This window comes from Lissotriton vulgaris, chromosome 3_1 (assembly GCF_964263255.1).
Source record: "Lissotriton vulgaris chromosome 3_1, aLisVul1.2, whole genome shotgun sequence".
Taxonomy (NCBI): Eukaryota; Metazoa; Chordata; class Amphibia; order Caudata; family Salamandridae; genus Lissotriton; species Lissotriton vulgaris.
In genome coordinates, this window is record NC_141689.1 from 370389701 (window position 1) to 370678058 (window position 288358).

A 288358-nucleotide genomic window follows, 5' to 3' on the forward strand; every position below is an offset into this window, starting at 1 on the left:
GGAATATAGATTCACTCTGCATTCTTCAACAGGGGTGTCACCTTTCAGAATATTTCGTGACAGAATACCCAATGTTGAGATTTGTCCTTCCTGGGTGGTGGCAAAAAGACACTTAGTGGATAAAAATGCTGAAAACATTGAATGATGGGAGGAAAAACAGTCAAAGGTGGTTAATAAACACAAAGTATGGTTTGATAATCGCAAAGCTGCTAAGAATACAACAATTTGTGTCGGAGATTGGGTTAAAATCAGGTCTCCCCGCCTAGACTCTGGTGTATCAAAATTTAGTGAAGCTTTCAGGGTTATAAAAGTTTTTAAAAATGCAATTAAAACAAATGACCATAGGATATGGAATTTGAACAGGGTGTCTAAGTGTTTTCCTCAAGAAACATTACTCTTTGAGTCTATTCAGGCCTCCACCCCTGTGGTGGGGAATAGACCAAGAAGGATAATGAGACGCACTTCTAGACTTAATGATTTTGTTTAACGTAGTTTACTTTCTTAATGCTTGTGCTTAGTTTTTTATTTTTCTATTTTTTAGAATGTGGTATTATTAGGGGCAAGGTAATGTAATGTCTTGATGTTTACTATAATGCATGGTTGCCCTTTAAGCTGGTATGGAATCTGGAACCTGGTGACACTGTGCTGTGCTATGCTTAGTCTCAGTTGACAGTTGTCAGTTCAAGGCTTTGGATGGGGTCTTTATTACTTCTGACTTAATAAAGAAGTTACTTCAACTCATCTGGTTTCCTGTGGAGTTTACCTTTAGATCCTACAACATCCTCCAGTAAAAGAATGTTGGGTGTGGAGGATAGACCAGTGGTGTAACAAAACATGTGGCCCCCCTGAAAAATGCATGGAGACCGAGACCCAGTCAGGAGGTCTCAGGCCCACCCATTCACATTGCCAGAGGGGGGCCCCTGGAACTCAGGGCTCCCCTGCAGCCACTGTGGGGGCTGCAGGGTCTATTTCTACACTATTGGTCTGGACATCCACCAACTGAGGTAAGATGTGTGTGTGGGAGGTAGGGCTCTTAGCTGAGGCAAGAGTCATTTTTTTTAAAAGAAAAGTATCTCACAATCTTTGCATTCCATAAAGCATGAAAAGTTTCAAAAATGCACAAACTTGCAAGCCAGCTTGCCCTGCAACTTTAGTCTCCTCTACTTTAAATCCCAACTGGCTGTGGGATTTAAAGTTGGATTGTTGGAAGTTGATTGATGTGTACACTGAATATCAAACCTGAATATCGATGGTAAGTAAGGGTAGATTTTTTTTATAGAAACAAAAAGCGATCAGCAACCACTATTTCTGAATAATTCCACTAATCAATCGAAATTGAGTGGACTATTACAATGATGTTTGAGTCTCAACAGGTTTTCTAAACCACATTAGATAGATCGCGATCAAATATATGGAGACACTTTTGTTTATTTTGAAAATCTTTATTCTTTACAAAATTGATCCTCCAAAAGCAGCCAAGAATTGCATAATAACTTTTATAACCACACCTTAACACCTCCCAGCAGATTACGTAATTCCTGTTTAGAATCCTCCCAGAACCACAAACGTTCTTAATCTCAAGACACTACAGTGACTGCATTCTTTGTTAAAAAAAATTGTTTTGCAGTAAGGTCCTCCTGTTGAGGTTGTTGTTTCTTCAAAACTTCAAAATGGCATGTAGGCCTCTATAACATAGTTACCTTTCCATTTTTATTTTTTTTGCTGAAAGTGCTCCAGTTTGGTCATCGGTAGTAAAAATGCAGGGGCATATTACCAAGCAATAGCGATAATTATCGCTATTGCTTGGTTTGCGTGAAAAAATTAACGCTGAGCTGCGGCGATTTTTATCGCAGATAAACCTTGGTATTACCAAGGTTTATCGCAAATGCGATAAAAATCGGCCGCAATGCATGAATATCGCAGAAAAGTCAGCGATATTCATGCATTAGCGAGCTAATGCTCTTAGCCATGTTATCCACCTCCCATTGGATAACATGGCTAAGAACTGCTCAGGGCAGGTATTAGCTTTTGGAGATATTCGCGCTTAGCGCGAATATCTCCAAAAGTTGGTAATAGGAGATAGCGATGTTAGCGACTGTTTTCAGTCGCTAACATCTTGGCACGCCCACTTTGCATGTCATTAGTGATAAATATCACTGACATGCAAAGTGGGGCCCAAGATGGTCGCTATCTCCTACTAGCTGTCGCTAACTGGTGTTAGCGACAGCTAAGTAATAGGGAGATAATTTTATCTCCGCTTTCTTGGCTTTTAAAGCCAAAAAAGCGGAGATAAACCCCCTTGATAATATGCCCCGCACTTCCTTGGCGGCAGGGCGAGCAAGATGCTACTTGGCCAACTCTATGCTTTTTGCAATCACGTTTGCCAAACTTTAAATGATCCTCTTGGTATTCAGTTCAGTTCTAAAAATAGGATCATCACGTGCAATATTGAGATTGTATTTGTAATGTTGCTGTTTTCCCCCCAAAGGATGAGCTCACACTGGTTTGCAGGTAAGTAAATGCTTTTAATTATATTTTAATCAGAGAGCGGTGGGAACGTCCGCGCTGTGATCGGACTCGGCACTCTGAACCGAAAATGGCAGTTACACTCTACGTCATCACGCAGCCGCATAATGACTAGAGCGCAATACTAGATATCTCCCTTCTTTATAGATTATCAAACAATAGAGAAGAGAGTCTCAAAGTCTATCCAACGGTTATGCATTCATCCCCCCCATCTCATAGTCTCTGTATCTCGCGGGCCTTACCACCGTTCTCCCAGCATGGGTACGTCTTACCAGGGTAGTGGAGGGACTCACTGTACTTTCTCCAGGAGTTCTTACTCCTGTTCTTCCAGCTCCCTCTGGATTTCCTCTCCACGGTGTTTCACCTGGGCCACTTGGATGTTCTGGATCAGCTGGATTGTCCCCTTCTCCAACTGTTCTTCTCTCTCCTCCGCTCCAGAGTTCCCCTCACTATCCTACGATGGGACAATGCCATTGGGTTGATCTTGGTGGTTTCCTTTCTGCGATTCTTCTTCTTCCACTGCAGTACCTTGTTGCACTTAGACATTCGATCTTGGGATCAGATTTTTCCATCACTCAACAATGCAGCTATGGTATATACTTTCTTTACTTGCAAGGGCGCACTGAACTTGCTGTCCCCTTTTCTTCGCAACTGGGCCAGTTTAACCCTGACCCACTCTCCTCTATCTAACTTTGTCTCCTTCACATTGCACCTTTTGTTGAAGTGTTCAGTGTATATTTTTTGTGCTCTTTCCTAATTGTGGCGGACTACCGCCGGGGATCATTTGCTCGTGATGGTTCGCTTCTTTCAGGCAAGATTGTCCTTAGTGAAAGGGTCACTCACTCTCAGGATTTGAAATGGACTGTATCCTGTGCAGGTTGGAGTGATTCTGTAGGCCCACAAGGTGCTCCTCACTTCCTTTTCCCAGTCCTTTCCTGCTCCTATAGCAGATTGTATGGAGCCCATGATGACTCTCTTAAACCTTTCAGCTAAGCCATTGCCAGCAGGGTGATATATTGACGTGTGTTTAACCTTGATGCCATTCCTTTCCATATAGTTGTTCCATTTTTCCGACGTGAACTGGGGTCCATTGTCACTTAGAATGGAGTGGGGAATGCCTTCTCGGAGGAAAGTGGCGATAAGGAACTTCAGCACCATCTCTGTGTCCATTTCCTCTTGGATATCTATTTCTGGCCACTTGGAGAATCTGTTTATGAGTACCACTACATATTTCAGCACTCCCTGTGCATCCAGCACTGGTGCGAGGAGGTCTATCGACAAATCTTCCCATGGATTTAATGGGTTGTCGAACTTCCCCAATGAAGGGCGCATCAAAGTTTGTGACTTGTCCGCCTTTTGGCACTGTTCACACTCACGAACATGCTTTTCAATTGGCTATCCATTGCCGGCCACCAGTATATCTGTTTCGCTCTTAGCTTCATTTTCACATTGCCCTGGTGTCCTTCATGTAGAATGTAAGTGCGGCACCAGCGAAGCAGGAGGAACTACTTTGTCTCCTCTAAATAGGAAAGTCCCCCGATCTCCGTTGGATAATTCATCCCGCACCTCAAAGAACTTCCAGTGCTCTGCCTTCATGTGCCTCTTTTCTGGCCATCCTTGTAGTATAAAGTGCTTGACTTCCAGGATGTCGGCATCGTCCTCGTGGGCTTTCTTCCACTCTTGTCCGCTTATTACTTTTTCATGATCTTCCATGAATGCGACACTTACGTCATCCTCTTCGGTGTAATGCAGAGCCTCCTCCATGGCAGCTGCTCGGCTGAGATAGTCAGCAACTTTGTTTCTTGTGCCCGGGATGTACTCCATGTCATACCTGTAGTCCAATAATTTCAGCGTCATCTTAGCGATGCATGGGATGGCATTCGCATGTCCACTGGACGTGAGTACTTTGACCAGCGGCTTATGGTCTGTCTTGAGCCTGAACCTCGTGCCCCATAAGAATTGGCGAAACTTCTCCATTGCCCATACTGCAGCTAACATCTCCTTTTCTATTACGCTGAACTTCTGCTCTGTGGGCGATAGTGACCTAGGCGCGAAACTGACTGCAGCCATTTCTCCGTTCTTCCTCTCCTGCATAAGAACTGCTCCCAGTCCTTTTTCACTTGCATCAGTAGTTAGTATAGATTTCCCTTGCAGATCGAATGCTTTTAGGGGGACTGCCTTGCTAATATCATCATTGATCCTCTAAAACTCCCTTTGTGTCTCTTCTGTCCACGCGAAGGACGTCTTGTCTCATAGGAGTTGGTGCAGGTGGTGAGTCTTGGTGGTGAAGTGCTGTACGAATTTGCTACAATACTCGGCCATCCCTAGGAATGACCTTATTTCTTCCTTACTCTTGGGAGGGGGTGCCTCGCATGTGGCTTTGACGTTGGCGAGTTTGGGCGTGATGCCGTGGTCACTGATCCCATGGCCCAAGTAGGTAACCGACGACATCCCAAATCGGCAATTCTCCCATTCTGCTGTAAGCCCATTTCGTTCCAAGACATGCATTACTTCAGTAAACTTTCTGTCATGGTCTGCTTGATCCTTGCCCATTACCAAGATGTCATCTTGGAAGTACTGTACTCCGTCCATGTTCTTAAACAGTTTGTGCATAACATTCTGGAATACAGCTGCTGCCGATGCCAGTCCAAACGGCATCCGGCGGAACTGGTAGCATCCGAAAGGTGTTATGAAGGATGTCAGCTTGTGTAGGGTATCTGATGGTATGCCGAAGTGAGGTCAATGGTGAAAAACCATTTGATCCCCTTAGTTTTTGCTAGCATTCTGTCTATTCTTGGTAGCGGGAACTTTTCAACTATTATGCTCTTCTTTAAGTCCCTCAAGTCCACACACAAACGAACCTTGCCATTGGGTTTCATCGCCACTACCAGCAGAGCCAGCCACTCAACACTATTTATTGGCTCGATGAGGCCAATATCTTCCAGCCTCTGCAATTCCTGTTGCACAACTTCTTTGATCGCCAGCGGTACATTTCGCACTCTGTGGCATACCGGTTTGGCGTCGGCCTTGAGGTCAATCTTTTGCATACATTTCGTCAACTTTCCCACTCTGCCTCCGAACACTGTGGGGAATTCTCCCTTCATTCTGGTGACGTCAGGCTGTTGTTCCGGGCTGGTCATCAGAACTTGTGTGGCACCACCCGGGTTCAGCTGTATGCCTAGGTCGCCTTGGTCAACCCATCCTAGAACTGAAGAACCTTTCTCCGCTACATACAGCTTGCATTCTGCACTGCGATCCTTAAACTTGAATTTCAGGACTCGATATCCCACCATGGGGATGGACTCTCCAGTGATGTGACCAGTTGAATGTCTGGAGGTTCCAGGTGAGGTCCTAGGCTTCGTTTGAAGCGTTCATCCCACATCACACGTTGTATTATGGTGTACGGGGACCCAGAGTCTGCCACCATATTAATCGGTATCCCCCCCAACAACTAGGTCACATTGCGTTTTCTTGGAACGGTTGCAGTATGTGTTCTTCTATGCATAGCACGTTGTCCTCCTCTTCACCTTCTTATTCCGCTCCAAACTCCTGTGCTATGTACTTGACTGTCGGTCTCTTCTGATTGCGGTGACATACTTTTTCAAAGTGCCCCACAATTCCACAGAACATGCATTTGGCGCGGAAGACCGTGCAACGTTTGTCGTAGGCTGCATGGGATGGACTGCTGCATCTATAGCACACATTCTTGCTTTCACTGCTGGGCTTCTTCACTTGTGCTGGTCGGGGTGTCCACTTGGCTTGTGTCCTCATGTCCACCGCTGCTGCTTTGCCCTTCGCCGGTGGTTCTGCTTCGCGGACTCTGTTGACCATGGGCCTCGCGTCTGTTTCCCTTTTTGCCACCTCTGCACACCTTTTGGATACTTCTGCCTTCTTTAGCGTGGCTATGACTTCCTTCAGGGTAGCATCTCCGTTTACCCATAGTTTGTCTTGGATTGCAGTATTTGTGGTGTGCATGACTATTTGGTCTTTGATGAATTCATTGTGTAAGGTGCCAAATTTACATGTGATAGCTAATTTCTTTAACGCTGCTACGTATTCATCTATGGACTCTCCCGCTGCCTGCTTTCTCTGTTGCAAGTTGTACCATCTATGGATGAGCATACCGCAGGTCTGTAGTGGTTGTTTAGATCGTCGATCGTGTGTTGGAACACATCGTCGTCCGCTGCCTGTCGCGGTGTAGGGACTAGATTCTGGAAAACTCTGATGCCTTCCAGACCTTTATTGTGGAGTAATATTCTCCTCCTCCTCTTGCTGGAAAATGCCTCTCGGCTCTCGTACTCCAGGGCTTCCAGATAATTCATAAAGTATTCCCTCCAGTCCTCCCACTTCATCAAGGGATCCCCTGGTTTGGGTAGGAATGGGACTGGTGTCGTTAGTGAGGATGCCTGGGCACACATTTCCCTTCGAATCTCTGGTTGTGCTTCTTCCCCTCTGGGACTGCCCTGTGCGCTCAGTCCCACTGGTGCGTGTGGATTTGTTGAGGTCCAGAATCGCCCCCCTCACTGTGTGGTGCGTGCTCCGCCAGGGCCTCGGGCCGACAGGCTTTATTCTGTGAGCCGGATGGCGTTGTGCTTGATGGGAGGTTTGCTCCCCCGGCTTCTCCCTCTTATTGTAGTTCTTGTACTCACTGTGGGCGGAATCCTCCCTTCTCCACGTGCTTTCGTGATCCGTGGACTGCGCGTTGTCTTGGTGGTAGGGTAGGTGTGTGCCTCATCTCTGGTTTGTATTCTCCAGACTGGGGTGACCTCTGTGAGTGGTGGGCTTTCCTGGCTGCTGCAGCGCTGTCCTCTGCCGCGCTCTCCTTTATTGTTGCCTGTTTGGGGCCAGTTCTTCCTCATGGTCCCCTTCTGGTGGGTCTCCTGTGGGTGCTGTGGGCCGGCTCTACGTGGTCTCGAGCTTCTGTATTTATATATTTCTTTGATCCTGACCTCGTCGCCACTGTAAGGTTGCTGTTTTCCCCCCAAAGGATGGGCTCACTCTGGTTTGCAGGTAAGTAAATACTTTTAATTAAATATTAATCGGAGAGTGCCGGGAACGTCCACACTGTGATCGGACTCGGCACTCTGGACCCAAAATGTCGGTTACGCTCTACGTCATCACGCAGCCGCGTAATGACTAGAGCACAACACTACAGTATTGTGTTGAACCCACATTTAGAAAAGACACAGGACTATTTTCTATTAGATTGTGAGGTGCACAATTTATCCAAATAGGTGCATCAAGTAGTTTAAAATGTTTAAAAACGATATTTTCATGCAGCTTTTAAAAGTGAAACTAGCAAAGCTTATCTCGTCTACATATATTAATATGACTATTCACAATGAGAACGTTTTCTAATGGAAGACCTTTGATACCTTCTTTTTTGGATGTCAAACTACTTTTTAAGTCTATAAAGTTGTAATGATATAATTTTAAAATACAATAACTCACTCAATTTAATACATAAAAAGATACATAAAACGGCCATTTAAAAAACATAAATGAAAACCATAGAGAAATTCATTATCCAGTTGTACAGTTGTTTTGACTTAAAATAATTCGTACATTTGATATGAATGTGTTTACTGGTACATGAGAAGTATTTTAAAATTTGATGTAAAATCTATGACATATTATATAAGAAAACGACCAGAAAAAAAGAAAATTCGGAAATGAAGGGCATAAAGTAGTGAGTAAGAAAGGAGAGTGAATAAAGCTCCATGTTATAAAATGTGAAGCACTTTGGGAAAGAAGAGAAGAAGCAGTAATATAAATATGGGAGACGATAACAGTAAAATGAATAATTGTGTATATAACATACACATCCAAAATAAATATCAATATGCAGGTGTATGATTTCGAGGAGGCTTTAAAACCTCAGAATATATAGAGATACTATCTAAAAGATTGAATAGAAAACAAGTCAAGTTTAATCATAATATGTCCCAATTTAGGGGAAGGTGGGTGAAAGTAGTCTTCAGATACTAGCTATCAATGGTGTCTTGTTTGCACATGGACCCATGACACCCTTGCTAAATAACATTTGAATTTTTACTTCTACCTCTATTTAGAGTATACTTATAATGTGTTGTGCTCCAGAAGCAATGGAAATCCTCTACTGCCGTGTAGAATGTGCAGCTAGGCCTTGGAAAAATCAGCAGCCCAGAGAACACTCTAGGGAGGAGGGGGTGAAGAGCAATGCAAGTAAGAAGAAAATACACTGGTCTGGATTGGATTGTCTGCATCTTGAAGTCCACCAAGTTTTCCTGACTTCTGGATCAGTATTGAATAGTTGAACACATTGAAAGGAAATTAAACACCTCCTTTTAAGTTCCCGTTTAGAAACAACTTATGAGATATCTAACTTTCACCATGTACTAGCTCTAAAATGTTTTTTTTGTTATACAGAGTTGTATACAGTGCGAACTTGACCCGGTATCGGGTGTCAGAGTGCTATACATAGCACCAGTTGCGTTACATGAGGACACACATCCGTTTTTGTTAGGCATGGGGAGATTAAGTGATTTGCCCAGAATCACAGGATGTTCAGCATCATTGCCGAGACTCAAACCCTGGGGCATATTATCAAGACAGGCAATAAAATTATCGCAGTTTTAGTGGCACAAAACTGCTGCTAAAACGGCGATAATGGGCTTGATAATATGCACTGGAAGTGTTACAGTGAATAAACGGCGCAGTGAAACAAGTGATTGGGAGAACAACGTGAGGCGGCGATAACAAAGAGCCAGTGAGGGAGCGTATTCGGATTCTTGGCCGCTAGGTAGCCAAAGGGTCGTCCGCCCATCCTATCTTTCCTTATCATGGGGATCTTGAGTAAAGGTGTTCCTGTCGCTCTTAGATGTCGACTGGGGTTGTACGGGGTGAGGGAGTCATGTAGGTAGCTGAGCCTTTCCCCTGAAGGCTTTTGTAACAGAAGCACAAGGCTTTAAAGAGAACTCTTTTCTCAATAGGCAGCCTGTGGAGGGAGTCTAGAGCTTTTGTCATAGAAGCACGGCTGGGAAGGTTGAGAACAAGGCGTGCCGCTGCCTTTGAATGTGTTGGAGGCATATCATGCAGTCTTTTGGTACACCCAGATATATAACATTTTTGTAATCAAGTTGTGAGGACACCAGAGTGTGGACTATGGTTTTCTTTGCTGACACAGGCATAAAGAATAAGGTTATCTTTAACATCTTCAAGGTGCTAAAACATCTCCCTGCCACCTTTCTGGTTTGGGACTCGAAAGAGAGGTTAGGATTGAGCCATACTCCTGGGTTTTTAACCTCGGCTTTAGGCTCATGGATAGGACCCTGTGTTTGAGGCCACCAGACTGTATCCCAGATGGAGGGGGATTTTCCAAAAATCATGACCTCTGTCTTACTTCCATTCAATTTAAGACAGTTGTTGGACATCCATGAGGCCAGATCATTGAGACATGAAGAGAATTGTAGTGCTGATTTGCCCGAATCTTGTGCCAGTGTCACCACAAGCTGTGTGTCGTCAGCATACGGCACCATGGAGATCTTGTAGTTGTCCATAATTTTAGCCAGAAGTCCAATATACGGGTTGAAAAGGTTGGGACTCAGAATAGATCCCTGTGGGACCCCTTGGTGAAGTGGTAGGGTTTTAGATCGATAAGGATTTTGTGCGATTTGGAAACTGTGATCTCTAAGGAAGGACCGCATTCACTGTAGCGCACTCAACCTGACTCAACCCGACTCAACCTGACTCAACTCATAAGTCTTTGGCAGTTCCCTCTTCTCCTTTGATGTAGTATTCAAAATTTAGATAAAAAATTAATTTAGAGGGTGGCTGCGTTAGACTCACCAGTGATTGTCCTTGCTTGCCCCTCACCTACATAAAGTAACACTGTTCCTGCTGCTTCAGGAAAGAACTTGCGGCAACTTACACATGCCACCATTCTCCTGCATGACTTGCAACAACCCCAAGAGCTTTCAAAGCCACAACGTTGCCTTCTGCACACAGCATTAGCCACAGCCAAGATATGCATATTGTGGCGATGGAAATCGCCGAATCCACCGTCCCGGGAGGCATGGTTGGTAGCCATGATACATACAGCCTCTCACAAATGACCTATTTACAACCTTCAAGATCAGACTGACCTGTTCCTTCAGGTGTGGTCCACCAGATGGAAAGACACACACGGACTCTGGGTATACATATCTTGTACCATGACAACTTGCACAGTGATTGAATGGAAGTTTTGAAGATTGCATTAGACTCATCAATTAATCAATAAAACAAGATTTGTACATTGCTGCTTATCATGCATAAGGGTATCCAGACGCTGGGGGGAGGTGTTGCTGCTGAGGGACGTCAATCAAATATTAACCAGGATTTTAGGCCTTTCCTTCAGGGAGGGGGCTGTTCATAGGTGGAGAGAAAGGTCATTCCAGGACTTTGCTGCCAGGTGGGAGAAGGTGCTGCTGCTGCTTCTGTGGATGCCAGGCGTATAGGCAAGGGAGAGGGATGCTAATCATAGCTGTCTGAAGTAATGGTCGGAAGTCACTCTGTGATTGAGGTAGGCCAGTCCCAGGTTGTGCAGGGCCTTGTAGACATGAGTAAGCAATTTGAACTGGCACCGTTTGCTGATGGGAACCCATTGCAGAGACGTAAGGGGTGATGTGGGTCCACCTCCATAGGCTGAGGATGAGCCTGGCTGTTGTGTTCTGGATGGATTGCAGTCTGTTTAGTAATTGTGAGGTGATTCCCACATTTAGAGAGTTGCCGTTTTCCAGGAGGCTGGTGATGAGGACCTGGGTAACGATGCAGCTAGTGCTTATGGGGAGCCACTTAAAGATCTTGCTGAGCATGCATATTGTGAGGAGGCAGAAAAATGAGACAGCTTTTATCTGTTTCTTCATAGTGATCTTGCTGTTGATTATGATGCAAAAGTTCCTTGCATGATCTGTAAGCGTAGGTGAGGGTCCAAGTTCAGTTGGCCACCAGGAGTAGTCCCATTGGGAGGTGTTGTTCCCAAAAAAGAGTCTCTTGTTTTTTTGGTGTAGAGTTTAAGGCACCTGTACCGCATCCAACTGGCAATGCTGGTCATGCAACTGTGGAAGTTGGATTTGGCAGTCTTTCCCCCTGCCTAACTCGCTCCGACCGCCGGAATCATAATCCGCTGGTTAGACCAATTGCATAGATGTCAGTGGGACCACCACTGATGACCTGGTGGTGGCCGTCCCAACAACATCATGATGAGCTCCATAGTCAACAATAAAGAATGACCACCTGCTGAAGAATCTGCACACATTTCAGTCATTCCGTTATAGTCCGGAAGCAGTTGAAGATAATTCAGTGAGCAAATAGAGTCCTCATACATGTGGTGCCACCACAGTGGAGCTCTACTTACTACAAAATGTCTGTTTGAGCAGTAAAGACTGATCACCGACTGTGTCCTTCAAAGGGGAGGTGATGCAACTGGGAAAAGCATGACCATGGAGCTTGGCAAATGGGCCTAGTCAAATGCCAGGCCCAAATGCTACATCCTTTTGAAGTTTTACACAAGAAGTCAGCAAGGAGGACAGTATGATAATCCAAGCAATCCTGTTATTGCATCTGCTACAGGACTAGTTAAAAAAGTGCTGCAATGGTTCACTGGTGTGAACGAAGAAGAATATGAGTTGGTTCAGAGCTTAATCCTTTGCTTGTCTGTTAATAGAAGGAAGCAAAGAGACAGTGTGTCCTCCAAAGAGTACATCTGTGCCACAATACTTGATCCACGGTACAAAAAATACTGCCCACTTTTATTCATTTTCACAATACAAGACGTGTATTGTTGAGCAAGCAAGAAACATTGAAGAAGAATTACTGGAAGTTAAAGTCTCAAGCAGAAGTTCTGCCATGCAGCCTTCAACCTCCAGAGAGGGCAGTGCTGTTGTCTCACATCACCCAACCTCTGCAATGGCTTGGTGTCAAGTGGCAAGGCTTAAGTTAGGTGCAGTGGTGAAGGCAACAGAGGTTGAACAAGTGGCAGCACCAACTACTTTTTAGAGAATGGTCCATGACTATCCTGATGACTCAAAATAGGTCTACCTGGGTCAGAAAGCATTGGTCTATTGGCAATGAAAGATGCACCAATGGCCAGAGCTCAGCATGCTTGTAATAAAGTATGTGGCTTGTCCAGTTGCCACTGTATCTGCTTAGCATGTGTCAGTGCAGCCAGAGCAGTTGTCAGAGGCAGAAGGACCAGAGAGATTGAACATGATTAAAATGAACCAACACTTCACAATACAAGATTTCACAGTTCCTGAAATAGCACAGGAGGAGGATGAGGGCGATTGGTCAGACTCAAGTGTGTTAGCTGACCACCTTCTAGGCAAACCCCCTGAGTTTGAGGAAAAACTGAATAGGCCACAATAGAACTTTCACATTATTGTTGAACTACATTCTCATTTGGGTTGGGGATCGGACTGATTGGGACTCAGAGTCAGGACTCAGGGCGCGACTACCTCAACAGCCAGAAAAAGAAAGTTATCTATTTGCGAAACCAATAGGACTTAACCCTGTGGAATAGAGAGAGGTGCATTTATTTGAGAAATGCTGAGCAGTGTGCTGACTCAAATGTCAAACTCCTCTAACTATGTGGTTGTGGCCGAGAAGACAGACATGTAATGTCACATGATGATCACACTCAGCTAAATTATGACAGGTTTAAGATTGATCAGCCAGGTACATGCAGCTACTTGTTTGGCATTGGATGTAAAATTGTTAATCGCAGTTGATTGCATACGAGTCAACACAATTGCAGCAGCCTACGCTCTTGCTCTGCCTTTTGGTCCACTTCTCATTAAGCTTGCCTTCTCCTGGACTCTACAATATCAGCATTTACCGTTTTACAATCCACAGGCCTTCTCTTCTGCTGCACGAAAGCTCCATAACACTCCTACCGACCCTACCCGACCAATACGGCCATGCATACTACACAGACATTCCGGGAAGAGTGAAGATGCACCACCAAATTTGCCATTTATATACATTATCATTTTTCTTTTGACTATCATAATATTTAGAGCTATGTGGGTTCCCTCCTCCAAATTTGTATTTTACAAACCTTTATGACAGAAGAGTTAGATAATAATAACTTGAGTCTCTGGTGCGGAAGGACTGTTTGCAATGCATTTAACTGAACTGAGTCATTCCTTCATTTCCTTCCAGAACAAATGTGCTACTCAGTGACCTGATGAATGTCGTTGTGTTGTGGTGTTTGTCTTTGTCACTCCTTTAGCCAACTCCCTGCTCCCATCCATTCATAAAAATGCCTAACTCTCTTCCCCCAGGTGGTGTGATATATTGAGATGTTACACCATAATTGGATCTCACACTTGTGGGGCGGATTTGGTGAAAGTGAAACCAACTCTCTACGGGAACCTCAGACCAGGGCAATAGTCCACAATAATCTCACTTAATCACCTAGGCATGAAAGGGATATAACATCATAAAATACAAAATCATAGTGCAGAGTCAGAATAATGTCTTTTTCCAGTGTTTCATGATAGGTACTAGCAATATTGTGAACTATCTATCCTGATTTTTAAAAGTAATGATGCCTTTTTTGCTGTAGGCTCACTATTGCAATTTAACTGAACTAGCAAATGTTCACCATTGCATGTAGTAACCATTTGAGTAGTTACTAACTACTAGTAGTAATTATTTTTAAAGTATGTGACAGGGATTACTTACTACTCGCAAAGTTGTAAATTTACTGATGGAAAAGTCACTAGTCATACACACCCTGCACGATTCAGTAAACAAACACCACAAGTGTAATATAATTTACATTTCTCAATCAGGCCTTGTGTTGCTTAAATGATTAACCTTCTCTCCTGAGTCCACTCCTGACTCGAGGATTTCATATGTTTAGTTTTAATCATTTCAATAAAATAAACATTAGTTCCCTATTGCTCAGAAGTTACTACTGCTAGTTTTTGTATTATCAGGACTTTGTGTCTTGGTGGTGGTCTGGTCTCTGTCTTTGATAAGTTTTGATAATAAATAGCCCACTAACTCTGTGTTTTCTTTCAGTCTAGTTGCCTGTGAGGGATAATCCTTCTGAATAATCCTAGAGTTGGAGGTCATCTAGGTGGGAGTAAGACCGCACCTGTGATGTCTTCCCTGTTAGCGTTAGCCTACTACTACTACTACCATCACCATTAAGAAGGCCCCATGGAAAATCCTGCAATAAGGTTTTGAAGCACTGAAAGAGGTAGCAGCTAGATAATTAGCTGGGTGCTGCAAAATTGGCAAAAGTTACCCTCATCAAGCAATAAGATGGATCCAATATGTGTTGTTCCCCCTCTGGTAATGGATATTTTTGGGGTATAAGTAAAGTAAGTAACCTAACAAATAAATATATGGCAAGGGACTTCAGAATCAGATAGGGAAAGTTTAGGGAAAAAGTTTTGTGTGTAGTATGTGACCACTCAGAGGGCAGATTTTTGTCAATAAAAACAAACACAAGGAAAAGTCCAATGACAGATTGCGAGTGATATGCCTATTAGAAACAAATTACCCTTTTTTTAAATGTAAAACCCACTTCCTCCACCCATAAAATGCCCACCCCTCCCCCCAAACATATGGTCCCAATGCCCCATGAATCTGCAATCTTTTACCAACTTCCCTTCCCTAGTTTTTACCCTCTCCACCCACAACAAGACAGTCCCTCTCTCCCCAAAGGATTCTAATAAAAGAGGGCTTCTTAGAGGGCATTCAGGCAGGCCTGAAGAAGTGCCACGGCTTGAGCCATGGTCTGCTGGCCCACACGAATCAGCACCAGCTCATATAGGATGTAGTGGTCTTTTGTCGATGATGATGATGACGATGAGTGGTGGTGGTGGTGTTCTGCTGGGTGGCAGCAGTGGCGGATCCCAACTGCTGGCAGCACTGGCGATGGTGTGGCTGGACTTGAGGTTGGCCAGTGGTACTGGAGGAACTTGCCTCCAACACCTCATTGTCCAAAGTCTCCAGCTGGTGACGTTCTGCCACGATGGCCTGAATCCCGTGGCACTGTAGATGGCGGCTGCTCTACAACCTGGATGGTGGAGCTCCAGCAGCAGTAGTAACTATTTCAATAAAGAAAAAATATGAAAACACAATTCTTTTTATACTTTCTACTTTTTTTCAACTCTTTTATCTAATGTTTCTCCTGTCTGTAGCTTTCTTTTGCTCCCTTTTCAGTAAGCTTTCCCTTACCCTCTGTTATATGTCTTGTGGTACTGTTAGACTAAGAGAAGAGCTTTTTGCCACCATGAAGAAGACTGCAGGCCAGGTAAGCTATTATTCACCAGACATGTTTGTTGGGAAGACTTTCTTGCTCAAACAGTCAAAAAGAGAGAGTGGCCATGGTCATGGACCCCTCAACATGGTATTATTATTTATGTAGCATACTAGCAGTTTCCATGACAGTTCAGCATTGCTGGAATAGAAAGAAATTCCATTGCATTTGCCAACAAAGATCATATGCCCTTCTTTGATCATTCCACCCCTTCATTGTACTTCACTCTCCTCATAGCCCTGTCCCTCCACTAGGAGAAAACAATTTTGACCACCTAGCTTTTCTAACATTTTGTCAACTAACAAACTTCCAAAGTGATAGTTTTGATAGAAGATGCTGCTAACGGAACTATAGTGAGGAATTGCTGTTGTACTTTGTTTAAAATAATAATTACTTAGGTGGCAAACTGGTATCTAAATGAGTAATTTATGGTTTTTTTTTGCCGCACAACCAGTGCTGAACCCAGTGCCAGAAGTGAGGTACCAGAGTGCGACTGAGGACGCCCAGGTAACTGGATGGTTCAATTATGGACTGCAATGTTGGCTGTGCAATATGCGTTGGCTTCAGTTAACGTGGCATTAAAAATTTTGCAATACATCACAAACCAAAAACAAGGTGTGTTTTCCAGTGCCCACTCAGTCACCTCCTACTATTATTCCATCATTCTTTGCTTCTGTTCCAACCTACCAAAAAACTGAAAACCCTGTTCTAGGCATGTGCCATCTTTTTCTGCCCTAGTGATTTATATTTCATAGCGTCCATGATGGATTAACGCCTGTTCAAATTTTTCTCTTATATCATTTGTCAACCATATTGACAGTCTAAGCAAAAGCATCGCACATGATGATCCGTGACACCCCTCTATTCTATTCTACTTCTATTTAGCTTAACCCCTCTAACTTACCTTGTAGTACAGTAACTTTCACTACTACCAAGTGAAGATATTTATTGAAAATAATTTGCCGTGGACGATGAGGCCAGGCTGTAAAGTGGATATAAGCGCTGAATTTTGAGTTTGGTGGTTGGGATACTCTGGAACAAATATGGAAAAAAATATATCCTGTTCTCTTCTCTGCACTGCAGTGCATTATATTATCCAACTGTCTACTTATGGCAGACAGGATGTCCGTTATACGTGACATATGTGAGTATTTATCCATCGGCCTCTTTTAGGTTTGGAGTCAGGGTACAATTGAAAAGACAGCTTGGAGCATAGCAGGACCATTGGAATTAAAGTACGTTAATAAACTCTCCATTACTGCTGCACCAAAAAAATGCTGCAGATTGCAGACAGTAGCAGACCCAGCGCTAACATGCATCCATTAATGTTGCACATCAAGAAAACTATTAATTGTGCTGCATATACTCCATACTCATTAATGAGGGGTCATTTGTACACCTTCGGACCCCAAGTGTCAATAAAGCATGTATTTTAAACTGTAGATCCGGCTAAAAACTTTTTAAAAAATTAATCACTGGCTCCTGCACTTCGTTATTAATTGGTCAGGGTGGGCCAGGTCCGGGTGGCACTACTAGGGCCTAATGTTGCCCGGGGACAACCAACTCCCAGGGGCTTTATTGTAAAAAAATGTGGGGCAGACCAGTACAGTGTCCCCCGCTGCCTCGGGGACCACCACCTCGCTGGGGCTTTAATGAAAATAAGTGCAGAGTGCATGTTGACCTCCGGCAGCCAAGGGGTCCACTACCTCCCTGAGGCAAATGAAAACAAAGGAGGGGGATGCGCGGCCCACCTCGAGGAGCCCTATAGGGCCCTGGTGACTGCCACCCCCAGGGCTGCTCCTGCAATGTCCTGGTTAGCCCACCCCTAGGGACATTGTAGTTTGCTGTGGCTTGTGCAAGTGAAAGCAGAAAAAATGCTCTTGATTGCAAGAAACAGTGCTGAATTGCTTTTGGCAGAGGGAGCTGCATGTTAGCAGCTCCCTCGGTCCAAAAGCAATGCCGGCTCCTGAAGGACGCGGGGAGCCCGCATGGACCATGGGGCCTTCAGGTTCCCCCGTAGTCCCCAATGAAAAAAAGGGGTGCCCTAGGTGGGACCAGCGCACCCAGTACAGAGGCCAGGCCCCGGTGGATGGGGTCCCCGGTGTCGAAACCGGCCCGGGAGAGGGTATAAGACCCCCTCCACTTAAAAAAAATAATACAGGGGGCAGGCCATGGGGATGGTGTCCCCCGGGGGCGAATTCATCTGGGAAGAGGGGCTGCGCAGGCTCCTTCCATTACTTCTTTTAAATAACTATAAAAGCGCATCCCCATAAGATTGGGTCCTCATTATTTGTAAATAAATAAATAAATATAAAAGCTGGTCCCTGGAGGATGGGGTGCATGGGGCCAAAAGCGGCCCATGGAGGTGGGCCCTCCTAACCCATTGAAAGCCCTGGGCATGGGTTCCCAGGTCAGAAAATGGCCCAGGGAATGTGGACCACGCAGTCCACCACCCTAATTTTTTTTTTTTTTAACTCTGGCGAGTTACTGGAGGCCATGCCCCCTTCACCCCCACTCTGCAAATGCACCTCCTGCTGCACTGCCGGTTGGCGGATTAAGTTCTCTTGGATGCTGAGGGTCCTTGGGGTACAGGAACGCCTTATTTTACCTCCAGTAAGTCACATGCAGCAGGGTTGCTGAGAGGAATTGAAGGACATGCCCCCTGTATCCACCACTCTGCGAACTCACCTCTTGGTGAGCTGCTGGTTGGGGGATATATTCCACTTTACTCCTGAGGGACTCAGGACTAAAGTAGACTTCTTACCTCAACCAGTAGTGCACCAGAAGGTGTGTTTGCAGTGTGGTGGAGAAAGGGGGCATGGCCACCTAAAACCTCTCAGCAATCCCACTGTGTGGGACTTACTGGAGGTAATAGGAGGGGTGGTTGGACACCAAGGACCTTCAAGAGCCAAGGGAACTTCATCCTCCAATTAGTAGTCAACCGGAAGATGTGTTTGCAGAGTGGTGGAAAAAGGGTGTGTGGCCTCTGACAACTTCTCAGCAATCCTGCTGTGTGAGACTTACTGTAGGTAACAGGAGGGTAGTTGCCCCCTAGGACGTCCTTGGAGGCCACACACCCCTTTTCCACCGCTCTGCAAACATGTCTTCTGGAGCACTGCTGGTTGGGTGATGAAGTCCACTTTACTCCTGAGGGACAGTAGGGGCCAAGATGTCCCCCTGGTACCTCCTCTAAGTCCTACACAGCGGGATTCCTTAGTGCTGGTCAGAGGCTCTACCCCTTTCTCAATCCCTCGGCAAACACAACTACTACTTAAAAAAACACAGAAATTCACTGAAAAAATAAAAGTTACAGGTACATTATAGTTAGAAAATGGAATAAGAAAAACTTAGAAATTCACTAAAAAACAAAGGTTACAGGGACGTTACTGTTAGAAAATGGAATTAAAAAAGCTTAGAAGTTCACTGAAAAAAACAAAGTTTACATGGATGTTATAGTTAGCCTTAGGTTTCACTCGTAGAAAACCAGTGAATTTCAACTGTTACAGTTAGTAAGCTAATTATAACTCGTGGCCCGCAATGCACTGCTTATGACCTCACAAATTACATCACTCATGACATGGTCATTGGCATCACTGATGAAATCTCAAATGATGTCACTAATGACTTTATCTACGGAATCTCTAATGTATACACTCAAACCCCCTTATAACCTTTCATACACCCACTCCAACTTCCACACTTTCATTCTCAAACCCATTCACTCACCTACACCAGTACTTACGCATCCACTATGTGATTCATAGATAAACATACACTCACTCACCCATACAGCCACTCATACACCTAATCACTCCCTAATGCAGACATATCCACTCATACACCTGTACTGCCACTAGTACACTGAGTCAGTCAACAATACAGTCAATTGCACAGCCAGTTAATCAACCATACAGTTACAAACAAACACTCTCTCACTTACTCATACAGATACTAACACGTATTCATTTTCCTATACGGTCACTGACACATGCACACAATTACCCATACAGGGACACTCACATTCACTCACTCACCCATTCAGTCACTCACATACTCCATCACTCATTTGTACTGCCTTTTACATACCCAGTATCTTATCCAAATATCACTGACACATGCAATAACTCACCAACACAGCCATTCATGCACCGACTCACCCAAATAATCCCTCACATATGCATTTACTAACTCATACAGCCACTGACTCAGCCATTCATTCATCCATAGAGGTAGTCACACAAACCCTCACCCACCCACACAGATACCCAGACGCCCATAGAGGTACTCAGACAACCAATCACTCACTCATACAGAAACTCAAGCACCAATTCACACAACCATACAGCCACTTAGATGCCAACTGACAGACAGATAAAGACATTCAGACAACCAATCACTCACCCATACATTCACTGACACACCTAAACACTCACTTATACAGTCAGTCATGCACCCACTGAATCATCCAAACAGGCACTCATATGCCCACTGATTCCCAAATAAACCATAGTATATATATTTAATGCACATACACTTTTTTAAAACATTCACAGTCACTGGAAGCTGTAACCAGTGGTCATTTGAGACGTCATCAGTGATGTCACTGACCATGCCATTAGTGATGTAATATATGAGGTCATAAACAGTGCATTGTGGGAGTGCGAGTTATAGTTAGCCCACTAACTATAACAGCTGAATTTCACTGGTTTTGTACGAGTAAAACCTGGGCCTAACTATAATGTCCCTGTGAACTTTGATTTTTCTGTGAATTTCTACGTTTTTTTAATTCCATTTCCTAACTATAAAGTCAATGTAACCTTTGTTTTTTTCAATGAATATATATATTTCCTCAGCAATAGACCGATCTGGCTGATGCAACACAACAGAATGCTAATCAGCATGTTGAACTTTTGTCTCAACAACAATTGGTTAATGTTCCAGAATCAAATTTACCAACAAATGCATGGTGTTGCAATGGGAGACAGCTTTTCCCCCAGCTATGCCTGTTTACAAATGGGCTGGTGGGAGAAGCTGGTTCTCAAAATGAAATATTGTACTCTGGTCAAAGAGCATGTAATGATTTGGTTAAGATTCATGGATGATCTTTTTGTGATGGGGAGGGGTACGCTTTTGTATTAATAATTAACAACAATGATATCAACTTGAGGTTTACAGCTACACTAAGTGAGCTCACAGTCAATTTCCTAGATATTCAGGTCTATATTGCAAACAACACAATTTAAATAAAACTGCATTGTAATACTGTGCTGCACACATCAAGCTTTGTCCTAAACATTTAATAGAAAGTAAACCCTATGGGAAATGCCTAGGGTCAAGAGAATTTGCAGCAACAACGCAGACCTTAAAGTAGCCCAAAAGGAAACTAAGCTTAGGATTTTATCACAAGGCTACTCAGAAAAAGCCCTAGATCAGGCTTTCAGGAAAACAAGAGTACTAATAGATCTGATCTCCTGACAAACACCAAAGCTAAAGCAAAAACCAGAAAGAACTGTGATAGCGAATCAACTTCCAATGTCAACAATATAAAGAAAATTAAGGAAAGAAAGACCAAATTATACTGATACTAACCTTTAACAAACAAGGTAAACAACCGAGAAGTATCATGAGATACAATTGGCCAGTAGTGTTAAGTGATCCTGTTATTGGCCACATGCTCCCTAAAAACTATGCCATTACCTATAGAAAATCTCCATCCATTAGTAATGCTCGGGTCAAAATGACAGAAGGAAACACCTAGCTCTTACTGAGAAAAGACTTCTTCAAGTGTACAACTTGTCGAGCATGTCAATTTGGGATTAATAAAACCACATATATAACACCCTTCAGCAATAAAGATTATGAGATCAACATTTTTTGACATGCAAAACAGACCATGTGGTATATGTGTTGGAGTGTCCTTGTGGGCATCGCAATGTTGGAAGCACCAAGTTGCCAGCACACAAACGGATACTCCAGCAAATCCGACTGATCACCACCTCAGACCCAAGTTACCTTGTCACCCGGCATTTCAAAGGTAAACATAACAACAAATTGGAACATTTCAGGTATTATTTACTGGATTCGGTTCCGAGCCGTTAAATAGGGGGTAACAGAGAACCAGCACTAAGAAAACAAGATATATTTTGGAGCTAGACACCAAAACTACAGGGGGTCTCAATGCCGCAGACGATCTGTGCACATGTATGTAATATGAACATGAGCAAGTTTTAACACACAAAATTCTTTCAAGTAATTTAACCAGACATCACAGGTTGCTCAACACAACATTAACCCCTTCACTGCGGCGGCTATTCCGCCGCAGTGCTAAGGGGCGGGGCTGACGCGCGGCGGCCACATGCTGGTGACAGAACCGCTCCGTCACCAGCCTCGGTTGAGCTGTGCTCATGACGGAGCGGTTCCATCATGGCCCGCCCCGCTCAATAGAACGTTCAGCGCAGGCGTGGAATCCGCGCCACGCAGGCATTCCGAGCGGGCCATGACGGAACCGCTCCGTCATCAGCACAGCGCACCCGCAGCTGATGACGGAGCGGTTCCGTCATCAGCGTCCAAGGGGTTAATTAATATGGCTCAATATTTGGAAACAACAGCTCAGAAATTCAGAGCATATAGGAATCTGTGGGAAACTAATTAAAACATGAGTTTTATGAAGGGATATATTAACAATAAGATGAAGTCAAAATTGAACATTAAACATTTCTATAACCATGGTTAAATCAACATGAGTTGCTATCTATTTTGGATTATTAACTTTACACTCAGTGCACTTTAGAAATTCACGAAGGAGTGGATTAACACCCCATAGTACTTTATAGTTAGCACTTTGCCACTATGGCACTTTAAAAGTTCGTAGGGTTTGATATCCAACAATAGCCTTTTTATAGAAAAAGAATTTAAACATCAAAAAACATCATGAAGGATATATGAAGAAATACTGGATTAGGTATAAACCAGGGGGAGAAGGAGGATTAAAAGACTAGGTCGCCCTCCAAAGTCTTGACGCACAAGTAGGATTCCAGATTACTGGGTTCCGAGACCTAGCTCATGTTGTGGCAACTGACCTCAATGATCAGTGAAACCTTGCAAGAAAGAAAATGTTCTTTCTAGTGTCCCCTCACTCCCAGGGGTTGCCCCACGGTGACATGCTTCATCTTTGGGGCCATTCCAGTTCTCTACAAAAAGGGGCGTGCTACGACTCACGAACTACGCAGGAGCACTTTTTTGTGAAAAACTATGTGTTGTGCAGACAAGTGGTGGAGTGGGTGTAGGTAAGTTAAAAATACTGTGCTAGTGGGCCTCAACAGATTTATTATGCTCCTAGATAGGTATATTAAAATTGGGGTGTGTATCACTGTTATCCAATCTATAATAAGGATTGGTTCAGTGAGCGGTCAACATGTTTCATGCTTCCCCTAGCATTTCTTCAGGACCATACAGGGACCAACCCTGTATTTGCCACTCCTATGTCCCCAAATAGGGAGTGATTAAATAAAAAACACTCTTATTACCAAAAGCATGCGTTCGTATTAGAAATACATACGTTTGTACTTATTCCAGGTTCTGTAAAGAAAAAACACACAAAATTAGTGGCCTTCATAGCCTTCCAAAAGGAAGGGTCACATAGTATACCTTCAAGCAACACTCATACGATAATTTAGTGGATGGTTGCACCATATTGGCGCGTGCAGACTTACATGCCCAGTGTTAGACGTTTAATATGCTACGTGATTGTGAATTTACACATAGAAACAACACAGGACTTAATGTGACCAAAAACGATAGACACAAAAAACATATAATAGATACAAAAGGTAAGTAAAACTCTCAATATTTACTTGGTACCGTGCTTAATAGCACTTCATGGTCTCTCAGGGGGTGCAATTTCACCTTGTGGACACACTGCTGTTGGTCCGTGAAAAAGTAAATGGGAAGATCGATAAATGTCAGTTCCCAAATTTACTATCGGGTTTGCACGGACGCGATTCATCGTTCGTCAAGTGCAACATAGTTTTGTTAGAAAAAGCGCTTACTTCCTTGTAGGTGAAAACGCTCGACTCTACCTATTCACTGCCTCCCCGGGACCGCATCTCGCTCGTGTGCAGCTCCGGTATGCTTATGTGAAAGAAGGCTTCCGGGTTTCCTCCTGAACCGCTGGACCGAGTGGTCACGGCGGCCATTTTAGGAGTATGTAATCCCGTGGTATAATAAAGGATATTGAAAAGTGGTGACAGTCTCTTTAGAGTTGAAGGGCGAGTAACGCGTAAAAAAGGTTATCAACGCGATTTGGTAGTGCGATTAACAAATGCATATAAAACAGTTTCTTATGCTTGAATTTGAGAAGGAAAAAAATGGGAAACAAGTCCCTCAATTTTTTAGATGATAATAAAACCTAAGTTGAGCTTAGTGTTAATACTTGTAGCTCAAAAGGAGCTGGTGCCGAGTGTCTGTAAAGAGGGATTTTTAGTAAGTACTGCAAAAAAGTCAAAAATGAGGGGGCAAAGCCGCAAAAAATCTTGCAAAAAAACGTTTGCAAAAAAACGGGGTGACCTAGTGCATAATTTATGTTTTACTTACCTTTTGTATCTATTATATGTTTTTAGTGTATATCGTTTTTGGTCACATTAAGTCCTATGCCACTCCCTATTTGGGGAAATAGGAGGGGCAACTACAGGGCTGGTCCCTGTATGGTCCTGAAGAAATGCTAGGGGAAGCATGAAACATGTTGACCGCTCACTGAACCAATCTTTATTATAGGTTGGATAACAGTGATACACACATCGTTTTTCACAAAAAAGTGCTCCTGCGTAGTTCGTGAGTCGTAGCACACCCCTTTTCATAGAGAACTGGGAAGGCCCCAATGATGAAGCATATCACCGTGGGGCAACTCCGGTGAGTGAGGGGACACTAGAAAGAAAATGTTCTTTCTTGCAAGGTTTCACTGATCATTGAGGTCAGTTGCCATAACATGAGCTAGGTCTCGGAACCCAATAATCTGGAATCCTACTTGTGCGAAATACTGGATTAACCAGAAAATTAATGCACAAAAGAACGCAAGTAATGATGCTATTTACAGTGCAATCTTGGTATGTGCATATAAAGATTCATATGTGAATTTACATAGGCTGTACTGTGGAGTATGTATTAACATAGTAAATAGATTCAGCTGGTTTCAGCTAGGTCACTTACCAGGCTAGTAGTGGAACAAAGCACCTCTTATACACCTTGCATTCAGGCAATATATTGAAATGGTAATTTACATGTATTAGTATGCCGTATAAGACATGCATATGTGTCCTTTAAAGAACTCTTCAATGTGCAGCAGTACAATAAGTCTGTTTTCAGTGCCGATGTTATAAGTAAACACATATGACTTTAAATATGCTTGTCCCACAATGCTGCGGTGTCATGTGATCAAGCTGTAACAAGGCCAAAACGCGTAATGGCGGATTGCTCTGAATGAATACACAATTTCTTGCACAAAAGCTGTCGTCCGTGTCCGTGGTGTTCCAAGTCATCGGGAAGAAAGAGCTGCGCAGCCGAAATGCGTCTCCTTGGTCGCAGGGTCGGAGAAGACCCAAGAAAATAAATATTGCTGTATCCTCACAGCCTAGTGTACGTGGCTTCTTCATATGGAGTAGATTTTGGTGTATATATATATATATATATATATGAACGCTCCCTGTCCCACTGGGAATCGAGGCAATCGCGGGTGGGTGCGGTATGCGGTAATGGGCGACCGCAATAACACAACGCTCAGCTTTAGACCTTGTTTTTCTAAAGAACCGCACTCGTGGAACCAAAGTTGTCAGTGCTCACACCATAGGTTTTTAATCACAAAGTTAACAGACGCGTTTCAGCATCAAGCCTTCATCAGTGTCAATTGCATTGTGCGAGATGGCTTGGGGGTTAATGCAGACATTCATAGACATAGTTGATGGACTCAGTTGTTATTTTAGGTCGCGCCATCTTGGAACATGTAAGTACATATTATTCCTTACTCGCTCTCTTAGACTCTAAATGTAACCTTGATTTAAAGTATATTGCAGTGTATCGGCATAGCTCCCCGCATTACCACATTGCGGGGAGATACAAAGGGGGGGCGTAAAGCCTTACAGCCCCCGCATTCAAGATTACCATCTGTCCATCAAGCCATGTATTGGCAGGTCTAAGCTTACACATACCAGCTTATTTACACCAAGTGCAATGTCACTCAAAATCATATAGCCAAATAAAGCTTAAATTAAATTAAATTAAAGCATTCAACATGTTGCACCCTATCTTTACAGGTAATAATATTCCTAGCGCCTAGACCTTACTCTTCTACAAAATCTCTTATTGGTACTAGACATAACAAGTCTTTATACCAATATCAAGCGCGAACTGGGCCTAGTAGCAGTGGAGCATTTCCTAAACAAAAGACCTGCAAGGTTTGCACTACACAACCAGATGTTGCTGGAATTCATAGAATTCTGTCTAACAAACAACATTTTCCTGTTCGATGATCGACTATACACACAGATTTCCGGGACTGCGATGGGCGCCTGCTTTGCCCCCAGCTATGCAAACTTGTTCGTTGGCTGGTGGGAGGAGCGGGTGCCCATGGCACTTCGGATTGAGTGACAGGAAACGGGGCAGGTGGTGAGGCAAGGGACGATGGAGGGGGCACACCAGTATATAGAAGTCCTAAATGACAACAACTGCAACCTACACTTTTCGGGAACGGTTAGTGCAACTACGGTTGACTACCTTGACCTGAGGGTGAGTGTGGATAAAGATGGGTTGCACACCTCACTATACCGAAAACCCACGGCAGGCAATTCCATCCTAAGAGCTGATAGCAATCATCCCACGAGACTAATACAAAGTATTCCGTATGGTGAACTGCTCAGGATGAAAAGGAACAGCAGCAGGGAGCAGGACTTTGAGTTGGCCGCAGAGAGTTGCATAGAGAGATTTTGTAGAAGAGGATATGATCCTGTCTCCCTATCCAAAACTCTGAGAAAAGTCAGAAAAATCAAAAGAGAAGATCTTTTGAAGCCAAAACCTAAAAACGAACAAACTAGCAACGAAGGTAAATTTCGTTTGATTACACCATATACCAGCGAATCTATGAACTTAAGAAGAATATTGCAGCAAAACTGGCATATTCTGAAAACTGATCCCATCTTGAAAGATGATATTCCAGCAAAACCCCTAGCCACCTACCGGAAGGCAAGGTCCTTGAAAGACTCACTGGTGAAAAGCCACTTTGAAAAAGCCACCACCAGGACAGGCAAAATTGCAGAGATGGGGGTTTTTTACCCCTGCTGGAAATGTAAAGCCTGCACAGGAAGCAGAAGAGTGCGGAAATATGAAATTCCTGGCTTGGAGATGTCCAAATCAATCAACAAGTTTATGACATGCAGTACCAACTATGCAGTCTACTATCTGGTCTGCCCGTGCGGCCTAAAATATATTGGGAGCACGATCCATCAACTCAAGATCAGGGTCCTGGAATATCTAAGGGCAATTGACAAGGCAGACACGGCGTACCCTGTTGCAAGACATTTCGATCAAATGCATCAGAGAGATAGAAGTAAGCTGCAGTATTTTGGCCTTTATTTTTGTGCCCGAAAGTGGGAGAGGAGGGGACAGACTGAAGAAACTGAGAGACCTGGAATCCAGGTATATTATTGACCTCATGACTAAGGCACCACTTGGATTGAACAGCGGAGAAGAACTGGCTGTTCATTTGGGAAAATAATTTAATAGATGAGCTGAGTAATTAACTGACTGGTTTTGAACTTCCCAAGCTTCCCAAATAAGAAAACTTTTGAAATTTGACAATCATGAACCTTTTGTGATGAGATAATCTGAGTGAAAATGTAGAATATGACATCTAAGTTCGTTTGTATTATATGTTGCCTTTAATATTTCCTAGTTTTTTCCAGAATATCCCGCCCACCTCAATTAACATAGAACTGCAAGTTAATTGTTATAAAAGTAACTTGGCAAATCCCTAGGCACACATGTAGCCAGATAGAATTGTGGGATTTGTAGTCCATGGTGAAGAATACACCTCGTTTATCTTGGATCAATAAAATGTCAATTGGAAACCTTGAGTAGGCTTGCTTTTCGTGCTTTGGCGCGCTGATATACCATGACGAGTCCTGCGCTTCTTTACTCCCAAGTAGTTTGGTTGTGAAGCTTCATCCTGCCGCTCCTCGTTTCACAGCGGCAAGCGATGGTGCCCTCTCCGCGGCCAGGCAGCCGCGTGAAAATGTTAATACCAATTGCCTGTGGCTTGAGAGGCAACACTGCAGGGCTCTCCGCTCCGGGCTACATCGTCTCAGCGGGCTTCCCCACGTGCAATGAGTAATACGCCCGACGCGTTTCTGGGGGACTCCACCCCCGTCATCAGGGGCTGTTTACCAAGTAATCCTCGGTGTGCTTCACTTAATTTATGGGCGTTTTTATTGCAAGCAAATCCCTAGGCACACATGTAGCCAGATAGAATTGTGGGATTTGTAGTCCATGGTGAAGAATACACCTCGTTTATCTTGGATCAATAAAATGTCAATTGGAAACCTTGAGTAGGCTTGCTTTTCGTGCTTTGGCGCGCTGATATACCATGACGAGTCCTGCGCTTCTTTACTCCCAAGTAGTTTGGTTGTGAAGCTTCATCCTGCCGCTCCTCGTTTCACAGCGGCAAGCGATGGTGCCCTCTCCGCGGCCAGGCAGCCGCGTGAAAATGTTAATACCAATTGCCTATTGCTTGAGAGGCAACACTGCAGGGCTCTCCGCTCCGGGCTACATCGTCTCAGCGCGCTTCCCCACGTGCAATGAGTAATACGCCCTACTCAAGGTTTCCAATTGACATTTTATTGATCCAAGATAAACGAGGTGTATTCTTCACCATGGACTACAAATCCCACAATTCTATCTGGCTACATGTGTGCCTAGGGATTTGCTTGCAATAAAAACGCCCATAAATTAAGTGAAGCACACCGAGGATTACTTGGTAACAGCCCCTGATGACGGGGGTGGAGTCCCCCAGAAACGCGTCGGGCGTATTACTCATTGCACGTGGGGAAGCGCGCTGAGACGATGTAGCCCGGAGCGGAGAGCCCTGCAGTGTTGCCTCTCAAGCCACAGGCAATTGGTATTAACATTTTCACGCGGCTGCCTGGCCGCGGAGAGGGCACCATCGCTTGCCGCTGTGAAACGAGGAGCGGCAGGATGAAGCTTCACAACCAAACTACTTGGGAGTAAAGAAGCGCAGGACTCGTCATGGTATATCAGCGCGCCAAAGCACGAAAAGCAAGCCTACTCAAGGTTTCCAATTGACATTTTATTGATCCAAGATAAACGAGGTGTATTCTTCACCATGGACTACAAATCCCACAATTCTATCTGGCTACATGTGTGCCTAGGGATTTGCTTGCAATAAAAACGCCCATAAATTAAGTGAAGCACACCGAGGATTACTTGGTAACAGCCCCTGATGACGGGGGTGGAGTCCCCCAGAAACGCGTCGGGCGTATTACTCATTGCACGTGGGGAAGCGCGCTGAGACGATGTAGCCCGGAGCGGAGAGCCCTGCAGTGTTGCCTCTCAAGCCACAGGCAATTGGTATTAACATTTTCACGCGGCTGCCTGGCCGCGGAGAGGGCACCATCGCTTGCCGCTGTGAAACGAGGAGCGGCAGGATGAAGCTTCACAACCAAACTACTTGGGAGTAAAGAAGCGCAGGACTCGTCATGGTATATCAGCGCGCCAAAGCACGAAAAGCAAGCCTACTCAAGGTTTCCAATTGACATTTTATTGATCCAAGATAAACGAGGTGTATTCTTCACCATGGACTACAAATCCCACAATTCTATCTGGCTACATGTGTGCCTAGGGATTTGCTTGCAATAAAAACGCCCATAAATTAAGTGAAGCACACCGAGGATTACTTGGTAACAGCCCCTGATGACGGGGGTGGAGTCCCCCAGAAACGCGTCGGGCGTATTACTCATTGCACGTGGGGAAGCGCGCTGAGACGATGTAGCCCGGAGCGGAGAGCCCTGCAGTGTTGCCTCTCAAGCCACAGGCAATTGGTATTAACATTTTCACGTGGCTGCCTGACCGCGGAGAGGGCACCATCGCTTGCCGCTGTGAAACGAGGAGCGGCAGGATGAAGCTTCACAACCAAACTACTTGGGAGTAAAGAAGCGCAGGACTCGTCATGGTATATCAGCGCGCCAAAGCACGAAAAGCAAGCCTACTCAAGGTTTCCAATTGACATTTTATTGATCCAAGATAAACGAGGTGTATTCTTCACCATGGACTACAAATCCCACAATTCTATCTGGCTACATGTGTGCCTAGGGATTTGCTTGCAATAAAAACGCCCATAAATTAAGTGAAGCAGACCGAGGATTACTTGGTAACAGCCCCTGATGACGGGGGTGGAGTCCCCCAGAAACGCGTCGGGCGTATTACTCATTGCACGTGGGGAAGCGCGCTGAGACGATGTAGCCCGGAGCGGAGAGCCCTGCAGTGTTGCCTCTCAAGCCACAGGCAATTGGTATTAACATTTTCACGCGGCTGCCTGGCCGCGGAGAGGGCACCATCGCTTGCCGCTGTGAAACGAGGAGCGGCAGGATGAAGCTTCACAACCAAACTACTTGGGAGTAAAGAAGCGCAGGACTCGTCATGGTATATCAGCGCGCCAAAGCACGAAAAGCAAGCCTACTCAAGGTTTCCAATTGACATTTTATTGATCCAAGATAAACGAGGTGTATTCTTCACCATGGACTACAAATCCCACAATTCTATCTGGCTACATGTGTGCCTAGGGATTTGCTTGCAATAAAAACGCCCATAAATTAAGTGAAGCACACCGAGGATTACTTGGTAACAGCCCCTGATGACGGGGGTGGAGTCCCCCAGAAACGCGTCGGGCGTATTACTCATTGCACGTGGGGAAGCGCGCTGAGACGATGTAGCCCGGAGCGGAGAGCCCTGCAGTGTTGCCTCTCAAGCCACAGGCAATTGGTATTAACATTTTCACGCGGCTGCCTGGCCGCGGAGAGGGCACCATCGCTTGCCGCTGTGAAACGAGGAGCGGCAGGATGAAGCTTCACAACCAAACTACTTGGGAGTAAAGAAGCGCAGGACTCGTCATGGTATATCAGCGCGCCAAAGCACGAAAAGCAAGCCTACTCAAGGTTTCCAATTGACATTTTATTGATCCAAGATAAACGAGGTGTATTCTTCACCATGGACTACAAATCCCACAATTCTATCTGGCTACATGTGTGCCTAGGGATTTGCTTGCAATAAAAACGCCCATAAATTAAGTGAAGCACACCGAGGATTACTTGGTAACAGCCCCTGATGACGGGGGTGGAGTCCCCCAGAAACGCGTCGGGCGTATTACTCATTGCACGTGGGGAAGCGCGCTGAGACGATGTAGCCCGGAGCGGAGAGCCCTGCAGTGTTGCCTCTCAAGCCACAGGCAATTGGTATTAACATTTTCACGCGGCTGCCTGGCCGCGGAGAGGGCACCATCGCTTGCCGCTGTGAAACGAGGAGCGGCAGGATGAAGCTTCACAACCAAACTACTTGGGAGTAAAGAAGCGCAGGACTCGTCATGGTATATCAGCGCGCCAAAGCACGAAAAGCAAGCCTACTCAAGGTTTCCAATTGACATTTTATTGATCCAAGATAAACGAGGTGTATTCTTCACCATGGACTACAAATCCCACAATTCTATCTGGCTACATGTGTGCCTAGGGATTTGCTTGCAATAAAAACGCCCATAAATTAAGTGAAGCACACCGAGGATTACTTGGTAACAGCCCCTGATGACGGGGGTGGAGTCCCCCAGAAACGCGTCGGGCGTATTACTCATTGCACGTGGGGAAGCGCGCTGAGACGATGTAGCCCGGAGCGGAGAGCCCTGCAGTGTTGCCTCTCAAGCCACAGGCAATTGGTATTAACATTTTCACGCGGCTGCCTGGCCGCGGAGAGGGCACCATCGCTTGCCGCTGTGAAACGAGGAGCGGCAGGATGAAGCTTCACAACCAAACTACTTGGGAGTAAAGAAGCGCAGGACTCGTCATGGTATATCAGCGCGCCAAAGCACGAAAAGCAAGCCTACTCAAGGTTTCCAATTGACATTTTATTGATCCAAGATAAACGAGGTGTATTCTTCACCATGGACTACAAATCCCACAATTCTATCTGGCTACATGTGTGCCTAGGGATTTGCTTGCAATAAAAACGCCCATAAATTAAGTGAAGCACACCGAGGATTACTTGGTAACAGCCCCTGATGACGGGGGTGGAGTCCCCCAGAAACGCGTCGGGCGTATTACTCATTGCACGTGGGGAAGCGCGCTGAGACGATGTAGCCCGGAGCGGAGAGCCCTGCAGTGTTGCCTCTCAAGCCACAGGCAATTGGTATTAACATTTTCACGCGGCTGCCTGGCCGCGGAGAGGGCACCATCGCTTGCCGCTGTGAAACGAGGAGCGGCAGGATGAAGCTTCACAACCAAACTACTTGGGAGTAAAGAAGCGCAGGACTCGTCATGGTATATCAGCGCGCCAAAGCACGAAAAGCAAGCCTACTCAAGGTTTCCAATTGACATTTTATTGATCCAAGATAAACGAGGTGTATTCTTCACCATGGACTACAAATCCCACAATTCTATCTGGCTACATGTGTGCCTAGGGATTTGCTTGCAATAAAAACGCCCATAAATTAAGTGAAGCACACCGAGGATTACTTGGTAACAGCCCCTGATGACGGGGGTGGAGTCCCCCAGAAACGCGTCGGGCGTATTACTCATTGCACGTGGGGAAGCGCGCTGAGACGATGTAGCCCGGAGCGGAGAGCCCTGCAGTGTTGCCTCTCAAGCCACAGGCAATTGGTATTAACATTTTCACGTGGCTGCCTGACCGCGGAGAGGGCACCATCGCTTGCCGCTGTGAAACGAGGAGCGGCAGGATGAAGCTTCACAACCAAACTACTTGGGAGTAAAGAAGCGCAGGACTCGTCATGGTATATCAGCGCGCCAAAGCACGAAAAGCAAGCCTACTCAAGGTTTCCAATTGACATTTTATTGATCCAAGATAAACGAGGTGTATTCTTCACCATGGACTACAAATCCCACAATTCTATCTGGCTACATGTGTGCCTAGGGATTTGCTTGCAATAAAAACGCCCATAAATTAAGTGAAGCAGACCGAGGATTACTTGGTAACAGCCCCTGATGACGGGGGTGGAGTCCCCCAGAAACGCGTCGGGCGTATTACTCATTGCACGTGGGGAAGCGCGCTGAGACGATGTAGCCCGGAGCGGAGAGCCCTGCAGTGTTGCCTCTCAAGCCACAGGCAATTGGTATTAACATTTTCACGCGGCTGCCTGGCCGCGGAGAGGGCACCATCGCTTGCCGCTGTGAAACGAGGAGCGGCAGGATGAAGCTTCACAACCAAACTACTTGGGAGTAAAGAAGCGCAGGACTCGTCATGGTATATCAGCGCGCCAAAGCACGAAAAGCAAGCCTACTCAAGGTTTCCAATTGACATTTTATTGATCCAAGATAAACGAGGTGTATTCTTCACCATGGACTACAAATCCCACAATTCTATCTGGCTACATGTGTGCCTAGGGATTTGCTTGCAATAAAAACGCCCATAAATTAAGTGAAGCACACCGAGGATTACTTGGTAACAGCCCCTGATGACGGGGGTGGAGTCCCCCAGAAACGCGTCGGGCGTATTACTCATTGCACGTGGGGAAGCGCGCTGAGACGATGTAGCCCGGAGCGGAGAGCCCTGCAGTGTTGCCTCTCAAGCCACAGGCAATTGGTATTAACATTTTCACGCGGCTGCCTGGCCGCGGAGAGGGCACCATCGCTTGCCGCTGTGAAACGAGGAGCGGCAGGATGAAGCTTCACAACCAAACTACTTGGGAGTAAAGAAGCGCAGGACTCGTCATGGTATATCAGCGCGCCAAAGCACGAAAAGCAAGCCTACTCAAGGTTTCCAATTGACATTTTATTGATCCAAGATAAACGAGGTGTATTCTTCACCATGGACTACAAATCCCACAATTCTATCTGGCTACATGTGTGCCTAGGGATTTGCTTGCAATAAAAACGCCCATAAATTAAGTGAAGCACACCGAGGATTACTTGGTAACAGCCCCTGATGACGGGGGTGGAGTCCCCCAGAAACGCGTCGGGCGTATTACTCATTGCACGTGGGGAAGCGCGCTGAGACGATGTAGCCCGGAGCGGAGAGCCCTGCAGTGTTGCCTCTCAAGCCACAGGCAATTGGTATTAACATTTTCACGCGGCTGCCTGGCCGCGGAGAGGGCACCATCGCTTGCCGCTGTGAAACGAGGAGCGGCAGGATGAAGCTTCACAACCAAACTACTTGGGAGTAAAGAAGCGCAGGACTCGTCATGGTATATCAGCGCGCCAAAGCACGAAAAGCAAGCCTACTCAAGGTTTCCAATTGACATTTTATTGATCCAAGATAAACGAGGTGTATTCTTCACCATGGACTACAAATCCCACAATTCTATCTGGCTACATGTGTGCCTAGGGATTTGCTTGCAATAAAAACGCCCATAAATTAAGTGAAGCACACCGAGGATTACTTGGTAACAGCCCCTGATGACGGGGGTGGAGTCCCCCAGAAACGCGTCGGGCGTATTACTCATTGCACGTGGGGAAGCGCGCTGAGACGATGTAGCCCGGAGCGGAGAGCCCTGCAGTGTTGCCTCTCAAGCCACAGGCAATTGGTATTAACATTTTCACGCGGCTGCCTGGCCGCGGAGAGGGCACCATCGCTTGCCGCTGTGAAACGAGGAGCGGCAGGATGAAGCTTCACAACCAAACTACTTGGGAGTAAAGAAGCGCAGGACTCGTCATGGTATATCAGCGCGCCAAAGCACGAAAAGCAAGCCTACTCAAGGTTTCCAATTGACATTTTATTGATCCAAGATAAACGAGGTGTATTCTTCACCATGGACTACAAATCCCACAATTCTATCTGGCTACATGTGTGCCTAGGGATTTGCTTGCAATAAAAACGCCCATAAATTAAGTGAAGCACACCGAGGATTACTTGGTAACAGCCCCTGATGACGGGGTGGAGTCCCCCAGAAACGCGTCGGGCGTATTACTCATTGCACGTGGGGAAGCGCGCTGAGACGATGTAGCCCGGAGCGGAGAGCCCTGCAGTGTTGCCTCTCAAGCCACAGGCAATTGGTATTAACATTTTCACGCGGCTGCCTGGCCGCGGAGAGGGCACCATCGCTTGCCGCTGTGAAACGAGGAGCGGCAGGATGAAGCTTCACAACCAAACTACTTGGGAGTAAAGAAGCGCAGGACTCGTCATGGTATATCAGCGCGCCAAAGCACGAAAAGCAAGCCTACTCAAGGTTTCCAATTGACATTTTATTGATCCAAGATAAACGAGGTGTATTCTTCACCATGGACTACAAATCCCACAATTCTATCTGGCTACATGTGTGCCTAGGGATTTGCTTGCAATAAAAACGCCCATAAATTAAGTGAAGCACACCGAGGATTACTTGGTAACAGCCCCTGATGACGGGGGTGGAGTCCCCCAGAAACGCGTCGGGCGTATTACTCATTGCACGTGGGGAAGCGCGCTGAGACGATGTAGCCCGGAGCGGAGAGCCCTGCAGTGTTGCCTCTCAAGCCACAGGCAATTGGTATTAACATATATATATATATATATATATATATATATATATATATATATATATATATATATATATATATATATATATATATATATATATATATCGAAATCCACAATCCTGCAGCACAGGGATTCCAGCGAACACCAGCACAAAAAGCAGGTACAAACTACAACGAAGGGTGAAGAAGTGATTTATTCTAGAATGGGCAGCATATAAAATTATATATATATATATATATATATTACCTACTGACGGATGACAGTAGGTAGGTGTGTTTAGGACCTCGTTTCTATTCAAAAAGCATTTTTTCTTTTGCCAATATCTTTGGCGTTGGTTGAGGAATCTTAGCGAAATTTTCAAAACTAATGGGGCGGACCAGTCATCTCCTGTGCGGGGGCTGAGAAAATAGTGGGTCCGGAAGCGCGTTTTTGTCGCTATGTTAATTTCCATTGGATTTTTTAAACAGATTACAGCCCTAAGCGCTGAATGGAACTACACCAAATTCGGCAAAAAGGTAGGTCTTGTTCTAGAGAGTGTGTGTTCTCTAATTGGTCAAAATCTGTTTAGTAGTTTCTAAACATTTCTAAAATAAAAAAATATCGATATCTGGGCGGACCTAACCACACATCTCATCGTGAGATCTAATTGGCTGTCAGCACTTCATCCTGGAATTGCTGGCAGCCATCTTGGGACTAATATGCATGATAGCACCCCATTGAAGTGCATTGTAGTGAATAGAAGGTTTTGAGAGTCACCAAAAGGAGAACTATAAAGGGTGATAGCTAAGCATGGGCGAATTTTGCGAATCTGGCGTTCGCGAATTTGCGTATTTGCGAACTCGCAATCCGCAAAAAACCGCGAATTTGCGTTTTTTTGGGTTTTTTTGTGTACGCAAGGGTTTCTGCCAGTTCGCAATTGCAAACTTACTTGTCGGCTCGCAACAGTCGCGACTATGTTGTTTCAACGTCTGGTTCATCATCACAGGTTCACAGCACCCTCTGTTTCACCACTGCCACCCTCTGTTTCACCCATGCCACCCTCTGGTACATCAATGCCACCCTCTGGGTCTTCACTGTAGATTATAGGGGGGAAAAGCAAGCACACCTGCCCTGCTTCAACTGACATGAATGAATTTGGGGTTGATTTATTAATGTGTCACTGTTTTAAAATTCCAGTCTGGCACCTGCTTCCTTATCTGTAATTTGCTTTCTGTTGCAGTGCAATTTTTTTTCCCAGGACCTTTGTGGCCTTCTTGTAGCTATTCTATGAGCCTGCTGTGAGGGTCAGAGCAGGGTCATAGAATAGTTGCAAGTAGGCATCTGAACTCTGGAGGGGCCCCTCAGGAAGCACTACAGGGAATGGTTACTAATGATGAGTTTGAACTTTTGCACCTGCTGAGTGCTTTCAGTTTTGCAAAACTCGTTTTTCTGCAATTTCGCGGGATTCACGGGGCGCGAACTTGCACGAGATCGAATTCGGAAGCCGCAAATTCTTGCGAATATGCGATTTGTTTTTTTGCGCTGTGTTAGTTCGCAAGGTTTTGTGCGTTTTAGCGAGCCGCTTGTAGCGCAACGGCCTCACGGTCGTTCACGGGCGCGGCCATCTTGTTTGCATGACGTATTTCCGTTTCCGGGCACGATGTGTAATCTCGCAAAGTGTGCGGCTCGCTAGTACAATTTTGCGTGTGATCTCGAGGAAAATCTCGCGCGAACTTACCCACGCGGTCGTGAACGGGCGCGGCCATCTTGTTTCTCATTCATTGCTATGGTTCTGGGCAAGCTTTCTGTATCCTCTCTGAATCTCTGCCATCCTTTGCTTGTTTGAAGTTTTTTTTATCTATATTACTTATTATCTATCCCTCTATTTTTCTAGCTCTATATTTTTGTGTTTTGTGCTACTTTTGGTTAATTTTAAACTACTTTTTTAAACTCTTTTCTTTTCTTCTTCCCTATTCTATTTCTTCTTTATTATTTAGCTTCCTTTCTGCCCAGATCATGGTAAAGGGAGCCGGGAAGCATCCTGAGAAGGGGAAGGGTCCCGCACCCCGTGCCCGGCTCCCATGCAGGCGTTTGAGGGGGGAGCAGGTCGCAGCCCGGGAGATCTTCAGCGCGGAGGAGGTGGCCGCACTAATTTTTTTATGTTCAGTGCCGCCTCCCCAGGACCATCATGGCAGGCGGCAAGATCGCTAGCGGGTACGGGATCCAGGAGCGCCGGAAGCGGTGGAAGAAGGTGTGCCGGGCCATGTACCAACACTCTCAGGTCCGGGGCACCTACAACCAGGCCACCCACCGTTGGACGGATCTCCTGGACCGGGAACGCGATCTGCTCGACCTGCTCGGCCTTGGGATCCCCGGGCTTGGTGAGTAGTAGTAGCTATTTCTTTACTACTCTGTTTTCTCCTGCTCTGTGTGTTATTATATTGTAATTTTTTGTTTTTTACCAAGAGCATTAATGCTGCTGATTACATTGTAGGTAAATTATATTTCAAAATCTTCTGTGCATTTCAGGTGCACTGCTCTCCTTCTCAGTAGCGTTGCTACTATGCTTATTTGTTTTCGATTTTGTGTTCATTTCATTGGCCTGTGAAATTATGTATGAGTGTAGTTTAAAGAACTGCGTAATGCTAGACACTAAGGGTCAGATTTTTAATTACCGGCGCATCCCTGCAAAGTAGCAGGGATGCGCCAGTAATTGTGCGCCACGCCACCACCACCCATGGTGCGCCGTATTTGCAATGCGATTCAGAAAAGGGGGTGGTGATGGACAGAGTGTCTGAATTAAGCAGACCACTCCTACCCAGTCCAAAGATCAGGGCTTGATCCATCACGGTTTTTTAGCTCACTGCACCATCCCAGCTCAGAACCTGGCTACATGCAAATTAGTCTGTCCCTGGCCCAGTGCATCTTGGGAACAGGGCAGACCAAACTACCAAGCCAATTCTTATACTGGAAAGGAAACAAGCTTCCGGGGACCGGTTTCTGGCATTACAGCCGTCTTCGGCCCGGCTTGCTTGAATCTTGATGGTGCAGTGAGCAAGGGACTCACATCTGAGTATACACTTCCACGCTTATGGTGGACAAAACGACCCTCCACTGGAAAATTTTACTTTAGAGTAGACAGTCACAAATTATTAGATTGGTTTCTTTATTCACATTTCTTCATTCCTAGACAAAATTCTAGTGAGTGGTGTATGTCTAGGAAATCTAACATTCTTAAATGCACTTTGTAGGTGGAACATCTGGTGCTGGGCCCAGCGCGGAGGTGGAGGAGGAATGCTCTGGGGAGGAGGCGGTGCAAGTGCCGGACCAAACTGCTGTGCGGGTTGCCACGGTAGTAGCGGGCAGTGGTAAGCTCTTATATTCCTTACTTATTGAGATTGCAGACTGCATAGTGTGCTCCCCGTGAGAAAACGTAAGGTTTGTCCAGATGAGAGACATGAAGAAGAATGATTGACATTTAGGGGCCTATTATGATGGCGGACGGACCTAAGTCCGTCCGCCATCATAGAGTAAGAGGGACCGTCCGCAGGGGCAGCGGCGGTCCCTCCGTGGTAATTAGGATGTGACCGCCACCCTGGCGGTCACATCCTGTATTCTTATCATTGCGGCAGGTGCTGCTTGAAGCAGCACCCGCCGCAATGATAAAAATGTAAGTTGTGCATTTGCATGCACAAAGCGGGAGGCACCGCGCGGTGCCTGCCGCTTTGTGCAGGCAAATGCAGGGGGGTACCATAGGTACCCCCCATGTGCAACCCCCACTCCCCCTTCACCTCCTTGGGCCTGCAACGGGCCCCCAAACAAAAATCCGTATGCCTTTGCACGTCGGAAATGCCGCCGTGTAAAGGCATGTTCCTCCAGACATCCTAATATGGCTGGCGGTGTCTGATAGACACCGCCAGCCATGTTAGTGCTTTTCTGCCGCGGACGGGAGGCGACCGCTGCGGAAAAGCTGCAGACTGAAAAACGATCCCCCCGCCATCCTGATCTGGCGGGGGGTCTTTTTCAGTCTGCTGCGGATTTCCCGCATCCTCCGGGCCGGCGGTGGATTCCGCCGGCCCCGAGGATGCGGGAAATCCGCAATCCTAATCTGCCTCATAGTTTGAATGAATGGATGCCTGGATCATGGTACTATCTGACTCTTAGATAGCATATGTGTATCTAGAGAGAGTAGACGGTCACTGGATGAACTAAGTGTTACCTTGAAGAGCATGTAACACCGCACCCGCACGTCCGTCCCAGTGTAGGAAAGGCAAGGAAAAGAAGTTGTAATTTTGTCCGAATACTACCATGAATAGTAGCAGTAGTTTGTATTGCAAGCACAGCATATATCCGGCTATTACGATGACCACTCACTACCTCTGTTAATAAGTTTAGTAGAACTCGGTCATTCATGTGAGGATGTATCACTGTTCACTCAATAAAAAGCAAAGCACCTAAAGTCATCCCATATGTACGTAAATACATACCATGTGCAGTGATAGATAATCAGATTATTTATCTTCTTCATTTTCCTTTTCTAGTATTCATTGGCACTGTAGGGTGAAAGTTAAATTAATTAAGCAATAGCCCTTGTAACAGAGTATTCTCAGTGCCACCCGTAATAGAAAAGTAAGAGCATCACCACCTGCATGTACTGGACTGGTACAGTAACGCAAGTCTGTCTCACTCATCATGGCGGGCGTCTGTTTTCCTCGGGTGCAAGTTGACTGCGCTGGCATTATGCCGGCTTGCAGAAGTTAACGTACCAATTTTGCTAAACAAGAGAGAAGAAGAAGAATAAGACTGGTGTACTGTCATAGTCGACTCTAATGGAGTGAGTCCATAGTGCTCGTAGAATTGATTCCTTAAACTCCCACTAATGTTAGAGCAAGGGTGAAGAAGTGGGAGGTTAGATAGATACTGGCCACAATAGTTATGTACTGCACTTGCAAGTTGCTAGTTCTACTGTGACACAACTTTCTGCTGAATCATTTTTTGTTAATCTTAAAGAGCATTGGTTACAGACTATGTCTTTCTTTCTTCATATAGATGCTCCTTCCAAAGAAACCCGGAAGGAGCTGGCTAGACGGGCCCGGCAACGGAGGCTGGAGGCCACTGTCGCTGAATATCGGCCGCTGGTGGCCCAGGAGGAGGGGACATGCAGTCTACCACAACATCTCCCGGGACAGCTGCATCCTCCTCCGCGCTCCCTGGGTCACCCAGACGGCGCAGGTCTCCAGCAGTACGGAGCCGGGGTACCGCAGCCACCCGCCACCGCCGAGCAAAGAAATCAGCTGCCCCTCACAGCAGTTGCAAGAATTGTATGCACCACCTTTCCCTGAGGGTTTCCTACCTTGAGAAGGAGCTGCTCAACACCAAAACCCTGCTCGAGACCCTCCGCAAGGAGCATTCTGACCTGGCCCGAAAATTCAACAGCAGCAGCCAGCAGTAGGAGGAGACTGTCCCTTGCCCCTTTTTTAAAGACTTCTGGGGGGTGGGAATTGGGAGTTGGGTTTTTTCACTTTTTTGGACTTTTCACGGACATTCGTTGGGGTTAGGGAGTGGGGGTGGGTTGGGTCTTGTGGGAGATTATTTTTGTCAGGGATATGAATATACTTTAAACTTTATCTTAGCACACATTTTTTTTACTGCTTTTGAGGCTGGTGGGTGGGGGTTTAACAGTAACTTTGTTTTGGTGACACTTAAGTGGCATCTTGATTCAAGTTGTGTAATTAATTGCCCAAATGTTTTCAAAACTAAGTGCCTCTCACAGAGTAAGTGAATTCACTAGTCCTAGGACTTTACTAGTACCAGTGTCAGTCTCTCATCTCTCCTAATACTCCATTATACTTCCTCCACCCAAACGCTTATCTTACCTGTAATTTGTGTTTGGAAATAGGGCTAGGCTGCACGTCAAATGGCGATATGGCAATCCTGGGCGAAAGAAATGTCATCATTGCGTTGGTACTAGTGGTGTTACAAAGTGGCAGTTGCAGCATCTGAAAAAAAAGAAAATGAAACCTTGTTTGTCCTTACAGTAGCATTAGAACAGTACGATAGAGAATATAGCAGGTGACAGTACACGAGAACAGTGCCACAATGTAGCCTAACAAATGGTAAAGTATTGAAAGTATAACTAGTGTACTTGCGTTGAATTCTTTGACATTGGCTACTACTACAAGAAATAGTACTGAAGGTGAAGGACACAGCAGCGTAATAATTTGCCACTTCTAGGAGGAGGATGTTCTTGATGACCTTACCTATCATGTTGATGGGGGCATGGCGCACATGAAAATCTGCTTTCATTTGCCAATAGTGACTGAGTGTGAAGCTGAGTAAGTCTAGAATATATCCTCGGATTCCTTCACCAGCCTGTTGCTATGACCTTATCCTCCCCAGCAAGTGTGTGGAATTATTGCTGTCATTTAGTCACAGATCAATCAAAACCACACAGCCCGAGGGAAGAGGGTTAGGGTTTGTAAAATGGATGGGAATGGGGGATTTTGGGAAAGTTTTTTTGAGAGAAGAAAAAAAAAGCACAGCATGGACAAACAATAATTGAAGATAAAAAAATCTTTGGGTACAAAGCTAACCATAAATCTTTTAAGTGACATAAAGGAAGTGCATGCACTACTGCATGCATTGTTACTGAAAAGTAAGTAGTACTTTCGACAACCGTGAATGACAGAATGCGACAGTACAGGTCTGCAGCGTTTTCACTTGCCTATCTCTGCACTCAGAGAAACACTTCTTACATTAAATTAGGTTTAAAAAATAGCCGAAGTAAAACCTATAGAATGGCTGTAGGGATCAATTTAGAAGCAGAGAGAGATCCAAGAAATGCAGAGGCACACTCATAAAAGTTCACAGCAATAACATTACTTAAAAAATAATTAGAAAAGAATGGATACTGTATCTGTATGTTGTTGTAGTTGTCCTGTTGAATTTGGTAAGTAAGTTGCACGCATCAAACCATTCCTCTTTTTAGCGGCACTCCTCCATTCCAGCTGACGCTTCGTCCATCAATGTTGGTGACCAGAAGACACCCTGTCCACTGCCTGCCTGGCGGATGCTGAATTGCGGCTCGCTAATGTGAAGCCTGACTTCATCCTTTTTTTCCCATTGCACAGACTGAAACCCGGCCTGTAATTATAGATGGAAAAACAGGAAGTGATATTAGAACACCACTGACAAATAAATATAAGGTATGTATGCTGTGTAGTGCAAAAAGTCACACTTTGAGTTTCCTAATAGACAGTACAATATTTTTTAAAGTGCGTACTCTGTCTGAGTCTCCTTTGGAAGGATAAATAAGTGTGGGCAATTTAATTTAGAGGATCTTTCCCCTCAAGCTATGGTGTACTGTAAACTGTGTTTTACAACAAAATTAGACCTTCCCAGCAGTGCTCCCACCCAGACCCTTACTAAAGCCAATTGCAAAAATGTAGAAGACCCCCAATCAGATCTCAAAAAACGAGGCCTAGTAGAAAACTGGTGACAAAACGTACTTTGAAAGCAAAAGTAGGCCCAAATCCCCCCTTACCCACCGTGGATTGTGTTCAAACCACTTGCAAGCAAGCAAAAGTATCCATACACAGCATCGCTCCAAGACTCGCAAACCCCCCCACAAACAGCCCCCCACCCAAACACATGCAATACAAATACTGCTAACCCTAACGAGCCCTAAGTTAAGGATAGTGGCAAACGCTTTCTTTAAATATGCCAAATCACCCCTTTTCCCCAATGGATTTTCTTCAAATCACTTGCAACCAAATTAAATTTACACATTCCCACGAGTGCTCTAAGACCCCAGAACTCAGTTGCAAAAATCTAGAACACCCTGAAACACATGCAACCCTGCTGCTAGGGCTAACCCTAACGAACCCTAAGTTACAAAAAGTGCCAAAAGGCTTTTCCGCATGGATTTTCTACAAACCAGTTTTATCCGGTATTAGACCTTCCCAGCAATGCTCCAAGACCCGCCAACCCACCCGCAAAAAAGCACAACACCCCCAAACAGCCAAAAAGGAAAATCTCATACTTACAATATTTATCGGCCTTCGGTCCAAACGCGCTGTGCAGCTAGGTTATAACTCCCGTTTTCCACCACGGATTTCCTGAAAAGCAAATGCAATCAAAATTAGACTGTCCCAGCAGTGCTCCCACACCCCGAAACCCACCCACAAACACCCGTAACCCCCCCAAAGAGACCCTCAAAGACAAGCAAGTCAGCAAAAACGCAAAAATAATTTCGCCTCCGATTTGGTCCAAACCACTTTTATCCGGTATTAGAGCTTCCCAGCAATGGCCCCAGAGCCGTCAACCCAGGCGAAAACTAGTAGAAGACCCCCAAACAGCCAAAAAGCAAAAGTACAAAAATGGTGACAGTCATTTTCATGGCAATTTCCAAAATCACTCCACGCGCGCTCTGCAGCTAGGCCCTAACTCCCCTCTGCCACCATGGATTTGCTTCAAACCTCTTGTAATCAAAAGTCTCAATAGCCAGCAGTGCTCCTAGACCCCGAAACCCACCCACAAACACCAGGAAGCCCCCCAAACAGGCCCCCGAAAATGCTACATTGAGCGAAATGTCAGAAATAGCAAAAACTTTTTCCTCATGGATTTTGTCCAAACCACTTTTATCCAGTATTAGACCGTCCCAGCAATGCCCCAAGACCCGCCAACCCACCCGCAAAAAAGCACAACACCCCCAAACAGCCAAAAAGGAAAATCTCATACTTACAATATTTATCGGCCTTCGGTCCAAACACGCTGTGCAGCTAGGTCATAACTCCTGTTTTCCACCACGGATTTCCTGAAAAGCAAATACAATCAAAATTAGACTGTCCCAGCAGTGCTCCCAGACCCCGAAACACACCCACAAACACCCGGAACCCCCCAAAGAGCACCTCAAAGACATGCAAGTCAGCAAAAACGCAAAAATAATTTGGCCTCCGATTTGGGCCAAACCACTTTTATCCGGTATTAGAGCTTCCCAGCAATGGCCCCAGAGCCGTCAACCCAGGCGAAAATTAGTAGAAGACCCCAAAACAGCCAAAAAGCAAAAGTACAAAAATGGGGACTTAGTCATTTTCATGGCAATTTCCAAAATCACTCCGCGCGCGCTCTGCAGCTAGGCCCTAACTCCCCTCTGCCACCATGGATTTGCTTCACACCTCTTGCAATCAAAAGTATCAATAGCCAGCAGTGCTCCCAGACCCCGAAACCCACCCACAAACACCAGGAAGCCCCCCAAACAGGCCCCCGAAAACGCTACATTGAGCGAAATGTCAGAAATAGCAAAAACTTTTTCCTCATGGATTTTGTCCAAACCACTTCTATCCGGTATTAGACCTTCCCAGCAATCCCCCAAGACCCGCCAACCCACCCGCAAAAAAGCAGAACACCCCCAAACAGCCAAAAAGGAAAATCTCATACTTACAATATTTATCGGCCTTCAGTCCAAACGCGCTGTGCAGCTAGGTCATAACTCCTGTTTTCCACCACGGATTTCCTAAAAAGCAAATGCAATCAAAATTAGACTGTCCCAGCAGTGCTCCCAGACCCCGAAACCCACCCACAAACACCAGGAAACCCCTCAAACAGGCCCCTGAAAACATGATAGTCAGCAAAAAGTTAAAAACGTTTTCAGGTCTGATTTGGTCACACCAGTTTTATCCGGTATTAGACCTTCCCAGCAATGCCCCAAGACCCGCCAACTCACTCGCAAAGAAGTAGAACACCCCCACAAGTGCAGAGTCTTTCTTCATTGGGCGTAATCCAGCCCTCTGCTTTGAGGGAAATAGGAGTCTGGAGGAGGAGGATAGAGGAGCATGTTCTTGTGAACTTGTGAACCTGAGGAATGCAGACTGCGGCACCTTCAAATCAATAAGCAAATAAGTGAAGACAGTTCTGCTGATGGGCTTGTTTTTGTGATTAGGTGATTAAAGTTTTAATTATATTAAGTGTGCAAAACAAAGAAAGACAGACACACAGGAATAAAAGTGAATAAGGACGAAAAAGAACGTTATTGAATCATTGGCTCATTTTCAGGGCTCGGTGTCAGGGAATAAGAGTTCGTCCTCAAACTCATCGAATTCAGGCAGGAGTAGGTCAGTGTCACCTAACAGAGAAGAAATTCCCTCATCTAAGTTGCTGTCCTCCTCGTCTTCTTCCGGCGTGTATTCTCGTACTTTGTAATCTGGTGGTATGAGGTGCTGATTCATCTTGATCATTGTTAACCTCTCCACATTTTTGGGCGAGAGGCGGGTCCGTTTGCAAGTTACAATGCCACCAGCAGCACTGAAAACACGTTCAGAAGACACGCTTGCGAGTGGGCAAGACAAGTAGTTTATAGCCAGGTTGGAGATCTGTGCCCACAATTCTTTTTTCCCATGCCAATACGCCAATGGGTCAGCATTAACATAGACCTCTGTTGAGTCCTGCACCATCGACTCAAGGTTCTCCAAGGTTCCTCCACTTTGCTTACTTTTTGCTGGGACCTTTTGAGAACTAAACCCAAGCCAAGTTAGCCAATCCTCTTCTTCACCCAATGTTACTGTTGTGTCTGGTGCAGATGATCCGGTTGCCGGTGTCTTTAACGGCTGAGAGGTCACTTGTGCCACAGCCACAGGTGCAGAAGTGGATTCTTTTGACTGGGGATGGCCTGCTGGTGCTGATGTACTGTCTTTTCCTTCAATTTGCTGTCGTTCTCTTTCAAACCTCATGGCTGACAAGGCTAGCCAACGTTTGTACTTTGTAACATCTTCATCACCAAAAGGAAAGAATGCTCTGCCTGCCAGCGCCTTTTTGTAGCATGGATCCAGAATAGTAGCACAAATGTAATGCTGTTCTGATTGGATAATTTTAAGACGTTCATCGCCAAGTAGGCGCTCTAATAATTTCTCCGCCAAAACAAAAGCGTCTTGCTTTTCTTTATCGTTTTTAAACATAGAACACACCGCCTTCAGTTGGTGCTCCAGCATGCGCAACAATGGGATAGCTTTTCCCAAATTACAGTCCTCCCTGCTGACTGCACGCGTGAAGACCTCAAAAGGACGAAGCATGTCTGTCAGGCTTTTAACTAGCTTCCATTGCCCCGCATCTAGCCTCAGGTCCTTCTGAGCTGGATTCGGTGTTAAGAAATACTGATCGAGTACCGTAAACTGCTCATACAGACGCTCAAGCATGTAGAAGGTTGAGTTCCAACGTTGGCACCTCCTGGATGAGTGCTTTCACTGGCATTCGACGTTCATGTAGCAGGCCCCTCAGATGCTTCCGGGCCTTAAAAGAATGGCTGAAATGGTTGCACATTCTTCGGCAGGTAGCCACTAATGTGCAGGCTGGACTGTCTTCTGCAGTCAAGAATTTTTTTACAACCAGGTTTATACAGTGCGCCAAACACGGCACTCTGAAATAGTTACCCAGCTCCATGGCCTTAACTACATTGGCGCCATTATCAGTGGAAACATAACCAATCTGGATTTTTTTTGGGGACAGCCAGTGAAAGACCTCTCTGTTAAACTCATTCAAAATGTTTTCTGCTGTATGACGTTTCTCCAAGCCAAACATGGCTAGTGTTGCATGTTTCCGAGCAGCTTTAAAAACTTGGTCCGGGTCAACAGCTGCGTTTAGCTTTGCTTTAACCCCTGAAAAAGAGACCCAGTGTGCAGTGATGCACATGTAATCAGCGCCTGCGCCACTGGTCCACATGTCTGTTGTCAGATGTATAGTGTGAACAGCACTCTTCTGCAAAGCTGCCCCAATCACCTCCAGCACATCATGTAGTGCTGGAACCGCAACTCTGGCAAAATAGAACCGGCTAGGAACCTTCCATTTAGGGCTGAGCGCTGCCGCTAATTCTAGAAAACCAACCCCTTCTACAAAAGAAAAAGGGAGAAGGTCCAGAGCTAGCATTTTAGCCAGCTTAGTGTTATACAGACGCGTGAGTGGGTGGTTGCGTTCATATGGCGCGTCTGAAAACAACATGGTTCTAATGTTGGCCTGGACCATGATTTTACGGGATGATGATGATGATGACTTCTTTGACCCAGTTACGCTCGCTGATGAACTTTTTCGCATTGGTGTCTCACTCTCTCCCACACTCTTAGTGTGGCTCACAGGGGGTGTGCTGACAGAGGTACTGGGTGTAAGTGAAGTGTTTGACACTTCTTCCTCCTCGTCATCATCAGATGAAACATTAACGTTTTCTTGACTTCCAATTTGGGCTTCCTTGATCTCCTTTAGGTGCGCATGCCATTGGACAGTGTTGTCTCTCAATATGACCTCTCTGGCCTCCGGTACCATAGTTGGTACCAAACTTACCACGACTAACTGCAAACTTACAAATGCTACAAATGGTTATGTTTTCCTTTTTTGGGCAAACACTAAAGAAGTCCCAAACTGCGGACTTGAAATGTCTGTGGGGGCCGGAGGAGGCGATACTGGTGGTGGTCATGCTGCTAATGCCAGATGAAGTGGAGGATGTGTATTGCCGAACTTTACTACGTTGTGCACTTTCACCACCACTAATTGAGGTCGAGGTGGATGGAGGTCCCTTCTGGCGAGGAAGAAATATGGAAGCGGTAGGTGGTGGTGTACTAGTTAACTCCATTGATTGTGCTGTTGCCATTGCCTTCTCGTCGACAACATCATCACGCTCAGCAGCTTTTCGGGCTAGGGTCAAAATGTCTGTTTGCTGCATGCCCGCTGAGCCTGGAGTGACGTGTATGATGACTGCGTCGTCGTCGTGAGAGTCTTCATCAGCAGGAGTATACACCACTTCTTGTTGAGCGTCATCATCACACTCCATAAGTATGAGACTTTCGGGGACCTTCCTTTTACGCTTAGCTACCTTTGTCAGATCATGGTGTGCCTCACTCTCAGACGGCAGTGGTGGTGGTTCCCAATTTTGATCCGTATCATCAGAAGGAGGTGGGCTTGAAGAAGCCAACATCACTGGTCGATGGTGATTGAACAACTAGACTAAGTGCCTCTGCAGCACTCAAAGGGTTGGACTTAAGTTGACATGGTGGTGGTGGCACTGAGCCCAATGGTGTGGGGTGCTGCTCCCAGCTTGGTCCCCAGTAGATCCCGCTGCTGCTGCAGGCGTACTTTTTTTTTTACTCCCAAAAAATGTGGCGGGCGGCACACCAGTCTCCTTGATAACTTGCTTCTTCTGCTCCTTACTGGCAACTTTCTTGCTAGAGGAGCTACGGGGAACTTTTTTTGGGGCCATCTTCTTCAGAGGTCAGAACAGCAGGCCGCAGTTGCACGAGTTGCAGAGTTGTCTGTGGCCAGACGTGACGTCGCGTGACGTTATGCCGCACACACACACCGCTGCAGGACTTCTTCCTGGAACTGGTGGTTCTCTTGAGTCTTGTGCACCTAAAAGCAATGGAAGACAGAGGAACATCAGTTCAGTTATACACCCCAAAACCACATAAAAATCAGCACAATCCCATGCCATCCAAACCCTCAATGATGTTTAAATTCAAGACACCCCAAAGAAAGACTAGGCCAATGCACCTCTCACTACCCCTGGGCCTAATGTATGAAAGCTAGGCAAAATGGATGCTGGCCTGAGAACACTGCCTGCATTCAAAATGGCCCCTTCCCTCCCAGCACATGCCCAGGGACTGCCTGTACCAGCACTCAAAATGGCCCCCACCCACATGGCCTGTCCCCATGAACAGCCCAAAAAATCAAAAAACACAGAAAAATCTGCACAATCCCATGCCATCCATGCCCTCCATAATCTTTAAATTCAAGACACCCCACAGAAAGACTAGGCCCATGCACCACTCACTACCCCTGGTCAAAAGGCCCCAACAACAGCCCAAAAATCGAAAAACACAGAAAAATCAGCACAATCCCATGCCATCCATGCCCTCCATGATGTTTAAATTCAAGACACCCCACAGAAAGACTAGGCCCATGCACCACTCACTACCCCTGGTCAAAAGGCCCCAACAACAGCCCAAAAATCGAAAAACACAGAAAAATCAGCACAATCCCATGCCATCCATGCCCTCCATGATGTTTAAATTCAAGACACCCCACAGAAAGACTAGGCCCATGCACCACTCACTACCCCTGGTCAAAAGGCCCCAACAACAGCCCAAAAATCGAAAAACACAGAAAAATCAGCACAATCCCATGCCATCCATGCCCTCCATGATGTTTAAATTCAAGACACCCCACAGAAAGACTAGGCCCATGCACCACTCACTACCCCTGGTCAAAAGGCCCCAACAACAGCCCAAAAATTGAAAATTCCAAAATTGTAGTTGCAGCAACTGTAATGCCCCAAACAAACTTACTTGTGAAATTTCTAATCCAAAAGTGATCCAAAGAAAGTCAAAGAGGCCTCAAATCCAAATATCCAGCAGCATCCACAAAAAGTAATCCTTCCAGGTCAAGATCCGAATGAAAGTGACCAGCACATGAAGAAAGCACTGGGAGGAGCCTGCTGGACAGGAACAGGAAGTTGGAGACTGTGGGGCACTTTCTTCCTCCCCTCCCCCCCGAAAATGGACTCCTTGCAAAACAAAGTGCAGGCAAATGTCAACCTGAGGAGTTATTCTGATAAAAATCATCATTTTCAGAAGGTGTATGCTGCTTGCTGGTGGATTTCTTGTGCAGAATTGCAAATTCTGTATTTCGCGAGTGCGAGATTGTTGCTGCCCGCCGCATCTACCTGTTCACAATTGTGAACTCTCGCGATGCGTGCTGTGCAAGGTGGCAAGCCGCAATTACGTAATCGCGGTCGCCAAACTCCCGCGGGATCCCGCAGCAAGATCCAAAATGGCGCAGCACTCGCAAAATATCAAGAAAAACAACTCGGCAAATGCTAAATGACGGTTAGTGAACGCCGCGCGCCGCAATATTGTATCACCAAGTAAAAAAATCCGCCGCGTGCGAATTTGTGGATTTTCGGTAAATTCGTGAGAGTTCGCGGATTGCGAATTTACCGAAAATCCGCAAAATCCGCAAGCGGAACGGATTTTACGCCCATGCTTAGTGATAACAGACTTTAGTTACATTGGAATTCATGTGTTCATGGTACCATACTAATTTTACGAATTGTGGTGTGTTCTAAGGTGATTTTACCCTGTGAAAAACCTTCTACTGGGATATCATGAATCATGTTTGAGAGAAAACCAATAGAGGTTTGGAAGGTGCTCCAGAAGTTAAAATGAGAGCATATTTTGTGTAAATTCACATTATCTTTCTCAGTCATGTGAGAATAAAGTCTAACATTCTCAGTAAAACATGTATGTACATTCAACAAGGGCAGAGCTGTCAGTTGATTTCTTTGTGTTCTACTGCATCTTCCCAGAGTGTTCTAAAGGACAACGAGAGAGCTAACAGTCTGACTTATGACAAAAGCATGGCACACCTGAAGCCATCTTGATTGGAATAAACTGGTAACACTTAAAACATTTAATTTAAAAGGAAACAACCTTAGGGGGTTCATTTTGTCATATAAATCATGGTTAGTGCTGTAGAAAGACAAAATTAGAACATGTTTTAAGTGAGATCTCAAATATCTTAATGTTATACTTCATCAGGAGGACCCTGTCTGTTGATTCGTTCATGTTCTACTGCAGACTCCCATAGTGTTCTAAAGAACAACTAGAGTGCTAACAGTCTTACTTATGACAGAATTATGGCACACCTGAAGCCATATTGATTGGAATAAACTGGTAACACTTAAAACATTTAATTTAAAAAGGGTCAAAATTAGTGGGTTCATTTTGCCATAGAAAGTATTATTGGTGCTGCAGAAAGAAAAATTAGGGCATGTTTTAAGTGAGATCTCAAATCCTCTTCTATTTTATTACAAAATTCTGACATGCAGACTGAAACAATCACTTTCAATACCAGCAGCAGACTTCCAGTTAACTCTCTGGTGAGCAGTAGCTTCACTACAGTGATCTAATGAGCAACTAGAGTGCTAACATTCTGAATTTATGGCAATGTGTGACACATCTGAATTCCTTGTTCATGGAATCAAAGTAAAAAATCGAAAGCATTTCCTACCGAGGAGAATGCAGTAAATGAGGAAATTAGGAAACTTCATAACAAAAAGGTCTCCCAAGATGGCCACCAGAGATAAAAGAGCCCAAATGTAGCACAAATATCACCCAGATGCAGCCCACATATAGCCCAATGACAGTATTGTGCAAAACATGTTTTATCTTTTGTGTTTTTTGCAGTTTTATATAGTGCAGACTGGTCGGGTATTGGAGCGTTGTATCTTACTTGGACCCCTTATTGCGTATTTTGCACGAAGTACATGAGATTGATCTTGCAAAACATTGAACTTTACTATTCTATTAACCTGAAGTTGCTCTGAACCGGGCTTTGTAAAACCCGTTTTTTACCTACTGGTTTTAATTAATTCTCCCTGTATTGTATTAAGAAAGAGAATTTACTGTTTTCATGTACACTTTTATGATCTATGTTTTTAAATCAGATCTAAAAAGTGCATTGAATTTAATTCAAGTCTCCTAAGTTGGCCACCAGAGAAAAAGGAGCCCAACTGTTGTACCAATATCACTGAGATGTAGCCCACGTATAGCTCACTGACAGAAGTGTGAAAAACATGTTTTATCCTTTGTTTTTTTGCAGGTTTATATAGTGCAGGTTGGTCAGATATTGGAGTGCTTTACATGGGCATTGGTTACATCATACAAGGACAAACTCATTTTGGTTGTAGGCATGGGGAGATTAAGTGATTTGACCAGAATCACAGAATATCGAGCTGAAGCAGAAACTCCAACTTGGTTCCCCGGTTGCAATGTCTGCAGCTCTGGAAGTAACACCTCATCCTCTCCCCTAAGCATAACATTTAATCAAGTGGTCAACTGGATAAAAAAACATAAAGATTACAAATAATTTAAAAGTGCTTTGCCGCTATTTGAGAAATCAGAAAATATGTTCTCATTGTAGTTTTTTGGAGCACTAACCATAATTTCTATGGAAATAAAAGGAAATGCTTTAGGTATTACAGTTTTGATTACATCAAGATGACGTCTGGCGTGACACACTTTTGTAATAAATAGAGAATGTTAGCAATTTAGCTGTTCACTAGGATACTGTTTAGAGGTAATGGTCAGGGGCACGGACTCAGAAAATTGAAGGCAGATAGGAGGGTGCAGAGGCAACAATTTGACCAGCATTGGCAGGGAGGAAGGACAGTGGAAGCACAATATGGAGGGCAGTGGAAAGGGGGGCATGGGAAATATGTTGATGTTTGCAATCGTAAGTATGTTTATTATGAACAAGTACGTTGATGAACATACAGGTATGGCGGTCACGGGCAAGATATGCTGAAATTACATTGTGTGCATATTAACACTTGTTTGCTAATCTTTATTGTATGAATTCCTGAATTTTCGCATTGTGACCAGGCCAATATGGATGACAGTTTTTTGGTTTAATGTAATATGGAGTTCTTTGTTAATGTTCTAAACTGGAGCCATTTCTACATATAAATAAGGAAACTACAATAATGTCTTGTATTATGATCAAGGTGCGGAAACACGTGGATCACATACTTTGTAGGTTGAATACTTTCAAACTACAATCTGAGTGCTATTTCTTTCCTTGTAAAAGTGAGAGGAGATTGAATACATATATGTATATGATATATATATATATATATATATATATATATATATATATATATATATATATATATATATATATATATATATATATATATATATATATTACCTACTGGCGGTCGCCAGTAGGTATATATAGTTAGGATTTTTTCTCTATGGAACTTTTGAAAATTCTATGTCTAATAACTTTGGCGTTTGTGGACGGAATCGGCTGACATTTTCAGGAAAATGGCACATTTTGTTTCTGAGTAGCCCCTAAAAATTTGGGGGGGTTTCGTCAAGGGGGGCCAAGAAAAAAGGGGGGTCCCAAAACGCGTTTTTCCCATTCATTTTTCCATAGGGCGTTTGGCCTCACTTTTAGCTCGAACGGCTGAATGGATTTGGCAAAATTGTAGGGACTGTTAGCCCGATGTGCCTTTGCTGGGTCTCAATATATGTGCTCCAGTGGATTTTGAGAAATTAACGTTTAAAAAAACAGATATATCTGTGACAGCGTCCCGGATAGCGCTCCAGATCGCGTACTTTTCGCGTAACGGAGCTTTGCGAAGCGAAGCTGATTGGCTCTCCGGTGTCTGTCAACATTCTAAACAGTCCGGTGCGGCCGCCATCTTGTCTCTCGGTAGGATCGAGAGACAAGAGTAGGAGAAAAACGAAGGGGGAATTTAATGAAAGGGGGCAAGGTAGACTCCTCTTGACCCCCTAGGAATGATGTTGGGGTTATTAAAGGGTCCCGTGGGGCAAATAAAAAAAAATTGATTTTTCGCGGTAGAAGCGCTTCTCGGTTCGCAAACTGGTAGCGAAACGGGAATTTTGTCATTTTGTGTTTCGATTTACTTAAATTACAAGATGGAGGAAAAGCAATGTGAGTATTGGGTATAAGGGGGTATGGGAGACGTATCCTGACCCCCTATGTTTTCTGAGGGTGGTTGAGGAGGCTCATATATGTTGATACTTGTCTTCCGGCGGTTGCGCGTGAGCGTTTTTTTTTTTTTTTTTTGCCGCTTGACTTCTGTTAACGTTCGATTTGAAGGAAATCAGGAAGTGTTGACCGCCATTTTGACACTGTGAGTAAATATATTGTTAAAAATAATTGTTATAAATTAATTCGTATTGATAAACATTGTCTGCGCCATCTTGCTTTTTTTCCAATGCCACACTTTTGTCGTGCACGGCAGCCATTTTAGATGCCTTGACCAGACCCACTCTCTGCACACCGCCGATCCTCAGCATGGCTCCCCACCCTCGCAAGCATCTCCCCCACGCACTGGTCACCCCTGCTCTCTCTCTCATGCATGGGCCATAAACCTCCCCCCATCTGCGCTGCTCTTCCCTGAGTATCACACTCTGTGCCCGCCCGACACCTCCCTTTCACCCTATTCACTACTGCACCCTCTGACACTCCTCTTCCTCTGTGTCTGATTGTCCAGGCCGGTCCCAGGCTATCACCTAGCCCTGCGGATGTAGTTTATGGCCCCAACTGTAAAGAATCACCCCTGTTTAAAGGAGTTACAGTAGATCAAGGCCCCCACCTCATGAGATCCATCACACCACACGCGTTCCTACTATCTGATAACGATCCTGTATTGTGATTGGGGAGGGGATTCTCACTGTAAGGGTGTGTGGGACCGAGCCTGAAGCGGAAGATTCCAGGGATGCCTTTTTGTACATCAAAGTCTTCACAATTATGTGTCACATTAAAAATATATAGCACTCCAACAAAGTAGTAGTATTATAACACTTTAATAACTTATAAATATATACAACGCTCCAACAAAGTAAACACGTTAAAAAAAAACTTTTTAAACAACTATTTACATGACATTGCTTTAACCAGGATAGACAAAGAAATGACACAGTGATGTAAAAGTTTCTGAAAGAAATGCCAAGAACGTCCCATGTGAAAGTGAATTTTATCTGGCAATTTTTTTCTTTTCCTTCTCATGAATAGAAAGTTAATGCCAGATTCTGCAAAAAAAAACTCTCGAGAAGGACCGAAAAAAATATAGCTATGGTAATCATACCATGCATCGGCACATGGAGAGGTGGCACCCTCTTAATTATTCTAAAGCACAACTTCGAGATTTGGTGGATAATCCCCGACCGACAAAAACATCCACCAATGACTTAGCAAAAAGTGAGTCAGAGGCAAGGGAAACGGTCCCAAATCTGCAAAAGAACTTTAGGCAGATGAGATTGACTTGTGTAGCATGTGGAAAATTAATTTCATGCGGAGAGATGAGTATTACTTTAATAAATAGATCATATGAAAATCATCAATGTCCAAAACGTCCTAGAAAGTAATTTTTGTCATTTTTGAGGAAGAGAGATAACCTACAGTGGTACGGGGTCGTTTTCGTTCGTACTAGGGGGGCCAGGTGACATTCGTTCGGGGTGGCTTAGGGGCATTTAAAACAACTTCCCTGATACAGGTAGCATATAAAGTAGAGGCTAAATACCAGGATCTTTATCGATTGCTTTATGCTGTACAAAAATGAAAAACACATACAACAAACCTGGACCATTCATATTTTCAATGTTTCTGCGTACTATACTTTTTAACCCTTAACTAATTGAGCTGCTTCATTTCACCTGCTTTTTAAAAAAAAAAAAAAACAATCGGAAACAGTGGCCATTTATTCGAAACTTACCAATCTACGCGTTACAACTACGTTTGTTTTTTCAAAAACCTTTAATAAAAATGTTGGTGCCCAAATACGGGCCTACAACCCCGTGGGCCGGCCACGGAGCAGGCTGGAACTGTAAATGGGGGTGGGGGGGTTTATTTGTGGAAAACATAACAGAGAGTCAGTGGTCGTTGATTTCATAGTAAAAAGTGCGACAAGTGCAACAAAATCATATCGATAATTCATTGTGAGCAAGTACCAAAAGTGTCGACAATTCGAACCTTCAATAATAAATACAGTAATCAATGATGCATTAGAACTTAATATCAATTCATTGTTCGAACGTGTAATCAGTACCCGTCCCATGTCAATTCATTGTTCGAACGTATAATCAATACCCATCCTGGATCAATTCATTGTCCGAACATATAATCAGTCTTATTCCATATCAATTCATGTGCTAAAAACTGCATACATATCTCATGATATCAAGGCTGAGCAATCGGGGCACAACAAGGAGTTGAGAGTTTCATTTGTACCGGCGCCATTTTGGGTGAGGTCAGGAAGGTCCAAGTATACTCAAAATGTCTCCACCAACTCGTGGTTGGACCGGGACCTCTTTCGGCAGTCCAAAAGTTTTTGTTGAAGGGTAGCAGAGGGGACTGCCGACATGAACCATCAGTCAAAGTGGGGTGGGAGGCAACAATCTCTCCTACCGGGTCATACTGGTGTACCACCGGAACTGATCAAGTTGGTAGTCTTGCAGGATTTTGGTCATTTCAAGACTGAGGCCGGCGCCGGCATGAGCGCGCCGACGTCCCGCGGCTACGTCGTGGCCGTTCCGTGGGTGATCATGGCAGTCATTTCCCATCGGGGTGTCTGCGGGGGTCGGGGGCCCCCGTGGCTCTTATAGAATCTCCAAAGTTGAGGAGAACGTTTCTGGACGCAGGACTCATTTTCTAGTTGAACTCAGAAGCGCCGTTGCACCGCAACAGTGGACGAGACCCCCGCTGGGTGAGCGGAGCATCATTGCCTCGCAATAGTGGACGAGACCTTTTGTTGGGTGAGTGGAGCGTTGGGGGTGCAGCTGAGGGGCCCCCACCTGGGGGGGTGGGAGAGGCTCGTTTGCGCCGCCTCTCCCTCCCAGCGCACCCCACGCCGACATCTGGCGTTGATATCCGTGATGTCCGGACCAGGCGATAAGAGGGTGGGGGGGGGTCGGAGGCAGAGGCAAGACATCCCCCCCCGTGGCCTGCAGGGCGCCGCTTCAGGACCGAACGGGGAGCTCATACCAAGCCGGGGCCAGACCAAGAGATACAAGGGGAGGGGGGGGTCGGTGGCATGTGCAAGACATCCCCCCCCCAGTGTTGTCGCAGCCATTATTGAAGAAAGAAGAAGATACCGTCGGCCTCGGCTCCTCTCCTGGTGCACCTTACGCGACGACCCTTTTGTTGGGTGAGTGGAGCGTTGGGGGTGCAGCTGAGGGGCCCCCACCTGGGGGGGTGGGAGAGGCTTGTTTGCGCCGCCTCTCCCTCCCAGCGCACCCCACGCCGACACCTGGCGTTGATATCCGTGATGTCCGGACCAGGCGATAAGAGGGGGGGGGTCGGAGGCAGAGGCAAGACATCCCCCCCGTGGCCTGCAAGGCGGCAGAAGAAGGGAATCGGGAGACCAGTACATTTCGGGCCATCCACCCCACGGCTGATGGCGGTTAGCTGGGCCCCGCCCTGCACGTGTCAAGGCCTCATCTTCCGGATGGGCGTAACCGTGGCCGTGTTGCACTTCGGGAGTTTCCGGAATGGGGGTAGGTATCTGCTGATTTGTATCTATTTCATGTTACCGTTAATGGGCGTGGCGGGCGGTGGGACAGACATGCTTGGAGCAGTGGGGAGGTGGCGGAGCCTAGCTACCTTGTGGCTGCCGTAACGTCAAGCTTGGTTTCTTTCACTACTTTCATGTTTCTTATTTCTAGCGAAGTCAAAAACTCATCAGTGGCCTACTGATTTTGTTCGATTTCTTTCCCTTCCTTTTCAAGTGTGTTTCATGCTAAAGTTTCTGTTTAACAGGATACAGTGATTACTTCATTTTTTCCATATGTCTTCTTTATTAGGGGTACTCTCCGGTTGAGCCAGATGATGTACCTCTAATAAATGGTCCGGGTGGAACTAGTTTCTCAATCAGTGGGGAGTAGATGGGCATGACAGATTACAACAGGGGACAAAGGTCCGCATTACCCACCCTTCACTACTTGCAAAGACTAGACAGAATATTTCTATTCCACGTTATTTGCAAACAGAGAATACCTCGAGAGAACTATTCCTTGAACAATAAATGTCCAGCCAATCAATCAATCAGTGGGGAGAAAAACAGGCATGACGGATTACAACGGGGACAAAAGTCCGCATTACCTATCCTTCACTATCTGCAAAGGGAGACAGAATATTCCTATTCTTCTCTGTTTGTAGACAGGGAATATCTCAAAGAGCAATAATCGATAAAAAATTAGTAGGATTATAACACTTTAATAACTTATAAATATATACATCGCAACAAAAACAGTAAACACCTTAAAACATTTTTTAATAAAACAGAAGCAACAATGACAACTAACAGTAGTGATATCCTGGGCGGGTGATGGAACTCGGATTGTTAATGGAAAAAGATCTACAGAGAAAGGTATTGGTGAATTATACTTCTCCGGAAATTTAAAACTCACAAATGTTTTATTTGTGTAATCGTTTCAGGTCAAACGGATTGTGGGACAATGTTCAGAATGGAAGAGTCACCAAAAGGCAAAAAGTTCCGCTTGACCCCGGGAGCCGGCCGCCTATGTCGGGGGCGATCTCAGGCCACACCAGGGCAACAAGACTTGGTTAGGGGGTCGGAGCCAAGCGCCTTCTCCGAGTCCGCGCCATCACACCGCCCCTCGGGGGCCTCCGTCAAGCGGTTTAGGGAGGTACCGTATCACATTGTTTTCAAATGCAGTCAGGTCCACAAACGGCCCCCACTTACTTTGAGAATAGTGAAGCTTCAGCAGGTGCAAATAAGCTTTAGACAGTGTTACAAGCGCTGCTCAGAACTCTGAACTATGGCACCCAACATCCAGGACTTATGCCATTTGTGCAAGGCAGTGACATCGAAGCAACTCAGGGACCAAAACCATGAACGTACACTCATGTATGAAAATCTTACTATTGATGCTTGACTGAGGCCAAGGAGATCAGAGTGCATGAGTCTCATGCTCGATCGATTGAGCTAGCCGGATCGGGCAACTAAAAGTATAAAATAGTTATGTAAATAGTTATTTAATAAAATGTTTTACCCTGTTACTTTGCTGGTGTGTTGTATATATTTATAATATTTGCATAGGGTTTGTCGTTATTTTGGGTGGGGTGGGTGGCGGAGGCAAGCTGTCTTGCAGCCATCATCGTGTGGAGCTCAGTTCATCTCACTAGTTTCGTATTTCTCATGAGGGGTTGTTCTTAATGTTTCTATTTTAGCGAGGTCAAAAAGAGATCCCATTAGTGGCCTACTGATTTTGCTCGATTCCTTTTGTTTTTTTAAACGATTTTTCACTATCTGCAAAGACTAAACAGAGTATTGCGACTCTGTGCTTGTTTGTAAATAGAGAATGAACCAAAGAGAACCAATTCTAAAACAGTAAATGCTTGGATAACAATCAATCAAATGGAGAGAGAAGCAGGCACGACGGATTACAAAGGGGGCAAAGGCCTGCGTTAACTACCCTTCACTATCTGCAAAGAGAGAGTATTCCTAAGAGAAAAGAGGAGGGGGGGAGGGGGGGGCAGAGTTCAAAGCACATCAGCGTGCATAAACACGAAAATGTTTTTACCTATCACGTACTTGACATTTGACAGCTTTTGATATTTGCTATTAAAAAACCATTGAAATTCACTGAAAAAACCATAGGTTATAGACCATATATAGTTAGGAATTAGCATTTACAAAACCTAGAAAATTCACTGAAAAAACCATAGGTTATAGACCATATATAGTTAGGAATTAGCATTTACAAAACCTTAATTTACTCGCACAAAACCATAGAAATTCGCATATATAGTTAGTTGCAATAACTATATATCGCGCACCCGCAATCCACTGCTGATGATGTCACATATTACATCATTCATGACATGGTCATAGCGTAAGCGCGTCGGGTCATGTGACCTGAAAATAACACTTTTCATTGGTTTATAACAGTTTTGGTTTCATAATGATGAAGCCCCTAGTCTTGTGACCTGAAAATAACACTTCTCATTGATTCAGGACAGTTTTTTTTCCAAATGATGAAAGACCCCACCTTTTTTCCTTATTCTGACTTTGTCCTTTGACTGAGGAAGACCTGTTTGTACATCTCTGTACCTTTTTGATCTTTATAATGGCTTCAGTAGCAGCAGCAGCTGGTGCATCTGCCCCACCACCACCACCACCACCACCAACAGGACCAGCTCAAGATTACATTGGTGGTCAAGAAGAGGAGGACGAGGAAGAGGAAGAGGAGGAGGGGAGGAGAAGATGGCTGCCTGAAGAAAATACCCCATACAAGCCCAAGCCACACATTGTATGGGAGTTTTTTTTACTCCCAGAGGGCAAGAAAAAAGTGAATTTGCCTAATCTGCAATGAAGAACTCTCAAGGGGCAACCCAAACAAAAAATATTCATTTGGTAACTATACCATGATTCATCATATGACCCGAAAGCACCCTAACAACTATTCTTGTGCAGAGCTCAGGGAACTGGCCAGTAACCTCCCCCAATCTTCAAGGACCACCTCCCAAAGAAACGAACCCACCAGAACAGAAACATCAGAGATGATGCCTTGTATTCAGCCAAGATTTGCTGATTTTAAATCACTTGTTCTGCATGTGGCAAGCTTATCGCCTATGGTGAAAAAAGCGTAAAGCTCATCGTCCTTGCAGGTGATAATCACAAGTGCCCCAAAAAGAAGTAATTTTTGGTTTTTTTTTTGTTTTTTTGCTCCAGTTGAGCCAGTTTCAATTCCCTTTTTTTGTTTCTCCCCCTAAAAAAATATAAAAAAATATAAAACTGTTTTCAAAAGCCAAAAAAAGTACAAAATGTTCAAAAAACACAAAAAAATATATAAAACAACAAAAAGAAGAAAAAAAAAAGTTCAGTATTAGTATCAATAAGCTTTATTCGGTTGAAACAAAGCAACCATTAAAGCACAGTACAATTATTAAAATACATTCATATCATACTTTAAAAGGAAATACCATGCCAAAGAGTAAATATATACATACATACAGTGAGTTTACAAAAATATAACAAACAGTTTTTAGATTATACGAGAAAAGTGCAAAGTGCGTTAACAAGGAATTTCATTCAAATAAAAATAAAAACTCTGTCATCTTTTTTCCTTATAGTACGCTCCCCGGGCCGCTCCCCGGTGCGCGTACCAGGCGCTCCCCCCGCGCAAAACGAAAAAAAATATATATATTTTAAATGCCCCGCGGGGGCTCTTTTATAGCCCCCACATCAAACCTAGGGGGTTAAAGGGGGTCTGTCCCTGACGCCTTATGGTCATTTCCCCCTTTGTTTTAGCCACCTCTTGTGTCTCGATTTGACCGAGACACAAGATGGCGGCCGCTCCGGACTGTTTCGAATGTTTACAGACACCCGAGAGCCAATCAGCTTTCCGTGCGCACCTCGCGTGGCGCGCCCGGAGCGCTCCCCGGTGCGCGTACCGGGGCGCGGCTATAGATATATATATTTTTTTGAACCTAAATTACTCAAAATCCACTGGAGCACATATCTTGAGACATAGCAAAGGCATATCGGACTACCAGTCCCTACAATTTTGCCAAGTTTGGTGTAAATCCATTCAGCCGTTCGGGCTAAAAGTGAAATCGACCGCCCTATGGAAATTAACATGGGGAAAACGTGTTTTGGGACCCCCCTTTTATCTCGGCCCCGCTTGACATATCCCCCCCAAACTTTCAGGGAAGGACCGGGGCGCCGCGAGGCCATTTTCAGGAAATTTTCAGTCAGATTTGTCAACCGGCGCTAAAGTTATTCCAAATAGAATTTTGAGATTTAACATTGAAAAAAATCCTAACTATAACTACCTACTGGCGACCGCCAGTAGGTTATATATATATATATATATATATGTATATATATATATATATATATATATATATATATATATATATATATATATATATATATATATATTATTCGGAAGATTAAATTCATCAAGTATTTCCAAGTACATTCCTTTCCGAACAGAACATCAACTGGAACATTGGTTGACAGTTCCACCAGCCCTATACAAGTCAGGGATATTCCGGATCTTCAATCTCTGTATGATCTTGCCTTTGAAGATGACACACAGAATGCGCCTACTATCAGTCAAGTTATTAACGTAAAAAAATCTGCACCCAGTCCTTTTCGCCCCAAATCCACTTTTTTACCACTCATGTCGAAAGACGCTGTAGATGTCTTCAGTGACAGAATCATCGCCGAAGTGAAAGAACTTAACAAAAAAATATTGGGCAAATCTAAACAGGCCAACTACAATATTAGTCAATATCATCTTCTAATTAAGAAACTCCAGAGTAACCACAACGTAATTATCAAAAATTCGGATAAAGTTGGTAATACTGTCTTATGGTTAAAAAAGGACTATTTAAATGAGGCTGAAAAACACCTACCAGACCCTACATTTTACATCCAAACCACCAATATAATTATGAGAAAGTGCGAAGAAACAATTCGCAAAAAAATCCACAACTGGCAGAGGAATGGATTACTAACTAAAGAAGAGTCTAAATTTTTGAGTATTGAACACCCCATCACTCCAATTCTTTATCTGCTGCCAAAAGTGCACAAACTAGTTACTCCTGTACCTGGCTGCCCAATAATATCAGCCAATGGAAGCATGAATGAAAACTTGTCAAAATATGTTGATTTTTTTCCTCCAACCCCATATGACAAGTCTACCATCATATTTAAAGGACACTACAGACTTCCTCATCAAAGTGAAAAATGGTAACTGGTGTTCTGATTATTTATTTGTTGTCATGGACATAGAATCACTCTATACCAGTATCCATCACAGGCAGGGTATTAAGGCAACTGAATATTTTCTGGACAGTCGAGATGCTACTTTAAGGGAGCATAACAAAATGCTTTTAGAAATGATAGACATTTGTCTGCGAACCAACTTCTTCCAATTCCAGAATGAAATTTTCCAACAGCTACGCGGGGTGGCAATGGGTTTGTGCTTCTCCCCTAGCTATTCATGCTTACATGTCGGCTGGTGGTAGAAGCACGTGCTCGGAGTCACCCATCGCCAATGGTGGACAAATATTGTTCACTATTGGTGTTATATTGACAACATATGCATTATCTGGAAGGGGTCCAAGGAGGAAGCTATTGCTTTTGTCAATGCAATCAATATCAATGACCTCAATCTTAAGTTTACCGTATCTGTTGCCAACAATTCAGCTGAGTTTTTAGATGACCAACTGTATATTGAGTTATGACGGGTTTACAAACCCACCTAGACGCGCACTGTGCACTTGGTGTGTTACACCTTCACCCTTTTCAAAAAAATGTTTTCTTTGAACTCTATACCAGAAAACAATTCTTTGTTTTAATACATGATACTCATTGTTTACTGTACATACTTATACTCAATGTTGATTATTTCATCATATCAACAAATGCATCATGATATTTGATTTGACTTTGAACACCATGGTACCTTCATCAGGGGCCAATCTGTATAGACAAATCGCAACTCTGAATACTCCGGTGAAGTGCAGGCGGTAAAAGACATCTACTCAGATTATACATCCAAGTACTGAGGACTAAAAACAGTTCGGCCACGGTTCAGCTTATCCACAGTAAAACACTGTTAAGAAAGCTCTCGCAAGTACAGCAATTTGTCTATACAGATTGGCCCCTGATGAAGGTACCATGGTGTACCGAAATGCATAGGGCAGAATAAGAATACTGTAATGTTCAACAATAATAATGGAATTTAATAATGGACATGGTCATGTGTTGGACCAGGTCTGGTCCCTCAATTGCTCTATTTCATCTAGCTCTGTTTCCCCATGTCCGTGGTCGGATCACTTCTTAGTTGCCTTTTCCCTTTATTACAGGTCAGTGGTGAAAGTTCCATTAGCCAAAAACACCTGGGCACGTAACTGGGGTCGTGTCGACCTCCAGTCCTTGCCATCCTCCCTGCTGGACTCCTCGCCTAAGTTGGCAGGTCTTTCCTCCTCATCCCAAGCCGCCACCCTTAACACCTGGCTCGCCAGGGGATGCGACTTGGTAGCTCCCTTACGTTGGATATCAACCAGACGTCCCAACGAATCCAATCGTTGGTTTAACGAGGAGTTAAAGGAGAAGAAGCTTGCTCTTAGGCAAGCGGAGAGGCTGTGGAGAAGGGACTACTGTCCTACACTGAGAGTTAGATATACCATCCTCCTGGGAGAGTATAAGAGAGCTATACTCGACGTAAAGACTGCTTATTTTTCCACCAAAATTCTGGTGGCAGAAAATAAACCCAGAGAGATTTTCTCCATAGTCCATGATCTGGCCTACTCGGACAGGGCATCCCTCAAACCCCTGCCCACTCAGCATCTATATGATTCCCTTAATTCTTATTTTTTGGACAAAATAACCAATATTAAACTAAATATTCCTCTTCCTTCCCCGGCTTTTGTTGATCCCTCCCCCCCTATTGCCCGGTCCTCCCTCACTTCTATTCCACCGCTCACTGAGGATGCGTTTCTGGCCATTCTCCCAAAAGTTAAGTCGGGTTCTCCGATGGATATTTGTCCAGCCCGCATCCTCAAACACATTTACACTGCCTGTCCTTTGCTCCCCCTTACTTTTCTTAATAATTCTTTTACACAAGGGGTGGTGACTCCTTCCCTAAAGTCCGCTACTATAGTGCCTATCCTCAAGAAAGCGGGGGCCGATCCTTCCGCTCCAGCCAATTACCGTCCGATTTCGCTGCTGCCCTATTTGGGCAAGGTGCTGGAGCGGCATGTAACAATGGTTTTCAGCTCCTTCATTGAGCAGAATGGGGGCTTAGCGCCCCGACAAGCAGGATTTCGGCCAAGACACTCCACGGAGTCCGTTGTGGTGTCGGTCCTTAACAACCTTAGGGAGGGAGCAGACCAAAACCATCATCGGGCCCTGGTGCTCCTCGATCTCTCCGCCGCCTTCGACACGGTGGACCATTCCATCTTGTTGTCCCGTGTCGGAGCGGCGGGAATCGGGGGCTCGGCCTTGGTCTGGCTCTCCTCCTTTTTAAGGGACCGCACCCAGGCGGTCCGGCTGGGAGACTTTTCGGCTGCCTCATTACCTGTCACCTGTGGTGTTCCTCAGGGTTCTTCTCTTTCTCCTCTCTTGTTTAATATCTACATCTGTCCTTTGATTTTTGCTCTTCAGCAGCTGGAGGTCACCGTTTTTAACTATGCGGATGACCTCCAGCTTATCTTTAATCTCTCTTCCTCTCCTCATTCTATCTCTAATTTTCAGTCAGTTATGGTTTTCATCAGGGACTGGATGAACCACAACCACCTAAAGTTGAACCCGGATAAGACCGAGCTGGTCTTACGGGTGGTTGCTCCAGTCCCTGGAATTCTTTATTTTGGCCTTCTTCTTTCGGGCCCCCTCCTTCTCCTTCTGCCTCAGTCAAGACATTAGGTGTCAAACTCAATAATCAACTCACTCTTCACTCACAAGTTAGCCATGTTGTTTCCTCTTGCTTTCTCACTCTCCGCACTATTCGCACTGTTTCTCGCTTTTTCTCTCCTCTGGCACTCAAGCTGATTATGTCCGCTCTTGTTGTCTCCCGGCTGGACTACGCATATGCCCTGTACAATGGCATTCCAGCGTATAGCCTACGGAAACTCCAGTTGGTTCAAAACCAGGCAGCCTGACTTATTCATGGCCTTTCTCGCTCGCATCATTGCACTCCTCTTCTGAAGGCACTTCATTAGTTGCCTGTTAAAGAGAGGGCCTTGTTTAAGTTGGGTTGTATGGTTTTTCATTCACGGCGGGGCTCTGCTCCCGCCTTTATTTCTTCCATGATCAGGGAGTATATCCCCATTTGAGAGCTTCGCTCTTCTTCCCAGTCCTTGTTGGTGGTCCCCCGCTTTAAGCGCAAGAAGTGGGGTGGGTTGAATTTTTCTACTCTGGCTCCCACCTTTTGGAACTCTCTACCGGACCACCTAAGACTGGCAACACACTACCTTCCCTTTCGGAAAGACCTCAAAACCTTTCTTTTTAAACAGGCCTTTCCCTTGTGATATGCTCTCACTTCTCCTTAGGCCCACCAGTTCTTAGGTGTGGTGGTCACTCTCTCCCATTGGTACCCTGCCCTCCATAGCGCCAAGAAACCGCTGGTGAATGCTGCGCTCAATAAATATTTTAAATTCAAATTCAAATTCAAATTCATACATGTATGATTCAAAGTCAAATCAAATATCATGATGCATTTGTTGATATGATGAAATATTCAACATTGAGTATAAGTATGTACAGTAAACAATGAGTATCATGTATTAAAATAGAGAATTGTTTTCTGGTATAGAGTTCAAAGAAAATGTCTTTTTGAAAAGGGTGAAGGTGTAACACACCAAGTGCACAGTGCGCGTCTAGGTGGGTTTGTAAACCCGTCATAACTCACATTCAGAACAAGGATTGACTACCCTTATTAGCCGCGGCACCGGTTCTTAAAAGTGATAAACAAGGATAACCAACGGAGTGCTCCTCACGCACCCACACAACTGGATATTGAGGCAGGTATTCTTCATACTAAGCTACATAGGAAGTCCACAGCAGGCAATTCGATTCTTCACGGCCAAAGTTCACATCCTAGTCACACTATTAAAAGTATCCCTTACGGAGAATTTATTCCCATCCGTCGGATTTGCAGCGATGAAGAGACATTCAACATGTGCCTAGCTGAATCTGTCCAGTGATTCCTCCAAAGAGGATATAAAAAGAAAGTATTAGACCAGGCACTTTTGAAAGCAAAAACTAGATTGAGGGATGACTTGCTCAATCCTAGTGCTGTTGTGTCTACAGACCACAAAATAACTTGTCCAGTCGGCCTAATCACCACCTTTTGTACCCAGGAAAAAACTATTTGAAGCATTATTTGCTCGGAATGGTCTATTGTTATGACAGACAACATTTTAGGTCCCATCATGCCAAGCCAGCCTGCAATCACTTTTAGACAGGCGCCCTCTATGAGGGATGCCCTTGACAGATCCATGCCAGAAGTTCCACTGAAGAAAACCTGGTTATCCAAAATGGGTTTCTTCAAATGCACGTCTTGTCGTGCTTGCACGTTTGCAAAGAATGGCACTCATTATAGAACTGCCTTCAGTGAAAAACAGATTGCAATTCGCGAATATCTGACCTGCAGGTCAGAATGTGTAATTTACAAACTTAGGTGCACCTGCGATCTGTAATATATCGGAAGCACTAAGCTTCCGGTAAACAAACATAGTTTGAGGCACGTAAGGGCCATCAATAATTCTGATAGTAACTATTCGGTGGCCAGACACTTTAAGTCCATACATGATAACAAGCTTAGAGACTTGAAGTATACTGTTCTAAGTTCAGTCCCTAACCCTGGACGGGGCGGGAATCGTGACAAATTACTTAGACAAAAGGAAACCCATTTCATTCTCTCTTTAGATACCAGAGTTCCTAATGGATTGAATATTAATGAAGACTTGCATAATTTCTTGTAATTATGGTGCCCTTTGATTGTGATGTGATTCATACTATGTTTCATCATTTATTCAACCGTTATGTATTGAGTCCTAGTTTCCTCGCTAAGTTTATAGAAATTTTTACTATTGTATGTACATTGAGCCCCTGTTTTGCTGCTAGTTGTATCTTGTATGCTTATTAATATTAATTATATCACACAGCACTTTTTTTGCACTTTAGTGACTACTGTGGCATAATGTAGCATCAACGTGGCATTTTTCTATCTACATCTCAGGTGGTTTGTTGAGATTACATTTCTTCCCTGCCATGTGCACTTGCACTTTATTTGGACGGATATATAGCACTTATCCATTTAAGAGTTTTTTATATATGCACTTGCACTTTATTTAAAACACTGCTATAGCCAGAACTGTTCATAAATCATTAATTCGAGTTAATGGCTTCATATCTAGGTACCATCGACTACTATATGGTGATTTGTACAATATAATGGTTTCCAAACAAATTTAGTTTTTTCTAAACATTGACACTTTATTGGGAGACTTTACAGCAATTATCTGGCTGATCATTTTAATATATTAGCCTTGGCTTACAATCCACATTCTAAATCTAAGAGTCTCCGTTTACGACTATGTCGATAACACATTTTTTGCTGCTGGCTTAGATTTGTTCCTCCTTATATTATTCTTGTTATTATTATGGCACTTGCCAGAATTAACATTACTGTGTATCCGTTTTGTTTCTTTTTTGCTGAAGCTTTATTCTTGTAAAACCAGTTTTCAATTGGCACCATTATGTAAACCACCATCTTTGTACTCTATTTTATTGCCATGGTTTGTCAATATGTTTATTTTGCACACTTTACGCCATTCAGTCTATTTTTTCGGCTGTTTGGACTTTTAAAGCACTTTAAATTTGAAATGTCTGTTTCGGTGCGTCATGTGATCAAGCTCCTTTACGGAGTGAGACGCGTCATGGGAGACATTTGTCTGAGAAATGCTTAATTAAAAAAAGAACACTGCTTGCACAAACCTTTTGTGTAGTGGCTCGTTACTGAACGAAGGAACCGTACTTGGATATATATATGGTTTCGTGGGATCCTGTCATTGTTTATTGGGATCGGTTACACTGGGCACACGAAATTGAAGCTTCGGAGAAAATCGCGGCTGTAAGTCCTTTCCCTCTTGTATTTGGAACTGGTCTGAAACAATGAGCTGTCCCCGAGAATTGTACAAAATTCATTAGGAGATATAGGAACTAATAAGGGATCATTAGGACATTAAAGATAGCGACGGTATCCGGAGTTAAAACGTACAAACTGGTCAAATGCGTGACTTTGTTTTTTTTTTAAAAAAGGAAAAGAAATGAGTGTGATGCCTTCAGGTACAGTTTGGAGGACTCGCAAATAATCCAGTCCGGGTGTTACCTGACACACAACTGAGCATGTTGGGAATGGTTTTGAAAGTGCTCAAACAGGACATTGTAAGGTAAACACAATCTGTAAATAACCTCGAGGCAAATCTTATTTTGCAGGACTTACATTTTTGTGGTTTTATATAAATGTACTGCTGTTATGCTGTTTGTTTTGAAAAATGAATGACATTTTCTCTCACATGCTTGTGGCCACCCAATCGCTGTAAAGTGAAGTGCATCTTCAATTTTAATGAAAAGTAAGCTTTAAAAGAAAAAGAAGCACCAATATGGCGCAACTCAGGTTGATAAAGGCAGCTTGACTGCTAAAACGCGTCCCTGTTCCTGTGTATGCTGTAACTGACGAAATAAATGAGAGAATTCCCATTACAACGTGTGCTGGCTCCTCAATTTCAATATAGTTGGGGAATATATTCATCTCTATGTGCTAGCAGTAGCACCCTCTACGAGCACCACCAGCGATCTGGCAGCACACCAGTACACCGCAAACTTCATATCGAACTTCGAGACAGGCGTGCCCCCATGTAAGGAGTGTAGCGATGGAGACGAGGAGAAGGCCAATGTGGAGGAGCGAGTTCAGACGCTGGACGCGAAAGCATCCTTGGCGGGGACCAAAACTCCTCCATTTAAAAGCACATCCTCACCCTAGGATAATCACTCCTACGATGGAGCTGGACACCGCAGATGGCACTGGCCACGGAAGCAGTGGTTTCGTGGGATCCTGTCATTGTTTATTGGGATCGGTTACACTGGGCACACGAAATTGAAGCTTCGGAGAAAATCGCGGCTGTAAGTCCTTTCCCTCTTGTATTTGGAACTGGTCTGAAAAAATGAGCTGTCCCCGAGAATTGTACAAAATTCATTCGGAGATATATGAACTAATAAGGGATAATTAGGACATTAAAGATAGCGACGGTATTCGGAGTTAAAACGTACAAACTGGTCAAATGCGTGACTTTGGTTTTTTTTTAAAAAAAGGAAAAGAAATGAGTGTGATGCCTTCAGGTACAGTTTGGAGGACTCGCAAATAATCCAGTCCGGGTGTTACCTGACACACAACTGAGCATGTTGGGAATGTTTTTGAAAGTGCTCAAACAGGACATTGTAACGTAAACACAATCTGTAAATAACCTCGAGGCAAATCTTATTTTGCAGGACTTACATTTTTGTGGTTTTATATAAATGTACTGCTGTTATGCTGTTTGTTTTGAAAATGAATGACATTTTCTCTCACATGCTTGTGGCCACCCAATAACTGTAAAGTGAAGTGCATCTTCAATTTTAATGAAAAGTAAGCTTTAAAAGAAGCACCAATATGGTGTAACTCAGGTTAATAAAGGCAGCTTGACTGCTGAAACGCGTCCCTGTTCCTGTGTATGCTATATCTGACGAAATAAATGAGAGAATTCCCATTACAACGTGTGCTGGCTCCTCAATTTCAATATAGTTGGGGAATATGTTCATATACATATATATATATATATATATATATATATATATATATATATTCACTGAAAAAACCATAGGTTTCACACCAGTTATAGTTAGCTGGAAATTTTACTGATATAAAACCATTGAAATTCCCACGTTATAGTTAGTCGGACTCACTATAACTTGCGCGTGCAATGCACTGCTGATGACATCACATATTACATCACTCATGACATGGTCAGTGACATCACTCATGACATCACTGATGACACCATCCTTGTGACACAGTGACAGACCTCCTTTCAGTGTAATGTAACCCATGAAACACATATTCAAAAATAGAAACTAATATTTTCAAAAAAGTGGATATACCCATACCAGTTACAACAACCAATTCAGTAATATCACCATCTAATACACATCCACTCATGTGTATGTATATGGGTTATTAGATATTTTTATTAGTATCAGTATGAGTGTCTATATGGTTTGGTGGGGGTATTACTTAGCACATAGATGCATGAGTGACTGACTCTTTGTTTGTATGTGTTTTGAAGACAACATATGTACAGGACTGTATGGGTGGATGAGTGTCTATATGTGTTTGTTAGTGAGTGAATGACTGTCTCACTAGTGTCTTTATCAGTAACTACATATGTTTTAATCTAGTATATATGAATATTGATGTATATAAGTGAGTATATGTGAGAGTAAGAGATTGTAAGAGTTCCTGTTTAAATAAGTATGTGTTTCTATAAGTGATTGTTTAAGAGAATAAATATGTGTAATTTTAAATAGAAGTAAGGTGGAAGTGTGTGTATAACTCTATATTCAAATAAATGGATGTCCAATAGTTTATTTGCACGTGTGAATATGTGTGTGAGTAACTTTTGGATGAATGTCGGTGTGTAACAGGATGTATAGGTGTATCACTTCATATGATGAGTGAGTATATGTATGAGTGACTATATAGAACTGTTGGTGAATGAGTGGATGTGTATATAGATAGTGGAATTACTGAATTGCTTGTTGTAACTGATATAGGTATCTCCATTTTATTAAAAATTTCAGTTTCTATTTTTGAATATGTGTCTCAAGGGTTACATTATAGTGAAAGGAGGTCTGTCACTATGTCACAAGGATGGTGTCATGAGTGATGTCACTGACCATGTCATGAGTGATGTAATATGTGATGTCATCAGCAGTGCATTGCACGCGCAAGTTATAGTGAGTCCGACTAACTATAACGTGGGAATTTCAATGGTTTTATATCAGTAAAATTTCCAGCTAACTATAACTGGTGTGAAACCTATGGTTTTTTCAGTGAATTTAATAGGTTTTTTAAATGCTAATTCCTAACTATAACTGGTGTGAAACCTATGGTTTTTTCAGTGAATTTCATAGGTTTTTTAAATGCTAATTCCTAACTATAACTGGTGTGAAACCTATGGTTTTTTCAGTGAATTTCATAGGTTTTTTAAATGCTAATTCCTTTGTATATCGAGTTTCTAACCTTTTTTTTTTTTACAATTTGCTGTTTTTTTTTAAGTATTCATTTTTTCTTATAATTTTTTTCTTTTGCGCTCTGGGTGCGCGCTCCGGGAAGCTTTCAGCTAAGCTCTCCTGTAAGCTTCTCCGAGAGCTCATCTGAAAGCGCACCCAGAGCGCAACTGTCGTTCGTGAAAAAAAAATATGAATGAAAAGTTAATAATAATGCAAAACATTTCGTACCATACAAATAAAATTAGTTTTTTTTAATATGGAAAATGATTATGCATTTCTATAAAAGATTGATGACGTCACTTCGGCGCGCAACGTAAGTGCCCTCGGAAGCGCATACGTGCGCGGCGCATAAACGCACGGAAAAGCGCCTACGATCGCGCCACGTTTGCGCCCCGGAAGCGCCTACGATCGCGCTGCGTAAACGCACCCGGAAGTGCTCCGGAGCGCGCAGCGTAAACGCGTCGGGTCATGTGACCCTCAAATAACACTTTTCATTGGTTGCTAACAGTTTTTTTTTACAATGAATGAAATCCCCACCCATTTCCTTCACTTCTTCTTTCACTTTTGTGACTGAAAGACCTGCCTTTTTTGCTGCTCCATATTCCTGGATTCATCATGGCTGCCAGACCATCCAGCAGTGAAGATGACTTCATTGATGAAGAGCCTCCTACCCCAAAGGTGAAGGAACATTTCATTTGGAAATTTTTTAAGTTTCCAGAAGGCCAGAAGAAGGTGAATGCACCAAAAGTAGAGTGCAGGATCTGCAAACAGGTCCTGTCACGGGGTAACCCCCAAAAAAAATACTCTTTTGGGAACTTTACGATGATCCGACATGTGGAGAGGAGGCACCCCCAGAATTTTGCCCGGGAAAGTGTCAGGGCTCTGGCACAGGAGGTTCCCAGAGATGGGGCCTCTACATCAACAGGAGGAGCAACTTCTTCTGGAAGAGAACAATCTCAGGGGCAGGTAGCAAACATTCAACCTGCATTCAACCATGGGGTCGTCAAATGCAGATACTGCAATCAACTCCTCACCTATGGGGAGCAAAGTGTCCTGCTCATGGTTCGGGCATTGGAGAACCATCACTGCCCTTCCCACCCCTAATTTTTTTCTTTTCTTTTTGCTCCTGTTGAGCAGTTTCTATTCCCTGTTTTTGTTCCTCTTCAGTTAAAAGAAGAAAACCAAAAGTTCTTTTCAGAACTACCTCCAATTCTCATCAAAGAGCTATAATCTTAAAAAATGAAGAGTAAGTGAAATATAGTGCATTGATAATTGAAAGGAGAATGAGTAAGAAAGAACAGAAAGGTATGAGAGGTGAAAGGAAGTGAAGTAGGAGGAATGAAAGAAGGTGAGTGTTAGAAAAGAAAGTTATGACACAGTGAATAAACTGGAGTATTTCTGACATATCTGTAAACACAAAAGTAACGCATTGCAGGAGTGCGTCACAAAAGTGACGCAACTCCAGTAATGTGTCCTTTCACATGGAAAAAGCACCATGTGAAAGGTTTGCTGTGAAGCAGGCGCAAGATTTTGGCGCAACTGCATCCTAAAAGTGACGCACTGCGTCATTATTACCAAGCTTTTTGCAAGGAACACCCCCTCTGCATGCATTATACCTGACACTATTTTTTAAAAAGTGACGCATCTAGGTACATGGGTCACTTTTTAAAACTCTGCGCCATATTGTATCTGCATCAGGTATATTGTATGCAGAGGGGCAATCCCGCGCAAAAAGCTTGGTAATAACAACGTACTGAAATCTATGAGATTTCCCTGCGTCACTTTTAGGATGCTATTGCGTCAAAATTTTGCGCCGGCCTCGCATCACTTTTATGTTTACACATATGTCAGAAATACTGACGTATCTGTAGCTCCTTGCAACATGATTCGTCATACATTAAATATGACACATCTGGAATGTCATAAGGACTGTGGACAGAAAAGTGACGCATCACACCAGCAGTGTAATAAAATGTGCCTCGTTGCACTATATTTAAAGGATGCAACAGCATCCTAAAAGTGACGCAGTGAAATCTCAAACATTTCACTGCGTCGCTATTACAAAGCTTTTAGTGGGAGAACACCCCCTCTGCATGCATTATACCTCACGCAGATATAATGTGGCGCTTGATTTTAAAAAGTGACCCATCTACCTAGATACCTCACTTTTTAAATATAACGCAACGCGGCACATTTTTTTACACTACTGGTGCAATGCGTCACTTTTCTGTGCGCACTCCTTATGACATTCCAAGTAACGCATTGCTGGAGTGCGTCACAAAAGTGACGCAACTCCAGTAATGTGTCCTTTCAAATGGGGAAAGCAGCATATGAAAGGTCTTGCCTCAGTCTAACACCTGCTGTAAAGCAGGCACAAGATTTTGACGCAACAGCATCCTAAAACTGACGCAGTGAAATCTGAAAGATTTCACTGCGTCGCTATTACAAAGCTTTTTGCGGGAGAACACCCCCTCTGCATGCATTATACCTGACGCTATTTTTAAAAAGTGACGCATCTAGGTACATGGGTCACTTTTTAAAACTCTGCGCCATATTGTATCTGCAACATGATTCGTCATACATTAAATATGACACATCTGGAATGTCATAAGGAGTGCGCACAGAAAAGTGACGCATAACACCAGCAGTGTAATAAAATGTACCTCGTTGCACTATATTTAAAAAGTGACGCATCTAGATAGATGCGTCACTTTTTAAATATTGCATAACAATGCGCATTTTTTTACACCGCTGGTGCGTCACAAAAATTGACGCACAGGAAGCGCAAAACTAACAGCGCAAGGCCTTCATAAATATAATCCTGGATTTTCCCCGTGCTTCGCCGGTGCGCGTACCATGCGCTTCCCCCGCGCAAAACGAAAAAAAAATTTTAATGCCCTGCAGGACCCTATTTTAGTCCCTACATCAAACCTAGGGGGTCAGAGGGGGTCTACTCTTCCCCCTTATGGTCATTTGCCCCTTTTTTTTTCAAACCCCTTGTGTCTCGATTTTACCGAGACACAAGATGGCGGCCGCTCCGGACTGTTTAGAATGTTTACAGACAACTGAGAGCCAATCAGCTTCCTGCGCGCAAGTCGCGTGCCGCGCCTGGAGCGCACTCGGGTGCGCGCACGGGAGAGCGCCTATAGATATATATATTTTTTTGAACCTAAATTACTCAAAATCCACTGGAGCACATATCTTGAGACATAGCAAAGGCACATCGGGCTACCAGTCCCTACAATTTTGCCAAGTTTGGTGGAAATCCATTCAGCCGTTCGGGCTAAAAGTGAAATCGACCGCCCTATGGAAATTAACATGGGGAAAACGCGTTTTGGGACCCCCCTTTTATCTCGGCCCCCGCTTGACGAATCCCCCCCAAACTTTCAGGGAAGGACCGGACCGCCATGAGACCATTTTCCTGAAAATTTCAGGCAGATTCGTCAACCGGCGCCAAAGTTATTCAAAATAGAATGTTGAGATTTAACATTGAAAATTATCCTAACTATAACTACCTACTGGCGACCGCCAGTAGGTAATATATATATATATATATATATATATATATATATATATTCTTTCCACAAGTTGCAAAATTGGAAGGTCGCTCACGAGGGGGTTGATACACACTTGCCGCCGGCAGCAACACAACAGCCTGCAGGACATCCGTCCATTTACATGCCAAACGCGTTTCGGGCGTAGTCCAGCCCTTGATCACTGGCTGTACAACGAGAAACAGAGGCTGATAATATGCACATGATTTAGTGAATAACAAGTCCCACCCATGTGGGTGTGGCAAAGTTGCATTCTGGTCTCAGCAGTCCATTGCCCAAACTTAATCGTGCTACAACCCCAGTGGACACCTCTGATTTATCGTTGTTTGTCAATGTTTTACCCCAGTGGGTGGAAGGAAATGTCATGCAGCGCCCTCATGCTGCCAATATTTACCAGCGGCTCAGGCCCCCCTCGTTCTGTTCGCTGCACAAGATGCTGAGCAGTCTAGATCTCCTAATTTCAGCGGCGGGACCTTCCGCGACCGGACTAGCCACCTTAAATTCTTTCCACAAGTTGCCAAATTGGAAGGTCGCTCACGAGGGGGTTGATACACACTTGCCGCCGGCAGCAACACAACAGCCTGCAGCACATCCATCCATTTACATGCCAAACGCATTTCGGCCGTCGTCCCGCCCTTGATTACTGGCTGTACAACAAGAAACATAGGCTGATAATATGCACATGATTTATTGAATAACAAGTCCCACCCATGTGGGTGTGGCAAACTTGCATTCTGGTCTCAGCAGTCCATTGCCCAAACTTAATCATGCTACAACCCCAGTGGGCACCTCTGATTTATCGTTGTTTGTCAATGTTTTACCCCAGTGGGTGGAAGGAAATGTCATGCAGCGCCCTCATGCTGCCAATATTTACCAGCGGCTCAGGCCCCCCTCGTTCTGTTCGCTGCACAAGATGCTGAGCAGTGTAGATCCACTAATTTCAGCTGCGGGACCTTCCGCGAACGGACTAGCCGCCTTAAATTCTTTCCACAAGTTGCCAAATTGGAAGGTCGCGCACAAGGTGGGGTTGATACACACTTGCCGCCGGCAGCAACATAACAGCCAGCAGCACATCCGTCCATTTACATGCCAAACGCGCTTTGGGTGTCGTCCCGCCCTTGATCTCTGGCTGTACAACCAGAAACAGAGGATGATAATATGCACATGATTTATTGAATAACAAGTCCCACCCATGTGGGTGTGGCAAAGTTGCATTCTGGTCTCAGCAGTCCATTGCCCAAACTTAATCATGCTACAACCCCAGTGGGCACCTCTGATTTATCGTTGGAAGGTCCCGCCGCTGAAATTAGTGGATCTACACTGCTCAGCATCTTGTGCAGCGAACAGAACGAGGGGGGCCTGAGCCGCTGGTAAATATTGGCAGCATGAGGGCGCTGCATGACATTTCCTTCCACCCACTGGGGTAAAACATTGACAAACAACGATAAATCAGAGGTGCCCACTGGGGTTGTAGCACGATTAAGTTTGGGCAATGGACTGCTGAGACCAGAATGCAACTTTGCCACACCCACATTGGTGGGACTTGTTATTCAATAAATCATGTGCATATTATCAGCCTCTGTTTCTCGTTGTACATCCAGTGATCAAGGGCGGGACGACGCCCGAAGCGCGTTTGGCATGTAAATGGACGGATGTGCTGCAGGCTGTTGTGTTGCTGCCGGCGGCAAGTGTGTATCAACCCCCTCGTGAGCGACCTTCCAATTTGGCAACTTGTGGAAAGAATTTAAGGCGGCTAGTCCGGTCGCGGAAGGTCCCGCCACTGAAATTAGTGGATCTACACTGCTCAGCATCTTGTGCAGCGAACAGAACGAGGGGGGCCTGAGCCGCTGGTACATATTGGCAGCATGAGGGCGCTGCATGACATGTCCTTCCACCCATTAGAGTAAAACATTGACAAACAACGATAAATCAGAGGTGCCCACTGGGGTTGTAGCACGATTAAGTTTGGGCAATGGACTGCTGAGACCAGAATGCAACTTTGCCACACCCACATGGGTGGGACTTGTTATTCAATAAATCATGTGCATATTATCAGCCTCTGTTTCTCGTTGTACAGCCAGTGATCAAGGGCGGGACGACGCCCGAAACGCGTTTGGCATGTAAATGGACGGATGTGCTGCAGGCTGTTGTGTTGCTGCCGGCGGCAAGTGTGTATCAATCCCTTCGTGAGCGGCCTTCCAATTTGGCAACTTGTAGAAAGAATTTAAGGCGGCTAGTCCGGTCGCGGAAGGTCCCGCCGCTGAAATTAGTGGATCTACACTGCTCAGCATCTTGTGCAGCGAACAGAACGAGGGGGGCCTGAGCCGCTGGTAAATATTGGCAGCATGAGGGCGCTGCATGACATTTCCTTCCACCCATTGGGGTAAAACATTGACAAACAACGATAAATCAGAGGTGCCCACTGGGGTTGTAGCACGATTAAGTTTGGGCAATGGACTGCTGAGACCAGAATGCAACTTTGCCACACCCACATGGGTGGGACTTGTTATTCAATAAATCATGTGCATATTATCAGCCTCTGTTTCTCGTTGTACATCCAGTGATCAAGGGCGGGACGACGCCCGAAACGCGTTCGGCATGTAAATGGACGGATGTGCTGCAGGCTGTTGTGTTGCTGCCGGCGGCAAGTGTGTATCAACACCCTCGTGAGCGACCTTCCAATTTGCAACTTGTGGAAAGTATTTAAGGCGGCTAGTCCGGTCGCGGAAGGTCCCGCCGCTGAAATTAGTGGATCTACACTGCTCAGCATCTTGTGCAGCGAACAGAACGAGGGGGGCCTGAGCCGCTGGTACATATTGGCAGCATGAGGGCGCTGCACGACATTTCCTTCACCCACTGGGGTAAAACATTGACAAACAACGATAAATCAGAGGTGCCCACTGGGGTTGTAGCACGATTAAGTTTGGGCAATGGACTGCTGAGACCAGAATGCAACTTTGCCACACCCACATGGGTGGTACTTGTTATTCAATAAATCATGTACATATTATCAGCCTCTGTTTTTCGTTGTACAGCCAGTGATCAAGGGCGGGACGACGCCCGAAACGCGTTTGGCATGTAAATGGACGGATGTGCTGCAGGCTGTTGTGTTACTGCCGGCGGAAAGTGTGTATCAACCCCTTCGTGAGCGACCTTCCAATTTGGCAACTTGTGTAAAGAATTTAAGGCGGCTAGTCCGGTCGCGGAAGGTCCCGCCGCTGAAATTAGTGGATCTACACTGCTCAGCATCTTGTGCAGCGAACAGAACGAGGGGGGCCTGAGCCGCTGGTAAATATTGGCAGCATGAGGGCGCTGCATGACATTTCCTTCCACCCACTGGGGTAAAACATTGACAAACAACGATAAATCAGAGGTGCCCACTGGGGTTGTAGCACGATTAAGTTTGGGCAATGGACTGCTGAGACCAGAATGCAAGTTTGCCACACCCACATGGGTGGGACTTGTTATTCAATAAATCATGTGCATATTATCAGCCTCTGTTTCTCGTTGTACTGCCAGTGATCAAGGGCGGGACGACGCCCGAAACGCCTTTGGCATGTAAATGGACGGATGTGCTGCCTGCTGTTGTGTTGCTGCCGGCGGCAAGTGTGTATCAACCCCCTCGTGAGTGACCTTCCAATTTGGCAACTTGTGGAAAGAATTTAAGGCGGCTAGTCCGGTCGCGGAAGGTCCCGCCACTGAAATTAGTTGAATCACACTGCTCAGCATCTTGTGCAGCGAACAGAACGAGGGGGGCCTGAGCCGCTGGTAAATATTGGCAGCATGAGGGCGCTGCATGACATTTCCTTCCACCCACTGGGGTAAAACATTGACAAACAACGATAAATCAGAGGTGCCCACTGGGGTTGTAGCACGATTAAGTTTGGGCAATGGACTGCTGAGACCAGAATGCAACTTTGCCACACCCACATGGGTGGGACTTGTTATTCAATAAATCATGTGCAAATTATCCGCCTCTGTTTCTTGTTGTACAGCCAGTGATCAAGGGCGGGACGAAGCCCAAAACGCGTTTAGCATGTAAATGGACGGATGTGCTGCAGGCTGTTGTGTTGCTGCCGGCGGCAAGTGTGTATCAACCCCCTTGTGAGCGACCTTACAATTTGGCAACTTGTGGAAAGAATTTAAGGCGGCTAGTCCGTTCGCGGAAGGTCCCGCCACTGAAATTAGTGGATCTACACTGCTCAGCATCTTGTGCAGCGAACAGAACGAGGGGGGCCTGAGCCGCTGGTAAATATTGGCAGCATGAGGGCGCTGCATGACATTTCCTTCCACCCACTGGGGTAAAACATTGACAAACAACGATAAATCAGAGGTGCCCACTGGGGTTGTAGCACGATTAAGTTTGGGCAATGGACTGCTGAGACCAGAATGCAACTTTGCCACACCCACATGGGTGGGACTTGTTATTCAATAAATCATGTGCATATTATCAGCCTCTGTTTCTCATTGTACAGCCAGTGATCAAGGGCGGGACGATGCCCGAAACGCGTTTGGCATGTAAATGGACGGATGTGCTGCAGGCTCTTGTGTTGCTGCCTGCGGCAAGTGTGTATCAACCCCCTCGTGAGCGACCTTCCAATTTGGCAACTTGTGGAAAGAATATATATATATATATATTTTTTTTTTTGCCACAAAGTGATCCTGCAGACAGTCGATGCTCTCAACAGCGTGTGCTCGGCTCAGGGGTCGGATCCTGACCCAAATTAGAGTTTATGTCACAAAGGGAGCGGCACACCAAATTTTCTTTTTGAAGCCTTTTAATCAGCGCTTCACCCCACCAACGCGTTTCAGCCTCACAGGGCTTTGTTCACGGTCAGTAAGTCCTTCTACTATTTTCTTTTTTATACTAGCCCATATTAGCCTTAGGTGGCATTATGGGAGTTGTAGTTTGAAAACAGTATATATACATTTCATAATTTAAAACAGAAAGACCGGTGTGTCATTAATTTCATACACTTGTCTTAACATGTTAAATCACATTAGCTAAATTAATTTTATATTTGTAACTGGAATAGTTCCTGTTATTACAGTTAGTTCGTAGTTGGGTATAGTACCCTATCAAATTGAGAGTCTATTAAGCTGGTACTATCAAGGTCACTCCAGATGTATATGAAGATCTTCCCCAAAGTTCATGCCTCTCGGTGTTTTTGTTCGTAATCGAATGATTAGGCGAGATTCCATTTGTCACAATTTCCGAACGGTGTCGCCTCCTCTTTCCATTTTCGTGAGCATTTTCACCCCATAAAATCTCATAGTTCTCCAGTTTCCTTCTTGGCAGGCATTGATGTGCTTGGCGGTTGCGTAGAGCATATTTTTGTTCTTGACCGCCCTGATGTGTTCTAACATCCTCTTTTTCAGCATGCAGGTGGTACTACCCACATATTTGCTGCCACATTTGCACTCAATGATGTATACCACATTTTTAGACATGCATGTTATTTGTTGGTCAATGTGCACAATGTTGCCATTAGGTTCCTCATAGCTTTTTTTACTGGTTCATATTTTACATGCCTTGCATGATGAGCATGGTTGGAAGCCATTCCGTTGAGTTTGTAGCCAATTCTTTTTCGGTGTTTTTTCAAAATAGCTTTTCACCAGGAGATCATGAAGTGAGATGTTTTTTTTGTAGGTGATTGCTGGTTGTTTACCCACTAGTTCTCCAATATCCAGATCTCCCGATATGAGATGCCAATACTTTTTCATTTTGTTGGCAATGATTCCGCTTTCTTTACTGTACGTGGTCACAAATCTTGGTGGATCCTTTTCTATAGATTTTTTTGGTTTTTCAATCAGGATTTCTGCTCGTGTCTTTTGATCAGCCTTATGTTTGCAGTTCTTTAAAATGCGTTCATCATATCCTCTTGATTTGAATCTTAATTTGCTCTCTTGGATTTTGATTTCAGCATCTTCAGGTTGAGAACAATTTCTTTTTAACCTTATGTATTCACCATATGGAATGCTTTTCAATAGTGACTTGGGATGAAAACTTGTCCCGTGTAGCACACTATTAGTGCCTGTTTATTTACGAAACAGTGTTGATTTTAGTTTTCCATCAGATATATAGATTTTGGTGTCGAGAAATTCGATTTGTTTGTTACTTGTTGTGCAGGTGAATTGTAATCCCACATCATTTGTATTCAGTTTTGAAAAATAATCTCGAAATTCCATGTCAGATCCATGCCAAATTAAAAACAAATCGTCTATATATCGCACCCATAAAATAATGCGATCTACATCTCTCTGATTGGTACTATTCCATGCAATGGTCTTTTCCCACCATCCCATGGTGGTATTTGCATAGTTCGGTGAAAATGAGATGCCCATGGCGGTGCCACATTCCTGTTTATACAGTTCTTTGTTGAATAGAAATACATTATTTGTTAAACACATGTTGATCATTTGTAAAAGCATGTTGGTGTGTTCCAATGTGGTGATGCTGCGTTGTTTTAGAAAGTACTGGCATGCCTCAATCCCCACATTATGTCTGATCGATGTGTAGAGAGATACAACATCAATAGTGGCTAGTAGGTATTCCTCATTCCAAATTACATTAAGGAGTGTTCTTAAAAATTCTCCTGTGTCCTTAATGTAGGAGGGCATGCTTTGAGCAATGGGTGCAAGAAACGTGTCCACATATTTAGAAATGTTCTCATATAAGGAGCTGCATGAAGAGACAATGGGTCTCCCCGGTGGATTTTTCAAAGTCTTAACGAGGGGGGCCTGAGCCGCTGGTAAATATTGGCAGCATGAGGGTGCGGCATGACATTTCCTTCCACCCACTGGGGTAAAACATTGACAAACAACGATAAATCAGAGGTGCCCACTGGGGTTGTAGCACGATTAAGTTTGTGCAATGGACTGCTGAGACCAGAATGCAACTTTGCCACACTCACATGGGTGGGACTTGTTATTCAATAAATCATGTGCATATTATCAGCCTCTGTTTCTCGTTGTACAGCCAGTGATCAAGGGCGGGACGACGCCCGAAACGCGTTTGGCATGTAAATGGACGGATGTGCTGCAGGCTGTTGTGTTGCTGCCGGCGGCAAGTGTGTATCAACCCCCTCGTGAGCGACCTTCCAATTTGGCAACTTGTGGAAAGAATATATATATATATATACATATATATATGTATTACCTACTGGCGGTCGCCAGTAGGTATATATAGTTAGGATTTTTTCTCTATGGGATTTTTGAAAATTCTATGTCTAATAACTTTGGCGTTTGTGGACGGAATTGGCTGAAATTTTCAGGAAAATGGAACATTGTTTTTCTGAGTAGCCCCTGACATTTTGGGGGGGTTTTGTCAAGGGGGGGCCGAGAAAAAAGGGGGGTCCCAAAACGCGTTTTTCCCATGTTAATTTCCATAGGGCGGTTGGCCTCACTTTTAGCTCGAACGGCTGAATGGATTTGCACGAAACTTGGCAAAATTGTAGGGACTGTTAGCCCGATGTGCCTTTGCTAGGTCTCAATATATGTGCTCCAGTGGATTTTGATAAATTAACGTTAAAAAAAATATATATATCTGTGACAGCGCTCCGGATAGCGCTCCGGTTCGCGTACCTGACGCGTAACGGAACTTCGCAAAGCGAAGCTGATTGGCTCTCCGGTGTCTGTCAACATTCTAAACAGTCCGGAGCGGCCGCCATCTTGTCTCTCGGTAGGATCGAGAGACAAGAGGAGGCCAAAACAAAGGGGGAAATGACCATAAGGGGGCATAGTAGATCCTCCCTGACCCCCTAGGTTTGATGTGGAGGCTTTAAAAGGGCCCCGCGCACCGGGCGCACCCCACGCGTACCGGGCGTGGGGTGCGCCCGGTACGCGCAACGGAAAGCGGTCCGGGGAGCGTACTATGAGGAAACAAGAATGATGACTTTTTAAATATTGTATGTTTATTGATTGTTCGTTTTGTGTTTTTTTCATTTTTTTTTCATTTAAGTAGCAAAATGTAGGTACCAATGCAGTAACATAAAAAAGTTGCACAGTATACTATAAGTCTGACTTTACATTATAATCAATTTGGTACTAGTTTATGAATTACATATAAAAATGATTAAAGACTCAAACAATTTTTGATTATTAAATATAAATTTATTTTTCTAATTCTTTTTCAAAATTTAATAGACTGTCTAACATTTGACTGTCCGAAATGTCCTCTTGTTGAGTGAACATAACTTCCCACATTTTATCGTCCTCATAATGAAGTAACAAATCCACAGATTCTACACATTGTAGAAGTTCTTGGTCTCGTGATTCGTCCATGAATTCCAAGTCAATGAGTTCAATGATTTCCTCATTGTTCATCTCTAGGGCAATTTCAAAGGAAACGTTCTGTTCTCCTTCCATTTTCTTGCTGAAATTTGCATAAAAAATAAATATATCAGTAGAGATAGGGCAATGTTGGGTTTAAGTTCAGACAGGTACTTGTGAGTTTATAACAGAGAAGTTATCATAATTATAACACAGAAACGTAAATCAATCCATAATTATAATAAACAAGCCTTTCTCAATGTCTAACTCTTACAGAGGGATAGTATATAACTATCTGAAAATGTTTTCCAAATTTATTTAAATTGTATAACATAGTTCTCCGGTCAAATTTATAAAATAACATCTTACCTTTTAAAAACAAGTTTAAGTTGTCAGTGAAAATGTTCTTGCAATGTACTTCAGGAAGTAGTAGTCAAAATGGCTGTGTTTTTCTCTCTTTCTTTATATATATTCAGGTACATAATCAATCAAATGTCAGGTAAAAAAAGTAGAAAATGAAAGTAACATTTTAATTGGTTGTCAATTCCAACACTTCAGATGTGTTTTGTGAAGTAATTTACCTCAGGGAATTTAGAGAGGTCTACATGCTAAATGGCTAAATGGAATTCCAACCAAATTTGTGAAAATGGTAGGGATTGGTATGTAGTATGAGCTAATGTATATTTGGTGAAAGTGTCTCCAGTGGTTTTTCTGTAAATTACTTTTCCACCTTTTTTAAGTGAGCGCTTCTCAGTGCGTGCCCCGGTACGCGAACCTGCAGCGTTACGGGAGTCCTCCATTTTGTGTTTCGGTAGAATTGAGATACAAGATGGAGGGTAAATTATGTTCAGAATGGGTAGAAGGGGGCACGGTAGACGTATCCTGACCCCCTAGGTTTTCTGAGGGTGGCTGAGGAGTCCCATATGTGCGAGAAAAAATATATTTTTTTTAATTTTTCACGCGGTTAGCTGCCGGTACGCGAACCGGGTAGCGAACCGGGAAGCGAACATAAGTGAAAATTAGTGAAGAAAGGTACATTTGAAATTTTTAAAGAGTAAATATAGTTAAGGTAGCTCTGAAAAGAGCTTTTGGGTTCTGTGTAAGTTCTAGGTACTTATAAGTAGGTACCAATACACAGTCTTAAATTTTGTATGAAAACTCTGTTCCCCTCATCTGAGAAGTGCACGCCATCTCCTCTGTAGATATCTTGCATGTAGTAACACAAGTTATTTTTGTAGACGCAGCCCATTCCATGGTCTCTCATGTAAGCTGAAACAGACTTATTTACATGCTTCCTCGATTTCTCAATTTGTGGACAAAATTGATTGGACCACCTCCATTTTTGTCTTTGGCATAAATTGGAATATGCCAAGGCAGTTTGAGGAAAAAGTGCCATCAATTGCTCAAAGGTGTCCTTTAAGAGCATTTCCAGACCTACCCCAGTCAAAGTGCCCAAATCATTTCCTCCACAGTGCACTATTATGAGGTCAGGGTTTGGCAAATGCAAAAAGATTTTCACCAATGGTATCAATTGGTGACATCTCAATCCTCTTTGCCCAATCCATTTGATTTCCACATTTTGTAAATTGAGGTTGTGTAAATTTCTGTTATCAGCATACCTGTGAGCCCAGTGGATGTAGCTATGTCCAAGAATCCAGACAGAAAACATGGCGAGAGGAGGTTCTGCTGCATTCAGATGAAGTGTGGGAATGAAATGGCAGTTGAAACAGTGGAGTTTGTAAAGAAAAAAAACTGTGGAGTTTGAGTGCTAATGATTCATTAGCAGTGATTGGTGGATTTCCATTGCTGAAAACAGAAAGTTAGGGTGCATGGATGTGTTCTTTGAAAGATGTAATTTGAATGGTTAATAAAAAATGATTTTAAGAAAGACTGCAGTGGATTAGCAGGTGTAGTGAGAGTTCAGAGTTCATTTGAAACATTGTTGTGTGAACTTGTAAACATGAGAGGTCTGTCAGGAGGTAGTTGCTATGGAAAAAGGGAAGAAAGGGCAGAGGGGGGAAGGGTGTTGATTTGAAAAAAGTGAGGGAAGAGTTTTGATTGGGTGACATGAGAGATATGTGTCATGAATATCAGCATTTCTGTGCCTTTGTTGGTTCCAGCCTCTGGAGTGCATACCTTTTGCTCTGCTTTTGTAAAATTGGTGTGTTTCTGAGACTGTTTTGAAATTCAAAAAGCTTTTGCTAAGGTGAGATATGGTTCCTTTACTTTAGAAAGAGACTAGTATGCTTTTTGGAGAAAATAAGGAAGCCAGCTGTGCATTTAAAATAATGTTTTGTGTCAAGTGTTTGCGTTATGTTTTCCAAGAAGATTTTGCTTCTTTTACAAATTGTGAAATATTAGTACTGACAAGGTGTGGTTGTACATAGGAGCTGTGCTGTGTTTTCAAATTATGACCAGAAAATCGTTTTTAAGGAAAAGGAATGCTTTTTAAATTTATGAGAATTTATTTACTTGCGATGTGACTCCTGCAATGCGTTGCTTTTGCGGAACAGATGCATGATGCATCTGTGTTGTTTTTGCCCCATGGTGCTCCACAGTGTACATGTTAAAAGTGATGCATAAGTGGTGCAAGGGCCTTGTAAATACACCCCTATGTGTGCTTGGTCATTTTAAGTCACTTCACCCTGGGGAAAGGGTCTTCTAAATATGTCCTCATGTGTGCTTTGCAATTTTAAGTCACTTCTCTCTGGTGCAAGTTCTTTGTAAATACGCCGTTATGTGTGCTTGGCCATTTCAAGTCACTTCCCTCTGGTGCAAGGCCAGGGCCTTGTAAATACGCTCTCATGTGTGCTTGGCCATTTCAAGTCACTTCCCCCTGGTGCAAGGTCCTTGTAAATACGTCCCTATGTGTGCTTGGCCATTTCAAGTCACTTCCCCCTGGTGCAAGGGCCTTGTAAATACGTCCCCATGTGTGTTTTGCCATTTGTAGTCACTTTCCCCGTGGTGCAAGGTCCTTGTAAATACGCCCCCATGTGTGCTTGGCAAATTTTGATTTTGATTGTTTGAGTTACATAGCCATGTTAAAAGTGATGGAAAAAAAGGTGCAAGGGCCTTAAAAAAACGTGTATTAGGGCATTTTAAGTCAGTTCCCCATGAATGTAGGTATATAATTGTTTTACATAAAAGGTTTAAAAACGTTTTTTGAAATCAATTAGGTTTCTTGATATGTACTGCTAGTGTTTCATAGGTTGTTTGGGGCATATTTACAAGGCCTTTGAGTCCCTTTGATGTTATTTTTCCCATTTTAATTTAAGACATTTCCCCGTGGTGCAAGGTCCTTGTAAATACGCCCCCATGTGTGCTTGGCTAATTTAAGTATTAATAGGGTGTGCTTCTACATAGGATCTAGACTACATCTGCACAATGAGATAACTAAGCTGAAGAAATACAGGTGATGTGATTGTTAAATGTGCAAAAATATTTGCACGTTTTTCAATTATATCACTTGTGTTTCCTCACATTACGAATCACATTGTGCAGATGAGGTTTAGGCGTGTTCAGGGAGATAGAGGAGGTCTGGCCTTTGTTCAAGAGTGCAGTGGACATGATTCACTTCATTGGTAGGCCTGCACATGTATTATCACCTCTGTACTCTTCAACAAGCCTAAATTTCATCTGCAACCCTGAGTAGGCCTCACCTCAAACAAACCTCTAGATAGTCCACACCTTATCGTCATCCTGAATCAATTATTTAAAGTGTTAGGGGCAGATTTATGATGGCTGTGTGCCTCTTTTGTGCTGCTGTTGCGTCACTTTTATAATGCAGCAGTGATTTACAAGATGTACCATGTTGCAAGATAGCAGCCGCGGGCCGTGGAGGGAGTTACGGTGGGGCAGGGAGGCAGAGAGGGGGAGGGGCAGGGTGGAGGGACCTAAACACTGGCATATGGATTATTGCAGGTAAGTATACAATTTAACGTGCGTCAGGTTTCATGTGGGCGTTTTGTTGCAGGGTGGGCAGTCATTTGCATGAAAGCCCTGTAAAACTAACACAGTAAAATTAAAAGGATTTCACTGAATCATCTTTATGGCATTGCTGAATCAAATCCTTACTGTTATTGATTTACTGTTTGGTAATGATGGTTAATAACATTTTTTATTATATTTTACCACAGATTCAACTGCAGATCATTTCGAAATTAGACAATGCCGTCTAAGGATAGAATCCGAAAGGCTACAAAACGACAAAGACAGCAGATTACTAAATGCTTGTAGCAGTCCTCTACAATAAAATCTCGTCAAGTCACGAAGAAAGCTCCGGGTAAGAGAACGAAATCATTCCTTAGAAACATTTGTAGAAACAAAAGTATAACTACAGAACAAGTTTTAGTCCAGAAAAAGAGAGCCAATTTAAACGGAAAGGAAAGGACAATCAAAAATGTTACTGATAGAGCAGGAGATAACTCTGTGCATGGCAGTAGAAGGAAAAATCAGTTTAGGGACATTCGTAGACGAATGTTCCGCAACAGGATAATTGGCAATTTGGTAAAAAATTTAAAGAAAGGTCAACAGAAAGTGGCTTTTTTATAAGAGAAAGAAAAATGTAGAGAAAATTATTGATCAGGCTTTTGAAATTAAGCGAAAGTTATTTATTTTGGTAATCAATAGAATTAGGAAACTAAACAAGGTAATTTATGATTTCAAATCAAATAGTAGATGGAAGAGAGTAGTTAATCGTAGTAATTTTTGTGAAGTTTTCTCAGGAGAATGGATGTATAGTTCAAGTTGTGAGGCATTTTTCAATGAGGAGAGTTACTTTCAGGACAATGAATTGGTGCATGCAGTTGACACCAGTGGTCGAGCTTATGAGGTGAAAGATGGTTGTCCTGTTGAAAAAGAAAAACTTGTGTCAACAGAGGCAGAAGAGGTGTTAGGTAATGAAGTTTTAGGGAGACGTCCTAAGGGACCAGTGTATACCTGGAAGTGTAGTTCTATTTGCAGTGTGGGACAGGATTCCATCAATTTTCTTTGTGATTTTGTACGGACATTTAATAAGAAAAGTTTAAAACAGAAAATAAAATTGTTGCAAGAATTAGATCCTTGCAGAGTGAGAGAAGTGACAGGTTTGCATGGTCATTCACTGGCTTGTCTTTCCAGGAGAGTATGCCAGAGTGTTTTTCATCATTTCAGGATGCTAGCAGTGCATCATAGTAAAGTGAGGAAATTAGTTAGATTGTTGTATTATGGTAAGAGTCCAGCAATTATGCTTAAACAATTATGCACTGCTCTTTTGCATGGTTCTGAAGTAGATGTGAAGAATATTTGTGAAGAAATTGAGTTTTGTTACTTTACAAGTAAAGAGGAGAATGTTGAAATTGACCCAGAAGAAGAAGGTAATGTGGAAGCTAGTTTACAGGTTTCCAGTACAGATAATTTTCAAAAGGAAATTGCCACGTTTCAGGTGAAATCAAGTGAGAGGCCTAATTTCACTTGTGTGTGTTGTCGACGCACTTATTATAAGAATCAGACTAAGTTAGTGGATTTATATGCGAAAAGTGAAAGGGAAAATATTAGTGAATGGAAGGATTTTGCAACATACTTGATGGTAGAAAATTGTTTTGATTTGGGTTTGGATCAACGTGTGTGTACTTATTGTTGTAACAAATTAAATCAAAACCGGATGCCTGCTAGAGCGGTTCATAATAATCTGGAATTGGTTGACATTCCTTCTGAATTGAAGGATTTAAATACTTATGAATCTATTTTGATTCAAAGTGAGCATCCCTTTCAGGCTATTGTAAGAATGGAGCCAAAGACAGGGAAATTGCCTCCATCAGATTTACAGAGAGGATTAAAGGGAAGAGTTGTTTATTTGCCTCTAGATTTAAAAAAAAAATATTAATACAATTGGAGTAGAGAAAGTGGAAGAGGAACCTCTGGTTATCTTAGTTAATGGGGTTCCGACAAAGAGTAAGAAAATATGGCAAGATTTAGTGGATGTTAGGAAAGTCAAAAAGGCAACATTGTATTTGAAGAAAAACAATAAGTACTACAAGAATGTATATGTTGCAGAAGAAGAAGTAAGTGAAGAAGAGGATAGCGATTTGTGTGCTGGTCAAATTGAAAAAGTAGAACCCTCTAAAAATGAAGAAATATATGAACATTATAGTGTTCATCCTTTGCATTCTAAGGAAGTCATGGGGAATGCTATTGAGTTGTTTCAAATGAAACAAGCCAAAGGGAGTCCTATTAGTGTTTGGGAGGAAAGTTTGGAAGCTCGGTGTTTCCCACAGCTATTTCCAACAGGTCAAGGAGGAAGATATGATGAGCGACCTGTTCAAATTCCTGCTTCTGAATACCGGACTTTACGATTGTATGTAGAAGATCCTAGGTTTGGTCAATGCATTCCCTATTTGTTTCATCTACTGTTTGAAAGCGATCTGTCTGGACTGTCATATGCAGTGAACCACATCTTGAAAAGTGGTGTACAGATGCAAAACATCTCGGCAAGTGACTTTATGGATAAAGTCAATGTGCAAGATAGTATTTTGGATTCTCATCTGATTAATCTCATGGCGTGTCAGCGTGGTACTAATGAGTACTGGTACCGTCGTCATGGTGATTTGAAATGTATGCTGAGGAACTTAGGAACTCCCACATGGTTCCTCACTCTCAGCTGTGCCGAGTATGGCTGGGAAGACTTACTTGAATTTCTACGAGAGGCAAATGGAAACATTGAAAATATCGAATTCAAGACACCTGGAGAACTGTGCTCTTTGGATCCAGTGAATGTATGCAGGTACTTCAATCATAGATTTGAAGCTATGATGTCTTTCATCATGAACAAGAAAAATCCACCTCTTGGAGAGGTGTTGGATTTCTTCTGGAGAAAGGAGTACCAAGCAAGAGGTGCTCCTCATATACATATGCTGCTGGGGATCAAAGATGCTCCCAAATTTGGAACAGATCCAGATGACTTAGTGATGAGTTTCATAGAACAGTATTCTACATGTGCTGTTCCAAAGACAAATGAAGACAAAAGTCTAAGAGAACAAGTTTTACGGGTTCAAAGCCATCGTTGTGGAAAGTACTGTCGTCGTAAATTCAGAAACAAGAACAAGTACTATACAAAATGTCGTTTTGGATTTCCACGATTGGTGATATCTAAAGGAAGAGTGAACAATTTGATGTTGTCTCTGCGACATAATGTGACGAGGAAATCACCCAAAAATACATACAATTTGAAAAGGAACGAAGAGTCCAAGTATATCAATGACTACAACCCAGTGATTTTGTCCATGTGGAATGCTAACATGGATATACAGTTTGTGGCTGATGACTGTATGGCTGTGGCTCGGTATGTGACATCTTACATCACCAAAAAAGAAAAGACAGAATTGAAGGATATGTGGGAGGACATTTCCCATGAAAAGAGCCTCAGTAAGAAGTTGTACAGTTTCAGTCTGAAGATGTTGTCGCATCGAGAAATCAGAGCTTACGAATGTTCTGACCGGTTGTCTTCAGCAAGTCTTTATGCCAAATCCAGGAGTATCATTTGGGCGAGTCTTGGTCTTGCTGCAACGCATAATCGAGTTCTGAAACCTGTACGGGAAATTGAGTATTTGGCGGAAAAGGAGCCAAACAGTACAGATATTTTGAAGACCAACATGTTGGATACATATTATCCAAATAGAAGCAGTCACCTCGAGAATGTTTGTCTGTATGAGGTTCTGCAAAATTACATATTCAAAAGGAACATCAAAGAAGATATTGATAAAGGAGTGTATGCTGTAATTGGAAGTGAGGGATGTCTGGTCAAGCAAAGAAAATGCCAATTGGTAAATCATCGAAAATTAAGTGGTGAATCTCCTGAAAGAAAAGAGTTTTTCTATTTAGCTCTTTTGCAACTTTTCAAGCCTTGGCGTGCAGAAGAGGAACTGCTTGGAGATTTCCTCTGTTACGAAGACTCTTTCAATGCAGCCAAAGAGACCATAGAATGTCCTGTTTTTCCCAAATATCTAGAAATGTTGAATGCGGAAATCGAGCAGGAAGCAACGATTGCAGCCGAGATTGCTAGAGACAGTTCTCAGGACAGTCAGAGTTCTGTTTCATTGAGTCAGGATCCACTAGGAGGACCAGTTATCGAAAATGAAGCTGCCACTGCTATGATTGAAGTGGAAAGAGCCATGGCACATGCTCAGGAGGATGTGGTTAACTTAGAAGATTTGGAAAGACAACTCAACGTTGAGCAGAGGAAAATATATGACGAAGTTACCAACCAAATTGATCATGGATTAAGTCATGAGAAGAAAGAGTGCTTATGTACGTCGTTGAAGACTGTCCGACTATACGTGAGTGGAGAAGCGGGAACTGGAAAAAGTTTCCTCATTAAAGCAATTTCATGTTATTTGCAGAAAAGGACTGAGTGATCGCTGTCTTGTGTTGTCACCGCTCCAACTGGACTGGCAGCACATAACATTAAAGGTATTACTTTGCATCGTCTACTGATGCTGCCAGTGGAGCATGATAACAAATTACAATACCACAAGTTATCTGGAGATGCTTGTTGTGAAGTTTCAAGAGTCTTGAGGAAAATGAAACTTCTTATCATTGACGAAGTAAGCATGGTTTCCAATGTCGTGCTTGCCTTGTGCATTTGAGAATGCAAGAAGTTCTTAAAACAGAGTATGATGTGTTATTTGGTGGCAAACACATCATTGTTTTCGGTGATCTTCTGCAGCTGACACCAGTGAAAGGACAACCTGTGTTCAAAATGCTCACACATGAAGATACCAGGAAGTGTCTAGGGAGTATTGGCAACGTCAATATATGGTTAAACTTCAATTATGCTGAACTGCGTGAAAATATGCGTCAAGTAAAGGATGAAGATTATAAGAATATTCTACAAGATGTTAGAATTGGAAAAGTGACCGAGCATGGGAAAGAAGCTTTACATGCACGATTACTGTCAAATTTGTATCCAGAAGAAGACGTTGTACCTGGGAATATTTTTCGGAAAATTACTGAGAAGAAATCTGGAATATGTTTGATGCCAACTCTTGCAGAATGTGCCATCTTCAACAACAAAATGTTGCATTTAGAAAACCAAGAGATTGTGAAACTGGAAGCTATTGACAGAGTAGAGCATATGGGAGCAACAATTATTTTGTCTGAGAATTTGAAATCTAAATTGGATTCATTAGAGAAGACTATATCTAAAGCTGCAGGTTTTGAAAAGACTCTGAATGTGTGCTTAAATTGTCGTATAATTTTAAGAAGGAATTTACATGTTGAAAGAGGTCTGGTAAATGGATCAATGGGTAATGTTGTTGATTTTGAGAAATACAGAAATAGAGATGGAATTGAATTTTTAAAAATTAAATTTGATGGCATTGAGGAAGTGCAGCTAATTGGTCGTTGCTCTGCTAGGTTTTTGCTTGTAAAAAATGTATATGTTCGCCGTAAGCAATTTCCTGTTTGCTTGGCATATGCGGTGACAATCCATAAATCGCAAGGTTTAAGTGTAGACAGTGCATTGGTGAATATTGGCAGTTCTGTGTTCAAGGAGGGTATGGCATATGTGGCATTGTCACGAGTTAGAACTTTATCGGGTATGTACTTGATTGAGTGTGATGTCACAAACATTTGTGCGGATCTAGATTGTGTTAAGGAATACAATAGGTTAAGAAAAGAGTATGCGCCACATTTGCCTCAATATCCTTTGTTTGAGAAACGTGTGGTAGGCTGGAAAGGAAGAAATGTGACCAATAGTCGGGAGGTTGTAGCAAAAAGACAAAAAGTCAATGAACCTCAAATTATAAGCAGAAAGAAAAAGGATTCTGTTGAAGATGTTGTTGGTTTTCAATTTGAAAACAGTTCTGGTGTCAACTGCTATGCTAATGTAGTGGTTAATGTTGTCTTTTCTCTAGAAACTTTAAAAGAACAGATTGTGATCAATTCGGATCAAAGTTTTTGCTGCTTGCTGAATTCTGTGTTAGAGAAATGTAGCCCTGATAGAACAAAAATCGAAAGTGTGTCTGAAATTCGAAATCTGTTAGACATATGTTCAGGTCAAACGCAATTCTCTCAAAATATTCAGCAAGATTGTCAAGAGTTTTTAATGTATATGCTTGATGTATTACAAGATGAAGGTGTAGATGTAGATCACCTGTTTGGCCTTTCTTATCAATGGCAGCATGACTGCGAGAACTGTAGGCTATTAAGTACTAGTAGTGTAGACTCAGAAAGATTTATATATTTAACTTTGCCAGACAGTAAATCAGTGTCCTTTAATAAGCTAGTAAAATCAGCCTATCACAACATGGAGTGTAGCCAATGTAAGTCAGCAATGCTGTCCACATTATTTATACGAACATATGGCCAGTATGTCATTTTAATGTTCCAACGATGTTGGCCTGATGGAACAAAATTGACAACTTTAATTAAAAATTTTGTGGCTTCGCAGTTGTCAATATCAGGAAAGACTTTTGTAACTGCAGCAATTATATATCATGACGGTCCTTCAACAACATCAGGACATTACACAGCTTATTTAAAGTCTAGAAACGGCTGGTCATTCTGCAAGGATTCTGTTTTAATTTTCAAACAAAATTGCCTTTTGACCTTAAAAATTCTTACCTGGTGTTTTTAAAACCAAAATTTTAGGGAAAGAATCTCAGGATTTGTTCAGAGGAATTTCAAGACGTTCTAATGGCTCCTACACTATATAGCCTTGTGGATAAGTGTAGTATAGAGTCAAAAGTTAAATGTGGAAATGTGGAACATGAGTGAGCAAGAAGGGTGAGATATTACTAGTACAGGATAGTGAAAGTGATCTTGAACGTTTTCTTTCTAAAAGTTGCGGAAAAAGAAAATGACGGGATTTGCTTAGAAGAATTCCAAGAGTTATAAATGGCTCTTTTTACGATTTGGCCTTGAGGAAATGTGCGGTAGAGAGCGAGAAGTCATTCATTGTATGTAACATATTTCTCAAAACGATGGAGCTTTTCTTTCAGAAAGTGGCGGGCTGAAAATAATAGCAGCACAACAGAGTATAAGCTGTTCATAGGACATCCTTTGACGTCATGGAAAGTAAGTTACTTTTAAGGAGTACAGATATCTGATTGGTTATGCTATATGGGTTTTTTAAACACGATCATTTTGATTGTGTTTTTTTTTCCCCGCTGTTATATGATGAATACCTTCAAATCACTGTTTTTAGTGAAATTTGATATATTTTGAGAACAGCAAAAATAAACCATTTAACATGTATAATTAATTCTGTACTTTTTGTATTTATGATATACATTGAGAACTGTGTAGGAGGCATGGAAAAAATGAGGCTTCTGTAAGTGTCAAGGGAGGTGAGTAATGTACATTGCTCTGTTGCATACAGTCCTCACCTTCTCCGTACTCTTGGATATGCTAGACTATATCTGCACAATGAGATACCTAAGCAAAGGAAAAACACAAGTGATGTGATTGTCGAATGAGCAAAAAAAAATTGCACGTTTTTCAATTACATTACCTGTGTTTCATAACATTACGAATCACATTGTGTAGATGAGATTTAGGCCTGTTCAAGGAGATAGAGGAGGTCTGACGTTTGTTCAAGAGTGCAGTGGACATGACTCACTTCGTTGGTAGGCCTGCTCATGTATTATCTCCTCTGTACTCTTCAATACCTTAAATTTCATCTGTAACTCTGAGTTGGACTCACCTGAAACAAATCTGTGGATAGGCCACAACTTATCAGCATCTAGAAACAATCATTAAAAATGTTAGGGGTAGATTTATGATGGCCGTGCGCCTCTTTTGCGCCGCTGTTCCGTCACTTTTGTGACGCAGCAGCAGTGCAAAAGATGCACCATGTTGCAAGATAGGCCTCACTTTATCTTCAACAAGATACCGTCAGTTTAAAATGTATATATTTAGGACTGTGTAGGGGGCATGGAGAAGTGGAGGCCTCTAACTTTATTTTTTTGTAAAATTGGATGATTGTCAATCTTTTCCCTTGTCTTTTCTAATTTTAAAATACATGTTTTAATATTTTTCAAATGTTTGTTCTTTCTTTCACAGATTGAAAGTATAAAAATAACAAGTAACTAAGTTAACGACAATTATAAGGTAAATGTTTTTTACTCTTTTCGTTACGTTTCTATCACATTTAACTTCTATTAGTTCCACTGCTTCATTTGTTTAACCCTCAGTTTTCTGCCTTTGCTACTTACTTCATTCATTTCTCTATTACTTACTTACTCTACTCCTTCCACTCCTTTTCTCAGTCCCTCTTTAAACAGTATCTCTGTGTTACTCCCTCTAACTGTCTTTCTTTTAACATTACTCTCAATTTACTTTCTCTTTTTTTTTAAAAAAAAAAAAATTTTTTAGTTCGCTTCCGGTTCGCGTACCGGCGCGCGAACCGGGAAGCGAACCAAAAGAAATAGAGGTTGTCAGAGTGCTAAACATTCTAGCAAATTCTTATAAAGGGGAGGTAGTTCTGAAAAGAACTTTTTTTTATTATTTTTGAACGGTTTTATATTTTTTTTGTTTTTTTGGGGGGGAAATGAAAATGATTCGTTATGAAGGGCTCAACAGGAGCAACAAAAAAAAAGATAATTTATTTTCGGGGGCGTTTGGGACATTGATGATTATCAATAGCTAAATTGATTACATTTATGCTACTCTCTCTGTAGCAAATGAGTTGTCCACAATGAATACAGACATGTTTTATGCTCCCAAATTTCATTTGAATATTTGGGACCATGTCGCTCGCCTCTGGTCCCGTCACTGCCTCTTCATTGGTGGATGTACTGACCACTGGTCGGGGGTTATCCACCAGATCACGTACTTGAGCAGCACTGTAGTTGATAGGGTGCCACCTTTCCATATGGCGATGCATGGTATAATTACCATAACTGTATTTTTTTTCTGTTCCTCTGGACAGTTCATTTTTACAAATCAGGCAGGTAACATACCGGGCATTAACCTTTTTTTGTCCCTGGGGAAAAGAAAAGAATTGCCATATATAATTTGGTTTGACATGGGACCTCCTTGGCTGTTCAGGCAAAAACATCCCAGTCCCTTGCTCCTCTTCCTCTTCTTCCTCTTCTTCCTCCTCTTGTTGGAGGATGACCTGAGAAGGTGGTCCTCTCTTCCTAGAAGGTCGTGGTGGTGGTGGGGGTCCACCAGCTGCAGCAATCATTGAAGCCATTTGTAAGGTAGTCAATGTAGGTCTTTCTCTCCTAAAAATGAAAGTCAGAGTGAGGAAAAAAGGTGGGACTTTCATCATTTGGGAAAAAAAATGTTCTAAACCAATGAAAAGTGTTATTTTAAGGTCATATGACCAAGCCTTCCATCATTAGGAAACTAAAAGTAAAATGAACCAATGAAAAGTTTTATAAACAAGTCACATGACCTGTTATGCTTACGTTACGCGCTCCGCGCCGCGCCTCGGATCGCTTCCGGGGCGCTGCGCTTCGCGCCTCGGTTCGCGCTCCGGAACACTTCCGGGTGCGCTAACCCGGCGCGTCATAAGACGCATTACGCGACAACGCGATACGTCGCGCTTACGCGACGCGTCACAATGTTGTTTTCTAACGCAGCAGTTGCGCAAAAAGAACGTTTACCGGTTCGTGGACCGAGTCGCGGCACCAAATTGAGGTAACGCTAAGCTACCCGGTTCGCTGACCGGGAGCGAAAGAAAAAAAAATAATTAAAAAAAATACATACAATAGAGGCCAACGTAATTAGACTAAAGAATGTCTTTAAAAGGGCCCCGCGGGGCAAATAAAAAAAAATGTTGTTTTCTTTGCGCGGGGTGCACAACACATTCACATTGAGATAGGCATGACGGGTTACAAAGGGGACAAAAGTCTGCACTACCTATCCTTCTCTACCTGCAAAAACTAAACAGAGTATTGCGACTCTGTGCTTATTTGTTAATAGAGAATCACCCAAAGAGAACAAATTCCGAATAATCTTAGGCTATTGGCAGTGGGCAGAGAGGCCATGACACACAAAATGGCTGTTACTTACGTGCATGATGGGGCCTAAAAGGGACTAGATGGCTTGGCCACTGTTTCGCGACTTTCACTTTACTTTCAACAGTGGCTGTGGTGAACATAAATGAACGCCGCTTATGTATACCTAATTTTAGTCATTTTCCACAAAAAAGCTTTTCATATTTGCTATTAAAAAACCATTGAAATTCACTGAATTCCTAACTATATATGGTCTATAACCTATGGTTTTTTCAGTGAATTTTCAAGGTTTTGTAAATGCTAATTCCTAACTATATATGGTCTATAACCTATGTTTTTTTCAGTGAATTTTCAAGGTTTTGTAAATGCTAATTCCTAACTATATATGGTCTATAACCTATGGTTTTTTCAGTGAATATTTATATATATATATATATATATATATATATATATATATATATATATATATATATATATATATATATATACATATATATATATATATATATACATATATATATATATATATATATATATATATATATATATATATATATATATATATATATATATATATATATATATATAACACTCCACCAATGCCAGTACGAGCGTTGCAGCTGTCGTGAGCGGTCCAGGTCAGGTCACCGGCAGACCTCTATATTCACTTCGAATCACCTCTCGTTCCAAGAAGTTCACCCAGACACTCAGAGCTTGCTTGTAATCCTTTATTTTGGCAAGTAAAAAGTTACGACGCATTTCACCATTACGTCTTGTTCACGTTCGTCAGACCAGCTGAGTCGGCCATTTTTAAAATACCAAAACACACCCTTAGTGCAAAATCATGTGACAAACAGTGTAGGCATGTCAGACATCTTTGTATAGGCAGTTACTTGACTGAAACAGTGCAATGCATGTGTAGTATTTAAAAAAAATACATTGCTTGTTGATGTACTTACAAGCGTATAAGTATACATTTTATCCCTCCTTTTTACTATTATAAATTGCATGATTATACATTTTACAGAGCGGGTGATTTAACATCTCACGATATTTTTCAATCATTGCACATAATTCAGATGAAATGAATGGCGCTGTAGATTCATGTAGGTATTGAAGATATTAGCACAAAAGCACCTATTACGGGACAATTTCAACAGCTATATACTGACAATGCAAGCTCCTATGTCATTGGCCCAATATCTTCGTCATTGTATGAAATATAAGATGATTGGTTATGGCTGCGTAATTGCCCTAGTGGGCCAGTGGGCCCGCAATGACATATAAATAGAGTGCTAATACCACAGTTCATATTGCCAATAATAATTCAATTATAGATTCCTATATAGTCCTTGCCCCAGTGGGCATTATCTTCAAAACAGAACCTCAAACATGTCAGAGCCATCCAGATGATTTCTTTCGAACTCTCTCCTAGTCCTCCAATGCCATCTAAAAGGATTAAAATATTTACAATCAAAACAGACGGCTGACATTACATCCTACAGTATATTGTACATTTTGCATTCATGTAGGTGTACTGATAGTTCTTCACTCATGTTGAGCCCCATCAGGGCCAGGCACTGAAAATCGAAAATTTACTTTGATTCGTTTCCTAAGTGATAACTCATAGTAACCTCCTCTCACACCCAGATCGACACAGTCTATGACCACCATACGCATCATGGTTTCATCCTGCATGTGTGCGTCAAAGAAATGTCTAGCGATGGGGTATTGTTTATTGTGGGAGCGGATAGCCCGCATGTGTTCTAGCCCTCTTTTTTTGGCCTCGTGTTTGGTGCTTCCCACATACCATTTGTTGCATGGACACATTAGTACATAAACACTGTAAGGGGTGTTGCATGTGAGACATTTTTGAATGACAAATTCTCTTGTAGTTCCAGGAATAATTAGAACTTTACAGTCATGACTGTATTTGCATGCTTTACATTTTCCACAACGTTTATAACCCCCACGGGTTTTGTTGTCTTTCTTGCCTAGTTTGGTAACATAATTCTGGCTCAATTTATCCCTTAAGGTTCTCCCTTTTCGGAACATAATTTGTGGATTCTCATTCAAATATCTTTTAAGATGTTCGTCCGTATTCCGAACATGCCAATGTTTTTTAAGAATTTTTCGGACTTCAAATGATTGTCCTGAGAATGTTGTTAAGAATCTAATAGTATCTAACTCATCATTTCTCTCTCTTGGATGCAACAATTCCTCCCTGGTTTTGGTACTAACACGTTGTACCGCTTTGTCAATCACTTGCTTGCTATAGCCTCTATTCAAGAATCGCTGACACACAATCTCTTTTTCCTCCTCAAATACCTCCTGTGTACTGCAATTCCATCTGGCGCGTAATAGTTCACCATAAGGGATGCTGTACACCAGACTTCTTGGGTGACAACTTGAGGCTCTTAGAATGCTGTTGCCTGCTGTGCTTTTTCTGTATAATTTTGTGATCAGTGCATTATTCTTAATTTCTATTTTGATATCCAGAAATGCCATACTTTCTTGACTGATGTGTTCTGTCAGTTGTAAGTTGAGACAATTCATATTCAGTTTATCAACAAAGTGCTTGGCTGACACGGCATCCCCATTCCAAATAAAAAAAATATTGTCAATGTATCGCAACCACAGGGCTACGTTGTCAAATTCAGCTATCTCCCTGACGACCTGCTCCTCCCACCAGTCCATGAAAAGATTTGCATAGCTGGGGGTGAAGCAGGTCCCCATTGAAGTGCCCTGTGACGGGCGATACATGACGTCATCAAAATAAAAAAAAATTATTAGTCAGACAAAATTCTATCATAGCCACAATCATTTGCGAGTGGTACAGTAAAGAAATAGATCTAGTCTTCAAGAAATGTTTCACTGCTTCCAGACCTAGGTTGTGTTGGATACAGGTGTAGAGACTACTCACATCTAGAGTTACAGAGTGAAGTTAGTCTCCCAATGAATTTCATTAATGATGCTCAAAAAGTGAGTGGTGTCTCTAATGTACGATGGTAATGCCACCACAAAGGGTCTCAGATAATCGTCAATGTATTTTGATGTGTGTTCCAGAAGTGAACCTACAGAGGACATTATGGGGCATCCCGGGGGGTTAGATTGATCTTTGTGTAATTTTGGGAGAAGATATAGGATTGGTATCTTGGGATGAGCACACTATATATATTGATATTCCTCCCATTCTATCAATCCCTTCTCTCTCCATTCCAGCAATAACTCTCTGAAACGAATATAGGACTCAAATATTGTTTCTTTGTTGCATTTACAATAACATCTTTCATCATTTAGTTGTCTTAATCCCTCAGAAAGGTACTTATGCTTTTCAAGAACAACAACATTCCCCCCCTTATCAGATTGTCGTATGACAATTTCCTTGTCAGACCTAAGTGCTTCCATAGCTTGATATTGGTTGGGTGAGAGGTTTTTGTTGGAATTCGATGTTTTTTTGTTATGTATTTTTAACAAGTCATTTAGGACCCCTTTCTCAAATACGTCAATTGCGTCACATTGTAATGCTGGCAAAAATACAGATTTAGGTTTAAATTCTGAACCTGGATTGCTGTCCAAATCAGTGCCCCACGTATCCCATTCAGGTACATTATCTGCATCAATGTCTCCCAGATGCAGTTCATGTAATAATTCCACATCATTAACATCAAGATTACTTAGAGCATTAGTGTTACTCACAGTTCCTTTGTCTTTTGGTTTCGTGCAGAACCGTTTCCTTGAGAATAAAAAAGGTCAATACGTGTTTGTGCAAAGTTCAAGTTCTGAGAAGGGCAAAATGACAGGCCAAGTGCTAAGGTTTCTGTCTCTTCTTCTGACAAAGTGTGTTGTGAAAAATTAACTCCAGTCATGTTTACTTCTGATTTTTGCTCCTCGTTGCCATTCCCCTTGTGCGGCGTTTGTCCCTCCTCTTCTTTGCCTATTTATTGCGTTTGTTCCTCCTCTGTTTGTATATATATATATATTACCTACTGGTGGTCGCCAGAAGGTAGTTATAGTTAGGACCTAGTTTCCATAGGAAATCCGCAACATTCTATTTGGAATAACTTTGGTGCCGGTCGACGAATCTTCGCAAAATTCTCCAAGAAAATGGCCTGCTCCGCTCCTTCCCCGAAAGTTTACGGGTGATTCGCGAAGTAAGGGCCGAGTAAAAAGGGGGTCCCAAAACGTGTTTTCCCCATGCAATTTTCCATAGGGACCTTTAGCCAGGGCAACGGCTCGAATGGCTGAACGGAATTACACCAAATTTGGCAGAGAGGTAGAGTTTGGTGTGCAGATTGGGCTTTTTGTTAAATGGTGTAAATCCATTCAGTGGTTTCTGAGAAAATTACAAGTAAAATCATAGCGATATCTAGAGAGAGAGTTCTACACGCGGACTGAGATCTATTCAATTACGAGCGCGAGCTGCATGCTGATAATAGGCGAAGGGGGCTGGCTAAAAACATTATGACCCTCTAGGCTTGCACAGGGGGTCATACATGGATGTTTAGGCTCTATTTTTTATTTATTTTTTAAAATAAAAATCGCTGCGTACGTGTACGGAAATCCATACAATTACGAGCACGAGCTGCATGCTGATTGGCTGTCAACACTCCAAACCAGGAAGTGTTGGCAGCCATCTTGTTTGTCGCGAGAACCGAGTCACAAGAGAACAGTAAAACAAAGTTGAGAAATTAGGAAAGGGGCAGGGTAGAAACATTCTGACCCTATAGGCTTGCTCAGGGGGTGGTACATGGATCTTTAGGCTCAATATATTTTTTTTAAATAAAAAAGCGTGGGGTACTCGTGCAGTACTCGTAAACGATGGAAAAGGTGAAAAAAACAAGAAATCCGTTTTATTCATTAGGTCTCAGGGGGGCAAATTACAGGGGCATTATTCTTTCCATAATGGGGGCTTGTAAGGTGCCCCGAGCACTGGGGAACGCCACTCGTCTGGTTTTATTTTGAAGTATCCGGGGGGTTACGGTCCTACTCCCTGCAGTCTCGGGGAGCGGCATCACTCAGGCCTTTTTAAAAAAATTTATGTTTTGAGCACTCCCTCCCTCTTTCCCCGTACACGTGGCGGGGAACGCCACCTTTCTGGGGCAGTAAGATGTAAAATGACCTTCCAGCTCCGGGTACCTGCACTGTCTGGGGTTTTTTATTAATGTTGGGAGGGCGTCGCGTGGCCCCCTTAGTGGAATCATTGATGGTCCTGGGGAGAACCATTTCTCAGGGTCGGCTCTTGCAGTGTGTCGGGGTGCGTATCCCGGGACACAGCTGTTGGTATGGTAGGGTGGTATAGTCGCCACTCCCACTTTACCACAGCAAACCGTTTTTCTATTTGAAAGAGAGAGCAAGATAATCTGCTCTCTCTTTCAAGTAGGAAAGGAGATTGGTAGGACATAGGGAGCCGTCTGGGATCGTGGGGGCATTGGGGCTAAAAGAAAAAAAAAGGAGGGCTATATTATCAAGCAATTATACATTATCGCCGCTTTTATTGGCAGGAAACTGATGCTAAATCGTCGATAATGGGCTTGATAATATGGCCTTGTGAATTCCCATAGAAGCCCAGGTTAACACCATAACCTGGGCTTCTATGGGAATTCACAAGGGCGTATTATCAAGCCCATTATCGCCGCTTAAAAGCGGCAATAAATGTATTGCCTTTGCTTGATAATATGGCTCATGGTTCTTTTTGAGAACTAGGGGGCATATTATCAAGGAGCAGTGATAACATTATCGCTGTTTTATCGGCATGAAACTGCAGATAAAACGACGATAATGGGCTTGATAATAAGTCCTTGTTAATTCCCATAGAAGCTTGTGTTCTGGTGTTAACATAGGCTTCTATGGGAAATAACAAGGCCGCATTATCAAGCTCATTATCGCCGTTTTATCTGCAGTTTCCTGCTGATAAAATGGCGATAATTTTAACACCGGTCCTTGATAATATGCACCTAAGTTTACTGGTCAAAAAAAGAGGTATATTTCTATGATAGTATGTAAAACTTTCCGTTTTTTTTTTGTGCAGCAGTTGTACTCTCTACCCATGCGCAGCCTCATTTCAAAGCCCAAGTTTTTTTCTTTTTCTTCAAGTTGAACAAGCAAACCTTTCTTTATTTCAGGTATTACATTTGCCGCTTTCTTTTCCCGGGATTGTGTGTGTCATCCGCCGCTGTACTTTTGTAATATATTAATAATCATACTTTATCTATATTTATTTGAAACGTAGTGCTGAGGCGCCAAACGTTGATTACGTACTCCGTCCACCGCCATTTTAGTAGTTTTTCACCGTTATTTTTATTAAATCTGGTACTTTCATTTTACTGTCTTACTATTTTCTCTGTGATTGATGAGATTTCCTCCCACAGTCACCATGGTGTTTGTCCTTGGCCTCTGATGTTATCAGACTTGGCCACACGTGTACCTAAAAACTATTTTGAAGGACGTAATCCACGGCCATTACAAAGCGTGTTCGTCAATAGAAAGACATTATTAAGATTATGTGTTTATCATGCGTGGTAAATGCATACTAGCTGTAAAAGCATGCGTGGTAAAGGCAAGGTTAAGCTATATGCTTGCTTGTGTCTTTGTGGTGACGATCACACGTGCGTATGACCGCATTGTAATGGCTGTTTCCCCCAGGACACTGCAGCAACCGGGTCTGGGCATCGTGGACTCCAGGGCAGTAGGCGTAGGGCACGCAGCTCCTCATACAATATAGAAATCTTTGTGGGGTGATTGTTTCCGTGGTTTGAGGGGCGTGATTGAGGTCCACACATTTAATTTTGTAGGGGGGTAGGTTTGCACGGGAAAATGTTGCATGAGGTTTGTAAATGTGGTACACATTTTTTCATATTATTTTGATTTCTTTTCTAAGTTGTAGTCTATCCAGAGGAAATATAACTTAGTAGTTTTCAATCCTAGTCTTGAACATCTTACTATAGTATTTCAACATTATTTTTATTGTGGACCGTCATACCTCCGCCCCCCCCCCCCCACAAAATAAAAGAAGTATGTCGTTTTTTTAATTAACCTTTATTAAAACAATAACTGTAAATGAAACTTAATTATAACTATATTAGAAGCAACTAGAAAAATAACTTTAAAAAAGAACAATATTATAAACAAATTGTGAAATGGACTCCAAAAGATGTCCGATTGGTAATCTGCAAAACAAAAAAGAAAATTAGAGTTTAGAATTATGTAGATGTGAGTAAATGAGCAGAAGCATTACAAGTCAAGGTAACTACGGTTTTACGTGTGCAGTGTGCCTGGTATATTTCACTTCTGTTATAGTGCTGCGTTCAAGTGGTGTCTATATGGAAGTGCCTACTGTGTTACTGACACAAAAGTGGCACAACAGGATTGTAAATATGCAGACCCATTTCTAATGCATTGCTATGAAGGCTTTGTAGATCTAGGCCTCTGTGCTTACAGTTGTATAAACACTGCGGCCAAACACTTCAGACAGTGGAATTCACAACTTCAGTTGGGCTGTTCTTCTACACGTCCAAGCAGACAGAAGTGTCTATAAGTTTAAGAGAGAAAGAGAAATGATGTCACTGAGAGTGAGAGAGAGAAAGAGAGAGAAAAGAACATTAAAACTGTCTCACAGTCTGAAGTTGAGATTTTTTCTTGAAGTCAGACGTATATTTACAAGCTCCTTGCATCATTTTACCCATGTTAAAAGTGACTCAAAAGTGGCGTAATAAGCTTGTAGATCTGTTTGTCAGACTATTGTAACCTATCTGTTGTCACTGCTCGGAGGTAATTACAGGTTTTACACAGAGAAGCTGCTGTACACTACGCACTCTCTCCTTTCACAAATAAAGGTAACACTACGGTTTTACGAGTGCTGTGTGCCTGGTACATTTCACTTGTTATAGTGCTGCGTTCAAGTGCTGTCTATATTGAAGTGCCTACCGCGTTACTGAGGCAAAAGTGGCACAACAGGATTGTAAATATGCCGACTTATTTCTAATGCATTGCTATGAAGGCATTGTATATGTAGGGTGCTGTGCTTCCCTTGAATAAACACTGCGGCCACCGGAGTTCACAACTTGAGTTGAACTCTGCTTCTATAAGTCAAAGTATATTCAATACGTTGCAGACAATTCCATTGCTGTTGCTCGATAGGCCGTGATTGCTTCTGAAGGTTGTTTGGTGAAGGAAATAAAAGGACATTTTGATTAATTATCGTAAACTGAGTTGTGAAACTACTGTCAAAAGTGAATTTTAATGTGGGTTCTTAATATTCAGTACTTAGACTGTTGCAGCCCATTGAGTCACAGAGTTTGTAGATGAGAGTTTTTCTTGAAAAGTCAGACGCAGATTTACAAGCTTCCTGCGTCACTTTCCTCATGTTAAAAGTGACAGAAAAGTGGCGTAATAAGCTTGTAGATCTGTTTGTCAGACTGTTGTAACCTATCTGTTGTCACTGCTCGGAGGTAATTATACATTTCTAGACAGTGAAGCTGCTGCAGACTACCTAGTCTTATCTTTCACAAATAATTTGTTGTTTTTTCGGAAAGAAATGGCCATATTATCAAGCAAGGGCGATGCATTATCTCCGCTTTTATCTGCAGGAAACTGCTTATAAAGCAGCGATAATAGGCTTGGTAGTATGCCCTTGTGAATTCCCATAGCAGCCCAAGTTAACACAAGAACCTGGGGTACTATGGGAATTTACAAGGGCATATTATCAAGCCCATTATCGTCGCTTTATCAGCAGTTTCCTGCCGATAAAAGCGGCGATAATGTATCGCCCTTGCTTGTTAATATGGCCCTCAATTCTTTGTCACCTAGTGCGATCGGGGTGATTGAAAGATGGTGCTCTACGTGTGGGAGAAGTATGTACTGTAATCAAGACAGTTAACTACTTCAATTTAGATAAGGTTGTATACAGCAGAGTGGAGATAGTAGCATCCTAAACTTTAAAAAAGAAAGAGAAACGATGTGAGAGAGTAAGAAAGAGAAAGAGAAAAAAAGGACATTAAAACATGGGAGACACACACAACAGGGGGGGTGTACGTGAAGCTAGAGGCGCAACCACAGTCAAAATTTTCAGGGGGGGCTTAGGTTCAAGCAAAAAGAAGAGTGGAGCTGCAGGGGTTGTAAGCGGGGGGCATCAAAGCCTCATTAACAAGCAAAATGTGTTTAAAAGACCTGTGACGTAGTCGGGTGCGAGTGTGTGTGGGTGCAGGAAGGTATGTTATCCTAGCTGAAGCCTCGTTAGCCCAATGTGTGTTTTGCGTGCCTGCTGCATACTATAGATTCTCTTCTTTTACAGATAACTTGTTGTTTCAGAAACAAGCTTCTTTGCTCACCTTGTGCTATTGCCGTCGTCCTTGTTACATAATCCATCGTGAAGTTGTTCATCTAAAAGGAATTAAAAGAAAGATGTTATGATTGATAATTGTTGCTATAGTAATTTGGAGTTAAATAACATCGCGCCCTTATTAATTGCCATAGAAGCTCATGTTTTGGTGTTAACATGGGCTTCTATGGGGAATAATAAGCCTGTATTATCTAGCCCATTATCGCCGTTTTCCTGCCAATAAAACGGCGATAATTTTAACACTGGTCCTTGATAATATGTCCCTGTTTGTATTGTGAATATATTCCGGACATTTCAGCGAATAACGTTACTGCTATTGGAAAAAAACATTAAACATATAAATTAATACATTAGATAGGAGTGCATTCGTGTAAAATTTTCAGATTTCTCTTGCTTCTTTCTGCGCCTTTCTTGCCTCTTTCATCAGTTCTCTTGCTTCTTTCTGTACTTGTCTTCCTCTTTTTCACCTCTCTTGCTTTTCTGTGCACTTTTTTTGCCTTGTTCTGCATTTCTCTAGCTTCTTTCTGCACTTCTCTTGCTTCTTTCTGCGCCTTTCCTTTACTTTCTGCGCCTTTCCTTCTCTTTATGCAGATGTCTTACCTATCTAGGTGTAGTTAGAAATGAGCATTTAAAAAACCTTAGAAATTCACTGAAAAAAAAACATGTTACAGGGACATCATAGATAGAAATTAGCATTTAAAAAACCTTTGAAATTCACTGAAAAAGCCATAGGTTTCAGGGACGTTATAGTTAGAGTTTAGCATTTAAATAACCTTTGAAATTCACTGACAAAAACACAGTTTTCAGGGGCGTTATAGTTATAAATTAGCATTTAAAAAACCTTTGAAATTCATTGAAAAAACCATGGGTTTCAGGGACATTATTGTTAGAAATTATCATTTAAAAAACCTTTAAAAAAAACATAGGTTTCAGGGACCATGAATAAGGGAAATAGGTCTGAAAGACGGTTTTTAAGGAAACTTAGTACACAATGTGAGTTTAAACATGCTTTGAATGAAGTATGTATATAGTAATATGTGTAGGGAAAAGTTCAGAATGGATTTTTTTACATATTATTTTTGGCTGTGTTGGTGGCCATTGAATGTCTGCTTTTCTTTTCCGTTTTTGCAACATGTCCGCCTGGATTACGACATTGTCATGAAGATCCCCAAAAACGAAAGGAAAAAACACCTTTAGAAAAAAAGTCACAATATTTTGGGTAAATGTAAATGTAAATGTATAGGCATTTATATAGCGCACTACTTACCCGGAGGGTCCCAAGGTGCTTCGACCGCTGCGAAACCCTTCCTGGCTTCCCTGAGAGATAGTCCCTTAATGGGTATCTCCAGGGTGAGACCAGGCATCCCCGGCGGTCTGGTGGGGCTGTTAGTGAAGATGAGGCAAGCTAATGCCCAGAGTTGCCGAGTGTGATCGCTGATCAGAGTGGGCACCGAGGTGAGAGAATTATCGAGTCCGCTGACCCTGGTCCAGAAACCTGCCGCGCCGGGAATCGAACCCTGGTCCCGGGCCGTCCTCTGCTCTCGGGTCTGCCGCCTCTAACCAGTGAGCCACACTACTTCACTAGGGTGGCTCTGACAAGAGCCGCTGAGTTGTTGTGGGTATCTGGGTGCTACACATAAAACTGGATGCAAAGTTTCATGTTACTTGGAAACACCCAGTTACCTCCATCTGTAAAGTACACTCCATGATTTCTATAAATTCCGTTCATGTCAATATAGATACAGCTCATGTGATGGCCTCTGAGGAATGCAGAAACAGTTTTAATAACATGTTTCCTGGCCTAGTCAATCTGTGGACAGCATTATTTTGACCATTTCCATTACTGTCATTGGCATATCTTAGAGTACACCAAGACTGTGTGAGAGAAAAGCAACATCAGTTTTGCAAAGGTTTTATCATTAGTATTTCCAGCCCTACTCCAGTCAATGTGCCTAGGCCATTGCCACAAAAGTGCACAATTATGAGGTGAGTAGTTTTGGAATCCACAGTGGATTTAACCAAAGCCAGCAGCTAATGAAACTTTAACCCTCTCTGGCCAATCCAAGTATTGTCAGCATGAACGTGAATCAAATTAGGTAGTGTGTTGGATGGCTCAGGAAGAAGTCTTATTGGCTGTTGTTTAAAAAAGAAATATATTAAAATTATTGATATGCTTTTGAATCTGTGGAGTAAACCACACCTGCTCTTTCTCATTTGGAAGTCCCATGTTCCTTCTAGAACGTACTGTGAACTTTTCACTTACTGGTTCCACTGGGTTGTTAGGTAAACTGAGCTAAAAATGGGAGGAAGGGTAATGACGAGACATAAAACTTTTTTAAAGTTGAGGATTGATTACACAATGTAAGTAATAGCAACTTTTAATTTCAACTCAGGACTATGTATTAAATGTTGTGTAGTATTTCAATTTCAGAAAAATGAATCTAAATATAGGCTTGAACTCCTGTTTTTTTCATGATTTCTCTGTGATGATTGCAAAAACATCACAAAAATCCGAAGACAAGAACCACGTTTTGAAAGAGAGGGAAAGGCTTAACAGATGCTAGCCATTCACAAGTGGAGATGCAGTAGTCTAAAATGAAAGACAGGATGTCTTTCTGATGATGATAGAGTGGAAAGTTGAAGAAGTTGCCATTTTAGAGTTGCTTTGAGTGAGAGTGAAGTATCATTCTTGTGCTTTGTTTTTACAAATCTTAACAGTGTCAAAACTATCCAGAAAGCTAAACAACAATATAATCTACAATAATTCACTGGTATGTATATGGATTTTTAATTATTTTAAAAATATACAGTAGAAACGAAGATTTATATTGGCATTTGATTAAAAGAAGTATCACAGTGATGAAAAAAAATATATGAGAATAACTCTGTTAGAGGATTTGTGTTTAAGAGGTTAGTGGTGAATGCTTTGGGAAGTAAAAGAAAAACAAATTAGTGCCTCTTTATTACATTGTGTATTTTATTGAAAAATAATATTATAGTCTTGTGCAAAGTTACAATGAGGAACTAGGAATGTTTTAGATGTCTAAACATCATGTGCAGAATAGATACATCCTTTATTTGCATTCTGGGAGTTGTAGTACCTTAAATAACATTATTAAACAGGAATAGTGTACTGAGAAAATAAAAGATGAGAACATGTTGTCCACCTGTATGTGAATTAGAAAGAAGTAATATGTGTTAGGTATGTATTGGGAAGAGTTTTTCGATGAGGTTATATGACCCCTTTGCCTATGCTTAGATGGTGAGATATGGTGTTTGTGCATGTACATAGGTATATATACGGTGGAACTTTTGAGTTTACTTAAAGATGTAGAGAGGTATATATTTTGGGAAAGATGGCTTAAAGGTGTATCTCTATTAAGAAATCGCATATATGTTTCCTTGGTGATCTATGTTCAGTAAGGCTGATGAAAATGTAATGTACATGGTGAGGGTAGTGTTTTTTTTAAATATGGTTTGTTTAAAATTGAGAAAGGATTAATACTGCAGAATTCTTTGGGAGTTCTTGTGCTAGATACATTTTGAGTGTAACTTTTGTTTGAGATATGCTGTAGATATATGTTCTAGAAGCAGAAGAAGTATTTGAGAAATGATATAGGTATGCCATTCACAAAAGGTTTTGTGCTTTGAAAAATATTGTTTTCCTTTTTAGAAACTTACTGATGCATGTGCACGCTCAGTAACAAAGCAATGTATGTTCCTAAAGAGCCATGTATGCAAATGTATATCAAATGTGATACCTAGAATTCACTCACACATAGCTCACAAGAAAAGCATGTAGATAGTAAAACAGGTAGTTTGATACTGATAGAAGGAGATAACCAATGAGTCAGATAGTGACAACGATTATAGGTACTTTTTGTCATGCAGTATTCAGGCACTCGTACAATCACTCAGCTACTGTTAGAACTGGGATTTCTGGTTGGCTAAGGCTTGCGCCAAAGCCAGGCAGAAACCACCACTCTAGTCAGGGCAAGGGAGTCATACTCCAAGATAACCCCTGCTCACCCCCTTGGTAGCTTAGCACGAGCAGTCAGGCTTATCCCAGATGCAATGTGTAAAGCATTTGCGTACGCACACAGCAACAACATCCCAGGCACACTACAAAAGGAACTCTACACAATGTTATATAAAAATAACTTTTTGTATTCTCAAAACACATCAGATAGAAATCACACAATATACATTGTGCCAACTGGCACGGGCAATATTCACAAGGGATTATTACACAGGACAGGGCCACGTCGGCCACTGTCAGGATCAACACTTAGCAGAAATTGGTACAAATAAACATAGATCATAAACCTACAACCAGTAACTACTGGTAATCAATGTACTCCACATCAACCTGTAACATAAACTACATTATGTACAGTCACATCAAGCACGAATTACATCCTGCGCCGACCTCACTAGTCTAAACACATTAGACCCTACCTCCTAAGTATAACTCACATTTAGGGGCGTAATTCACAGTGAAGTACAATCTCACTAAAAGAAACCTTCATAGGTAAAACCATCTCTAGAGGTATCAAACACAGGGTGCGTAAAACATACTAAATGCATTACATTTCCTAGCACCACATTTAAAGCACATCAATCACATTAGGGCCTTGCTCCCTATCCACATACCAGCCCCCTGGCCCACTGGCCATCTCAAGAAGGGGCTCAAATGCCCTGTGTCCAGAAAGTCAGGATGCGCTGCTGACGCAGCGCTAGTCAAGGGTGCGCCACCGGTGCAAACCTAAACGTTACAGCTGCCCTCTACTTGCAGGGCAGCTGAGAACAATAACAGGGCCTAAACGCTGAAGCTGGCACTAAGTGCTGCGCAGCTGTGGAAGGCCTGGCACCTCTGTGCCACATCTGTCCCTCTCAGGGACTCTCACTCCAATGGTGCCTAAATGGTGCAGCTGCCCACTACTTGCTGGGCAGCTGTGAATCAGCAAAACTACGGCATGGGCCCTCACTTGCCCTTGGAACAACTGACTGTGCCCCCTGGAGCCATCTAGGCTCTGGAAATGGTGGGGCTAAACATTGGAGCCACTTAGTCTCTAAAAGACACCCATGTCCCTTTACACATGGAAGCCCCATGGGGCTCGGAGGGACAAAAATGAGGCCAAGCCCCTCACGGGGACTTTAAACAAATGGGCACGGGCCCCCTAAACAACATTGCCCCATCGTTGGAGCCCCGTAAGCTTGGAGCCGGCACGTGCCCAGCGTTGGAGCCCTCTAGGCTCTCGAAACAACTTAGGCAAAGGCTGGAGCAGACTGGTGCTCAAAATAACCTAGGGGAGCCACTCAGGGCTCTAGGAACCATGATACCCAGCATGGGAAGGAGCCGGGGCCTCTCTGGATCTTTAAACGACAATGGTGCTCTCACTGGCACTAAAACTACACAGGCCCAGGAGAGAGAGGGTTTCGGAAATATGCCCTGATGTGCCTCCCTCGTAATTAAGGAGCCTCGTGGGAGCCAACTGGGGCTCAGAAAATATGCAGGCCCCATGTAGGAGCAGCCTGCTGCAAGTCAGGGCCGCTCGGAATGCATACAGGCACTGTGCATTTATCAGGCACCACTAACATCAGCTCATATGGAGCTCCCAGCCCTTCTCCACTCACCGGGCTGTTATCTGGGGACTCCGCTCTGCCTGCGGTGATCTCCTCTCACTGGGGAGCCTCGATGGTGCAGCAGGAGGGGCTGCACTCCGCATGGGAGCTCCGCAGCGTATGCTCACGCCGGCCTCTTCACCGGATCCCCCATCTCGGGACCGGCGCTTGAGGATGCGGGGTAGGCTCCCAACCTCCTCTCTCCCGCTCAACTTCCTTCGACGCTGGCTGGGCTTCCTTGCCAAGATGGAAGTCCCGCCCAGCATCAGGCACAACATCGCCTGACTTCCTGTTTTGGGGACGGGCCGTGGCGGTGATATCGGCGTCATAAACGGGTTAGCACCCTTTGTGATTTAAAATCAAATAGCGGCCATAATCAGGGTGGGCACCCAAATTTTAAATGCAAATTACACAACACCACCACGGGCATAATGCAGGGTAGGCACCTGCTGGAAAGTATCAAAATAAGCGGGGTGGGCACCCGCGCTGCCATTAGTAAATGCAGCAATGAGGGGTATGTTCCCTCAGTATCAGGGCAAACTAAGATAAAGCGCTTCCCTCAAGGAAATGCAGCGCAAGAGGAGCTAGGTGGCCCAAAAAATGAAGTCAGCACTCACAAGGTGGTGGGGCAGACCCCCTCCCCAAATGTCTCCCTGGGGTCCTGGAGGTAATGAAGCAAATTAGGAGGGTCCCACAAAGTCTCAAGGGCATCAAAGATGGAGCAAAACAGCTCCCAGCAAGGAAATCCCTTCCAGCATCCAGGGGCTGGGCAGGACCCTGGGAGGCAAGCCTTCCCCTAGGCCCCAGCAGCAGATCGCCCCTGGTTGTTTCAAGCTGAACACAAGAACCTTTACTTGGGGTCACAGCCCCACTTTTATACACAGAAATCCTTTGTTGTCAAAGGTGCAGGCAAGGGGCGAACCAGATGCAACTGGTTCTTGAGCACTTTGTTTTGCTCAGCCCCTCTGCCTATTCACAGGATGGGTCAGGGACATCGGACACACCACAGTGGGTGGAGCCAGCATTATGGAGGGAAGGCCTAGCCCTATTCAGGTCCCAGGTGCACTCCTCCCTCCCATCAACATGCAGATCTCTCCATTCACCACCGGGGCAGACCCACCCTGACTCCTGGAGCGAGGCACACAAGCCAGCTCCAGCCAATCACAAGAAAGTCAATTCACATTCACTGCACAGACATGCTAACTTCTAGAAGTGGCACTTCCACATTAGACAAATTAAATCTGCGCACATCATCACGCAGCATTTAATCACACGAGTTTGCACATACCGAACTCGACCCTGCACTCCCCACACATCAGGAACAACCATGGACACACATATCCCCATGCATTCCTATGGGAGGGCAGGCCACTCTCACCACATATACACAGAGAGCCCACGCACTTTACACTGGACCACAGGGAAAAGTGCGCAGAGGCCTAAAATCACCAACACCAGGTTACCGAAACAGGCTAGGAACATGCAAAAGGTTTTGGGGTGAACCTGCCAAAAGGGCCAAGTCCAACAGCCACTACTCAGGGAGTCATCAAATCAGTGATTCACTATCCATTGAGTTATTCAATTACCCAGGCACTACACATGTACTCTTGCAGTCAGGCAGGCAGAAATTATGTAGTCACTGAACTATGCAGGCACTGGCTATACACTCATCTATTCACCTAGGTACTAACTATTGACTTATGCAATTAACAGGGCTGTAACTATGCAATCATTATAACATTTGCACAGAACCGATGCAGCCATCTACATTGAAATACTGAAGCATATGCATGCACTGATGAAACCTCAGGCTCTACTCATGCACTCATGTAATTACGTAGAGAGTACCATAGTGTTGTGCATGAGGAGATAAAACCAGAAGAAAAGAATAGTGAATAGAAGTAACTGTTGTACAGTTTTTAGTGGAGAATGGATACATACTTCTTGTACAGTCCTTTCCTTATCTCACTCCAAACCAACTCACCAACTACTGCAAATATTCTGGCAACATCAAAAATAAACTTGTATCCTCATATTCCAAAAGTGAAATCCCACAATGTCATCTGAGCGATATCCTGTAATATAATATGCTTAATCATGAACTAAAAGCCTATCTTAAAAAAACATAAGCCATTGGGTATACAAATCCGCACAAATCTGGGAAATACTAATCAATTAAGGCAAAGTGTAATAGCCATTATGTGCGTCAGTCAAGCACAGAAGAAAATGAATATCCAAAAGTGACAGTATGTCCCACCAAAGCGTCATAGTATTTAATACCAATTCAAACAAAAATAAACTGTGAGGACACACAACATTATGACACTTTGGTGGGACATACTGTCACTTTTAGATATTCGTTTCCTTCGGTGCTTGACGGGCACATATAATGGCTGCTACATTTTGCCTTAATTGATTAGCATTTCCCAGATATGTGCTCATTTTTATGCCCAATGGCTTACCTTTTTTTCAGATAGGCTTACAGTTGATGACTAAACATATTATGTTACAGGATATCGCTTAGATGACATTGTGGGATTTAACTTTTTGAATATGAGGACACAAGTTTATTTTTGATGTTGCCAGAATATTTGCAGTAGTTGGTGAGTTGGTTTGGAGTAAGATACTCCAATGACTTTGGTTTTGTGCACTGGGTTTTTTGGTTTCTTCTTGTTTATTATTCTATAGAGAGCACTACATCTGTAATTTCAGTTACTCCGTTGGTGTTTTTTTGAGGCAGTTTTCTTGGTGTTTCTGGTTGACATCCCCTTTTCTGCCTTATTGCTTTGCTCTCGTTTTAGGTATAATGGATATTAGATTCATGTGGCCTTCTGCTTCTGCCTTGTTTCTGTAATTAAGTAATGTACAGATAGCTTTTGTTGTGGCCATATTGGTTATACTGTGGGCTTACCTGTTTAATTTGAGCACTGAGAAAGTCAGTGGATGCTTCCACAGAGAAAAAAACACATGTTGGCTAAAAGTTGTATTGATGTTGGCCGGAGTTTCTGGCTAGAGAATATTTGGCTGATGGCCGAAGTAACCATTATCATACAAAGCTTGGAATAAAGAAATATCTAAGAAAACGTCTATGATGAAAAACTGTGCAGACTTATCAATACATTATGGACTCTTGTTGCTCAAGATATTGAATGTTGAGTTCTGTACATGTGTAGACTTCTGTCTACATAGTTTTCAACGTTGCGTGGTCGGTTCCCAATATCCTTTGAGCACTTTTTCTTCTTAGCGCATACCATACCCATCCACCCACCCTTTTGCATTTTGAGATTGGACTTTTGAATGGACTTTCTGCTTCGGTGTTGTTGTGCTGCTTTTGAAGTCGAAGGTTCTTCAGCTTTGCATTATCTTCTTGCTGCTCACTATGAACTCCCATTATGAAATGTGCAAATAATTTAAAAGGGGGAAAAATTACCATGTAGGGTTTTTGGCAGCATTGCGATTATCTGTAACACGCAGCTCACCAGCTGTTATAACAACACAATATGTGGCCATTCTTTAAAACTCTTAAGCTACATCTGTTGTAGCAGTCTGCACCTCTAAAGTGGCTTTGTGGCTAGGAAATGTTACTGCTGCCACTGTTGTAGATGGTCCTCCAGCTTCCTTATGCTTGATCGGCAGTTGCAGACGTTTTCTATGATATCTTTTAAGATGATATAATATTAACATCATCCCACATGAGTCCAAACAAAGTCTCCAGGCAAAATCTACCACCAAGAAGGAGTGACTATATAATTCAAATTCATTTTACTGAACAGTAAATTATCCAATGATATTCCTTAATTTCTCGGTCATGTGATGTTTTCAGATTGTGCATTGCAATCGTTTGGCAACATTTTTTAATTCCCCATGTGTTTGGGTAACAATGGGTAGTTTGATGGGTGTTTGGTAGTTATGTTTTATTTGTGCGCTGAGATTTTAATTTTTTTAAACTGTTCTTTTTTTTATAAATGTGTTGTTAAAATGAAGTTAAACCAATAAGTTACCAAAGAGCTAAACTCAAACTTTGTGTAAAATATATCGTGACTACTGATGTCATTGCAATCTCTGGTGTTGCTGTGAAGAACAAAAATGCAAATATGATGTTGTTATTTTGACAAATGATTACAAAGGGGAAAGTTAAATTAGGGTCTTACTAAATAGCTACACTTAAACCTTATGTAAAATATGTCTATATATGTGTTTTACACTTTGTTAAAAACACCAGGTATTCCCAGACTGTCCTTGGCAATGGCACTCATAGAATCATAGAGGCACTAACTGTGCAATCATCAAGGACGTCCTTTTTCCATTGCTCTGCCAACTTGCCTCCTGGCATAGTATTAACTGGGGTATGAAGGGGGGCCAAGTATCCCTCTAGCAAGTTCCACACAGTCAGTTTGCTAAGAGGTCTTCAGAGGCCACACCCCCTTTCTGCATCACTCTGGAAACACGTCTCCTTGTGTACTACTGGTTGGGGAAAAAAGTTGTCTTAGATGATAAAGGACCTTCGGAACCAAAAAGCCATCCTGGAACTTTCTACTAGTTCTACTCAGTGGAATTTCTGAGAGCTGGTCAGAGGCCCACCCCATTTCCACACCATTTTGCAAAGACCATTACTTCCTAAAAAAACATTGAAATTCACTGAAAAAAATCAAAGGTTGCTTGTAAGTTATAGTAGAAATTAGCATTTAAAAACCTTAGAAATTCACTGAAAAAACCAAAAGGCTACAGAACTGTTAGAGTTAGGAAACAGGATTAAAAGAAAGTAGACATTCCTTGAAAAAAAACAAAGGTTACATGCATGTTATAGTTAGGCTGATATTTCTCTCGAATAAAACCAGAGGCACTAATACCTTGTGCCCCTGCAATGCACTGCTTATGACCTCACATATTAATCACTTATGACATGGTCAGTGACATCACTGATGACATCACTGCTTCCAAGTTAAGTCTAACTGCTCTTTGCCAAACTACCAAGGGGTTAAGCACAGGTTAATTTGGGGTTTACATGTGGCTTACCCTGACCGGGACTGTGTTTGCTGTTTGTCCAGGGCTCACACTCCAATGAACCAGTAACCAAATGTTTTACATTCATCTTAACTTGATTATTGATATAATATTTCTTTGGTTTTCCTATGTCCCTCTGAGTAGGTCAGCCCCCACTGTAAGAAAAAGATCTAATGGGCCATTGCATGGCAAGGACGTCAACATGGGTGTCTTTAGTTCCGGTTGTATCCACTGCAGGAAAAGCTTGAGAGACCTTTAGTGTTGGACCCGCCTCATCACTCTCACCAAACTTTGAAGGTTCTCCAAGCAGAAAAAGTGGGTGTGGCTGCTGATGACCCAAATGGTGCTGTGCATTCTGGCAATGACCTACCCTGACTTGGAAAGGGAGCTGAAGGCTCTGGAGCGGCGACCATGGGATATATGTATTCATGTGAAAAAAATATGTATGTTGCTCTTAACCTTTCCTTTCTTTTCATTTTTCAGGTTTCATTTTTAAATCACAGACTTCAATGATATACATATGTTCTTATTAAAAGTCCAATTGGCTATTTTAGACTTGGGACCTGATTTAGAGTTTGGCATCACAAACTTGACGGATATCCCATCCACCTTACCTAGTGGATTATAAACAGTGGCACTTGTAATTAGGTTAATGGGATATCGCTATGTTTGTTACACAGTAACATAACCATCAAACTCAAAATCATGCCCTTTCAATTTTGAGGATGGCATATCCATTCCATCAGTTACTGCATAGGTATAAACAAGACAGCATATGAAGCCCTCTATGTCTACCCTCTGTTTTCAGTGGTTCACTTTGTTGAATGTGTCTTTGTAGCTTTGCACCCTAATATGTATGTGTAATTAGAACAAGGGAGAACCCTAGAGTCAGTAGGGACCGTGGGTGGAATATTATTAACTGAGATAGAGGTCCATATATAAATAAATGACAGTCTAAGTTTCAAACATTTGGGGGCCCATTTACAGACTTGTCACACAGAGCAGCACAGCAAACCATCTTGCTGCGCTGCACTGATTGACTTTGACAGGGAAAGGGCAGGAATGTGCCATATTTAAGGCAAAACAGCGCATTCCTGCATTTTACCCTGCACTGGCATTCTTTTGTCAGTCTAGCAACAAGCAGGCACCCTTGCACTATGGCACAAGGGTGCCTACATTACATGCAGGATTGTTTTTGTGCACTAAATCAATCCTGAGAGGCATTTTCCTCTTTCTATGTGTGCTGCAGTGTGAAACGAGGAGGAATAGAGATGTTTCTCCTTGTTATGCTGCCCAGGGAAGGCGTATCTTTTTGGCGCATTCCCAGGTTTACCAATTCTAGTAAATCTGGGAATGTGTCAAAATCCATGGGAGTTGCATGCTCAGCATAAGACAACACAGCGATTTGTGCTGCATTGCTTTGTTACAGAGTTATTGAGATACTCAGGGCTATGCAAAATGGGCTTGCTTGACTTCACATTACTTCACAAATCTCATTTAGGACTTGTGTCGCTCTTTTACCACTTTGCATGGTATAAGAGCGATGCAACTCTGCTCGTAAATATGAACCTTAATGTTTAAAGAGTAAATAGGCAAAAAAATATCACTTATTCGTATCTAATATTACATAACAAAAAGGCAATTATATTGAAAGTCTGGAAGTAGAAAAAGTGATTGGTCCTCCTAACGTGGGACACACTGTGATAAAGTTAAAATAATAGTTATTCATGGAAAAGTCACCGAAAAGAGAAAACAGCAACAGTCCAATCACTACTAGAGATGGGATCATCATCAGGAGTGGACAGATCGTGAGAACAGCCCGAAGATAACTATGTGGAATTGCTTGAAATGATTTAAAAGCACAAAAAGATTTAGAAAATTGACAAAAATGCTTACACACACTGAAGCATGTAAGGTTGTGTGACATACCATGGAGTGTGCACATGGACTTCCATTCAATCTGAAAGAGAAGGAGAATACATTAAGTATTAAACATTAATGCACAGCAAGGTTTAATAAAATGCTGAGATGTGAACAAGGAGTCTGAATGGGATCCATAACACTCAACCGGTGTAAGAGGCCTTGCTCTCAATAGGACCACAGGTAAAGGAGAATTTTCTCTATCTAAGAAACCATAGTCCAATATGTGGATTTTTGAACGTATGCATAATTAACTGACTGACATGTGACAGCATGGACTTCATCAATGTGGTTGAAAACAGATTCTTTGATGCTTCCCACAGAGGCTGGTCAGTAGCAATAAATATCAAAAGCACAACAATACACAGCTCATCAGCCAACAACCCGAGGGCCCAGCAGCGATAGTGTACGACATTGTAGAGAACCTGTGGCGGTAGGAGGATAAATAGAAGGTTTCACATTTTATATTTTATAGACGAACAAAAAGAAAACACAAAAAAGGTTTGAGGCGGAAACTATACAGTGTATTGGCTGTCTCATGCGGTAGGGGGGAGCTAATTGATCAGGGAGCAACTTTATGAAGGATGAAGATCTTAGGGAGGGAGGGGGAGGCCGAGAGCAAACCAATAAATCACAGACAACAGGAAGCAAATAACCTGAAATGCACAGTCAAGGGGACAGGGGAATGTCAGAAGCTTCTACAAAAGGGGGAGTGCAGATCTCTCCTCGGTACGAATTCCATTGACCCCATATCCTTCCCCACTTCTTGGGCCTACCACGGGAGACATATACAATTTTTTCTTTGAACATGCACCAGTCCATGTTTTCTTTCCAAGTTGAGACTAAAGGTGCCCTTTGAGACCCCCACAATTGGGAAATGTCCCTTTTTGCGATCATGTTACCGAGGGTGGCCCACTGAGTCTGAGCAACACTGCAATCATTCGGTTCCCAGATGTTCAACAAACAGCGTCTGGCCTCAGGCAATAACTCCACACCCGCCACCTCTCCCATCACAGCATGCACTCGATTCCAGAAAACCACAACCTCCGGACATTCCCATATAATGTAAAGGAAGGTAGCAAGCATACCACAACCACGCCTACACAGCCCATCCGCAGAATAACCCATACGCATCAGTCGTGGACCCGTGACATAGACACGGTGCAAAATCTTTAATTGCACCAGCCGGAGACGCGGCGGAATCGCGACCTCTTTGGGGGAGGATATCGCAGCCTGCCAGTCTTCATCGTCTAACTCCAGTCCATCGTCGGTCCAAGCCTCAAGAAGCTGTACAAGGAGGTCCGAGCGGTCGTTAATGAGTTTTTTGTAGATGAGAGATATAGTGCTATCGGGGATGTACCCGTCAAGCACTCTATCTTCCAAGGGAGAGGACTCCGGAATAGCAGACCCGGCCGGGAAGACCGACTTAAGCACGTGGCGGACCTGGATATATCGGAAGTATTCCCTATCACTCAATTTGTATTCGTGTTTTAATTCGTCGAATGTCTTGACTCTATCCTTGACCCAGAGGTCACCGACCTTACTAATACCAATAAGGTCCCATCTATCGAAACCCTTCGTCGTCCATAGACTGCCCAGTCTCTCCGCAGCATACAATGGGGTTGCTCTAGTTAGCTTGTCCGTCCACCCCGTGGCCGTAGTCGCACTACCCCATACTCGTACCGCCACCACAGTGGGGCCCCTCTGATTCTTCCAGGCAGCTCTGGAGTAGAGCGCCCTGTTATAGTCGCCCCCGGGTAGGTGCCACCTATCCATCTCGAATGCGGGATTCGGGACAGGACCGTACATAGCATGATTGACTGCACTCAGTTGGGATGCCCAGTAGTAGCGTTTGACATCAGGCAGCGCTGTACCACCATCATACCAGGGAAGAGTCAATTTTGCCAATGCTATGCGGGTTCGCCCGCCCCATACCAGCTTCCTCTGGAGGCTCTCAATTATATATAGAAATTTTGACACTAATATTTCCCTGAATTCATATTTTCACTCTATTTGGACTTGACAATTTGTTTTCACATTTTGATAATCAATACTATCTACAAGTCAAGGGTTTTATTATTATGACCACTGATGAGACCCACAAGATCACGAAGAGCATCCCCTCCAGAGCTCCCTTTGATCCCTACCCCCACCACAGCTTCAACAAAGCCAGCACCTCTATTGCACCTGAACTCTGCTGCACAATTAATTTCTGCATCAAAACCGCCACCTTCCCTGAAGACTGGAAACACGCAGAGATCAACCCCCTGGTGATGAAACCCTCTGCCGACCCGATGGACCTCAAGAACTACAGAGCCATATCCCTGCCCCCCTTCACAGCCAAAGTTATTGAGAGGTTATTGAGAAGGCCATCAAAGCCCAACTCTAGGAGTTCATTAACCCCTTCGCTGCTCATGACGAGCTCAGCTCGTCATGCAGTACACTGGTCGTGTGCTCATGACGAGCTGAGCTCGTCATGAACAATGGGAATGCTGGAGTAACAGCACTGCAGGGGAATTCCCTTAGCACTGATGTGGTTAAAATGTACAACATCCTGGACCACTATCAATCTGGATTCAGAAGTAACCACAACACTGAGGCCGCTCTCCTCACTGCCACAGATGACATCTGCATCCTACTCGACAGAGGCGAGACCACATCCATCATCCTCCTCGATCACTCAGCCACCTTCAACAATGTTCCCCACGACACCCTCTGCACCAGACTTCACAATGCCGGCACCTGTGACAAAGCCCCCAAACCCACAGACCACGCACCAAACCTCAGCATCATCATGGACTTAAAGCTCTCAATGAACTGCCAGATCAACACCATCACAAACTCCTGCTTCTACATACTCCCCTGCTCCATATAATCTTCAAGTGAATCCCTATCGAGTCCGGCAGAGCGGACACTTGTCAGCTGCAGACTTGACAACGGCAATGCACTCTACGCCGGCACCTCAGAAAAACTCCCAAAAGAAGCTGCGAAGCATACTAAACGCCTCTGCCAGACTCATCCTGAACATCCCCCACCACAGCCACATCACCAGCCACCAGAGAGACCTCCACTGGCTCCCGGTCAACAACAGGATCACCTACAAACTCCTCACACATGCCTGAAATCCCCCTCAATGCTGGACCCGCATACCTCAAACACCGCCTCTCCTTCCAGATTCACACCAGACATTTCTGCTCCACCCATCAGGCTCTGGCCACCATCCCATAGACCTGCAGGAGCACTGCTGGAGGACGATCCTTCTACCATCTATCTGCAAAGACCAGGAACTCCCTATCTCTGCGACTCAGGCCATCTCCATCTATGTCTCAATTCAGAAGGACGTCAAGACCTAGCACTTTGACTGAACAGCAGCCCCCCTTGTCTCAGTGCCTTGAAACCCTTATTGGTGAGTAGTCATGCTTTACAAAAACACTGATTGATATTTCTTGATTATCTACAACCTCTGATTATCTAAAAGTCAGAGATATTAATTCTTTGCATTTTTTTAATTAAAAATGTAAGACAGCTTAGATATAAAGTGTTAATATTATATTATTCTGGCCATTTAGATTCACTCAATTAGGTGTGGAGGTAGGAAAAATGTATTAGGGAGTACTGTGGCATGTGCCCAGACAGCGAGACATGGTCAATTGTTGTTAGATATTGTCTGGTTTACATTAATTCAAGTTTAATGCCATTGATAGTTAACATATTGCATTTAAAATATTTTAAGAAGTTGTAATTACTCTCTATTTTGTAGAGCATTATGTTGTTGTTCATCCCCACTGCCAGATTAAGTCTCAAGCTTTCAAGGAGCAGGGACATGTTGGTAGAGTAGATTTTGTGGTTATTGGGGAGAGGGTTTGGTTATTTATGCTCTTTTTCCTCCAACACTGGTTTGGAGGATGAACAGCCATGCTTCCATCGACTGGAAAATATATTATAAATACAGCAGACTTTCTGTCACTCCCTCCGTCATCCTTTGGGCATACCACCATCGACAGAGTATGGAAAATGCAGGTGGTGGGTGCTAGATGGCCTTTCGTCTGTCAATACGCCATAGTCTAAATATGATGTACAGATTCAATTGTGGCAGATGGGTAAACAGACATTTTTTGACTGCGCTCTCACACCCACCAAACTCTAAATCATGCCACTAGTGTCTAAATGCTAGAAAACCTGCTTCTGGTCAGTCCTTTCACCCCTAGCTCCTCTGGACATGGTTCTGGGCACCAGATCCCTCTCCAAACAGTTATCCTACAGGGTCTAGTCTTATGTAGTCTACTGGGCACTCTAGGAGTCATGAGCTCTTATGCTTTTTGAGTCCCTGAATCAGGTAAGCAGGAGACCAACCACTTGAGCAGTTCTATCCCTGTGTGCCGGCAGGATTCAGGAGTCCTAGAGTCCTTTTGTCAGTCCTTTTCTTCCAGCAAGAATTAGGAATCAGAAGTAAGGATTCTTCTTCCAACTTGGTCTTCATCTTCTAATGGAGTATTCGCAGGTGGGTGAGGTACCAAAGGTATCCTGTGCAGTAGCTAGTGAGGAAATACACAACCCAATCCTAACCATTTTCTTGCAGTACCCTCTACTCCTTTTGCAGCACGTGTTCTTTGCCTTATCTTAACATTAACCAAGACTTCCATTTTCAGCATGGCAGGAACAGCTGGTCTTCAGCTTCTTGGCCACTGCCCTATGCGAAAAGGTCAACATTGCTTCACCTCTTACCGTGGCTGGAGCCAAACTGTCTAAGATGAAAATCCCTCCCTGGCATCTCAAAGTAAGCGGAGTAGGGCTAGAGCTGCTCTTTGTTCTGCCAACTGTTACTGTCCTCTAACAGCTAATTCCTGTTTAGTGGTCGGCAGTTAACACCATTGTCCTTTCCTGGGCCCAGAGGCGAGCTATTGTCCTCCAAGCCAGGGTTATTTAAACTCCCCAGCAAGGCTATATATTCAAGCTCTGGAGGCGTGATAGATAGAAAAACTGTTTTCCTTTCCAACTGTGGCTGGAGCCTGACTGTCTAGGAAGTTCCGGGGATCAATAGGAGAATCCCTCCTTGGCATCTCCAAGTAAACAAAAGCTTGCATTTGCTACATCCTGTTTTACCACTAGAGCCTATTAGTACTATGAGCAGAAAAACAAATATTTAAGCCTTCCCATAGAGTTATGAGGAGACCTTATGGCACACTGAATAAAAATTATATGACTTCTCCAGACTGTCACAAAACATGTTCAGTGCCACCTTTACAAATTCAGGCCAATCTCTCAGAATCTTAATCAGTAGCACTTGTTAGACCCAAAGGAGAGCGAATGGTTCTCACAAAAGTTGATTTAACTAAGGGCATCATAACTCTGTGTGTTAACTAATAAAAGGTACCTTTTTCTAACTTAAGATATTATTCTTGACAGTGGCCGGTTTTATGAAGGATTAAAATATTGGTATCCAGACCTACCTCTATAGATGCAGCCTTCTGTTCACACCTGATAGACGCATTCCCCTGTTTAAGTCACTCTAGAGCCCTCTTAGATGTGACTACTTAGTTCTGATAGGCCGTTAATAGCACAAAAACTGCGGTTCAGTTAACTTTGATCGGGAGATTCCGGCTGCCGAAAGTCTGGAACAAAATTTTAAATTACTGCGGACTGAACCCGGAGGTATCAATTCCGCCGGTATTTTCCCATTTTGTAGTCAACTCTCTCATTTGATTTGTAATGGGTTAGATTTTCCCACTCTTGAGTTACCGGTTCTTTGGCATCAGTAAATCCAGGGGTGGGAAAATACAGCTCAATTTCACTGGCCGCTCATTATGAGGACCAAACCCAGAAGGTAACAACTTTTACTTCCACATGAAACAATTGATTTTATCTATGGATTGTTTCTTTTGGCCCCAGGTTACTCCAAAATATTAGTTAATAGAGACTTACATCATTTTTTAGACTGTTACTTTTCGCACACCTTTACATTAAATTGTTCATTTTTAGTGTTGCTCATCAATATGGATTTCGATTATTTTGAGAGCTTTGAGGATTTTCCTAATTTTTGACAAATTTTTCTAAATAAATGTTTATAATAATATCAGCATTTGTAAAGCATACAGCTACCTCCGGAGAGGTGTCCCGATGCTGGGAGCCATCGGGATGTTTAAGCGAGCTATTGCCCAGAGTCACATGGTGCTATGCTAACCTGCCGATGGCACCGGGATCGAACAGTGAACCCTGTGGTCCAGAATTGGGCACCCTAGCTGCTGCACCACACCTCTTCCACGTTTATAATTTTGATAGTTCTTTATTTCTTTAACTGTGATGTTATTTGCTGCATAGTTAGACCTCAAATGTCTGTCAAAGGTGAGCCAAGAATACTTTAGGGAAACTGGTTTGCATATGTAGGTCATTCCTACCGCATGCTGTGGGATCACTTTCAGAGTGCATATATTATCTCAGCCCTACTTCCCCGGACTTGCCAGTTTTCTTCTATTGAGGGCCAGGGAGATGGGGGCTCAATTTATTTATGACATTGAAAATGATCTCCCACACAATGGCTTCTTCATTTGGAGCAAATGAACAACTTCCATGGGATTCACAAAATCCTAAGAGTACACCTGGAAAACGACTCCAGCTGGCCCTGTGGCTGCCTTGGAGAGCTGCCTCATGCAATTCTGCTAGACAAGATTCAGTTGAGCAGGAACTCTGGTACAGAATAAGGGGTTTGTTTTCCTTTCAGGATTCATTAGGTAGACGTCAGCAATGTACTCTATAGATGATTCTACGTATTCCATTGTCTATTCTACAAGAGTTGCCTTCATGATACTAACATCTAATGTGCTGGTTCAAGTAACTTCAAAATGGGGATAGCTCAAGCTTTGCTTTTGACCTCTGTTATGTTGGGTTCGTAGTTCAACTTTTGTCTTGGTAGAATTCTTCCTAAATATTCTGAATACGTGCAATGTTCACACTAGTGTGTCAGTGGTAGCGTTGATATTGTAAGACCACCTCAATAGTGGTGGTGGTTTTCATGCCAAAAAGCATTATTTTGTCTTATTACATTGGTGATGAGCTTCAACAACCTGGTATACACATACTTTAGCATACAGGGAAAAGAGGGAACTATTCGAACACACACACCAGTCATTATGTTTTGGTTCTATTCCTATGACCAGAAGGCCCAAGGTGCCAAGTTCTGAGAAGTTAAGGAGTTCCTTCTCAAAGGTGTAATGTTGGTTTACAATACTGCAGTTGACCTTAACTACATGTATCTGTATTGTCATTTGCTGTCTTTGCTTTTGCTACCAAGCACACGCTCAAACTTACCTGTAGGGAGGTGCACAAGTGGTGCCTGATGCACTCCATCTAAGTTGTGCCTTACTATATATAAGCTATCCTCTATCCACACACTGTTCTTGTTGCAAACATTCCCTATTCTCTGACTAATCTAGGAATCTGTTGATGCCTTGCCACTGTCACCTGATAATAGAGTTCCATCTTTGGCTAAGTTTGGGTTGTGACCTCAGCACAAGTATACCTGTACACCAGTAACTGAGTTGTGGCACCTGCAACACATATCAAGCTTTATTTTGCCCAGGAGCTTTCAGAGTGGTGGTGGTGGCACAGGCAAATGGGCTGAATGTTGAAGTGTATCATTTATTCCAGAACGAAACGAAATGTACACCTATTGACCATCACTCAAGGGAAGAAGCATCGGCCACTCTGCAGGATGACTAGAATGTATTCAAAGGTGACATTTAAGCTGTGACCTATAGGAGTCCGGGCTGGCTGTACTCACTTGTATATGTGGATGACTTTTGGATCATATATAGTATGTCTAGAAAACGTTTTGGAAATCAACGCTTGAGTCTTCCTGGTGACTGACACAATGGCAATATAAAGGTTTGATTGGAACATATGGAATACATTGGATATAGCAGTCCATTCATAGAGACGACAGAGCATTCTGTTCAAAAACCCTATTTTAATTCTGCATGCATCAACCGAAAGGGCTAATAACCTGTTAATTCTTCAGACTAGGTGAGAGAGGTCACCTTTAAACACTAACCTTTATGAACCCGATACACGCCTGCTGGAACTACCTCAGTCGTAAACAAAATGATTAAAACTATGTTTCTAGTCATCCATCAGATTTAAGACTATTGTGCTTCAATCTTGTTTAATGGCTCTGGCCCAGGCGGTCTCCCGGAGTTTATTATTTCCGCTGTGTATTTTCAGTTGCCGCTATTTCACAGTAATTAAATATTACATTTCTTGTAAGCACTCGAATACAAGTAAGAGCTATAAGTCCACTCCATGAGTAGGATTGTGGGCATTTACATTACATTATTTCAAATATCTGTAATAACAGTGACAGCCTCGCTTACAAGGAAGCAGTTAAAATGAATGGCCTTCAAGTGCATTTAAACATATACACATAAAAACTGCCTTTATTCTTACTGAGGGCACCCTGACACACGATAGATGGCTATGATTTAATTTGTTGTTTTATCATTTTAAGAGCATACACACAATGAAGCACCTGCACGGCCAGCAAGGATCATGAAGGAGGTTTCAGGTAAATAATACGAGGAAAGAGTGGAGTAGTGGCTATGGGGATGTTCCTCTTTTATATATATTTTTTGATCGACGTAATATTTATTAAGGACAAGGTACTCTTGTTTAATAAATATTCCTAGTGCAGGGGCCATCATTTTATATTTACAACAAATACATGGCGATCCCCAGTTCAAACTTCTTTTCATTTTAAACTATTTCTTAAAGTTGTTTAACTTTTTATTCAATTTAATTTTTGCAACTATACAAATTGCGTTATTAATATAAATATGTGTTTTGTTAAGCACCGACATACATGGAGAGAGTTCTGTTCAAAGCTACTTGTTAATATTGACTGCTAAAATATCAGAGTGTTGTTTCATAGGCCTCAAATACTATTGGGTCTAGAATATCGACTGACAACATGTCTTCAAGATAAACATATATTGGTAAGTTAAGATTTTAAGTACAATTTGTTTATGTTCAAACACCTTTATTGAACTTTAATAATACAAAAACGAAGCATTGAGAGCAACAAATAAAAATATAAGTAATTCCATTTCATCTTTTGCTTCATTGTGTTATAGTGTCACATGGTCGCTAGGCACATTGTGGACATCTTTCAGTTAGCATGAGCCCGGTAGCCATGATGCTGCTTTTCCGCACGTTACTACATGTCTTTATTTTTGCAAGACTCTGTTTATGTCCTTCACATGACAACTCTCTGCTGTGTTCATTCTCTGCCCGTTCCCGGAGTTTATTCTGAACATTGTGAGCAAGGTCGATAAACGCTGCCCCTTGTTATTCTGTTCTGGTCAGGCCCTAGCACCTAGAAAACAACATACCAATGCAGCGGATTTTGCTGGAGACTCGTACTTTGATATTGTGAGGATGCATGCTTAGGAAACAGACTTGAAGAGGGACCTTTCCAGGGAGAAGAGCAACATGCACCTGTGATGTAGAAATACCCTCTATGGCCTGAGGTTTGGGGTCTGCTGGCAAACCCAGAGATCTTCGATTATATAATCATTGTTCTTCTTACCAAGGGGAGGGAGGATAGACACTTTAGTCCTTTCGCCATATTCTTTGTATGATATATGCCTTAGTGCAATGCTAACCATATTGGTGTTATGCATCTTTATGCTTGTTGTGGCACGTATACTGCATTTTAGAGAACCTTAGTTAAAATAAATACTTTAAACTGTCTTCGTGTCTCTGTCAGATCTTATTGTGGACAAGTACGAGAGTGTGTGCGAAAAGGTGTGTCTTGTTATCGCGTTTCCTGAGAGATCCGGGAGTGTTGTGTTCTGGGATGTCTAATCATTGGTTTCTCCTTTTATGAGTAGGTAAGCGAGTGAGACACTTTAGCTAGTCCGTCCTGGGCTCGTGGGCACTAAGGCGGTAGGAAGGCTTAACCACTATACACCTAGGTCCCATAATCCTGTGCATAGTTCTGTGTATGTGCAGAATCCCTGCAACAATAGACAGGCATATAAACGTTAATCACCAGATTGTGTATATCTTCAATTGTATCTTGTCATATGTCTCATGAAGATATTTAAAATATTTGACATTGAGAAAGAATGAGTAAAGAAATCAAAAGAGTTGATACAAGAAGAAAATAATATAGGGCAGCAGAAAGTAAAAGATCGAAAGACGCTCACACAGGATAAAGTCTCTAGTCGATAAATACATCACCGCTTACCCAATAGTTCGTTGGATAGCCTAGGTATCGTCCAAAGGATTAGCAAATATAATTTCTCAACATGTACAAAGTAATTTGGCATATCTGAATCCACAGTTTTGGTTTCACTATCCATCACCATCATCATAGGGGGTGGCGAGGTCACCTGCTGAAAACAGTCTCTAATAAATAAGGTTTCTTACATGTTCAATCAATCAAAAAACTTGTATAGCGCGCTACTCACCCGGAAGGGTCTCAAGGCGCTTGGGGGAAGGGGGCCGCTACTGCTCGAACAGCCAGGTCTTGAGTTGTCTCCTGAAGGTGAGGTGGTCCTGGGTCAGTCGAAGGTGGATGGGGAGGGAGTTCCATGTCTTGGTCGCCAGGTAGGAGAAGGATCTGCCTCCGGCGGTGGCTCTTCGGGTGCGTGGTACGGCGGCGAGGGCGCGGCAGGCGGACAGTAGCTGGCGGGTGGGCGTGTGGAAGGTCAGGCGGTCGTTGAGGTACTTGGGGCCCAGGTTATGGAGAGACGTGTGTGCGTGGGTGAGGAGCCTGAACGTGATCCTCTTGTTGACGGGGAGCCAGTGCAGATTCCTCAGGTGGCCGGAGATGTGGCTGCGTCGAGGGATGTCCAGGATGAGTCGGGCGGAGGCGTTCTGGATGCGTTGCAGTCTTTTCTGTAGCTTGGCTGTGGTTCCGGCGTAGAGGGTGTTTCCGTAGTCCAGTCGGCTGGTGATGAGGGCCTGGGTGACCGTCTTCCTGGTTTCGGTCGGAATCCATCGGAAGATCTTGCGGAGCATGCAGAGGGTGTGAAAGCATGAAGAGGAGACGGCGTTGACTTGTCTGGTCATCGAGAGGGAGGAGTCCAGGATGAAGCCCAGGTTGCGTGCGTGGTCTGTCGGCTTGGGGGCTGTGCCCAGGGCTGGGGGCCACCAGGAGTCGTCCCAGGCGGAGGGTGATGGTCCAAGGATGAGGACTTCCGTCTTGTCTGAGTTCAGTTTCAAGCAGCTGTTCTTCATCCACTCGGCGACGTCTTTCATCCCTTCGTGGAGGCTGGTTCTGGTGGTGTCGGGGTCTCTGGTGAGGGAGAGGATCAGCTGGGTGTCGTTATATATATTGTTATATATATATATATATATATATATATATATATATATATATATATATATACATATATATATATATATATATATATATATATATATATATATATATATATATATATATATATATATATATATATATATATATATATATGTTATAACATGTCCTTATATATAACAGATATGTGCTCACCTAGAGTCAGGTGACAAATTTACATAGTTTTTCCAATTACCCATGAATGCAATATTTATCAATATGTACAATAGATGCTAAAAGAGTTAACAAACAGTCCTGAACAAGACCATATGTCTCTAAATGGTAGCGATTTTCCAAATATTGACATTTTTTCAGACATTTCTTGAAACTGAAAAGGTACCGCCAATCTATATTTTGCCAGCATGTGAATTAAAGTACCCTCCCATTGAGCACAATGCCATTTGTTCCATGAATCAAATGACACACCCCCAAAGCTACACTTAATAACATTTCTTATTTATATATTTGATTCCTCAAGTACCCCATATGTGATTAATACTATATGTGATTCACCTGACGCCTCCTAAAATGAAATTATGTTCCGAGTCAATATGAGCTTCCTAAATGTGCTTTTCAATTTTGATAGGAGCTGTCTAAATGATAAAGGTTTATCATAGTACATTAGATCTCTAACCGTAGCTGTACCTATATATATATACATTGCCAAATTTTCTAGTATAACACTTCAATATTAATTTTATTGTTTCTATTCTTCCACAAGGCATGTGAAATGTTAGGGCAAATGTATTCCTCCCTGTATTTTCTATGGTCTCAATAATTCTGCAGTATCCATCATTATTTGCGACATTGGTTGTTTAAGATATTTTCCGGGTACTAGAGGTGAAAGAAAGGAATCAGTGGCCAGTGTGCCCCTTCATATTGGACACCTTTGGGGTAGGTTCATGTACCCCTTCCATAGAAGTTCTAACCGAATGTGCAGTGTTTGCTAACATGAATGGCTTTTGAGGATGATTGAAACGCTTCAGTCTCCTACTACCCTCTTCTTATCATAATCTCAACATATTCATAGCAATTCTGGGTATCTTATTGCCGCAAATAAGTGCTGATAATATTGAATCTACTCCCTTGAATATAGGTGATGATAACTTCAGGGGTAACATGTTACAGACATAGTTAATAGGAGGGGTCAATAGCATTTTTACTGCTGCTATTCAACCCCACCAGCTCAGATATTACGGTGGCCAATTCTGTGTTAATTATTAATGTTTTTGAATGGTACCATCTGATTTAATCTGACGCATATTTTGTAAAATACTTGTTATAATGTATTTAACTTGGCAACTATTCCATTTAAGATCTGTGTTATCAGTCATGGATTTATTGCAATAAACATTTATCGGCAATCCTTAATACGCAGGGTTGCTTTTGAGTAATCTTTTATGATGTTTAATATTTTGAGTACTGTGCAGGTGCATCTGATACACATCGTAAAATGTCATCAGTGTAAGTCAAATATTTGTAATATTGTTAACCAGTCTTAACACATCTGATCTCCTTAGTTTCCCTTATCATGCAGAATAAAGGTTTGAAGGATAAAATACATTACAATGGGAATAAAGGACGTCCTTGTCTTGTACATTGTCCCAAATTAAAAGCACCTGAAGTCGACCTCTTTGATTTTAATGCAGAACGAGGACAATGAGATAAGGCCATGACTATTGTAATGAAGACCTCTCCCAAATCAGCACTGCTAATCATTAATCTTAGAACCCTCCAGGACAGCTTATCAAATGCTTTCTCTATGTCTAACATTAATAATGGCACTGGGGAGTTGAAGGAACCTGTCACATTCAATATATGACTCAGATTCAGAAGGGCTAAATGGTTTAACAAAAAGTCTGAGCAAAGTTTGGGGTAAAACTTAAATTTAGCATTCAACAAAGATATTGCTCTATAATTAGCTGATAGGGAATAATATAATTGAAACCTCTATTGTCTTTTCCTTGATTTTTTCACTTTCTGATAAATTTGCAAAGTAGTTTTTTTAAATGTATGGAGAGATACACAATTTATTTTTTATAGAAATAGTTTGATAGGATCTTTCTGTGTAAGTAATTGAATAGCATTTTTTATTGGGGAGAGGGGCGCACAACGTAAAAAGCCTGGGGGTGCCAGCCCTTGAAGCCAAATTCCATAAAAGGGAGAGGGGCACGTGGTCCCCCTCTCCGAGCTTATGGTCTTAACCGTAGTCCCTCTTGGCTGGAAACAGGAAGGTATTTCCCCTATATTAAAGCATCCGACCATCAGCCTACAATCTAAGCCATCCACTTCAGTCAACCTGAGAACATAATGTGACCCTTCCTTGGGTCAATAAGGTTTGATGTTGTTAGTGAACTTTCAGATGTTTAGCAGCCAGGCACTGGAACACTCTTCCTCCTACCTGAAGGAAATGATGGGTCACCTACCTTTAAATAAATAATTGAAGACCTTGCTTTTCGAATAATAAGATGGAATGTTGTGTTGCAATCGTAAACAGCCACTGCACCACAGTACTCTTTTTGAACAATAGTTGCCCCTCATAAGTTGCAGTAACATAACACAACATAACACAACATAACATAACAAAACATCACATTGGTGTACTCTTCATTCATAGAGAGCAAGTTGTTTGATAATGAGAATAGAGGTGGAAAAGTTAACATCAAAAAGGAAATTGTTTCATATGAAGGGCACAAGAGTAAAAGATTCAGATTCAAAGCACAACAGTACATAAAAAACAACAAGACTTATCACCACCAGAGTAAAAAGCAAAACAACAAATATGCACAAATAATATTTTCACACATCCACAGCGCCACAAATTGACTTTGCATCAAGCCATGCCTCACTTACCACCAAGAAAAGGTGATTGAGCCAGTCAGGCATATTTTAAAATCTGGCCCACATAATACACTTTCTGTTATATGGCTCACACACTGGATTGGTATATGTTTTCAGAATTGAATTAGTCAGCTTTATGGGCCTGACAGTTAACTAGACATTTCCCAGCTATTTCATGACTTATTCCTTTGTCACCTTTGAATGAATAACAAATATATCAGCAAGCTCTGCCTTAATATGCGTTTCATATTAGGAAATGATGAGGTGGCAAATCTACAACCTTCTTCCGAATTTGCACTGAACAAGCTGAACAAATCATCACCAAGCTCTGCCTCACTATGCTCTTTACATTAGGAAATGATGAGGTGGCAAATCTACAAGCTTTTTTCTGAATTTGCAGAAATATACTAAGGAGTCTGTATCCTTTTCCCCTTCAGAAACTTGAGCATCTCCTAATCAAAATCCTGAATCAAATCTCAAATCTAGCACGCCAGATATATCAAGTCAAGTCAAGTCAAATCAGCTTTATTCGATTAATTAAAATCATAAAAGCAATCACATGACATTTTAGATAAAATCAGACAGTTCATATATAAACAAATTAATTTCAAGTTCATAAATGTGCTATAAAAGTGATTAAAATATTAAAAAAGAAATATCTTTCTTCGAGGAAAATCAGTAGGTTCTATTATATGGTCTAAAACAGGGCTTTCCAAAGGCTGCCCTAAAGGGCCGGATCTATGACCGATTTTTAGCTTATAACCCATTTATTTAAGTGGAGTTATCTTACAAATCTGGCATGGATCCGCCCCTCCAGGACCAACTTTGAAGAACACAGGTCTAAAATACGATCAAATGAAGAAGACACCCTGAAGAGGACATCACTTTCTAACTCACAAGCTAACAAGTACATTGGAATATTAGCAAAACAGCAGCAACTGAGGAATTTGACCTCCAGATAAATTTCAAGTACAAGTACAACGGTAGGTCAATTTCATGGTCAACCATTCACGGACCCCTTTGTGGATCAAGGATAACATCAAACCATAATCTCATATTAATGTAGATGTAATTATTTTGTAATCAGCTGTCCTGTGAAAAAAGCCTGGAAAGACCATGCAAGTGGGGGCACTGCAATCTAGCTTAGTACAGTTTACAGCTGGTCATATAAATCAATTTTTCACTCTTCAAATGTACTATGACATATACTTTTTAATTGGAAGGATACTATTAGTATGAAGTCTGACTAGTATCTTCTTGCCAACCCCTACATTCCTCCAGGCCTGTCCTTTGTTAAAAGTTAGGCTGAAAACGTCAACATTATCGGCACCATCTTGCTCTTTTTCGAGCCCATTCGTGCGCGTAAGCGGCAGCCAGTTTAAGCACCATGGCCTCCCTGCCCTCGCTGATAGCCAGCGCGTCTCTCTCTCTCCTAACCTCGCAGGCATCCCCCGCACGCTGACAACCCCCTCCCGCTCTCACATGCCTTGGGTCATAAACCCCTCTTCAGCGCAGCTCTGCCTCGGAATCCCATCCTGTTCCCAGCGCGACACCTCCCTTCATCCCTTTCATGGTCCCAAGTCCTTTGATACAAACCCCCTTTTCCTGTGTGCCCGTTTGTCTCCCTTGTTCCCAGGCCGCCACCTGGCCCTGCGGATACTGCTTATCACACCCCCGTACAGTAGGAAGCTTCCCCCATTAAAGGACCCTCGATTTGATCAAAGCCCCCACCCTATGAGATCCGATCAAACTCCACGCATTCCGTGAATCGGCGGAATGCCCAGCTGCGCGATAATCATCACCTGTTGTGACCGGGGCGGGGACTTCAACTGTAAATGTGTGGGAACGGGCTTGAAGCGGGGATTCCTAGGATGCCTTTCCGTACATCAAAGTACTGACAAGTATATGTTTCATGTAATAAAGCAATAAACCTGTGTATAAGAGGCCAGGCCTCAGAGATGCGGTTAGAGCACCTCGTGACGATACTTGCTGTCCGAATTGATGTGTTCTCCTCCGGAGAGAATAAACCCTCGTTTCCTGCCTTTCAGTCTCCAGCGCCTGCTTCTTCATTGATTAATATTTTGTGGGTAATAGAGGCGACACCGCCGGGCAACACAAAAGGGTCTTTGGTCACTGGTTGTCTAGCCACCCTTTTACAAATTGGCGTCCCAAGCGTGGGGCCCATCAGCGACTCGTGGATCCAGTGGGAGAGGTCCTGACGACAGAGTGAACGACTGCAACGATCGGGAGGTACCCTGTCCGATAGACCCTCGTCTGACAGCCGATCATCCGAACTTCACTGGTTCCGAACAGACCTCTCTCGAGTGATCTACGGTCCTGACTGGGAACCATCAGGAGTGCTGCGAGGATTACGAAGAAAAGAGGACGATCGGGCGCTGGATTCGGAAGACAAGAAACTGTCCATGCGGTCCGGGTAAGGTCGTGTAGACACGACGAATTAAGAAATTGTTTGATTGATTGAAAAAATACTAGTATTACTCTTTGTTAATTTATTTGGAGATTCGCTGTCTGCAAACGGGGAAACAACAGGCTCTCCCTTTACAAACAGTGAAGGATATGTAACGCATCCGTCGTGCCTATCTTTCTCCCCCACTGATCAATTGCCCCTCCCCATTGATTAACTGTTACGGATCATTTTTCTGGAGATTCTTTGTCTACAAACAGGAAAGAATAGGTTCCCTCTTTGCAGATAGTGAAAGGGTAGGTAACGCAGACCTTTGCGGGCCTACTTATTCTCCCCATTGACCACTTTATTGACCAAACATTGGCTGCCCGATATTGGTTCATGAGGTATTCACTGCCTGCAAACAACGTAGAATAGAAATATTCTGTCTAGTCTTTGCACGCAGTGATAAGATAGGTAGTGCTGACTATTATCCCCATTGTGATCCGTCATGCCTGTCTTCTCCCCACTGATTGGTAGCCTGTTTAGCCCGGACCGCTTATTAGAGATGAACCATCCGGCTCCACTGGAAGGCACCCCTAATAAGGACATGTTCATGAAGCATGGATTGATCGCTATAGCCTATAGCAAGCTGTGGCATAAATATACAAAAAAGGATCGAGAAAGTCAGTGGCCACTGGTAGGATCCTTCGATGATGATAAAATAAACACGCTAGAAACAGCCCTTGGTAAAAACAAGACAACGCCCACTATGCTTGATAGTTTCGGCATGTGGCGCAAAGAAACTGAACAACGAAAGAAGAGAACTGAGAGTAGGTTGGGAAAAGAGCTGCGAAAAGCAGCCCACCTAGCTGCTCAGAAACTAGAAGAAGAGATAAAAGAAAGGGAGGAAGCCAAACAGAAACTAGAAATAGAAACGTCAAGCCAGTGCCCGATTAGAACGTCTTCCACGCTCTACCCTGAATTACCCTTGAAACAACGAGCCAACGATGACCTGCTGCTCGGTCCTCCGATCATCTACATGCCCCCTCCATGTGCCCCTTCCCAACCCCTAGCGCAACACCCACCACCCCCAGGTACAAGCGAGAGTAGCGCCACAGCTTCAGCCCCCATGGCCTCTGTGCCGGCCGAACCCCTTGCATTAGATACTACGCAAACGACAACGTTAGGCGACCCCGAGGCCCGAAGGGTTGGTTCTGCAAGAACAAGCAGACTAAGCAAAGATGAGCGAGCAGGGGTTGACAAGATAGCAAGGACACTGGTAGAAAGGAGGGAAGATGAAGAATACATCACGGATGTGTTTAACTCGTATACAGGGAGTCACAGACGACACTTTACTGTACAACTGTGTTACCATGTCTTGAACGCATACGAGGACCGATATCGAGACAAAGGTCCCCAGAGCCTAACGACTCTGTACCGGAAGGTCGATATCGGGGATGAGGGTGAGTGTGATGTGACGGACCTCCTTACGTGTACGCTTGAGGTTTTCCGCCACCTCACTGAACGAAAACCGGCAGCTGAACCCACGACAGCCGTAGTGACCGAACCACAAACTGAACAATCTAACGCCATGATGCCGATACGAGAGGCTGCCCCTTACTGGGTTCCTCCACGAGGTGAAGGGACTCACGATGACGCAAACCACAAAGATGCAAAAGGAAGGGTAGTGTACAACTGGGTCTACCAGCCATGGGACCGGCAAGAGATTCTGACATTCCGGAAATCTCTGCCTGACCTACGTAAAAACCCCACTGCCTTCTATACTGAGTTGGGTACAGCCCTAGGATCAACGATTATGACCCTGGCTGACATCGACTTGTTTTTCGGGTTATGTCTACCAGCTGATGTGTGGAAGCAAATCCGGAAAGTCGACCACCTTGAGCTGTTTGGACATAACTGGTCACAACTCGATGGCATAGATAAACAATGAGAACCCGGACAAAAGCCTTTGAAAGCCATTTTAGACCTCCCAGATAAAATCGTACAGAAATTAAAAACCCTGATCCCAGAAAAGAAAGTGGACTGGTCGATAGTAACGGCCTGTCGCCAGAAACCTCAGGAGGATGTATCGGACTACTTCTCCCGGTTTGAAACGGTGTTCTCCGATTACAGCGGCCAGGACTTGACCACTGCAACCGGACACCATCTTTTTGTCCAGAATTACGTTAAGTGTCTGTCACCAGAGGTCTCCCAGAAACTGCAGGCCAGCGAGAGTAGTTGGGCAGCCTCCAAACCTACGGCTATCCTCCAGATGGCCCAATATTATGAACATCAGAAAAATGAAAATGATAGAGCAACAGAGAGAAAGAAGAAGGACTTAAAAGAGAGGGTGATGATTGCTCAACTGCAAGGGGTGACTATAGGACGAGACCAATACCGGGGAAACTATCAGACGAACGTCCCTAAAACTGCACCTCCCAGGGACCGCACTTTGACTCCCCACATTGGACGTACAGACATTAGAGAGGACCAGTGTGCTTTCTGTAAAGGAACGGGCCATTGGAAATCTCAGTGCCCAGTTCTTTTGGAAATCATCAGAAATAAAGACCCTAGGGACATAGCAAGTGGGCCGAGAAATAGGGGACAGCAGCGAGGGCCCCCAAATGACGCGACTAACGATAGATCAGGCAGGCCAAACACATTTGACCGACCCAGACAGAACCAATGCCAGCAATCTGACTACGATGACGTTCACAACTTTGCATAGGACTGCCTAGGGCAAGGGAGGGATCCAGTCGAGCTCTATGTTGACCAGCAAGGCCCTTACGTCACTGCTAAGGTCCTGGGTACAAAGTCTCCATTTCTGGTAGACACTGGCGCAACACGTAGTGCGTTATCTAAACGACTGATTCCAAGGGCACCCTTGTCTGGCTCACTAATAACGTTGACAGGTTTCGATGGAACGCCCTCCACTAACCCTTTGTCCGCCCGATCCTCTTCGACTTAGAAAACAACACCACTGACACCACGTTTTTGCTTTCCTCCAATAGCCCTGACGCAATTATGGGACTTGACTTATTGAAACACTTCCGAGCAACAATTAGATGTTCTCAAGACGGAGTTCGAGTTTTTCTTTACGACAACCCCGTTCTGCTTAGGCATTGCCCTCCCAGACACATGTTTTCCATCACCGACGCTGACACATCCCTGCTTGACTCTCTGCCTCCGTATCTGTGGGCCAAAATGGATTCGGACGTAGGGCGCATGATGATTGACCCAGTACACATTACTGTCCGACCAGATGCAACACTCCCAAAACATCCACAATATCGGATATCGCCCGAGGGCGAGAAGGCATTGGTAAAGATTATTCAGTCACTGATAGACGCAGGAGTGGTAGAGGAAGTGGTTAGCAACGTTTGCAACAGCCCTATCTTGCCCATCATCAAGAAACAGGGAGAAGGAGATGAGAAAGCATACCGCTTTATCATTGACCTTCGAGAGATCAACAAAGTGGTGGTACCCCAGTACCCCGTGGTCTCAGACATCATCACCATCCTGACTTTGATTCCCTCTACTGCCACCACCTTCACTGTCATTGACCTTAAAAACGCATTCTTTTCCAACCCCATCCACCCAGACAGCCGATATCTCTTCGGCTTCACCCTCAAAGCCCGCTCATATAGGTTCTGCCGAGCACCCCAGGGCTACACAGAAAGCCCTAGCATCTACAGCCAGGCCCTCAAGAGACAACTGGATCAAGTCCAGTTACCCGATGGAGTGGTGTTAGTGCAATATGTCGATGACATCCTTTTGGCAGGCGACACCACTCCATTAGCTGTCACAGCCACCATTCAACTCCTGCACTTCCTTGCAGAAAATGGCCACAAGGTCTCCAAGAAGAAGTTGCAATTCTGCCAACCCCAGGTCACTTACCTAGGCCACCTTTTGTCCAAAGACGGAAGGAAACTCACTCCCGACCGGATCCAAACCATTCTCGAAACTCCTATCCCTAAGACTCAGAAACAGGTTCGCTCCCTACTAGGCCTCACCTCCTTCTGTCGACAGTGGTTACCCAACTTTAGCCTCATCGTGAAACCACTGCTTTCTCTGCTAGCCAAAGACGTCCCTTACCCACTCCCTTGGACCCCTGAGTGTCAAACCTCCTTCACGAAACTACGAGATGCCCTTTGTTCGGCCCCTGTCCTAGGTACCCCCGATTACACAAAGCCCTTCTCCCTTTACACTCACGAAAGGGAGGGGTGCGCTTTATCTGTCCTGACCCAGTCCATCGGCCCAAAGCAATGACCGTGCGCTTACTTCTCTGCCACTCTTGACCCTGTAGCCAGAGCCTTGCCAGCCTGCCTTCGAGCTGTAGCTGCTGCCACAATCTCTATCCGACAGAGTGAGGGGATCGTGCTCTCGAATTCCCTCACGATACTGGTAGCCCATGCAGTTGACACCCTCCTAAACCAAACCAAGACGCAACACCTGACGAGTGCACGACTGACTGGATACGAACTGACTTTGCTCGCACCCCATATCACCCTGAAAAGATGCACCACACTGAACCCGGCAACTCTGCTACCCTTACCAGAGGACGATCCCAATGTGCACCCTGTGCATGACTGCGTGACCCTTACGGACGAACAGACTAGAAGTAGGGTTGACCTCAGAGACACGGCTTTTCCTGACCCTGACGGAGAGCTGTGGGTGGACGGTTCCTGCATCAAACTCCCCGATGGCACCACTTCAGCTGCCTATGCAGTCACCACGGCTCGAACTGTAGTCGAGACAGCCCGCATCACGCAACGATCTGCCCAGGCAGCGGAACTGATTGCCCTAACACGAGCCTGCATTCTAGCAGCAGGAACCACAACGAACATTTACACCGACAGCAAGTATGCCTTCGGGGTGGTTCACCATTTTGGGCTCCTTTGGAGGGAGAGGGGATTCTTGACCTCACACGGCACCCCCATTTTGCACGGGGATCTAGTCTCCGCCTTGATCGAAGCCGTCCTTCTCCCCAAAAGGCTTGCAGTCATCAAATGCCAGGCACACAAAAAGGTGACGGACATTATAGGACAGGGAAATGCACTAGCTGACATCACTGCCCGAACGACAGCTGAAAGTAGGACGACAACACATATGTACGTGACCAGGTCACAAGCAGAAAAATTGACTGATGCTAGGGACACTATTAGAGACATTCAAATGGCTAGCACACAACACGAACTCACTGAATGGACACGGGTGGGATTAAAAGATGACGAAGGCTGCTGGCGGACAAAAGACACAAACAAATGGTTGCTACCTGACTCATACCTGATTCCCATACTGACTATGGCACACTCCCCTGCCCACATAGGATCAGCCCCCATGATTGAACTTGTCTCCAGGGTTTGGCACAACGATAAAATCACAGACTCCGCCAAACGTCTGGTCCAGAAATGCTTGATATGCCTGCAACACAACCCCGGAAAAGGAACTGTAGTACCCCGGGGAGGGTTTGGGGTCCCAAATCACCCGTTTGAAGTCCTGCAGATGGACTACATCGAACTAGACAGATGTCAAGGCCTGAAATATGTACTTGTTGTGGTATGCGCATTTAGCAAATGGGTGGAAGCATACCCAACCCGTGACAACACTGCTATGGCCACAGCAAAAGTTCTGTTAAAGGAGTTTTTCCCCCGTTACGGCCTTTGTCGAATTTTGTGGAGCGACAATGGCCCCCACTTCGTAGCCGAAGTTATCCAACTCATTTTGAAGGGGTTGGGTGTAAAACAAAAGTTCCACGCAGTCTTCCACCCCCAATCTGCTGGACTAGTTGAACGACATAATGCCACACTGAAACTAAAATTGGCCAAAATAGTGGCTACCACAGGACTGAAATGGCCAGACGCACTCCCACTGGCATTGCTCTCAATGCGTTCCACCCCTACCAAACACCACTTGACACCATACGAGGTTGTATTCGGCCGGCCTATGAATGTCTGGTCTGCACCGAAACCAACTTCCATTCATGACGTCCCGGACGTCCTAATGTCTGATTACTTATGCCAGTTGACTAAAACACTGTCTGTTATCCATCAACAGGTGCTGCATGCCATCCCTGACACTTCCAGGGGTCCCGGACACACCATCCAACCTGGGGAGTTCGTTCTGATCCGGAACTTCCAGTGTGCCAAGAGTCTGGAACCCAGGTGGACGGGCCCCTGGCAAGTCCTCATCACCACCCGAACAGCACTTCGAGTGGAGGGAAAACGCAACTGGGTGCATGCGCACCACTGTAAGAAGATCTCCTCGACCCTGGCCACGACAGAAAACATCGACAACCAAGAAGAGCTCCTGAACAAGGACCGACCGTCACTGACCTGCTATCCTGATACCGAAGCACTTGAACTTTCAAAATTCTCTGATCCCACTGTACCATCCAGAGAAGGGTATTTCCTGCGCCGAAGGGAGGGAGCTTCGGCTAAGTAGACCACGGACTAAGTTGAATCTCAGAACGGTGACCTAAACACAACCAAGGGTTACCGGGAGAGAAGCTAAACGAAGTCTGTGGTTCTGCCCACCACCGAGCACCTTGAAGATGATGGAAGCGCCAGATAAGAAGATGATGGAAGCGCCAAATAAGAAGATGATGGAAGCAACAGGAAATACCCACTACAGAAACCCAAGAGCAGACAGACTCCACAGCTCAAAGACAATTGCACTCTTCATCACAATCCTTTTCTGCTTTCTCCTCATGACCACACTCTGGATTGTGGAAGAAAATGCACCTGCTCACGAAACATTCCTAACCACTGCTCAGCCTACCACCATGAAGGAACATTATCTGATTTCGCTCTCTCCTCAACTCAGAGAGAGGCGAAAGGAGTTTTGGAATAACTCTTTCGTACAGCTACTTCACCAGCACAACCTCGCCACCAATGCCACTAACTGTTGGATCTGTGGGTTGCTACCCCACGCCACTGGACACTCGATACCATTCATCCCTTCACCTTTCTCAGTTCACGGCTCCTGCCTTGCTTGGCTGATCCTTCTGCAAGAAAGCTTTAAGGACAATGCCACCTCCAGCAAAACTGTAACGCATTACTACCACGGGGTCTGGCGAAACAAAACGAAGACACACTTCTGCCCGCAGACCTCCAACGACTCAATCCACATGGACATTCCTGCTAAAGAGCGAATTGAAATGCAGGTGTTCAACAATCCAACCGGACCCATCTTCTCCTACCTGCGGAAACGAACGGCTGCCACCCTGACCGTGGCCTTGTCAGTCATCAACGTCACAGGCCACATGTGCATAGAAGGGCTTGGGACCCAGCTGGTAGGCCAGAGTGCTTGCCGGTTTACCAGAACTTTGGACTCTACCGATCCACCTTCCTTTGTGTCATCCCCAAACATGTATTTCGTCTGTGGCATGAAGGCGTACACCTGGCTCCCCAAAGGCTGGGGGGGCACTTGTTTCATTTCCTTCGTCCTTCCTCCGACTTATGTGGCTCCAGCAAATCATCATAGACAAAGACGAGCCAAGGACATTGAACAAGCTGACTCAACAGGAGCGCAGTTCCTCGATGCTATGAAGGGACTTGTCCCCCTCTGGGGCCCGATGGCAAACAGCCGTGCCATCCGACATCTGACTCAGGCAGTTGAGACAACAATGAACATTACGGCTGGTATCTTTGCCAACAACACCGCCGAACTCCAAGCGGTCCGCTTGGTGGCCCTCCAGAACCGCCTTGTCCTAGATGTGGTTCTTGCGGACCGTGGTGGAGCATGCCGCATCATTGGGTCTAGCTGCTGTACATACATACCGAACAACTCACCCTCAGTGTACAAAGCCATCGAACATCTTCACAGACTCTCTTCAGAAGTCCATCAGGAACAAGAAGAATGGTCGCTTGGTGGTTGGTTCTGGAACACCGTTAAGAACTGGGGCTGGAGACTGTTCACCATTATCCTGATTCCTGTAGTTGTAATATGCGGTCTATGCTTAGGAATTCAATGTCTGCCACCTCTGTGTTCATTATGTACAAATTGTATTTGCCCTAAGACTGTGGACTTTGGAAACGAACGCATGAGAGCATTATATGATGCCGAGGTTAGGAAATTTGATGAAAATTGACATTGAGTAGGCAAGTTGGCTAGATATGTTGAAAAGGGAGGACTGTTAAAAGTTAGGCTGAAAACGTCAACATTATCGGCGCCATCTTGCTCTTTTTCGAGCCCATTCGTGCGCGTAAGCGGCAGCCATTTTAAGCACCATGGCCTCCCTGCCCTCGCTGATAGCCAGCGCGTCTCTCTCTCTCCTAACCTCGCAGGCATCCCCCACACGCTGACAACCCCCTCCCGCTCTCACATGCCTTGGGTCATAAACCCCTCTTCAGCGCAGCTCTGCCTCGGAATCCCATCCTGTTCCCAGCGCGACACCTCCCTTCATCCCTTTCATGGTCCCAAGTCCTTTGATACAAACCCCCTTTTCCTGTGTGCCCGTTTGTCTCCCTTGTTCCCAGGCCGCCACCTGGCCCTGCGGATACTGCTTATCACACCCCCGTACAGTAGGAAGCTTCCCCCATTAAAGGACCCTCGATTTGATCAAAGCCCCCACCCTATGAGACCCGATCAAACTCCACGCATCCCGTGAATCGGCGGAATGCCCAGCTGCGCGATAATCATCACCTGTTGTGACCGGGGCGGGGACTTCAACTGTAAATGTGTGGGAACGGTCTTGAAGCGGGGATTCCTAGGATGCCTTTCCGTACATCAAAGTACTGACAAGTATATGTTTCATGTAATAAAGCAATAAACCTGTGTATAAGAGGCCAGGCCTCAGAGATGCGGTTAGAGCACCTCGTGACGATACTTGCTGTCTGAATTGATGTGTTCTCCTCCGGAGAGAATAAACCCTCGTTTCCTGCCCTTCAGTCTCCAGCGCCTGCTTCTTCATTGATTAATATTTTGTGGGTAATAGAGGCGACACCGCCGGGCAACACAAAAGGGTCTTTGGTCACTGGTTGTCTAGCCACCCTTTTACACCTTCGATCCTTTTATTAATTTGTTTCATTCTAGTTTTTAGACTGCTGATAGAGAGAATATTACTAACCTGATAATTGTGAGGCACCTAAATGCAAACATCTCTCATTATGCCATCAGTTTGTTTGCAGATAGGGTCAGGGAAGAAGCCTTACATTTTCCAAGTCCTACCTTTCCGGTATCATGTAGAGTAGACAAGAGAGGTAAGCATCTTTAGAAATTTGCAGCGATAATGGTTCTCTTATTGTGAATGGAAGATTGGCTAATGATATTCCTGCCTACCTTACATGTGGCAAGAGTAAATCATTAATTGACTCTATGTGTGCCTCTTTCCCTATGTTTAGAATTTTAACTGATCTTCGACTCCCCTTGGAGTGATCATAAAATATCTTCTTTTCATCCACGTAATACAGGAGTCGTCTTTGTCCTGGAATTGTATGGGTGATACAGTGCACCTTAGTTTTGTCAATGGTAAAGTGCACTGGAACACTTTAAATAAAGGCAATTTAAAAGACCTATTTAGAAATGCCCTAGAGCATGCTTTAGAGAGTTGATTAATTTCTGTGGCTGATTTTGAGAAGGATATATGTATTCTGGTGGCAAGGAATCAATTTCTGCAAAGGTGTTCTGGGTAGTGAAGAAATCATTGAATACATTGATCAATAAAATCACAAAGGCCTCAAATGTTATCTTTTTCATTAGAGCCAATGATTAAACTATTGAAAAGAAAGTCTTCAATGAAAAAAAGATGTCCTATAAGATCTGGATTAACCTCCGGGAAATTGTTTTCATATAAAGATTCCAGAAAGTGTTGGTGTGTAATTAAGATAGTCGTGGAACTCTCCCTGATTATTGCTAAGATGATCTCACCCGCACAGGCATGTTTTATCTCATGCCGGTCCACTGCCTTGAATTTCCGCACTCTGTTCGCCACTCTCCATTGTGTCAATCCTTCTCTTCCGGCTGCGGTGGTCCTACTGGACGCTGAGAAAGCCTTTGACTCTCAGGAGTGGCCCTTTCTTAGAGTCACCCTGGTGCGACTCAGCATTCCACCCAGATTTATCTCTGTGATTTCATTATTATATACATGTCCAAAGGCCAGAATACGGTTAAATGGCACACACTGTCCCTCCTTCAAGTTGTCAAGAGGAACCGGGCAGGGCTGCCCCCTTTCCCCACTCCTTTTTAGGTCTCACCTTGGCAGCGCATGTCTCAGCGAGACATAAAGTAATCTGTATGTTGGCTTAAACTCAGTGTAATTTGTTTCTCCGCTTGCTATTGGTTTACCTATGGCATTGCTCCTGTTATCTTGCTTACTGTTGGCTGTTGATCGTTTGGTAACTTCTGTGTAGTCCCGAAGCAGCAGAGCCTAATTACAGCTTTAGTCTGCTCTGCTCGCACTTGCTTTAATTGCGTGCAGTGTGCCATCTGTTTCTCACGCTGTGTTTGTTTATTTATTTTGAAGATAACTCCTGCGTCTTTAACTAGAGACTCTCCTCTACGCCAGTTATTTTAGCCTCTTTCACGAGAGCAGCAGCATTGCATTACAGAATTGTGCAATTTGTTCTGTTGATCATTTGTTTCCGCGTTTAACCATTCTTATACCGTCCTGCCAGTCAGGTTCCTCCTCTTTTATCTGCTGTCCTTGTGGCTTATTCGCTTATTATGCCGATCGGGGTCTCTATTTTTGCCGTAAACCCATGGGGAAAAAAAATATTTTATTTGCCTATTATGCCGATCGGGGTCTCCTTTTTTGCTGTCACCCTCGTTTCCACTACTTGCAGTGAGCCACTAGGCTACAATGCCATTAGCTGCGCCGGGATTGCTAGTATCTAAGGTGTTTTGTTTGTTTGGTACCTACTTAGTAAACCTCGTATGCTGCCATTGTACGCCTGTGTTGGACACAAAGATCGTACAGCTGTTCATGTGCGGATCTGGTGTGTGATAATTTAGCTCTGCTGAAATTTGTGGTTCATCTAATACATGTGTGAAAAGAAGGTTGCATTACTTGTATGCAAAACATTTGTCTGCTATTTGTGTGAGACAACTGTGTAAGCGCTCATTGCCACACCTTTTTAAACAGGGCGTAGGGGTGGAGGACTAGGAATAATCTGCAGACTTTGTTTTACCTGTCGCATTGACCCCCTCTCATCCCCCACGGAGAAACTTGAAGCACTGCATTTTACCATACAGTTAGCTCCCTCTGTTTCCTTCGTTGGTATCCTTTGTTATAGGCCCCCTGGCCCAAGGACTAATTTCTGTCACAATCTTCTTACATTACTAGAACCATTCATCGGTAGGCCTAAGTTCACTCTCCTTGGTGATTTCAATTTTCATTTGGAATTACTAGAGGAAAATAACACCAAAGCTCTAATAGAGGGCCTAACTTCCTGTGGGCTTGACAACTTGTTGACAGCCCTACTCATACGGCTGTACATACCTTAGATGGTATCTTTTCCAATGATACCAGACTGGTGATCGGAACCCCGATCCCCCTGTCCTGGTCCGACCATTGGGCAATTCCATTCTATTTCACCATGACTTCCTCTGGTCCAGATCAAACCAATAAATGGGAGTTTAGGAGAAACTATAATAACATATCCAACACTAAGCTCACCCCTTTCCTGACAGATATCCGCCCCCTCTCACTGTCTGATGCAAACGAAGCCGCTTTGGGTCTATCGGCTGCTCTTACCACTGCCCTGGACTCGCTAGCAAACCTTAAAAAACATTACTTGGCCAGGAAAAGTCCCTCGTCGCCCTGGTTCTCGGAACATCTAAGATTACTACGCCAGAAATGTAGACAGAAGGAGAGAGCCTGGCATGCCTGTCCTGACTCCCTAGGGAAAAACGTACATAAGTCAGCCCTGAGCGAATACAAAAAAGCCATAGCTATAGAAAAAAAGAACTATTTCAGCAAGATTACCACCTCACTGAAATCATCTAGAGAGCTTTTTAAAATCATTGACACTTTATCAACACCTACAATTATTGAATCAGTGGAGTCCCAGGAGCTTTGCGATGAGATCCCAGGCTTCTTTCACTCCAAAATTTCTGATATTCATACTTCCCTTAAATCCCTCAATACCGAACTGGATGCCAACTGTGCACTCTTGTCTCCCCCTTCCTCCTCTTCACATATTGAGACCCCTGAATTGGGTTCCTCGTCCAATTTCTCCAGCTTGCCACCAAATCATGTTCGCCTCTTGATCCTTGCCCATTAAAATTCTTGAAGTCCTGCAGAGAGACCGTCCTCCCTCCCCTCTTGCAGGTTATGAACATGGCTATCGATGAGGGGTCCTTTCCAACTCCTTGGAAATCGGTAGTTGTTAAGCCTCTCTTAAAGAAACCTTCTCTTAATCCTGAAGTTTTAAAACACTTTCGGCCAATATCTTTGCTTTCAGCCCCGGCAAAGATACTTGAGACCCACCTTAATTCTCATCTGACCATATATTTAGAAAAGATGGGTCTTCTTGACATTTCCCAGCATGGGTTTCGTGCTGCTCACAGCACCGAGTCCGCCCTCACTGTCGTAGTTAGTAACATCTGCTCTGAGGTAGACAGAGGGCAGACCACTCTATTGGTGCTACTTGACCTTACAGCAGCATTTGATACCCTATCCCCTTCTATCCTGGTGGACCGGCTGAAGGGGATAGGGGTGAGGGGAAGTGCCCTGAGTCTTCTGTCTTCTTTCCTTTCTCAGAGACAGCAGAGGGTCCAGCTTGGTAGTTTTCTGTCTTCCTCCCAGGCCGTACAATGTGGGGTTCCTCAGGGCTCCTCCCTGAGTCCTCTGTTATTCAACATCTATGTAACCCCACTTGCCGAGGTGATAAGATCTTTTGGGTATCAAATATTGTCCTATGCAGATGATACCCAAATTATCATATCTACTACCTCACCGACCAAAGAGGCTGCTTCCAAATTTCGAACTTGTATGGAAGCAGTCTTGCAATGAATAGTGCGTAACTACCTAAAGCTCAATGGGGAGAAGACAGAGGTCCTAGTCTTTGGAGGAAACCATGACATCTGGCCCCAAGACTGCTCAATCAATCAATCAAAGACATTTATAGAGCGCGCTACATACCCGTGGGGTCTCAAGGCGCTGGGGGGGGGGGGTGCCGCTACTGCTCGAACAGCCAGGTCTTCAGCTTCTTCCTGAAGGAGAGGTGGTCTTGGGTGAGGCGCAGGTCGGTCGGGAGGGAGTTCCAGGTCTTGGCGGCCAGGTAGGAGAAGGACCTTCCTCCTGTAGTCGCTCTTCGGATGCGGGGAACGTCGGCGAGGGCGTGGTTGGCTGATCGGAGGTGGCGTTTGGGAGCGTAGAAGTTGACTCGGCTGTTGAGGTAGCTCGGGCCTTGGTCGTGTAGGGCTTTGTGTGCGTGGGTGAGGAGGCGGAAGGTGATTCTTTTGTTGACGGGGAGCCAGTGAAGGTCTCTCAGATGTCCGGAGATGTGGCTGGTTCGTGGGATGTCGAGGATGAGTCTGGCTGAGGCGTTCTGGATCCGCTGGAGTCTCTTCTGGAGCTTGGCGGTGGTACCGGCTTAGAGGGCGTTGCCGTAGTCCAGTCGGCTGGTGACGAGGGCCTGGGTGACGGTCTTCCTGGTCTCGGTGGGGATCCACCAGAAGATCTTCCGTAGCATGCGGAGGATGTTGAAGCATGCCGATGAGACGTTGTTGACTTGCCTGGTCATGGAGAGGGAGGAGTCCAGGATGAAGCCCAGGTTGCGTGCATGGTCTGTCGGTTTGGGTGCGGTGCCCAGGGCGGGAGGCCACCAGGAGTCGTCCCAGGCGGAGGGTGAGGAGCCCAGGATGAGGACCTCCGTCTTGTCCGAGTTCAGTTTCAGGCGGCTGGTCGTCATCCACTCGGCTACCTCTTTCATCCCTTCGTGCAGGTTGGCTCTGGCGGGGGCGGGGTCGTTGGTCAGGGAGAGGATCAGCTGGGTGTCGTCGGCGTAGGAGATTATGTTGAGGTTGTGCTGGCGTGCGATGGCCGCGAGGGGGCTCATGTAGACGTTGAAGAGGGTGGGGCTCAGAGAGGATCCTTGAGGGACGCCGCAGATGACTTCGGTGGCCTCTGACTTGTACGGTGATAGACGGACTCTCTGTGTTCTTCCGTCGAGGAAGGAGATGATCCATTCCAGCGCCTTGTCCTGGATTCCGACATTGCTGAGGCGCTGTACTAGGGTGCGGTGGCAGACAGTGTCGAATGCCGCGGAGAGGTCTAGGAGGATGAGGGCCGCTGTTTCTCCGTTGTCCATCAGGGCTCGGATGTCATCGGTGGCGGCGATGAGGGCGGTCTCGGTGCTGTGATTGGCTCGGAAGCCGGACTGTGAGGGGTCGAGGGATCCATTCGTCTCGAGGAAGGCGGCCATCTGCTTGTTGACGGTCTTCTCGATGACTTTGGCTGGAAACGGGAGGAGCGAGATGGGGCGGTAGTTCTTGAGTTCGGTGGGGTCCGCTGTGGGTTTCTTGAGAAGAGCGCTGAGTTCGGCGTGCTTCCAGCTCTCAGGGAAGGTGGCGGTGTCGAAGGATGTGTTGATGATGTCTCGCAGGTGGGGTGCGATGACAGCGTCAGCCTTGTTGAAGATGTGGTGAGGGCAGGGGTCAGTCGGTGATCCGGAGTGGATGGAGTTCATCGTGCGGATGGTGTCTTCGGTGCTGATCGGGGTCCAGGCGTGGAGGGTGGTGGTGGGGGGTGGTTGTTCGGTCTTGGTGTTCGTTGGTTGGTTGTTGAAGCTGTTGTGTATGTCCGCGATCTTGTTGTGGAAGTATGAAGCGAGGGAGTTGCAGAGGTCTTGCGATGGGGTGATGTCGTTGTTTCCTGCGCTGGGGTTGGTTAGCTCTTTCACGATGTTGAAGAGTTCCTTGCAGTTGTGTGCGTTGTTGTCCAGCCGGTCCTTGAAAGCAGTTTTCTTGGCGGCGCGGATCAGCTGGTGGTGCTTCCGGGTGGCCAGCTTGAAGGTGGTCCTGTTGTCTGGTGTAGGATCCCTTCTCCAGACTTTCTCGAGGGCTCGGCAGTTCTTCTTGGAGCTCTTGAGTTCGTCGGTGAACCACGGGGCTTTCTTGCTGCCGAATCTGCTGGGCGGGGTTCTCAGCGGGGCGAGTTCGTCCGCGCAGTTGCTGATCCACCTCGTGAGGTTGTCGGCGGCCTGGCTGGGGTTCGCTGAGCTGGCGGGAGGGTGCTGGCTCAGGGAAGCGGCGAGCTGGTCTGCTGTGATCTTGTTCCAGCTTCTGCGGGCGGCCTGATGCTGGTGGTGGTGGGTCGTCGTTCTCTTGAAGGTGAAGTGGACGCAGCTGTGGTCCGTCCATTGAAGCTCTGTGGCGTGGCTGAAGTCGATGTCTGTGCTGGAGGAGAAGACTGCGTCGAGAGTGTGTCCGGCGAGGTGGGTGGGGATGGACACCAGCTGCTTGAGTCCAAGATTGGCGAGGTTGTCGAGCAGGGTGCTGGTGTTGCGGTCGTTGTTGTTCTCCAGGTGGAAGTTGAGGTCCCCCAGGAGGATGTAGTCAGCGGAGGGGAGGGCGTGCGGGCTGACGAAGTCGGCGATGTCCTCGCTGAATTGGGTGCGTGGTCCCGGCGGTCGGTAGATCAGGGTGCCTCTGAGGGTGGTGTTCGGGTCGGTGTGAATCTGGAAATGCAGATGTTCGGCGGTGGTCAGGGTGTTGTCGGTGCTGGTCGTGAGACGGATGGTGTTCCTGTGGATGATGGCGATGCCTCCTCCCATCTGGTTGGCGTTGCGGTCCCTCCGGACGATCTTGTAGCCCTCTGGGATAGCGATGGCGATGTCGGGAGCTGAAGAGGCGTTCATCCAGGTCTCCGTGAGGAAGGCAACGTCAGGGGTTGTGGCGTCTAGGAGGTTCCAGAGTTCGATGGCGTGTCTGTGGACGGAGCGGGTGTTGAGCAGGATGCACTTGAGGTGGGTGCTGCTGGTGTTCGACTTGGCGGGTGCTGGTGTGAGGCAGGTCCGGATGCAGGTGAATTTGCAGGTGTTGCAGCTGAAGGGTCCGTGGGTGCGTCGTGGTGTGGCTTGATGGCATTCTGGGAGTCGGCCGGAGTTGAGAGCGATGAGGGTGGCGGCGGAGTACGTCAGGCGGGTCGGTCGGGGTCTTCGGGGGCCAGGGGTCCTGGCGCTGGTCGCGATCCGGTCGCGGACGGGCGCAGACGGGCTTACCTTTGGCGCGCCTTCGGCGCACAATCGGCGCGCGTGACCGCTGCACGTTCGCACTGTCGCCATTTAAGGCGAAGTGCGCGGGTGGGCGGGGCAGCTGGGAGGCGGGAGCGGGGAGGGAACAGAAGGGCCCCCCTCTTTGGTAGACTGCCCCCAACCCACCAACTCAGCCAAGAACCTTGGTGTTCTCATTGATTCTGCCCTTTCCTTTGACCTTCAGGTTAATAGAACAGTATCCACCTGCTGCAATACCATCCGAATGCTGAAAAAGATTGCCCCCTACTTGTCACCTGACGCCCGCAAGCAGTCAACTGTTGCCCTGGTATCTTCCAGACTTGACTATTGCAACGCGCTGTATGGGGGCATAAACAAGAAATTCCTCCATCGTCTTCAGATTGTTCAAAATTCTGTTGCTAGGATGGTCCTAAATCTACCCAGGCTATCATCTGCAACTCAGGCCAGGAAGTATCTCCATTGGCTACCCATACATGCCAGGATTTCCACACAGGGCTGTGTTCGGTTCTGGCCCCAAAGGTATAAGGACTCTGGTTAGTCCTTATACTCCCAAGAGAACCCTTCGCTCATCCTCGAGAAATCTGCTTACGGTCCCCAGATTCAAAAAGGCGAAATGGGGAGGAAGAGCCTTTTCTATCTGGCCCTAAACTGTGGAATAACCTCCCCCCTGAACTTTCCAACCAACCCTCCTTGATGACCTTCCGGAAGCTCCTGAAGACTTGGCTCTTCTCTCAGGCCTACTAAACTACTCTCTGTTTGTATTCTTTTATATTCTCTTATGATTTAGTTTGCGCCTTGATGCCCTTTGTGTTAAGTCTGCGCATTATAAACTAAATTTCATTCATTCATTCATTCAAACATGTATTTGTTCACGGTTTTGTAAAGCGATGCGTGGACTGCAGCTTCATTGCGCTATTGTTGTTTTCTAACCCTCCACCCCTCTGTATTTGTTCACGGTTTTGTAAAGAGCTGCGTGGATTGCAACGTCATTGCGCTATCATTGTTTTCTAACCCTCCACCCATCGTATTTCAACCATGTATTTGTTCATGGTTTTGTAAAGCGATGCGTGGACTGCAGCTTCATTGCGCTATTGTTGTTTTCTAACCCTCCACCCCTCTGTATTTGTTCACGGTTTTGTAAAGAGCTGCGTGGATTGCAACGTCATTGCGCTATCATTGTTTTCTAACCCTCCACCCATCGTATTTGTTCACAGTTTTGTAAAGTGCTGCATGGATTGCAGCTTCATTGCGCTTTCGTTGTTTTCTAATCCCCCACCCCTCTTTGCAACAGTTATTCCTAACGTGTTTCCTGTGCAGCGTGTAGTTATCAGAGTATGAAACCCACACGCCGGCCCTGCAGCTCAACATTTTGAAGAGGGCCAACACCACGCCTAACTGAACATTGGAACTCTCCTCCCCCTCAATTAAAGGTGCAGGGCCTCCCCTCCCTCGCCCTTCCCTGTGCTTGGGCTCAGGTGTGCAGGTGACACTCATGCAGTGCGCAGGAACCTGCTCTGCAGATACCGCAAGCCAGGGCTGTGGGCAACAATTGGGGTTGGGGGGTTGGGCGGATGTGGGCCCCTGACTGCACAAAGGTCTGAGGGCGACGAGACTGGTGACCGTAACCACATGAGTCCAGGGGCCCTACCTCTTCAGGCAGTGGCATAATAAAACTAGAGCCCCCCCTTTGCAAAGTACATACAACATGGCCCCCCACGCCCGGACCCTGTCAGGGGCTCTAATGTTTGGTCTTGCACAGTGCCAGGGGGAGGGGAAGGAGGAGGGACTGGAGCTGACCCCACCCCCCAGGACTGCAGGGGCTATTGTTACTCGTATACTTCGGGACCTCTTATTAGCAGAAGGCCACAGAACATACAGCAGACTGAGGAGCCCCTCTTCACATTGTGCAGGAGAGTTGGACATCATTTTGTGTTACGCCATTACCAGAGTCAGGTGGGTTAGCAAAGCCCCTAGGGACACTAATTAAAGGTCAGAAATCTGTGTTTGCTGCTGCCTCGTTTCTGTTGTATGTAGATTCACTTCCTTCTACCTCAATCACATACCGCATAAGTGCCTCATACCTCTACCTCATTCTCCCTCTCATCTCTGCCTCATTTTCCTTCCTCTCAATCTCACCTCTGCCTCAATCTCCCTCTCACCTCTGGCTCATTCTACCTCACACCTCTGCCCAATCACTGCTCAGCTGTCCACCTCCCTCAGGAAGAATCATAGCCACGTTATTTCCCCCTCACCTCTCCCTCATAAGCCCACCCTCTCACCTGCAACCCCCCTGCTTCATATGTTCCCAACTGCCTCTTCTCTCATCGCTAACCTCACATTGCAGCCTGCTCTGGCTCATCCCTGCCTTTCTCACACCTCTAATTGCATTTCCCTTCCTTTCCAAAATAGCTCTGCGTCATAATGTCCGCACTGTGCCCATTCCAGGAAGGTACCCTACTTCTGTATTCGAATTACAAAAACACAGCCCACAGTCGTTGTATTTGGTGGTCATTGTTGACCGCAGTTTTATTACTTGTTACATACGTCATCCATGTGCAACTCCCCTGGATACCTTCTTGTGGCAGGGGTCATAAATTATCCTCATACACTATTGCACATAGTGAATCATACCATTCTCATTAGGACATCATAAACCATTGGTCATAAATCAGTGTGGTATCATAAATCATTCTGCCACAATCGGCCATCATTTGGTTGTCATAGATCATTCTGCCTGATCCCCATAAATCAGTAGTCATAAATCATAAACCATAAATCATTGTAGTCTCATAAATCATTCTGTCACAAATGTTTATAATTTTGTTATCATAAGTGATTCATCATGATCATCCTAAATCAGCAGCCATAAATCATTGGCTGGTCATAAATCACTTGTCTGTCTTTTGCTCATTTGCATCTCCTAGGGCCGTAAATCACCCTGACAGTTCGTAGATTGCTCTTTGTTGTTTTCCACGCCCCTTTGCATGTGAGGGGTAGCCTTTCCCCTGGAGTTAGGTCCAGACTCCCTACCTTGCAGTCTCTTTTGTGCCCTGCCATCTGGCGGGGGCTGGGCTGCGAGTGCCGTCTCCGTTTGCTACCTTCTTTTTGTCAGGCCTACTCACCCTGCCGTGCAGCATCCCAGTGTGAGTGGCCCTCCTTCTACACACCGCCCTGTCGGTGTGTTTCCATAACCAAACCAATACACCTTTTGACATTTCCCAGCATGGGTTTCGTGCTGCTCACAGCACCGAGTCCGCCCTCACTGTCGTAGTTAGTAACATCTGCTCTGAGGTAGATAGAGGGCAGACCACTCTATTGGTGCTACTTGACCTTACAGCAGCATTTGATACCCTATCCCCTTCTATCCTGGTGGACCGGCTGAAGGGGATAGGGGTGAGGGGAAGTGCCCTGAGTCTTCTGTCTTCTTTCCTTTCTCAGAGACAGCAGAGGGTCCAGCTTGGTAGTTTTCTGTCTTCCTCCCAGGCCGTGCAATGTGGGGTTCCTCAGGGCTCCTCCCTGAGTCCTCTGTTATTCAACATCTATGTAACCCCACTTGCCGAGGTGATAAGATCTTTTGGGTATCAAATATTGTCCTATGCAGATGATACCCAAATTATCATATCTACTACCTCACCGACCAAAGAGGCTGCTTCCAAATTTCGAACTTGTATGGAAGCAGTCTTGCAATGAATAGTGCGTAACTACCTAAAGCTCAATGGGGAGAAGACAGAGGTCCTAGTCTTTGGAGGAAACCATGACATCTGGCCCCAAGACTGCTCAATCAATCAATCAAAGACATTTATAGAGCGCGCTACATACCCGTGGGGTCTCAAGGCGCTGGGGGGGGGGGGTGCCGCTACTGCTCGAACAGCCAGGTCTTCAGCTTCTTCCTGAAGGAGAGGTGGTCTTGGGTCAGGCGCAGGTCGGTCGGGAGGGAGTTCCAGGTCTTGGCGGCCAGGTAGGAGAAGGACCTTCCTCCTGTAGTCGCTCTTCGGATGCGGGGAACGTCGGCGAGGGCGTGGTTGGCTGATCGGAGGTGGCGTTTGGGAGCGTAGAAGTTGACTCGGCTGTTGAGGTAGCTCGGGCCTTGGTCGTGTAGGGCTTTGTGTGCGTGGGTGAGGAGGCGGAAGGTGATTCTTTTGTTGACGGGGAGCCAGTGAAGGTCTCTCAGATGTCCGGAGATGTGGCTGGTTCGTGGGATGTCGAGGATGAGTCTGGCTGAGGCGTTCTGGATCCGCTGGAGTCTCTTCTGGAGCTTGGCGGTGGTACCGGCTTAGAGGGCGTTGCCGTAGTCCAGTCGGCTGGTGACGAGGGCCTGGGTGACGGTCTTCCTGGTCTCGGTGGGGATCCACCAGAAGATCTTCCGTAGCATGCGGAGGATGTTGAAGCATGCCGATGAGACGTTGTTGACTTGCCTGGTCATGGAGAGGGAGGAGTCCAGGATGAAGCCCAGGTTGCGTGCATGGTCTGTCGGTTTGGGTGCGGTGCCCAGGGCGGGAGGCCACCAGGAGTCGTCCCAGGCGGAGGGTGAGGAGCCCAGGATGAGGACCTCCGTCTTGTCCGAGTTCAGTTTCAGGCGGCTGGTCGTCATCCACTCGGCTACCTCTTTCATCCCTTCGTGCAGGTTGGCTCTGGCGGGGGCGGGGTCGTTGGTCAGGGAGAGGATCAGCTGGGTGTCGTCGGCGTAGGAGATTATGTTGAGGTTGTGCTGGCGTGCGATGGCCGCGAGGGGGCTCATGTAGACGTTGAAGAGGGTGGGGCTCAGAGAGGATCCTTGAGGGACGCCGCAGATGACTTCGGTGGCCTCTGACTTGTACGGTGATAGACGGACTCTCTGTGTTCTTCCGTCGAGGAAGGAGATGATCCATTCCAGCGCCTTGTCCTGGATTCCGACATTGCTGAGGCGCTGTACTAGGGTGCGGTGGCAGACAGTGTCGAATGCCGCGGAGAGGTCTAGGAGGATGAGGGCCGCTGTTTCTCCGTTGTCCATCAGGGCTCGGATGTCATCGGTGGCGGCGATGAGGGCGGTCTCGGTGCTGTGATTGGCTCGGAAGCCGGACTGTGAGGGGTCGAGGGATCCATTCGTCTCGAGGAAGGCGGCCATCTGCTTGTTGACGGTCTTCTCGATGACTTTGGCTGGAAACGGGAGGAGCGAGATGGGGCGGTAGTTCTTGAGTTCGGTGGGGTCCGCTGTGGGTTTCTTGAGAAGAGCGCTGAGTTCGGCGTGCTTCCAGCTCTCAGGGAAGGTGGCGGTGTCGAAGGATGTGTTGATGATGTCTCGCAGGTGGGGTGCGATGACAGCGTCAGCCTTGTTGAAGATGTGGTGAGGGCAGGGGTCAGTCGGTGATCCGGAGTGGATGGAGTTCATCGTGCGGATGGTGTCTTCGGTGCTGATCGGGGTCCAGGCGTGGAGGGTGGTGGTGGGGGGTGGTTGTTCGGTCTTGGTGTTCGTTGGTTGGTTGTTGAAGCTGTTGTGTATGTCCGCGATCTTGTTGTGGAAGTATGAAGCGAGGGAGTTGCAGAGGTCTTGCGATGGGGTGATGTCGTTGTTTCCTGCGCTGGGGTTGGTTAGCTCTTTCACGATGTTGAAGAGTTCCTTGCAGTTGTGTGCGTTGTTGTCCAGCCGGTCCTTGAAAGCAGTTTTCTTGGCGGCGCGGATCAGCTGGTGGTGCTTCCGGGTGGCCAGCTTGAAGGTGGTCCTGTTGTCTGGTGTAGGATCCCTTCTCCAGACTTTCTCGAGGGCTCGGCAGTTCTTCTTGGAGCTCTTGAGTTCGTCGGTGAACCACGGGGCTTTCTTGCTGCCGAATCTGCTGGGCGGGGTTCTCAGCGGGGCGAGTTCGTCCGCGCAGTTGCTGATCCACCTCGTGAGGTTGTCGGCGGCCTGGCTGGGGTTCGCTGAGCTGGCGGGAGGGTGCTGGCTCAGGGAAGCGGCGAGCTGGTCTGCTGTGATCTTGTTCCAGCTTCTGCGGGCGGCCTGATGCTGGTGGTGGTGGGTCGTCGTTCTCTTGAAGGTGAAGTGGACGCAGCTGTGGTCCGTCCATTGAAGCTCTGTGGCGTGGCTGAAGTCGATGTCTGTGCTGGAGGAGAAGACTGCGTCGAGAGTGTGTCCGGCGAGGTGGGTGGGGATGGACACCAGCTGCTTGAGTCCAAGATTGGCGAGGTTGTCGAGCAGGGTGCTGGTGTTGCGGTCGTTGTTGTTCTCCAGGTGGAAGTTGAGGTCCCCCAGGAGGATGTAGTCAGCGGAGGGGAGGGCGTGCGGGCTGACGAAGTCGGCGATGTCCTCGCTGAATTGGGTGCGTGGTCCCGGCGGTCGGTAGATCAGGGTGCCTCTGAGGGTGGTGTTCGGGTCGGTGTGAATCTGGAAATGCAGATGTTCGGCGGTGGTCAGGGTGTTGTCGGTGCTGGTCGTGAGACGGATGGTGTTCCTGTGGATGATGGCGATGCCTCCTCCCATCTGGTTGGCGTTGCGGTCCCTCCGGACGATCTTGTAGCCCTCTGGGATAGCGATGGCGATGTCGGGAGCTGAAGAGGCGTTCATCCAGGTCTCCGTGAGGAAGGCAACGTCAGGGGTTGTGGCGTCTAGGAGGTTCCAGAGTTCGATGGCGTGTCTGTGGACGGAGCGGGTGTTGAGCAGGATGCACTTGAGGTGGGTGCTGCTGGTGTTCGACTTGGCGGGTGCTGGTGTGAGGCAGGTCCGGATGCAGGTGAATTTGCAGGTGTTGCAGCTGAAGGGTCCGTGGGTGCGTCGTGGTGTGGCTTGATGGCATTCTGGGAGTCGGCCGGAGTTGAGAGCGATGAGGGTGGCGGCGGAGTACGTCAGGCGGGTCGGTCGGGGTCTTCGGGGGCCAGGGGTCCTGGCGCTGGTCGCGATCCGGTCGCGGACGGGCGCAGACGGGCTTACCTTTGGCGCGCCTTCGGCGCACAATCGGCGCGCGTGACCGCTGCACGTTCGCACTGTCGCCATTTAAGGCGAAGTGCGCGGGTGGGCGGGGCAGCTGGGAGGCGGGAGCGGGGAGGGAACAGAAGGGCCCCCCTCTTTGGTAGACTGCCCCCAACCCACCAACTCAGCCAAGAACCTTGGTGTTCTCATTGATTCTGCCCTTTCCTTTGACCTTCAGGTTAATAGAACAGTATCCACCTGCTGCAATACCATCCGAATGCTGAAAAAGATTGCCCCCTACTTGTCACCTGACGCCCGCAAGCAGTCAACTGTTGCCCTGGTATCTTCCAGACTTGACTATTGCAACGCGCTGTATGGGGGCATAAACAAGAAATTCCTCCATCGTCTTCAGATTGTTCAAAATTCTGTTGCTAGGATGGTCCTAAATCTACCCAGGCTATCATCTGCAACTCAGGCCAGGAAGTATCTCCATTGGCTACCCATACATGCCAGGATTTCCACACAGGGCTGTGTTCGGTTCTGGCCCCAAAGGTATAAGGACTCTGGTTAGTCCTTATACTCCCAAGAGAACCCTTCGCTCATCCTCGAGAAATCTGCTTACGGTCCCCAGATTCAAAAAGGCGAAATGGGGAGGAAGAGCCTTTTCTATCTGGCCCTAAACTGTGGAATAACCTCCCCCCTGAACTTTCCAACCAACCCTCCTTGATGACCTTCCGGAAGCTCCTGAAGACTTGGCTCTTCTCTCAGGCCTACTAAACTACTCTCTGTTTGTATTCTTTTATATTCTCTTATGATTTAGTTTGCGCCTTGATGCCCTTTGTGTTAAGTCTGCGCATTATAAACTAAATTTCATTCATTCATTCATTCAAACATGTATTTGTTCACGGTTTTGTAAAGCGATGCGTGGACTGCAGCTTCATTGCGCTATTGTTGTTTTCTAACCCTCCACCCCTCTGTATTTGTTCACGGTTTTGTAAAGAGCTGCGTGGATTGCAACGTCATTGCGCTATCATTGTTTTCTAACCCTCCACCCATCGTATTTCAACCATGTATTTGTTCATGGTTTTGTAAAGCGATGCGTGGACTGCAGCTTCATTGCGCTATTGTTGTTTTCTAACCCTCCACCCCTCTGTATTTGTTCACGGTTTTGTAAAGAGCTGCGTGGATTGCAACGTCATTGCGCTATCATTGTTTTCTAACCCTCCACCCATCGTATTTGTTCACAGTTTTGTAAAGTGCTGCATGGATTGCAGCTTCATTGCGCTTTCGTTGTTTTCTAATCCCCCACCCCTCTTTGCAACAGTTATTCCTAACGTGTTTCCTGTGCAGCGTGTAGTTATCAGAGTATGAAACCCACACGCCGGCCCTGCAGCTCAACATTTTGAAGAGGGCCAACACCACGCCTAACTGAACATTGGAACTCTCCTCCCCCTCAATTAAAGGTGCAGGGCCTCCCCTCCCTCGCCCTTCCCTGTGCTTGGGCTCAGGTGTGCAGGTGACACTCATGCAGTGCGCAGGAACCTGCTCTGCAGATACCGCAAGCCAGGGCTGTGGGCAACAATTGGGGTTGGGGGGTTGGGCGGATGTGGGCCCCTGACTGCACAAAGGTCTGAGGGCGACGAGACTGGTGACCGTAACCACATGAGTCCAGGGGCCCTACCTCTTCAGGCAGTGGCATAATAAAACTAGAGCCCCCCCTTTGCAAAGTACATACAACATGGCCCCCCACGCCCGGACCCTGTCAGGGGCTCTAATGTTTGGTCTTGCACAGTGCCAGGGGGAGGGGAAGGAGGAGGGACTGGAGCTGACCCCACCCCCCAGGACTGCAGGGGCTATTGTTACTCGTATACTTCGGGACCTCTTATTAGCAGAAGGCCACAGAACATACAGCAGACTGAGGAGCCCCTCTTCACATTGTGCAGGAGAGTTGGACATCATTTTGTGTTACGCCATTACCAGAGTCAGGTGGGTTAGCAAAGCCCCTAGGGACACTAATTAAAGGTCAGAAATCTGTGTTTGCTGCTGCCTCGTTTCTGTTGTATGTAGATTCACTTCCTTCTACCTCAATCACATACCGCATAAGTGCCTCATACCTCTACCTCATTCTCCCTCTCATCTCTGCCTCATTTTCCTTCCTCTCAATCTCACCTCTGCCTCAATCTCCCTCTCACCTCTGGCTCATTCTACCTCACACCTCTGCCCAATCACTGCTCAGCTGTCCACCTCCCTCAGGAAGAATCATAGCCACGTTATTTCCCCCTCACCTCTCCCTCATAAGCCCACCCTCTCACCTGCAACCCCCCTGCTTCATATGTTCCCAACTGCCTCTTCTCTCATCGCTAACCTCACATTGCAGCCTGCTCTGGCTCATCCCTGCCTTTCTCACACCTCTAATTGCATTTCCCTTCCTTTCCAAAATAGCTCTGCGTCATAATGTCCGCACTGTGCCCATTCCAGGAAGGTACCCTACTTCTGTATTCGAATTACAAAAACACAGCCCACAGTCGTTGTATTTGGTGGTCATTGTTGACCGCAGTTTTATTACTTGTTACATACGTCATCCATGTGCAACTCCCCTGGATACCTTCTTGTGGCAGGGGTCATAAATTATCCTCATACACTATTGCACATAGTGAATCATACCATTCTCATTAGGACATCATAAACCATTGGTCATAAATCAGTGTGGTATCATAAATCATTCTGCCACAATCGGCCATCATTTGGTTGTCATAGATCATTCTGCCTGATCCCCATAAATCAGTAGTCATAAATCATAAACCATAAATCATTGTAGTCTCATAAATCATTCTGTCACAAATGTTTATAATTTTGTTATCATAAGTGATTCATCATGATCATCCTAAATCAGCAGCCATAAATCATTGGCTGGTCATAAATCACTTGTCTGTCTTTTGCTCATTTGCATCTCCTAGGGCCGTAAATCACCCTGACAGTTCGTAGATTGCTCTTTGTTGTTTTCCACGCCCCTTTGCATGTGAGGGGTAGCCTTTCCCCTGGAGTTAGGTCCAGACTCCCTACCTTGCAGTCTCTTTTGTGCCCTGCCATCTGGCGGGGGCTGGGCTGCGAGTGCCGTCTCCGTTTGCTACCTTCTTTTTGTCAGGCCTACTCACCCTGCCGTGCAGCATCCCAGTGTGAGTGGCCCTCCTTCTACACACCGCCCTGTCGGTGTGTTTCCATAACCAAACCAATACACCTTTTGACATTTCCCAGCATGGGTTTCGTGCTGCTCACAGCACCGAGTCCGCCCTCACTGTCGTAGTTAGTAACATCTGCTCTGAGGTAGATAGAGGGCAGACCACTCTATTGGTGCTACTTGACCTTACAGCAGCATTTGATACCCTATCCCCTTCTATCCTGGTGGACCGGCTGAAGGGGATAGGGGTGAGGGGAAGTGCCCTGAGTCTTCTGTCTTCTTTCCTTTCTCAGAGACAGCAGAGGGTCCAGCTTGGTAGTTTTCTGTCTTCCTCCCAGGCCGTGCAATGTGGGGTTCCTCAGGGCTCCTCCCTGAGTCCTCTGTTATTCAACATCTATGTAACCCCACTTGCCGAGGTGATAAGATCTTTTGGGTATCAAATATTGTCCTATGCAGATGATACCCAAATTATCATATCTACTACCTCACCGACCAAAGAGGCTGCTTCCAAATTTCGAACTTGTATGGAAGCAGTCTTGCAATGAATAGTGCGTAACTACCTAAAGCTCAATGGGGAGAAGACAGAGGTCCTAGTCTTTGGAGGAAACCATGACATCTGGCCCCAAGACTGCTCAATCAATCAATCAAAGACATTTATAGAGCGCGCTACATACCCGTGGGGTCTCAAGGCGCTGGGGGGGGGGGGGGGGGGGGGGTGCCGCTACTGCTCGAACAGCCAGGTCTTCAGCTTCTTCCTGAAGGAGAGGTGGTCTTGGGTCAGGCGCAGGTCGGTCGGGAGGGAGTTCCAGGTCTTGGCGGCCAGGTAGGAGAAGGACCTTCCTCCTGTAGTCGCTCTTCGGATGCGGGGGACGTCGGCGAGGGCGTGGTTGGCTGATCGGAGGTGGCGTTTGGGAGCGTAGAAGTTGACTCGGCTGTTGAGGTAGCTCGGGCCTTGGTCGTGTAGGGCTTTGTGTGCGTGGGTGAGGAGGCGGAAGGTGATTCTTTTGTTGACGGGGAGCCAGTGAAGGTCTCTCAGATGTCCGGAGATGTGGCTGGTTCGTGGGATGTCGAGGATGAGTCTGGCTGAGGCGTTCTGGATCCGCTGGAGTCTCTTCTGGAGCTTGGCGGTGGTACCGGCTTAGAGGGCGTTGCCGTAGTCCAGTCGGCTGGTGACGAGGGCCTGGGTGACGGTCTTCCTGGTCTCGGTGGGGATCCACCAGAAGATCTTCCGTAGCATGCGGAGGATGTTGAAGCATGCCGATGAGACGTTGTTGACTTGCCTGGTCATGGAGAGGGAGGAGTCCAGGATGAAGCCCAGGTTGCGTGCATGGTCTGTCGGTTTGGGTGCGGTGCCCAGGGCGGGAGGCCACCAGGAGTCGTCCCAGGCGGAGGGTGAGGAGCCCAGGATGAGGACCTCCGTCTTGTCCGAGTTCAGTTTCAGGCGGCTGGTCGTCATCCACTCGGCTACCTCTTTCATCCCTTCGTGCAGGTTGGCTCTGGCGGGGGCGGGGTCGTTGGTCAGGGAGAGGATCAGCTGGGTGTCGTCGGCGTAGGAGATTATGTTGAGGTTGTGCTGGCGTGCGATGGCCGCGAGGGGGCTCATGTAGACGTTGAAGAGAGTGGGGCTCAGAGAGGATCCTTGAGGGACGCCGCAGATGACTTCAGTGGCCTCTGACTTGTACGGTGATAGACGGACTCTCTGTGTTCTTCCGTCGAGGAAGGAGATGATCCATTCCAGCGCCTTGTCCTGGATTCCGACATTGCTGAGGCGCTGTACTAGGGTGCGGTGGCAGACAGTGTCGAATGCCGCGGAGAGGTCTAGGAGGATGAGGGCCGCTGTTTCTCCGTTGTCCATCAGGGCTCGGATGTCATCGGTGGCGGCGATGAGGGCGGTCTCGGTGCTGTGATTGGCTCGGAAGCCGGACTGTGAGGGGTCGAGGGATCCATTCGTCTCGAGGAAGGCGGCCATCTGCTTGTTGACGGTCTTCTCGATGACTTTGGCTGGAAACGGGAGGAGCGAGATGGGGCGGTAGTTCTTGAGTTCGGTGGGGTCCGCTGTGGGTTTCTTGAGAAGAGCGCTGAGTTCGGCGTGCTTCCAGCTCTCAGGGAAGGTGGCGGTGTCGAAGGATGTGTTGATGATGTCTCGCAGGTGGGGTGCGATGACAGCGTCAGCCTTGTTGAAGATGTGGTGAGGGCAGGGGTCAGTCGGTGATCCGGAGTGGATGGAGTTCATCGTGCGGATGGTGTCTTCGGTGCTGATCGGGGTCCAGGCGTGGAGGGTGGTGGTGGGGGGTGGTTGTTCGGTCTTGGTGTTCGTTGGTTGGTTGTTGAAGCTGTTGTGTATGTCCGCGATCTTGTTGTGGAAGTATGAAGCGAGGGAGTTGCAGAGGTCTTGCGATGGGGTGATGTCGTTGTTTCCTGCGCTGGGGTTGGATAGCTCTTTCACGATGTTGAAGAGTTCCTTGCAGTTGTGTGCGTTGTTGTCCAGCCGGTCCTTGAAAGCAGTTTTCTTGGCGGCGCGGATCAGCTGGTGGTGGTTCCGGGTGGCCAGCTTGAAGGTGGTCCTGTTGTCTGGTGTAGGATCCCTTCTCCAGACTTTCTCGAGGGCTCGGCAGTTCTTCTTGGAGCTCTTGAGTTCGTCGGTGAACCACGGGGCTTTCTTGCTGCCGAATCTGCTGGGCGGGGTTCTCAGCGGGGCGAGTTCGTCCGCGCAGTTGCTGATCCACCTCGTGAGGTTGTCGGCGGCCTGGCTGGGGTTCGCTGAGCTGGCGGGAGGGTGCTGGCTCAGGGAAGCGGCGAGCTGGTCTGCTGTGATCTTGTTCCAGCTTCTGCGGGCGGCCTGATGCTGGTGGTGGTGGGTCGTCGTTCTCTTGAAGGTGAAGTGGACGCAGCTGTGGTCCGTCCATTGAAGCTCTGTGGCGTGGCTGAAGTCGATGTCTGTGCTGGAGGAGAAGACTGCGTCGAGAGTGTGTCCGGCGAGGTGGGTGGGGATGGACACCAGCTGCTTGAGTCCAAGATTGGCGAGGTTGTCGAGCAGGGTGCTGGTGTTGCGGTCGTTGTTGTTCTCCAGGTGGAAGTTGAGGTCCCCCAGGAGGATGTAGTCAGCGGAGGGGAGGGCGTGCGGGCTGACGAAGTCGGCGATGTCCTCGCTGAATTGGGTGCGTGGTCCCGGAGGTCGGTAGATCAGGGTGCCTCTGAGGGTGGTGTTCGGGTCGGTGTGAATCTGGAAATGCAGATGTTCGGCGGTGGTCAGGGTGTTGTCGGTGCTGGTCGTGAGACGGATGGTGTTCCTGTGGATGATGGCGATGCCTCCTCCCATCTGGTTGGCGTTGCGGTCCCTCCGGACGATCTTGTAGCCCTCTGGGATAGCGATGGCGATGTCGGGAGCTGAAGAGGCGTTCATCCAGGTCTCCGTGAGGAAGGCAACGTCAGGGGTTGTGGCGTCTAGGAGGTTCCAGAGTTCGATGGCGTGTCTGTGGACGGAGCGGGTGTTGAGCAGGATGCACTTGAGGTGGGTGCTGCTGGTGTTCGACTTGGCGGGTGCTGGTGTGAGGCAGGTCCGGATGCAGGTGAATTTGCAGGTGTTGCAGCTGAAGGGTCCATGGGTGCGTCGTGGTGTGGCTTGATGGCATTCTGGGAGTCGGCCGGAGTTGAGAGCGATGAGGGTGGCGGCGGAGTACGTCAGGCGGGTCGGTCGGGGTCTTCGGGGGCCAGGGGTCCTGGCGCTGGTCGCGATCCGGTCGCGGACGGGCGCAGACGGGCTTACCTTTGGCGCGCCTTCGGCGCACAATCGGCGCGCGTGACCGCTGCGCGTTCGCACGGTCGCCATTTAAGGCGAAGTGCGCGGGTGGGCGGGGCAGCTGGGAGGCGGGAGCGGGGAGGGAACAGAAGGGCCCCCCTCTTTGGTAGACTGCCCCCAACCCACCAACTCAGCCAAGAACCTTGGTGTTCTCATTGATTCTGCCCTTTCCTTTGACCTTCAGGTTAATAGAACAGTATCCACCTGCTGCAATACCATCCGAATGCTGAAAAAGATTGCCCCCTACTTGTCACCTGACGCCCGCAAGCAGTCAACTGTTGCCCTGGTATCTTCCAGACTTGACTATTGCAACGCGCTGTATGGGGGCATAAACAAGAAATTCCTCCATCGTCTTCAGATTGTTCAAAATTCTGTTGCTAGGATGGTCCTAAATCTACCCAGGCTATCATCTGCAACTCAGGCCAGGAAGTATCTCCATTGGCTACCCATACATGCCAGGATTTCCACACAGGGCTGTGTTCGGTTCTGGCCCCAAAGGTATAAGGACTCTGGTTAGTCCTTATACTCCCAAGAGAACCCTTCGCTCATCCTCGAGAAATCTGCTTACGGTCCCCAGATTCAAAAAGGCGAAATGGGGAGGAAGAGCCTTTTCTATCTGGCCCTAAACTGTGGAATAACCTCCCCCCTGAACTTTCCAACCAACCCTCCTTAATGACCTTCCGGAAGCTCCTGAAGACTTGGCTCTTCTCTCAGGCCTACTAAACTACTCTCTGTTTGTATTCTTTTATATTCTCTTATGATTTAGTTTGCGCCTTGATGCCCTTTGTGTTAAGTCTGCGCATTATAAACTAAATTTCATTCATTCATTCATTCAAACATGTATTTGTTCACGGTTTTGTAAAGCGATGCGTGGACTGCAGCTTCATTGCGCTATTGTTGTTTTCTAACCCTCCACCCCTCTGTATTTGTTCACGGTTTTGTAAAGAGCTGCGTGGATTGCAACGTCATTGCGCTATCATTGTTTTCTAACCCTCCACCCATCGTATTTCAAACATGTATTTGTTCACGGTTTTGTAAAGCGATGCGTGGACTGCAGCTTCATTGCGCTATTGTTGTTTTCTAACCCTCCACCCCTCTGTATTTGTTCACGGTTTTGTAAAGAGCTGCGTGGATTGCAACGTCATTGCGCTATCATTGTTTTCTAAACCTCCACCCATCGTATTTGTTCACAGTTTTGTAAAGTGCTGCATGGATTGCAGCTTCATTGCGCTTTCGTTGTTTTCTAATCCCCCACCCCTCTTTGCAACAGTTATTCCTAACGTGTTTCCTGTGCAGCGTGTAGTTATCAGAGTATGAAACCCACACGCCGGCCCTGCAGCTCAACATTTTGAAGAGGGCCAACACCACGCCTAACTGAACATTGGAACTCTCCTCCCCCTCAATTAAAGGTGCAGGGCCTCCCCTCCCTCGCCCTTCCCTGTGCTTGGGCTCAGGTGTGCAGGTGACACTCATGCAGTGCGCAGGAACCTGCTCTGCAGATACCGCAAGCCAGGGCTGTGGGCAACAATTGGGGTTGGGGGGTTGGGCGGATGTGGGCCCCTGACTGCACAAAGGTCTGAGGGCGACGAGACTGGTGACCGTAACCACATGAGTCCAGGGGCCCTACCTCTTCAGGCAGTGGCATAATAAAACTAGAGCCCCCCCTTTGCAAAGTACATACAACATGGCCCCCCACGCCCGGACCCTGTCAGGGGCTCTAATGTTTGGTCTTGCACAGTGCCAGGGGGAGGGGAAGGAGGAGGGACTGGAGCTGACCCCACCCCCCAGGACTGCAGGGGCTATTGTTACTCGTATACTTCGGGACCTCTTATTAGCAGAAGGCCACAGAACATACAGCAGACTGAGGAGCCCCTCTTCACATTGTGCAGGAGAGTTGGACATCATTTTGTGTTACGCCATTACCAGAGTCAGGTGGGTTAGCAAAGCCCCTAGAACACTAATTAAAGGTCAGAAATCTGTGTTTGCTGCTGCCTCGTTTCTGTTGTATGTAGATTCACTTCCTTCTACCTCAATCACATACCGCATAAGTGCCTGATACCTCTACCTCATTCTCCCTCTCATCTCTGCCTCATTTTCCTTCCTCTCAATCTCACCTCTGCCTCAATCTCCCTCTCACCTCTGGCTCATTCTACCTCACACCTCTGCCCAATCACTGCTCAGCTGTCCACCTCCCTCAGGAAGAATCATAGCCACGTTATTTCCCCCTCACCTCTCCCTCATAAGCCCACCCTCTCACCTGCAACCCCCCTGCTTCATATGTTCCCAACTGCCTCTTCTCTCATCGCTAACCTCACATTGCAGCCTGCTCTGGCTCATCCCTGCCTTTCTCACACCTCTAATTGCATTTCCCTTCCTTTCCAAAATAGCTCTGCGTCATAATGTCTGCACTGTGCCCATTCCAGGAAGGTACCCTACTTCTGTATTCGAATTACAAAAACACAGCCCACAGTCGTTGTATTTGGTGGTCATTGTTGACCGCAGTTTTATTACTTGTTACATACGTCATCCATGTGCAACTCCCCTGGATACCTTCTTGTGGCAGGGGTCATAAATTATCCTCATACACTATTGCACATAGTGAATCATACCATTCTCATTAGGACATCATAAACCATTGGTCATAAATCAGTGTGGTATCATAAATCATTCTGCCACAATCGGCCATCATTTGGTTGTCATAGATCATTCTGCCTGATCCCCATAAATCAGTAGTCATAAATCATAAACCATAAATCATTGTAGTCTCATAAATCATTCTGTCACAAATGTTTATAATTTTGTTATCATAAGTGATTCATCATGATCATCCTAAATCAGCAGCCATAAATCATTGGCTGGTCATAAATCACTTGTCTGTCTTTTGCTCATTTGCATCTCCTAGGGCCGTAAATCACCCTGACAGTTCGTAGATTGCTCTTTGTTGTTTTCCACGCCCCTTTGCATGTGAGGGGTAGCCTTTCCCCTGGAGTTAGGTCCAGACTCCCTACCTTGCAGTCTCTTTTGTGCCCTGCCATCTGGCGGGGGCTGGGCTGCGAGTGCCGTCTCCGTTTGCTACCTTCTTTTTGTCAGGCCTACTCACCCTGCCGTGCAGCATACCAGTGTGAGTGGCCCTCCTTCTACACACCGCCCTGTCGGTGTGTTTCCATAACCAAACCAATACACCTTTTGTTTCCGCCATGCCGCCAGGGAGGCTTCCGTCTTCCCGCGGCTCCCCCTCCCCTGTGTCGTCTCTTTACGCCTCCGCTGCTCTTACTGTGGGCCTGCCCATGCTGTTGTACCACTCGAGCTCTTGGACACCCACCTCTTGCTGTGTCTTCTGGGAAGCTGACATCTGGTACGGTCTGATGGCAATCTTCCCCCAAACGCCATGGTATGCTCTGCTTCATCGTCGTTATTCCTTCGTGGCCATCTCCTCTCGCCATGGGTAATCCATGCAATCAAAAATAAAATTGGAAGATAGTCAGATACCGCCCGTGGAGGCATGGTACAACATACATTGCTTAATTACACCCTTTACTTTGACCATGCTCTTGGCAGGCTCCCTTGGTGAGAACCGGTCTGTTCCTGTCTGGGGGCCATTTGTTCAACCCACCAGAATGCCTGTAGGCCTACTATGCTGCTTGTTTTTTTTTTTTTATATCACTTCCCTTCTCTCCTGCTCGTTGGGGCAGTTGTCTCACTACGTTTTCCCCATATCAGCAACCCGTGGACTGGACCCCCTGAGACCTCGTAGACATCTGCCTTCTTGTTAGCTGCAGGTCTTGGGCGCTGGTCTGGGGTGTTTTATTACGATTTTGTGCTGTCATGTTATCTGTTTTTGGTTAAATTCCACCCCGCTAAGCTATGACCAGCTCAATTGGGTTACAGTCACTTATTCCTTTTAGTAAACGTTTGTATTGGCAACATGTTTGTTTAAACTTTGTGGCTGCACCCCCTTCACAGAGGACTTAATACGCCTTTCGTTGTGGTACTTTTAAATTGGACATTTTTCCTTTACGTACCACCCCACTCGGCTGTACCCTATGTCTTATTAGGGGGAAGGTACCGAGCGCTGTCGCCAACCGGGGTGGCAGGGAACGTAACAGTTGTATATGTGAAGAGCCCCACCTCTGAATAACAGATGTTTATTGTTAGCCCCCCCGTTCTGGTACTACTTTTATTGACTTTGAATACCAGCCCGGAGTCTTGTCTTTTACCTAATTAGGTTCTACTAGCGTATCCTCGGATAAGGGAGCGAGCTTCTGCCCCTCACTGGACTTTGGCACCCTGCAGCCCCAGCTGGCAATTTTTCTTTCCTTGAAAAACCTGGCGCCACTTCCGGCCCAGCCGGGATCTCTTACATTAGAGTAGACGTACTAAATGCTATTCCTTGGCTTAGCTTGGTCACAAAATAGGTGCGATGTGGGCAATGAGCGCTAGAGGGCACTGTTGTCTTTAATACCTTTACTTACTACCCATTCGTGCCGATAACCCGTCAGCTTCCTCACGGACTGCAAGATGTTTCTTAATCTAAATTATTTCCCTTTGTTGTAGTATTTATTTCGTGGGAGATCATTAGGCCACATGGTTCATCCTTCCGTATTAGTAATTAATTACTGCTTGATATCACTCCATGGGTAATTAGGGGAGGAATTGCCCCTGCTAAGAGCCCATGAGCCTGAGTTTTGCGCTCACCGCGCCTGGTAGACATTTTAATTGTGTCCAAAACATTGCTGTAAGGCGTGGATGTTCACTGTCTCCATTCTTTTTTTTTTTTTTTTATAAATGCCCATCTACCCTCTTTATTATGAGGCTGGCTCAAACATATGACTCCAGCCTTCGGGGATAACCTGCCTGTCTCTAGTGCTAAGCTGCTCGATCTATTAAAATAGTTGCCCGGGTGGCGCCTATTATCGTGCATATTATTCTTGCACTGATTCCAGCACAGTTGCGCTGGTGCTGCCAGCATTTGCAGTTTTGTCTAGCATGCCTTGAGGCGCTGGTATAGAAGCGCTTTTCACGAGCCCACGTTACCGAACAGAACACATATTTTGTAAGGGTGCACGTAGTACGCTTAGTCGCGCTACGCGAAGCTATGCGAAGCCGTTCTCACACTACGCGAGCTTCGCGAGCTTGCGTAGTAGCTTGCTGGTCCCGTTCGCGAGCCGTTTTTCTTGCTCGGGAGCGCGTAGTGCGTGTTCGGGGCACTGTCTGCGTGTTCGGGGGATTGTAGCGTGCGACCTTACCCATGTGGTGGGCTATGGGCGCGGCCATCTTGTTTTTTCAATTGTCCCGCCCGACGACGTCCCCTACTTCCTCTTCCGGGTCACGAATAACGCGTTTGCGCGGTGCACGTCTTGTTCGGGAACACAACTACTTGTTCACACTGACAAAGTGCGTGTTCGCGTGAAATCTCGCGCGAACTTACCCACGTGGTCGCGATGGGCGCGGCCATCTTGTTTTTCACACTCTATGCTATGGTTCTGGGCCTAGTTTTCTATCCACCTTATATCTGTTCAATCTTTACCTATTTTCACAGTTTGTCTTACTTTTTTTACTTCTCATCTATCTCTCTCTGTCCCTAAGTTTATATTTTGCATTTTATTTCTACTTTTCCACCTTTTTTTTAGCTTTTCTGCTGTTTTATTTTACTTCTTTATTTAAGCTCCTACTACTTCCCCCTAACTTTTTTTCCTTTTGTTCTAACTTTTCTTTTCCACCTCCACCTCCACCCCAGAACCATGGCAAAGGGGAGCAGCAGAACCGGCTCGAAGGGCAAGGCGCCTGCGCCCAAGAGCCGGCTGCCTTGCGGCAGAATGCGACCTGTTGGGGTGCAGGCCCGGAATCTTTTCCGGGAGGCGGAGGTGGCCGCCCTGTTTTTTTTCATCCAGCGCCACCTCCCCTTGACCTTGGCAGCAGGCGGCAGGCCAGGGTCCGGTTACCTTCCAGAGGAGCGTCACCGCCGTAGGGCGAAGGTGCGCCGGGCAGTCTACCGTCGCTCGGAAATCCGACGCACCCACCAGCAGCTGGACCACCGGTGGGCAGACATTCTGGACAGGGAGCAGGACCTGTTGGACCTGATAGGTGTTGAAGTTGTGGGGCTTGGTGAGTAGCTAGTAATATTAATAATTTAATATATATTATCGTAGTATAAGTATTGTACATAATTCTTGGACGAATAAGTAACACGGTTACTGGTGCACTTAGTTACATTGCAGATCAATTCCGTCTCAAATTCTTCTGTTATTGTATGACACAGGTGCTGCTTGCCACTTCTCTTACTAGTTTGTAACTTAGCGCTAGCTTAGCCTGCTGATTATTGATGTTAGAGTTTTTAGAGAACTGAAGTTAGTTGATGCTATTGCTAGAGTCTAGTCCTTACATTGTCCTTTAGTGAAACAGTGGTGGATGGATAGTATTAGTTCATATTTTTTCAACGGTCTGCATGACGCCTCCTCTGTCACTGAATGCTTAGTTAGTTCTTATTTACCCCACCCCTCCATAGAACCGGTTTGAGTTTGTTTACTGAGTAGTAGGCTTAGCACAGTAATAGCATGGTCAGGTGAGCCAGTAGCAGTTCTGACGCAAGCAACCAACAATTACGTGTATGCATGGAAACATTGACCATCACTTGAGACACAAGCACTTTGAAACTACTAGTATACTTCTACTTCATGCACATTTGCTCTGAGTCAGCAAGCAGCCAATGCAATGTATTGCATCATTTATTTCATATACCTGTCTTTCTCTTCTTTGTGGCTGTCAGATCACAGATGCAGCAGAGCCTTCTGAAAGTGATGACGAGTTTACTTTAATTTTGGAGCCCTGCTCAAGTTCTGACATTGAAGAGTTGTGTATGCCTGCAGACAGAGGCGTAGCCTTAAGACAGTGATACATTTCAGATTGGAAACAAAACAGAAGATGGCTGTAGTCACGTACGTTTCACTTGTTATGGAGGGACTGTTAGAGGCTACATTATTGCACTATTGTCCATCTCCATCCAAAGTATGGCAAGAAGGAAATGTATTTAGGGTGAATCAGGAAGATGGAGTAGGACTCTGATGAGTGGAGTGCACAGTAAATATTCAGATGTGCAAATCCAATAGGTAATTAAAAGAGAAAGGAAGATGGTGTTGGTTTTCAAGTTTGAGTCAGAAAGACAGATACACACAAATAAGGAAGGGAGGAATAAAGGAAGGGAGAATGTAACAATTTCCAAGCCTAGTTGTCAGGGAAGAGGAGCTCGTCCTCAAACCCTGGTGGTTCTTCTGACAGAAGTAGGTCCTGTAACCCACTACTCTTTTCTTCCGACTCGCTCTCCTCTTCCAGCTCTGATTCACGGACTTTGTAGTCTGGTAGTATCAAGTGCTGATTCATTTTTATCATGGTTAACCTCCCCACGCTTTTGGGCGAGAGACTGGTCCTTCTCACAGTCACAATGGCACCAGCAGCACTGAACACACGCTCAGAAGAGATACTAGCAACAGGGCAAGCTAGATACTTTTTCGCCAGCCTGCTGAGCACTGGCCATTGGCTTCTTGTCCTATACCAATACACCAATGGGCTTTGCTCCATGAACACCTCTGTTGTGTCATCCAGATAGGCCTGGACCATCCGCTGTCAGGAATTTTCATGATGTCCTTGTTCCTCAAATGTGTCCTTGATTTACTTAGTGTCATTGTTCCTCAAATGTGTCCGTGATTTACTTAGTACCATTGTTCCTTACAATGTGTCCTTAATCTTGCTTATGCCTTGTATTGAGTTTGCCCTAGCGCCCTGAACTACCACTTTTTATTATTTCTGTTACAGGTACCACTGCTTGTTGATGTATCTTTGAGTAGCAATGCTTGTTCGTTTTTGTTTGATGCTGTTGGAGGTCTCTAGTCCCTTCGCAGCCTCTGTAGACCATCATGGGATTATAAAAGGAGCCACGCCCTAGGAACAGTGCGGAATATTCTGGAGACTTCGCTTTGAAGAGTCGATGCCCCGTTCCGCTTCCTGGGATTCCGGTCTGCCTTTCAAGTCTTCCGTAGCAGTTTCCTGTACCATAGTGGTATCCTACCACTGAGTTTCGTTTCAAAGAAGCCTCAGGTAGGATCCATCCAGTTATTGCTTTCCCGCTTTTGGAAAGAACCTTTCTTCGCGTGTCTTGGTGCGGTCTTGATCTCAGACCTTCACTTAGCGTGTTTTGGTGCAACAGTTCAACGCGCCTCCTCGGAAAAGAAGCCTTTCGGCTGAAAGCTTCGACTTGCTACCATTTCGCCTACGTAGCCCCTCTTAGCATCTCTAGGCGGCTCTTTAAGGCGATTTCAGTTAAATGACACAATTAATGATTTTGAGTGGCTAGTGTTACTTTTATCTTGATTCTTCTTTGAAACAACTTTATTGCTGAATGAAAAACGTTCCATCTATATTGTCATTGCATTTGAGACAACTTTATTGCTGAATGAAAAACGTTCCATCTATATTGTCATTGCATTTGAGATCTTGAAAAGTTCTTCTGTTAAAAGTGACACTTGAATAATAGTTTTAGGAGTCTAAAGAATCTGATTAAGAGAACAATTCAATCTTTTATTTCAACCAGTCAAATAGTAACTTTCTTTCCTGCAAACCACAAACATTCAAAGTGGGTAGAACTTTGTATGTTGCTCATAATAATTACATTCAAAGTGGATAGAACTTTTGTATGTAAATCTTAACCATAATTTTTCCTTTAGGTGTCTGGAAATCCATGATCGTGAGTTCAAAGGAGTTTTCTTCAGCAGACCAATACTCACCTGTTCCAGTTGTTTATTTCTTCTTGTTCCAGATCTCCCTCCCCACAGTACCCTCCCTTACCTCCCCTCGTCTAGCCACTTCGATCCTCTGAGGAACTTATTGTGCAGAGTCGAAGCTGCTGGAAGGTGGGCTTTTGGGTACTGCTCCCGAGGAACAAAAAATTGTGAACCTTAATATGTTCCTGACAGAATAATCCGCCCAAGAATTTAGTTCCTCCCGAGCAGTACACAAAAGATAGCCACTATGAATGACCTCTGTGCTATGATAGGTAATCTGCAAAAGGAGCTTGCTGCTAGTCGGCAAGAAACAGCAGCTTTGGCTGGGAAAGTTGCTCAGTTACAAACACGTTTGGATACAGGCCCATCAACTAATGTTTCTGGGTCCACTTCGTCAATTTCAGTGTCTGTACCCACCCCTGTTCCTTTGGCGTCCCCTGAGAGATTCGGTGGGGAACCTAATAAATTTCAGACTTTTTTGACTCAGGTGGAGTTACATTTTATGGTTAAACCAACTTCATTTCCAAACGCTCAATCCCGCATAGCCTTTTTAATTTCCTACTTGTGTGGGTATGCAGCAATGTGGGCAGTTCCTTTAGTTCAATCTGATGACCCTTTGCTTTATAATTAGAGAGATTTCAAACGTGAATTTGAAAAGATTTTTGACAGACGGACCATCACAGGGTCAGCTGATAGGAAACTACTAGAACTAAAGCAGGGGACTAAGGATTTGGTTCATTATCTCACTCAATTTAATCGTCTGGTTGCGGAAACTGGTTGGCCCGAGGAGAAGAGGGCAGCCATATATTAACAAGGCCTTAGAGACGAGCTAAAAGACCTGATTGCACCAATCGATCCACAACCTCGGTCTTGTGCTGATTTAATTGCTCTTAGTATTCGACTGGATAATCGGGTCGCGGATCGAAAAGGTGATAAAAGAAAGACTGATGTCAGAATTTTCACAAGGGCCAGAGAAAAATTGCACCAGGTCTCTCAAGAAGATGGAGAACTTATGGAAATCGGCAGCTTCAGAAAACCTTTAACTTCTGAGGAAAAAGAAACTCGTCGAAAAAATGGTCTTTGCCTTTATTGTGGGAAGAAAGGCCATTTTGTTCGAGACTGTCTTCAAAAGCCAAAAGGTTCCTGGCCCCGTGAGAAAACAGAGAATAAGTCGGAAAACTAGGAATCTCGAGATTGAATCAGGAGACTGTCTCGAGTTTGGTTTTATCTCCTGAAAAGTCAGTAGCAAACACTCTGCAGTTGTCAGTACCACATTTGATTTTGAATATCCAGATCATGATATCTGAAGAGAAGAGTTGGATGATAGCGGCTATGGTTGACTCAGGTGCTACTGGGAATTTTATTGACACTACTTTAGCCAAAGAAAAAGACATACCAACCTTAGTAAAGCCCAAACCTCAACTGGTTTATGCTGTAGATGGGACACAATTAACATCAGGAATGACCACCCATAGTACCAGAACTCTTCTTATGGTTTGTAATACCAATGGCAAAAGTCATCAAGAAAGTATATCATTCGATGTCATTGATGCACCACAGTTTGGAGTGATTTTAGGCATACCCTGGTTAACTCTGCATAATCCTGCTATTGACTAGGCAAACCGTTCTGTGGATTTTACTTCCCCTTGGTGTCAACAGGAATGCTTTGGTTCAAACAATAAACCGAAAGAGTCCCCAAGTTCTTTTTTGCATAACGCTTCTGCTCTTTTTGTATCCACTGCAGCCGAACAGGATAAAGAGTTACCACCCACCTATAGTTCTTTTGCTGATGTTTTCTGTGAACAAAAGGCTGAAGGTCTACCCCTTCATAGGGATTATGACTGTGCAATTGATTTAGTACCAGGAGCTAAGATACCCTGCAGCAGAATTTATGCGTTAACCGAACAGGAAAACCAACACCTCCGAGATTATCTTGACAAATTTTTAAAAAATGGCTTTATTAGATCCTCCAAGTCTCCAGCTGCCTCGCCTCTTTTCTTTGTGCCTAAAAGCTATGGAGAATTGCGCACTTGCATTGACTATCGAGCACTGAATAATATCACCATCAAGAATCGGTATCCATTACCGTTAATTCCAGTTCTTCTAGATCAAGTGCGATCAGCCACCATCTATACTAAGCTTGAATTACGAGGAGCCTACCACTTGGTACGCATAAGACCTGGCGACGAGTGGAAGACGGCTTTTCGAACTCTTTTCGGCTTGTTCGAATATTGTGTAATGCCATTTGGCTTATGCAATGCCCCAGCCGCATTTCAATTTTTTATTAACGATGTCCTTAGGGATTATCTTGACAGGTTCGTCATTGCTTACATTGATGACCTTCTGATTTTTTAATCGTCCACGGAGGAACATGTTCAACATGTTAAAACCATTTTAACCACCTTACAAACACCTGGTTTATTTTGCAAACTGTCTAAATGTGAATTCCATACAACCAGAGTTGAATTTTTAGGTTTCATACTTTCACCATCTGGTATAACTATGGCTCCTAGAAAGATTCAAGCAGTTCTGGAATGGCCTACACCATCTTCTATGAAAGATATTCAACGGTTTTTAGGATTTGCTAATTTTTACCGTCGATTTATTAAGGATTTCTCAACTTTAGCTACTCCTTTAACACAGCTACTAAGGAAGAATGTGAAATTCATCTGGACCACTGAAACTGATCAATCTTTTCAGGCTCTTAAAAAAAACTTTCACACAGGCACCAGTCTTGAGACATCCTGACACAGAAAGACCCTTCATAATCGAAGCTGATGCTTCAGACTACGCTATTGGAGCTATTTTATCTCAAAAAGATACAGAAAGCAATGAGTTACATCCATTTGCTTTTCTTTCGAGAAAATTTTTACCTGCGGATGTTCATTATACAATAGCAGAAAAAGAACTTTTAGCTATACGATACGCCTTCAAAGAATGGCGTCATTACTTGCTTGGAGCAAAACATACTATAACGGTCTATACGGACCATCGTAACTTACAATTTTTACGATGTGCTAAAGCTTTAACCCCCAGACAGCTTCGCTGGACATTGTTTTTTTCTGAATTTGATTTCATTATAACTTTCAGGCCTGGAATCAAGAATAATAAAGCTGACTCCTTATCACGGTATGATATGAAACAAGATGAATCATTTCTCAACACCAGACCTACGAATATGCTGTCTAACAATCAAATAATTGGTGCCACAATGTCAGATGTCTTTTTTCAACAAATAAGACAAGCCATGCCTATATCTAAGCTTTTGTCTTGGGTTCAAGAAGGTCCAAACAGAACCATTCATCAAAATCTACCTTTCTACTCAAAATTGTTGTATGTGCCCACGAAAAGTCTACAAACACAAGTTCTGCAGTGGTGCCATACAAGACAATTAGCTGGTCATCCAGGAATTGCAAAGACTAAAGACTTATTACACAGAAACTTTTGGTGGCCAACTTGGAACAAAGATGTAGTTTCTTTTATTCGACTATGTGATGTTTGTGCTCAGGCTAAGAGCGAACATGGGAGAAAGAAAGGTTTCTTGCTTCCCCTTCCTACTCCAACTCAAGTCTGGGAGGATATTGCAATGGATTTTATCACCGATCTACCGGAAGATCAAGGGAAGACAACTATCTTTGTAGTAGTAGATTGTTTGTCGAAGATGGTACACTTTGTGGCTTGCAATAAACTCCCTACTGCTTCACAACTAGTACAACTACTTTTGCAACATGTAGTACGTTTACATGGTTTACCACGATCTATTACCTCAGACCGAGGACCACAGTTCATTTTACGAGTATGGAAGAATTGGTGTTCCTCATTGAACATCAAAAGCAACACCTCTACGAGTTTCCATCCAGAAAGGGATGGACAAACAGAACGTGTCAATCAGGTCCTGAAACAATATTTGAGGTGTTATTTATTCAAGAAACAGGGTTCCTGGACAAGTTTTTTATGGGAAGCAGAATTCGCGTATAACAACTTACAAAACTCTTTGATAGGGATGTCATCGTTTTTTGCTGTATATGGTCGACACCCACATTTCTCTCCTCTGCTGCTGTCTCACCCAAAGACCAACATACCTTCCTTGGATTCACACTTTCAGGAAATGGAGAAAATCACGAAATCATTGCAAAGGAATTTAATTAAAGCCAAAGCCTCCTATAAAAGTTTGCGGACAGAAAAAGACGGAAAGCTCCGGAATATCAGCCAGGAGATATGGTTTGGCTTTCTACCAAAAATTTCCAATTCAGGAGCCGCTATAAATTCCATCCAAGATTCACCGGGCCTTATAAGATTGAGCAATGTATAAACCCAGTGACTTTCAAGTTACTTCTTCTAAAGGACATGAAAATCTATCCGGTGTTTCATACTTCCCTTTTGAAACCAGCTTCTGCAAAAAAAAGACCGCGTCCACCAGCTTTTTTCTTTTTTTAAACTCTTTATTCGTGACTGTCGCAGGATGTTACACATTTCTTTACATTTTCTCATTATATCACATGTCAGTCTTTTCCATTTTCTTTACCATCAACTTTTGATAACATATCCTTTCAAACATGAGTCGTTTGTCTTATAGTTCCCCGGATATTTCTCAGTTTTGTTCTTTAAACACCATAATCATGACTTACATAAGTGCTAAACCCCAACTGTCGCTCGCTCCCCGCCCATCCACCCCCCGTCTCCTGGTCGTTCTCTCTTATACACTCTACATTCCGGGCCAAGGTGCCGCAGTCTACCTGGAAATTGTTAAAGGCTCTAGGCTCGGTCTATCCCACGTGAGTGGTAATGGTGCTCGTGAGCCCCGGCCGCCCCCTGCTATATGTATGTGGTCATCCCACCGGGTCTCTCGAACTGGTCAGGTCTACCTCTTCCAATTCAATCATCATTAAGTCCCATTCCTGTGCTATAGGGTATTTGCGAAGGCCTTTGTCCTCCTCTTCCCGCAGCGCCGCGGATTCAGCTTTGCCCCATTTCAGCAAATCAATTTGCCACATTTCTACCTGCGGGGCCCTGGGCGATTTCCATCTCATAGTGAGCACCCTGATTGCCAACAAGAGTGCCAGGTCCCTGAATTTCAGTTGTGCTTTACATGTTTTGGGTCGTTTCCTGTTCCCTATCAGGCAGGGTAATGCCCCCTCAGGGATCCGGAGTGTTGTTATGGAGTGTAACGTGTGTTTGATCATCCCCCAGTAAGTGTGTAACTTCGGGCATGTCCATAGCATGTGAAGGATATGTGCCTCATCTTGTTGACATCTTGGGCAGCAGTGTGCAGTGGCAGGGAACATCCTATGGAGTCTCTGGGGCGTGAGGTATGCGCTATGGAGAATCATAGCCTGTATGAACTGAAACTTAACATTCCTAGATACTCTCCTATGATGTCTGAGAATAATTTTCCACTCCCCGTCCGTTATGGTTTCTCCCGAGTCTGCAGTCCAGGTCTCCCTAAGTGTGGTGATCGGCGATGTCACATGCTCTCTGATACCGACTTACGGCCATTTCACCAGGTGTCCTCCCGTACCCATATAATGTAGGAGGTGCACTAATTCATGTTGTTCTGGTTTCGTACGTTGTGGAGCCCAAGCTCGCCGTCAGTAGTGCGTCACCGAGGCTGTATTAGGTATAAGCGCGATGGCGCTCCCGTGGCTTGCACAAATGAAGCGTGATCCAGTATGGTGTCGTCACCGAACAGGTCTCCCACTCTGTCCACCCCGTCCTCCGTCCAGGGACGTAGTCTGCGTTGTGTTAGGGTCCCCTGTGGTGTCGGGAGTCCCAGAAGGGGGATATTATCTGCGTATGGAGAGGTCTCAGCCGTGTACGACAGTGCTTTCCTCCAGCAGGTCAGAGCCACATGCAGGAGGGGGTGGCAGTCTCTGGGGATCCTAGCATTGGGTAAGAGAAGGGAGTGTAGTTCCCCACGTGCTAATTTGTCCGTCGTGTAAGCGATCTCATGTAGATCTCTGCCCGCCACCCATCGGGTCAACCATTGGAGCTGGCTGGCATAGTAGTAACTTCGCAGATCTGGCACGCCCAGGCCTCCCCGTCTGGTGTTCAATTGCAGTTTTTTAAGGCTTATTCGTCTTCTCCCCGAGCCCCATATAAGGTTGATAAGCAATGTATTTAGTGTGGTGAAAATTTGTCGTGGGAGCAGGACCGGCAGGTTTACAAAATAATACAGTATGCGGGGGAGCAGGACCATCTTTGAGACCGCCAATCGCCCCATTACCGATAGGGGCAGGGACGTCCAGAAGCCTATACTACCGCGTAGGCCAGTAATGGCCTTACGGATATTACCGTCAATTTGATCCTCCGGGTCCCGGTATACATTTATCCCAAGATATTTAAACGTGGTCAGTGCCACCTGGATGTCATAGGCACCGAACTGTATATGGGGGGGCTGTTGTCCGTCTCGGAAGAAGAAACCTAGAGACTTTCCCAGGTTTATAGCCAAGCCAGATATGGTCTCAAAGCGTCTGAAGACAGTCGCCAGGCGTGAGTGGTCCCCCCGCAGGTTCCGGAGAAACACCAAGATATCGTCGGCATATATAGAGACCATGTGGTTGGTGCCTCCCACCGGTATGCCCTCCTCCTCAGCTCTATTTCGGAGCGCAATAGCCAGGGTGTCAGGAAATCCCTGCACCGTCAGGAAAAAGACATCCGCGACTTCAACGGACTACAACTCCCAGAAGGCAAAGCGGGAGGAGCGTTATGCAACTCAGAGTAGTGGTTGCATACCGCAATTACAATACGCGGTACTTGAAGGAAGAATGGTGTCGGATATTCTAGTATCAACACGGCCTTCCACCAAGCTGTTCCTACGCACCAGCAGAGAGAAGACTTCCCAGCAGGATCCTAGAGCAAAGACGGAAGTGGGTCGAGAGAGTATCCCCGGGCCGCTCTTTGTAAGTCTGCCCTGTTTCTTCTCAGTGAGCCGCCAGGAAAGCTTCCTTGCCGCTTCTGACTCGGACAAGTCGAGAAGCCTGCCATTGATTTCGGACACGGAAAACCTTACCGCCGCTGACTCGGAGGAGTCGGGAATCCAACACCGGGGCAGACGCTGGTGTGAGCCGTAGCTCCCAGCCTGTCCCCTAACTACGGGAGACTCCAGCGGTTACGTACACCGGGAGGTGTTTGCCGCGTACCGGCTGTGGAGTTTCCGAGGACGATAGAGCGGCAGCTCTCGTCACCAGCATCTGGCATTATTGGGACAACGGTGACGCATCACCAGGAGGTGAAGCAGCGTCCCGTTGTAGAAGAGGAAGAGGTCGAGCGCAGGTCCCTTCAGGTCGAGACCCCGGCTCGGTGTCTCCCTGACTCCTCTGTAGAAAAGGTCGAGCGGCTGCTCCCTTCAGGTCGAGACCCCGGCTGGGTGTCTCCCTGACTCCTCTGTGAGAAACGGCTGTTTCCACGAGCCCCTCAAAACACATCGAGTGGCATTGCCGGCTACTGTGTTTCTGCCCTCTGTTGGCATACGCCGGGACCGGCGTATTTGCAGAGGACAGGGTAACGTATACCGGCTGGAGGTGACCAGTAACTATTTACTTTATTGATTTATTGTATATTGATTTACAAAACAAATAAATCACCAAACCTAGAGCCGTGTCGTGTCCTGTTTTGTGGTGTCTGTGGCGACCCCGAGACCCCCAGGTGTTACACAGGGGCTCCAGCGTCAGTACAAACAGTAGCGGCGACAGTGGCAGCCCTGTCGGGTGCCCCTGTGGACTTCATAACTGTCTGATGTGTGTCTTCCCGTGCGCGCCCTGGCCATCGGTCCTGTATATAATAAGCGGATCCATTTTATAAGGGCCTCCGGGAAACCAAAGTGATGCAGGACTTCGAACATGAAGTCCCACGTCAGGGAGTCAAACGCCTGGCGGAGATCCAGGGCTATACAGCCAGTGTGTGGTAAGTTATGGGGTGTAGTTGTCATAAGACCGTGGAGTCGTCTCGAATTTTGGGAGGTGCTCCTCTCTGGGAGGAAGCCACATTGATCAGTATGGATCAGGCCAGGGAGGTGGTGTTGGATCCGCATGGCAATAGCCTTACTAAGGATCTTATACTCCGTGGAGAGCATGGAGAGGGGCCTGTAGTTACTCACATCTTGGGTGTCCCTACCGGGTTTCGGGATAGATATTACCAAAGCCTGCATGGTGGTAGCCGGGAGGTGGCCAACTTCGTAAGCGGTGTTGTATATTTTCTCCAGTACGGGGGCCAGCACGTCAGCATACGTTTGATAAAACTCCCCTGGCAGGCCATCCATGCCCGGAGTCTTGCCTCGGTTAAGTGTGTGGATAGCTATCTTTATTTCGTGCTGTGTTATAGGCCCAGCTAAGGCCGCCTGGACTCCCGGGGCCAACACTGGGAGCGTTAGCTCTCCCAGGAATTCCGCCATTTCGTCCCCGGCATCTACAGAGGGGGGAGCATAGAGATTCTCCAGGTGAGTCTTAAATACAGTGTTAATTCCCAGTTGTGTGTGCACCTGTTTGCCCGCTGCGTTCCGGATAGTCGTTATTGTAGGGCTCTCTGGGGCATCTCGGACCAGCCGAGCAAGTAGAGCACCGGACCTGTCCGCCTCTGCCTGTTGGCCTTTCAGATAGGTCCCATAGTCCATTACCCTCAGGGTTTCCAGCAATTCAGCATGTTCAATATTACACAGTTGTAGATCAGCTTTTCGGTCAGGGTCTTGCCCCGCCGCATTTTCAAGCTCTCGCAAGCGCTTCTCCACGTCGCATAATTTACCATGGAGTTCCTTTCTGGCTCCCACTAGTCGGCCTATAGCAGCCCCCCGTATTACAGCTTTCATTGCATCCCACACAATCAGGTTCGAGGACGTAGAGTCCCAGTTTGTATCGAAGTAATCAGTCAAGGTGTCAGCTATATGTGTTCTAAAGGGGCCATCCGCAAGCAGCGTGGGGTTAAGTCTCCAGGTGGGGACTGGTGAGGGTACCTTTCCCCAGTGTAGGTCAAGTGTTAGTGGGCGATGGTCTGAAAATGTTTTAGCAAGGTAATCCGATGTGACACATCTAGCCGTGACGGAGTTGGAGTATACAAACCTATCTAATTGGGTATGTAGGTTGTGCACAGGGGAGTAGCATGAGTATTCTTTGTGTGTGGGGTGCAGTGCGCACCAGATGTCAACCAACCGCCAACCCTGGAGCCATGTACCAAATGATTCTGACAGTTTATGGATACCCGCCGCCTGGAGGGGGGGTGTGACCTGTCGAGGGCCACATCTAGTATCATGTTCCAGTCACCTCCCAAAATCCAGGGTACATCTACCCAGTCCGCCAATGCCCGGCCCACTGCAGAAAGGAATCTATCTTGGTCGAAATTCGGAGCATAGATGCTGCCCAAGACTACCACCTCCCCGTCCAGGGTGCCCCTCACCATTATATAGCGCCCTTGTTTGTCAGTTCGCCTCTCCAGTTCCACAAAAGGAGTGCCGTGGCATACCTATATCGTGGCTCCTCTGGAGAAGGCAGAGTATGTTATGGAGAATATAGTACCCCTCCATTTCTTCCGTAGTAGGAGTGCCTCGGAGTGTGTTAAGTGTGACTCCTGTAAGAACACTATATGTGCCTTTTGTCTAAGCAAGAAAGCATGTACTCTGTGTCTCTTCTGCACTGCCCCCAGCCCTCTCACATTCCAGGTGACCAGCCTATACTTTCCTTTTTCGTCAGCCATATCCCTCTGTAGGTGTCGCAAGGAGTGTTCCCATATGTCTTAGCAAGTGATTCCTCATCGTCAACCAGGAGACAGTTCCCTCCCTATCCCAAACCCCAACTGTGAAGGCGCAGCCTCTAAACCCTGCTGTGCCGAACCATAAACTTTGAAACGGAAGTAAACAGGTTACAGTGCATACGCTAGTGGGGGGTCGACCAAGCATGTGCCGTGTCCATGGAGCCATACTCGGTCAGGCCGCCGGCTCAACGGCGCCGCCGGGAGAGTTCTCTCGAATTTGCTCAGTATATGTAGCCACGTCTTGTGGAGGGGGGGGGGGGAAAGCAGAGGAATAGGGGCGGGGAGGGGGGGGAGAATGAGGAAATATAAATTTTATGGTCAAGATTGTGTTCCCTAGCGCGTACCCCACCGTCTCCATGTACCAGCTTAAAGTGCATGTAACTTCCCTCCTGTGCCAGCTATGAAGACGCAAATACATTTGCGTCCATCGTTAACATGTCCTCTTTCAGATCCACCCTGAATGGGTTAAATAGTCCGTTCCTAATTATGCTATGCCAACGTCTTTTTGTAGTGTACCTTACACGTTTTTCCTGCTCTGGCAAAGTAGGCCCTGAATTTCTGCCATCGAGCCTCTTTTCTGGCTTCTGACTCTGACAGCCTCAGCCCAGGCTGCCTCTGTACCCGTGAACTCTGACTTACTTCCAGCGCGGCCCACCGCGCTCAGCTCAGCCTGCTGCCTGCCAAGACTGACTATAACCTTCGAGTTATCTGTTCCGCTCCTCGAAAATACATTCCTGCCTACTAGCTTCAGTAAACATCCCCCTCAGCTGCAGGGCAAAGGGCCGACCTGTCTCCGTGCAAGTAATTCATAGCCTCTGTTACCATGCTCCCATGGAAGGCCCCCATGCCCCACGCTTCTCATGCAGACACTCAGGCGCTTATACACGCACTCACAGTCAGTATAGGATAGCTTCTGCCCTAGAGACCTTTCCCGTCCAGATAATATGGTTCCCAAACATCAGATATCAGATATGATAGAAGTACAAGTTGATCTGACATGCCAGACTTCTGTCTCTTTCCGTCAGTGTAAATGTCAAGTCCCCTGCACCCTCCAGTCTCACGTCAATCACACGTCATGTAGCTGCGCGTGCATCCAAGCTTCCGATTTCTGCTGACATTGCAACATTTCTGTTGGTGCCACCCCTTTGTGACACCTATCTGTGACGTTTCTAGCACACACCTCCAGTTCACGCCTAGTCCACGCCTTCTGATTACGTACTAGTAACACGTGGATACTGTTATCTTGTCTTCTCTCAGCTGTTACGCCTACTCTATTGCTTCATATGACGTAAAATAAGTATATAAGCTATGAATTGTCAATAAAGTTGTGTGGCATATGCTCTCTATCCCTTCCTGAACCCTGTGTGGTTGCGGGAACATGATAGCCAAGTCATGACCATTCCTTTTTAAGGAATAAAACCCCTAAGAACTCTAACACCACGGACTCTGGTTTTTTCTTTCTGATTGAGTTATTATTGATTAAGTATCTACCTGCATAGAAATTAAGACGGTAAATTATATATTTACCACATTTTGGCGCCCGAATAGGGACCCCTCCCCCACCTCACGCGCCGGTTGGTGCATTGCAAGCTCTGTACCCTGCCATCAGCTAGACGGAAACTACGCGTACCGGCAGGATTTCCTGCATCTCCCTCTGGCCCACGGAGGTGACGAAGACTGCGATCAGTACCCAGACGAGGCGGTGAGGAGTGCGGAGGATCCCGACCAGAGCCTAGCCGAAAGAAGCAAGGTCCGAGGTGTCAAGAGGCCCACCAGTTTTCCGAAGTTCTCCGAAGTTTTCCGATGTTTTCCGAAGTTTTCCGAAATCTCCCGAAGTGTCGAGTCCAGTCCAGTCGAGTTTTCCGAGGCCTTCCGATTTCCGTGCTTCCCGGTGAGTACCATTGCTGGGACGTATCAAGACGGGTTTGGGTACACAAGTCCGGTCTGCACTGTTTTTAGACAGTGTATCTGTACTGTTTAGCAGTACATCCGTTATTCAAGTTTCTGCACTGTTTTTAGACAGTGTATCTGTGCTGTTTAGCAGTACATCAGTATAAAGGGGTAGTGATATATGTTTTCAATGTTTTTTTTCTGTGATTAATGTCGTGGTATGAATGTGACCGTTTTCAATGTGCATTATTGTGTTCTTGTATAACTAGCTGTATTCAGTATTAAGTAGTTAGGGTTAAGCATTCAGTATTAAGTAAACAAGATGCCGTTTTTTAACAAGTTAAAGCAGATAGGAACTAGGAAAGGGATACTAGAGGAAGAAATTCCTATCCCCCCTAGGGACACTCCAGGAAATTTCATGTACCACAAGCACGGCTTAGATGCCATATTGTATCTAGAGTTATGGACCGACTATACTAAACATCTAGACGAAAGACACAGATGGCCAGTTACTGGAACATGGGATGCTGAGTGCATCATGAAGGTAGAAGAAGCATTATGGAAAAAGAAAGCCAGACAATCTCAGAAGGACGCCATAGAGTTTTGGCGTAAGGAATCACATAAGCGTGCTGAAAAAGCACTACGTAGAGATAACAGACTTAAAGAATCAGACAAGGCCCAAGAAAACGAGTTAGTTACCGAGGGGATCCGAGTAAAAACAGAGCAAGTAGACCGCGCACGAAATAACCTCGTAAACGGTATGTATCTCGCGGCCGAGGGTTCGCCTGAGGCCATTTCTGAAATACCGAAAAATCTGCCGCCACCATTAGTTCCAACTAAAGTAATGCATAAGACCACTAAAGACATATTCCTGAATTCCTATCTAGAGGATGTAGCACCCGCTTACACCAATCTGCCTGTCCGAGCCCTGCCTAGCGACAGGGACGGGGGTGGTAACCCGCCCCAAGATCATATTCCGCCAGTACCAAAACAGAATACTACTGTACCGCCACCTCCACCACTTCCTGTACCTAAAGTCGATTTACCGAAACCACGTTTACCTGACCCTACTAAAAGACAAATTCAAGTTCAGGTACAGACTCCGCAGAGAGATAATGCTCAAGCCTCCGCCTCAGGAGGTGCGACCGGGGGTCTTCACACCCCGCCATTAACACGCAGGTTACAGCTCGGGGATTTGCGGAATCCCTTTGCGTTCAAGTCACCCCGCCTTGACATATTCAAGGAAAACCTTTCAGTTTGTAGATATGATCCAGTACCCGGTAAAGACGATATAATGATGATGGCATCACTACGGTTAAGATCTGCTACTGATTTCCTGCTGTGCTATGCAGGAATGTTATGTTATGTTATGTTATTTATTATTTGTTAAGCGCGCATACGCCCGGAGGCTTCTTGGCGCTGGAGAGAATCAAACATAACAGTACATAAAAGACACAAATCACTATTTACAGTAAGCCTGTGAAAAAAGAATAGTTTTGAATGCTTTCCTAAAGGTAAGGAGGTCCCTACTGTGTCGCAAGGTCAGGGGGAGTGAGTTCCACAATGAAGCAGCCAAAAATTGAAAACTGCTACCTCCCTGACGTTTCCTTTTGAAACGCGGGACCTCAAGTAGGTCTTTGTGGGTAGATCTCAGGCTGCGCAGAGGTTGATATTTTCGCAGCAGTTGTCTAAGAAACATGGGACCCTTGCCCTCCAAAGCCTTGAACACAATACAGCCCACCTTAAATGTTGCTCTCTGTTCCACAGGCAGCCAGTGCAGGGTCTCCAGTCCATGTCTAATCGATTCCCACTTCGGGACTTTACAAATAAGTCTCGCAGCTTGATTTTGCAGGTATTGCAATCTTTTCAGTTGGCCAATAGGAGCCCCCAGGTAGAGGCCATTAGAGAAATCGATATGAGACAGGACTAGAGCACTGACTGTCTGAATTAAGGCCAGACCTGTGAGGAGATGTGCTATTTTCTTGATCTTCCTCAGTTGGAAGAACCCCGAGGAGACCACTGTACCGATTTGACTTTCCAAGGAAAGGTCCTCACTGAGAGTCACTCCCAGACTTTTTATTGTACGGGATTTCTTTGGAGGCGAGCCCATGCCCGATGGCCAAAAACAAGGGCTCCAACTGATTTCACTCTTCCCAGGTAGAATGAGCTCCGTTTTTCCCGGATTTAACTTAAGGTGGTTTAGAGACATCCACCTTTGGATAAAGGACATAGTTGCACGAAACTCCTCGGCCGCATTCTGTGCGTTTAGTACAAAAACCAACTGCAGGTCGTCTGCATAATTATATACATCAACCTTAAACTGTCGGAGGGAAAACAGAAGAGGCCGCATATACAAATTAAATAATAAAGGGGACAAGGAAGATCCTTGAGGAACCCCACAGAAAGAAATGTTTTTAGGGGCTGTAAAAGAACCCAGTCGAACCGACTGGGTACGTTCTGAAATAAAGGACCTAAGCCAAGCCAAGGCCGAGTCTCGAAGTCCGGCCTGTTCGACACGGTTGACCAAGATGGTATAGTCAACCGTGTCGAACGCGGCAGACAGGTCCAATAACACCAAGGCCTGGTGCAGGTCCCTGTCAGCATTAGACCTCAAGGTGTTCTGGACGGCCAATATCACTGCCTCAGTAGAATGACCAGGCCGGAAACCTGCCTGGTTAGGTTGTAAATAGCCAGAGGCTTCCACAAAACTTGATAGGCAATTGGTCACATGGGCCTCCAATATTTTGGAAAGATAAGGCAGTAGCGATATTGGCCTGTAGTTTGAGAGGTCAGAGGAGTCGATACCAGGTTTCTTTTTTAGAGGGATCAACAAGGCCTGTTTAAAACTGTTCGGGACAGTCCCTGACATGAGGGAGTTATTAAGCAAAGGAAGCAGGCTATTAGGGAGTGCCCGACCAATTTCTCTCATTATTTGAGGAGGGCAGACATCCTGAGGAGATCCAGATTTAACTCTAGTGAGCAAATCTTGGAGGATTTGGTCAGTGATTAAAGGAAAAGAATGCAAGGTAAGAGGATTTAAAAAGGTATCATCTATCGGAGCGCAAGCTGGAAGCTTGGATAGAGTATCCTTAATCAGCACTATTTTATCATAAAAATAGTCATTCAAGGAGTTGCAGAGCAGTTGTGAAGGGACAACTGGGGGAGACGTTCTTTCATCATTGCACAGCTCAGTCACAATCCTGAAAATTTCTTTCGACTTATTAGTCGCGTTAAGTATTTTAGAAGAGAAATAATCAGTTTTGTGAGTGTGCAGCGTCTTTTGGTAGGCTTTACGAATTAGACAATATGCAATCCTTGCTTGAGGACAATAATTAGTACGCCATGTCCTCTCATGCTGCCTCACTTCAAGTTTTAGTTTCCTCAACTCCGGCGTGTACCACTTATGTGCGTCCGCGCTGCGTGAGTTATCAAAACGAGTGAGGGGGACACAGACGTTAATGGCCGCATTTAGCCATTCCTGAAGCCTACAGTCGGCAATCTCCACGTCTGAGCACTGCTCCGGCAGAGTAGAATGAAGGAACGCCTAGATAGAATATATGAGTTTGTACAGACTGGGAAAGACCCTGACAGTATTAAGGATGCCATGGACCGTCAGAAAGTTGACGTTCAAGCACAGATACTACGTTTTTTCATAAATTGCCTAATAAGAGAACGAGACAGGCCTGGGACAGATCAGAACGAGTTAGATGCACTAAACAAGTGGGGTCAAAATATATCTGAAGGAAAACACGATAAAGGCACTTGCATAGCCAGTATGTACAAGAAAATTAGAAAAAGAGTGATAGAAATACACCAAAAAGAGAAAGAAAAGGCTTCCTCCGAGGAGGAAGAAGAACTTGAAGAAGCAGAAAAGACTACAGATACGATAGCGTATGTAGGTAAGGGAACTTACCTTAGGAAAGGTATCCGCCCAGAAACCAAGAGAGTTTTTCTCTCTGCCTTAACCAACCCGAATTCTTCTGAACATCAGTTCCAGGAAACTGATAAAAGACTCCGAGAGAGAGTGGGGTACCACGTACTCTATTCTATGGATGAACAAGAACTAGCTCGGTCAGCCATATTATGGGCTGAAAATCCGGATATGTATAATGATGACACACTGGCACAGACATTTCTGAACCTTTCCCCAGACGAGCAGAAATTAGCAGGTGTATACATGATTCAGCACCTCCTCACGAAATACAGAAACCAACATTCTGATCCAGGCCCCTTACCCGAAATACTAGAAGCACTACTCATGGATAGATGGAGAGGTTTAAGTACCAAGTTAATACAAATAATTCTAGAACAACGACATAGATATAACACTTTTGTAAGCACCGAATATGTTCCCGCTCCGCCCCCAGAAAGGAAAACGTATCACATGCAATGCCTGGGTGGCATTGAAAGTCAGAACCCCTTACGAGAAGTACACCCAGTTATGGGTGAGGATAATGTCTTGAAACGCGTGTATGTATACACGCCACTGACTAAGTTAGAACTGTTAGAAATGAAGAAACTAGTACCCTGCCATGATAAAGACCCTGCAGGTTTCCACAGAGAACTTAAAGACATGTTACTGATGGGGGATTATACATACGAAGATATCATGAAAATGTTAAAAGTACTGCTGCCCACGGGCATCTACGAGAAATTAAAGGAAAAGGAATGGGAGGTGGGAGACAAAAAGATTGTATGGGCAGAAATAGAAGATGAAGAGAACAAAAGGGTCCCAGGGGTAGGCCTCGGGGACAAGACTAAAGCATTACCAGGTTTGATAGTACAGGTTCTGCCAAGATTACTGACAACTAGAAAAGAAGACTGGGATGCAATCTCAGCATGTAAACAGAAACCCGACGAAGATACTAGTGACTTTTATTCAAGATTCGAGAAATGTTTTATCATTAATAGTGGTCTTAAACCAAGTAGCGAGTCGTACCCGCATCTTTTTGTATCAAAGTTAGTTGAGAATTCCCTGTTAGCAGTCAAGAATCGTGTATACAAGGTTGAGAGTACATGGCAAGCAAATACGCCATCCCAGATGTTACAGATGTTACAATACCATCAGAACAGAATCAGAGAGGAACAGGATCAAGAACAGAAACGTATGAAAGACACGAAAATGAAACTGTTAGTAGCCCAGTCGGTACATACCGACGGAAACAGAAAGGGTACGACCCAGACCAATCATTCTGCAGCTCCCGTTAAAGGGACATGCAACTATTGCAAACAGCCAGGTCACTACGTACATGAATGTCCAGTTCTGAAACATAACATAGCAACAGGTAAAACTAAAGAGAGACCGCATCCACCAAGACAAGATCAAGTTCAGCAACAGACTTCACAGAATGCACAGCCCATACAGAACACGCAGCCTATGCATGCTTAATCTCATACAGCACAGACAGTAGCGGTACCACAGCCCACTGCCGCAACGCAACAAGTTTCCCAACAGATGTACCAGTATGCCCAATCTGCTTATCCAGAGTATTCACGATACACATGAAACAGCCTAGAGAGGGAATTTGGCTTGCCTCTTATTGAAATTCCTGTAGATCAAGAAGGTCCTTATGTACACAGTCAAGTATTGGGAAAAGATAGAAAGTTTTTAATTGACACAGGGGCAAGCCGCACAACGATCAGCCATAATGAAGTCCCAGGGGCACCCCTCTCAGGCTCACAGAATGTTTCCCTTGGTTTTTCAGGACAGCCCATTGCAAATGAAGTATCTGAACCAGTTCCCCTGGCTGTGGGTCCATTATCACGAGTTACAGACTTGTTACTTACGAAATCATGCCCAGAAAATCTGTTAGGAATTAAAACATTGAAGGCTCTAGGAGCCATAATTTGCTGTTCCCCGGAGGGAGTTAGACTCTTTCTGCGGGATTTCAAGGGTCATTATGTTTTACGAGAATTCGATGTCAGATTGAAAAATGTACCAGTTCACTTGTGGGCAAAAGGCCCAACTGATGTAGGTTGTATGCATATCACACCATACCGTGTTACACTCAAGACAGGAGTAGTTTTACCACGAATCAGACAATACAAGTTACCACCCGATGCTGTAGTGGCTTTACTGAAAATCATTGAAGAGCTCATAGCCCAAGGAGTGGTCGTAGAGACCGACTCCAATATCTGTAATTCACCCATTATTCCGATTCTTAAACGTACTGATCCCAATGCACCGCCAGTATATCGGCTGGTGATTGATCTGAGAGAACTGAATAAATGTATTGTACCACAGTACCCTGTGGTCCCCGATATCTCTTCCTTATTGACTGCTATTGATTCAGAAGCAACGTTCTTTACTGTAATTGATCTCAAGAACGCCTTCTTTAGTGTACCTATTGATCCAGAGAGCCAATATCTCTTCGGATTCAGTTTAAATGGACGAAGTTTCAAATTTTCCCGCGCACCTCAAGGATTCACAGAAAGCCCCAGCATCTATAGTCAAGCACTGAAAAGACAACTAGATTGTATTCAAATGCCAGTTAACACCGCTTTACTGCAATACGTCGATGATCTGCTGATCACCGCACGAAGTGAACCCGAATGTGAACAAGCATCACTGACAGTTTTACATTTTCTGGCCGACAAGGGACACAAGGTGTCCCCTTCGAAGCTACAATTCTGTGTTCAGCAAGTTGTGTACTTGGGTCACTTGCTGTCCAAAGTGGGGAGACAGCTCACTCCCGATCGCATTCAGTTAATTGTAAATATGCCACGACCCCAGACACAAAAGGAAGTGCGGGCCTTCATAGGCCACACCTCGTACTGCAGACAATGGATTCCTCAATATGCATTTCTAGCTAAACCACTCATCCAGTTAACGACATAGGAGGCAGCGACTTCGACTGTCCTCCCTTGGACTCAGGAACATACACAAGCCTTTGAGGAATTAAAGAAAGCTTTATGTCAAGCACCAGTTTTAGCGACACCATGTTACAGCAAACCGTTTACACTTTTTGTTACAGAACGTGATGGTACAGCATTGTCTGTCCTCACTCAAGAGCAAGCAGGTTCACATAAGCCTTGCGCTTATTTCTCAAGTACATTGGATTCAGTAGCACAAGCACTCCCTGCGTGCTTAAAGTCAGTAGCAGCAGCAAAACAGAAAGTGCGTACTTGCATGATCTGTTGTCAGTTCAATCCAGGTAAAAGCGTCCCTGTAGAGCAAGGTGGATTTCATCCTCCCGATCACCCTTTTGAAGTCCTCCAGATGGATTATATCCAGATGGACCGTTGTCGAGGATTCAAATATGTCCTCGTAATTGTTTGTGCACTGTCCCGTTGGACCGAAGCATACCCAGTCCCAGATTACACTGCTCCGACCACTGCCAGGCAGTTGGTTCGTGAATTCTTCCCACGGTACGGCTTGCCTCGTGTCGTGTACTCAGATAACGGTCAGCCATTCTCATCCGAATTAATGAAGCAGGTTTCCCTATTACTAGGATACCAGTGGAGATTCCATTGTGTCCGACATCCCGAAGCCGCAGGCCTTGTAGAAAGGCATAATCAGACATTAAAGACACGCCTTGCTAAAATATGTCAAGAGAAAGGGGTCGACTGGATAGTCGCCCTGCCAGTGGCACTGTTCTACATGAGGATGGTTGCCCACTCGAGATCAGGACTATCCCCGTACGAAGTGTTTTTTGGTAGACCACCGAATATGTGGGGGACGCCCATTCCGAAAAGAATTACTGATGTTGATTGCAATATGTTGACAGATTACCTTGCCTCCTTGATGTCTGCACTCCAATCATGTCGTTCACAGGTTGCCGCAGCCTTCCCTGACAACACTGATGTAAAGCCACATGATGTCCGTCCTGGGGACCTAGTATTGGTGCGAAATTTTGACAGGAAAAGTCCGTTGGAGCCCCGCTGGAAATCACCGAAGACCGTCCTTCTCACCACGAGGACCGCCGTGAAGATCGAAGGGAGAAAGGGGTGGGTGCATACGAGTCATGTGAAAAAATTCCATGAACTGAAACCAGACTGAGACTCGTCCACCCCCACCAAAGACTGTGTTGAGCCAAAAGACTTTACAGCACCCGAACGAGAAAAAACTCCCCAAGAGGAGTACAGAACGAAACTCCGATCTAGCAAGTCAGACAGTTTAATTGTTTAAGTCCTCCCCTAGGTGAATCGGTTAAATAGTTTCTGACATGTATCCCCTAGATCGAGATAGAGAGAGAGAGTTCAAGAAACGTACATACTGCAAATCACTGCGTAGTCACTGTATAGTGACATTGTTAATAATGTTTTTTCTAAGTCTTCTGATAATAATTGCCAGTATACTTCTCCCTGTCTATTACCCTATTTTCAAGCGTGAACAATCTGCTTACAATGTCTCTGCTGAACACACTTTTAGTGAGTTACCTCCACATGAACTTTCCTACAGACTTGCGCTGCGCAACAACACATTCATTAGTATGCTACATCATTCCCATCAGACTAATAACGCTACCGACTGCTGGATATGTGGCCGACTCCCTCCCTACCAGAATTACAAGGGAGCTCTGCCCCTCTTTCCGTACCCGTTCACTCGCAATGGCTCCTGCGGTGCATGGTTTAAAATAATTAATTCCTTAGATCCTGATATTGCTGTTTTCGATGGGGGCTGGGTTTGGGGAAACTTGAACTTGGTCCTGCTCGATGTCTGTTACCCGGATAAGGAGGGACTCCCCATTAGAATAGGAACTGATCTAGAAAATGAAGTATATGGACTAGGAAATTACACCATTAACCTTATGATTCTTACTGTTGAGTCCGAAGCTGCACCAGTTCTGCCCGCTATGTCAGTATTACCCGTCACTGGTGAATTATGTGTCAGGAAGAAAGGTTCAGTACACTTAGGTCATAGTAAATGTACTACTGTGGTCGAATTCAGTGATCATGGTAAATCGTCCTTTAAAGCTATCAGTCATTCCTATTTTGTTTGTGGTCATACCGCATACATACGCCTACCTCCCGACTGGGATGGTACCTGTTACATTGCATTCCTTCTGCCACCTGTTTTCCTAGCTCCTCCTGATTATCACAGAAATACAAACATAGTAAAGAATAGACTCAGAAGAGATATCTCACTTGTCGATTACACTGAAACAGCATGGGAACAATACACCGATTTTAATAAAGGATTCTTTTTCTTTTTAGGCCCTGTCCAAAATAGTAAACTGATACGCAGATTAACTAGAACACTTGAAGCAGTAGTAAATGAAACTGCCTCCGCCTTAGGTAACTTAACAGAAGAGCAGTCCGCCATGCGGGTTGTTGTCCTTCAGAATCGTCTTGTTATTGACGTCATCTTGGCAGACAGAGGCGGAGCCTGTAAGGTCATCGGGTCAAGTTGCTGTGTTTTCATTCCACAAAACGCACCATCTGTATATCAAGCTATTACACGTCTTCATAAAATTGCAAATCAGATACATCAGAATCCAGGCACCTGGACTTGGTCCGGTTGGTTCTGGACAACGTTAACCACTTGGGGATGGAAGATCCTATCCTTCCTAGGCATTGGCCTAGTCCTAGTATTCAGTTGCTGCCTGTGCTTACAGTGCGGGCCAGCGATTTGTGGACTGTGTGCCACTTCATGTATTGAGCATTCCAGTTTCCTTTCAGGACGTAAAAGAAAGAAAGAAGAGCAAATGATGTTACAAGAACAAACTGATCGATTCATGAGGATCGATATATCATGAAGGGTCCGTAGGGAACAAGGAGGGAATGAGGAAATATAAATTTTATGGTCAAGATTGTGTTCCCTAGCGCGTACCCCACCGTCTCCATGTACCAGCTTAAAGTGCATGTAACTTCCCTCCTGTGCCAGCTATGAAGACGCAAATACATTTGCGTCCATCGTTAACATGTCCTCTTTCAGATCCACCCTGAATGGGTTAAATAGTCCGTTCCTAATTATGCTATGCCAACGTCTTTTTGTAGTGTACCTTACACGTTTTTCCTGCTCTGGCAAAGTAGGCCCTGAATTTCTGCCATCGAGCCTCTTTTCTGGCTTCTGACTCTGACAGCCTCAGCCCAGGCTGCCTCTGTACCCGTGAACTCTGACTTACTTCCAGCGCGGCCCACCGCGCTCAGCTCAGCCTGCTGCCTGCCAAGACTGACTATAACCTTCGAGTTATCTGTTCCGCTCCTCGAAAATACATTCCTGCCTACTAGCTTCAGTAAACATCCCCCTCAGCTGCAGGGCAAAGGGCCGACCTGTCTCCGTGCAAGTAATTCATAGCCTCTGTTACCATGCTCCCATGGAAGGCCCCCATGCCCCACGCTTCTCATGCAGACACTCAGGCGCTTATACACGCACTCACAGTCAGTATAGGATAGCTTCTGCCCTAGAGACCTTTCCCGTCCAGATAATATGGTTCCCAAACATCAGATATCAGATATGATAGAAGTACAAGTTGATCTGACATGCCAGACTTCTGTCTCTTTCCGTCAGTGTAAATGTCAAGTCCCCTGCACCCTCCAGTCTCACGTCAATCACACGTCATGTAGCTGCGCGCGCATCCAAGCTTCCGATTTCTGCTGACATTGCAACATTTCTGTTGGTGCCACCCCTTTGTGACACCTATCTGTGACGTTTCTAGCACACACCTCCAGTTCACGCCTAGTCCACGCCTTCTGATTACGTACTAGTAACACGTGGATACTGTTATCTTGTCTTCTCTCAGCTGTTACGCCTACTCTATTGCTTCATATGACGTAAAATAAGTATATAAGCTATGAATTGTCAATAAAGTTGTGTGGCATATGCTCTCTATCCCTTCCTGAACCCTGTGTGGTTGCGGGAACATGATAGCCAAGTCATGACCATTCCTTTTTAAGGAATAAAACCCCTAAGAACTCTAACACCACGGACTCTGGTTTTTTCTTTCTGATTGAGTTATTATTGATTAAGTACCTACCTGCATAGAAATTAAGACGGTAAATTATATATTTACGACAAGAATAAGGGTGGCCTCTTCCTAATACATCAAAAAGCGGCAGCCATGTGTCTTAGGAGTACAGGAGGTGAATGAACCTCATCCGACAAGCCATGTACATAAGTCTCTGCCTCTCTTCTAATCAAGGGTGGGGGAGATGGAATGTGGATCCATTCACTTTCCAAGTTAGCATATAATAATCAAAGGGGAATGGATCACTTGTCCTGCTCAACCTTAGGTATGCAGGAAGGAATGAGGATGTCCCAGTGAAAAAAGACCCTCATGCACGTGATGGGTATGGTGGTATCTGAAGCGGTATATCTTGGTTCTCCGCTTATGGATCACGTGTGTGCATAATCATTAGGTCTATTTTAGGTTATGCAGCCTCCACCAGGAGGTTCTTACCCAAGGTTGATGCAGTAGTGAGCCAGTGATAAGGGTTCTGTTAAAAAGACACAAAAGCCAGGAATTCCGATTCTTTATTATGCCTGGTTTTAGGTCTGGTAAACTCTATTGTAGTGCATCTTATGGACAGAGTTACGAGTATTAGATGCACTCAGAGTGTTAAAAAGTTGGGGGGTTGTGGGGGGTATTTCTAAAAAAAGGTCGACATGTTTCTGCCTCTATCTGCCTGGGTTTAGGGCTTACGGGCATTCATCAGGACCACTGGTGAAGAAACGTGAGAAAGTATAACTAAAGTGCTCAAAGGTGAAAGAAAAAGGTTGTTGACCTGTTTCTCTGGACTGGAGGTCTTAAGGTACCTGTAATGAGTAAACACATGGTTTGCGACATACATACAGGGAGGGGGGTCAGGAGGGACACACACACCCAGCAGAATACTGCTGCATATATCTATCCAATGATAGATTCATAAACAACTAAAAAATGGCAATACTTTAAAACCGGTTAACAATCATGGCAATGTCAACTCTCTCTCTTTCTCTCCCAACTCATGCAACGGATATTTAGCGTGCTAATCGACAGTGGGTTCATCTTATTCAGTGTCGACTTAGAACGCTGATCCTGTCTATGGCTGTAATTAAAAGGTGATTAAGGTGAGCCATACGGAGGTGCTGGTGTTCAGCGGTCGCGGTGGTAGCTCAAACTGAGTGAGTGATTACAAGTGCTCAGGAAATTTTACCTCGCGCATTTGGTTAACACGCTCCTGTCGGATCGTAGAGCTCTTGGAAGGGGATATGGGGTAGAGATACGGGATGGTTAGGATGGGCGCTTTTGAATACTTGCGGTTTTTGGAGGAGCGTACTTTGGTCTCGCTACCTATTGCGCCCGATCCTTGGCTTGCTTCGTGAGTGCGCTGCTCTGCTCTTACTGATCCGGAAACAGTTTGTGGTGTTTCCGGGTCGTTTTTAACAGGCGGAGATTCTGCTGTTGGCAACTCTCTATTGGTCAGTTCAGTTGTCATGGGGACCAAGAGTAATGCTCTTCATGTTTCGCTGCGCTGAGTATGTGATTAAGGGGTTTGTCTATCATTGTGCTCAGTATGCCCTAAAATCAAAACCCGATATAAAACGGCGCAAAAAGAGTATAACAAAAAGATTCGAGTGTCTAAAGCATCCCATTACAATAACCGCATCATGGAAGCTGAAAACTCCTCGAAAGAGCTCTTTCAGATCTTCAAGGAAATTTCTATAATAACAATGAATCCTACATCCCACAATGACTCAGTAGATACCTGCAATACAATTGCGAAGTATTTTTCCGGCAAGATCACGGATATCTATGCCAATTTCTCCAGCAATATAAAAGCCGGCATTGACTTTGTTGAGAGGGAAGATACCACCCTCACAAAATCTTGCCTCTGTGCCTTTATTGTTCCTCCCTCCGAAACTCTCATGAAGACTTGTAAAAGTATTAAGTCTGGCTCTCCCGGAGATCCCACTCCCCCTAAAATTTTAGCAGCTAGCCTCTCAGTCTTAGAGCCTTACTTTAGACATATGCTCCAAGTCTCTTTTAACACAGCCTGTCTGCCTGCAGAATGGAAGAAGGCAATTGTACTTCCCATCAAGAAAAAACCGAATGTGAGCCAGGACATCATGGAGAACCTCCGCCCCATCTCCTTGCTACCCTATCTAGCAAAACTTGCCGAGAAAGTAGCCAACATCCAACTCATGGCTCACCTGGAATCTCAAAATGCCTTTCATAGCTCGCAGTCGGGCTTTAGATCGAGCTACTCCACAGAGACAGCGCTCCTGAGAGTGACCGAAACTCTGCGGGAAGGAGCCGATGAGAGTAAGATCATGGCACTCATCATGCTGGACCTCAGTGCCGCGTTTGACACTGTAGCACACTACATCTTGCTACAGTGTCTAAACAAAGCGGGGGTAACTAAAATGGCTTTGGGGTGGCTGAAAGCCTTTCTCACCAACAGGAGCTTTCAGGTCCAGAGAGGAAATTTTCTCTCGGACAGCATGGTATTAGAACAGGGGGTACCTCAGGGCTCTGCCCTGAGTCCCACCCTGTTCAACCTCTATATGGCGCCGCTGGCAGAGGTGGTTCAATCGTACGGCGTAGAGCTTGTCTCTTACGCCGACGATACTCAACTGTTGATTTCCCTGTCCCAAGCCCCCACCAGTGATGCTGACAACTTCAAATCCTGCATGAGCAATCTTGCAGATTGGATGACTAAGCACTGCCTCAAACTAAATGGCACAAAAACTGAGGTACTCATAATAGGAGGTAAGGACACTAACTGGACCAAAGATTGGTGGCCCCCCTGTCTGGGACCTCCACCCATTCCCAGTCAGGAAGCAAAAAACTTAGGCGTCTGGATTGACAATAAACTTTCGTATGACAGCCATGTTAAGAAAACTGTAGGAAAGTGCTTTGGAGTCATGAGAACTCTTAATCGTACCCTGGATCTTCTTCCCCTAGATTCCAGGCGTACCATGACTCAGGCACTTATAACTTCCTGTATAGACTACGGCAATGTGCTCCTGCTGGGTACCTCTGAAAAGAACATCAGAAGACTACAAGTCTTACAAAACTCAGCTGCACGTTTAGTTTTAAGACTTCCCAGAAGAGCACCTTCTAAACCCACCTTGGCTGCCCTCCATTGGTTGCCAATCAGAAAGAGAATCCTATTCAAGGCACTTCTCTGGTGCTATAGGATTATCTCTCAGAAAGCGCCATCTTATCTGTCCGATCTAGCCACGCCCTACGAGCCCAACAGATCCCTCCGGTCCAAGGGAATGGGTTTGCTCAAAAATCCGCGCATAAAAAAAGCTAGAATGGGAGGTCGCTCCTTCCGTTCTCTAGCAGCCAACGGATGGAACACCCTTCCCACTAACATTAGACTAGCCAAGAATGAGTCCTCTTTCAGAAAACTGCTGAAAACTCATCTGTTCGCCCTTTAGTGCCCCCCTCCACCACTCCTCCCCAGACTCGATCTCCACAGCGCGGGGACACGCCGGGAGGCGTCACCAGGCGCTTTACAAATCCCTTTAATAATAATAATAATATGGGAGGCGCGGTTGATTAAGGATTGTTTATTTTCTAGCCAGGGTGAGCCAGGGTATATTATCATTCAGCCCTTCGCTATCAGTTTTGAGCCTGTGTACCCACCTTTGTTCTTTTTCAAAAAGAATTTTTTCGCCATTATGGTCTTTGTTTGGCAAGGTTTCGAGGATGACCCATTGTAGATCTAGTACAGTATGACCCTTCTCTAGATAGTGGGTGGCCATCTTAGTCGTGCTCTTTTTGCATTTCACATTGCTCCTATGTTCGCAGAGTCTTTGTTTAGCTCTCCTGCACGTCATTCCGATGTATTTGAGGTTGCATGGACATGTGATCATGTAAACCACATGTGTGGTATTACAGTTTGTGTGGCTATTCAGAGTCCATTTGAAGTTTGGTAGGAGTTGTAGTTCTTTTGTCGGTTTTGTGAGACTACATACGGAACAGGAGCCACACGGGTAATGTCCCTGTACTTGTGGGTTTCCCCACAGATTGGTATGCTCTCTCTGTGTTTTAGGAGGCGGTCTCGTGTGGACTAAGATGTCCTTCAGATTCCTGCTTCTTTTGTTTGCAAATCATGGTTTTTGCCAAGTGAGGTTGCCTGATGTCAATATGCGCCAGTTTTTATTAACAATTTTCTTAATGTTATTGGTCATGGGACTGTATGTGGTCACACATGTAAGGACCTCTTCGGGTGAAGTTTTTGGTGTGCTTTCGAGGAGTGCGTCTCTGTTCTGGTTCCTGGCACGTTTTTTGCATCTGGCAATGACCTTTTTCGGGTAGTCTTGGGCCTCTAGTTTCTTACATAGGTCTTCAGCTTGTGATTTATATTCCATAGTGTCGCTACAGTTTCGCCGTAACCTGAGGAACTGGCTGTATGGTAAGTTCTCTCGTAGAGGTCGGGGGTGGAAACTGTTAAAAGACAGGAGACAGTTTTATGCTGTGGTTTTGAAAAAGGTACGTGTTTGGAGAGTGTTAGCTTCAGCGTAGATTGTTACATCCAATAAGTCGATGTTCTTGTTGTCTGCACAGTAAGTGAACTTAAGGCAGTCGTCTTTCTGGTTGAGCCAGGTGTGGAATTCTGATAACTTCTCCTGATCTCCCTTCCAGATGACAAAGATATCATCAATGTATCGTTTCCAGAACAAGATACATTGATGATAGGGGTTGTTGGTTTCATTCAGGATGTATGTATCCTCAAAAGTGCTCACATACAGACCGGCCACGCTCGGGGCAAAAGTACTGCCCATCGAGGTACCGTGGCATTGTAGGTATAGCTTGTCTTTGTACTGAAAAAAGTTCTCCATGAGTGCCATACGGCAGCACTCCAGAACAAAGTGTCTGGGTGTCTTGTAGGACCATGTGGAGTTGAACAGGATGCTTTCGAGAGTTTCCATAGTTTTCTCCTGTGATAGACTCGTGTATAGGCTTTCAACATCGAATCCTACCAAGAGCATGGTGTTAGGTGAGTATTCGATGTCTTGAAGTTGGTTCAGGAGGTCCCTTGTATCCTTAAGGTATGTGGGAGTTTTTTGGACAAGGGGTCTCAGGTATTGATCGGCGAATTGGGAAAGGGGTTCGAGGATGGACCCGATTCCTGACACAATTGGTCGTCTGGGTGGTGGGATACGCCTTTGTGTGTTTTCGGTAATGAATAGAAGTAAGGGGTTCGTGGTGTGTTGGTCCTGAGGTAGTCCCCCTCCTTTTTGGATATCCAGTTATTGGTCTCTCCTTCTTCTATCATCATTGCGATCGTCCTTTGAAGTCTTGGCGTGGGGTCTAGAGTTAGGATTTTGTAGAATTTGTCATCTGCCAGTAGATCCATGCATTGTCGATCATATCCTGCAGTCGTTAGGAGAACTACTCCTCCGCCTTTATCGGCCGGTTTTATAACTATGTCACTGTCACTTTTTAGTGCATTAAGTCTCTGCCCCCATCCGAGTCCAAGCCACATAGTGTTCGCCAGCAAAAATAAGGACCACATATATATTCCATGCAAACATAGCTGCCCCCCTCCCTCACCTCCGCTGCCCCCCTAGTTTATACAGAAAAGGATATCATGTTGTATTCAAGCCTCAGTTCTCATCCATAGAAGTTATTATTCTTGGGCATTGTCTATAAGTTCGTCCACCGCTCTGGGAGTCACAGTCGGGAACAGTACAATACTGTTGTCCGAGTGGATAGTGCTATCCTCAGTGTCCGTGTTAATTGTCTCTCGGTCGTCTCTGAAGGAGCCCACCGCTGCCACTGCATCATCTTGTCCCTGCTTCTGCTGGTGGGCAGTAGGTTTGCGCTGCTTCGGGTGATTGCGCCGGGCGCCTTTCCTGTTCTCCTCCTGAGTCGAGCTTTCTTTAGACCCATTGTCTGTAGAGTCCTGCGTCGGGTCCAGGTGTTCCTCAATCTCCATCACTTCCATCCATTCCTCCACGTCGGTGGGGCTTTAAAAAAAATGACTTTTTTTGTCATGGATCACCTTCAGGCGCGCAGGGAACAATAAGGCGTAGCGCAGTTTTGCTTTTTGGAGTCTCTTTTTTACTTCATGATAGGAGGACCTTTGTTTCTGTACCTGAGTGGTGTAGTCCGGATACAGCGATATTCGTTTGTCCTCCCACTGTATGACCGATTTTATTCTGGCCTGGCTTAGTAGCATGTCTCTGTCCCAGTAATTTAGGATCCTGACAATAAGCGGCCGTGGTGGTAGTCCCGGTTTTGGTTGGCCAGTTGGGATCCTATGAGCTCTCTCTACACAGAAGAACGGTGACAGACCTTCAGAGGCAACGTTATCTCGGAACCATTGTTCCATGAATTCCGTCGCACAGGACCCCTCGCTTCTTTCCGGGTGGCCAATAACGCGGATGTTATTGCGTCGATTACGCCCTTCTGCATCCTCCACGCGTTCCATCAGGGTTTTTACTTAGTGTTGGATCAAGTGGATGGAGTCCGTGTGCTCCGCCACCGTCGGGGCAAGCTCAGCTATCGACAGACCTTGATCTTTGACTTTATCCGCTAGTTTCCCATGATCTGCTTTAAGCAAGGAAAGGTTGGTGGTGAGGGTGCCCATCTGCGTCTCCATCACAGCCCTGGAGTCTCTGATCTCTTTAAGTATGAGATCCAGCTTGTCGTCTTGCTGGCTCTCCGGGGTGGTGGAGGTCAGTGTCAGCGGCGCAGAGCCCCCCGGGTCCGCATCCAGAGTGGGTCCCGTGATCGCTCCCTCCTTGCCCTCCGCATTCTTCGCGCCTTTACGCACCATGTCCGACGTCAGATGTCCGTTTGGCTGCAGGGGTGCGTCTCAGGGTGGGTTTCAGCCGCCCGCTATGTGCCTTACTCCCCGGTGTTCCCCCCAGGCTCCGGCCCACCGCGTGGAGGCAGGCCCTGTATCACCTCAGCACTGCCGCTTCGCAGCCGGGCAATCGGGACTCCACAGTAGAGTCTGGTCTCGAGCCCATGTATCCCTGCCCGCCACAGTCCGTCTCCTCCTACATACAGGACAGTAGCTGCACAGCGCAAGGCCTCAGGGGTTCTCCCCTCTCTCCCTCGGACTCCTCACCTCCAGTCTCTGCGGGTGTTCAATGGGCCGGGCCAGGCAGGGGGAGCCCCAGTCGGCAGTCACCGTCGGCGGTGTTTGTAGTCGGTCCCCAGCGCCCGAGCTCCGAAGCCCCTGCCCAGATCACAGGGTCGTCCACGGTCTCCTTCCCTCTTCCTTGCACCAGGCTCCTCAAGGCACCGTCCGCACCCCTCGGCATCAGCATGTGCAGGACCTCCGTCCTCCGGTCCGGGAGGCTCTGCCCTACCGCCGCCCACTGTTCCTTGCTTTCCGGGCACTTCCTCCACTTGAGGCCCCGGCCCGCGGCGTGATGCTAGGCCCTAGAGTCGAGCACGGCGTAGCTCCGGAGCCCCTGCCGCCAGACCACCAGGATTTTCAGCGGAGCAGGCGGGGGTCCTAACTTCAGAATCCAGCCGTTTTCGGGTGAAAACGGCCCCTCGGCGTGGGCTGCAGGATGATTACTCTCCCGGCGGCACCGGAGCTCTAACAAACTCCGTCCGCCATGTTGGCTTTCTAGCCACGCCCCCCGCGTCCACCAGCTTTAGTTGTAAATAACCAAGAAGAATTTGAGGTTCATAGTATCAAGGATAGTAAACGAGTTAGAGGAAAATTGTGGTATCTCTTGTCCTGGAAAGGCTATGGACCTGAGGAAGACTCTTGTATATCCCAAGAAAATGTGCATGCTCCCCGTTTAGTGCGACAATTTCATGACCGTCACCCGGGAGCTGTGACTTAAGTCCTTTGAAGAAGGGTGTTTCAATTTTTGTTGGGGGGCACTGTCAGGAATTTTCATGATGTCCTTGTTCCTCAAATGTGTCCTTGATTTACTTAGTGTCATTGTTCCTCAAATGTGTCAGTGATTTACTTAGTACCATTGTTGCTTACAATGTGTCCGTAATCTTGCTTATGCCTTGTAGTGAGTTTGCCCTAGCGCCCTGAACTACCACTTCTTGTTATTTCTGTTACAGGTACCACTGCTTGTTGATGTATCTTTGAGTAGCAATGCTTGTTCGTTTTTGTTTGATGCTGTTGGAGGTCTCTTGTCCCTTCGCAGCCTCTTGAGACCATCCTGGGATTATAAAAGGAGCCACGCCCTAGGAACAGTGCAGATTATTCTGGAGACTTCGCTTTGAAGAGTCGATGCCCCGTTCCGCTTTTTGGGATTCTGGTCTGCCTTTCAAGTCTTCCGTAGCAGATTCCTGTACCATGGTGGTATCCTACCACTGAGTTTCGTTTCAAAGAAGCCTCAGGTAGGATCCATCCAGTTATTGCTTTCCCACTTTTGGAAAGAACCTTTCTTCGCGTGTCTTGGTGCGGTCTTGATCTCAGACCTTCACTTTGCGTGTTTTGGTACAGCAGTTCAACGAGCCTCCTCGGAACAGAAGCCTTTCGGCTGAAAGCTTCGACTTGCTACCATTTCGCCTTCGTAGCCCCTCTTAGCATCTCTAGGCGGCTCTTTAAGGCGATTTCAGTTAAATGACACAATTAATGATTTTGAGTGGCTTGTGTTATTTTTATCTTGATTCTTCTTTGAAAAAACTTTATTGCTGAATGAAAAACGTTCCATCTATATTGTCATTGCATTTGAGACAACTTTATTGCTGAATGAAAAACGTTCCATCTATATTGTCATTGCATTTGAGATCTTGAAAAGCTCTTCTGGTAAAAGTGACACTTGAATAATAGTTTTAGGAGTCTAAAGAATCTGATTAAGAGAACAATTCAATCTTTTATTTCAACCAGTCAAATAGTAACTATCTTTCCTGCAAACCACAAACATTCAAAGTGGGTAGAACTTTGTATGTTGCTCATAATAATTACATTCAAAGTGGATAGAACTTTTGTATGTAAATCTTAACCATAATTTTTCCTTTAGGTGTCTGGAAATCCATGATCGTGAGGTCAAAGGAGTTTTCTTCAGCAGACCAATACTCACCTGTTCCAGTTGTTTATTTCTTCTCGTTCCAGATCTCCCTCCCCGCAGTACCCTCCCTTACCTCCCCTCGTCTAGCCACTTCGATCCTCTGCGGAACTTATTGTGCAGAGTCGAAGCTGCTGGAAGGTGGGCTTTTGGGTACTGCTCCTGAGGAACAAAAAATTGCGAACCTTAATAGGTTCCTGACATCCGCTCAATGTTCATTGGTGCTCTGGTTTGCTCGTCCTCTTTTTGCTTTGCGACAGCAACAGACTTTCCCATCCCTTTCTGTAGAAAACAAGCAGCTATTTTTTTGCTTGTGTCTGATGAATCAGATCCTGTTGGTGCGGTTGTTGTTATTTTTTGTGTTGGTGACTGCTGGGAAGCAAACGCACTGCTCGCATGCTGTGAAGAAGAACTTGACTCTGTAGGATGCTAAGTAGTACTTGCACTGTCCTGGGCTGGCACTGGCAGGCCTCTAATTGAGAGCCGTTTGTTTTCTAAATCAGTGGCTTCCTTGGCTATTACAGTTTTGTACTTGGAAACATCCCCTTCTGAAAAAGGAATTACTGCATTACTGTTCACAAATAATTTGTACCGTGGATCCAAAATTGTGGCAGTAATGTAATGTTGATGTGACAAAATCTTATTTTGAATCCTTGTATTCTCAGATAAGCGGCCGGCTAAGGACTTCGCAAAATTACATGCTTCACGTTTTCCTTCCACACCTTTGTATGTTTCAGACACCTCCTTCAGCTCTTGCTCAAGCATGTACAACAATGGGATTGCTTGGCTCATAGTACAGTCCTCCCTGCTGACTGCACATGTGAAGACCTCAAAAGGAAGTAGCATCTCAGTCAGGCATTTAATGAGGTCCCATTGCCACATCTCAACGGTCATGGCTTTAACAGTAGGATCCCCTGATGTTCTTGTCAATACATAAGCATTAAGTGGTATGTACTGCTCAAACAGCCGTTCGAGCATGTAATACGTAGAGTTCCAACGTGTTGGTACCTCCTGGATGAGTGCTTTGACTGGCATGTTACACTCACGTTGAATGACCCGTAGCTGCTTCCGGGCTTTAAAAGAATGATTGAAATGCGTGCAGATTCTTCTGCAAATGATCAGTAAGTTGCTGACTTGGCATTCATTTTTCAGAAAGTCTTGAACCACAATGTTAATGCAGTGTGCCAAACACGGGACCCTGAAATAGCGACCATCTTTCATGGCCTTAACTACATTACTGCCATTGTCGGTGGCAACAAAACCAATATTGAGGCCTCTTGGTCGCAGCCATTCAAAGACCTTGCTGTTGAACTCATCCAAAATGTTTGCAGCTGTATGCGATTTCTCCATAGCAAACATGGCTACAGTAGCATGTTTGCGAGTATCATTAAAAATCTCAGTAGTGTCAATGCCTGTAGATATCTTGTCTCTAACACCTGAAAAAGAGATCCAGTGTGCAGTGATGCACATGTAATCTGTGGCTTGGCAACAGCTCCACATGTCTGTTGTCAGGTGGATACTATGCACAGCACTCTGCTGCAAGGCTTTTCCAAGCAATTCCAGCACGTCGTGGTGTAGTGCTGGAACAGCAACTCTGGCAAAATAGTAGCGGCTGGGAACATTCCATTTTGGGCAGAGGGTTGTCACAAATTCCAGGAAACCCATCCCTTCAACAAAAGAAAAAGGGAGAAGGTCCAGAGCTAACATTTTAGCAAGCTTAGCATTGTACAAACGTGCTATTGGGTGGTTGCGCTCGTACTTTCCCTCCTGCCTAAACATGCTAACAATGGTACGCTGCTTGGTATTTCTTTCAGATATGCCCGATGCAGTACTTCGTGTCGCAGACTTCGCACCCGTACTCCTTGGTGTCTCCGGGTTACTACTCTTACTCTGGTGCCACAGAGATGTTGCTGATCCGGAGGATGTGGGTTCTACCACTGCAGTGCTGGGGAGTGGGACAGGGGTACTTAGTGTACCACTACCAGATAGAATGTCTCCCTCTTCTTCCTGTCCGGTTACCCGTGGACCTTCTACTGCTTCCCCACCAACATTAATGGTTCCTGCTTTTATGATACGTAGGTGGTCCTCCCACTGGATTGGGTGGTGTTTTTTCATATGGGTCATTTGGCATCCGGTAACATAGTTTGTACCAAGCTTACCACGACTAACAGAGGAATGACAAATGGAGCATATAGCAATGGTGTCCTCATTTGCGCTAACTGTAAAGAAGTCCCACACTGGGGAGCTTAACTTTTGTCTCCTGCTAGAGGTGCCACTTCCAATGCCGGATGAACTGGAGGTTGTGTGATGAACTTCACTATGTGGCTGCGCTGTAGTAACACTACCTACTTCTGCTGAGGTGGAACTTGTGCTGGATGTAGGACGCTGCCGGCTTTGTGCAAATGTAAAAATGGAAGCTGGAGGTAGTTTTGGTGTGACCTGTGTTGGTGGTATGCGTGCTACTACATCCCTAGTCGCAGCCATTCTTGATAGGGTTAAAATGTTGGTCTCCATGTCCTCAGGGCCAGGAGTAATGCTTGTGATGACTGGGTCTGACTCATCATCACCATCATCATTATCCGGCTGCTGAACATCGCACTCCATAAGTGGTAGGCTTCCTGGAACCTTCCTTTTCCCTAGCCTGATCTTCTTGGGATGTCTCTCCCTCTCATGCTCAGATTGTTCTGGCTCCCAATTGAGGTCAAGAGCATCAGAAGGGGTGCTTGGCGAAGAACTCGATGGACTAACCCTCCTTTTCCTTGGTGGGGATTTGGAAAACAATAGATCTCCTGCAGGAGGTGCTGCGTCTTCTGCATCAGGCTCAATTTCCTGAACTGCCCCGACTTCGGGAGGAACAACAACTACTATTGCCGGTGGTGGTTCTTGAACAACTATTGCAGGCGGTGGTTGTGGTAGTTGTTTTCGTTGAACATCTACTATTGCGGGCGGTGGTTGTGGAACAACTACTATTACAGGCGGTGGTTGTGGTTTTTCTTTTTGTTGAGCATCTACTATTGCGGGCGGTGGTTGTTGAACATCTACTATTGCGGGCGCTGGTTGTTGTTCACCACTTTTCTGCTGTGTTCCCTCTTGCGTGGAATGTGTACTACTTTGAGATTGAGATAAGTTCATTTCAGGCTCAGTATCACTGCTTTCCACCATTAGGCTGGCTACCTCTTCCCCACTCATCTGCTTGGGCCTGGGGTGGTGGCTTGGGCCCACTGATGCGGAGGTGCTGGCCCCAGCTTGGACCCCGGTCACTGCTGCTGCAGGCGTACTTTTTTTTCCCAAAAAAGGTTTTCGGGTCAACACCAGACTTAAGTGTCACTTCCTTCTTCTGTTCTTCCTTCTTCTCAGCAACTTTCTTGGTCTTGGAGGACCTGGTACCTGCTTTCTTTGGGCCCATCTTCTTCAGATGTCAGCAGCAACACTCAGTTGCACAAGTTGCTGAGAATGATGTCTGGTCAGGTTAGTCACTCACACCACACGTGATGTAGTACAGAAGGACGTCCGTCTGGCAGTAGAACAGGCGATGAATGATGACAGACATCTCCTCTTCAGTTTTTTGTGCATCTACAAGCAAAGAAGGCAGAACAACATCAGTCGAATATGGATTTTTTTAAGCTTTAATTACTACTAGAAGTATTAGTACATCCAGTAAAAGTAAGAATAGAAAAGATTTAAAATGCAAATGTAGTGGAAGTGGAACTTGTTTTTCCTTAATTTGTGCATCATTTTGGATGGATGCAGCATCAGTGACCTGCAGCAGATAGGAATGGGGATGTGAACAGTAGTAAGCCAACAGGAACAATGGCAAGACACAGGCCAATTTGTCAAAAACAAAACAGCACACTACTACTACCACCACAGCTCCACATGGGCACTCATGACAGGTACATGGGTAAAGGCCAGAAAAAAATAAACTCAAGCAGGCCTATATCCCTCCCCATATGGCCAGAAAAAGGAGGATGCCTATATCACAGCTGAATGCAAAAAAGAAAATCCCCATGGCTACAAGGTTTGAAAGTTACACAACAACACAAACAACAAAGGCATTTGGAGTTTTCCCCCAAACAGTTAACTACACCCCAAACACCACATTTGAAAATTCAATGCATTGCCACCTATGCCCTAAATGATGTTAAATTCAACAGACAAAATGGAAACCGCTACATCAAGCATCCCCGCTGACTATCTCAGGGACTCTAGGCCTACTGGCAGAAAAAAATCACACAACTTTGTAGGCCTGCGGCAAAAAAGCTAAACCAGGATGGAAGGTCACACAAAATGGCCACCCCCACATGGCCTGGCCAGTGCCACCCCCAAAAACATGAAAAGAAAGAGATGACAGACAATACATTCCTATGGCAAAAGGACAATGCTTGGCTTGACAAAATGGCCGCCAAGCCGCCCACATGGTCAGGCCACCCTCAAACAACAAGGTACATAGAGGACAGAAACAGTAAGTGGTCCATGCTCCAAAAAATACAAGCAAATGACAACCTGAGGAGTTTCTTTTAGCAAAATGAACAGCATCTACATTTTCGAGAACGTTTTAGCCAACTCGTGAGATATTGCTCGCGAGAATGCAAATTCGGCGTGTTCGGCGGCGCGAACTGTACAAAACATCGTGATCGCGCGCCCAAGCACGCACATTGAGCGCGCGAAGAAGACAAAAACTGTAAGGTTGCGTTGTAGTACTGTGCAAACTTACCAAAACTACGCGAGCTGAATTCTAGGGTTACCTAGTGCGCAGGAAAAAGCCATATTATTCAACACACACCCAAAACCTGCAATTCAACATCAAAAACACATTTTGCTAATTAATCCAAAGCCATCCATGACCTACATGATGTTACACTTACAACTTAAACACCCCTATAACAGTTGAACAGCTTTCATGCACCCATGATGAGGAGGACTCTAGTAGTACCCTTGGGCCTACCTACTGGCACAGTAGGCCACAAGCTTGGAGGCCTATGGCAAAAACACAGAGGCTGCTACTAGTACCAGGAATTAAAATGGCCGCCCCCACATGGCCTGGCCAACCCCAAAAACATGAAAAGAAAGAGAAGACAGACAATACATTCCTATGGCAAAAGGACAATGCTTGGCTTGACAAAATGGCCACCAAGCCGCCCACATGGTCAGACCACCCTCAAACAACAAGGTACATAGAGGACAGAAACAGTAAGTGGTCCATGCTCCAAAAACTACAAGCAAATGACAACCTGAGGAGTTTCTTTTAGCAAAATGAACAGCATCCCTCAATAAATCCAATTAAATGCTATGATGCAGCAGACAAACACAAAGAGTGATCCTTCCAGCTCCAATTCCAAATGAAAGTGAACACCACATGGACAAAGCACTGGGAGGAGCATGGTGGACAGGAACAGGAAGTTGGAGACTCAGGGGCACTTCCTTTCTCTTGAACAAAAGAGTAGAAACAAAAAGAGGACTCCTAGCCCAAAAAAATACAGCCAAATCACAATCTGAGGGGTTAAATGAAAAATTTTGAGAACATTTTAACATGCTCGAGAGATATTCTGTGCCAGATTGCAGTTTCTGCGTGTTCGGAAACGCAATCTTACCTACTTAGCGCTGTAAGGAAGATCGCGCGTCCAAATGACGTGTTCGCGCGTCCGAATGACGTTATCGCGTTCTCACAGTCGGGTTGGATTGTACGGCCGGATTCAAAACATCGTAGCGAACGCGAGCGGGAGAGAAAAGCGAGAAAGTGAACGCAGAACCACGGTAAGTCATTACCGCCCACGCGAGAATGCTATTGAGCGCGCGAGGAAGAAAAACTACTACGCTACGCTGTAGATTGCGAAGTAGTCGACAGCTTCGCGCTCTCCGCGAAGTGGCCGAAAATTCGCAAACTCCGCGAATGGAGTGTAGTTCTCCGCCCAGGGTTAATATTTTGTTATGCACGGGCAGCTTAAGTGTTTTGCCCGGGTTTATTTATAATTATTATTTGGTTTTTGAATTACCACAAGCCGTGCGAGCCGTTGCACGCGATCCCCCCCATGAACCTGGTCCGAGGCAGGGGATCATGATGCCATAAAAAATGTGGCCCTATTGCAAGCTACTGCGCTTGTACCTTTCCCTGAATACTAGCTGAACGATGTTGCTTGGCTCCTGCCATTCGATTCCCCCGGGCAAGCCATTGGTTTTAATTCCACTCCAGATGTCCTCGGATGGGAGTGGCCACTCCCCATCAGATTGGTGCAGCGCGCCAACGCCTGCACAGATAGCCCACGTCTCATTCTCTGGGCGCAGTGCAGTACCAATGCTGCATAACAGCCTTTTTGCTGTTTTCCTTATTTCTCTAATTTTATGTACCCCGAAACTCGGCTTGGGGTGCCCACACAAAACCTATGGGGGCCCCAATGCCCTAGCGCCCCATTGCGCCACAAGGGCCCACCTCATGCCTGAAACGGGGGTGGGGACTTCCCCAGTTGCATTCTTTGCTTCTCAGTGCTGCATTTGGTATCAGGACAACTCTGCCATGGTCACCGTTCTCAACCTGACTGAGGGTGAACATCTGCATGCCCAGATGGAGATTGCCTCCAGGATGTTCATTTATGGAGCGCGGACTCCACCCTTCCCGCAGGGGCACCCCCTGGAGACCGCTCCGGCAAGCGCCGGGAGCATACTTCCTCTTATGCCACATTCTATCCTGCCTGCCTTACCTCTTAAATCCATTCTTGAGATGGATAGATGGATACCCAAATGCCCCAGGGGTTTTACACCGGAGCAGCAGGCAATTCTACGGAAGGGACACTCAAGCACCCTGGGATCGTGTTCATTACTCAGGGGTCCCAAAATCCCGTCCTCTGGCCCTGTGCAATGCCTAAAATTAGTGAAGAGACACTTAAACGGGCACTAGCATGCTACCCAATGCCCTCTTTCTTCTTTTTGGAGACGGGGGGGGTGGGGGGGAGGGGGGGGTGTTGGGGGTTCGCTACGCATAACTCGGCAAGACTGTTGCTTTGTTCTGGCAAACTAGGTGGCCAACGATCCAAACTTCGTGAGCCTCCACTTATGCTTGTTCCCCTATGTGGTATCTACCCATTTCCCTTTATAAACGGGAAAGCATAAGCTCTTTTCTTCCTCTGGCATGGGAACACGCACAAACAAAACATTTTTTTTTTTTCATCGGGGATGCACACTGACGGTCACTCGCATGCTGGTTTTGGGGAGGACCTGACCACAGTTACCAACAGGCCATTTGATGAGGGGGCCTAGCTGAGCAGTGGCAACACAGATCTGTCTCTCTCCCTTGCCAGAAAATAAGACTTGAAAACAAAATATTTCAAACTATGTTTTGCTCTGAGGCGCTCAGAGAATGTGTAACCTCATGAAACACCCCTTCTTTACAAAAATGCGCATCTCCCTGGCTGCACCAAAAAAATAGATGCCTTATTTTCAAAAGGATAAACCTGTGAAATAATAAGACCGTGCTCCGCAGTCCCCAGGATCGGTAAGCAGTTATACATCCGGTGATTTTCACACTCCTTATTTACTGTGGCTCAATGAAATTGCCTCCCCTCTGCTTGAAATTTCCGCCCGCATTATTCTGCCTGAGGCGTCTTCAGTACATAGTTTTTGGGAGCTGCTCACCTACTTGTTATACGCGTACCTAAAAGAAGTCAGGCTTCTTAGGCTACATCGACGGTTTTTTTTTGGGCCAACTGCACTGTCTCTTGGCCAACTGCACTGTCTCTTGGACATAAGGGTTACAATGCCAGGGTTATAGGCCTAACGGCCCAGCAGAGATTGAGCCTGCGGCGAAAGCGCTCTGCCTATGTGTGTAGCATACACATTACGCCGCCGGCCCCCGCGGGTTGTGCCTAGTCGCATCGCCGCCCCTAGACTTCGGTCAACCCATGTCATGCCCCACCTCTTATCCAAACTCCGGCTCACCCCCCAGTGCAATCGAGCCCTTTACTTTGATTTTTTGCACCTCAGCCCCGTGCATGCAGACCCCCCGCATCGGAGCACTGCCGGTGGGATCCCGCCACACTAGGCTACTTCAAACCCTGCCCTGCCCGTTGGGGAGCTTGGGACTCAGGGCCTGCTCTTCGCACCAACCGTAATGTCTCTTATTTTATCATTTAATTCATTTATTTTTTTAACTGCGCTGCCGCTCAACATCACATATTGAGGGAATCACAAGCAAGTCAGACACTCCACTCGCCCTCGCTGCAGCAAGCGCTTACAACCCACTTAGCTATGTGCCTCACCTTGCCTCTACTGCTGTCTTGCCCCTCTAGATCGCTGCTGAAGCCAAGTGCCTCTTCCTCTGAACCATGCTGCCTGGGGGGGCTATATGTCATGCCTGCGTCTCTTGACCTCGAGTCTCCGATCCCCTCTGCCTTGGTTTTCAATCTCCGGCGAGGCCCGCTGGTCAGGGTCACTCTGTACTTCCTCAGTCTTCCGGCTGCCGCGATGCCCACTCTTGCTGCCAGACGTTGTTTGCGAACCCGGCTGTTCGCATCCTCCATCCTTCGACGGCCTGGCGGAGTGCTCGTTGATGCCTCTGACCCAGGACACAACACCATCGCCGCATCAGTTGGGGGAGAAAAAACCTTGGAGCCTGGGGAGAATAACCCCGGTACGGCTGATCGCAAAATATTTGGCGCCCACATGACTACTAGAAATTCTCACCGCCGCTCCCCCAGCTCCATGATGTAGAGTGAGCTGCCCCAGTGGGGGGCGTCGCCCTCTGTCTCCCCTTTTGTCTTCTCACCCTTGGCCTGGAAAAAGGGGGAAAGGGGTGCCACCCTATTGGGTGATCCTGGCCCTCGTCGGACCCCCCCTATTGCGCGGCGCTTCCTGGCGGGGCAAACCAGTTCTGTTTCCTTTGCGGGCTCTGGCGGCTATTATGGCGCCACCCTTGAGGCCCCCTTTGGGGGCGGCCTCTGCTATTTTCATTGGCCTGACGCCCCTTCTTGTTCATGTTTTCAGTTCCACATTACTGCGCCTCCCTTATCTCCCCCTTCCATCTCCTGTGTTGATGTATCCACCCTCTCCACGGCTCTCACCTTTGTGGTCTCCTTCCTTGCTTTTCTCTCTCCTGCTTTCCACACCTCTCCCTCCTTTCAGACCCCTGTGATGGTCCTCACTCACCCCGGCCCTCCTTCCCTTCACTTCCCAAAGTGGATGGCAGGTCAAAAAATATACCCTGTTTAAACCACACAGCTATTTCATTCCTTACAACCTGCCCCTCGCTTTAAAACAAGCATTTGTAATGCAATAGTTCTCGCATTTACGCGAGTCTAAGCTATTGGCATTGTAAATTACAATGCTTTTATTTATGTTTTAAAAACAAAAATAAAAGGCATTGTCATTTGCAATGTCAATAGCTCAAACTTGCGAAATGCGAGACCTATTGCATTGCTAATGCTTGTTATACTTCTGATGGACCTGCTCGTCTGGCACCTTTTAGACAAAAACTTCCAGGGGGGCATTCAATTTAATACTGGTCCTCTATTACTTAACCTTTACACTGTAGACGTCATTCTTTATGTTAAAAACCAGATAACAACTTAGAACTGAATCTTTGTGAATTTACCGGCTTTGCTGCTTTGTCTGGATTGCAAATTAACTGGGGAAAGTCAGAGGTTTTTCCTCTGACGGATGCCCACTGCAACCGCACTTCGGAGATCCTCCTGAAGTGATGTGATGACTCAGTCAAGTACCATAGTGTACACTTTCATAGAGATCAATCACAAATTATTCAACTCAACTATGGTCCGGCCTTAGAGAATCTCTCTGACAGCATCGACCGCTGTTTGAAACTCGCCTTGTCAATTGTCAGCAGAATGTCTCTCATCAAAATGGTTGTGCTCCCAGAATTCCTATATTTCATTCAGAATAACCTTATACCTTTGTACGGGAGCTTCTTTGCCACTCTTTGTACTCAGCTTCTACGTTTGGTATGGGGGGGTGGTCAGCCTAGGGCCAGCTGGGACGCTCTTACTCTGCCCTTTGAATGCAGGGGATTTGGAGTTTCTAATTTCTGTATTTATTATTTGATTGCACAGTGTAGTTTCTCATGCCATTGGTTCCACGCAGACTCTTGAATTCCATATATCAGGCCTGAAGGAGATCTGGCTCTCCCCTCCTTCTTGTCAGTGCTATTACAGGTGGGGTTGCCTCACAATCCCCAAGACTTACAAACGCTTTCCACAACCAGTTGGGCATTGAAACAACTGTCCTGTGTTTCCGGAGCCATGTTGCTTTACTCTCCATCCCTCCCGTTGGCAGGGAACCTATGGTTCCCACTCGCCAAGGAGGCTGTAGTGCTACGCACCCTTTCGAAATTTAACCTGTGGACTTTTGGAGATCTATTCCCGAACAATCATGTCTTCTCTCGCTGTGAGGATGCCCGTTTCTCTGAGACCACCTTTATTGAATATTTCATATTGCGTCAGTGAAGTCTATTGTCCCGACTTATCCCATAGAGCAGCCTGACTTTCCTCAGTTGTCACTCCTCATCAATGATACTGGCGGTGACAACTTAAAGTCCAAAATGTACAAGGCCGCTATTGCACTTCTTCCTCCCAGTGTTAGTGGTAGTGCGACTTGGGTCAGACCCTTTCGGACACCCAATGGCATTATTGTTGTGAACAAACTCGTAAGATTGATTTTAATTTTAGGCATAAATTGTTACACTTCAAATACCTCCGGCAGTCGTATGTTACACCCTGTATGGTCCACCGTATGGACTCCTCCAGACCCCACATTTGTCCTCGGTACAAGAACCCCATGGCAGATTTGCGCACATGGCATGGTCTTGTACCAAAGTTGCCGCATTTTATGATAAAGTATTCAAGGCAATATCTTCAAGGTTGTACCGACCCATCCCCTCTTCCCCCCTCATGGCCTTACTGGGATATGTTTGAGATCTCCCCAAGTCATGTAGGCATTTATGCGCTCTTACATTGTTTCTGGCTAAAAGGGAGGTCCCTATTTGCTGGGGGAGCAAACGCGATGGTTATATATATATCATGACTTATTGCAACACCAATACAGAATTGTATGCACAGCTACAGCCACCTGCCTCCCACTCTCTTGATATTTGGCAACCATTCAAATTGGCCCAGACGTCGGTGAGCTCGCACACTGACCCGGAGCCCGCCACTGAACTGTAATACCGTACCTGATGTATTTTTCATGTTCTACAGTGTACGTAATCAGGGGAACATGATGAAACAAGCTGTTACATTGTGGCAGATGTGTATAACTGTGGTTTTTAAGATGTACCGATTGTCTTGTTGGGTAAAACTTTAAATAAAGGTTTAAAAAAAAAACATAGCCGGTGAAAACCACATTAAGCCGAAACCTAGTACCATCTCAAGTGCAGATTGGTCTTTTTACACCTCTAATCTGTGTGCCACTAGCTCTCACTGCACAGAGACTCTACCACATATGGTGGTCCCTCTGTCAAAGGAAGGAGTGCTGGCGGGCCCCTAAAGGGTTCAGATTGACTCAATTATTCATTAAGGTTTGGAGTTTCTAAAGCTACGTTCGCGGAGGAAGGATTCCAGCCATTGCCATGCCTTCCCAACCACTCCGCCTTTCCTCAGACACTGTAGCAAGGTGTAATGTGCCACAGTGTCGAACGCGGCACTGAGATCAAGAAGAATCAGTGCCGTTGTCTGACCCTCATCCACATGTTTCCGCAGCGCCTCCGTGGAAAAGAGTAGCTCCGACTCAGTTGAATGGTAGACACGGAAACCCGCCTGAGTGGGATGTAGAAGCCTGTGAGCTTCAATATGTGCCGAGAGTTGTTGGTTAACCAGTTTTTCGGCTATTTTGGCGAAATAGGGAAAGAGTGAAATAGGCCGTAGGTTGCTCAGTTATGCTAATCTGAGGTTTTTTCTTGAGTGGAAGCACCACAGCTTGTTTCCAGACTGTCGGCAGTTCGACAGTGTAAGGAGATGCCTGATATACGGTGCTAGCGTCTCAATGTTACCTCTTAAAGTTTTAGCTGGAGCCGGATCCCAGGGAGAGCAAGATTTCACACCTCTAGCTACTTTGATCAAAAGGTCCTCATCCGGGACCGTAAACGCACACAGGCTGTCCGTTTCCAGGGTCCCTCCCCCGGCGGCTCTTCACCACCGGAACCTGCCCTAGCCTCATTTGGAAAAGTAGAGTAAATATCCTGCACCTTGTTGTAGAAAAACATCAGCTATCTGATTGCAGGATTGCACAGAGGCCACCTTCTGTTCTCCAATTGAGGCCAGTGAGGATATCTCTTTGTAGACCACGAAACGTTCCTTAGCGGAGCAGTCTGCCTTGTCAATCCGCTCAATATAATGAGCTGAGCAAGTTTTCCTTATCAAGGCATTATACCCTCTAAGGCTCAGTTTATGTTCAGGCAAGTACCCCTTTCTCCAGGTTCTTTCAAGACGTTTACAAGCCGTCTTAGCCACTTTTAATTCGGCGTTAAACCACTCTGCAGATTTAGTCCGCCGCGTGGGTCCCCTGTTGGACCAGGGGGCCGTTTTATCCAGGGCAAGTTGAATGAGAAGGTCCAGTGCTTCACAAGCCCCATCAGTAGCTGTGCCAAGTCATTCCGGCCCCCCCCCCCCCTGCACCAGACTGGCACTGAAATCTCCCGGGGAAAACCTAGCCCATTTTCCCTGTCTTTTTGTAATACCTCCCCCTTTCCCAGGGTTATTTCCCGTAGAGCACCTAATTTGGAATGGCACCAGAAAATGGTCTGTCCAAACCTTTGGTTCAGGAGGATCAATTTTAAGGGCTTCCCAGTTACAAAAAATGGGGTCTAGTATATGTCCTAGCCGATGTGTGGGTAACTATTCGAGGCATCTTCGAAATGCAAATTAAAGTCTACTAGTAGTAAGAATTTCTCATAGCGCATAGCAGGGGACAATATATTTTGTATGAGGCTACCTGAAAAATGGCTACTGCCTCCAGGGGGTCTTTACACCAGTAGGCCTTTAATTATATAGTTGTTAGAGACAGTAAAGGAGAAAGCGCCCACTTCGCTATCAGATACAGTAGCTGACTCCATGGTGCATTTAATATCGCTCTTATGAATAACTGCAATCTGTCCCCCCCTCCCGCAGGGTCTATCCAACCTGCATATCCCATAGTCCAGAGGGAGAGCTTCCACTATTTCAGGGACCGAATCTTCGTCTAACCAAGTTTCTGTAATAAAAAGAATATCCAACTTGCTATCCTCCAGTAAGTCGCGTACTTCCATACTGTGCTTCCTTAGTGACCTACAATTAATTAGGGCACATCTAAGCTCCCTATTGAATCCTCCAAGGCGTGCCCAGTGGCTGAATGAGTATCCACAGTGTCTACACTCCTTCGTAAGGCCTCCCACATTAACATCCAAACCATGCCTGCATTTAGACTCAATACCAGTGCACAGATCAAACAGCTCCTGTCGTGAGTAGGATAGGCCTACCTGTATTCCTCCAGGGGTCCTGGCCCCAGGCCCCGTCTGGCCACGGACGGGCGCAGACGGGCCTGCCTTTGGTGTGCCTTTGGCGTGCCAGCGGCGCGCCCACTGCGGGGCCGCTGTGGCATGTGGAATTTATGCCCGATTCTCCCCCTGACTGACATTAACAAGAGTAAAGTTATGACTTTAAAGTTCAGGGATGTAGTAAGCCAAAAACATTTAAATGGAATATTGGAAAAGAAGAATTGGGGGTGTGGTCTGGCCAAGGAGCATGATGGCTGCTTAATTCGGGAGCTCCACGCCATTGGGAGCCCGGGACGGCAGAAATGTACTCCTTGGAGCGAGATAGACGGCAAATTTCTGCTAAAAGCTGACTGATGACTTTGGAAGTGGAATTGAGTAATTATTCCTATACACGGAAAGCGGAGGAGCTTCTGATCTAATGCTGCGGCGCTGACGAGATGGACCGGTAGGGGCTCGCACTATCTCTGAACGAAGTACACAGCTGCTGTTTGATAGGAGCTTCTGAGGAGACTTCGTGTTTCTGATTTCCACTTCATTTTAGCTGTCAAAAGAGGACAGATTTTCACAGAGTGCCTTTCGTCTCTGAGATTCCTCTTTTCTCCTCTACATGGTCCAGTCAGGTGAAGGGAAAACGCGACTTCAGTTTGATATAATGCAGCATTGCTACTAATTATTTCTCTTCAGACAATGACCTCTTATTTATTAGGACTTTGAAGCTATTCTTATATAGTATTGTTGAAAGCCTCTGAGAAGTATCTGTGTTCCTCAACAAGCCGCAATCTAGCTTGCATTGGCACCCTGTTTTTTGTGATTCGGAAGCATCTGAGGGGATTTTATCCTTTTTGCCTCTCAATTTATGCTTATGGCCCAATGGACATGAACAAATTCGCAAGGTCATATGTATTTGGGATGCTTGTCCTCCCTTCAATACAGCTCAGACAAATAAGAGAAATATATTACTTCAGCTTAGTGATTTTTTGGTGCTACCCCGCGAAGTCCATGCTTCTTTTGAATTTTCTCTACTTCCATTGTCTCAATAGGGAAACTTGATCCCACCTACCTGGAAATAATCCTGATTGGATTGTGTGAAGTGTATAATAATCATGGGATGGGATGGTCATAATTCCTCTTCTCTACAGCTCTAATACAGAAGTATATTACGTCTAACATACAAGCAGTGTTCCTGAATTTTCTATCATTACTGTCACAGTGTATTTTAAGTCATTTAGACCATATACTGACTTCAAGTTACTGCCCACCCATTGTTTTTCGCTCCTCATACATTATTAATCTCCTCACCTTCTATTACTGGTAAAACTGTCACTGCAACCCAGATATCTTACTTTGATTCTTTAATGTCTGGGAAATGTGCTAAACCGCTACTTTTCTCAGAAGCTTTAAATCAAGGCTGTTCCAACACGGATATAAGTGATACCTCTTCATTGGCTCTTAAAGCACCTAACTCTATAATGACATCCTCAACTGATCTGACCATGGAAGGTTTGGAAACCTCTATATCTGTACTCACAGCTGAGACCAAATCCATATGTGCAGATTTCTAGGGATTCTAAACTAAGTAGAAAGTGGAAAGTCACCCTGACTCCATACCGAACCGAGATCCAGAACTCATCTTCCTAAGGAGTAAGATGATAGACTTGAAAGACATAAGTTGTCGAGATAATGTTCGTCTTTTGGGCTTCCCAGAAAAGATAGAAGGTGTAGGTGCTAAATCTTTTCTCAGAGAAGTTCTACTAAAGATCACAGGCCTTACCTTTGAACCACCACTGGAAATGCAAAGAGCTCATCACATTGGTCCACTTAAAACAGGGAAAAATATACGGCCACATATGATCATTGTCTGTTTTCTAAGACACAAGCAGGCTCAACAATTGATCACAGCAGCTCGTACTCACGGGCTATACATGTTTGAAGGGCATGAGATCGCAGTTGCAGAGGATTTTTCCAAAGAAACCAATGATCAACGCAAAGCTTTCCTTTCTTTCAGACCACTTCTACATCAGCTCGCTATTAAATATGGCCTTTTTGAGCCTGCACATTTGCAAAACGCCAACAATGGGATTTCCAAAGAGTTCTTTAATCCAGAAGACCTTCATAACTTTCTAGACAATCCTTCTCCTCAGAACATGGAATGTATGTCGTATTCGCAAATATCGGGATCTTAGCCCTCATTGTTCAAACCAACTGCACCTACAAATGGGTCCTGCCGAAATCCAGGCCAATCCCAGAGTCGGGGTCGAGATTTAGATCGAATTTCCCATCCTTTGGGGATCGTGCAGAGGCTCTGCATGCAGTTGCTACGCTCACACAGGAAAGAGATAGGGACAAGTCACGCTGTCCTCTTAAAGCTTCTTCACCAGAGGACGATGTTTCATGAATTCAACAAAAAAAGACAGAAGGCATTGTCTTACAAAATCCTATTTTTATATCCTTTCTCTTCTCCATTTAATCTGAAGAAGGTGTTTCCTGAACTCTGTTTCCTTTATTATTTTGATGAATACTGAAGAACAGTTGAAAGTCATCTACTCTACCGTCTATTGAAACTTGGATTTGATGAGTGTCTAAATATTCATTTATTCTTTTGAAGCATTATCTGTGCAGGTATGTTTATCTAATACTATGTTATATAGAGTTATATTATATTAAATTATATTATGCTATATTATATTATATCCTCTTTTCCTAAACCCTTTCTCTCCTTACCTACTTACTAACTTATATAGATGATGGAGTCGAACTAGCTTATACGGTTATAATACGAACTTTATGAATTTTTATGAATAATATGACTCAAGATTTAATATATATAAGTTAAACTTTAAAATAGTACAGATCTTCCTCTTCATTCTAAGAATTTCAACTGACATATTTGCCTGGAAGTTTAGCCGCAATGTTTTCTGTTTTCTCCTTTCTATATCTTTTTTTTCTCTCTTTCTATTTACCAATTTTTTCATTACACTATTTATCTATTACATTATCATGATGTATTAATCTTTATTTAATAAATTGTGATAACATTTAATTATATTAGATACATACTTATTGCATTATTTAACTTAATTGTCATACTACTTAGGCATGATTATATTTGATATTTATTATCATTATTATACCATGCAAGATGTGTGTATTACTCTATATAATCCTCTTTTTCCTCTCCGCTTACTCTTTTCTCTTCTTTATCATTATATTTTAACATCTTCAAAGGCTTCCCCCTATATAAACAAATGGTTTATATACCTTAACATTTCAATACCTTTTCACTCTTACAATTGTAAGTTCAATTGTTTTAATTTTAGGATGATATTTATTTGCCTCAATACACTGTCACATTTTCTATATTTTCTGTATAGTCTATATACCTATATCTTTTCCTTAATATAGGTATTCTTATATTCTGCTATATAGATACTAGGATTATTAACTATGTTATGCATGATTATCTTTTTGACATGAACAGTTACCTCGTTATTTATTTATTTATTTATTGCATTGTTTAAACATATGATGACATCCTCTTGATATGATTATACCTAAATGTGATAACAATTCTTTATGTTAAATATTTACCTCATGGTATAATAAGTGGATATTATTTGCTCAAAATTGTATAAATTACTTCCGCACACTGATCTAACATTAATTACCTCTGATATGTAATTATTTATTTTCTTTGGTATTTAATTGTCATCAACTCTTACAATGGTTATATTTAACACTTACTCCTTCCATTATCTTTCCATTTCCATTTCCTCTCTTCTTTTTCTCCTTATATGTCTTATATTATAATATCTGATGACTTACTCATTTTCATAATTCTCAAAATCATTTAATGCTGCTTGATTTTTGCCATACGCATTCACTTTTTTCAATGCTTTTCGCTGTTGGGGGTCCCTGGAGTTGATCCAGCGGGACTACCAGCTTGCGTTACTTATAAATTACCATACTCACCTGGCCCCATACACATTTACACATAAACCAATAATCACTGCTGAAAATAAGGATTCTATATTTTCCTTCGTTTTTACTTTGACAGCAATTCTTTACCAACTATGACCTTGGTTTTTGATTTCCTCTGGTTAATAGATCAGGTTGTTAGCAGAATAGGTAGAAATTACATTTACCTTTATATCATTCAATGACCACAGACTCGAGAGATTCGTAAAGTTTTATCAAGTAAATATTTTTGTGAGCCAGATACCAATACATGTCAATTACCGATTTCTTTAAGGAAATGATCAAAGTACAACGCAAAGACTTCGTTAAATCTCATGACGTTGGTACCTGGAAAGGGAGGAAACAGAGAACGGTACAAGGACATACTACACAGAATTATATGTACCTGGAATGGTGTGAGGACCAACCCCTAGTCAAGGAGCTGGAAAGGGTACTCCCAAGTACTCAGGAGCCGACAGTTCAGGACAGGTTCAGGATAGGATAGGTGACCTCTTCTAAGTGCAACACCAGCATCACACCCCTCTATGGTTCTGCTCTCCTTGATTCTTCCCACTTCTAGATGGACAGGTTCATCTTTTTAAGAAATTTCTCTGACTCTACTCTCTCTGTCTCTTTGCTCTCGATTCTTCTATCGGAGTGCTCAAACAGTGTCTCTGACCTCCCTGGCCTCCGCAGTCATCTGCTTCAATGATGGGTCTGTGACAGGTTGGTGACAAGTGTAACTGACTAAGCCTACTTTAGTTATACTATTTTATGTGTATGTACCACCCCCAATGTTTCAATATTCGTGAAAACCCCTACTTCTGATTGGACAATGGGATGGGGAGAGGTCATCACACCATACTAATGTAATGGTTTTCTTTAGTTCATTGTTCAATATTACCTCCCCATAATTTTACTTTCCCAAGCTTTATTCTCACCAGCATTTCACATTAGAAACATGTTATGCTGCCCGGATCATTACCAACACCCCGGCCAGATCATCGGCCAAACCTGCCCTCAAACTCCTGCACTGGCTCCCTATAAGGGAGAGAATTACATTTAAAGCCTTGTGTTTGGTGCATAAAACTTTGAACAACCAAGGCCCCCCAGTTCTCCGTAATTTCATCACCCCTTACATAGCCACGAGATCCCTCCGTTCCAACGCAGAAAATTTCATCAACGCCCCAAGGTTTAGGAAAGCACGTTCAGGAGGAAGACGGTTCTCGGTCCATGCGGCCCGTCTTTGGAACTCCCTTCCCCGGGATCTTCGTCTGGAACCCCAATACCTCCGTTTTAGGAAACTTCTAAAGACACATCTTTTTCCCTAGCTCCTATGTCCCCCTCGTGAACTCAGCCTCGGTCCTCAGTTTTTACTGTTCTAGGGTTCTTCAGCGCTGGGATACCTCCGGGTGACTATGCGCTTTATAAAAATAAATAATAATAATAATAATAATAATGCTAGTTCTGTTATGTTATGTTAGTTAGGTATTTATAAAGCGCACAGCTACTCCCAGGAGTGTCCCGACGCTGAGCAAAGAACTACATAACCATCACAGAGAAAAGATCGACATGGACAGAAATCAGAAAACAGATTAGAGCTAGAAAAGCCATGTCTTGAGCCTTTTCCTAAAGGTGAGCAGATGCTGAACCTGTCTGAGGTCCAAGGGAAGGCGTTTCCATAGACTGGAGGCAACCACCTGGAAAGAACGACCTCCGATCCGAGCAAATGAAACTTTAGGAACAGGAATCAGGAGTTGAGTGGAGGACCTCAGAGTACGTTGGGGAATGTAATGAGGGAATCTTTGTCTAAGGTAAGGAGCTCCAATCTGATTAAAGGCAGTGATGACAGAAGAGGGGATACATGAGTCCTAGGGGCTGCCAGAAAGATGGCCATGACTGCCGTATTTTGGATCACCTGCAAGCGAGCAATTAAGTAACTGGGAAGTCCCAGGTACAAAGAGTTGGCATAGTCCAGAAGCGAGGTGGGCCGAAAAAGATTATCTCGGACTTATCAGAATTACATTTCATTTGATTATCTTTCAGCCACGAAAAAACATCTGAGAGACATGCATTTATTGTATGACTATCAAACTCAGCCCCTTCCCACAAGTAAACAACAGCTGGGTATCTTCTGCCTACGATATAATCTTAGCCCGTGTTGTTCAGCTAGAAGTGCAATAGGGGTCAAATATAAATTAAACAGAGTAGGGCTCAAAATAGAGCCCTGTGGAACCTGACATTCAAGGGAGGAATAACAGCAGAAAAAGGGATAGACCATATAGTTTGGAGACGGTTACTGAGAAATAACCGGATCCATTTCAAGGCTGTGCCACCGACACCACCCTCCCCCAATCTTTGCACCAGTCTATTGTGGGGCACGTGTATACAATGAATGCAAATTTCTTTTCTTTTCCTTCCCTTCTCCGGGTCAAGAGGTGAGGTTCCCAAGCGCTTCTTTGCTAGATTGTCCTTGGCTGGGTTTCAATGATACATCATGACAGATTTTGGTTTGCTTGCGCATAATCATGTAGGACAAGGATTTCAGTCACCCTCCAATCCCAAATACGAACTAACAATAAAGTCAAATAAAAACATATTAGAACAGAGAAATTAATGAATGCACTGTATACCACTTATTCCTATTCTAATCTCATTAATTTATTTAATCTTTTTGCATTAGCAATTTATTAAACATGCAAGGTTTAGTTTAAGCATGGCATGCTCATTGACATATGAGTTTCAAGCGGCCATCTAAATAGCTCCTGTGCAGCTGCAAATATTTTCCTCCAAAGCAAAGGAAAGGACGTCATACTATGTAGATGTAGTAGACACATGCGCAGAAAGTTCCAGCATTTTCGGCAGCCATTTCTAGACACTCGGGTTACTTATTAGTAAAACACAGAGGCAAGCTTCTCCTGGATTTCATTGCAAAAACTTATAATGCAATTATTAGTATTTACAAACATGTAGGTTACATTATTACACATTATTAGAGAGGATTGCATCCGAGCAAGTTTCTTTACGTACGAAACCTTGTTCCATCAATCCCCTCTCTGATGGCATTTTACGTCATCACTAATTTCAATCACCAAGTCAGATGCCAACTTTAGCAATTTCCTATTTCAATTTCTTCAACTCTTTTAGGTTTTCCCTTTCCTTTCTTATTTTGTAAACCTTTCATTCTTTTGTAAATATCTCCTTTTATTTCTTCCAGCTGGATTTCATCAGATTTTCTTTTCCTTCCTTTCTCATTCACTCCATACCATTTCCTTTTCCTGCAGCATTAGCACCAGGACATGATTGTCAAAACCAATAAGAATATTCCCATTATTGGCATTGTTATTTTACCTATATTACTTTTACCTAGGTTAGAAAACCAACTACCTATAGAGAAAATAACAGTTGTCAGTTTATTGCATACACTATCAACTTCGAGTGCTTTTAACTCTTCTTCCAAATTTCTGATATTTTTGATATAGCCTTCAAATTCAACGCTTTTGTCTAGAATGTATGTACCTTCAACAGTTTACAGACTCCGCCCTCTTTAACCAATAATATATCAAGAGCAAGTTGATTTTGTAAAACCATAGATCTGACCGCAACCAATACGGTATTGATCAATAAAAATCCTCCAGCAGTGTCAGTCGATAAGCAACCAACCACTGTGGATAATTTACAAATTCTTTGTGTATTCCGAATTACTCCCACTGAAGGTATCAAAGCACTGCATATGTCTCCTATAATTTTTGAAAAACTAGCCCTTTTATTGCGTGCTGGTACATTATTTTCTTCATAGCTTCCAGTGATTCTTTTTACATGATATACTTTAGGGAATACTATTCCAAAATAGCAACTCCCGTACCAATGGTCAGGCAGCTTAAAATAAGCTTTGTTTCCACATACATAATAAATTCCAGGAAATACTGGAACTGTTCCACCTTTTAGTCCCCATCCCCCAATTATTAAGAAATGGTGTTCACATTAACGGGAACCAATAAATATGCTGTTATACTCTGTCTTTAATCTATGGAGACAGATTTTCCCTTTCTTTTCAAGGTAAAGGGACATAGCAGCATGAGTCTCGCTAGTTGCAGTTAGGTCTTCTTTCCCAGCCCACTTAGGTATCTGAGGTTTTGGTTCAGAGGCCCTTCTATGGAAATCCTGTCTCCTTTGCTCAACTAAATTCAAAAATATCTTTTCTTCTTCATGTAATTTCATGTTAAATTTTGCTTATGTGTTCAGCTATATCTATTGTTTACATTGTTATAAAATATTCACCCATGAAGTGTGAATCTCTACTACTAAGGACTGGGTTCATGCTCTTTCACAGAGCAACTTCAGGAAAAATCACATCTACATTAGAATAATAATATTGTAACTTTCCAGTTCTATAAAATAAACTAGCTAAAACACCACAGGAAATACCATATGTCAATGGTAAATGATGATATGTTACACCTTCTGCTACAGACGTCGGCAATTTCATACATAGATAAAAATCACTAACTTCCATGGCTTCTACTTAGGGTACTAATAGGTTTGCAAAAACATTTAAATCTGTATCATTTTTTTGTTCACAATGTGATGTAAATCTGTCTCATCTGGTTCTTCTAAATCTACTCTGTCTTGCTTAATGTTAGCTACTTTTCCCTGTGCATTAGTGTTATTCTGTTTGTTTGCAGTGCAATAGGTAGGGGATGGCTATTGTCAGTACTAGCCATACTATAAGTACTAGAAATCTGCTACATATACATATTCTACAGACTCTCTTTACACAGTTTAGTTTTGGTTTTCCAAAAGCTCTATTGTCAGCCATTTTAGACTAAAAAGATGTCTCCCCTCTTTTGAAATTTTGAACAGAATACAACCTGGGGAATTGTTTCTTCAAGGTGGTCTCACTTCTTAGTCAATTTGATCAGCATTTAATTCTTCATCACTATCTCCACTTATTTCAAGATTCTCAAAATCTTCAAGAATTACATATGCCAACTCGGCCCCTTAAAATTATTATTTAGTCTTTTCAATCGTGGGCTTCGCCTTCTTGGTTTTTCAGTAGACGGTCCCGATTGGCTGGTTTCTTTATGTACTTGGTCAGGTTCTTCATTTATGGTTTTAAGGCAGTATTTCAATCTCTTAATAATACTAGGTCAATTATCACCTTTCCTGACTCTTTTAGCTTGCACTGTGATTTCAGCTTCTTCGAGAATTCTTTTATTTTCATTGATTTGTGAAACAACTTGATTATTTCTGTCTTCAGAATTCCTCTCTATCTGACCTTGTCCAGGGCTTTTCACCTCAGCTGTTTCTGCCTGGATGAGTTCTTCTTTTCTAATTTGACCCTGTTCAGGATTTGCTTTGATTGGTTTTTCTTCTTCGTGAACTTGTTTTTCTTTTCCTAACTGGTCCTGCTCTGGTCTTTCAGTCTCTTGATTTTCTTCTGAATGGGCGTGTTCTCTAGGAGCTATCAGTCCCTCCTCAGACTTATAGGTGAGGCTTTTATTTTCGTCTGTCTGCTCTTTCCTTATCTGGTTCTGCTCAGATTTATTTATAGCTTTACTTTCTGTTATCTGAGCGCGTTCTTCTATTCCTGACTTGTCCTCACTCTCGTACTGTCTTTCAAAACGAGTTCGACTTCTTGATCCTACAATTACTTCAGGTATGTCCACTACTGGGATCCAGTCATCCTGACTAGTGCTAGGTTGTTCTTGTTCACCTACTTCAGGGTCTGTTACACGTGATCCTTCAGCTGTACAACCATCAGCTGCCTCAACTGCTCGTGTAAGTTGAGAATCTATTTCGTCAGGTGCTGGCACTCTCTTTTTATGGCTTGCATGGATCAATTTAGGCAAGCTTGCACATTTTACAACCGTTATTCTTGAGTGTGATTTTTCACAACTACCCAGTCATCGGTATTCAGATCATGCGCTTGGTTCGAGTGCCTTGTTTCCGGTAGAGGGAGGACCTGGCCTGGCAGGTCGGTCTGGACCGTTCCCATGGGGCATAGGGTCAAGATTGGTTTGCATACGTCTGGGTTCAAAATGGGGTGGCGTAGTAGGCGAAAGAATGATGGATTTAACGCAGATCTTTTGACTAGGGGAGAATGTTTGCATTGTCAACATTCCGTCCGTCATTTGTTTGCTGTAACACTGGTTCGGCTGCCTGGCAACAGCGCCTTCCCCAACCTGGTGAGTTATAGAACGCACTTGGTCAGCCAACTCTTTGCAATAGTCCAGTACCAAATCATCAGATATATTCAACAGCTTGTGTCCTGGTACACATGCTTGCCTCACTGCCCTTCCCATGAGTATTTCATGGGGACTCAGACCAGTATTTTTATCTGGGATACTTCTGGGTCCCATTAGGGCAAGAGGTAAAGCATCAGGCCACTCCAGTGGAGTGGATGCACACACCTTTCCCAGTCTTGACTTGATTGTGCCATTCAATTGTTCTACCACTCCAGAAGCCTCTGGGCGGTATGCACAGTGCAGCTTTTGTTCAATCTTAAATGCTTCACAAATCAATCTAATTATTTCATTATTAAAATGAGACTCTCTGTCTGATTCAATAGTTACTGGAAAACCGAATCAAGAAATGAGTTCCCTCAATAGGAGCTTGGCAACTGTAAAGCTGTCATTTCTTCTGGTCAGGTATGCTTTCAACCACTTTGAATGTAAACAGGCTATGACAAGTATATAGTTCAGTTCTCGACAAACAGGTAACTGAATGAAATCAATTTCTGCCTTTCCAATTTTTCCTGTGATGACTACTGTTTTCCTGCCTGGATTCATTTGTTGACATGTTAAGCTTCTCTGGCAAAGACTCTCTGCGACATTTCTGAACCTTGCATTGAGCCAATCTAGTTTGAAAATTCTAATCATAGCATTTCTGCCTACGTGGGTGTCACAATGAGACATTCTGGCCATGGGTGCAAGCATACAATCTGGCAACACTGGTCTTCCATCCAGGTAAGGCCACACATAATCTTCAGCCCTTCTCTGATAGCCCATTTTCTCCCACTCTTCCTTTTCTTTTTTGTATGCTTCATCCTATAAGTATTTTACTTCTTCCAATGTTCCTACGCCCCCAAGTAGCATAAGTTGGCAGCTGATTCCACATGTTTCAATTTTAGGGTAGTTGGATAAACTGCACCTTCTTTTATCGTTACTTTTACTGGATCTACATTTGCCATTAATCCTACTTCTTTTCCCATAAAATCCCATACTTCAGGATTTACAGTAGTTTTGACCTTATCTGGTAGCTCGTCTTCTGTCATCATGGAAAACATTTCATGTTACTTCTGTTCCCCGTTTGGCTAACATTATTGAGTAAACTACGTCTTCATCATCTGGGGGCGGAGCTAGCTCGCAACCGAGATAGCTGCTTGAGCAGATAGCGCCCCTGTCTCACTTACTATCCAGTCAGAATCCTGCGTGCAGCTAGGTGCTCCACAGCCTTGCATCGAAGAAAAGTGCTACGAGAATGTTGAGGCCCGTGTCCTGGCAAAGTGCGGCCCCTCCGTTTGCTTGGATCGCGCCGTCTGGGCCTGGCTTGCTGGTGGCGGTGTGTGCCGCAGGACTGTGCAGTCTGTCGGAGGCGGGGGCACGGACCAGGCACGCTCCTGTGGTGGGGAGGCCCACCTGTGGTAGTGGGCCTGGCCTACAGATGCGGTGAGGAGGTTGGGGTTGATGCGCACAGAGGCTTGCCTGTTTGAGGTCATGAAACTTTTACGGGCCCCTAGGGTCCCTCCCCACAGCCAGAGAGTACATTTGCAGCACCATTAACGGTGAGGAGCGCGAGTGCACTGCTGCTACGGGCCGCACTGGACATGACACCGGTCACTAGACACCAGACGTTTGGGGGTTGGCGGTACACGGCGATACCACTACTGGGGCACATAAAGGGGCAAATCTTGACCCAGAGTCAGGTGGCTGCTGGAAACAGGCTTGAAAGCTGGACGGTTATATCAGACAAAGGTCCCTTGCTGACAGCCCTAGTGCCAAATTCAACTACAAGTGCCTTTAAGAGACGCAGCCTGAAATTTACGCGGATTGTCTGCCGCTTGTAGGATTGGTCCCCCCCTCTTTTTTTCACGGAGGATTTGACCACGAGACGGGATCCGCCGCGACCACCGAAACTGTCGCAACCATCCTGTTCACAACCACTGAGACAGGGGGACGCATAGCAACAACACGATGGGCTGGATGGACAGGAGCCAGCCCAAGCTCTTGTTTGACCCAAAAAGGCCCAAGCTTGACGAATCCACACCAGAAGGAGACCCCGGGGGGACGGACCCAACTGTAGAACTCCCGCAGCAAGATATACGCAGCATTTTACTCACCATGGAGAAGAGCTTGAAGGGTGGGATTGACTCCTTGGGGTCCAAGATGGATGCGCTCACCTACCGTATGGACCGCATGGCGGAGAGGCTCGATAAGCACGCGGAGCACATCGATATGTACGAACGTTGCCTCACCGAGGTAGAAGAGGCACATACATCCCTGGACGTGGAACACAAGCAGCTGGGCAGGGTGATGCAGATATTACAGGACAAAACGGAGGATTTGGAGGCCCGCTCCTGAAGATGCAACATACGTATTACGGGCCTTCCAGAAACTACGCAAACCGGGAATATGGAGCTGTTTGTAGAACGCCTACTGAAAAAGCTGCTAGGGGACACAGCGTTCTCCGGAATGTTCGTTGTCAACAGAGCACACCGATTCCTGGGCCCAAGGCTGAAACCTGGGGCACCTCCGCGCCCTATAATAGTGAAGCTGTTAAACTACAGGGACCGGGATGTGGCACTCAAACTGGCCAGGGAGAAGCAGCCGCTACAATACGAGGGGTCGGAGATCTCACTATTTCCAGATTTTACGGCTAAATTGCAGGAAGCGAGACGACAATTTGTTCCAATGAAGAGACAGCTCCGTGAAATGGGAACGGACTATGCAATGCTGTATCCCGCGAAACTGCGGTTCAACAGACAAGGGAAGTCCATAATTTTCACTGACGCTAAGGTGCTGCAGAAGGATCTTAGGGAATGGCGCAAGGACTCGCTCACCTCCCCGAACAGAGCTCATCTGGATGAGGCAGCGGGAGGTACCCTTGATGAACCGGACTAACCACAACGCATGGCTACGGATGGCTGAGTATAAGTTTTGACTGTTGTGTGGTACGGGCAGTTATATTGCAGTTTAAATATGTGTGGGGGCTGCTGTGGGTCTATCCGCGCTGTTGTCGACAAAAGACTCGGATCCGCGGGACGAGAGGGGGGTTGGAGGGGAGGAGGGTTGGACCCCCGATTGGATTTGATTTTACCGGGCCTCTGGGCCTAATGTTCATGTTGCTTTGCAGTTCTGGCAGGCCACCGTTGTGCAGTTTGTATTCCAGCCATAAGATTTGCCATTGACTGTGTGGGGAGACGCGGGTGGGGAATGTTCTGATGCTCTTCACTGCGCTCCACTGACTTTGGAGGTTTGGTGCGCAGAGGGGGGAGAGGAGCTAGTGAGGGCTTGATACGACGAGGGGGTTGCTGCCACGGCTCTAGAGCGCAACAGCGATTATGTCACAGTCCTTTGAGGTTTTAATTTTGCCCTGGACTGGCTGAGGCCTGCCGCTTTATTTCTTTACAATGTACATCTTTTAAGGATCTCCGTGGGCAGGAGGGCCTCTCGTTCAGATACTGCTGGTGCATTATACGATTCCATGCTGATCTTTCCCTAACTTGGAACTTTGAGATTGAATATGTAGTTACACGCAAGACACTTTAGCATTGAGAATTGGCTATAATACTGTGTTCTGCATTTAAGTTTGCCCACTGCGGGCTACCTTTGCCCTTGTGTGATACCCACTGTGTGTTGACAAGGAGGGGTGTGTTTTTCTGTGATGGGTTATGTTGCTGTAGGGATGGGTGGGAGGTGGGGGGAGAGAGGGGTTGATCGCGGCTTAGTTGGGGATGGGCAGGAGTGGGTGGGCGCGGGTATAAGGGTGGGGTGGTTCTGTAGAGCTTCGCCGAGACGGTGCGAGGAATGTTTACTGTTGAAGGGTGTTTATTATAAGTTTCCGCACATGACTGAGTCACGACACAATGTTAGACTTTTTGCACAGACATTATTACTACAACAGACACAGAGACCACTACGGATCAGATGACTTCGTATAGTGACAATTCAGACACTTTGACCATGCTTACTTGGAATATTAGGGGTCTTAATGACCATAGAAAGGCCCGGAAGGTCCGGCAATATCTTGCGAGACATAATGTTGACGTTGCATTATTGCAAGAGATGCATTTACACCCAGACAGCCACATACTCCGATACCGGGGTTTTATGGGCAACATACATGCAGGTGGGTTTACATTACATGCCAGGGTTAATCCGAGGTCACTCCGAAAGATAACTCCGCTAGAGACTGACAGAGATGGACGATACATGATCACGAAATTCTACGGCAAGAGCATGGAGCTTTGTATTGTGAACACTTACGGCCCTAATTATGACTACCCGGACTTCTACTTGGAGTTGGCGACCAAGGTCGCGACACACTCGGGAGATAATATACTCTGGTGGGGCGTCTTTAGCATGACTATGCATGACTATGCAACCTCGAATTGACATATCAGATGGCCTGAGCATCCCCCATCGGCTTCCGCTCGTCCTACACTAGAGACACAAATGATTAGATTGAACTTATGCAACGTATGGAGGCACAGACACCCTACACAAGGGGATACCACACTACTTGGCCCCACATAACATTCACACACGGATGGACTATTGGCTAGCCACCAGGCAACTCATCCAGGTGATCCAGACATGTACTATATTACCTCGTACTTATTCAGATCATTCACCTATATTGCTGACAGTGGCTGCTCCGGCGCGCCGCATTCTGCCTTTTGCCTGGCACTACCCACCATATTCTTTACTAGATGCCTCTTTTAGAGAGGAGCTGGCGGCAGCCATTGAATTATTCTTCGACACCAATATGGGCTCTGTATAGTCGTTTCAGACTATATGGGAGAGGTTCAAGGCGTATATAAGGGGGATCACCATCTCCAAACACTCGGTGGTCCTCAAGTCCATTAGGGGCAGGTTGCGCACTCTTGAGACTAAACTTGCAACATTCGAGCAGAAGCGTTTGACCGATAGCAGTGAGGCCCTCGCCCGAGAACTAGCTCATACTCTACAGGAATTTCACGAGGAGGCTGACTTGGAAGTCAAGCACTTAGGAAAGTATGTGTTAGCCAGGTCATATGGAGAGGGGGAGCGCCCCGGCGCGGTACTCGCTAAACTGGCTAAAAGGAGCAGAGGCAGTACGATGACCCCTGTCATGCGGTCATCAGCGACGGAAGAGCCTCTTTTGGACAAACAAGTTGCTGAGCGCTTCCTGGAGTGTTACACAACGCTGTATGCCTTGTGAGTCCCCACCTCAGAGGAACGTATACTTGATTATCTAACCCATATACAGCTTCCATGGCTCTCCAACATTCACCGAGAGTTCTTGGTGAGCCCAATTGAACGGGAGGAAATAGTGTGGGCATTGTCAACTATGAAGGCTAGTAGCGCGCCGGGTTGTGACGGCCTCACTGTCGCCTTTTACAAGGCATATTCTGATCTACTGATACCCCATCTGCTCACCCTTTGTGAGGATATGGCAGATACGGGTACTATGCCACCCTCCCTGTGGGAGGCCGTTCTGGTGGCCCTACTTAAGCCGGGGAAGGATCCGGGGGATTGCGCTTTGTACCAGCCTCTATTGCTGCTAAACGTAGACGTGAAGATCTTCGCCAAACTGATCTCCAACCGCCTAGGCCCCATGGTAACTTTATTGGTGGCCCCGGAGCAGGCGGGCTTTGTCCCCACTCGTAATCTTACGTACAATCTGAGGACGGTCTTTGCAGCATTCCAGCATACTCGCCCGGAAGTCCCTGCCCTCGCGTTCTTTCTCGATATGGAAAAGGCCTTTCATTCAGTTGAATGGCCTTTCCTGAGATTGGTTTTAAGGTGCATGGGGGTGGGTGAGCTGTTTTTACAGCTACTGTCCACACTATACACCTCCCCGTCGGCTCGCATGCGAATAGGTTCACTCGTTACAGACCCTATACCAATAGGGAGAGGCACAAGACAGGGGTGCCCCCTATCCCCTATCCTATATGTGCTGGCTGCTGAACCACTTGCCTGCGCTCTGCGCGAATACCATAGTTATAGGGGCATACGATTTCCGACATATAATCTGATCGTGTCTACGTACGTGGACGACACCCTTTTGTATGTCAGAGACCCGGAAGTGCGCTTACCGGCGGTGCTGCGAGAGGTGGTCTTATTCAGCTCTCTATCTGGCATCCATGCTAATTGGAAGAAGTCCCTCATGTTTCCGCCTACGCCAGCTACGCGGCCCTTCGACCCGGAATACCCTATCCAATGGACTACGGACTTGGGCATCCAATTGCACACGGACGCAGAGGTGGTCCTTCGATAGAACTGTGGGGTGGCAGTCACTAAACTAGAGGAGGATATTGACAAATGGATAGCCCTACCACTGTCTCTACTGGGACGGATCTCCCTTATGAAAATGATAGTGCTGCCGCGTTTCTTGTTCCTATTCAGTAACATCCTGATGGTGTTGTCGGGTCACTTTTTCAGACATCTGCAATCCTTAATGGTCCGACTCGCATGGGCTGGGAAGCAGCCCAGAGTGTCATGGAGGATGCTGGTCCGACTGTATGCAGCGGAAGGCCTGAATGCTCCTAACCTGGAGCTTTATTACCGCGCGCCGCAATGCGCACATGCGTATCAGTTGATACACAGCCCGGTGGATATCCCTCACATACGCATTGAAACGATAGTCGCGGACCAAACACCACTATCTGCACTTCTGGCCAAACCCCGAGACCGTAGAACGGGCTACCTAGATTCTCTGAATGCAGTCACTCACTCGTGGCATCACATGATGGACGTTCAATATTGCAGCTTACTTTATGCTCCCAAAGCACACAGAGCGTGTTGCGCCTGGCTGCCTCCATGCAAGGATAAAGGAGTTGTGGAGGCGCTCAGTGCGCTGGGATTACATACAATGGGTGATTTGTTCACTGAGGGCAGAGTGCGCTGTTGGGACGAGGTTGAAGATGATGATAATCTCCATTCACTTTTATCGCGCTTCCAGTTCCACAGAGTACGACACGCTCTCAGGGACCTGTTAGGTGAAGACTTAGAGGAACCCCCTACAATTAAGGCCTTTGAATATGTTGTCAATGCTAAGTCCCCTACTAAATTAATAACCAACTTGTATCGCATATCCCTCTCTGAGAGGACAGCGGAATACGCTAAACCGAGATTAGCTTGGCAATCAGACCTGCAGATCGACCTGGGGGAAGAGGTATGGCAGTATTGCTGCACGAGTACAAGAAGAGTATCACTGAATGGCCGCCATAGACTATTTCACTTTAAATACCTAAACAGGACTTATTATACTCCTGAAAGATTGCACAGATATGGATTGAGGGATAGGCCGGGATGTGAGAGATGTGGGGAGCATATCGATGATTTTTTACACACTGCCTAGTCTTGCCCGGCAATTCTAACATTTTGGCACTCTGTATACAAAGAAGTGAATGAGATCACACAGCTTACACTGATACCAGACCCATTGCTAGCCATATTGGGCTATTCCAAACCCCTGTGACGGGGGCACAGACGACTGGTAGATATGGCCTTGCTCTTTGCTAAGCGATGCATCGCCATAAAATGGATGCGAGGTCCAGCTCCTACACTTGCACTGTGGACCAAGGAAATGATATATTGCAGTACACAAACAGAACTCAATAGTGACCTACTACCCCCGTAACAGACCCAAAAATGTCTGGTCCATGTTTCTAGACAGACGGTACACAGACAATGATACAGACGATGAGGGTGTAACTGGTCTGACAAATAGAGATGTACGGACTGGTGACATAAACGACACCACGCGGACTGAACAGCCCTGATGTACAATGAGTAGGGAGAAGGAATGTATATGGCGGTGTGACCTCTGGAGACCCCCTGGTCAGTATGGAGGCTTACAGCTAACCCAAGACTGTTGAACCCCTCTGGGGTGAGATATTGTAGTTCTGTGATAGTGTCATGTGGAAAAGATGTCTTTCTTTTCTCCTTATACTTCTGGCTTCGTGTCTATGTATGCAGTCTTCCTATTTGCGGTTGTTTTGTTCATGAATATGATTGTGATGGATATTTCTTTTGCAAAAAGTCAATAAAACAGGTAAAACATTTTTTTTTTAACTACGTCTTTATCGGGGGTCTGAATTGCAACACCATCCGATGTGCAAAATATTGGGTAGTTCATTTTGTACAATAGATCAAGGGACTTGAGTCGCACACCACAAACTTGTGCATCTCTCTAAAATTGCCAATACATACCTCCATTGGTTTTGTAATTGGGTCCTAATTTATTAGAAATGCCCACTACTTGGATCGCTTCTTCCGAGAGGGGTAGGTTTGGAATGTATGCTGTTCTCACAGTAGAACGGGTAGCACCATTATCCAATAAGAAGGTGATGTCATTTTCTTCAACCTTACTATATATGGACCTGAGTGATCTACCGGTAAGGGTGTGCCAAGTATGCACTCCTCTTCCTCCCCTCTCAGGCACCGTCATTGTATATCATTATTGAAATAGGAATCCTGCTAAAGAAATTGTGGTGTTGGTAAATTTTTCTTACCACTACCCTCCTGGAATCCGGTGTACACACTGTACTTGGCTTGACTCACAAAATTTGGCATAGGAACAGGTGGAAATTGACTCTAGATTTACAACCTGCTGTGGTTGACTCATTGACACCTCATTCTGTACCTGTGGATTTCAATTTTGATTTTGAGTGTTATTAGTCTATATAATTTTACACTTGTTTTTCCAGTGCCCTAATGTTGTGCACCCGTGAAAGGGAAACTTTTTCTTTGCCTCTTATCTGTTCAATATCCCTCTTGATTTACCCCCACTATTTTAGCCTTGCCCATGCCCTTTTCCGGGGTTTCCTGCCTGATTATTTAACTGGAGTTCAAGCTGTTCTGCTAATTTTACTTGGGTCTTCTAAATTCTTTCGTCTATTATCAATTTTGTCTCCCCAGTACTTTGCATATTTGAGGATTTTATCTATGGGTTTTGCTTGCTAGCATTACATGTGCTGCTTAATCATTTGCAATATGTCCAACCTCAATCCAGACACAAACCGATACACGAAATTTCTTTGTCTCCAATATTCTCAAACCCACGGTATTGCTTGGACACCTGTAAAAGACATTCATAGTAGGCATGTACTGACTCATCCTTTTCTTGAGTTTTTCTGTCTATTTATATCCAATCAGTTTCTTTTGGGGAAATCTTTCCCTTCAGGAAAGTGATCACCTGGTTATATTTTTTCATTACGTCTTCTGACGGAGCACCTGTCTTTGCATAACTCGGGTACTCATCATCGGGTCAATCTACTGTAATTTTACATTCTGTCCACAAATCAGCAGGTACAACCTTCACAAACCTTTCAACTTGCCTGTACCAGTCTACTGGTTTTTCTTTAAGTTTTGGGAAATCATTAGTAAAATATAAAATATCCTGTCTGGTCCATGGTACATGTACATAACCTCCTCTCGGAACTTCTCTCATCGGGCACAGCCTTTCCACCTTTTCTGTTTCTTTCATTAAATACTCAGATGTTGTTTGGTTCGCCTGTGCTGCTTCCTTTTTCTTTGTCCATATAGTTTTTCGTCTTTCTAAGTCTCCCCATTTTTGCAACAATGTTAACAATTCTTTTATCTGTAATTTCCTTCCAGACACAATCATGTTCTCTAAATCTTTATCAGAAAATTCTGCGCTATATGGTTTCTGAAGTACTTTGGATTTCTAATGTCGATTCCAATTTCTGAAGCCAGTTTCATCAATTTCTCAATAAATATTTTCGTATTTCGAGTGATTCTTCTGCATATAAATATCAACTCTTTCTTGCTAAAATCTTTCTACTCCTAAATTTCCAGCTATCATTTCTCCCACTTCTACTCTTAATTTAAATATATCTAATACCTTTAGTTGGGGTTTTGGCCTCTCTATTTCTTGCATCCATCTTTCTATTTCTTCTGGGGTTACTACAGTGGCACTTTTCGTCCCTGTGGTTTGAGTCGAAATCTGCTTTTACAGATGTTTTAAATTCCCGTGGAAAAAGAGTCGTACGGAGTGTTGCCGTAACGAGTCTTACTTGCTGGGTCGGGAAAAGCTGCTTCTATCCGTTCGGATGTCGCGTACTGCGTGTTCCGAATGCGATATGTACGTTTTTTTTAAGTCGTAGGGTCTTTCGTACGATTCGTACGGAGATCTGCTTTGGGTTTGGATCATACTTCATCGTATGTATGAGGACGTTGAAGGCGTGTGATTCGTATGGGAAAAATGCTCCGTACGGCTATTTGTATGGGATTTTCCCGAATCGGAATCGTCCCCTTAATGGGAGAGTTTCACAAAATTTACGAACTCGGATGAATGAATTAGAGCCAAGACCCAGATTGACCCAGTACGAAGCTTTAGAAGAAAGGGAGACTGAGGCCTTTGAGCGAGACAGGTCACGAAGTAACAGTAACACGAGTAAATGTGATCCGAAGTTTCCTCTGGAAACTCGAGATAGTCAGATGAAACAATGGATACAAGCCATGATGGTTGAAGGATTATATCCTGTACTGCCACAGAAGAACAGACAGGAAGTAAATGTACAGAGAAACAAAACATTTAGCGATAGGTAGCGGAGATTCAGAAGATGAAGATTCTTTTCGCATTAGCAATTTAATAAACATGCAAGGTTATGATTAAGCATGGCATGTGCATTAACATATTAGTTTCAAGCGGCCATCTTAATAGCTACTGCGCAGCTCCAAAGATTTCCATCCAAAGCAAAGTATGTCATACTACATAGATGCAGTCGAGTCATGCATTTTTAGACACTCTGGTTACTTATTAATAAAGCACATAGGCAAGTTTCTCCTGGATTTCAATGTAAAAATGTGTAATGCAATTATTAGTATTTACAAACATGTAGGTTACATTATTACACATTATTTGAGAGGATTGCATCCGAGCAAGTTTCTTTACGTACGAAACCTTGCTCCATTAGCGTGCATAGCCCAAAAGTTAAGACCTACAGAGAACAGTTGTACTCCCCTTATACTGCACTTTTTACCTGTGCAGTATTTCTACCCTTTCTCTCCTTTTTCTTTCCTTCTTTCCTTTTTCCCTAACACTTCTATTATTTTTCTTTCTCTACTTTGGCTTCTTTAGTAATTTCCTTTTATATTCCTAAGTAACCTGCACTTATCCCCTTTACTGATTCTTTTCACATTTTCACTCCTCCACATCTAGCCTGTTATCCTCTCACCTAACCTACACATGACTGTGAAGATTTCCTCTACTTCCCATCCGCTACACATTATCTCATGAAATGTTCATGATCTTACGTATTTTATTAAGCGTAAGAAAATACCTTCCTACCTACAAGTGAAAAAAACGGGCTTTGCTCTTTTGCAAGAAACTCACTTAGACGCTCCAGAATGCTCTAAGTTACAACGAGACTGGGTGGGAAAAGTCATTCACTGTGGGCTTACGACACACTTACCTCCTCACGAGAACCATCCACGAAAATGTGGTATAGCCATCCTTCTTCAAAAATCCTTACCCGCTACTATATTCAAGACTTGGACTGATCCAGATGGTAGAAATATTTTTGCTAAACTGAAAGTAGGAGATAAAATCCTCTGTGTGGGCTCAGTTTATGCTTCAACAGGAACCAAACTCACTTTCTTGCTCAGTCTGAATCATAGAAATTGGTGCATCCAGTTACATTATTGGCGGTGATTGGAATTTTGCCAGAGATCCTATAACTGATAGAATGGGTCCCCTGGATAGGAGTAATGAGGGAGACCGAGCCTAGTTGGGAGACATAACATCAGATCATGGATTAGCGGACTATTGGCGTCTTTGCCACCCTTCTGATCAGGAATACACCTTTCTCTCCTCTACCCACGGTACACATTCCAGAATAGACTACTTTCTCATCTTGCATTCAATGGTTGCAATCACTACTGAATCCTGCATTCTGGAAGCTGCAGCATCAGACCATGCCCCTATCCTTATTACTCTAGAAATAGGTTTAACTTCCCCAGCCCATAATCTATGGCATATGAATATCCAAAGGTATCGCTCTCCTAAAGCCAAAGCTCTACTCAGTTCGCACGTTTCTGATATTTAACAATCAATAAGACATCTGTTACTTCCGGCAGATTTGGTTGGGCAGCGGCTAAAGCAACTATTCGCTGATGAGAGATGCTGCGGAGACCAATAAGTCTGCATCCCTACGTCATTCTGAATTAGAGACTCAAATTACCTCCTTAACACATTTTTACACATCTCATTCCACATTACCCAATCATCAAAACCTTAACTTGCTAAATTGGAGCTCAATTACTTATACACCTCCAAATCTGAGTGCGCTCTTCAATGTCTAAAGGGCAGATATTATGAGCAGGGAGAAAAAGCACGTTGTCTGTTGGCAGCACAATTGAAACAGCATGAGGCAGCTATGGCCATTGCGGCCTTAGATTCAGAAAGAGGTGAGATTCTTACGAGACCACAGGATATTGTAGACACTTTTGCATCCTTTTATAAAAAACGTTATACCCCTGTAATGTCAGTAACTTAAGACCAAATATTTAGCTGATATATACCTCCCTTGCCTTACGCATGAAGGTAGAACACTGCTTGGTGGTGATATTAGCAAAGATGAAGATGCTGCAGCCATCACCAAACTGCATTATCACAAATCTCCAGGAGAAGACGGTTTTCCTTCGGAATTTTATAAATGGTCCGGGACAGAAATGGTTGATACTTTATTTACTGCCTTTCAGGAGGCGGTTCAAACACAGTCACTTGGTCACAAAGCATTAATCGCGGTAATTCCCACACCTGGTAAAGACCTGCTTGTCTGTAGTAGTTACCGACCTATCTCTCTCCTGTAGTGAAGTCAAAATTTTAGCAAGTATTTTAGCGGCACGTTTACGTAAAGTTATTTCCTCTCTCATACATCACTCACTGGTTGGTTTTGTCCCAGGTTGGTCTTCTAGGAATCACCTCCGAACTCTGGCTCATACTTTATCATCTACAAATAAGATGACAGAAGATGCTGTGGCCCTCTCACTGGATGCACAAAAAGCATTCAACTGCATTGACTGGAAATACCTTTTTGCAGTTATGAAACAATTTGGTCTAGGTGATCAGTTTATCTCTAAAGTTTGTCTCTTATATGACAATCCGACAACCCAAATTAACTGTGGTGGGTTTTTAACAGATCCCTTTCCAATTTGACGAGGTACCCAACAAGGTTGCCCTCTTTTCCCAGTTTCATTTCTATTACCCTGGACCCTGCGCTCGCCAAGACGCCAGACTCTGATATGACGCCAACACCCTCCTCACTCTCAACAATGGCCGAGACCACCGCTGCTTCCAGGCCACCATGAAACACAACCACGGACCCTTTTCCTGCCACACCTGCCACTTTACCTTCGACAGAACCACCAAGCCTCCTAGGACAGGACCCAACCACCTCCGCTGCATACTCCTCAACACCCGCTCCACACGCAAACACGCCGTCAAGCTCTGGGACCTACTCGACACCACCGCCCGAGACGTTGCCTTCCTGACCGAGACCTGCTGGAACGACTCCTTGGCACCTGACATCACCATAGCCATCCCGGACAGCTACAAGATCTCCCGCAGAGACCGCACCAAAGGAATGGGAGGAGGAATAGCTATCGTCCACAAGTCCACCCTCCAGGTCCACACTCTCGCTGACAACTGCCTCAATCTCGCGGAACACCTTCACTTCCGGATCCACACCAACCCCAGCACCACCCTCAGAGGAACACTCGTCTACAGACCCCCGGACCCCGGGCCCTCTTCAGCAACTCCATCACCGACCTGGCCAGCACCCATGCACTCACCTCCATGGACTACATCCTCCTCGGAGACTTAAACTTCCACCTCGAGAACAACAACGACACCAACTCCGCCACCCTGATTGACAACCTCGCCAACCTCAGCCTCCGACAACTCGTCACCGAACCCACCCACCAACGCCGCTGGACACACGCTTGACCCCGTATTTTCCACAAGGATAGGATAGGATAGGATAGGATAGGATGTAGATTTGTAAAGCGCGAATTGTTGCCCGAGTGCGTCCAAGCGCTGAAAACACCAAAACCGACCAGAGAAAAAAACACAACATGGGGAGGAGGAAATTAGACTGGATGAAATAGGAAGGTTTTTAGTTGTTTGCGGAAGGTCGTGTGATTAGAGTTGGATCTTAGGTGCAATGGGAGGGAGTTCCAGGCCCTCGCCGCGTTATAGGCGAAAGACCTACCTCCAGATCTGGATCTCCTTACTCTCGGAGTGACTGCCAAGAAGGACTGGTTGGATCTTAGATTCTTATTGGGCCTATAGTGAAGGATTAGGTCCTGTGTGATCATGGGGCCAGAGTTCCAGAAGGACTGGTGGGATATGCACATGGCTTTGAACAAAACCCTTTGGCGTACTGGTAGCCAGTGAAGAGAAACCAGCCCAGACCTTACTGACTGTCTGCGAGGGATGTCAAGTAGCAGACGTGCGGCGCAGTTCTGCACAATCTGTAGCCTCCTCAAGGTGGATTCCGGGGCTCCGAGGTAAAGGACATTATTAAAATCAAGACGAGATTGAATCAGGCCTTGTACCGCTGCTTGCTTGGCTTCCATGGGAAGGAGGGGGAGAATTTTCCTAAGCATCTTCATGATGCCGAAGCAGGTAGCCGAAAGTTTGGTGGCTTGTAAGCCAAAGGAGAGAGAGTTGTCCATCCATATTCCCAGACTTTTTATGCTGTTTTTGGGAGTAGGTAGGGGGCCCATACTGGGTGGCCAAAGGGTGGGCGGGAGGCTGGGGACCGAGTTGCCGAGGACCATGAGCTCGGTTTTATCTCCGTTTAATTTTAAGGATGATTGGGACATCCAGGATTTTACCTCCTCTAGGCACTCTCTGAGGCCGCTCTGTACAGGGAGATTGGTCTCCTGTGTCAGGGAGACCACCAGCTGCGTGTCGTCCGCGTAGGAGTTGCACCCAGAACGCCTTCAACCACACCACCAAACTCCACTGGACCGACCAATCCTGCATCCACTTCCCCTTCAAGAAACCAACCACGCACCACCGCACCCAACAGCTCCCCCGACGCTGCTGGAGCAAAGTCACCGAAGGCCAGCTAACCTCCACCCGCACCCAGAATCCACCCACCGACACAGACGCCGCCGCCTGAAATGTCAGACAGTGGATAGACGACTCCACCAACACCCTCGCCGTGCACCAGAAACCCTCCATCAACCACCCCAGCAATAAAGCCGCCTGGTTCATCGAAGAACTCCAAACCTCCAAACGCACTTGCCGGAAGTTGGAGAAGAAATGGCTCCATGACCGCACACCAGACAGCCACGCAGCCCACAAGGACACCATCCGTAGACATCACCACCTCACTAGAACAACCAAGAGATCTTCCTTCAAAGCACGCCTGGACAACAACGCACATGACAGCAAAGAACTGTTCATCATAGTGAAGGAACTCTCCAACCCTAGAGCCAACACTAACGACGTACCGCCCTCGCAAGATCTGTGCGACTCACTGGCCGCCTTCTTCCATCGCAAGATCGCCGACATTCACAACAGCTTCAACACCTCATCCACCTGGACCGCTACAGACCCCACCCCGGACATCACCTACACCACCCAGCTGACCTCCTGGACCCACTTCAACGACGACGAGACATGCAAGGTCATGAACTCCATCCACTCAGGATCACCGCCTACACCACATTTTCAACAAAGCGGACGCAACAATCGTCTCCCAACTACAGAATGTCATCAACATCTCCTTCGACACAGCAACAATCCTGGAAAGCTGGAAGCACGCCAGAATCAATGCCCTCCTCAAGAAGCCCATGGCAGACCCCAAAGACCTCTAGGACTTACGGCCCATCTCCCTTCTCCTCACCGCCAAGACCTGGAACTCCCTCCCCAACCATCTGCGGCAGACCCAAGAGTTGATCACCTTCAGAAGGCTCCTCAAGACCTGGATCTTCAAGCTGTAGCGGCACCCCCGTCCCCTCAGCGCCTTGGGACCCTCACGGGTAAGTAGTGCGCTTTACAAGTTCACTGATTGATTGATTGATTGATTGAGTGATTGATTAGAGATAGAACCTCTTGCCTCCCTCATTCGGTCTTCACCGCACTTTCAAGGATTACCTTTAGCAGGAGATACTTCCAAACTGTACTTGTATGCTGATGATATTCTACTCATGTTAAAAGATCTCCCTCACTCTTTACCAGCTTTACTTACGATCATTGATGGTTTTGCGACCGATTCTGGTTACAAAGTGAACTGGGATGAAAGTGAGGCTCTTCCGATTTCCCCTGGAGCCACTAAAGCGTCAATTGATGGACATCCCTTTCGTTGGAAATAATCCAAATTAAACTATTTAGGAATTTTGGTCAACAAAGGTTTATCAAGTATGATCACAGACAATATCACACCGCTAATAACACAAACGGAAACTGATTTTGCAAAGTGGTCTCTCTTGGGTTTTTCAATGTGTGGAAGAATACAAGCCGTTAGGATGGTTGTTAGACCTGGCATCTTTGGCGTGGTTTCCCCCTATCTTTTTACCTCTACCGCCTGTATTTTTGATGCTGTGCTGGATTTCGTTTTTGCTGGTTTAGAGGCTTTGGACACTCTGCCACTGCTGATCAGTGCCAGAGTGTAAGTGCCCCCTATGTAAATTGTTATCATGATTGGATATACATGATTGGCATATTTGTATCACCACGAAGTCCCTAGTAAAGTGCACTGGGTGTGCCAGGGCTGGTGATGACAAATTCTACTAGTGGGCCTGCAGCACGGATTGTGCCACCCACATGAGTAGCCCTAAAATGGTGTCTCGGGCCTGCAACTGCAGTGCCTGTGTGCAGTCTAAAAACTGCCATGTCCTCCTGGTCAGTGTCCCTACTGACCAGGCCTAACCCTTCCCTTTTTGTGCGCATTAGTCACCCCTATGGAAGGCCCAAGGTACCCCCCCTGGGCAGGGTGCAGTGTATGTGAAAGGTAGAGCATGTACTGGTGCAGGTGACATGCTCTGGTAGTGAAAGGCAGTCTTTTTCGTTTTTCACTATTGTAAGGCTATCTTGCTCCACAGATTAACATGGGGGATGCTGGCCACAGTGGCTACCAGCATTTCTTCTCATAGGAACAAGATAGGACATAAGAGTCTAGTATCCATGAACTCAGAATTTGAGAAAACACATCTTTTAGGAAAGGTGGTTTTTAAATCCTGTGTTTGAGAACAGCACTTTTAGAAAGTTGCTGTTCTCTTGTCTGACCCTTCTGTGTGCCTTGGCCTGTTTGTGTATTGACTGTCTGGTTTGAGAGTGACAGGGGCTGGGGATTCCCCAGGAGGCTGGCTGAGTCAGCCCTAGGCTGAATGACTGCATTTGCAACCTGAGTGGTGGGGGGAGTTAGCACCTGGGCCTGAATAGGGCTGTGCCTGCCTGCCACAATGCTGGCTCCACCTCCTGCTGGGTGGCTGATGACCCTGCCCCTCACTCTGAAAGGAAAGGAGAAGCCAGGAAAACAAAGTACTCAAGAAACACCCAGAACTGGTTCAGACCGGGCTCAGGGCACACATGCACAAAGAGAACAAAGACTTTTAGGGGTATAAGTACAGGACCCCTGACAACAAAAAATTAGATCATCCTGGAATCAAGAAGGAACCTCTGCCAAGGAGAAAGCTGAATCTGAAGAAGGAAGACTGTCCTGATTTTGCTCTGCTGGACTGACCTGCTGCTTTGCTGCCAAGGAGAGGGGAAGGGATTTGTTGTTGTGCTGTGTCCCCTGTCTTGAAGGAATCTCCAAGGGCCTGAGAAGAACTGGCTCCCTGTTCTGAAGTCCCAGGAACAAAAGGACTTCACCCCAACTCCCCTGAACTCTGCTGAGAGAGTTCTGTCCTTCCTAGAGTGCTTGATCCAGTCGTGGGGCCTCTGGAAGTTGTACCTGTGCTGGGAAGCTTGACACTAAGCTTGAGAGACTTTTGCAATTGAAAAGTATCGCATCGCTCGCTGCGGAGCGCATCCCCGACAGTGTGAGAAATTTCCCGCCGCTACGAAGGCCTGTGGAAAAAGGTAGGGCTAGGACCTTTCTCAGGATTTGCCCGGCGCTAACCGCCCTTGTACCATTCAAGTTTACCAAGCAATGAGGCAGGCGCCAGAGACCAGAAGGCAGGAAACAGAAGTTTATTCCGACGGAGCAGAACACATCAGATCAGACAACAAGGTATCGTCTCGAGGTGCTCTAACAGCATCTCGGAGGCCTGGCCTCTTATACACTGGTTTATGGCATGTGACCTTTCTTTATTACAATCAGAACATTGTAGCATAAAGGAAAAGACATCCCCGTAATCCTCGTGTCAATCCCACCCCCATATACCTTCACAATAGAGGTCCTCAACCTGCTGATAAGAGGAGGGGGTCATCACGCAGCTAAGTGTTCCGTCGAGTCTTAGGATGTGTGCGCCTGATCATGTCACAGGGGGTGGGGAGGCCTGGATCAATAGAGGGTCCTTTGAAGGAGAGCAACCTCATACAATAAGGGGCAGTAAATGATATCTCCCGGCTTAGGCAATGGCCTCGGACCTGTGTGGACAGTCGGACACGGGGCGAGGGGCCATCAATGGAGTGGTATTCATGCTGCGTGGACAATCCAGTGCAGAGGGAAGGTTTATCAACAGAGGGGCATTCATGGGAGGAGAGGAGGTGTTGGTCAGGCGCTGGCGTGACTCCCAAGGACAGGGTCATGCAGAAGGTTTATGTTCATGAGGGGGAGGGAGGGGGAGCCAGGGTGCGCGGAGGATGCTTGCTGGGTCAGAGGGGCGCGCTGGCGATTGATCGTGGACAGGGAGACCATGATATCTAAAATGGCTGCCGTGCACGTAGTACATAGGTGACCTAAAATGGCTGCCGTGCACGTAGTACATAGGTGACAAGCTGGCGCAGATGATGTTCAGATCGCAAACTAAAATTCCACAGTCCTCCCTTTTAACATGTCTCGCCAACTTGTCAGTTTGGATTTATCCCCATAAGGCCACGTATTTCTACTTCATAGAGGGGGCTCATGTGCTCATTTCGGAAGTCCAAAGTCTTTGGGCACATACAGTCAGAAACAAGGCCGCACAAAGGTGGCAGACATTGGATACCTAAGCAACACCCACATAATATCACAACAGGTATCAGCACGAAGGAGAACAACTTCCAACCCCATTTCTTCAAAGTGTCCCAAAACCAGTTCCCGAGCGACCATCCTTCTTGTTCTTGGTGAACCTCCGAAGAAAGTCTGTGGAGGTGCTCAATGGCTTTGTAGACTGAAGGCGAGTTGTCTGGCACGTAGGTGCAGCAGCTGGATCCGATGATGCGGCATGCTCCTCCTCGGTCGGCTAGGACCACGTCTAGGACAGGACGATTTTGGAGGGTCACAAGGCGGACCGCCTGAAGCTCCGCAGTGTTGTTGGCGAGGATGCCAGCCGTGATGTTGATCGTTGTTTCCACTGCCTGGGTCAGGTGTCGGATGGCACGGCTGTTTGCCATTGGGCCCCACAGAGGAACAAGTCCCTTTGCTGCATCCAGGAACTGTGCTCCGGTGGAGTCGGCTTGTCCAATGTCGTCTGCACGCCTCTGCCGGTGGTGGTTGGCAGGGGCTACATATGTGGGTGGAAGAACGAAGGCAATGTAACAGACGCCTTTCCAGCCTCTTGGGAGCCAGGTGTAAGCTTTGGTGCCACACACAAAGTACATGTTCGGAGAAGCAGCAAAGGAAGGGGGGTCAACTGAGTCCAATGTTCTGGTGATTCGGCAGGAGCTGTGGCCCACCAGCTGCGTTCCCTGGCCTTCTAGGCACACAAGGCCAGTGACATTGATTACGGACAGAGCCACAGTCAGGGTGGCGGTAGTTTGTTTTTGCAGATGAGAGAAGGTGGTTCTGGCTGGATTGTGGAGCACCTGTACTTCGACTCGTTCTTTGGCTGGAATGTCTTTGATGAAGGTGGCGCCTGCGAGCGCAGGACACAGGGCAGCAGGGGTCTTTCCTGTTTTGTTCAGCCAGAACCCAGAGTAGAAGTGTGACACTGTCCGGCTGGAGGTGGCGTTGTCCTTGTGGCTCTCTTGCATGAGGATCAACCAGGCGAGGCAAGAGCCGTGAACTGAGAAGGGTGAAGGGATAAAGGGGATGGAGTGTCCAGTGGCATGCGGGAGCAACCCGCAGATCCAACAGTTCGTAGCATTCGCAGCAAGGTTGTGTTGGTGCAACAGTTGCACGAAGGAATTGTTCCAGAATTCCCTGCGCCTTTCTCGGAGCTGAGGCGACAGAGAGATTAGGTGATGCTCTTTCAGGGGTGTCGGCTGTGCAGTAGGTAGCAATGCCTCGTGGGCCGGTGTGCTTTCCTCCAGAATCCAGAAGGAGGTCATGAGGAGGAGGCAGAAGAGGAAGACAATGAAGAGTGCAATTGTCTTTGATTTGTGCAAGTTGTCAGTCTTCGGATTTCTATACTGAGTATTTCCTGTTGCTTCCATCATCTTCATATCTGGCGCTTCCATCATCTTCTTATCTGGCGCTTCCATCACCTTCAAGGGGCTCGGTAGTGGGCAGAACCACAGACTTCGTTTAGCTTCTCTCCCGGCAACCCTTGATTGTGTTTAGGTCACCGTTCTGAGATTTAACTTAGTCCGTGGCCTACTTAGCCGAAACTCCCTCCTTTCGACGCAGGAAATACCCTTCTCTGGATGGCACAGTGGGATCAGAGAATTTTGCAAGTTCAAGTGCCTCAGTATCGGGATAACAGTCCAATATCGGTCGGTCTTTGCTCAGGAGCTCTTCTTGGGCGCTGACGTTTTCTGTCGTGGCCAGGTTTGCAGAGACCTTCCGGCAATGATGCGCGTGCAGCCAGTGCTTCTTCCCCTCCACTCGGAGTGCCGTTCGGGTGGTGATCAGCACTTGCCAGGGGCCCGTCCACCGAGGTTCCAGACTCTTGGTTCACTGGAAATTTCGTATCAATACGAAATCTCGTGGTTGGATGTCATGGCCGGGGCCCCTGGAAGCATCGGGGATGGCCTGCTGCACCTGTTGATGAATGACAGACAACGTTTTAGTTAACTTGCACAAATAATCAGACAGTAGGACGTCCGGGACGTCATGAATGGAGGTCGGTTTGGGAGCAGTCCAGAGATTCATCGGTCGCCCAAACACGACCTCGTAGGGGGTCAAATGGTGCTTGGTGGGAGTGGAGCGCATCGATAACAAAGCCAGTGGGAGGGCATCCGGCCAGTTAAGTCCAGTGGTGGCCACTATTTTTGCCAGTTTCAGCTTCAGGGTGGCATTATGGCGTTCCACTAGACCGGCGGATTGGGGGTGGAAGACCGCATGAAATCGTTGCTTCACCCCCAACCCCTTTAGGATTAATTGGATAACCTCAGCTATGAAGTGGGGGCCATTGTCGCTCCATAAAATTCGACAAAGGCCATAGCGAGGGAAGAATTCCTTCAGTAGTACTTTGGCACTAGTCATGGCAGTGTTGTCACGGGTTGGATAGGCTTCTACCCATTTGCTGAAGGCACACACAATGACTAGTACATACTTCAGGCTTTGGCATCTCTCTAGTTGGATGTAGTCCATCTGGAGGACCTCGAAGGGGTGATTGGGGGTCCCAAACCCTCCCCGGGGTACTACAGTTCCTTTCCCGGGGTTGTGTTGCAGACAGATAAGGCACTGCTGAACTAGGCGTCTGGCTGAGTCAGGGATTTTGTCGTTATGCCAGACTTTGGAAATGAGTTCGATCATGGGTGCAGATCCTATGTGTGCGGGGGAGTGAGCCATTGTCAGTATGGGAATCAGATATGAGTCGGGCAGCAACCATTTGCTTGCATCCTTCGTTCGCCAACAGCCCTCCTCATCCTTCAAACCCACCCTTGCCCACTTAGTCAGCTCGTGAGGGGTGCTGGCCGACTGTATGTCTCTGATCATTATCCTTGTGTCATTCCATGTTTCTGCTTGTGACCTGGTCATGTATATGCGTGTCACCGTCCTATTCTCAGCTGTGGTTCGTGCAGTGATGTCGGCCAATGCATTCCCTTGTCCAACTAAGTCTGTCACCCTTTTGTGTGCTTGACATTTGATTACCGCTAATCGTTTGGGGAGGAGAACTGCTTCAATCAGAGCGGAGACTAGATCTCCGTGGAGGATCGGGGTGCCGTGGGACGTCAGGAATCCCCTCTCCCTCCACAGGATCCCAAAATGGTGGACCACTCCGAAGGCATACTGGCTGTCCGTATATACGTTCGTGGTGGTCCCTGCGGCTATGATGCATGCTCGGGTGAGGGCTATCAGCTCTGCTGCCTGGGCGGATCGTTGTGTGATGCAGGCTGTCTCAACTACTGTTCGGGCTGTCGTTACTGCATAGGCAGCTGAAGTGGTGCCATCTGGGAGTTTGTTGCATGAGCCGTCTACCCATAGCTCTCCATCGGGGTCAGGAAAAGCAGTGTCTCGGAGGTCAACCCTACTCCTAGTTTGTTCGTCCGTGAGGGTCACACAGTCGTGGATGGGAGGAATGTCGGGGTCATTTTCAGGCAGGGGTAACAATGTGGCACGATTCAAAGTCGTGCATCTCTTTAGTGTGATGTGGGGAGCAAGCAGAGTCAACTCGTACCCTGTCAGTCGTGCGCTAGTCAGGTGTTGGGTCTTTGTCTGGTTCAAAAGGGTGTCGACTGCATGGGGTACTAATACTGTGAGGGAGTTGGAAAGTACGATCCCCTCGCTCTGACGGATAGAGACAGCAGCGGCAGCTACCGCTCGAAGGCAGGCAGGTAAGGCTCTGGCTACAGGATCAAGAGTGGCGGAGAAGTAGGCACAAGGGCGCTGCTTAGGACCAATTGATTGAGTTAGGACAGACAATGCGCATCCCTCCCTTTCGTGAGTGAAGAGGGAGAAGGGTTTGGAGTAATCCGGGGTTCCTAGGACGGGTGCTGAGCAGAGTGCATCCCGTAATTCCTTAAAGGAGGCTTGACACTCAGTGGTCCAAGGAAGCGGGGAGGGGACATCTTTGGTCAGCAGGGCAAGTAATGGTTTCACAATGAGGCTGTAATTAGGCAACCACTGTCTGCAAAAAGAGGTTAGGCCAACCAAAGAGCGGACCTGCTTTTGTGTTTTTGGGATGGGGGTGTCTAGGATGGTTTGGATTCGGTCGGGTGTAAGTTTCCTCCCTTCTTTGGACAGAAGATGGCCTAGGTAAGTCACCTGTGGCTGACAGAACTGTAACTTCTTTTTGGAGACTTTATGGCCATTTTCTGCAAGAAAGTGTAGGAGTTGGACGGTGGCTGTCGTTGCAAGCGGGGTGGTGTCGGCCGCCAAAAGGATATCATCGAGATATTGGATCAACACCACTCCCTCTGGTAGCTGGAAGGCATCCAGCTGTCTTTTGAGGGCCTGGCTGTAAATGCTGGGACTTTCAGTGTACCCCTGGGGAGCTCTACAAAATCGGTACGAGCGGGATTTTAAATTGAAGCCGAAGAGATAACGGCTGTCTGGATGAATGGGGATAGAGAAAAACGCGTTTTTAAGGTCGATAACAGAGAAGGTGGTGGCAGTGGACGGGATGAGGGTCAGAATGGTGGTGATATCAGAGACTACAGGATATTGGGGTACAACCACTTTGTTAATCTCTCGTAAGTCGATGATGAAGCGGTACGCTTTCTCATCTCCTTCACCTTGCTTCTTAACAATAGGTAGGATTGGGCTGTTGCAGACGTTGCTAACCACCTCTTCAACCACTCCTGCATCTACCAGAGACTGAATGATCACTACCAGTGCCTTCTCACCCTCTGGCGATATCCGATATTGCGGGAGTTTCGGGAGCATAGCGTCCTGTCGTACAGTTATGTGAATAGGATCAATCATCATTCGCCCCACATCAGAGTCATTTTTGGCCCACAGGTACGGAGGCAGGGTGTCAAGCAGGGACAGGTCAGCGTCAGTTATGGAGCACATGTGTCGTGGGGGACGGGATCTGGGCATGTCTGGGTTGTCGTACAGGATGACTCGTATTCCATCTGGGGAACACCTAATGGTAGCTCGAAAATGTTTCAGTAAGTCAATGCCCATAATGGCGTCAGGGGAGTTGGAGGAGAGTAGAAATGTCGCGTCAGTGGTGTTGTTTTCTAGGTCAAAGGTAATAGGTACGGACAGGGGGTTAGTGGAGGGCGTTCCATCGAAACCTATCGACGTTATGTGTGAGCCAGACAAGGGTGCCCTTGGAATCAGTCGTTTTGATAACACACTACGTGTCGCCCCAGTGTCTACCAAGAATGGAGACTCTGTACCCAGGACCTTAGCGGTGACATAAGGACCTTGCTGGTCAACACAGAGCTCGACTGGATCCCTCCCTTGCCCCTGGCAGTCCTATGCAAAATCGGGGGCATTTTCACCTTCGGACAGCTGATATTGGTTCTGTCGGGGACGGTCAAATGTGTTCAGTCTCCCTGATCTGTCATTGCTGGGGTCGTTGGTGCTCCCTCGTCCTTGTACTCTATTTCTCGGACCACCTGCCACATCCCTGGAGTCTCTATTTCTATTCACTTCTAGCAAAACCGGACACTGGGATTTCCAATGGCCGAACCCTTTGCAGAAGGCGCATTGGTCATTGCTAATGTCTCTCCGTCCAGTGTGGGATGTTGGGGTGTGATCTTTAGGAGGTAGATCTCTGGGGGTGGTTGATTGGTAGTTCCCCCTTTGGTGTTCCCGTCCTACCGCTATACCCTGTATCTGGGCTATCATTACCCTTTCCTTTAAATCTTTCTTCTTTTTCTCGGACGCCCTATCATTCTCATTCTTTTGGTGCTCGTAATACTGAGCCATCTGAAGGATAGCTGCGGGTTTGGAGGCCCCCCAACTACTCTCACTCGTCTGCAGTTTTTGGGAGACTTCTTGTGTTAGTCCCTTTACATAATTTTGCACAAACAGGTGCTGTCCGGTTGCGGTGGTCATGTCTTGGCCACTGTAGTCGGAGAACACCGTCTCGAATCGGTAGAAGTATTCTGACACATCTTCCTGGGGTTTCTGTCGACAGGCCGTGACTATCGACCAGTCTACTTTTCTTTCCGGGACCAGTGTTTTTAACTTCTGAACCAGTTTGTCTGGGAGTTCCAGTATGTCTTTCACTGGTTTACTCCCCGGCTCTCGCTGTCTATCTAGTTTACCGAGTTGGTCCCAGGTATGTCCAAACAGATCCGTGTGGTCAGCCTTCCGGATTTGCTTCCACACATCAGCTGGCAGGCATAACCCAAAGAACAAGTCAATGTCCGCTAAAGTCATTATTGTCGAACCCAAGGCTGTGCCTAATTCGGTATAAAATGCCGTCGGGTTCTTTCTTATATCGGGCAGGGTTTGTTTGAAGGTTAGGATATCCTGTCGGTCCCATGGTTGGTAAACCCAATTGTACACAACCCTCCCCTTTGCATTTTCATTATTAATATCATCGCTCGTTCCCTGGCCCCGTGGTGGGATCCAGTAAGGAGCCGCTTCTCTGATAGGCATCATAGTATTGGCTACTTCTGCCGAGGTTGTTTCAGGGACCGTAGCCTTGGCTTCTGGTTTCTGTTCCGCGAGGTGGCGGAAGACCTCAAGCATTTGCATGAAGAGCTCCGTCGCCTCACGTTCAGTCCCATCTCCAACATCAATCTTCCTATACAGTGTTGTTAGTTTAGCGGGACCCTTACTCTGATACCTATCTTCATACGCGTTCAGGGTGTGGTAGCTGAATCGCAAGATGAAATGCCGTCTGTGGCTGTCGGCATGTGAATTATATATGCTCATTGTGTATTCTTCGCTCTCCCTTTGTTCTACCAATGTCTTTGCTATTTTGTTGATCCCATCCCGCTCATCTTTGCTTAACCTACTTAGCCTGGCTGATGATTGTTTGCTAGCCTCGGGGTCGTCTGACGAAGTTGTTAATGTGGCTGGTGCGGAGGCCGTGAGGGCCGGTGCACTAGCACTAGGGTCATTTTCACTCACACTCGGGGCTTGCAGGTTTTGTTGGCTGGGAGCATATGGAGGGGGCATGTAGATGATTGGGGGACCTAGCAGTAACTCATCGTTTGCCCGTTGTTTGGAGGGCAATTCAGGGTAGAGCGCAGAGGGGGTCCTAACAGGACATTGGCCTGTCGACCCTGATTCTTGGTTTTGTGTAGCTTCTTTTCTTTCTTTTATTTCCTCTTCTAGTTGCTTTGCGGCTAGGTGGGCTGCCTTTCGTAATTCTTTCCCTATTTTTGCTTCTTCTCTTTTCTTTCGTTGTTCCGTTTCTTTGCGCCACATGCCGATACTGTCGAGCATAGTGGGCGTGGTCTTATTCTTCTGGAGCGCTATTTCTAATGTTTTTATTTTATTTTCATTAAAGGAACCTATCAGTGGCCACTGACTTTCAGGGTTCTTTTTCGTATATTTATGCCATAGTTTAGTGTACGCTATAGCGACTAGTCCATACTTAGTGAACATGTCCTTATTAGGGGTGCCCTCCAGTGGAGCTGGATGGTTCATCTCTAATAAGCGGTCCGGGCTAAACAGGCTACCAACCAGTGGGGAGAAGATAGGCATGACGGATTACAACGGGGACAAAAGTCTGCACTACCTATCTTATCACGGCGGGCAAAGACTAGGCAGAATATTTCTATTCTCCGTTGTTTGCCGGCGGTGAATACCTCAAACGAACCAATACCGAATAATCGGTCAATCAAAACAATTCAGTGGGGAGAATAAGTGGGCACGAAAAGTTATCGTTACCTACTCTTTCTCTCCCTGCAAAGAGAGACCTTGTTCTTCCCTGTTTGCAGAAAAAGAATCTCCAGACAATAATCCACGAACGACAGTTCGGGAAACAGTGGGGGAGGAAGATAGGCACGACGGATTACAACGGGGACAAAAGTCTGCATTACCTATCCTTCACTGTTTGCAAAGAGAGAGCCTGTTGTTTTTCTCCGTTTGCAGACAGCGAATCTCCAGAGGTTTCAACAAAGCGTAATACTAGTATTATCCAAACAAAAACAATTTTCCTCAATTCGTCGTGTTTACACGACCTTACCCGGACCGCATGGACGGTTTCCTGTCCTCTGGATCCAGCGCCCGATCGTCCCCTCTCCTTCGTGATGTTCGCGGCACTCCTGATGGTTCCCAGTCAGGACCGTAGATCACTCGAGAGAGGTCTGTTCAGAACTAGTGAAGGTCGGATGATCGGCTGTCAGACGAGGGTCTATCGGACACGAGCTCTTCCCGATCGTTGCAGTCGTTCACTCTGTCATCGGGACCTCTCCCACTGGATCCACGTGTCGCTGATGGGCCCCACGCTTTGGGACGCCAATTGTGGAAAAAGGTAGGGCTAGGACCTTTCTCAGGATTTGCCCGGCGCTAACCGCCCTTGTACCGTTCAAGTTTACCAAGCAATGAGGCAGGCGCCGGAGACCAGAAGGCAGGAAACAGAAGTTTATTCCGACGGAGCAGAACACATCAGATCAGACAACAAGGTATCGTCTCGAGGTGCTCTAACAGCCTCTCAGAGGCCTGGCCTCTTATACACTGGTTTATGGCATGTGACCTTTCTTTATTACAATCAGAACATTGTAGCATAAAGGAAAAGACATCCCCGTAATCCTCGTGTCAATCCCACCCCCATATACCTTCACAATAGAGGTCCTCAACCTGCTGATAAGAGGAGGGGGTCATCACGCAGCTAAGTGTTCCGTCGAGTCTTAGGATGTGTGCGCCTGATCATGTCACAGGGGGTGGGGAGGCCTGGATCAATAGTGGGTCCTTTGAAGGAGAGCGACCTCATACAATAAGGGGCAGTAAATGATATCTCCCGGCTTAGGCAATGGCCTCGGACCTGTGTGGACAGTCGGACACGGGGCGAGGGGCCATCAATGGAGTGGTATTCATGCTGCGTGGACAATCCAGTGCAGAGGGAAGGTTTATCAACAGAGGGGCATTCATGGGAGGAGAGGAGGTGTTGGTCAGGCGCTGGCGTGACTCCCAAGGACAGGGTCATGCAGAAGGTTTATGTTCATGAGGGGGAGGGAGGGGGAGCCAGGGTGCGCGGAGGATGCTTGCTGGGTCAGAGGGGCGCGCTGGCGATTGATCGTGGACAGGGAGACCATGATATCTAAAATGGCTGCCGTGCACGTAGTACATAGGTGACCTAAAATGGCTGCCGTGCACGTAGTACATAGGTGACAAGCTGGCGCAGATGATGTTCAGATCGCAAACTAAAATTCCACAGGCCGTCGCATCCTTTGTTTGCGGGACGCACCCGATCGGTGCGGGAAGCCTAACATCGCTGTGAGTGTCGTCGCAGAGCCTGTCATCGCTGGGTGAGATCACTGCACTGTTGCTTGGGGACCGCATCACGTTGCTGCGAGTGTCGTCGCCGAAACCATCGCGTCGAGGAGCTGCGAGAGAGAAGTCCCGCTGGTTCGCGCATCATCGCCCCGGGGATCATCGCAAATCCAGAGATCGTCGCATCGTGCCTCTGCGAGAACAAAATTCCTACGGAACCTACGCACCGGAATCCATACAAGAGGCCTACCTCTCCATACAGACCGGATTCGTTGTAACACGCCCGCTGCTGCAGCGGGGCTGTCGCATCACCTCCCCAGGGTCTCAGGAGCAACGCGTCGCTTGTTTTCCACTGCACCAGCTTCTGCTTTTGGAACTTTGTCGCAACTAAAAGGTACTGTGAATAAACGTGACGCAACTGTGAAATTTTCAGGCATCTGTGGATTATTTTATCGCAACCTAAAGAACTTACATTACAACCTTCAGAACTCTTTTGAAACCATATTCTTGAGCTGTGTATGTTGGATTTTTGTCGTTTTGGTCTTGCATAGTTTAGATTAAATACCTTTATTTTTCTAAACTGTTGTGGAGTCAGTTTGTGGTGTTGGTACAAATACTTTACACATTGCCTCCTGAATAGCCTTGACTGCTCGTGCCAAGCTACCTAGAGGGTGAGCAGGGGTTATCTCAGAGAGTTTTCTCCTTACCCTGACTAGAATCAAGGGTCCCTATTTGGACAGTGGTACCTACCTCTGCCAACTAGAGACCCCCAGTTCTAACAATGGTTACTTTACCTAGCTTTAGCTATATATTTGGTATGCTCGCAATTCTTGTTCCCTTGTCTACACTTCGCAAAATAGATGCCCAAATCTGATCTTTTGTCTGGGGATCTACATGGCCTCATTTATCAGCTTCTAAATTAATGGCTTGTCCCTCTCGCTGAGATTTCGGATTACCATTCTTAGAACATTATTCTTTAGCTTTACATATGTCGCAACTAGTTTATTTACTTCCGGGTACAACTGATCCTCCAAAATGGGACTCTAAAATTAGAAAGAGCGTGACTATTAACACACTCTAAATGTTGGAGATGCTCTGACGTTAATTGTGATCTCCCCCATATAGTCTGTACTTGCCCTTCCATGTAGAGTTTTTGTACATATTTATGGAACATTCTAATGGATTAATCCCTTCTCTTAGCACTCCTCTCACCCCTTCTCCTATTCTGTGACATGCTTTTGGAAATGTTGCTATCATTACATGTCCGCAAAATTGTCTTTTGCATACTGCGCTTTCCACAGTAAAAATGTGCATCCTAAGACAGTGGAAATCATCTTATCCTCCAACACAGGGAGAGTGGATGGTGGCAATGATCCAAACAGCCTCTTATGAACATCTTACATATAGGTTGCAGTATCAAGAGGAAATCTTCCAGCAAGTATGGGCTCCCTTTCTCCGTGATCCCCTGAATTATTTCCATTCTTGTTGTACCCTATAACTATATATCCCAGCCTTCTTCTTTCTCCCTTACTCTATATTATTATTCTATCCGGGTAAAGAGTCTACACTTGTCTATTCTCGTTATATATTTTTCTTTTAAATTATGTATATTTCTATATATATTTGTACCTTGTTGTTTCTTATCTATTCGTTTTCATCCCCTTTCATATATCTACCGTTATATCTCCATACTCATCTTATTTAAAAATTACTCTGCAACTCTTTATATACTGTGATCCCTATGTTCCTAACATATGCTATATAAGATACCTCTCTCTTTTACTATACGTTGTCTATTTTTTATACATTCACTCTTGTCAACTTCCATTTCCTATAGCACTCAACAATCGTTTATCGTTATTATTTTGTATGAATTATTGTTTCTCTGTATGAATTCTAATTGTTTTATAATATTACATATGCATTTCTGGTTTTTCTTTCATGTACTATTAATTCTTTCTCAATAAAAAAAAGTACGAAACAAAAAAAAGAAAAGAGGAGTTGGAATATGTTAATACATAACCTTTTTGGGGTAAAATGTTCTCTGCCAATCTCTGTGTAAAGGGACACATCTCGATCTCTCTGGTAAGGCGATGTCACATGCAAATGAACTTGGTTCACTCTACAGGGTCTTATATCACAGACACTTTAACCACCTACATTCGGTGTATAGTGCAAAAATCCCTACAACTCTAATTTATGCCATTGAAGTAATTTATACAAAATATTGGAACTTTCTGAATAAAATGAAAGGATATATATTCCATAAAAACTGCAATTTAAATACACTTGCCCCTGTCAAAAGCTATACGACTCTCAGCATCTATATTTGGGTGTTGGTCGTGGTCCTTTGATGGGGTCATAGGCTTTTGCTCATAAGAGGAAATCTTTTAGATGTCTACTCTACTTAAAAGGCTTAGGTCAAAGTAGAAACGGCTCCATTTTGTGCAAGAATTTTGATGCGGCACGTATGCACTTTAGATTGAGTAGAACTGATGGAACGGTAATGTCCCGTTATGCACTTAAGAACTACCCGAAACACAGTATTAGAACTATTTCAATGATTCAAGGTATGATGCTATGTAGGGAAAAATAGAAGATGGAGAATATAGGGGCATATTATCAAGGGGGTTTATCTCTGCTTTTTTGGCTTTAAAAGCCAAGAAAGCGGAGATAAAATGATCTCCCTATTACCTAGCTGTCGCTAACACCAGTTAGCGACAGCTAGTAGGAGATAGCGACCATCGCGGGCCCCACTTTGCATGTCAGTGATATTTATCACTAATGACATGCAAAGTGGCGTGCCAAGATGTTAGCGATTGAAAACAGTCGCTAACATCGCTATCTCCTATTACCAACTTTTGGAGATATTCGCGCTAAGCGCGAATATCTCCAAAAGCTAACACTTGCCCTGAGCAGTTCTTAGCCATGTTATCCAATGGGAGGTGGATAACATGGCTAAGAGCATTAGCTCGGTAATGCATTCATTTGCGGCGATTTTTATCGCATTTGCGATAAACCTTGGTAATACCAAGGTTTATTTGCGGTAAAAATCGCCGCAGCTCAGCGGTAAATTTTAGTCTCTAACCAAGCAATAGCGATAATTATCGCTATTGCTTGGTAATATGCCCCATAGTCTCCAAATGCTGAGAGGTGAATCCTAAACCACATTTACAGTAGAACATGGTGCGCGGCTATACTTTCTTAGCACTGTATGAATATGTTGCCATTAAAATCTGTTACGAGGAGCTTGGGGTGGGATTGTTCCTGAGAATTGACTATGTGATCGTGGTGGGGATTTACAACCCTCCCTCGAGCATGTCCTTTTTGTTTGTCCCTCATTGTAAGTTAATCGATGATGGCTGCTAACATTTTTCTTTTTGAAATATGGGAATCGCAGGACGAAACATGCATTGCAATTATTATTCAATCCAGTAAATGAAATGATGTGTTCTAAATGTTTACCTTTTTAATGATTTTTAAAAGTTTATTGATTATGTATTTAAGGAGTGGATCTCATTGTAGAACTGTATCTATAAATAGAAAGTTCAAAAGATTGAAATCCCTTAATAAATTATCACTTCAATGACAAAAACGTGTAAATAAATATCTCTACAGAATTAAAAACAGGCATAATTAACTCAAGTAAAGATATCTAATGTCGCTGATCACCATTTCCACATTTGATTACCCGGAAGAACTAAAACAGTTGCAGAAGCTGGAAGCCAAGGTGTGCAAACCACTTTATTGAGAATACTGATGACTCAAAAGGAGTTGTGAGATAGAGAATAGTTCTCCATCGTTACAGGCCCTGTTATTCAGAAAATGCCTTGACTTTTCTGTAAGCCAAACCCTTAAAAAGCTACTTCTCTAAAATAAGTCTTACTACAATTTAGTGTAGCAGCTGGGTAGTTTTACTTCATTAAAAACCCTAAGCCACTTGTCTGAGCGCTCTAGTGCTCAGCCAGGAGATCAGGTGAGCCTCTACTTAAGGCGAGCACCTTGGGCAGCTCGACCTTTGGGAAAGGTGTACTTATTCCTAATGCGCGTTATTGCCAGCGTGTAACAAGGCGTGTAGCGCTATTCTATTTTAAAATATCGCTATTTCCATCTTTGTTGAATTTTAAGTTCTTAGCCCCTGATTTTAAGGACCATCATTGCGCCCACATACCTGCACCATAATTGTGCCCCCACCGCTTTGTAGAGCGGAGTAAATCGTTTGGTCATTGCCTACTCGTGGCGTCTTGCCGCCATCTTGGGGGTGTTCGGGACCTTTAGCATGCCACTTGCCTGAGCGCTCTAGTGCTCAGCCAGGAGATCAGGTGAGCCTCTACTTAAGGCGAGCACCTTGAGCAGCTCGACCTTTGGGAAAGGTGTACTTATTCTTAATGCGCGTTATTGCCAGCGTGTAACAAGGCGCGTAGCGCTATTCTATTTTGAAATACCGCTTTTTTCATCTTTGTTGAATTTTAAGTTCTTAGCCCCTGATTTTAAGGACCATCATTGCGCCCACATACCTGCACCATAATTGTGCCCCCACCGCTTTGTAGAGCGGAGTAAATTGTTTGGTCATTGCCTACTCGTGGCGTCTTGCCGCCATCTTGGGGGTGTTCGGGACCTTTAGCGTGCCACTTGCCTGAGCGCTCTAGTGCTCAGCCAGGAGATCAGGTGAGCCTCTACTTAAGGCAAGCACCTTGAGCACCTCGACCTTTGGGAAAGGTGTACTTATTCTTAATGCGCGTTATTGCCAGCGTGTAACAAGGCGTGTAGCACTATTCTATTTTAAAATACCGCTTTTTTCATCTTTGTTGAATTTTAAGTTCTTAGCCCCTGATTTTAAGGACCATCATTGCGCCCACATACCTGCACCATAATTGTGCCCCCACCGCTTTGTAGAGCGGAGTAAATTGTTTGGTCATTGCCTACTCGTGGCGTCTTGCCGCCATCTTGGGGGTGTTCGGGACCTTTAGCGTGCCACTTGCCTGAGCGCTCTAGTGCTCAGCCAGGAGATCAGGTGAGCCTCTACTTAAGGCGAGCACCTTGAGCAGCTCGACCTTTGGGAAAGGTGTACTTATTCTTAATGCGCGTTATTGCCAGCGTCTAACAAGGCGTGTAGCGCTATTCTATTTTAAAATACCGCTTTTTTCATCTTTGTTGAATTTTAAGTTCTTAGCCCCTGATTTTAAGGACCATCATTGAGCCCACATACCTGCACCATAATTGTGCCCCCACCGCTTTGTAGAGCGGAGTAAATCGTTTGGTCATTGCCTACTCGTGGCGTCTTGCCGCCATCTTGGGGGTGTTCGGGACCTTTAGCGTGCCACTTGCCTGAGCGCTCTAGTGCTCAGCCAGGAGATCAGGTGAGCCTCTACTTAAGGCGAGCACCTTGAGCAGCTCGACCTTTGGGAAAGGTGTACTTATTCTTAATGCACGTTATTGCCAGCATGTAGCGCTATTGTATTTTAAAATACCGCTTTTTTCATCTTTGTTGAATTTTAAGTTCTTAGCCCCTGATTTTAAGGACCATCATTGCGCCCACATACCTGCACCATAATTGTGCCCCCACCGCTTTGTAGAGCGGAGTAAATCATTTGGTCATTGCCTACTCGTGGCGTCTTGCCGCCATCTTGGGGGTGTTCGGGACCTTTAGCGTGCCACTTGCCTGAGCGCTCTAGTGCTCAGCCAGGAGATCAGGTGAGCCTCTACTTAAGGCGAGCACCTTGAGCAGCTCGACCTTTGGGAAAGGTGTACTTATTCTTAATGCGCGTTATTGCCAGCGTGTAACAAGGCGTGTAGCGCTATTCTATTTTAAAATACCGCTTTTTTCATCTTTGTTGAATTTTAAGTTCTTAGCCCCTGATTTTAAGGACCATCATTGCGCCCACATACCTGCACCATAATTGTGCCCCCACCGCTTTGTAGAGCGGAGTAAATTGTTTGGTCATTGCCTACTCGTGGCGTCTTGCCGCCATCTTGGGGGTGTTCGGGACCTTTAGCGTGCCACTTGCCTGAGCGCTCTAGTGCTCAGGCAGGAGATCAGGTGAGCCTCTACTTAAGGCGAGCACCTTGAGCAGCTCGACCTTTGGGAAAGGTGTACTTATTCTTAATGCCCGTTATTGCCAGCGTGTAACAAGGCGTGTAGCGCTATTCTATTTTAAAATACCGCTTTTTTCATCTTTGTTGAATTTTAAGTTCTTAGCCCCTGATTTTAAGGACCATCATTGCGCCCACATACCTGCACCATAATTGTGCCCCCACCGCTTTGTAGAGCGGAGTAAATCGTTTGGTCATTGCCCACTCGTGGCGTCTTGCCGCCATCTTGGGGGTGTTCGGGACCTTTAGCGTGCCACTTGCCTGAGCGCTCTAGTGCTCAGCCAGGAGATCAGGTGAGCCTCTACTTAATGCTCACCCCTCCCGCGCAGCGGTGACGTGCACGGAAGCGCCTGACTCGCGCCTGAGTCAAGCCAGAGTCTGCCCGTCTGCGCCCGTCAGCGCTAAGGAGGCGTGAGAGGCGGGAGAATTTTGAGCAACTCTTCCTTACTGACTCGTAATCCTCAGATTCAGGTATGTCGCGTGATTTTCTGTTATCTTTTCAAGGGCCTCAAGCCCCCTGTAATTGTGCTATACTCCCTCAAAGTTGGTATGGCCCTGTCTGCTGTGCCCATTGTCATACGACATTAATTCCTGAACCCCCAATAGAGACACCCTCTGACTCTTTTTTAGTGCGGGGTGGTTTAATTAATGCACGTTCCTTACCGAAAAATGCCCAGAACATTCATGATCTCATTACTGATTCACGTTTGGATTGGCTTTTGGTCACAGAAACGTGGCTAAAGCCGTGGTGTAATCCTGACCTAGCCATAGCCCTCCCTCATAATTTCCTTATCCAACATTTGGATAGACATGGACAACGGGGTGGAGGTCTTGCAATTATCTATCGTAATACCTTTAAATGTTCCACACAAGAACTGACGGATATAAAAGAGGCAGAAGCATTAGCATTCTCCTTGGAAATTCACGATACATTTGTTTTCTCTGGGGTCCTCATCTATCGTCCCCCGGGCCCTCCTTCGAAGTTCTTGGACACAGTAGGCGATGCGCTGAGTGATTTAACACTCAGATTCTCCAACTTTTCTGAATTGGGTGACCTTAACTTGCATCTTGAGTCCCCAAATGATTCTGGGGTTAGTTGCTTTATGGATGTAATCGAAGTGTTAGGCCTTACACTTGTGAACTGGGAACCTACCCACCAGGCGGGACATCTATTAGACTGCATCTGCTCCAATTACCCTAACATGACAGCTAAATCCCCTTGCCCTCAGGTATGGACAGACCATTTTTTCATCCCTTTTAATATAGTTGGGATTTTGAAACCTACTATAAATCCTTCGAAGTGTAACAACAAACCCAAAATTAAAACTATCCCGGATTGGAAATCACTAGCCAGCAGACCTGACGTTATTGACAAACTAAAAGACAGTATGCCAGTCCTAGTCGATCTTACTTCGACAGACAATCAGACCTTTTGTGACTGGATTGCTGGAGCGGGAATTCTGCTAAAGTCATCTAGAAATGAGAACTCTAAACCCAGGAAGATTAAAAAGAGCGCCCCTTGGTTTTCAATAATTTTAAAGCTTGAACTAGGTGAAGTTAAAGCACTGGAACGGAGGTGGCGTCGAAATTACGACACCGCTGCACGTAACACCTATATAGCAGCGAGACGGAAGTATCATGCAGGAATAAAATCCGCAAAAAAAACACACTATCTACAGGCCGTATCTATGGCAGGCCAGGAACAAAAAGCAATTTTCAAGATTGTCAAGGATTTTATGAATCCCTCAGCTCTATCGCAAGAGATTCCTCGATCGCAGGATCTCTGTAACGCGATATCTGATAATAAGATCCTGGCTATCACGAAGACCTTTCCATCAGGAGCAACTGCGACGGTGGATGTTGAAGAGATAGTGGAGACGATAACTTCCCCCTGCTTTGATGATTTCGCTCCAGTATCCTTGGAGGAAACTGCTAAAGCGATTTTGGCCAGCAAATCGGGATCTCCCTTCGATCCCTGTCCCCCTCCGGTGTTGCATCTTTTAATAGAGATGGTTAATCCGATGATCAACAGGATTATTAATTCCTCTTTAACTACGGCAAGTATCCCTAATGATTGGAAACTTGCAGCTGTTAAGCCTCTCCAAAAAAAGGCCCTTGCCGATCCTACCACCCTCTCCAATCTGCGCCCAATTTCCTTGTTACCCATTCTATTCAAACTGAATGAAAAGTTTGTCAATAGTCAACTGACTAACTTCTTGGAGAAGAACAACGTTCTCCATCCTAACCAGTCAGGATTCCGGTCAGAACATTCTACCGAGTCGGCATTACTCTTCACCGCAGAAACATTACGGGCAGCAATGGATCAAGGAAAGAAGGCTGTCCTTATCCTACTTGACCTGTCAGCAGCCTTCGATACGGTTTCACATAACATCTTAGTGGACCGGTTGGCTGCCGCAGGGGTAGGAGGACAGGTCCTGGCATGGTGTAGGAATTTCCTTACCAACAGACGCCAAGTAACAGTGCTAGGCCCATATCAGTCTGAGGCTAAAGACGTCAGCTCAGGGGTCCCTCAGGGCTCTAGCTTGAGCCCTGTCCTTTTTAATCTTTATATGGTACCCCTGATGAAACTGATCGCGTCATTCAAGATCAGTTCCATTTCATACGCTGACGACACTCAACTCATACTGGTGTTGGATAGGGAGCGGCCAGGCGCCGAAGAAGATCTTAAGGATTGTCTTGCAGCAACCTTTAAATGGATGACGAACAACCATTTAAAGTGCAACGCCGGAAAAACAGACATTTTACCGATAGGGAATCACAATCTTTTCTCCCCAAAAATGTGCTGGCCAGCGGAAGCCGAAGTACCCCCCAATACAATTGCTTCCGCCCGCAATCTGGGCATCAAATTTGACAACCAACTATCTTTTAAACCCCAGGCTGTAGCAGTAGCAGGCATGTGCTTTCAGATCATAAAAGCACTGAGGAAGTTTTTCGATCTACTCCCATTATCGGCGAGGAAAACAGTCGCAGTGGCCTTAATAAGTTCTAGGCTGGACTATTGTAATGGATTATACATTGGAGCTAATAAAACTGTTCTCCACAAATTACAAATGGTCCAAAATGTGGCAGCCCGCCTTGTACTGCGTCTGCCCCGTAAGTCGCCAGCCTCAGCAGCACTAAACACTCTCCATTGGCTGCCAATAGGTAAAAGAATCTTGTTTAAACTTCTCTTAATCACTTTTAGGGCATTTCACCAACGAGGCCCAACCTATTTACGCAACGGGTTTAAAAGATATCATCCAACGCGTTGTCTGAGATCTGCAAGCCAGAACCTACTTACCCTCCCTCATTTCAAGCTGGCCACAAAAGGTGGCAAATCCCTTTTTGTACTGGACACTAAGGCCTGGAACAAGCTCCCTCTTTTTTTGCGGTCATTTTCTCAAGAAGCCCCCTTCAGGAAGGCATTAAAAACTTGGATTTTCTCTCTGCCTGACGCTATATGTAGGACCTTGGTGTAATGTTTGTGTAGAACATAGGTCACCCCTTTCCCTTCCAACTCTCCCACCTGAGTTGTGTGAGCGCCAAGATACTCCTTGGAGTGAAAGCCGCGCGGTAGAAATGTCCCTTACATTACATTACATGAAGGGAGGTATACAGAGTATACAGATTTTTTTGAATGGTCATTTGTAAGGCACAGACTGATGTTTGTTGTGTTAATTGATCTTAAAGTGTCATGGTGAACGTGCAACACCTAACCTAGCAGCTGCAGGGGTAATTTGGTTCCTTTGCACCCTACTTCCCAAAACCGTATTCCAGGATCCTGTAGGAGTGCGATAGGGCAGTGGGAATATAAGGAATGCTCTGATTCCTCCTTATAGCCCAGCGGCCATGCTCCTTGGGGCCATGCACTAATGTTTCCCAGCATTTCTGCATCTGACAATGACATACTAGGTAGAGTCACTGCTTGATCTACAACCACCGAAACAACAGGTACACAAGATTTGTTGTGTTTGAGGTTCTATAGTTATCCCACGCTAGATCCACCAGAAAGTGCAGCAATAGCCTCTGCTTAGCTGTAAGATTTCTGATATTGCTGCTCGGATTCGGACTTGTGGAGTAGAACTGTCCTCATGTGTAGTTGTTGTGTATGTGTTATGTAAATAAAGCACAGACATTGTGAGAATGGGTTAATCTCACCTTTAGCAAATTTGCAATAGCTGGTTAATATTCCTCAAGTGGTTGATTTGTCCTCATGATCTTATGAGCAATGTCTCACTGCTTTAGGTGCGCAGTTTGGCTGAGGCATTCTCCACTCACTGTTGCTACATCTCAATTCACAAATCAAAAATAGGTGGAAATCACTCACGCCATGTGTCACAATAACATGATGTTTTAGCAACTTGCCCACTTTCTTTGTTCTATTTCCACATGTTCAAAGAACCGTGGAGATCCTACAACACATGGTGTTAACATGCCAAAGTTCTGCTGCTGTCAAAATCCTGTGGGGTGTGGCCTTGGGAAATAATGGTGAATGCAGGTATGGTTTGTCACATGTCTAGTAGGCAAACCAGGTTCGGACGGGTTGAGCCTGGTTTTATTAACTACTCAAGTACAAAACTATGCCAGCAAATGAAATATTAACCACATCGCTGCTTGACAAATCCCTCTACTGTGCTGGACAGCAATGAAAACGGGTGTGGTCATGACGGGCTCAGCTCGTCATGAGCACCCTAGAGGTATACCTCATGACAAGCTGAGCTCGTCATGAGCATCGAAGGGGTTAACACAATTAGTTACCTTGTGCCAAATACATTGTTAACTTAGGGGTCTATTAGGATGGCCATCGAAAAATCACTCTGACCACCATGGTAGCGGAAAAACACCAGCCGCTAGGACGTTGGCATAATGTTGGTCCAATTAGTATACCCGCAGTCGAAATCCGACAGTGGCAGTCGGATCACAGCATTTAACATTGCCAGCAGCAATGCCACGATGTCCAAAAAAGCATGTCCCGCCTTTCCCTGCACTGTGTGGCAGGCACTGCACAGTGCCTGCCACCTAGTACAGGGACATGTTAGTACCCCCCTAGCGCACCCATACCACTCAAACACATTGGGGGCCCACAATGGCCCCCCGGAGACAGTCTCTGCATGCCTTTCCATGTCCGTTCCACCGCCACGGAAAGGCTGGCTACAGCCACAATCATAATCATGCCAGCGGAGCCTGGCCCTGCACCAGCCCCATTTTAGCGGTCCAGCTCTGCCATCCAGGCAAGCGTGCGGACTGCTACCGGTGGAAAAGTGGCGGGCTGAAAATCCCACCGCTGCGGTCATCACAGCCATGCTAATGGGACCAGGGGTTTTCTCGGTTACGATTGCGGGCAGATAACCGCCGCCGCCCTTAATTTGGTCACTTTTTGCTTACTGGCATGATAACTGGCTTTAGCCATAAAGCATAGCATCTGTTTAAGATGTAGGTATCTTTAAATATCAAATGACTTGCTCAACTGTTCACAGGTTGCACTTCAAGTTACCCTGAACATGGGTGATAATGTTAATTGTTTTATCCACTCAAACCTCAATATGACCAAGAAAGACTACAGAAAAGAAAATTCCATTGAAATTGCTGAGACTAACTGGATTGTTAGCATAAACTGCAGTATTTAAACCTCTTTAAGCAATGAAACTGTTACATTTGTTTTCGAGGAGATGGGAAAACTAGCTATTATAGAACATTTTGAAATGTCAAAGTTAAGAGAGCTGACCATCAGTTATTAAATTCTCTTTGGTTCTGTAAATCACCCTTTCACATTTATGATGCATTTTCTGTATGCTTCATTCCCAGTTTTTTCAGTGTTTAACATTTCTTCACTTCACTAACTCCTAATTGACTGGTCCTTACTTGGCTAGGATTCATATAATTGATTAAAGAAGATTCTTTTAAAATTGAAAAGTCAGTTGTCACCAATGTGGTAGTGGCACTGTATTTTTGTTGCACCTCCTGCTACCGTGACCCAAAATATTTTGTAACATTGTGGTTGGGTGCTTTCATGATGAGTTCTCTTTAGAATTCTTATAGTTATATATGCATGATAATTATTAGTCTTATTTATGTTTCTCTGTGACACAAGCAGATGCTTTTTATGCTTCCCTTAAAGTAATCTGATGATTGGTTCCACAATCCTCAACGAACCAGATGTTGCCTTTGCTTCATTCCATCTGGAGTAAGTCACCCAGGGCTCTTTTTGCTACATGGCATTAGTTCATTTGTGGCACATTTGGATTGCCATTGCCTCTGTGTTAGAACTGGGGGTCTCTAGTTGGCAGGGGTAGGTACCACTGTCCAAATAGGGACCCTTGCTTCTAGTCAGGGTAAGGAGGAAACCCTCTGAAATAACCCCTGCTCACCTCTAGGTAGCTTGGCACGAGCAGTCTAGGCTAACCAGAGGCAATGCGTAAAGTAGTTGTAGCAAACTCACAGTAACACAGTGAAAGCACCACAAACTGACTCCACAACAGTTTAGGAAAATAAAGGTATTTAATCTAAACTACACAAGACCAAAACGACAAAAATCCAACATAGACAGTTCAAGAATATGGTTTCAAAAGAGTTCTTAAGGTTGTAAGGTAAGTTCTTTAGGTTGCGATAAAATAATCCACAGATGCGTGAAAAGTTCACAATTCCGTCACGTTTACTCACTGAACGTTTTAGTTGCGACAAAGTTCCAAAAGCAGAAGCTGGTGCGGTGGAAAACAAGCGATGCGTTGCTCCTGAGACCCTGGGGAGGCGATGCGACAGCCCCGCTGCAGCAGCGGGCGTGTTGCGGCGAATCCGGTCTGTATGGGGAGGAAGGCCACCTGTATGGATTCCAGTGTGTAGGTTACGTAGGAAGTTTGTTCTCGCAAAGGCACAATGCGACGATCTCGTAGGGGCTGCGATGATCTCCGGGGCGACGATGCACGGTCCAGCGGTGATCCTCTCTCTCGCAGCTCCTCGATGCGATGGTTCTGCGACGATGTTCGCAGCGACGTGTTGCGGTCCGCAAGTGAGCGGTGCGGCGATCTCACCCAGCGACGACAGGCTCTGCGACGACACTCGCAGCGACGTTCGACTTTCCCACAACGGTCTGGTGCGTCCCGCAAACGAAGGATGCGACGGCTCTGGCAGCGGCACCAGGCGCTGCGACGATCTCGACCTTCGTAGCGGCGGGAAACTTCTCGCACTGTTGGGGATGCGCTCCGCAAGCAAGCGATGGGACACTTTTCAAATGCAACAGTCTCTCAAGCTTAGTTTCAAGCTTCCCAGCACAGGTACAACTTCCAGAGGCCCCACAACTGGATCAAGCACTCTAGGAAGGACAGAACTCTCTCAGCAGAGTTCTGGGAAGTTGGGGGTGAAGTCCTTTTGTTCCTGGGATTTCAGATCAGGGAGCCAGATCTTCTCAGGCCCTTGGAGATTCCTTCAAGACAGGGGACACAGCACAACAGCAAAGTCCTTCCCCTTTCCTTGGCAGCAAAGCAACAGGTCAGTCCAGCAGAGCAACAGCAGGATAGTCTTCCTTCTTCAGATTCAGCTTTCTCCGTGGCAGAGGTTCCTTCTCGATTCCAGGATGATCTAATTTTCTGTTGTCAGGGGTCCTGTACTTATAACCCTAAAAGTCTTTGTTCTCTTTGTGCATGTGGGCCCTGAGCCCGGTCTGAACCAGTTCTGGGTGTTTCTTGAGTACTTTGCTTGCCTGGCTTCTCCTTTCCTTTCAGAGTGAGGGGCAGGGTCGTCAGCCGCCCAGCAGGAGGTGGAGCCAGCATCGTGGCCGGCAGGCACAGCCCTATTCAGGCCCAGGTGCTAACTCCTCCCACCACTCAGGTTGCAAATGCAGACATTCAGCACAGGGCTGACTCAGCCAGCCTCCTGGGGAATCCCCAGTCCCTGTCACTCTCAAACAAGACAGTCAATACACAAACAGACCAAGGCACATCGAAGGGTCAGACAAGAGAACAGCAACTTTCTAAAAGTGCTGTTCTCAAACACAGGATTTAAAAACAACCTTTCCTAAAAGATGTAATATTAAAATCTGAGTTCAGGGATACTAGATACTTATGTCCTATCTTGTTCCTGTGGGAAGAAATGCTGGAAGCCACTGTAGCCAGCATCCCCCATGTTAACCTATGGAGCAAGATAGCCTTACAATAGTAAAAAACGAAAATGGCTGTAATTCACTACCAGAGCATGTCACCTGCACTAGTACATGCTCTATCTTTTACATACACTGCACCCTGACAGGGGGGTACCTTGGGCCTTCCATAGGGGTGACTAATGTGCACAAAAAGGGAAGGGTTAGGCCTGATCAGTGGGGACACTGACCAGGAGGACATGGCAGTTTCTAAACTGCCCATAGGCACTGCAGTGGCAGGCCTGAGTCACCATTTTAGAGTTACTCCTGTGGGTGGCACAATCAGTGCTGCAGGCCCACTAGTAGCATTTGTCATCACCAGCCCTGGCACACCCAGTGCAATTTACTAGGGACTTCATGGTGATACAAATATGCCAAACATGTATATCCAATCAGAATAGCAATTTACATAGGGAGCACTTACACTCTGACACTGGTCAGCAGTGGCAGAGTGTCCAAAGCATCTAAACCAGCAAAAACGAAATCCAGCACAGCATCAAAAATACAGGAGGTAGAGGCAAAAAGATAGAGGAAAACCACGCCAAAGATGCCAGGTCAAACACTCTGGTTCAGCATGTTGCATGGAAAATTCAGTTGCCACAAATAATGGTGAAGATCATTTCGGCGAAAAAGATAGTAGTCACCTGCAATTGGCTAACTCAAAAGTTAAAAACGGACACTTTGAAAGTAACACTTGTAAATTGACACTTCACAAAATAAAAATTCGAAATGCTCATTTGTTTGAAATAGTGCATTTTATTTAGTTTTTTAAAGATGAAAATAGCTAAATTAATACTGACAGAAAGATTGAGCATTCCCTTGGAAAAGGATAGACAACAGAGAAGAACATCCAAGCAGACAAGTAAAACAGAAAGACAGTGGACCGCATGTGGCACTTCCCAGAAGGAAAAACAAAAACGTGGGGGTTGCTCTTAGAGCAGGAGTCCCCAACCTTTTCAATTGTGCAAGCTAATTCTGATAGTAGGAGAGAAAAACGTAAACAAGGTGAAAAAGAAAGAAACAATTAAATTAAAAGAGGAAAGAAGGAGCTTAGGAAACAAAGAGACAAGGAAGAGAAAAAGGGAAGGAGAGAAAAAAAGAAAGGATGAATGAAAATAAGAAAGGGCTTGAGAAGACACTAAAAGAGAAGAAGTAACACAGTAAAGGAACAATAAGAAGAAAGAGAAATGATCAAGGAAGGAGAGGCGGAGGTAAGGGAGGTAAAAAGTGAAGGAGAGATGAAGAAAAATGGAGGAAAGGAATGAAGCAGAGGAAAAAATGAAAAAACGAAAGACCTAGAAGAAGAACGGAGAAAGGAAAGAATGTGAGACAAAGAGAAGGGAAGGAAGTAATGAGAGAAAAAATAAAAGATGGCAAGAAGTAGAGGACAGAAAATATTTACAAGGCGGAATGACGAGTTGAAGGAAAGGAAATACGAAACAGATGTGAGAAGAAAAGAAACACAGAAAAAGAGAAAGCAAGAAAGATACAAACTAAAGAAAGAAAACAAGGAAGCAAAAAGAGAAAGAAAGGCAGAAAGAAGAAAAGTACAAAAGGAGAGAGAAAGGGGGATGAAAAAGGAAAGAAAGAAATAAGAAAAGAAGGAAAGAGAAGGAAAAATAGCAAGAAAAAGATAATAAGAGAAAGAAAGAAGCAAAATGAAAGAAAGCAAGACAGAAATAATACAGAAGGAAAGAGACAAAGAAAAACACAGAAAGGAAAAGAAAGAGAATAGGAAAAGAAAGAGAAAGTGAGAGAAAAGGATGAAGAAAGACATTTATATGCTGTCAGTGCCTCTCTGAAGGCATTGAAGCAAAATATTTTCATGGTGGTTTTCAGAGAGTTTAACAAACAATGTGCACTGAGAAATGTATTTTCAGGCATTTTAGGAGGAAGCAATAGCACACAGAACCATTCCGACAGTGTTTCAAGTGTATCATTATAAGAGAGGCACAAATTTGAATACTTCAGAACTCCAGGCAGAAAGCTACTCCAACACAGCCTGTGATCTACTGGTAGGGCGTGTTCGGGAAGACTCCGTAAGGGAGTACCTCCATTACAAAAACAGAGGAAAAAATTATTAAAAATTAAAAACAAGGAAAAAACAAAAAAATGAATACCTGAAATAGACCCCATTTGAAGAAATAAAGGTGGAGGGCGGCGCTTGCCTGACTAGAAGATGGCTGCATTTTAGGCTAGCTCTATCGACCGCATAAAAACCTAATGAATCCTGGTGCTAAATGTTGCTGTTTTTGTAGTGAACGGCACCCATATGAAGCCCTGACTGTCACTCTGCAGTGGAAAACTACAAAGGCGGGTTGCGGTGATGGCCTCGTGACCTACCTGCATTTGGGAGTATACAGCACCGGATGAAGTTTACTCAAAGGCCTAACCTCCCTAACAATCTGGATAGGGCTAACAGTATCCTGTCTGACTGGCTCTCGCATACTCTCGACACTCTAATCCCTGCTAAGATGTCCCACAGCCGTAGAACACATTCTTGCCCGTGGTTTAATGATAAACTGGCTCATGCTAGGAGGGCATGCAAAGCCATTGAAAGGTCTTAGAGAAGACAGTGTGACCCAATCCTGAAATTGCAATACCGAGCAGCCCAATCTTGAAATTGCAATACCGAGCAGCCAATAAACAATACCACAAGTCTGTACTGAAGTCGAGATCTGACTTTTTTGCAGAGAAAATGAATAACAGCAGCAACCCCAATAAATGTATATTCTCTTTACTTAAGGATCTTAAAACCTCTGGGCAACCTATGTCATCCCCTCTCACTTCCAACTAGCAATGTGAGGTCCTTTCTGCCTTTTTTATCAAAAAGTTGGACAATATCTACAAAACCTTACACCATACAGTGCCCCCAATAGGTTATCTGTACCAAGCTCAAATCTGGATCTCCGTCTGATCCCGTCAAACCCGACCTATTAAAAAAAAAATTACCACAGCTATCACCTGTGTTCTCTGATCTTATAAATCTGTCTCTATTCTCTGCTGTGGTCCCCAAAGCCTGGAAACATGATAAAGTGATCCCACTCCTCAAGAAACCCATATTAGATGACTCCAAGTCAGCAAACTTTCCTCCCATCTCCGTCCTCCATTTGACAGCCAAGATCACTGAAGCCCACATTAATTCCATCCTCAACAACTATATTGACAATAATAACTTACTAGGCACCTCTAAGAACGGTTTCTGTTCATGTCACAGTACGGAATCTGACCTTCTGGCGGTCACGGAACATCTGCTACTTTCACTGGATTCTGGAGTAACTTCGGCCCTGATCCTATTGGACTTAAGTGCTGCATTTGACACTGTGTCCCACCAGATTCTTTTGCAGTGGCCAGAGGACATTGGCATCTGTGGCTCAGCCTTGGGGTGGCTCTCTTTGTTTCTTGTGGAAAGATCCTTTCAAATGATCGCCCCCCTTTTCTGCTCTGAGACGCACAGTGTGCACCGTGGGGTTCCGCAGGGCTCTGCTTTGAGCCCGACCCTTTTTAACATATATATTCGACCTTTGGCAGCTGTGGCAAAGGATAGGGGTTTGACTGTGGTTTCCTATGTGGACGACACACAATTAGTAATCGCCCTGTCCGATAACCACTCATGGGATGCCTCTAAATTCAAAGAGGAATTAACAGCGGTCAGGGACTGGATGACATTGAATTGCCTCCAACTAAATACCACCAAATCGGAAATCCTGCTAGTGGGGAAAAGCACTCATCTGTGGAATGAGCAATGGTTGCCTTCCACTCTTGGCTCCCCACTTATACCCAAGCAGACGGTCAAAAATCAGGGCATTTGGATGGGCCTGGAACTCTCCATCCAGCCCTAAACTAAAGCAGTGGTAGGAGTCTGTTTCAGACACCACCGTTTTCTCCAACCTTTACTCGGCTTCTTTGAGGCTTATACTCGGCAGGTTTTATGCATGCCACCATTTTATCTAGGTTGGATTAAGCAACTACTCTGTTTAGGCTCCCCAGGACCTGTCACACTTCGGAGTTCATTAATAGACTTTCCTTGGCTTGCAGTGGAGAAGCATGTTCTTTTTAAAGTGCTGTGCATTGCCCATTGTATCCTAAACTGTACATCCCCTGAAATCCTAGCAGACCTTCTCACACCTTTAAATCCCACCCATCTAATGCGCTCTTTCAGCAGTATCTGGCAGCCATCCCACGGGTTAAGAGAGCCAGAGCCGGAGGACGATCTTTCCGAGCTTTAGCTGCCAAACTCTGGAACACCCTTCCGGTGAATTTCAGAAGCATTCAAAATAATGCTGCTTTCTGCAAGGCCATAAAAACTCATCTGTTCCCTAAATAATCGGTTGCTGCGTTACTTGGCCCAGTCACCTATCTTCTGTCTGAGCTTAGCGCTGGGACGCCCTTTGGCTGGGGCAGCCATGCGTTCAATAAATTATATAACATAACATTGTTTGCTCTAAGTTGACAGGGTATGCCAAGATGTGGGTCCCTTGCTCACTTTGCCACTGGATTCAAGCTAGCCTGGCTGATGAGGGGTGTTACCCTGAATCCTATCCCGGGAGGCTTGTTTCCGGTTTAGGGAAGACCTGGCTTGGCAGTTTGGGGGGACAGTTCCCATAAAAAATAGGGTCAAGGCTGATTTTCTGAACTAGGGTGGTGAAGTGAGCTAAAGAATGATAATCGATTCAACCAAAATATGTGACTGGGGGTGAGTGTCTGAAAAGATTCAACGCTCCGCCCATCATCTTATTGTGTTTGCTTAGTTTGCCCTAAGTTGGCAGGGTATGCCCAGACTTAAGTCACATATTACATCATTCATGCCATAGTCAGTAACATCAATGATGACGGCTCAAATGACATCAATGATGACATCACTGATGAAATCATCCAGTGAATGTGATGTGCTCCATAATTAAATAAGTATCATGGGGCAGATTTACAATTACTGGCGCATCCCTGCATATCGGCAGGGATGCGCCAGTAATTGTGCGCCGCAGCTCCGCCACCCTTGATGCGCCGCATTTACAATGCGGCACTCCAAGGGGCAAAAACGGCACAGATGCGTCACGCATCTGTGCCGTAAAAGCAGCGCATTGCTGGAGTTGCATCGCAAGCGCAACACAGCTCCAGCAATGATCGGGGGGGCCCTATGTGCACAATGCTGCGTCACTCCTTACGCCTGCTTCAAGCAGGCACAGGGTTTTGACGCAGCATGGGCCCAAAAGTGACTGAGTGAAATCTTGTAGATTTCACTCAGCCACTTTTGGGAGGCGTTCCTGCACCGGAACGCCTCCCCCTGCGATGGTACACCTCTTCTGGCGCAGGGCTTTACAACGTGACGCATCTGGGAGATGCGTCAAGTTGTAAATACCCCGCACCATGGCACATCTTTTGTGCCGCCGCTGCTTCACAAAAGTGACGCAAAGGCGCCTTAAAAGCGGCACAAGGTAAATCTGCCCCTAAATACATAGGAATCTGCATTGAAGAATGAGTGAATGTATACGTGACTGGATGGAAAATGTAGTAGCACTTGAATTGACTGTCTAAGTCCCTAATTTAAAGTGTCTCACTAAATATAAGGAACATTGATTTAACTTTGTGAATCTCTGTATCACTTTGTCTCTTGTTGTGTAAGCTATTGCATACGTTGATTACTAGCTATGTAAAGTTTATATTAGCTATTAATTAGTTAAGTGAGTATTTGTGTGGGATAGTAAATGTGTGTGTGTGGTTGGGTGGGAGGTGTGTGTGACTGTTCTAAGATATATGAATAGTTGATTTAGTAGATATATGAGGTTAAGACTGTATGTGGAAACAGTTGTTTGGGTGAGTGAGTCTCTTTATGGGTGTGTTGATAATTAAAAATATTTCTCAATGATACATGTCCAAGAGAGTAGAAATATAAATGCAGTGTATGTGACAGTTGTTCTACATAAATAAGTATACATAACAGTCAGACATTGTCTGAGTGACTGTATGGAAAACTGTATACTTGGAATACTGATTTTATAACACACTAAGTATGAGTTAGTATCTATATGAATACATAAAGTGGTTTTTGTAAGAGTGTGTAGCTGAGTAAATGTAAGTATAAGGAATTATTTGCATAAGTGAGTAGGGTGACTATATTAATCAATAAAATGTGTGCTGGTTGGTAATGTCAATATAAGTCTATAAGTATATTTAATAGTGTTACATTGATCTTTGTCAGCATGTATGAGTAAATGTATATGTAAGTGTTTAAATGTGTGTGTAGATCTACAAAGCAGTGAGTGAGTTTTTAAAAAGTTATGTTGGTGTGTCATTCTTTTAAAAATGGTACTCTATATTTTTTAGTGAGTGATAAATAGTTATACTAGTGTATGATCAGGTGTATCAGATTGTCACATGGATGATGTCATCAGTGATGTCATCAGTGATGACATTTGAGATGTCATCAGTGATGTCATCAGTGATGTCACAATGTCATGAATGATGTACTATGTGACATCATCAGCAGTGGATTGCGGGCGCGCGAGTTACAGTTAGTACAACTAACTATAACAGAGGATTTTCAATGGTTTTGTATGAGTGAAATGTCCAGCTAACTATAACACCCCTGAAACCTATGGTTTTTTCAGTGAATTTCTAAGGTTTTTTAAATGCTAATTCCTAACTATAACATATCTGAAACCTATGTTTTTTTCAGTGAATTTCAAAGATTGTTTGAATGCTAAATTCTTATTATAATGTTCATTAAGCATATCTGTTTTTTCTATCTTTTTTAATTATCATCCCATTCTCAATCTAGTAAAAACTGCAAATATCACCACTCTTCAGTTGATTTCTTACGCCAACAAAATTGCCACAACAAGAACCAAATCTAACGTTAATGATATACAAACTGGGAGTTCCCGTAGAAAAAAACACAACAACACCGCTTCCCCATATTTTCAACAACAAGCCAAATCTGCAATACTTCCTAAAAAAACAGGCGATAGCTCCATTTACCACTAACAAATTAATATCAACATTTAACTAGTGTAAGGAGGTTGACTATGTACTGCGTGAATTACATCCAACTGACACCCATATTTAAAGACAAATATGTGACAGAGGTACTAATTATGCACCTCCGACTCCCAACAAAATCACAACACCCAGCGCCGCCACCACTACAACCACCCCTCCTGACCCGTCTCTCCCTACTACCTCAGAGGCAGGGCAAAACAGGACAACAAACCTTCCCAAAATAATATATCCCCTCAACAGCACACTAGCTGAATGTTCAGAGATGTGGCAACCAACTATGTATAAGGGAGGGAACTCACACATCAACAATAATTTAGACAATCCCAAGACTACCGGTGATATGCTGTACACAACTCACTATACAAACCAAAAACGTTTCAGTGTGTAGATATAGCATTGATACGTGTAGTGTACTGCACAGTGGTCGCAACCATATTATTTTAGACACTGGGGAATATCTCGGTCATGTAGCTGTGTTGTGACCCCCCCCCCTGAAGCAGAAGCAGAGAGGGCTGGTCCAACGTACGGAACTCCAGCATAAGAGTATAAATACATAGGCCACGCCTTGGGTGTGGTTCACTTGTGCGAAGACAAAATACTCTGCCACAACGAAGGTCCTCACCCTGCCACGTGGGTGCCGCCATGAGCACGTGCCTCCTGATACAGGCCCAATGCGAACTCAGCGCCACAGCACCACAGACTTATGTCTGTATCGACTACTGCCTTCAATCTACACTGCGGACAGCAGGGTTCACAACTTGATTTCAGATTTGGATCTACACTACAGACAATATTGAATTAAGCCTTGCTTTATTCAATGCAGAGACAATTGTACTATATGTCTTCAGATTTTGTTAAAGGATGTGACAAAAAGCATTCCTCGATGTCTGTCCTGACTACTGCCTTCGACCTACACTGCGGACAGGAGGGTTCACAACTTGAATTCAGATTTGGATCTACACTACGGACAGCATTGAATTTAGCCTTGCTTTATTTAATGCAGAGACAATTGTACTATAGGTCTTCAGATTTTGCTAAAGGATGTGACAACAAGCATTCCTCGATGTCTGTGTTGACTACTGCCTTCGATCTACACTGCAGACAGCAGGGTTCACAACTTGAATTCCGCTTTGCATCTACACTACAGACAGTAGGGAATTCAGCCTTGATTTATTTAATGCAGAATCAAGTGTACTGTATGTCTTCAGATTTTGTTAAAATAAGTGACAAAAAGCATTCGTCGATATCTGTGCTGACTACTGCCTTCGATGTACACTGTGGACGGTAGGATTCACAACTTGAATTCAGCTTTGGATCTACACTACGGACAGCATGAAATTCAGCCTTGCTCTATTTAATGCAGAGACAACTGCACTATATGTCTTCAGATTTTGTTAAAGGATGTGACAAAAAGCATTCCTCGATGTCTGTGCTGACTACTGCCTTCAATCTACATTGCGGACAGCAGGGTTCACAACTTGAATTCAGCTTTGAATCTACACTACGGACAGTATGAAATTCAGCCTTGCTTTATTTAATGCAGAGACAATTGTACTATATGTCTTCAGATTTTGTTAAAGGATGTGACAAGAATCATTCCTCAATGTCGATTGCACAGGATGCATTCCAGTAGGCAAGAGACATTGTACCAGTGTGACCCTCCCGAACCACGAATCATCGCAGGGTACGCACAGGCTGAGTTCTTCAGGTACCACTAACTCATTGCACCACAAGTCATCTTCATGCAGCCTTATTAAGACAGAATTCACTAAGCAAAAAACATTGCTTCTATTGTGGCCTACCTGGACCTCGCATCATTGCAGGTTATGTACATGCTCAGTGCCTAAGGTACTACTAACTCAGTGCACCATAAGTCATCGCCACATGGCCGTATTCAGGCAGAATTCAATAGACAAAAGACATCGGTCCGCATGCGGCCCCCCTGATCCATGCATTATTGCAGGGTACGTACAAACTCAGTGCCAAAGAAACTACTAACTCAGTGCACCATAAATCATTGCAAAAGAACAGTGAAGAGTTTTATGTCAGCAATGAGGCATACTATCACTTTTAAATCGAATTGATGCAGAATTCAATAGACAAAAGACATTAGTCCAAGTACGGTGCCCTCCCACCATGCATCATCGCAGGGTACGTGCAAGCTAAGCGCTAAAGGTACTACTAACTCAGTGCACCATAAATCATCACCACGTAGCCTTATTAAGGCAGAATTCAGTCGGCAAAAGACATTGCTACCAGTGTGGCTTGGACGGAGCACGCATCATCGCAGGCTCCACAGAACATTATTGCTTCAGGTGCCACAAACTAAGTGCACCACTTATCATCGCTGGTTGCAGACACGCTAACTTACCAATACTGTGCAGCTCTACTCAACGCCACCTGGCCGTGGGCACTTGCTAACCGCTGCCTCCTGCCTACACTGCGGTCATCAGAGCTTACAATTAAATAGACTTTTGATTCATTCACCAAACTAAGTATAACGTCCCTCAAACCTACTCAATATCCCTTTAGTATCCTTCCTTCAAGAACTTCTTTTTTATCAGTTATAGGTTTAGTTCAATAACAAAATTCACCCTGCAAGTCCAAAGGAACACTAAATGGCAGTCTACACTGCGGACAGCACAGGTCACAATTTGAACTATAATGTCCCTGAAACCTACATATTTCGACAATGTATTCCATATATGTTTCGTCTTTTATTTGAATCATGATTACAGATGATGCAGTCCAGTAGGCAACAGACAATGCTTCTAGTGCAGCCCGTTCAGACCAGGCATCTTCGCAGGGTGAGCACAGTTTGCCTGGACCACGCATCATCGCAGGCTCCACACAAACCGCCCCTACCTCAGTGTGTACAATGTACAATTACCTCCGGGCAGTGGGAGTGGATAGGTTGCAACAGTCTGGGTGCGCAGGAATGGGCACTCAGCTTCGGACACTGGGAGTGGATGGGGTGCAGCAGTCTGGGTGCACAGTAATGAGAACTCACTGCTATGCAGTGGGAGTGCATGGGGTATTGCACCCTGGGAGGAAAAGAGCGCACAGACACCTCCTTGCAGTGGGAGTTGATGTATTACAGTAACCTGGTTGTACAAAGGCGTAACAGAAATATACTTGTGCAGTTGTATGTGCTCTGCAATTACTAATTGTATACTATCTTTCAGATCACTAAAATTGAGGGTGCACTATAACCCGGCACACGGTTGGACACACACCGGTGGCAAAAAGGTGAGCTGCGAAGATTTTCTCCAGTATCAACACTACCTCTCCTGCTCCATCAATTACTTTCTCTCTCTCACACTTTCAATGTCTTTCTATCTCTATTTCTCTTTCTCTCTTCCTCTCTCTCACACTTTTTCTCTTTCTCATTTCAAGTTATGAACCTTGCTGTCCACACTGCAGATTAATAAATCAAGGCTGAATTTAAAACTGTCTACAGTATAGAACCAACGCAGAATTCAAGTTGTTACCTCTGCTAAATGCAGTGTTTGCAAAAGGTAAGCAGAGCGGCCTAGGTGCACAAGGCCTTCAATAAAACGCTGTGCGAACAAACGATATTGTCCTGCATAGTTACGTGATCTCTCACATCATTCTGTCTCAGATCTGAATCATTTTAAAGACCTGCTGGACCATACTGTAGATCTGAGTCAGCGGGCACTTCCCTACAGACACCTCTTCAACGCGGACCTACGGGAGGGGTGGGGTGCTTCAGGCACACTGCACTCATGCGAATAAGCAATATTGCCAAGTGCTATATTAATTTGTGATCTTTGACCACATCTTGGTCTCATTTTAAATACCATATATACCATAAGACAGGCCTAAGCCTACGAGCAGCGCTGCCCTACAGACTCCTGTGATTCTGCAGGAGGGGTGGGGTGCACTACCCTGAGTGTGCATATCAGAAAAAGCGATCTTGTCTTCCGTAATGATGTAATCTGTCACCTCATTCAATCACATCGATCTAATTTTAAGGACCTACTGGACCGTACTATAGACCTCAGCCAGCAACAAGCGCTGCTCTACAGACATGTGACTTTAGCTTCTAGATCACTTTAGTTACTTCCTTACTGAGTGTACATGCACACAGGCTCCCGCCACTGCATTACACGTGAACATAAAGCTTCTAGCATACACTCTATTCCTATGTATATAAATATTAGCATGATATATTATAATTTAACCTTGTGTTTTCTCGTGCATTCCAACTCCTCTTTGAACAACGATTATCACTAACGACTAATCATACTTCAAAAACAAAGGATGCACTCAATTCCTATTTTCTACCAAGCATAAAATAAACATTCATTTACCTGCAAACGTTTCCACCATTAAATGACTTCTCTCTTTACAGAATTTAATTGATTGGCTGAAAGGGGCTGAGCAGGAACTATCTCCTGTTTTAATAAAGGATAATACAAAAAAATAACTGAGTGTATACGTCTTCTTTTCATGACAACATTTGATTATTATTTATATTATTTAGTGTGATAATCATCTGCTATAGAAGATTTTAAAGTCAATACTATTTAACATTATAGTGCACCTACAAAAAATAATGTAAGTAACTGTTAGGCACATAAATCCTGAGTAATTAAACAAGTACAAGAGTTCTATGAGTATATCACTTTATACACCATAAGTATTGCCCATGTGATTACAAAATAAATAAGGCACTGCCTTGCACCACTGAGGCTTCAGAGACTGCAGAGGCACCCCCTGCATATTGAAATAAAGATCCTGAATATGACAATCCCCAGACTTAATTTGCCTCAAACTCCTCGAATAATTAGTAAATAATTCTCAGGAAGGTGGCCTTCTCCTAGACTACAAAACATCTCTGTACCCTTGCGCGCCCAATTCACATGTGATATTAACACAGTACTTGGGGGTATATTTACAAGGAAGCCGTTAAAATCATACCCCTTAATTTGTAAAAGAAGAACTGACGGGGCTCAAAGTGTTATTAAGAAAAGAATGATGTTTATAACTAGAAGTCTAATACCGGGGATAACTTTACTAGCAGAGACTGTAGCTGCGATTAACGGTTCCTATGGAAAATGTTTATTAGTAAAGCACACTTGCTGTTTGGATTAGCAACATTGTTTGCTGAATTTGTGACCTGTGTGCTCAATTGAGTGTTCCATGAACTGCTACTATGGTAACAGGCAGTAAGCAGTTTGGGGGTAGGGTTCAAAGGTGCTGGCTGTACAGACACCGTCATATTTACCCAAAGTCCTCTACATGACAGAGGAGAAAGCAAACAGAGATGACAGAACACTGTGTACATTAGCAGCAAAAGAACTACACAACTCTTCAAATTAACCTCAAGAGAGGGCGTGAGCATTAGCCACTAGCGTTACAAAACCCCATGTATAATTTGCCTACTCTGTACTCAACAATGGGCAATTCTTTATCGATCCCAATCAGACACTGCTGCTTCATGTTTCACAGTGTTCACTTCACTAAATACTTTGGCTATTTAAATGGGAGATGGGATTGTCCACATTCCAAAACTTAGGGGCATATTTAAAAGGACGGCGTTAAAATTATCGACGCCTGTCGGTTGTGATCTAATGACATCGTAATGAGGCCCTAGGTCTCAGAACAGGAGTTAATAATGGTGTTGCTGCAGGCTTTACCTTTGAAGAGAGGGCATGCGTTTAACTTCACCCACAAGAGCTTCAAAAATATTTGGGAAATTTGAGAAATGGGCTAAAATATGGGCTCATGTAACTAATTGATAGTTTTTGTCAAATTGCGCTTTTAAAACTCAGTCAGTCAGTTATTGTAGTTTAGAGTCTGTCCCTGCAACATGTAGAGCAACAGTATTAAGCAACTCAACTTGTATGTTCAATTTATTATAATGAAAATTCAGTGCAGGTGTTATTGCATCCATTGTCCCAAAACATGATCCTGTCAAGGCTATTGAGGGGATCTAAGATCATCAGAGTTTATTTCATCGTATTATGCCAAAAAAGAAAGATCAGCAGACTTTAGTGAGTAATTTATATAATTCATATGATCCGCCTCTGTGGGACCTACCTCTGGCAATGGCAAATTTTCAAAGTTTATTTTTTCTTGAATTGAAGTCGGTTTTGGGTCAGGATATTTGCATCCTATTGTGGGATCTGGGCTGAAAGGGTCTACTTCAGACTTTTCATTACTTGGACCATGGCTTGATAGGTCCTGTACTAAGGTGACACTAGATGAGCTCTTATCTTTCATTGTCAATTTAAACGGGGGGTAGCACCAAATTTATAGGAACTTGTTAGCTCATTTCCAAGACAATAACATGGCTTGATAAGCCCTGCGCTAGAATAACACCAGACATGTTTATGTACTTTGTTGGTCGAATTTCGGGGATATTGTTGGCCCATTTCCAACCATGCTACAGACTTTTTAAGAGGGGTTGTTAAGAGGCAGCATAAAATTGGAATTTACTTGTGCCTTTACAAACATCATGTGCACTGTCTTATGTTTGTTTGGTTGATCTGACGGCTGGACTTTGCTTAGTTGCTAAGTTGTTCCTTGGAGTCACACTCTGAGGATAGAAGATTGTGACTAGTTCCAGATGTCTTTGAAGCAAACCAAAGTAAGGAGGACTCATTAGGTGGCTAGCTTCTATTTCGCCCCAGGTGTTATTTCTTCAAGACTCATCTAAAAACTAATTCCCCAAAACTTTTTCTCCCCAGAGTATTTTCTCATGCTTTTTATGCATTAGCAGGGCTAGCCAAAAGAGGGTTAGCAATCTATGTTTGTAGAGGTCTCCCTTGGGAATTTGGTCAAGTCTGGAGAGACCACTCTGGAAGCTGGATCTGGGTCAAGGACAACCTAAATGGTATAACGTTGAATTTTGTAAATTATTACGGCCCAGTAATAGACGATACCACAGTACTATTGAAAATCAGTGAGTTACTTAGGGGGACACCCGGTCAAATAATTCTGGGAGGGGATTTCAACTACATTCAAGATTTGAAGAACAACAAGAATAAGAAGCTGCTAAAGCCTAAAACCAAAAAAGTCCTATATGCTCTAAAACAGGAGCAACTTTTGCTAGATCCCTGGCGCCTAGCCGACCTGACTAATTGCCAATTTACATGCTATTCTCTTCAATTTCATACGGCTTCCCGCATTGACTTCCTTTTAATATCACGATCTCTGACACATATAGGTATTGAAATAGTGGCAAATTCATTTTCTGATCACTCTATTGTAAAATTAGAGCTGACAATTGAGGAGGGAAGGAGGACAAGATCCAGGTGGCAGACGGATTGTCTCCTCCGTCACTATCCCCAATGGGTAATGGATACAAATGAATGGATAATAGAATATTTTAGGATTAATGAGGACACTGCAGACGTTTTCTAAGTCTGGGGGGGGGGTTTAAAGCAGCCCTACACGAACAGATGATCGCTTTCTCAGCCGCCCAGTCCAAAGAAAGGCGGGAAAAAATAGCCAGATTTCAGCACACTGTAGATAGTCCCCTGTGCTTGATCAATATCCCGTCACAGGGGGCAGGGGAAGCAGGGAGCCAACTCGAAAGGGCTAAACAGGCATTGAGGGAGTTCTTTTTAATCAAAGAAATAAACAGCTCTAGAACGTACCAACAACAGCCAAATGGTTGGTAAATTACTAGCTGGGCGCAACCAAAACCAAAAAGGAAGCAGCAGTGATTTTCAAAATAATAGACCCCAGGACCAGGGATACGATAACTGATAGAAATGTTATTGCTGAAGTCTTTATGGAACACTATTTTCAGCTCTACACCACTAGATATGAGATAAGATTTGACTCAATTCAGGAATATTTTGAAGGGGTACATCTTCCTAGTTTGTCCAGCTGATAGTTGAACAAATCCAACTTGACATATCAGAAACAGAAGTCCTAAATGTGTTGAAATCCATTGCTGACGGGTTCCGGATTGAATTATATAAAACATTTTCTAAGGAATTGACCTTCCCGGTAAAATTGTGTAATAATATTAAGGCAGAAGGCTGTGTCCCCTCTACTTTTAAAGAATCTATATTGGTCAGCTTTGTGAAGAAGGGTAAAAACCACAAACAGGTTAATTTGTATAGATCGTTTAGTCTCCTCAACGCTGACTATAAGATTCTAATGAAAGTCTGGGCCCAACGCATCATCCCCATAGCCCAGGAACTGATACATAGTGATCAGTCCGGGTTTGTAGCGGGGAGGTCTATGTCCTAGAACACTGGGTTTTTTAATTCAGGCTCTCAACTATTTTATGAATAACTAGCAGCCCGCCCCAACGTTGTACGGGAGCAATTAGGCTTCAGGGCCCTCGCCCTCCCGACGTTGTCCGTGGGTCCCCCGGAGCCTTCCTCCATATAGTGCAGTATTATACCTGTATGTTTACTTTGTACGCTTTTGTAACCTGAACATGTAACTTTTTCCTCCTGTAATGCACCATTTGGCTCACTTTTTTAATGCTCCGTTTGGCTTCCTCTTGCTACCTGCACACGTCACTTTTTCCTCCTATACCTCTATGTTTACTTTCTACGCTTTTGTAACCTGCACACGTAACTTTTTCCTCCTGTAATGCACCGTTTGGCTCACTTTTTTAATGCTCCGTTTGCTTCCTCTTGCTACCTGCACACGTCACTTTTTCCTCCTATACCTCTATGTTCACTTTCTACGCTTTTGTAACCTGCACACGTAACTTTTTCCTCCTGTAATGC